This window comes from Gouania willdenowi, chromosome 5, assembly GCF_900634775.1.
Source record: "Gouania willdenowi chromosome 5, fGouWil2.1, whole genome shotgun sequence".
Classification (NCBI taxonomy): Eukaryota; Metazoa; Chordata; class Actinopteri; order Blenniiformes; family Gobiesocidae; genus Gouania; species Gouania willdenowi.
This window is the reverse complement of record NC_041048.1, coordinates 6937991-7204437: the sequence shown is the minus strand read 5'-3', so window position 1 is coordinate 7204437 and position 266447 is coordinate 6937991. Positions and strand designations below refer to the sequence as shown.

General features: G+C 36.6%; 8 protein-coding genes and 3 long non-coding RNA genes across 17 annotated transcripts in view; 7 read left to right on the top strand and 4 right to left on the bottom strand.

Annotated features, from left to right (window-relative positions):
- Positions 1–11206, top strand: part of LOC114463810 (complement receptor type 2) — a 13757-nt gene extending 2551 nt beyond the window's left edge. The window contains exons 4-13 of one of the 5 annotated variants that reach the window (XM_028447616.1): positions 716–786; positions 2016–2198; positions 5579–5626; positions 5757–5855; positions 5985–6065; positions 8362–8400; positions 8485–8526; positions 8631–8682; positions 9752–9827; positions 10832–11206. In XM_028447616.1, coding sequence (XP_028303417.1) covers positions 716–786; positions 2016–2198; positions 5579–5626; positions 5757–5855; positions 5985–6065; positions 8362–8400; positions 8485–8526; positions 8631–8682; positions 9752–9809 — 673 coding nt within the window. In that variant the 3' untranslated portion in view covers positions 9810–9827; positions 10832–11206. The remainder of the gene's footprint in view (positions 1–715; positions 787–2015; positions 2199–5578; positions 5627–5756; positions 5856–5984; positions 6066–8361; positions 8401–8484; positions 8527–8630; positions 8683–9751; positions 9828–10831) is intronic. The other 4 variants (XM_028447613.1, XM_028447615.1, XM_028447618.1 and 1 more) reach the window with 4 other exon arrangements.
- Positions 11207–32907: 21701 nt separating this feature from the next.
- Positions 32908–39135, bottom strand: LOC114462921 (C-type mannose receptor 2-like). The gene is made up of 3 exons (XM_028446027.1): positions 38041–39135; positions 34835–35618; positions 32908–33074 (listed from the first exon to the last, which is right to left on the bottom strand). Exons 1-2 carry the CDS (start codon positions 38780–38782, stop codon positions 34861–34863), a joined length of 1500 nt encoding a protein of 499 aa, XP_028301828.1. The 5' UTR covers positions 38783–39135; the 3' UTR covers positions 32908–33074; positions 34835–34860.
- A 3206-nt stretch (positions 39136–42341) lies between these two features.
- Positions 42342–65081, bottom strand: si:ch211-286o17.1 (hematopoietic progenitor cell antigen CD34). 2 transcript variants are annotated; one of them, XM_028447370.1, is made up of 8 exons: positions 64856–65081; positions 52273–52386; positions 50698–50945; positions 47573–47668; positions 45538–45658; positions 45283–45335; positions 43923–44072; positions 42342–42972 (listed from the first exon to the last, which is right to left on the bottom strand). In XM_028447370.1, exons 1-8 carry the CDS (start codon positions 64938–64940, stop codon positions 42784–42786), a joined length of 1056 nt encoding a protein of 351 aa, XP_028303171.1. In that variant the 5' UTR covers positions 64941–65081; the 3' UTR covers positions 42342–42783. The 2 variants fall into 2 exon arrangements, with proteins under 2 accessions (XP_028303171.1, XP_028303173.1); XM_028447372.1 differs by having other exon boundaries at positions 50698–50897.
- A 10320-nt stretch (positions 65082–75401) lies between these two features.
- Positions 75402–199397, bottom strand: LOC114463452 (plexin-A2-like). 2 transcript variants are annotated; one of them, XM_028447005.1, is made up of 32 exons: positions 199137–199397; positions 175386–176715; positions 169891–170073; positions 147942–148076; positions 135024–135124; positions 129817–129940; positions 127240–127393; positions 125411–125507; positions 122873–122987; positions 121317–121517; positions 118979–119075; positions 116792–116991; positions 113577–113728; positions 112542–112659; positions 111842–111978; positions 110136–110303; positions 107549–107642; positions 103925–104164; positions 102575–102718; positions 100728–100962; positions 99235–99377; positions 98279–98547; positions 94080–94146; positions 93600–93746; positions 90195–90354; positions 89557–89660; positions 84028–84124; positions 82511–82710; positions 82256–82425; positions 80234–80446; positions 78906–79056; positions 75402–76419 (listed from the first exon to the last, which is right to left on the bottom strand). In XM_028447005.1, the coding sequence occupies exons 2-32, from the start codon at positions 176652–176654 to the stop codon at positions 76324–76326; spliced, it is 5781 nt and encodes a 1926-aa protein (XP_028302806.1). In that variant the 5' UTR covers positions 176655–176715; positions 199137–199397; the 3' UTR covers positions 75402–76323. The 2 variants fall into 2 exon arrangements, with proteins under 2 accessions (XP_028302806.1, XP_028302807.1); XM_028447006.1 differs by lacking the exon at positions 75402–76419 and having other exon boundaries at positions 78915–79056; positions 80242–80446.
- Positions 199398–207345: 7948 nt separating this feature from the next.
- On the bottom strand, positions 207346–222985 carry LOC114462760 (uncharacterized). The gene is made up of 3 exons (XR_003674025.1): positions 222855–222985; positions 222400–222405; positions 207346–207357 (listed from the first exon to the last, which is right to left on the bottom strand). It is a non-coding gene; the product is annotated as an uncharacterized LOC114462760 (long non-coding RNA).
- A 20895-nt stretch (positions 222986–243880) lies between these two features.
- LOC114463212 (olfactory receptor class A-like protein 1) lies at positions 243881–244823 on the top strand. Its single transcript, XM_028446587.1, is given in 2 exon segments — positions 243881–244606; positions 244608–244823. Coding segments are annotated over 2 exon segments (942 nt in total).
- Positions 244824–246558: 1735 nt separating this feature from the next.
- Positions 246559–247282, top strand: LOC114463921 (uncharacterized). Its single transcript, XR_003674137.1, has 3 exons — positions 246559–246860; positions 246997–247088; positions 247223–247282. It is a non-coding gene; the product is annotated as an uncharacterized LOC114463921 (long non-coding RNA).
- Positions 247283–252701: 5419 nt separating this feature from the next.
- Positions 252702–253643, top strand: LOC114463224 (olfactory receptor class A-like protein 1). Its single transcript, XM_028446616.1, has one exon. It carries the CDS (start codon positions 252702–252704, stop codon positions 253641–253643), a length of 942 nt encoding a protein of 313 aa, XP_028302417.1.
- A 1720-nt stretch (positions 253644–255363) lies between these two features.
- LOC114463918 (uncharacterized) lies at positions 255364–256120 on the top strand. Its single transcript, XR_003674136.1, has 3 exons — positions 255364–255668; positions 255805–255896; positions 256079–256120. It is a non-coding gene; the product is annotated as an uncharacterized LOC114463918 (long non-coding RNA).
- A 5182-nt stretch (positions 256121–261302) lies between these two features.
- LOC114463219 (olfactory receptor class A-like protein 1) lies at positions 261303–262244 on the top strand. The gene has a single exon (XM_028446603.1). The coding sequence runs from the start codon at positions 261303–261305 to the stop codon at positions 262242–262244; it is 942 nt and encodes a 313-aa protein (XP_028302404.1).
- A 1624-nt stretch (positions 262245–263868) lies between these two features.
- Positions 263869–266447, top strand: part of phtf1 (putative homeodomain transcription factor 1) — a 12763-nt gene continuing 10184 nt past the window's right edge. Inside the window, 6 exon segments of the mRNA XM_028446020.1 lie at positions 263869–264177; positions 264314–264405; positions 264571–264627; positions 264732–264801; positions 265666–265824; positions 266081–266270. Of these exon segments, the coding sequence (XP_028301821.1) occupies positions 264370–264405; positions 264571–264627; positions 264732–264801; positions 265666–265824; positions 266081–266270 (512 nt within the window). The 5' untranslated portion in view covers positions 263869–264177; positions 264314–264369.

Genomic DNA, 266447 nt, shown 5'->3' with positions numbered 1-266447 from the left:
TCCCTGGTAAAGATAGAAGATCTAACAACCGTTACTCTGATAAACTTGGTGATATTACAGCCTGTGCAGCAGTACGGGGACGCTTTTACTCCGCTTTAGTATCACCCATCCGGTGAAGCCGTTCAGTTTGCTGATCTCCATGTGTGTTTAATAAGTCCATGTGTTAATTTCCGCACATTTATGCCTCCGTCCATCCACTTTTTCATTATATCCATGTCTTTTAAGGCTCTTATTATTGTTATTATTATTATTATGTCGAATCTAGTCCGGGCCGCCATGTTGGATTATGTCGTCACCAAACGCGTCATCGCCGCAAGTCGCACATGCGTAAAACAACTGGAATTAACTTAAAGCGGCTTTAAATTTTAAGTGTTTACAAGAAAGAGGAATTATTTAATTTGGAATTGAAAACAGAATAAACCAGCCATCTAATTCAGATTTAAGTTTAATTCGGAAATAAATTAGCATTAGGAATGAAGTGTTTACAAGGCCAGTTTAAAGAGGAATTAAAGCTCCCATGTAAACATGGCCACGAACTGGCATTTGGCTCGTATGCTTTTTCACTGGCTCATCAATGATTCAAAGCTGTCTCTATGTACTTTTTGAATTAAACTTTGAGTTAAAGCTACCTTTCCTTTCCTATATGATTCACTACCGTGACATTGGATACTTGGTGTGCATTGACTTTCTTCTCTGTTCTTTTGTATTCTGCCAGTTACCAGATCAGTGGATCAAGTTACAAGCAGTGCTATAGCACAGGGTGGAGTGGAAGAAGCAAATGTGAAAGTGAGTGACTTGCAGTTCTTACTTCTATGTCTCTAATGCAGGTAGAAAGCTCTATAATGACACTGTATTATACTGTACAAGTAATGTTGTTTATTCCTGATGAAAGTAAAAAGTCTATTTTCTTTCAATATGAAAAAATAGAAGAGCTTTTGATAAACCATGTACAGTATGTAATGGGGTGTGAACTCAGTAATAAGTGTGTGTGTGTGTGTGTGTGTGTGTGTGTGTGTGTGTGTGTGTGTGTGTAGCTGTTTGAGTGTCAAATCTAGTGTTAAATGTGTTTATTTCAGCACAGAGTATTCATTAGAAAACATTAAGGCAGAAGTGGGCAACTTTTATTATAGGTGGGGCCACAAAACAGTGATTTTTCTGATCTGAGGGCCAGATTATCAACATTCATGTCAGTGTTGAGAATAATGACCAATCTGAGCATTAATACAGGGAAGAACAACACATTTGTGTTGTCATTTCATGTGTTTTTGGTTTATTGTATTGTTTTTATGTAATTTGTTTTCTTATTTTGTGCTTTTCCTCTCATTTTGTTTGTTTTTAGTTGTTTTGTGTGTTTGAAGCCAATTTGGATATTTTTGTTGTCATTTTGTGATTTTGGAGACATTTTTTGTGTATTCATTTCGTGTGTGTTTTTTTGTTGTTATTGTTGCTGTTGTGTGTTTTTGGAGTCATTTGTGTATTTATGTTGGCTAGTGTATATTTTTCTGTTTTGTTGTGTGTGTTTTTAACTAATTTTGTGGATTTACTTCAGGGGCCACTCAAAATTAGAGCGAGGGCCGCATATGGACGTGACACGGGCGGTTTTACTGTCCTGATGTGATCAGACTTCTGCCCTGGAGGCTGGTACCGCTCGATAAACATGTCTGCACTACGGGAGTTTCCATATCCCGTAGTGAGACATCTCACAAAATATTTTAAAATAGAACCTTAGGTTATGTATATAACCCCGGTTCTATGAGTAATATAAGTGAGATGTCTCACCAGACTACCCTTCTTGCTTGAACGAGGAGAAGATGTGCTTATTTTGAAGGGTACACGTCTGTCCGTGTCCTCCCTTTATAGGAGGTGGGTGACCCCCTAGTGGACGGACATGCTTCACCGGCCAATCAGGATTGGCATATTGAAATAAATGCTTCAGTGGAATGTAGACAGAGGTTGCATTCCTTAGTGAGACATCTCACTCATACATAACCTAAAGTTTTTATCTGTTCTCTTAGTCATAACGTGTGAAAAACCACCTGAAGTAACCAATGGCAGAAGATCATGGGATGCTCACGATGACCCAAAGTATGGAGAAGAAATCCTGTATTCCTGTGATGTAGGACACACCCTGGTGGGGCCCGACCGCATTATGTGCAACGAAGATGGGGAATACAATTCTCCTCCTCCCCTATGCTCAGGTGAGGTCACTGCATTTGAGCCCCCAAAATAAATCCCCAAAAATTATATTTAAAGAAGCTAGAAGGAATATAAAGCTCGACAAAGTACACAGAATAACTCCCAAAAGTACACCAAAAGATTTATACAACACAAAATGACAACAAAGACAGACGCAATCACAACTGTCAACAAAATTGCACAAAATGACAGGAAAATATATATTAAAAAAAAAAAATAGAAAGTGACCCCAAAAATGCACAAATCGGCAATAAAAATGCAGAAAATATCAGATAATTACACATAATTGGAATAAGAACACAAAAAATTACATTAAAAAACCCCACAAAAAGGTTAAAAATTGACTAAGACAAATCCCTTTTTTCTTGCGTATTATCACTCACATTGGTCATTATTATAAATGCTGACATGAATGTTGATAATGTGGCCCTCACATCAGATAAAATCACATTTATGTGGCCCCTGCTGTGATAGAGTTTAAAGTGTGTTGCATTGGACCACACTGGTAGTTTTATCAATATTGTTACAAAAATATTGTTCTTTTCAAAACAAAGAGGTAATATTAATGTTCTGTTTGTCACTGGTGATGTAGTTTTATTTATACATGTTCTTATTGTTTGAAGAGCCACACCTGCTGAGGGCCAAGGCTTTTTAAAAATGTTGATTATTGCACAAACCTCACTTATAAGTGAAGGCTGCATTGCCTAAAAACAAAGAATGTTTATGAAAGTGGGCCAGGATAAACACCAACGGCTGTAAAATAAGAAATGAAGTCTAAACAGCGGGTGTTTGGAAAGAATTCAGCTTAAAAACCTTCATAGTTTATCATGTTGTCTTTAGTTAATCACACACACGATGGACCAGAACATATGTGTGGTCTAATGGTGTCGGATGTTCATGTTTGCTTTTCATTCATTGCTTTGCTTTGGACACATCCTGTAGATCAGGAATGGGCAACTGGAGGCCTGCGGGCCACATGCGGCCCTCGTTTTAGTTTTGTGTGGCGCCAACACAAATATACAAAACAAACCTGATGACAGAAAAATACACAAAATGACTCTAGACATACAAAACGATAAGAAAAATATTTAAAATTTACAAGAAAAACACAGAAAACCTTAGAAATCTGCAAAATGATTACAAAAACACACAAAACAACAACACGAATAGACAAAATGTACCGTTCAAAACACACAAGGTGACTACAAAAATACACAAAATAACAGAAAAATACATACCTGTAAGACATTCAAAATAACAACAAAAATGCTCAAAATGTTAGCAAAATACACAAAACAACAAAAGTCTACTAAATGATTACAATAACGTACAACAATATAAAACAACAACAGGAACACAGATAATGACCCTAAAAACACAAAAATGTACTACAAAATGACATAATATCTCAACAAAATTATACAAAATGACAAAAGTCTGCCATAATGATTGTAAACACATATACCAAACAACTAAAAAAAATACACAAAACAGCATCAACACAGAAAATAACTGCAAAACAAACAAATTAACTACAAAAATACACAAAACAACATAAAAATGTATAAAATGCCTCCAGACATACAAATTAACAAGAAAAATACACAAAATGTCAGCAAAAATATATGTAATCTGCAAAAATGATTACAAAAATACACCAAACGTCTAAATACACAAAACAAAAACAGAAAAAGAAAATGACCCCAAAAACACATAAATGTACTACAAAATGACAAAATAATACACAAATGACTCCAGACAATCAAAATGATAAGAAAAACACACAAAATGATTCCAGATACAAAACGACAAAATACACAAAATGTCAGCATACCTAACAAGTGCAAAAATATACAAAACAACAACAGAAACACAGAAAATAACCCTAAAAACACACACATTTACTACAAAATAACACAAAATGAAAAATCCAGAAATGACTAGAGATAGAAAATGACCAAAAAAATACACAAAAACCCAAAAATCTGCACAAAAGATTCACAAAACAGCAATAACACAGAAAATGACCCCAAAACTTACAAATTCACTTTGTGGATTTGTGGCCCTGCTGTGATAAAAGTTTCTCATCTCTGCTGTAGAAGCTGCGATGGAGGTACTGTCATGTTTATGCTTGTTTTTTTTTCTTTTTTTATTTGTCTGGGCACTCATGGCTTTGTTGTGTATACCATATACTGTATATTGTTTATACGCTACAGTTTCTACATGCCTACCTATGCTTGTGCACCCTCTGAATGGTTTGATGCTGACTCAGTGTTTCAGTGGATGTTCATTGTTCGGCAGAATTTCTGTGAACCAGATGCTTTGTCATGCTATTGTGAGCCATGGCACACCTTTTTCATTTGAAACGCATACAATTGTAAGCCAATGAAAACGAGTTACACAACATTAGAGCCTTATTGTCACTGATTAAATATTTTGCTAAGTAAAATAACTGCAGTAGTTATGGTAATGACACGCCTTTGAAGCAACTAAGTAAGACATCTGTTATTCAAGGCGTACTAGCTTGCAACAGAACATTGTGTGTGTATAACTAAAAAATGTTTAGAAATCAGATAAATATTTTTTTATGATTCAATTTAAGTTAAGTTAATCTGACTTACTCCAGATGCACAAAATACTTAAATAAAAAACAAACAAACAAAAAACACCCACCCCTTCCATTATCCTACCCTGACTCCCTCTCCCTTGTTCCCTTTCCCCTCACCTAGGTACAACACTACCATCTCTTTTTATATTTTCCCTTTATTGAAGTGTTTATTACTCTTCCTTAGGGCTGGTGATGGTCACAACTATGCAATAAAATAAATGTCTTTATTTCATTGTAATAATAAAACATGCATTTGCAGAATGTGCAGACGAGGTGGAAAAAAACAAAATAAATCAGGCTTGTTTTATGCTGTCTTTATTTAATATAATTGAAAATAAAACATGTTAACAAAAATTAATACATTGATTCATGACTAATTTCAACCAGATTGATTGTATTTTTTTGACTCTCACATGGATATTTATCCATTTAGTTGTTAACAAATCAAAAATGGTGGGTTACGAACTGTCGAGATTTAAATCTTACTTCACCAGGTCATGGCTTATAGCAAGTTAGCCAGATTAACTTTATATTAAGCTGGTGGTTGTAATATGACAAAGAAGTTAATTACATCTATCTGGTAAATACACACAGACATTTTCTTTGTAGACATGATCAAAAAAAAAAGAGAAAGCATGTGAATGCTCCGTTCTTTGTATTCCTGCCACTGTTCGATCTGCATGCAGAATGAAAAGATGAGCACGCTGTCACTGCACCGCCACTGAGGGTGTTTATTTTCAGCCCAGATAAACTTAGCAATGTTCTTATTCATAGGTGTGACAACAGAAGACCGAATAACTGCTCCTACATCTCCAGTGAAAGGTAGAGAAGTGAAAAAAGCTGGAGAATATTTCAATCAGCACTGTACTGTATATAAACCTAAAAAGAAACACCTGTCATTTCCCCTGAGGATAAAGTATTTTGACAGCATTGGTTATATTTCGCATCACAGAAGCATCCAATTCTGCAGAACTGTCTGCCACAGCCACAGCTTACAGAGATAAATATGTCACAGCCACCACAGCACCAGCTTTCCCACCTTCAGGACGAGGTAGAGAATGATCTTTGCACGCCGTTGCATGTCTGTGAGCATGTTGCATGCTACACAGATAAATGTGTGCACCTCTTTTTAGCTGATATCACAGAATATACAGTATAGCATGTTCTCTCTTTTGTTCAGAAGTTGGCAAAGACATTTTGAGACCCCAGAGTAACTCTACTTCACCGAGTCTTGAACCAACTGCACCACCTTCATTTCAAGGTAGAGACAAATGTCCTGAAATTTCACACTTATCACACGGAATATTTAGCTTTAAGTTGTACTTGACTGTTATTTAAAACTGTCCTTGAGCCAAAAATAATGCATTCAAATCAATTCTGCAATAAAAAAAATTCACGGTTTAGGCTGTAATATCCTCATCAAAAATATTTCACTTCAGCCCTCATTTTGGGAAATACTGCATATTTAGTGTTTTTACTGCTGAAAAGATTAGGGGTTCTCATGATAAAGTCCATACAAACATATAAAGGGTTTGAAAATTATAATATTTTTTATATCTATGGATAAGTCTGAAGTAGTTGAAAAGATCTGATGCAGTGAAAGTAAAAAAATATATTACATTAATACATTTTTATTGCACTTTTATGTGATGGGCTGTTTGTGTACACCAAGAGTACAAGTGTTATTTTTTTTCTTTAAAACTGTCCTTGTGCCAAAAATAATAATGCATTAAAATCAATTATGTTATCAATTATTGTCATGGTCAAGGCTATAATATCCTCATCAAAAATATTTCACTTTGCACCTTTTTTTTTGAGATATTGCATATTTGGTGTTTTTGTTGTTTAAAAAAATCCAGGGTTCTCATCACAAAAAGTCCATACAAACATAAAAACAGTTTGAAAATTATAAATAATTGTATGTCTGTATATGGATAGATCTGAAGTAGTTGAAAAGATCTGATGCAGTGGAAGTAACAAAAATGTTCATGGAGTACATTTTTATTGCACTTTTATGAGATGGAATGTTTGTGTACACGAGGTGTACAACTTAAGTGTATGTAAACTTGAAGTGCACAATGTGTGCAGAAGCAAATTTAACTTCTAACGTTAAATGCTCTTTCTCATTATTGTTCTTGTTTTTTATTTTCACTTGACTTGCACATTACATTAAAGCTGCTGGAGAGCATATAGTTTTTAATTACATAAATCTATAGTGTAGGATCATAGCTCAATAAACCCAAGATCATTAGGTTGAAAAAGTGAAGATGTAAAAGGTTAAAATTGCAGCTGAAAAGTTTTATCCCTACTGTAAACATTCTCTTACTGACATTGTCAGAAAAGTTTCATGCATTGCATTGTGGGATGTGGAGATGCAGTGAAGTGTTTTCACTTCTTTCTTAATTTGATTTCTTGTGTTTCTTCACCAGACAAGAAGGACAGTGATTTACTTGACTACATTTTTGTTGGTTGTTCCAGGTATTCCCACGTGAATATTTCTCTGTAAACTTCAAAATAAACATCTGTCATTGTTTTGCCACAACTTTGTGTCTGTGAAAACACCAGAAATGTGTTGGGAAGTCACTTTGGCACAGTTTTGGGGTGCAAACACAAGAAATACACAATACGAATGAAGTAAAAACACACCTATGCATCCGTTTACAGGAATCCATGTCCCACAATGCAATGCTCAAAACTTCTCCAACAATGTCAATAAACTAAATGTTTAGAGTAGAGATGAAAACACATTTCAACCTTTTCCATCTTTTGTCAAGCAGACGATCTTTGATATATTTATTTATGAAGCCTACACCATGGATGTACTACTCATACGAAGTTTGATGTCTTAATATGTATGTAGTGCGTTCACATTAGATGGTGTATGCAAAGATTAAGTACGCGAGAAATACCTGGATTTATACAATATTTGGTCATTTTTAAGTATGCACGATGGGCACACTGGTCGTGTTCAACCACCCCATGATGCATTGCAAGCAGAATGTAAAATCATCCTGGGACCGGCTTCAAGCCAAAAGTCAAGCATCCCATTTTCAAAATAAAAGCATCTCTTTTTGTCTTCCATCAATTTTAAACACTTTTATAAATAGGGCTTTTGTTTTGAAATGTTTTCATGTTTTCAGAACTTTCAAAGGTGGCAAATCAACAGATATTAAGCTTTAGCGTGCTTTAGGTTCAGTGGGAGCGGTCATCATCCTAACCATACTTAAAGTAGACAGTACATACTCATTGAGTGTGTAGTGCATTAGTGTGCCATTTCAAATGCAGCCTCGTCTTTATCTGATAAAAAAAAAAAAAAAATGATAGTCTCCAGCAGCTGATGAAGTAGAACGTATGATATCTGATTAAACTACAGCATGAAAACATAGATCAGATATTTACTTTCTATCCTAGTTCTTCACTGCTTATATGACGTCCAAACCCTTGTGCATGGTTACAAATATAATAATTGAACAACTGGTTTGCTCATGAGCTTTTTGATCTTTTTATTTCATGTGGTGTTTGGTTTGCTTACTGATATTTGTGCTTCATTCCTACAGAAAAGCCAACTGTAGATGTAAAAAACAACACAAATACAGGTGAGTACTTTGGTATGTTAGGAAAATGAATGAATACAAGTGTTATGGTAAATTTCACCTTTTTAAATTTGTTCTTTAATACAGATTATACAGCTGTAATACTGAGTGTAATCGGTGTTGCATTAGGTAACCAAACTTTTCCTCTTTAACTTATAGTTTACAATATTTTACGGTATTTGCTCAACAAGCTGCAATGTGTGTGTATATGTGTGTGCGTGCGTGTGTTCCAGTGGCTTGTATAGTTGTGCTTTTTATACACAAGTACCATCTGAGGAGAAAAGGGTGAGAACCATGTTTAACTCATTATTCCCATTGCATGTGCTTTGAATCCTTCGTGCACGCTCTCTGCTATTTGGCCTTTTTTAAGTTTCACACATTTAAAATTTCACGCATTTTCACGGCATTGAACGCATTCTCTTCAACAATGTGGCACACAGGCTGTAACTCTGAAACTTTAGTTTTTTTTTTTTTCCTTTTTTCTTCTTCTTCCTGCATTCCTTTACTGCTTTTAATCTGTTGATGTAAATTTGGAATTTTGAGCTTCCTGGCTGGTGAGGTACGAGGGAAGTCAACAGGAAATTCTTGAATAAAACCAGCTGTAACAAAGACATGGGCATTAAGTAGAGAAATACCTAGGGTGGAATTAGCATAATATACTGTAGTTCAATGCAAAACTACACACAGACATGCTTTGGGCTTTGGGTTTCAGGCTTTTGGTCCGCAAAGCTACATTTGCATAATTTCACATGCATAAATAAAACATTTTTTGGCCATATTTTAAGGTTTTTACTATATAACTTCCTAACAATTCTATTAACTTCAATGTTTTTTTTAAAAGTAAAACAAAATAATAATAAATTGTCTTCTTTTTGAATAATATATTAAGGTTTCATTTATTCAGACAGCTTTTTTCAGAAAGTGTACTTTGATCTCCTGACAAAGATCAAAGGCATATGCTATTTATCAAAGTACATTTCCTGAAAAAAGTTGTCTGAATAAATAAAACATTAATATATTATTTTAAAAAAAAATTCTGCGACTTAATATCTTTGCTTTGTAAGTTTCTGTAAACCTCAGATTGTCATTTTTTGACTTGAGTTATAAAAAATGCAGTGGTTATATTAACTATTGTTCCTTTGATTTGATGACCACTAGGGTGGGTGTCACCATTTGGCCCACTTTTAAGAGGGTTTACAGAAACCTTACTCTGAAGCCCATGCAGTGTATTTCATGCTACATTGACTAACATCTTAACCTTTGGAATATTAAACATAAAGGCAATAACACAGCATTTGGTGAACTGATGACATGTTTACTGAAAAGTAACACAACTCCTATGATGGCACCGTAGTTCATATGACACCAAAGAAGACCGGAAGCCGGAGTTATTACAGTTCCAAAATCTGTAGATTGCCTTCTTCACTCAGGTATTCATCAATTCTTCTGCATTTCACTTTCCGTAAAACCCTAAAGAGTAACTAAACCCCAAAACCAAAAATGTATCTAAATATGTAGTAGTGTTTTTGATTGATTATTATTCAAATCTTGACAATTAAGTCAAAGTATTTAAATTTGGCGTATTTTGTTGTAAGAATGACTGCCCTCTATGGGTTGAAACCAAGTTATTACAATCAATTTTTGCTATTGGCTGAGATATACCACTTTCATCACAAACCACCACTGTTGGCCACGCCCCTTCTAGAAAATCTAGCTCCTGTGGACTCAATCTGTGGCGAGTAGTTTAGATTGCGAGAATTAGTGAATAGAGAGGAATATTGAGTATTAAGTAGCTAGTTAGCATAGAATAGATAGTTTTTCAACCTTGTGGGTTCACCTGGAATTCAAATTGGGTCGCCTATAATGTCTAGAAATAGAAGACTTACTGATATAAAATACATTTTAAATGAATTCTTTTTCTTTTCCAATATAAAACACCACTCATAATCTTATCTAATCACTTTCTGAAATATAAATCTAGTTCAAATTAAAATGCAGTATAAAACTATCTGAGCTGACACATCTTGTCACTCTATGCACTAATCTTGGATACTTTAGTTTTTCTAATACAGTATAACAAACATCTTCAAAAAACTATTAATGCAAAAAAAAAAAAATGTCTCTGGGGTTGCCAGGAATTTGTGATATCAAAATGGAGTCACAACTGGCATAGATTGTTCTTTGGAGATTTTATAGTCTACAGTGGGCGTGTCTTAACTGCTCCAGGAGCCACGCCCATAATTAAGGCATTTTTTTTAAAATTCAAGCCTTGACAAACATCAACCAAAACCTTGGGGTTTAGTTACTCTAAAGTTCACAAAACTCACTTTTTTATTTTATTTTTGCTGAAACCTTAATAATTGTTGAATTGTTGCATTCAAGAGGGAATCAATGATAAACACAACTTAAAGTGTTTGTATCATTTCTTTTTTAGAACCGTCCCTATGAACGGAGCTGCACCGATCTCAAGAAGGGAATCTGGGAATCATGAAGGATAAACTGTCAAACCTACTGAGCGGCGTCATAACCTCATTGAATGTACCATATTCCATCAAACACAAGCACTTTTTATTTGTATTGGTTTATATTTGTCACAGTATTTAACACAAAATGTAAATATTCTATACTGCTTTTTTTTTTAATTATAATTTATGTTCTAAAATGGATTAAAAGCATAACACTCATGAATACTACAGTGTTGTGTTTATATGTTAATAATGCTCCAGTTTATCAGAGCAGAACCCTAACAATGTCTTTAATTCAGTTTGCAGACTGAAAAGAGACGGATAAAGATCTAATCTGCTACATTCTTTGCCTCCTTACTTTTCATGATTGTCTATTGTTCTGAATTAGCAAGACTTTCCCATCATCACGGGAAGCTTTCATGAGAACCAGGCATCTTTTTGCCTTTGATCGTGCATATGACAGCACAATGGATCATGTTTACTATCCAAAAAATGATCAACATGATAAATGCGTAGCAAAGAATATTAAAGAGGAATTTATAAAACTTTAAATCTTCATCCATATGGACAATGTCAAAAGTCTGAAGAATAATGTAATTTAAAGCACATGCATAGGCATATTTTATATTCTGACAAGGTTGAAAGTTGGGTTTTTTTCTCAGGAGAAATGTGATGAATGCGTTCAGTGTCTGGGCTGCAGAAAAAGACTGAGGCATTATCCTGGCAGGGGTGGGGAACAGCGCAAAAAAAAAAGTACCATAAAATGTGGTGACACTGTTTCTTTGTTGGCTGGAACGCTGCCATGTCAGAAGTTTCTGTGCCTTTAGGGGATAAACTGAGGGTCTCCCTATTCTTCAGTATTCAGGTTTCACTTTCTGTCTCTTAATGTCTTTGATCGTGATCGAACTCCAGCTGATTATTCAATTTGATTTATATCGAGATAGACACTATCACGTGCACACAATGTAATGGTTATTATAAGGAGGAGATTTCTGATTCTTGAAAACAGAGGTTGTATTGTAGAAGAATCCATCCTCCATCCACCTCATCTCACAGCCCACAACGGAGTTGTAATCAGTTGGTTGTGTGCCTATTTAGTTCAAATGTATGGGGTGTGTTATTTATTAGGAATCCTACAATGAAGAACCCTAATACAAACAACATATAAGTCTCAATAATTGTATTTCTTCCAATGATTTTATTATAGGGCTGGGTGATTTTGCCTAAAAAAAAAACATCTCACATTTTTCTAGTTTAGATTTTTATTATTTTTTTCCCAGTGCACTTGTAAATGACTGCAGACATCAGATATATTGTCAAAAGTGCAACTTTACTGCTGTGATTGTCCTCAAGAGTAAAAATGCATAGAACAATCTCAAAATAAAAAGTAAATGAGGCTCTGTCATTCAACAATTTCAAGCTTTAACCCAGGTTTAAGCAAAAGTGCAACAGTAACTTCACAGTAGCTTAAATTTTCTGATTAAGAAATCAGATAACTACATATTTTATAACATAACATTACAATTAAAAAAACAAACTCTTCCCTTAGCATCTCAGCATAATGAAACATGCCTGTGGCACACATGTAGCCTCCTCAAAGGCCTCACATCGCGCTACGGGAACCCACAAGGACGGAACACGAAAAATTCTGAAAAAACTAAATAAAATTTCAACTTTTTTTCTTTTTTTTTAAACTCAAATTTGCTAAATAAAAATAGTTTTTATCTACAAATTTCATAAATTGATTAAATACATTTTTTGCCCAGCCCTATGTCATTCAATCAAAAAAAGAAATAGGAAACAATTCAATATTAGCATTGTGCTGAGTCATACAAGTGCTTTTTTTGGGACATTTTGGGTTGAAGCATCACTGAATTAATACAGCTTGTGATTTTTTACTAGTTTAACAACAGTTCTAAGTTGCTTTAGTTCAGGGGTCAAATATGTACCAGTTTGAGCTTAAGTGGGCCACATATTTTTGGTAGTAAAAACAAACAAGCATTAATTCAGCATAAATGTGCCCTAGTTTGTAATATAAAGCACCTACAGTGTGCAAGCAATAAGTGACAGATATCAGTCCGTGTGGGATTTTCACATCCATTATTCTTAGTTTTGAGAGCATTTTCTATTAAATTTGGGGAATTTTTGTGGAATCATTTCAAGAAAAACTTCACAATTTTGGAAATATTGAGAAAATTTGCAGGTAAAAAGAACAGCCATCATGTCATAAAAGCAATGGGGGGAAAATGAGGGGTCCTGCATATATTGTGTATTTTGAGGGCCTAAGATGTCTACAACTGAATTAGTTTGTAATTTACACGATGATTCATGGTTTTTATGTCATTTTTACTTTCCCCAGTGGTGCATATTTGATGCTCTAAGGCAGTGTTTTTCAAATGGGGGTACGCGATGGCACTACGGGGGGTACTTGAGTGAGAGAGGAAAATTAACACCCCAGGTGTAAGATTACTAGAAATAATAAAAACCATAGAAATAAATCTATTCAGGAGCCACTAAATCTGGGGTTTTCAACCTTGGGCTCAGGACCCCATGTGGGGTCACTTGGAGTTTAAATGGGGTCACCTGAAATTTCTGAAAAAATTAAATAGATTTCTGAAATGTTTTAATTATTATTTATTAAACAACTACACCTATGCATTCACATTGTGAAATATATATCTAGTTTAGCTAAAATGCAGTAAAAAATAAAAATATTCGAGCTCAAACATGATCAAAAACTAAGTCTATAAAAAATGTATTTGGGGTCGCCAGAAATTCTTGATATCATAATGGGGTCACGATCTAAAAAAGATTTGGAACCACTGCACTAAATACTGTTTCTTTCCACTTATTTACAAAATGAGATTTTTTTAAATGTGTGTTATCACTCGTTCATTCCATTTATAGCTCTATAGCTGTTTTTAAATAGTTTCCTAAGCAAGATGTTGTAGTCGGACAAAAAGGGGTACTTCAGGATTCAGAAATTAGAGAAAGGAGGTACTGGAGCCCAAAAAGATTGACAACCACTGCTCTAAAGGGCCAGATTTGGCCCCTGGACCTTGAGTTTGACACATTTGCTTGAGATCTTCTGGCTCAGGAGAGAGTGCACACCACCAAATAATCAAACTGTAGAATACAGTACATAATGCCCAAGGCCATGACTTGTCCTTTAGTAGAGTGAAAGAACACATGTCCTCCCACCAACTGTCTGACAGTTTGCCACATGTTACATTTATGAATCTACAAGGACATGCAAAGTATGATCCACCCATGTTTTAGATAAGTAATTGTTATGGTTGTGCTTTGACCTTTTTTTTTTCTTTTTGCTTAGCCTTGTACTTAGATACACACGAGTCAGCATATTATCGTATGGGCCTTTCTCACACCCATATTATTGTGTTGTTTGGCCCGAGGATGCCATCTCAAAACTGTCCTTCAGCTATAAGGGAAGCCTGCTTACAAATGAGTGCAAAACACATTGACACAGTTTAACGCAAGGGCATCAAACTCAGTTTAGTTCAGGGCCCAAACACAGAGCAGCCTGATTTCAAGTGGGCCACAGATTTTCTGTGGGAAAATGTGTAATCTCAACATTATTGTGCCCTAGTTTGTACCGACAATATCCAAGCAATAAATGATAGATATCAGTCCCAACAGGATCTTCACTTTAAATTTCCTTGATTTTTGTGACCAATTTCTATTTAATTATTGGAAATATTACCTAATAATTTGAGAAAATATTGAGGATTTTGCAAGAATCTTGAACTTTTTCAACAGTTTCACATAAAAAATGATTGCAATCGTGCAATATAAACACCGGGACAAGTTTGAGCCCCTGTAAATATTGTTGAGTTTCATTTACGCAATGATTCATGTTTTCACTGTTATTTTTACTGTCTTCTGTGGGCCGAATTGGATGCTCCAATGGGCTGGGATTGGTCCCTGGGCCATGAGTTTGACACACGTGGTTTAACCGCGCACAGGATTGGGGATGCGAACCGAGGATTGGTTGGCGTCATCGCTAAATTGACCAAACGCGCTTGAAGTCCAACCCATTGGCCGCCCATGAAGAAAATGCTGTAAACAATGATCGGCACATGGTTGTTTTTCCTTCTGAGAGGCAACTGTGTCCAGCTCTGCCATTGGTCTGTGCACGAGTACACTTTACTAGAAAAGCAAAATGTGTCGCTTTTAAGCATTACATGCTAATAAGGGGGCGGGTAAAAGCAAAGTCAGACATGCCATTGGCTTTTGAAAAATTACAACCAATGAGGGGGCTGGATTTGGTTATAATCTTCCTACTTAATTTGCATTAGGCTTTACCAGTAGATCTAAACACACTACGAGCACTACTAGTGACATTTTGTGTGCACTAGTAGTACTTGTAAAAAAAAATAAAATGTTTTGCTCGTTTAGGTTTTTTGGTACACCCGTGCATGAGTAAACTTTACTAATATAGCAGGGAGGTTTAGTGACTTTTGACTTCAAATCATGCTGCAAAGGTCCCCTTTGGCTTGGAAGTACCTTAGGCCAATAGAAATAAGTGTATCCTAAGACACAAGTGAGATCACACTTTGTACCTAAAATAAACGTTTTTTAAAAATGGCCACCAACCACACATGAGAGGCCCATATATCTGTTGGTGTACATTTTTTGAATCAACGAATCGAATAGGTTTCAAGTTTAAAAAACCAACAATACTCCCCTTTTTCGTGACAATTGGAGGTTAAATATGCAATTTTTAATAGAAAAAATGCATGCCAGAACACGGTCCATTCACAACTTAATAATTCATATATAATAAGTGTTTATGGATGTAGAGCAATGGTTTCCAAACTGGGAGGGCGTTGCGTCATTACAGAGGGGGTGTGAGGGGATGATGGCGCTAGAATGACCTTGTTGAACCTTGAGCATGAAAAATAGAACATTTACTCTTCATTCATAAAGAGCTTTATCACTGTTCTAAGATTTGTGATTGCAAATGTTACATTATTTGAAGAACAATAGTCCAGATTTTAATTTTGTTTTTACATCTTTTGAAACAACTGTTGCTTACGAAATCCACTTTGATCTCCTGATTGCTTTGATGTTTCCTTTGAAGTTTCCTTGACTTCCACGTAGTAATTCCAGCATGGTTATTTTTGTCGTCTTTTTTAAATTGTATTTTAAGTTTTCATTTATTCAACTGTTCCTTAGGAAATCCACTTTGATTAGTTGTCAGAATTCAGATTGTGCTTCACTAGTGAGGTGTATTCTTGCACTAGTTCACCAAAAGATCTTTACTCCAACATTTGAGTGCTAGTAGAGCTTAATTATGGTTGATATCACTGATTTCACACCCCTTTCCATATTGTAATTATTTGAGGAAAATTGGAAACTCTGAGAATCCAGCCTGTAGGAAAGGTGACCCGCACAACTTGACTTGTTACGCAACACAGGGAATTGTTCAGGATTAGATGAGGCAGATTTAACTTAACGTTTTAATGTAAATGAAAAATTGTCAACATAGTTTTAAAAGCCTAAAGTTTGTTTTTGACGAATTAAAAATTAACATTTTTGTCACAGGAGAAATGTGAGGATTCAGTCTGTTTTTGCTCTAGTTGGACTCTTTAAAACACTTGAGTAGTGCTGCACTGGGCGGTGGGAGCAAAGAGTTTTATTTAGTCGTAGTCGCACACAGAGGAAATGATTCAACTGTCCATCATCAGAAGAGGATACACCAATGGAAGTGAAGATACAGAAAGATAAGTGTCAACAGGAAACCTGAAGGCCGTTTCAGCAACATTCTCACTCATGATAAACAGCGGTCAGGATCCTTCTGTTCCTCCCTAACGTTGGGTTTTTTCCATCGCAAAAAGTCAAAGTACGTCACCACACCCATCCTGGCTCATTCTGTATCAGCACTGCCAGAAACTGAAACAAACCAAGGCTTTTCAGAGTTTCACATGCCAGCAGTCGTATGTTACTCAGCACCTGTCACTTTTACAGGATGGAAGCTCCAGGATAAGGATACAGCCCGTTTGTGGAAAGCAGTGTTCACATCTCACCTCTCATCTTTAGACCCAACAGCATGAGACATGTTTGACTAATGCACCACTCCAAAAATGTTAAAAACACAAAGTTTATATTACAAGACAGTTGTGGGATGGAAATGTTCTTGACTCGTGTTTTTTACATTTAGAAACACATTTGGCAGGACAAGATCTTTATGAAGCAAGAGATAAACTCAAGGTTTGCGAGGGCAGCAAGTCTTGACTCTTGATAAATACATTTTCATTTAACCTCCAGAGTTGTTCGTCATTTAAAAATACAAGTTAAACTATCCAAGTTTTTAACCAAACCGGAAAAAAAACTCTCTTTTTCATCTTCTTACTAATGCAACACAAATATGTATATGATAAAAACGTTTTTTAACCTGTACAGTATTTTACTTGGCTTTTTATTTCATGGCTTGTCATAAATATGATATATTTTGGTTGTGTTTGTGATCAATATACTGTATTTGATTTTAAATGTGGCTTAAAGGCAAATATTAAGTGGAAAACTGATTGAGAAAAGAATTTATTAGCAATTGAAAATCTTCACTTTGTCCCATTTAATGTTGGAAAGAGAAATTAATGTCAATCCTGAACCTTATTAAAGGAAAGAACAAAGATTTTCTCTTATGTTTTAATGGCATTTTGTGTGTTTTTGAAGTCATTTTCATGTGTTTTGATGTCAATTTGACTGTGGTTTTCATGTCATTTTTATGTGTTGTGTGTTCTTGTTTTCACTTTGTGTATTTTCTTGTCATTTGGTGGTTTGTTTTTTTTTTTTGTCATTTTGTGTGTTATGATGTAATTTTGTATGTTTTCAAAGTCATTTTGTCTGTGGTTTTCTAGTCATTTTTTGTGTTTTTCTTGTCGTTTTTATTTAATTTTCTGTTATTCCGTCATGTGTCAAAACAACTTGACAATAATGAATAATGAATAAAGTTTACATTAATAGAAAGTCAGTCAGTCATGGTCTAAACTTTGCTAGGTTGTGACCTGTCTTTAAAAGTGACGGCACAAAGAGCAGGAAGTGCATGAGAACCCTTCATTAACCCTGTTGGGCAGCCAGACTTCAAACAGAGGAAGTGATGCAGTTTTACACGCGAGGTAAACAAGAATAAAATGACAGTCCACACTGTCATTCTGACTGCTGTGGCATTGTTGACCAAACCTAGCACCTCAAACTGACTTCTCCCTTGTTATTTCCCCAAAGTATATAATCTAAAGAGTGTGGCAAAAAAAGGGGGAAACCCCTGCTGCTAATCAACTTAAATCTCCTCTTTAATGTTGTTCTCATAAGTAGAGCGGATGAGATCTTTAAGCTCAAGACAAACAAGACATAAACGGTTCCCACTGGGAATTCTACATGAGACAAAGAGCAGATGTTTAGTGTGTATGCTGTGCCATCTGCTTTTCATAGAGCAGCTTTTAGCATACGCACCGTCACCACCACTCGTATTAATAATTAATTTAACTGAAGTGGCTCATTTTCACTTTATTCAAGCAAATCCTTTCACTCAATCATAAACTCCCAATGTAACACATTTCCATGTGAAAATATACATTGCAATGGGGTTTATTATGGTATGTTTGGCCTGTAGTGATAGAAGAAATAAACAGACAGATAGAACTTTCTCCCTCCCTCTCTCACTGGCAACGGCCTTGGACAGCTACCTGTATTTTTAATGTAAAAAGGATTTAACCTGGAACTCAGCAGTTTCTGTTACTATAGCTACAGTATCTGATCAGACTTGAGTGTTTTTTTCCTTGTAGAAACCACACAAATTATCTTGAAGGATAAGTCTTGTTTGATCTGCACAAACCTCCGCCAAGCGCCAATTCTCTTTGGCAGATATTGGTAGTTATCTGGATCAGTGATCCTGATCATGGTACCATGACCATTCACACTTTAAAGCCTCAGAATAAGTTTCTATCCCCATTATTAACAATGCAGTAGATCCAAATATATGAACACACCAATTTTTATTTTTTTCAAAAGTGTAGATCAAATGTACATTCTGGATCTGATCCAACTTGGTGAGATAGTTGAGAAACCAGCCCGACATAACTGAGTCAAAGTTGATGAATATTGATCACTTAGAAACCGTGATAGGAATTTTGGAAATTTTGCCAACGATGGTGAAGGATATGGATTTTTCCAGAAATAGTATATTGTTCCAGTTCCCCTCCAGATTAAAATGGAAACCTTCCATGGAATTAAAAGTCTGTGTTTTGTTAAAGCTGCTATCCGGAGTTTCTGAGACACGTCGCAATGTCAGAAGCCACGCCTCTACTTTTCTGCACGTGAATTGTGGAACATAACAAGGTCGCATTGATAGAGGTCTATGGGTCAGGTAATAGCCAAAATCATATTTACCTGTTTGCTGTTGTGACGCACGGCCTTGTTTCCGTGCACAGTTCCACATTCACTTTGATTGACAGACTCAAAAACAGGAAGTCGAAGCCTATTGGCTGGGCACAGTCGGCAATCATTTGTATAAGGGTCTATAGGATGAAGGAGGGACTTGTATACATTAATGTATATGAATGACCACCGGCAGTAGATCATAGTAAAAGACTAGTTAGGTATTTTTTTTGCATTTCAAAAGAATAAACAGATTTCTCAGAAACTCCGGATATCAGCTTTAAGGACTTTAAGTACTTTTGATGTAATCCTGCTAACAGACAAACAATGAAATCATTGCTGGTGATGGTATTACTTCCTTGGCTGAGGTCATGAAGAGGATTTAGTTAACTAACACGACTCATGATTAGCTTGTTATGCCTCACTTTTTCACTGAAATGTACCCTCATTTTTAGAGATGACTTCTTTTTTTAGTACATCTAAAAACCTATTTGTTTCAGCAACAATTCTAATCCAACCTGACCTAGCGTTGTGTTTGTTATACTTTTACTCTATTTACTTCATTACATGCTCTTATACTTACCTATTTTATTTATTTTACTACTTTGAAGCGCTATACAAATACATTTTACTTAGAACTTCCTATTGGAAGTTTGCATATTCTCTCTGTTTTGGTTTTTTCAGTTCATTTTCTCCTTTAGTTAAAAATATGAATATAGGTTAGGTTAACTGGAGGCTATGGATGTAATAGCTGCCATATGAGCTGGGATAGACGCTCACAGAAGGTCCCCTGTAGTATTTAGCTGGTTTCAATCTTTTAGAACAAGGAAGGGAACTAATGATGGCCACACTGTAAGGTGGCAATGCTAGACCATGGCACAATCTACGACTCCTAAAACTGTGCTGACTTCTAATTATAGTATAAGCCATCACAAATAGTTACGTAACGTCAACACAACAGCTCTTCTCTACCTCTATGGATGCATTTATAAATACTTTCTCAGGAAGCAAAACAAGAACAAACAGAAACAAAAACTTTAGCATTATTTTCCAGAGGTGAAAGAAACTGGTAAGTACTCATGTCACTGTAATTGAGTTGATTTTATGGGTACTTGTACTTTTTTGAGTGTATTTCTAAATCAGTCATTTTACTTGTACTTAAGTATGTTTTAAAAGAAGTAAAGTAATTTGCTACATTTCTACAGCCAATTGTCACTGAGTAAATTGTTTTTTTTTTTTTGTTTTAAAATTATTAACGTTCATTGTGAAACTACAACAAAATGTAATTACCTTGACAACAATCAAATGCATCACATCATAGACCAACCAGATTAAACAGCAGTGAATGCTTGTTTTTTTTCCCTCAGTTTTTTATTTTGAATTGAAATGTTTTGGTCTTATTTTATTTAAAAAATAGTTGTACATTTTGACAAACCATGAAATAAAATAAAGTTCCAATTGTGCAATTTTATACATGATATATTTACTGTATGTAAGAGAACCGTGGCAAGATTTATTACCAAAATAAAACGTTTGGGGTGAAAGTAACTAGCAACTTTTATTTTTAGTACTATTTAGTTGAGCTACTTTTTACTTGTACTTGAGTATTTTATGTATGACTTATTTGTACTTGAGTGCAGTTTCAGTCAAATTGCAGTACTTCTACGTGAGTAGGATTCTTTTCTGATGTCATGATATTTATGATATGACGTTTGTTGTTTGTACGTCAGAAACTAAAAGGTTGCTCCCAAGCTCATTAAGCCTCTGCTGAGATATTCAAATGTTAAAGCTACTAAACTGGTTCAGCTAGGTTAGCTAATGAAATTCCAGTGCCATCTATTAGATAAATGTTACTCAAACTGCATAGAAGCATCTCAGAACATAGAAAAGCCATCTTTGAATGACGTGATGGTTTTGTTGTTTTTTAGTCGGTGGTGTCTACAGGTTTGGTGCCAGGAATAGGCTCTACTTAGGGGCCAACAATCATTGGATTTCCACAGCAACAACAAACATTAGGAAAGTAACCATCCACCGTCAGCAGTGAGTCACAGGGTGTGTTAAATATGAGGTCGACAACACGATCCATTCCTAATTCAACCAAACCATGCTTTGACTAACTCTGATGTGTTCAGTCCAGCTGTGGTAGGCCTAGCTTGTGAAAACGTGTACACACTTTATGCATGAGTCACTGTCCGAGGACTTACTATTAAAGACACAGACTAAACAAAGACGTGTTTACTTGGATTACAGTAAGCAAGCCAAGGAAATGATCTACAAATAAGAGCTTGAAACCCTTTCTTCTTGTTTGTATAGTAAACTTTCATATTGATGAGTTTTTAACAGAATTAAAGTGTTTTAAATTAATTCGACATTGTTTTGAAGCTTAACACTGCATTACTCACTTGTACTCATTTGTGATATTTCATTCACCATCTTGTGTCCAGGTGGAACACATGGGACACGTTACGTCTACACTTAGAGGCACACCGCGGACTTTGTGACCTAAAGAGTTATTTAAAATGATTCCTCAGGCCAGTACACAGCACTTGACATTATCAATGCTCCATGCAGGACTTCCATCTTGAAATACTGACTCTGTAAGTTTGGAGAGACGAACCGTCTTTGGCCAGGTCATGTGACCTGGAGAATGTTTCACTTTACGGCAGTCACGTGACCACAGGCTCAGATATACATAGTTCCCACATGACGTAACAACACACGGGCATTTACCGACCAGGCGCCATTGCTGTGGGCAGCTGAAACGAGTTAGCCTCTGTTTACAGCCAAAAGAGCACAATATGGTAGTTTTGTGTTGGGTTAATGGTGCACTAATCGCCGCAATAGTTCAGTTAAACGTGGATTCTTTAGTAAGGGAAGCCAGCAAATCAGATCCATAACTTATAAGGATAAGGATTGGCTCTCAGGGCTTGGTCGGTCGGGCTAGAGTGCGAAGCGGGGCGGTGTCCATGTCTCGGGCCGGGGCCTTCTCGTGGATCTTCCCAGCTGCGGTGCCCGCTGGAGTCCTCCCATCTGCTGCGCCAACCCCTGGCAAGGGGGGCCACCGAGCGCCGGGCCTCCGGCAGCAGGGAGAGGAGTTCGGCGGCTGCTCCTCCAGCCGTGGTGCGAGCCCAGTCCTGCTTCGCACCCCATAATAATCAAAAGCAATTATTATTCTGCAATAAATTATCTTAATAAAGACCCTATTGCAGGCCTCTTTGTATTATGTTTGTTTTTTGTCTATGTCTGAAGTTTGTAACAAACCACGTGTATGAATTTATGTTAACAATTGATCGATTTATGATCACTTTAAATTGGTTTCCTCTCGAGACGTTAAGATGGCCACCACATAGAACACCACATTTATATATCTACTGTCTATGACAGTGACTATTATCACAGCAATATCTACAACAAAGTGATTTTCTCAGCATGAACATTTTTTGTTGTTGGTTTTGTGTTTTTATAGTCATTTTGTGCATTTTTGTTGTCATATTGTATAGTTGTTCTCTAATTTTGAGTTTTTGGGAGTCATTCAGTGTATTTTTGGAGTCATTTTGTATGGGTGTGTTTTTTAAGTTTTTGATTGTAAATCTGTTATTTTTTTAGTATCGTGTAACCATCCTGTGTTCTCATATTTGTCTTGCATATTTTTTAATGTCCTTTTGTTTGTTTAATTTTTTGAGAGTCAATTTTTTGTATTTACTTTGCGGGCTGCACAAAATTAGATGGGGGCTGTATGTGGCCCCCGGACCACCAGTTTCTTATTCCTGGTCTATGGTGGGGCCGGGCCAATGTGAGGAAGCAAACACAAGCAGAGACAGTGAGGCAATGTTTTTATTCTTAACATAGAAAAAAAAACAACAATATATTCATTATACAACAAAAACACACAAACAGTACATTTCAGGATGCTTGTAAATGTTTCTTTTTTGTTGTTATTTCAACTTATTTGTAACACTTGTGTACGTTACAACCACAAGGCATCGTATTGTTTAACATTGACTTTTATTGCTTTGTTTTTACTACTTCAGAGTCATGGTGATTTATCTGTGGCTCCGAGACTAAATATGTTGTCTATCATGTGTTCCATCTTCCCTTTTGTTCTCAGAATTTAATAGTGGTTTTTTTTTCTGTTCTAATAACATTCTATTCTACTTGTAGCACGCGCTTGGAAGATAAAACTGTGCAACACTGCCACCTTCTGGCCAATATGTTGCTTCACCACAGCACTGGAACAGTGAGATAGTGATGATGATGATGATGAAGATATTTCCTCCACAATGTAACCGATTTCAAATGGTGCTAGACATGATGGAAACTCTAAACACCAGAAGAAAACGGTCAGCTTTGCTGAGTCACATTATTAGCGAACACGACTTAGATTCTTCTGACTATTGGACAGGTTTTAATCACAGTAAAGCCTTTATTTATTTATTATACATATTCAAATGTGTTTTAAAATAGTTTAGAACTGTAGTGGCATGTAGTACAGCCAGGGTTGGGGTCAATTACTATTTTCAGTTGCAATTATGTTTTCAATTACCCATGTTCAATTTCAATTACAGTCACCTGCGTTTTTTCCAATTACAATTATTTTTTGTCCTCAGAAAGTCAATAACAATTACATTCTCACTTACTAAAGTTCAATTACAATTAATCTTAATTTATGAGCCTGAAATAAATAACCTAATAAAAGTTAATCTTCCTCTTGTGTTAGCTTTCTGTTAGCATCTCTTATGCTAACGGGTCCTAAATCAGCTGTAAAATACACTATAAACAATTTTCTTTGTATTGGGTACCTTGTTAGTCTTCCTAATCAATGAAAATATAGGGTATACCCCTCAATTTTTTAATGGTAAACTGTGGGATATGAAACACATTTTAATAACTGTTAACTGAGTACGTATGTATAGAACTGTAAATAGAACTGTAACATGGTTCCCCAGTTTTGCGTTAAATCATAATTTACAATTTTTTATCAAATTTTCATGGCAATTACATTTACAAAGTCAATTATCTTAACTCAATTACAACAGCAACAGATTTTTAAGATTACATTACAAATATAATTGATGCCAACCCTTATTACAGATATAACTACATGATAGTTTTATGAGGTTTGTAAAAGCTGATGCCAGTTTGGTTTTCTTCCTGATGTTTGTCCCGCTCAAGAACACCGATTTCAAATGGTGCTAGATCAGACATATTTTTACTCTAAGACACCATCTGAAACCAGTTCCCTGGGGAGGATTCCTCTGGTAGAGACTGGAAGTTTCTCACACATCTGTAATTAAAAGAAGAAGAAGAAGAAGAATGAAATGCAGTCATTACCACTTGGTTCTTAATGATTGGTGTTGATTAGATGGTTCATTAAAGCCGTGGTTCTCAAACTTTTTTGGCTCTAGTACCCCCTTTATCCTATTTCTGAATCCAAGTACCCCCTTTGTGGTTTCCAACCTTTACTGGATCGTGACCCCATTTTGATATCAAGATTTTTTGGCATTTTTTTGACATTTGAAAACGCACACTTCATGTGTTTTTTAATTTATTTTGTAGATTTTCTTGTCAATATGGCAATTTTTTGTGTCTTTGAAGTCCTTTTGTATATGTTGTGTCTTTGTTGTCATTTTGTGTGTTTTATGAGACATTTGTGCATTTTTTTTTTTTTTTATCTTTTTGTGATTTTGTTGTTACTTTTCATACTTTTCTTGACATTTTGCACATTTTGCTATCGCTTTCTGTCTTTCTGGAGTTTTGTGTATTATGTTGTACGTCGCATAACTTCCAACTTCATGAAATACAATTTTGTTTTGGGGGCCGCAAAAAATTAGACTGAGGGCCACATGTGGCGAAACGTAACCATGCAACAATTTCATCATTAGTGGCATTTTAGTCAAAAGACTATGACTAAAACTAGATCAAATGTCATAATTAGCACTGCTAAACTGGAAACTGGAATATAAATATATCTAATATTATGTTCTACCTGAAATAGTTCTGATGACTAAAGTTTGACCGAAATTAATTGCATTGCATTTTAGTCAAAAAAAACTGTAACTAAAACTAAATAAAATGTTGCTGTTTTAATAAGCATTGCTAAACTGAAGATACAGTATAAAATATGATTAATAATCCAAAGAGCAGGCAAGAAGTTAGCAGGAAATGCACTGTAATGTTAATGTTTGTTTTGACATAATAAACCAATTCTAAAAGTTAATTATAAATAATGTGATTTTTTTTTGATTCTTCTATGAATTTCCTCTGACTGCACAGTTCTTTTTAAAGGGGACATATCATGGTTTTAAATCCTTCCTTTTTACATTTAAATCATACAGTTGTGGTCTATATAAAGTGGAACTGCAATGCTTGGGTCTGACTTCCTCATTATTATAGCTCAACCCCTTTTCTGATGTGCTTCTGAGAGCAACTCGTTTTGGTGCGGTCTCTTTAAATGGAAATGAGACACTCCATACTCGGCCCCCTCTTCAGGTGACACTCGGTTCAACTCCGCCCTGCTCGGCCATTTTTGTAGTTTGATAGAAGAGATACGGCTATGTAGCGGCGCAAAAACTTTTTATTCAGAGGTTCTTTACAAAATGTCAACAACAGAAGACTTGTCCATCCAGCCTTACATGTTCCAGCCAGAGTCTGACCCAGCGGAGCGAGATGAAGATGAAGATGAACCTGCAGAACCCTAACAAGTGAGCTAACACAAGCACCGAGCTAACGCTAGCGCCAAGCTAACGTCACGAAATGCATTTTAATACAGTCTTTTCAAAGACAAAAACGGCAAAATGAAATGACTAATGAAAACTTTAGACTTAAATCAAATCACGTAGGCCATATCATCAAGGATCTAAAACGAGCACACAGCGCTAACATATGAAGACGGTGAAACTGCTAATGCTAACAAAACAATGACAGGGACGCCTTATCATCACTTTTTAGCGTTATTTACAGCTGACCGAAGTGCTCTGTTCGTCGTCTCCAAAGATAGAAGGAATTGAACCCTCAATCAGACAAAGTCTTTCTGTAAATCCTTCTTTATACTGGTGGAGGTTGCTGAAGTAGTCATCCTTGAAGTGCTTCACGCACACAAAAATGACCTTACCCACAGATGTGGCTACATTTCTGTGAAAAATAAAACTCAACCAGGCACTTTGAAAAGGTTCTGATGCTGGGAGACGGTGTAATGAAGCGTGTGGGTTACTACATCCAACAACTGAACATTTTGACTTATCCTCTCGTAACTTCGGCATCCTTGAGCTTGGACTACAAAATAAAAGCGAGAAATAAAAATGGCGGATTGCTCGAAGTGTTGGACCTGGAGTTGATGTCCTAATTTGGCAGTTCCGCTGCAAATACTGTGATGTAATAGTTAAAAAAACGTAATAGAGAATAGAAAAATCGAAACAGATTGAAAAATATGAGCAAAACAGAATATAAAGATATCTACAGAGCACCTGAAGAGACTAATTAGATTTTTTCTGTACTTCTACGCACTCTAAATATACAACAAAATGCATTTAAGGGCTAAAAAAGTGGATTTAGCATGATATGTCCCCTTTAAAGTAGTTTAAAAACTCGTTACTTGGATGACTTTGCTTCCATCACTCCTGATGAATTAGGACCTGTAATCTTTAAGAGGATTAACCACCTACTCAGGTCACACACACACACACACACACACACACACACACACACACACACACACACACACACACACACACACACACACACACACACACACACACACACACACACACACACACACACACACACACACACACACACACAGGTTATTTTTAGGCCATTGACTTCCCAGGGAGTGATCAAATAGAACAACTAACACCTATTTTCTATTTTTAGACCGCTGTGACTTACCAGTAACTCCTCAGGGTGAGTTAATACTAGGGATGTTTATTGCCTGGCATCTGGCGATACGATTCGTATCCCGATACGATACGATATATCCCGATATTAAAGTATGAGGCGATTATTGAGATTTTTTTTTTTTAAATATATGACTTAAGAAACATCTAATGTGTAAATGTGTACACCTTCATGACAACATTATTTATGAAATATATTTTATTGGCATATTTTACACTCAAAAAATTGGTTTTAATGTGCCATGTGCCAACAACTTAAAATAAAAAAATCTGCCTGTGGCTTTTAAACCAACTTGACTTTAGTGCAACTTAAGGCCTTAATTGTCATTAAAATGTCTTAAAAAGTCTGAAATTTTAAAACATAATAAGTGTGATTTTATGATTGTAATTTGTCTCACATTTCAAAATAAATGGTAATATTTGTTTTTTTTTGGTTTTTCCTGTCCAACAAAGATTTTTCTTTAATGGTTTTTATTTTTTGTATTTTAGATTTTTGGCTATTTTTGTCATCATCTTGTATTTTTCAAGTGATTTTGATAATTTTTTTGTGTATTTTACTGTCATATTGTGTATTTTTGTGTGTTTACAATTGCACTAAAAAAAAATACCCTAACCCAGACACTGTAAGCAACCGGCGGCCTGGGGGCCACATGCGGCCCTCGGTCTAATTTTAGGTAAATACACTTAATAATTTGAAAAATACACAAAATGAACAAAATATACACAAAATTTAGACCAACATCACAAAACACGACTATAAAAAATACCAAAAATAAGTATACAAAACAAAATTTACCATTATATTTACAACATAATTGTAATTAATTATCAATTACTTATCTTACGTATCTACTACTACCATACATTAGCATTAGTATTAGCTTCTATGAACAACACTTTAAACTGAAAACCAGGAACAGGAAGTAAAAAATGAATGAAAAGCTAACTTCCCTGTACTCTGCTGTATATGATAAATAAATACCTGCAGCTATCCACGATTTAACGCTGTCACACTCGTCTATTAATACATCACCATCATCAACCAAGGCCAGTGGTGCCCTGGGTTTAATTTTAGCATCGTCATCGCTCAACTCCGCACCACCTCCTGTTCTGTAATCTGTTAGTGGGAGGGGTTTGTTTTAATGGGGTTGTGTTGTTTTTTTTTTTAAAGACTCAGGTGATTTTGTTAAACTAAACTTTGTTATTTTTGCCATAGATAAAAGCAGTGAACTTTCATAACTTAGCATTGGTTTTGTTTTCCTCCAGGACTCATAATTCCAATCTAGGTTTTTTATTATTACTTTTTAATGATTTATTTGATGTGTCTTTGTATCTCGGGGCATTTTAACACAGCAAATCAACAAAGCAATGATTATATTTGCACAAGTACGTTGTGTTTGGTTGGTCACGTCTTCATGATGAGAAAAGCAGTACATGAACGCAAAATAACAATACATTAACCACTAATAGTGTTTTTTTTAGTAGATGAAAGTGGGTTAGTTGGTCTAATACAGGGGTCCCCAACCTGTTTTTTTTTTTAATCGTGACCCCATTTTGAACTTTTTCTTCAAAAATGCATTTTTGATCGTGTTTGTTCCAAATACAGAACGACAGGATTAGTGACAAGTAATTTATAATGCATTTTCTCCAAAATGTATTAAAGTGAAAGTATAGAATACAGTTAAGATTGTGTGTTATTTTGAATTTAAAGAATATATTTTTAATCAGTATATATATAATTTTTAAATCAATTAGACATTTCAGACGACCCCATGGTTGAAAAACACTGCAATAATAGACAATAAAAGTAAAATACATTAGCATGATTCTCAGTCAGGAATTAATATTTACATTATCCTTTTTCTTTTCTTTTTTTAGCCATAGTATCCTATCACTTTTAACTTCAAATGTATATTTATTATTATTATTCCAACAATGCCTCCAATTATGTACATTTTTGTTATTCGGTTCCCATTAGTTTTAGCTGTAGGTTTTAAACTAGCACCAGTATGACATCACTAATAGTCTTTGTTTCATTTCTAGTTATTTCCACATTAATCCTTAACATATTATTCAAATAGAAGCAAAAAAAAAAAAAAAAAAAACTCTTGCTGGAATTATTACACGAAAGTCAACGAAACATCAAAGTGATCAGCAGACGCCTCTGAAGAAGACAGTCGAAACATGTCAAGATGAAAGTCAATTTCCTGAAAAACAGTTGTCTGAATAAATTAAACCTTAACATATTATTTTAAAAAAGAACTTACTGGGATTATTTTCATATGCTAACATTTTTTTTCCCAACTTGCTGATGTTAGATTGAAAACTGCTGAGTAATATTTAGGCCCATTACATACAGTATATGACTATTGTTGTCTTTATATGTTATATTATAATTTATTACCATTGCTGATATTTTGCGTTGTACTCTTGTATATCATAAGTTACTGATTATTAGTTAGTCAGATTCCCCCCCATTACTGTTTAATTCAATTCAATTCAACTTTATTTATATAGCGCAAATTAAAACAAAGTCATCTCAATACGCTTTACAAACTATATATAGTAAGAAAGAAAGAGTAGTAGTAATTATTGTGTATTCAATAATAAGTCTTTATTCTTCCCACTCCCTTTTGAGTAAACATATTAATGCAATTATAAGTGTACGTGGATCTTATATATTATTTTTGAACATATCTGATTGTTTTCCATGTAAACAAAGAGTTTTTTGTTCCTTTTATTTTTTGTTTTCTTGTCCCCTGCTCAAAAAATAAAAACAAATAAGTGAAAAATGCAAATATTCAACACTAGTTTGTTTCTGCTCTGACAATAAAATGCAGACAGACCTGCCCTGTGTTTGTGTCCATTTGGCATTTCAACCAGCAGGAGGTGCTGTTTCATCTATTATATGATATCTATGAAAAAGGTAAACATATCCACATCTATGAGCAGGAGAGTCATCATAATTATCATCACATTAATGGTGTCATCTTCCTTTTATGCTACAGTAATGGGGCATTACATGCTCTTAAAGGGATGGACTCTGTTACATTGACTTTTCCTTTAAGGGAACAGGATGACTCAATGCTTTATGTAAACGCTGAATGTTGTGTAATCACATTATCTTTGACCTTTTCATCAAAAATAAAGACGAAAACTGTATTTAAAGAGTGGCATTACATGTGTGTCAAAGTCCCAACCCACGTTTTACCCAACAGCGCCCCCTGGGATTAGGAAATTGTTGTTTTGATCATACATAATGCGAAATAAATATATATATTTATTATATATAAAAGCTGGTTGAGAGTAAGGACGTCCTGGGTTCGCAGTGACGCAGCAAATGTTGCGTTGTTAAAAAAAAAAAAATATTCACAAATCAAGCTGCGTCATCATTGTGTTACTCAACTGAAACTTGAGTTTTAAAGGAGGAAAACAAACCGCGGCGCGTCATGTCAGTGACGTATGCTTGTTAGAATAACTTGTTTATTGAGTAAACATCGTAATAAAAGAAGCAGATGAGCCATGGCAGCTTTAAAAAGAGCCAAACCAGTCCAGAATATGAACTGCGTAACATCGTCTGCTCCCACAACAGGATTACGCACTGTCCATCTCATGCGCAGCATCCTATTCCGAGCTCTTCCCCCTTCACACGCCATCCATACACATTTCATACTTTGTTTACACTGTCGATCTAAAGCATAATGATCCAAACTACAGTCGAGTTGTAAATGGAGCACAACCACAACAGTAGCAGCGCCTTCAGCCATCAGATCAGAGCGGAAATTCCCACTGGATTCACGAGGCTCGTCGGACTTTGCGCTGACGCAGTTTCATTTACCTGTTGTTGGATCAGTGATGAAACATTACCGATTACGCAAAGTGTTCAAAAAGCTATTCCACCGACGATATTCTGAGTTCTGGGTGTTTGTGAAGAAGACTTAAGTTGTTTTATTTTATTCATTCTGTTACACTTTCCTGGGCTTTTTTTTTTTATTATTTATTTTTTTTATTTTCTACCTTTTTTCCATCCAGTGGCCGAATGGTTATGAATTACATGGAGCTATTCTCAACGCGACATACGCAACAATATGTGGTTAAAGCCCTACAGTTACAGTAACACATAAACGACTTACGGGTTTAATGTCAGGCATGAGGAGGGAGGAGGGACAGGCAGTGCATGGCCGGCTCCACTCAGGCCCAGTCCTCCTGGTCCTCCCGGTCCTCCTGGTCCTCACTGGTCGTTAATGGTCGCCACTGGTCCGCCACGTTCCCGTCCCGGTCTTTAATGTTCCTGTTATCAATCTGGAAGCGCACGTTTGTCACGCTGGATTCCCCCCTAACGATTTTCCATAGCGCAACACACAAGCCCCGCCCCCTGACACTCCCCCGCCCGCCCATTGGTCGACGCGTTCAGCAGCGTTTCCTCGTCCCAGGAATCACATGTGGCTGACGCATGTTTACAAACATAGGTGAAGTCACATGGTATGACCGCTGTTTTTACCGTAAAGCGACTGTGTCTGACGTAACTATCGAGTAGAATGCCAGCGGCTGCGTTTTTTTTTTGTTTATTGAAAACATTAGGCTGCATTACGTTATCAACAAACATTTATGTTAGAACTTAGAATAATGACCGATATGAGCATTAATATATAGGAAAGAACAGTTTTTGTTTTTGTTATCGTTTTGTGTAATTGTGTTGTCAATTCATTATTTCTCTCCCATTTTGTGCATTTGTGTTGTCGTTTTATACGTTATTATAGTCTTTTTGTCTATTTTTTTGTTGTCAATTTGTATATTTCTCTCATTTTGTGCATTCCTTTTGTCGCTTTATACGTTTTTCTAGTGTTTTTGTGTTTTTGTTATCGTTTTGTGTAATTTTTCATGTCAATTGTGATATTTCTCATTTTTTGCAATTCTGTTGTTTTTTTATTATACGTTTTTATTGCCTAGGGACCTGAAAAATCATGTATTTATTTTATTTTAATTTTTTTGTCAGTCCTAATATAAATATATATTTGTTGGTGTAATCAAAATGTGTCTTGAGCTACCTTTTTATGTAATGTTTCTGTATCTGTTTAACTGTCTTTATTTATTTACTTTCTGTTGTTTATGTCTGATCAGGAGGCCACATTATTAACATTTATGCTAGCATTTAGAATATAGACCGATATATGCATTAATATACAAGAAAGAACAAAGAAGAGTTTGTGATTTGTTATTGTTTTGTGTAATTTTTTTGAGTCAATTTGTATAGTTCTCTCTCCTATTTTCCATATTTCTATTGTCATTTTATATGTTGTTGTTTTATGTACTTTTCTTTCATTCTATGTGTACATCTGAGCCGAGGGCCACATTATCAACATTTGTTAGCATTTACAATTGTGGTCAAATTGAGCATTACAGGAAATAACAAATAATCTACATCATTTTGTGTATTTCTGTTGTCATTTTAAATGTTTTTGTAGTCTTTTTGTGTTTTGTTTTTTTTGTTGTTTTGTATGCTCTTCTGTCATTCTGTGTATTTCAGTGTCATTTTGTGTGTTTTTGCACAAAGCTCAATATATTGACCATTTATTGTAATGTACAACAACATGCAGCACACAAATATGTATATATATATATATATATATGACCAAACTTTCATCACACAGTTTAAGAATGATGTACATTAGAAAGCTTGGTGTTTTGATTACCTAGTTACAACATGAAGAGTACATTTTAAAGGAAATCAAAAGTTGTTATTTTTACTAGGGATGTTTGATACTAGCTTTCATGCCCAACCTTACTAACAGTTATAAATAATATCTCATATGTTCATTGAAACACAAACTTAGACTATTTGCAATGATTAAAACTGTAGAAAAGTGTCCATCCACAGGTTGTCTTCATGAAAGCGTTGTAGTTGGAGCTTCGTTCCTACAACCTGAAAAAAAAACAGAATAAACATATAGTGAGGTCAACTGAAAATATCTAAGATAAAATAAATACTTTTCAAGAAATACCACAAAATTAGATAAGGCCAGCATAAAGAAAATCCTTAGGTAATTATAATAGAAAGATAACTTAAATTAAAAAAAAAAAAAAAACAGTTGAACAAGTCGCCTAAATTCTTTTTTTTTCCACACTTGTTTTAAAACTGAAAAAGTTTCTCTTTTATGCGTTTGCTTGTTTAAACCCTTGTTTATCATCATTAAATTCGGTAAATTATTTTACTGGTGATTTTAAATAGTTCTTTTTTTGCCTACATTATTGTTCTTAATGTTCTTGTGTATGAAATGCACTATACAAGTACATTTGCCTTGCCTTACCTTTTTATTAAATCTTTCCTGCAGTATTATTATTGTTACAGTAGATGGCAGGATAACATTGCCAGGCTTATACTTCCTCGAGCGTCGATGACTTTATCACATACAAAGTCAACTTTTGCACAGGTTTTGTATAGTTTTGAAAATTCTAGAATGTTTTGTAGAAGCAAGATTAGGACCATGTGTGTGTCATGAGATTAGCATTGATGGGACAAAGAGAGGAGAGTGAAATAAGCAAATGTAAGGTCAGGATCAGCCAGAAAAAAAGAGGAAGACATTACTGGTAAATAACAACAGATTTATCCTGTGTGATAAACTGTACAGGCCTGTAAAAAAAATCAAATAAAGAAAATTAAAGCAAAAAATGTAACCTGACAGAAAAAAGTTTCAACCCTGGGCATACAAATCCAAAATTCTACACAACCTCTCATTAACGAAAACAATGTCTTATTCTTTACAATATGATTTCCGACCATTTTTTTAATTGTACTAATGTTGATAGATTTAGTTTTAAATAAATAATAGGCGAGCTAACTATGGTGTGCCGTTTGTAAAAGTTGCGCATGCTAAAAAAAAAACAAAACAGCAACTTTTTGCAACATTTAAATGCTAAATATTAAATTTAGATGTTAAATTAAATATAAATGTTAAATATAAATTTTAAATTCAAATTTTAAATATAAATAAATAATGAGAATATAAAAAATAGGCTTGCTAACTCTGGCATTTACTGTAATGTTGATGAAACTACATTGTGCCTGTCAAATAAACAATTAATAATACAAAAAAAAAAAAGGTTTTCATAGAAAATTTAGATGAAATGAATTTTAAATTCTCCTGGCATTTGTTTTACCCCATCAGTTGCTACAAGAGCATTCAGAGAGCGCAAGTGCCAGATATGGACATTTTTTCCCCATTAATAACAATACAATCGGTCCAAAAAAATTTTGGCACGCCCATTTTCTTTCCGAAAAATTGCAAAAAATGCACAATCGGGATGAAACTTGGTGGAGAAATTGAGGAAACAATCCAACATAACTGAGTCAAGATTCCCAAACTTTGGTCAATTACGAACCAAAATACGATTTTTTTTTTTTTTTCACCAATGTTTAGAGAGAGCATAAGGAGTATCTATAGTTAAAAGTTTGTCAACATTTGTTGCTTTTTTACAGAAAAATAAATGAATAAATAAATAAACACCGGTGAAAATATGACCTTGGCAGCAGGACATGCACATAGTGAGAAAATGCTTATTTTATTTGATAAAGACTTTTGAACTATTGAACGTCAATATTTAGCTGAAACTTGTTTGTATATACAGTATATATATATTTTTTTTTTTTTGGGGGGGGTCGGGGGGGGGGGCGCGGATCTTTACCTTTTTTTGCACAAACCAGAAGTGATTTAATTACAGAGAAAGTTCAGTTTCTTTGCACAATCCCAGGACTTGAAGTCATGTTCCTCAAGGGAGAGGACTCCACAGTGGTCATTCCAGGCAGGGCACTGCGGCATCGTCTTTCCCCTCCCAGCCGCAAAGATTTTCCTTTCTAAATGTCCTCGCTGCATCACCCAGAGCCAGTTGTTGGATAAGTAACGCAGGTTGATCCACAAATGGTTCGTCTGTGCTTCTCTGGAAGACTGAAGAGTTTTAACCACGGAACCTTCTGTTTGCAGGTTGACCAGTGTCTTGCCTAGTTGATGACAGTGCTCCATCGCTTTTTCCCAAGTCTTGTTTTCCTTCACCAAAACTACTTTGGTCTGAAAGCAGTTGAAAGTTGCTTTTATGCTACAATTCTTTAGATGCCAGCCTTGTGTACTTTTGGTCCCACATTTCACTGCCTTCATTTTCTCATCATTAGTTAACTGGGTATATGACATGATTTTCCCCCCTGACCACCTCAAACTGTCAGAGTCATCCAGGTGAAGACCGATCCAAGATTCGGGTAAAGATTTGTTCGTCCATGAGAGGCTAAGATTTCCATCCTCATATTTACTGTTAATGGAGAGCAAATCAGTGTGATGCTCTCTGCAGTACTTTTGGGCGTCCAACCAGGTTTTTCTTACATTAACATAAACATGTTCTTTCTCAGTGTATAAAGCCTCCCCGAGAAGATCTGATAAAACCAGGAGCAAGAAAAGGCTCGTCCACATCTTCAGGCGATTTCAATGTATTTTCGATCGACAGAACATCCAAAGCTGCTGATATCAGAGGACTCAGGCATAGACAGGTGTACTAATATGGAACCGCATTCAAATGAGCACGCAAATGAGCATACAAATGAGGTAGAAATGGAAGACGTATAATGTATTTCGTCCCTTAAGTAAGACGTATTTGGCTAAGACCAGAAGCTCAAGGACATATTCACGGTCAACTAAGACAAGGCAAGGAAAGTGAAATTTATTTGTATATTGATAATTTCATACCCAAGACAATTCAATGTGCTTTACATGATTAAAAAGTGCAACAGAAAACATTAGTTTTAACACAACAGTAAAATGATAAATGAAGTGATTAAAAAAGAAAGGTGACACATTACGAGTGCTTATTCTACATATTTGATCTTCTTTCAAATGAACCAATAAAAACTGTTAGGTGACCTGATCAGTTCAGCTCAAATCAAATAAAAGTGATAATAAATAAACATGCTGTTTTACATGTGTCACTTTGGATACAAATATATGATTTGTTTTTTCATGGCAGACATTCAAACTACAACTTCTGAACAGGCTCTCACAAATTTAAAATGATTTTAGATTAGTAATATTCTGTAACACCAGTGAATAACAAATAACACTTTCACGAACAAATTGTCGTCATTCACTGCCGTTAAAAAACTGAAGGAAATAAAAAGAGAGGGCAGTGTTACGCCTAGGTGAGTGGGAAGGGAACAGGGAAGGGAAAGTCAGGGTAGGAAATGAAAGGGGTGGGGAAGAAGTGACTGCTTTAAAGTGAGAGTGAGATGTGATGTTATAGTTGTGCATATTGTGCCTATTGTGTTGTGAAATCCATTCAGCCAGTCTGGTGACAAATGTGAAGCTTAGGTATAATGGTGGTGGCTGTGGACAGAGGGAAGGAGTGAGTGGTTATACCTAAAACTGGTATTTGGGATCATCATGTCTAAGATTAAGCCCAGTATGAATTTATCCCACAGCCCAAGACATGCCAGTGCGTCCACGACCAAAGTTTGTGCAAGATCTGCTTCTGCGAAACCAGGCGCCGCCCCGGGCCCAAAGAGGCTGCCAGGCTAGCAGAGAGAGCGGGGGCCAAGGAACCACATGCCGCCCCCCGACCGAGCAGGCCCCCAGACGCCCCAGAGACCACAGGCCGAGAGGCAGCCACCGCCCCCCACACACACACCCGAAAAAGCCCCAAGGGGCCGACGGCCCAGTGTGGCCCGCCACCAACCCCAACCACAGCAGAGTACTTTAACATATCAGCTGAACATCTTCTGAGCATTTTTAACAATCACATCACCAACTATAAGTGTGTGAGGTCCTGGATTTGGCTTAGCTTTTGATTTCCTGGCTCTAAGTTTCTCATGTACGCATGTTTGTTTGTTTGTTTGTTTGTTTGAAACCCCTGTTACCTTTTATTAATTCTTCCCTACAGTACTGTTATTGTTACAGTAGATGGCAGGATAACATTGCCAGGCTTATACTTCCTCTAGCTTCAATGACTTTACCACATACAAAGCTAACTTTTCGACAGGGTTTGTAAAGTTTAGAAAATTCTAGAGTGTTTTGAAGGTGTATATCAAGATTAGGACCATGTGTGTCGTAAGAATAGCTTTGATGGGACAAAGAGAGGAGAGTGAAATAAGGAAACATTGTAAACATTGTTTGGTGGGCGAGGCTTAGTCTGGAGGTAAAACCACAATTGTCTTGGGTTTTTTTTCTGAGCCAGAGTGTCCGCTGGAATCCTATAAAACTTGAATTTACGTCCGCTAACATTATTCCTCCTATTCTGGCACTCGAACACACAACAAAGCTGTAATATTACTAGCCTCCACAGTCTTTAGCCAGCGGCATTTCCTGTTTTTGCCTCCAGCCACGTCACTCGTCATGACGTGGGCCAATAAGGGGTCTATAGTGAACAAGGACAAATTGGTAATGAGTTTCACCTGTGTGGAGATTTAAAAGAATGAACAATTAAAGAAATGTAATAAGAATGAAACCTAACAGAAAAAAAGTTGACCCGGAACCGAACTTAAGACCTTGGACATGTAAATCCAAAATTCTACACAGTCATCCTCTTATTGACAGAGGATTTATTCTATTCATAGGCAATTCACGTTGAATTCATTTTAAATTCTCCTGGCATTTACTTTACCCTGTCAGCTAGCACAAGAGCACTCAGAGAGCGCAAGCCTCCGCCAAGCGCCAGATGTTGAGATTTCTGGATCCAATCTGGATGAAACTTGAAAACTGAGCAACCAACCTGACATAAACTACTTTCATTTTCATAATGTTTGGTCATTTACGAACCAAGATGTTCATTTTTGAAATTGCTTGGATGTATATTTGGGAAAAAAAAAAGAAAAAAAAAATAGCTTTTTTTGCACAAACCTGAGGTGATTTATTTACAGAGGAAGTTTAGTTTCTTTGCACAATCCCAGGACATGAAGTCATGTTCCTCAAGGGAGAGGACTCCACAGTGGTCATTCCAGGCAGGGCACTGCGGCATCGTCTTTCCCCTCCCAGCCGCAAAGATTTTACTTTGTAAATGTCCTTGCTCCATCACCCAGAGCCAGTTGTTGGATAAGTAACGCAGGTTGATCCACAAATGGTTCGTCTGTGCTTCTCTGGAAGACTGAAGAGCTTTAACCACTGAATCTTCTGTGAGCAGGTTGACCAGTGTCTTGCCTAGTTGATGACAGTGCTCCATCGCTTTTTCCCAAGTCTTGTTTTCCTTCACCAAAACTACTGTGTTCTGAAAGCAGTTGAAAGTTCGCTTCAGTTTACAGTCCTTTAGATGCCAGCCATGTTTACTTTTGGTCCCACAATTCGCTTTCTTCATTTTCTCATCATTAGTTAACAGGGTATATGATACGATTTCCCCCCCTGACCACCTCAAACTGTCAGAGTCATCCTGGTAAAGACCGATCCAAGAGTCGGGTAAAGCTTTGTTCGCCCATGAGAGGCTAAGATTTCCATCCTCATATTTACTGTTAATGGAGAGCAAATCAGTGTGATGCTCTCTGCAGTACTTTTGGGCGTCCAACCAGGTTTTCCTTTCATCAACATAAACATGTTCTTCCTCAGTGTAGCAGAAAGTTTCCCCGAGAAGATCTGATAAAACCAGGAAATTGAAAAGTCTCGTCCACATCTTCAAAGTTCTTTCGATCTTGAGAACATCCAAAGCTGCTGATTCTGATTCTGATTCTGATCACAGTGCACTCAGGCATTGAAGGTGCACTCATATGGAACCATATTCAAATGAGCACACAAATGAAGTAGAAAGGGAAGACGTGTGACGTTTTGGTTAGCATTATTATGTTCTTTCAGTCAGAATTATTTGGCTGAGACCAAAAACCCAACAAGATATTTAAATTATGGTCAACTAATGATTTTATTGCAAATTTCAGTGGGAATTTAGTCCATTATTATTTTTGCATCTCTAAATTATACTACTGAAGTTAGGTTTTGAATACCTGATTTGTTTTTTTTTTTATGGTAAAAACATTCAAATTACTTCTTCTGAACAGGCTCTCACGAATTTAGTATTAGTTTTATTGGGAGTACAATGATTTGTAACCACGTCGAAAATAATAATAATTTTGATTTTTACTATAGAAACAAGGTGATCTGATATTAACTTAAGTTTTACAGATTAATATTATTCTGTAATTTTAGTGAATAACAAATGGACACTTTCACTAACAAATCATCATCATTCAGTGCCTTAAAATAATTTTCTTAATGAGATTTCAGGGTTTATCCAAGTTGCTCGGTTTAATGAAGAAGTGTATTGCCACACGTTGCTCTGTCATCCATATGATGGTATTTAGAGTTTTGATTATGTATATATATATATTTAAAAACAGATATAAATATTTTATAATAATTTTGCATTCTACACATGTATTTGTAAATCCTTAAGCTAGTCCATAGATAGGCAGCTTTTATCATCTGAGAGCCACATTATCAACATTCATGTCAGCATTTAGAATAATGACCTGAATGATCTGAACATTAATACAGGAAAAAACAAAGGGTTTGTGCATTTTTGGAGTCATTTTGTGTGTTTTCCTAATTATGTATTTTTTTGTTATTTTAGTTTTTTTTTTTTTTTTTTTTTAGGTTATTTTGTACATTCTGGGGCAGATTCACTAAGATTTGAAATAAAGGGTGGTAAAAACTGTTGCTTTCCTAAATCCTTTAGTGTCGTAGTTTCCTCACCTGCTATTCGGAATTCACTTGCAGCAATCATTAGTGCACTTGCAGAATTGGTGCAGACCGCCCTTATTTAAATGAGCATTTCGTACATGATGTGTAGAGGTTGAACATGAGTGCGCGGAAGCCAAAATAAAAAATTTGAAGCAGCAAAGTTGGAGGTGTTAGTAGAGGAAACTAATAAAAAAAAATGGATGAATTACAGCAGATAGATAGATAGATAGATAGATAGATAGATAGATAGATAGATAGATAGATAGATAGATATTCTTTATTCATCCCGCAGTTAAAAAATGTACAAGGATGTGACTGTGAGTGACGGATGGTCGCGGCTGATCGTGTGCATGTGTGAGACAGTGATCGGCGGAGGAGAGATGGACGCAGGTCGAGCTTTTTCTCTCTCTCTCTCTCTCACACACACACACACACACACACACAACTGGAGCCTTTTTTCCATCTGCCCTGTGTTTTGTGCCCACATTTACTGCAGCAATGATCACTGCGTGTGTGTTTGCACCTGCTTGTCAGTCGTACTATTTTCTGGTACTATTCATGCTCCCCCTGGGAGATCCACCTACTATGCATATTCATTAAGGGGAAACTCACTAAATGGATTGAGAACTCATTGGAATGCGCAGCGGCGGCGCACTTCTGATTCCCTGGGCTTTGTACTCCTTTTAGCGCGTGGAGTGACTTTTGCTCACGTTTCAATACCGCTAAACCTTTAGTGATTCCGCCCCTCTGGTTAGTGTTGTCACTTTTGCTTTTGTCCTTTTGTGTCCTCTTTTTTTTTTAAAGTTTTTGGAGTCATTTTATGCATTTACAATCAAGGAATTTTGAAAGGACAAATAAGAAACCGAATGAGTTGTGGTCAATCCATTGAAGAAAAACCAAACAAAACAGTTGTTTGTATGTTTTATTGACTTTTTGAGGAAAGCAGTTTTTATGCTTATTTTATTCAAGAGTATTATAGTAAAATTGTGTCGTTTTGGGCTTGGGGAACATAATAAAAAGTTCCTGCTGACAGCTCATAAAATACATTGTCAACAATCGCAGTTCATGACTTTTCTATTTACACATGTTGTACATTAAGTAAATAGCTAGATGTGGCAAAGAAAAGCAAAACACGTTAACTGTGGTCCTGGAAATGCTGCGTTTGCAGAATACTGTTGGCTTTAAAAGAAGAAATTACAGTTAATCTTCTCACAAAAGCGTAAAAGTCCAAATGTCTTTTGTTTTTTTGCATTTCAACACATTAATCCCTAAAAAACACAAAAAAGAAAAAAGAAACACTTGAAAAAAAAGAACAATTATAGAAATAAAAAGCACAACCTTTGTAAGCAAAGATGTTTTTAGCTAAATTGGAAGCTTTGATGTGAGGTCTTGTTTGTTTCAATGTGGTCAAACTGGCGTCGTGTCCATGGTGCACCCTTCCTTACGCCCAATGTGAGCTGGAGACGGGCACCAGCAGAACCCTGGACACTGAGTGCAGGAAGAAGTCGGAATAATGAATGGATAGATGATCTGAGGTCTTTGCTGTTCTTGAAGCACACCAACAATTCAGTAAATAATATAGTTCTGCCACATTAGTTAGAATTTGGTGGCATTACATTAATTATTTGTGAAACTGTAAATCTAGTTATTTACTTGGTGTCTGCTTATTGATATATTTGATTTCAGTTTTTTAAAGCTGTAACCAGGGTTGGGGTCAATAATTGTAATCGCGTAAATGATAATTATATACAATTATGGCATAATTATAGTTGCTGTCAGTCGTAATTAAATTGTAATTGATTTTAGTTAATTGACGTTGTAATTGTAATTGCCATGAGAATTCTAGAAAAATTGTCAATTTTCTTTAAATGCAAAACTGCAGAACCATGTTACAGTTCTAGGTATAGTTCTCCACATATGTAATTAACAATTATTAAAATGTGTTTCATATCAAGCTTTCTCACATTTGAAAATTCAAAAAAAATTTAAATTGTGGTGTATACTGACACAAAAAAGGCTCAGATGCCCACACCAAAAATATTAAAACCAATATTTTCATTGATTAGGAAGCCTAACAAGTTAACCAATAGATAGTAAAGAAATTAGATGATAGATATTTATTTATAGTGTATTTTACAGCTGATTTAGGGCCTGTTATCATAAGAGATGCTAACAGGAAGCTAACACAAGAGGAAGGTTAACTTTTATTAGGTTATTTTTTTCAGGCTCAGTAATTGTGATTATTTGTGATTTAATTTAAGTAATTGAGAATGTAATTGTAATTGAGTTTCTGAGGATAGAAAAATAATTGTAATTGGAAAAACTGCTGGTTACTGTAATCGTAATTGATTTGTAATTGAACATGGGTAATTGAAAACATAATTGTAACTAAAAAATGTAATGACCCCAACCCTGGCTGTAACTGTCAATAATAATAATAATAATAATAATAATAATAATAATAATAATAATACTAATAATAATAATAATAATAATAATAATAAACAATCCTATCTGCTACTTGGCGTTTTTGGTTTCAATGCACCATAATTGTGGAAGTAAGTACAGCATTCTTTGTATCCTCATCAAGGATTTAAGAACAAACAAAAAAATAGTTTGGGCATTTCTATGCAACTCAAAAAATATTGTTTCAACTACACTGGGAACACTTTGCATGTCAGTCAATAATAATTGGCACCTTTTGACAAGGTTTTTGTGTTCCCCGACTTTTCACATTACAGGCACTGTCATTGGTGTCATCCAAATCTTCATTTTTGTTATTGTGTTCATCGACCACAGAGGTGTGCTCTATGAAAGGGAAGGAGGAACGAGTGGAGGAGGTAATGCATGTAGCATTAGTGTTTGGCCGGTGTGGAAGTGGTGGTGGTGGGGGTTGGTGGGGGGGTGACTACTAGAAACAGAGGTGGAGGGTTTCACGTTTCACATCTCTGTGTCAGCTACTGGGGTCTGGCTGGCCGAGTGTCCATTAGTGGCTGAGCTGGTGTTGGTCCCATTTTCAGGTGGAGACTCTCCGTTAATGATAGGCTTATCCATGGGCTCCTGGGGCAGGGGGGCCACGGACACCAAGGTGTTGGCCTGATTTTCCTCATCCACTTGATAGGTCTCAGCCTAAAGGCAGAACCACATCAAGATGATATTAGAAATGTAAAAGAGCTACACATGTGTTTTAAAATCCCAACATAAACTTAAACATTTAAAGGCTCCTCCACTGTTTTTACAAAGATGGCCTAAAATCTTTGAAATGTCCTCATTAGAAGATCTATATCTATATTCCACCATCTTGAAAGGATAGAAACAGTTTTAAATAATGACCGCAGGGGGTGACAGTTCACACTCTTTGGTTTGGTAGAAGACAATGAAGCAGAGAAGAACAGCTCTCCTAAGGGACCTTTACTCTCCCTTAAACAGTGTGCGGACTGTTGAAGACGCACAAACCCTGAAGATAGAAGGACTCCTTTTGGGTGGGAGTAATTCAACAGTCCGTGATTTACTCGCCAACTTGAGCAACTAGAACATGTCAGCGCACTGTTTAAGGGAGAGTAAAGGCCCCTTGGGAGAGATTTTCTTCTTTTGGTAAACAAAAAAGGGTTACATCAATATCTTTCACTTTTCCTGAGAATTTAGAGCAACCAAAAGCAGCACAAGTTGTCATTTTGACTGAAAAAGCTTCTAAATGATCTAAAAAGCATGTTGAATGCTTAACTCTAATAGAAACCAATGGGGTGTTTACAGGCAAATGGGGTTGTGTGACATCATCAATCACATGATTTCAAGATGGCAGAATACAGGTTTTAAAACGGTAAGGTAGTCCCGTTTTTAAAGGTTAATAAAACAAATATGGTGCAAAACAGACAGACATTTAAAAGGTTTTAGGATTCATTGATAAAAACAGTACAGGATCCCTTTAAATTGTTTTAAAATAAGTAATGTACTGTTTAATGACTGTTTAAAGAGATGCAGATTTTTAATTCATTGTTTAATAAAATATAGCAATAGTGAAACAGCACTGACATTAAAGTAGTCATTACTCAAGTAACTGAGAGAAAACAATTACTCACCAGTCGGACCCCCTTAGAGTTCTTGCGGTGCGTCTTGAAGTAAAAACCTGCAACCAGCAGTGCAGCCAGCAACAGTCCAGCTAACAGCAGAGAAACCAGCACCAGCTTTGAGTTCTTTCCCCAGTGGGGAACAGCCTCTTGCACATCAGTCTGTATGAAAAAGAAGCACCATCGGTCAACTTGTACCAAACACCTTGCAAAGTGTTGAAGAAAACCCAATGAGGGCTTAAATCTAAGTTCTTGAAATGTATCTCATACAGAACAAGAGCATTTGGAGCGCAAACCTCTGCCAAGAGTCACATCTCTTCTTTTCCAGATATTGGCAGTTATCTTGATTAGTGATGCTGATCATGGTTCCATGATCATTCACACTTTAAAGAATTGGAAGAAAAGTACATCAACACTAATAACCATATAGTAGGTCCAAATGTATTGACAATTACTTTGGAAAAATCAAAATGAAATGTGCAATCCAGATCCGATCTGGATAAAACTTGGTCGGGTAATGGAAACAACCTCACTAACTAACTAACTTCAAATTTCATTAGGGTGGGTCATTCACAAACCGATATCAAGGCAAGGCAAATGTATTTGTATAGCGCATTTCATACACAAGGCAATTCAATGTGCTTTACATGATCACAAATGTAACATATAAAAATTTTTCTAATTTCGTCAATGATGAGAAATAGCAATTTTTCGATTTTTGAAACTGATCCAGAATCTGTATATTAATCCGGATACCCTCCGACATTTAATGGAATCTTAAATGGTGTAAGTTACATTTTTAGTTACATTTTCTCAAAATCCATAACGCACTTTGGACGTAATCCTGCTAACAGAGAAACAAATAAATAAATAAACAGTGGTGATAATATTACCTTCGTGGAGGAGGTCATAACTATTATTATTATTATTATTATTATTATTATTATTATTATTATTATTATTATTATTGTTGTTGTTGTTGTTGTTGTTATTATTATTGTGGCCCTGCTTGCAGTTACTGAGTGTTAAATGACGAGGAAAAACACACCCAATACTTTGTTTATGGAAACCAATCCTACAGCATCCTTTATTTGTCTTTAATGTTGGCACAAAAAGAGACCTTTTTACATGCATACTGTATGTTGCATGACAATAAATCATGACTGCATTTAGAAACTATAGATACCGTAGATAGATGACACATGCAAACCCCTCATTATATGTTTTTGTTATTGATGGGATGGACTAGGATAGGATCAGGGTGAGATTGTAAAGGAAGCACTGATATGATGTGTGAATGTTTTGTTTTGTTTTTGTTCATTTGAAGCATTGGAAAGACTAGATCTGCATGAAAATAAAAATGAAACTTTACCTTGTCCTTTATGTTGTCATTGTTGAACTTGTTGGCCATGCCCGGGACATCCGCTGCACAAAAAAAAATTATATTTCAACAGTTATTTTTCTCTCAAAAGACAAAAGTCTGCATAATAATTAAGAATACTGACTAATGTGATGATATCTTGTTAGAATGTGTTATATTTTCTACACTTTTGCTGTACGGCAAGCATGAAAACAGTGTTTTTAACAAACATTCAGCATCAACAAGTCAATGTACACAGAATCTGACCTTCAACATATTTGCCAGACACGAGGATTTCATCTGAGCCGTCTTCCTGGTAAATCTCCAGTTTACAGTCTTCGCCACACAACTCCTGCAGAACGCTTTCGATTTTCACTTTAGTTTCTTCCTGTAAAAGAACACAAAGGAAACATAGTTACATGACATAATCTACAAAAAACCAAGTATTTCTCCCAACACCCTATCAACATATAATCAAAGCATTTTGAATAATCTCTTTGTTTTGCATTTTTTATTTATTTTTTTCTTTTATAACAGATAGGTTCTGTTTTTTGTCTGTTTATATTGGTTATATTTAGTTATATTTGTATAAAATTGATTATCCACTCTTGTTGCAAGCTCAATTCCCATCTCGTTGAAATCCTCACATAAAAGTTGTGATTCCTTTAGATCTCAAAGCTGTTATTGAGAGACTTCTAAACACTAACACACACGCTCATACTAAGCATTACACACATACACCCTGTATGAGCGGTGAGTGAGCCCACCCATTGTGCCCCCACAGAGCGAGGCATACCCAGGGTTACAAGCAAAACACATGAAGTGTTTTCTTTATGCTTTAGGGTTCAGTGTTCAAAAATGACCTTCTTTTCATCTTTATTTATGAATTTACTGCAGTTATATACTGTACTCTCCTAAATAAGCAAAAAAAAATGTCTTGTTGAGCTCGTGTTTAGAAAGCTGCTTTGCATAGAGATTACCAACCGGGTAATGAAAGCATTACAAACATGTGATTTATGTTTATTTTTAGTTAGAAATTATAATAATAATAATATTGATGATGAAATGATCTTGATTAAAACACGAACTGAAAATTCAAAGGTCAGTGTTGGTCCTACACCAGGCGAGAGATGATGGGAAATTATAAAAGCTATAGAAATACATCTATTCAGGAGGCACTAAATACTGTTTCATTCCACTTATTTACAAAATGACATCCTTTAAAATGTCATTCATTCCATCATTATGCTCTATAGTGGCGTTTTTACAGTTTTTTGAGCAAAATGTAGTCAGAAAAAGAGGGTGCTTAAATTCAGAAATAAGAGAAAAGGGGTACTTGGCCCAAAAACGTTTGAGAATCACTGCTTTACATGATCAAAAAGTGCAACAGAAAATATTTAACAGTTTAAAAATCAATAAGAACATTAAAATCAGCAGTAAAACATTTAAAATCAGCAGTAAAAACAATAAATCAACAGTCGATGATATGATTTAAAATCTCCCTCTCAGTCATACGCAGTAGAGAAAAAAAAGTTCCTTCAACTTTGATTTAAATATGTTCACATGTGATGCTGACTTCAGCTCTGCTGGCAGTTTGTTCCACTTCTTTGCAGCATAACAACTAAAAGCAGCATCACCATGTTTACTGTGAACTCTGGGCTCCACTATCTGACCTGTGTCCATAGATCTGAGAGACCTGCTGGGTTCATACCTGACTAACATGTCACTGATGTATTCTGGACCAAACCCATTCACACATTTATACACCAGCAGCAGAACTTTAAAGTCTATTCTGAGGCTGACTGGGAGCCAGTGTAAAGATTTTAAAACTGGACTAATGTGCTCAGACACTATATGACACTTGGCTCTCTCTAAAGATATCACTAATACTATATGGTTTTCCTCTTAACTTTCTGGCTCTACATCAAGGGTTCTCAACTGGTCTTAACTAGACCCACATTTTGCCATGGTCATTAAATCGCGACTTGCTTTTTTTTTTTTTTAGAATTTAACCAACTAAATTTAGTTTTTCAAAAAAAGCTGTTGAAAACACACATATATAATATTTTTAAAAACATAAATCTATATATTTTCCTGTGCAACATGCCTGTCAAAAGAAAATGAAGTAAAAAAAAAAAAGACATTAAGTATTTATTTACATTTTACCAACTGTCCGTGACCCACTTTTAGGTAGCGACCCACCAGTTGAGAACTGCTGCTCTACATTACAGGCATGGTATTGGTTATACAGCAAACAGCAAAGAAAAAATAGAAACAATCGGGTTGTGTCGGTGTGACTTACACAGTTTGAAGATTCCTTGAGTTTCAGGTTAACAGCGTTTTTGTCCTGGACAGCTTCTTTGGTCACACAGACGACGTCATCACGTGGCACTGACGGCTGAATGTAACCAGAGAGTTTTATTTGACCAACATTTTTAGATTCCATTCATACAGTAATGCTCTTCATCATTTTTGGCTCTTTTACACACATAACAGAAGTATTACGCATCCTAACACAGTATTGGTTTCAAAATAAGAGAATAATTGATGTCCTATAATTGTTTATTTAATGAGAACTTATTGCTGCAAGGTCTGAATTTGTTTTAGGGCGCACATAGTCTGTGATGGTTCATAGCATGGAAATGCAGCTCTCATTTACAATGCAAAGTACTACCATTACTCCTCTTTCTACTTCAAGGTCAATCCCATGCAAATCATGTCATTTCAAGGGTGTAACAGTTCCTTGTGCAAAAATGGTCTTTAAAGTCTGTGTAAAGCAGAAATAAAAGTTTGTCACACCACAGACACATGTGTCAAATTTGAAAGATGAAAAAAATTACTAAGTATATAAAATTAGGTCTCAAAATCATGGTAAAACAAGCACTAACAGCCAATAACTAAATTCAATCGTAATAGCATGGTTTCAACCCATAGAGGGCAGCCACTCTTACATTTTTACCACAAAATATTTGAAAAACTTTTACTAAAATCTCAAGAGCTGGACTAGAATCAATCAACACCACTACTTCTACCCAAACACATTTGTTTTCATCAGAAATAAGTGTGTTTTTGGGTTTATTTATTGTCGTTAGAATCATTTAAAGTCTGTGTAAAGCCAATTTAATGCAAACACATCAAATAGGTCATAAATGTATTTCTTAAAACATGTAAAAAGCCATTCAAACATTTATGATTTAATTGTAGAGCCGGGTCATTTAGTGGGCGGGTCAGAAATCATAGCCGCGATACGTAACAGAGCCATAATTAGCATAAACCTGACCAAACTTGTGCTGCCTCCATCGGGCGCAATTTAACCCCTCGCCTAACAAGCATCCGCTGGTGGAACGTTTTCAATAAAATGTACACTTTTTTTGCACCGCGATTTTGTTTTTCGCCTCTAGCGCCCCTAGTTCTATCTATATCTATCTATATTCAGGCTTGGGTGGAGCAGACCTTTCCGCTGACACCTCGTTTGGCCCGATCCGAGCATTTGGACATTTCCTAAGTTTTTTGGTCTTTCCCACTGCTCTCTCCCATAGGGTTAGGGTTAATACCAGTGGGCGTGCACTGTAGCTGTTCCCACTCAACGCTCTTGAAGCCAAAATACAGCGCTTAGGGGCGCTTCCATCTTGCAAATTTTACGTCATTTGGTGCCAGAGTCTGCGCAGTAGGGTCCAGCGGGAGGAGCCCGAGTAACACGCCCCGCCCATTTAGCGTACTGCCCTAATGACTTACGCAGCCCAGCTACGCTAAGAATATAAATATCTTTCCTGCTGCAAATTCTACCAACGGCTTGTTCAGATCATAGAGGTTAGTACAACACCACAACATATTTTAACTCAAATATCTACTTAAATGGTGTCTTGGCTTTCCTTCACGACGTAACTGCTATTCACAAAGAGAGCTACACAAGATCCACAGCCTTATTTAAAACAAACTTCATAGAAAAATGAGCACATGAACACAATGTAGGGTGATAATAACTAATGATCACAGTAGAGTTTAGGTTTGGAAAAAAATAATGTGACGAGTATTTTAACTTCACAGTTTGACCCACATCCCATCTGTTATCCTTGAGGAGGCGGGGTTTATGACCTACTGTATACTGCAGCCAGCCAGCAGGGGGAGCTCTAAAAATAAAAGGTTCAGATTGTCCCGTCCATTCTTTTTACAGTCTATGGTTAATACACGGAGGCAGCGCCCTACCCGTGCATGGGCGTGGTTCAAGCGTCTCTAACTGACACGCCCCCAGCATTTCAGAGCAGAGAGAAGTGCTTGTTTTTCCATGAATTTGAGACCTAACTTTATATACTTAGCGATTTTTTTCATCTTTCAAATTTGGCTCAGTGGTCAATGACACATGTTTCTGTGGCGTGACAAACTCATAACACCAATTTATTTACAGTATGCTTTACACAGACTTTAAAGACTATTTATGCACAAAGAACTGTTACACCCTTGAAATGACATGATTTGCATGGGATTGACCTTGAGGTAGAAAGAGGAGTAATGGTAGTACTTTGCATTGTAAATAAGAGCTGCATTTTCATGCTACAAACCAAAACAGGCCCTAAAACAAATTCTATCTATCTAACAATCTATGCAATGTTAACTAGTCCACATGTGATAGTTTTTATAAAAGGAGCGGGGCCAAAATAAAAAATCAATCGAATCAAATCAAATATTGTTTTTGTCTCCACCATAAATGGGTTGTTAAAACGTCATTTGACTTGAACTTTGGATAAGTTTCACGCATTGCACTGTGGGATTTGGAGTCCTGTGGAAGAACGCAAAGATGGCGATGAAGCAGAGAAGTTTCTGTCTTTTTACTTCATTTTTACCGAGATTCCTTGTGTTTCTTCGCCAGCGAAGACTGTGATTTACTTCATTTACGTCATTTTTGTTCCACGTGATATGACATCACACCGATTTTGTCCGTATTTTAGTGTTTTCATGGAAAGCGACAATATTAACATTGGCCATTTTTTTCTCAACAACTTTCAATTTGTGAAAACAGCAGAAATTTCACTTTGGCTGAGTTTTTGGGGTCACACTGGCATCAGTAGGGGATTAGAACAACTTTTGGATGAAATAAAGGTACAAAATAAAAAGTAATTTAGTAGTTAAGCAGCTTTAATTATAATTCAAAATCCTGCTTTTGTGTGATCATTGTTCTTTCTTATTTTAAACATCTCATGTAGAATGTTTTTTTTAGAGATGCTACTGCCAATGTGAATTCAGACTTTTATTGTGAAAGTGAATAAATAAAAAAATGTTAAGCAACATGTTTTACGTAACAAAGCCAATTTATTTGTACTTTATCAGTTAATTACAAATCAATTTGTATTAAAAATTGGAATGTTGGCTAGTTTTTGCCTGGTTACCAACCTGTCACTAATGTGTGTGTTTGTGATAAATGTTAAATACCATTGGTTTGTTGTTGGGACCGTCGCCTCTGTGACGAATGGGGGCCTGAGTTGTTTCTTCTTCAAAGTCGGGGATGATTGTGTAAACCTTAAAGGTGAAAACATCTCCATGATCAGTGGCTCCCTCTAGGGCAGCTGCAGTTCTCTCATCGCTGTCTATGGCCTCCATTGTAGATGAAGCCGTCGTCTGCTCCATCGGTTCTAAATGTTCCACAGTGGGGAGAACCATGATTTGACCCTGAGGATCTTCTGTGTATGAGAAAAGCAGGTTTTACTAAAAAATAATTAGATTTTTCATTATACTTATAATTGGAGGATGTTGAAATGTGTTGAACATATTATGATTAAAAAAAAAACAAAAAAAAAAAACAAGCATTTTTCATCTGGCTTTCTGTATATGTAGAATTCACAATAGAATATAGAATTATTTCCTAACTTAATGTATTCACAAGTGCTTGTTTTAAGATATTAGTCATTTATTATGTATAATTAATGTGAGAAGAAAAAGGATTTGATTGCAACAATATTTAATCATATCAAGCCATACGCGAATATTACGTATCCTCGTGGTCAAAAGTTTTCATTACAGTTTTCCCAAATTAATTTGAAAAAATACCTTTCTTAATATAATGTACATCATATACAAATATTTTAAGTGCCATAAAACACAGTGACTGTACAAAATATATGTTGTATTTGTTGTTCTTTAAAAAGAAGAAAAACATTTTTTTTTTTAGCCTTTAGGTTGGTTCTTCTTCTGTTGTGTAATTCTTCTTCACATTGTAAATGATGAAGTGACACTGCACCCCGCAGTTCAGGTGTGGTACTGCAGCTAAAATGAAGGAGAAAGCGGCCGTCGGCATAATTTTATCATTAATTTACAACAATAATCTAAATTTTTAATGACACAGTCAGCCTCACAGAGCTAAAAAAAAAAAAAAAAAAAATCAGGGCGGAGCTGCTTTCTTCCTGTTAAATTCTTCCTTTTCTTTTTTCTTTTTTTTACAGCAGTTTTACTGTGGTTTGGACTAAACATTAGGATTCATTGGATTTTTAATCTTAGGAAAATTTCGAGACCACTTTTGATGGAATATATGGAATAAAAGTGAGGAGTACTGACTTGTTTATGTCACCATTTTTTTTCTCCAAATTTGACAAAATAATAAGCAGTGTTTGCTGTGATGGTTGAGTCTTAGATTGATTCATATGGTTAAAAAAAACGGAACATTCTAAGCTTTCGGGATATGATTCTTGTGATAATGCGGCTGTATTTGACCCGTATTCGGGATGGTGGACGTTACGACACGTCAGCGCATGTTTTTGTAGTCATGATTATCAATTATGTTACTAATCATTTTTGCATTATTGTATATGTTACACACATTGTGGTTCAAATCTCGAGACTATATATTTATATCTATTCTATTGCCCCCCGAGGCTAAAATCTCAAACTCCGCCTATGTCTTGAGCAAATATGCAACTGACAGGAAAGTCTTACAACCAGCATTTCATTCCTAGATGAATTGGAAAACTCACGACCATATCGTTGGTAAGACCGAGAGCCAATGTTTCTTACCAGCAGCCTCGGTTTCCTCCACAATCATATCTCCCCTAATGTAGGTTTCTGCAGCCACCACTGGAGCCGCCGTCCCAGTGACAACTTCTGTGTCATCCTGTGCCTGGACTCGTGCTGCAAAATCACAATAAAATCACCATCAGAACAAATGCATTGAACGAGTGATATAGAATGTCATTGATTTCTTCAATGTATAATGATTTTTATGAAAACTTTCTATTTTAATTGGGTGCTATACTTTTTGTCATTCCTTGTCTTAATGTCTTAATTCCAACCTTTTTGTTGTCATGACCCCATTTTTGTATCACTAATTTCTGGTGACCCCACAGACGTTTCTTTTTTCTTCTTCCTAGAATTAGTTTTTTGATCACGTTCGTGGAACTGTGTCCAGTATCTACATTTTATTGGAACTAGATTTATATTTGAGAAAGTGAAAGTACATAGAATACAGTTGTTTGAGAATTGAAACACTAAATATTTATCTCTGTATATCTATTTATGTGATGTTATATAGGTTTTTTCTTTTTTTATTGTGCAACGTAGATAAATAAAAATGTATTAATTAATTAAAATTGTGAAATTTAGTTAAATTTAAAAAAAATAAATTAAAATGTGCTTTATTTTTTTTAATTTATAAATTTTAAAATATAATTCTTGAAACAACAATTAACATTTTAAAATTATAATTTTAATCAATTTTATTACATTTTATCCTAGGCGACCCAGTCATGACCCCAAGGTTGAAAACCCCTGTCTTAATGCATTAATTGATGCATGAAAGCGTATTTTGCCAATGAATTCTAATCTTCTTTTTGAAGCTAAAACTGTCTTAACTTCTTCAATTTTAAGGTTGGTGTGTTGGATTTAGTGTTGAACCCAACAAAAGTCTTCTGCATTGGTTCTGTTTTATTGTTAAAATGTGGATAATTGTTAAACAATAAGATTCTTTTAATGGGCTCAGAGTTCTTTATTGTTCTGGACATTTTTTTGAGGCTGAAATTCTGAAATTAAACCAGAGTGCCAGTATTTCTGAGCTTCTCCTTTTACAAAGATTTCTCTCTCTTTCTGCCTCACTCTCCATTTAACAATGGCATTACCTCATGCTTAAAAAATCCCCCATGATGCTTCACTTCTAAGGGTCTCATTACACTTTGTCTGCCATCTCTGAGAGGTAATTGAACAAAAGTATTGAAGACATAGTGAATGACTGCATTAAGGATTTCAATGACCTTAGATGTTTGAAGTATAAATCCTTATTTTACAGTGTTTCAATCAGAGGGAAGTTAGATTTGGAACCAAACGCTTCAATGGACTTGTTCTCTATCTGTAAATGATCAAAAAGAAACAATGATTCATCCACATTTTATGTGTTCTGTGTTTATAGCATTTTTTTTTTTCTGAGGCCAAAAAAAGAACAATAAATAGAGAAATATTTGTTTTATGTAGCTGCATATAGTTGGTGTCAATCTGTTTAAAAATACTGTTTGTGTCACCTGTGATATTTTGGATCTTCACTTTAAATTTCCTTGAGCATCAAACAGCTACAGCTGGTTCAGAACGCTGCAGCTGGGGTCTTAACCAGAACAAAGAGGTCAGAGCACATTACTCCAGTTTTAAAGTCTTTACACTGGCTCCCAGTCAGCCTCAGAATAGACTTTAAAGTTCTGCTGCTGGTGTATAAATGAGTGAATGGGTTTGGTCCAGAATACATCAGTGACATGTTAGTCAGGTATGAACCCAGCAGATCTCTCAGGTCTATGGACACAGGTCAGATAGTGGAGCCCAGAGCTCACAGCAAACATGGTGATGCTGCTTTTTAGTTGTTATGCTGCAAAGAAGTGGAACAAACTGCAGCAGAGCTGAAGTCAGCATCACATGTGAACATTTTTAAATCAAAGTTAAAGGCACTTTTTTTTCTCTACTGCATATGATTGAGAGGGAGATTTTTTGTCATGTTGTTGATGTAATGATGATTTTAATTGATTTTACTGATGATTTTAATTGATTTTTACTGATGATTTTAATTGATTTTACTGATGATTTTAAATGTTCTTATTGATTTTAAACAATTGAATGTTTTATCATGTAAAGCACATTGAGTTGCCTTGAGTATGAATTGCGCTATACAAATAAATTTGCCTTGCCTTGATTTTGTGACCAATTTTTATTTAATTTTGGAACATTTTGTGAAAATTTTGCAGAAAATTGCAGGATTTAAAAAAAAAAAATTGGAGTTCCTTCAACAGTTTGCAATTAGAAATAACTGCAATCAGGTGACTATGGCTCAGTGGTAGAGTGGGTCGTCCAGTACCCGAAGGGTTTGGGTTTTGAATCCCGCTTTGTCTGAGTCATTGTCGTTGTGTCCTTGGGCAAAGCACTTTACCCACATTGGCTTGTATGAATGGGTATGAATTGTGCATGAATGTTGGTGGTTGTCAGAGGGGCCGTAGGCACGAAATGGCAGCCACGCCTCTGTCAGTCTGCCCTAGGGCAGCTGTGGCTACATTGTAGTTTACCACCACCGGTGTGACTGGTGTGAATGAATAATGGTTTCTGTAAAGCGCTTTGAGTCTCCTTGAAAAAAGCGCTATATAAATCCAAGCCATTATTATTATTATTATTATTATTATTATTATTATTATTATTATTATTAAAAGGATTGAAAAACTGATTTCACTGAATTTGGATGGACTGAGATTTCTACGACTGAATTATTTGCTCATTTACACAATGATTCATGTTTTCTCTGTCATTTTTAGTTGCACCTGCGGAACAAATTGGATGCTTTGCCGAACAATGAATTATTATATAATTGATTATTTTATGACAAAGAAAACAAGAAATTATTTTTAGTCAAGTGCAGTCTGGCATGTTTTTAATGTTAAACTGAAAAGGACTTTAAATGAGCAGATCTGAAATGTTCCCGAGGACCAGAATTTCTAAATTACACCCACAATGCTGGACTGAATTCTTTAAAATCATATTTTTTCGAGTGGCTCTTTTCTGTCGAGATAATATTATACAGATAATGATACGATTAACATAGAATGTACTGACATTATTACATTTGGAGAATTCTTCCTCTGACCATTATTTATTTATTTGTTAGTTTGCACATTCAAAATAATCTAAAAAAAAAATCATCAAACATGTTTAACATACAGTAACTGTGCTGGTAGAGGTTAAGAAGACCACAGGGTCTCATAAAGACAACACTACAAATAAACAATTTACATACAGTATACAAAGCAACAGATGAATACACAAAAAAATTACTTTTTCAAAAATTAACACCTGCAAATGTTTTTTTTAAAGGTGTTCAAAGTGGATATAGATTTCAGAGTCTAAAACTGATATTGGCCTCTATATTTCAAAGTCCGTTAATTAATTAAAGTTCCCTGAAATGCCTTGTTGGATGACTGTGAAAATTGAACGAATATTTAAAGAAATTACAGAATAAATTTGGTATTTCAGTGGACAAGTGCACATATCTATACATGAATAAACAATTTCTGTAAATGTTAACATTGATAATGGACATAATTCTGAATCCAACATTCATTTAAATAAGTTAAAGTGCTTTCTTTAAATTTGGCAGAAGGGTTAAAGGTTTTGCTATTAAAACATGTGCAGCATATTTAAATCATTGATTCTTTTCTTCTTTTGCAACAATTGGCCTCTCTCTCTTTTCTCTTTCCTGTCATTGCATCATCTGTGTGCTGTCAGGCTTCCACATATGGGTCACACACACATTCACACGTCAGTGGCACCGTGACAAATGGCTGCTTATTTCCTTCAATAAATCCTCCTGACAGACAGGTGGCGGAGGTACTGAGTAAATACTGTGTTTGCATTGCTTAGCAGGTGGAGCGCTGTAGTCTCCAAGGAGGTCTGCTAACGACTGCCCGTCACAGCTGTGTGTGACTGGGATCCGTTGGGCAATTATTTTATTTATCGCCTTGATTAAAAAAAATGCAGCACATTCCTTGATTTTGTGGATTTGGCACAGTTTGTACTCGTAACCTTTTTAACGACAAAGACGATGTTGTTATTGTGGCCAAGTTTTACAGTGTGACAGGAATGCAGCTAATTTCAGTCGTCATCTCATTTACACGTGGTGTCTGTCGTTTGCTATCATGTGAGTGCTGTTAAGTCGGCCCTTTTAGACCATTTTCTCCTGCCGTCTACAGCTGGCATCCATCCGCTGTCTCTGGGTGGTTGCTGTGTTTATTTTACAGGGAAGGACGAGGCATAAAGTGCCTCAGATGGTCAAACATAAATTAGGTTTTCTCATACAAATGTGACGTAGGGGAGTGAATTCCAAGGCTGAAACTGAGCATTTCACCTCAGTGATCTGGTCTTTTTGTTTTTATATATGAGCTGGAAAACCAGATTTATTCAGTTGCGTTAAAATGTTTTATTTCTATAACCATCCCCCATGCAAACTTTGTGGCATTTGTCTCACTTCAGGCTCGGAGGCTTATTTTACGTAACTAGAAATTGGATAAACCCCCATCATTCATATTGTGGATAAAGGAAATGTTGTCTCTAATTCCACTGGAAAAGCTTAAATACAATAGATTCAAATAAAGACCACCATTGCCATCAGTATTTCTTTTCCTCCAGCTGTATGAACATCACTTCCCCCTTTTACAGCTTCGATTGTATATCGAGATCCATGGGTACTTATATATGAACCTATGCACAATCCATAATCAATGTATGTGTTCTCTGCTCAATTTGTATTCCTGATGCTGTGCATCTGGGCCTCTGCTACATTTTAGTTTGTCAATTGATCAATGAGTGTTTGTTCCAGGTGTCGGGATGAAGGGTATGATGGGGTTTACTCTGCTTTATACTGTATGTACGTGTTTCTACACACTGTCGTGTGTTTTATTTCACGTGATGTTTTCTAGTTAGGTGTTGAATTCCCTCCCCTGCTATTCTTTAAATTACGCCTTTAAAGTCCTTACGTAACATTATGAGACCAACAGACCAACACGAATTGTTTTGCAACCCTACACTAAGTAATGTAACTGCCCAGCTCTATTAACAGCCATTATTGTTTAGGAAAAAACCCCACTCTAAACAGACCATAAACCATAAGGACTATCAGACAACTTTAAACAAAAGGGTCAAAAAGCTTTACTCTCATGGTTTGAATGTAAACCAACAATGTTCAACCCTCGTTCCCTTTAAAGTGGTGATTCTCAAATATTTAGTTAAGTTTTGACAGTTAAATTAAAACCTGACACAGTTTAATGTAAAATACTCGTCACAATATCACAGTTCATCACACTGTCAACGTCATCATCCATCAACTGTGGAATCAAAATGTGTACGTTTTGCTGGGAAGACATACATTTTACAAACAGAAACAAACAAAAATCAGTCAATGGGTGTAATTCAAGGTGATTACTGAAAACTCCTCATGCTCACTGAGAGAGTGCAAACCTTTGTTAGATATTGTATTCTATCAGTGATCTTGATCAAAGTACCATGAATATTCACACTTTAAAGGCTTGGAAGACATTTATATTGCCATTAAAAACAATACACTAGGTTCAGTATCGATTCTCAACTCAAATGCCAGTATAAATATTACTTCTTTGGTGGAGGTAACAATTAAAGACTCACCACCCTGATAGCACACATACATCTCTCCGACGTTGTCACGATGAATGAAGTTGCATCGGCGAGACGTATTATGGAGAGCGTTTACTCATTGAGCAGACGTCGCGGAGACATCGCCGTTTGGCCGATGTTTGGACGATGGATTAAAGATGCTCAGCGCGGCCTCTCTACAGCTTATATTAACCTTTATTTAACTCACATCATTCAATTAGTAAATATCTCCATATCGTAGTTGAGTATTTACTTCAATCTGATAGGAATATGGTAATATCACAACAACAACAATATACTTCCACTAAATAGCTGATTACGTGTGGACAAAATAAAGAGAGACACAGTTCATGATCATAAATGTATTTTCAGCAGCATAGCCAAAAGAGCTCCAGCATAAAAACAGCTTCATGGAAATGACATTTTACAGTTCTACGATTTTATAAGTGGTATCACCGGTTTTGGGGGGAAAAAACACACAAAATGTCGCATTAGGAGTAGAATGCCGACGCCATCTGATAATCGCCTCTCCTTCAGTAAAGATTACATACATTGTCTTTCAGTTAATCTGTCTTCGTCATTTTGTTTTTTTTTTTTTTATCCCTTTAAGGCAACAGAAACTCAAATGTTCTGCTATGTCCCACTAGTCAGTGTTTAATAGGGTATAGGGCAGTGGTTCTCAAACTTTTTTGCTCAAATACCCCCTTTCCATTATTTCTGAATCTAAGTACCCCCTATGTCCTACTACAATATTTTGCTTAGAAAGCTATTTAAAAACAACTATAGATGGAATGAACGACATTTTAAACAATCACATTTTGTACATAAGTGGAAAGAAACAGTATTTAGTGCAGTGGTTCCCATCCTTTTTCGGATTTTGACCCTATTTTGATATCAAAAGTTTCTGGAAACCCTCAAGTCTTTTTTTTTTTCTTTTTAGAAATAGTTTTTGATCATGTTTGAGCTGAGATATTTTGTATTTTTCCTGCATTTTAGTTTAACTAGATTCACAAAGTGAAAGTATAGAAATACAGTTGTGACACCATTTAAACTCCAAGCAACCCCACATAGGGTCCCGACCCCAAGGTTGAAAAACGCTGATTTTAGTGGCTCCTGAATAGATTTATTTCTATAGTTTTGATCATTTCTGGCTGTATCACTCCTAGGGTGGGACCAAGACTGACACAATTTTCCACTCTCTCTCGCTCAGGTACCCCCTGTAGTGCCATTGCGTACCCCCATTTGAGAAATTCTGGTATAGAGTATATCAGGTAGAAAAAGGATGTTATGTATGCCACTTCTAATCACTACTGTTATTGTCTATCCCTCTTATTTCCTCTTCCTCAGCAACATAAAGGGACCAGCTTCAGTACATTCCCTATCCAGACTTTTTATTATGGTCCCAATATGACCAACGTAGTTACGTAGCTCCCGCCCTGTGAGTCAGTCTAAACTCCATGTGTTATTCAGTGCAGGGAGTGACTTCATTTGCCCCTTGAAATGTTTCCCACCACATTGCTCGGCCTGATGGTTGTGGTCTGGATCTGCTCCACCCCACGCCCCCATCTCTGGGGACTCAGCATGGAGGAATGTAGCAGACTGTAGAAGAAGACAAACCTCCACCCTGCTGCACTTTCCCAGCCCTCACTCTTTGTCACGCTTAGTTAATCCCTGGCATATATATCCAAGTCAGACCTTAGCACCTCTCGCATCTCACCGTTTAGTGAGACAACATTCCAAGAGTTGTTTGTTATGGTTTAAACCTTCACACAAGCTTTAAGAGTCTCTGAAATGTGTTCAGCAGTGGAGGATCTCCACAGTGTCTTTGTGTTTCACAATCACCTCAAACCTGATAATTGAAGCAGTGCCGTCCTTTGCTAGAAACACGTGTTTTGGCTTCTCTGAGGATGTGAGGAGCTCTCGTGAGTAAAAGCAGAAAGAAATGTCTTGTACCGCCTGCAGTGTGTGTGTAAATGTGAAGTATGAAGCAGCTGTTGGCCTTCACTCATACTTTGGCTTCCAGACAGTCCAACACTGACGGTGGAACCTCGGAGAATGTGGCATCACAAAGAATGTTTCCGGGCACATTGCAAGGGGTCCTCGGAAGGATTTAACAATTTGTTTAAAAATGAGTAGGGAATAATTCCTAGTTACTTTTTAGTCACAAACTAACAGTACTATTGTGCAATAAAATGCTACGCTTTCTTGTAATTTATTAAAACATGATTGTATCCCATCAAAGTTGAAGTTTAGCTAAATTCCACTTTAAATTCCACTCATTGTTTTGAATTCGTAGATCAAGCATTAGGGAACCAATGTTTGAGACACATTTAGGGGTTTAAGAGAGTCCACTACGTCCACTAAGAGAGTCCACTACGTCCACTAAGAGAGTCCACTACGTCCACTGAGAGAGTCCACTACGTCCACTAAGAGAGTCCACTACGTCCACTAAGAGAGTCCACTACGTCCACTGAGAGAGTCCACTACGTCCACTGAGAGAGTCCACTACGTCCACTAAGAGAGTCCACTACGTCCTCTAAGAGAGTCCACTACGTCCACTAAGAGAGTCCACTACGTCCTCTAAGAGAGTCCACTACGTCCACTAAGAGAGTCCACTACGTCCACTGAGAGAGTCCACTACGTCCACTGAGAGAGTCCACTACGTCCACTAAGAGAGTCCACTACGTCCTCTAAGAGAGTCCACTACGTCCACTAAGAGAGTCCACTACGTCCTCTAAGAGAGTCCACTACGTCCACTGTTCTACAAATGAAAAAGAATATGAAACTAGTTTATTTGCATTTCCTGAAGAAAATGCAAATGCGTCGCACTGCATTAGCTTAGCATTAACATTAACGTTAGCTGGCATGAGCATTAACATTTGCATTACACTAGCATAGTATTAGCCAAGTTTTCACATTAGCCTAGCATTAATATTAGCCTTGCATTAGCCTCGCGTTAGCATTAGCCTAGCGTTAGCACTAACCTAGCATTAGCATTCGCCTAGCAATAGCATTTGCTAGCAATAGCATTAACCTAGCATTAGCTAAGTGTTAGCAATAAGGTTGAAACTGGTTGAAATGATTTGAAGGTAGGGGCTGAACATGGTAAAATACTGAAGAATGGCTGGGGATGAAGGGCTCCCTGTTTTCACACAGAATTCCTGAACAATAAATAAATAACTTTTCCAGCATTTACTTATAAACATTTTTTTATGATTTATTAACATCTAATACTTAAATAAATTTAGGAATGTGACTTTGAAGGAGGTTAAACATGCGCTGCAACTCTATCCTCCATGAAACAACAGACTGCTGACCCCTGAATCTTGACCCCCTATCACCCCCCCCCCATTCTGCGCTCCCTCTCTTGTCATTTCTGTCACAGCGATTAATGGCAGAGTCCTGCCCATTCTTCTCCCATAGCTAAAGAGCAACAGGTTCTTATGGTTTCAATCATGCATGAAGTTTTGCCCGATGCTGTCCAGCTGCTGCTGCAATGCCCACTGGCCTCCCGGGGCCCAGGGCCACTGCAGCTCCTTATCCAAGACCCACTGGATTATTCTGGAGACTGCAATCAGGAAACATGACATCTGCTTTCAATTGTAAGCCTTTTACACCCCACCCAAAGCCCCCCCCCCCCCCCCAGCCCAAACACACACATGCAGGCTTTAGTTTCACTGCTTTGTGCATTACCTTGAATTAGATTGTCTGCTTTGAGTGCACGCAGGTAGGCTGTCTAGGATCATGTTGCAGAAGACAAGAAGTCATTAAAAAAGATTCATATCGTCTGCTGTGATTTGTTGCACAAACTCTTGTCTTAATTCCTTCCTTTTCTTTCAGATTTGGGTCCATTGTGTAGCTTTACAGTTGCAGTTAGTATGCAGATGTTACATGCGGTGCTGAGAGAAGGATTTTTTCCTCATGAGACGATGGAAAATAAGATATTTGCATGTGGATGTGCATCCAGAGATCTGCGTTTTCATCCTGGCTCAGTTGAATGTGGGATTTGGACTTTGCACGGTTCACTTCTATTCCTGAGCGGAATGAACACACCCTGCTGTTGATATTGTGTCTGTGATTCTTTGGGCACATCTGTTACTTGAATAGGTGCCATGCAAACATTCATTTACATAATTACATGCTCTGGCTTTGCTGTGAGATTGGACATGCTTGGTTTGCCACTTGAGAGCTCCCCCCCCCCCCCCACAACAACCACTTGAACTTATATCACACGATGACAACTTTTACAACCATATTTAAGTAGATTTTGGGGATATAAAACAAACTTTACGCCTCTCTTTGTTCCATGTGTTTCTTTATCAGCTCAGTCTGTTCTATGACGTTTCTTACGCTTCCCCCCCACCCCCACCCCCCACATTATTGCCTGTAACTTGTACACTAACTGACATCTGCTTCTTCTTAGTGTAGTAGCACTGTGAGCTCATCTTACTTCTACTTGCATAACTACACGGATTGAATCGGAGGAACACAATACTCCATCCTGCAGTGAAACATAGTTCAGTGTAATTTGTTTTTCCCCCCATTGTAGTATTTTGATATCACCTTGCTTATTCATTTTGCTTTAACACGCACACATTGTGAGTATCACATATTAAGAGTCTGGCTGTGTTCAAAATGTCATACTAACGTACTACTAACACTAAGCCTGACGTCAAAATTAGTATGTATGGAAAGATTGAGTACGTGAGAAATATATAATATATCGGGACATTTTTTAAGTGTGCACGGTGGGCACACTAGTCATACTCAACCGCCCCGTGATGCATTGCGAGCGGAATGTAAAATCGTCCTCGGACCGAACTTAAGCTAAAAGTCAAACATCCCCTTTTCAAAACAAAAGCATCTCTTCTTGTCTTCCATTAGTTTTTTAACGCTATTGTAAATAGGGCTCTTGTTTTGAATTGAACAGAAAGTTTGGTGAGTCGCACAATGGATGGTCTACAAAAATCTCTGAAATGTCAGCATGAAATGTGTTTTCTGCGAGTTTTATGGATGAAATAACCACATGTTGATATTCTACTTGGTCACTTTCTCGCTTAAAATGCAATTCAGAACTTTTAAAGGTGGAGAATCAACAGAGATATTTAGGATTAGTGTGCTTCAGGTTTTTGATGTTATAGCTTTGAAATGCATCTTCGGAAACTTGAAGTATACTGTAGTGCAGGGGTGCACAAATTATTTTCAATGAAGGGCCAAAAATTAATCATGGTGGAGGGCCTTGGGCCAAAACTAAACGCTTGTGTTGCAGTGCATGAAATTAAATATGCCAATGACTTAACTGTGCAAAATAAACAGTTAAAGTAGTTTGTAATTGAAGAACACTTTTCTTTATTGTGTTTCATGACACTAAACTATGAAACGTTTAATTGTCTTCAAAGACGTTGCCTTGATCAATCTTTTAAAACTTGAAAAACATGTAATTGGACATCAGCTTATTTTTTTCTTTTCTTATTATTCACTGTTCTGTATTACATTAATTTTGACATTTTAAAAATATCAAAAAATGAAAATAACAATTTCAAAAATGGGCAGAGAACCAAAACTAACCGGGCTCCAACTTGTATGGCCCTGCTTTAGTGAGAACGTTTATCATCATAACCATACTTATAGTATATAGTATACAGTATATATACTAATTGAGTGTGTAGTGCCATATCAAACACAGCCTTTGTCAGGTTTTGCATTGGCCCCTCAGGAAACCCCTCCCCTACTTTGGACTCTGCATGATGGAGTGAAATCAATGCGGTTGTTCAAAGCAGATGCAGCTGCATAACTGTTGATGATTTCATTCTCCATTAGCTCCAGGCCACAAACAAGGTTTGAATTAAGTCATCCAGTGAGATCTGATTTCAGGCACAGTGGAAAGAACTGGAATCTTTGAGGCTAAACTTTGTATACTGTGAATATGTGATTTGATCCACCAAAAAATGTGTTTGTCTACACTTTTTTCCTCTGGAAGGCAGTGCTGCCTCTCAGCTACAGATTCCTCTCTTTTTTTCAGTTTACATAATCATGCATGGGATTTCCCTGAGGTAACAGTGACTATAGTTGCCTCTTACAACACAAAAATATGCATGTTTATTGATTATTAGTCTGTTATTGCTCCACTACCCTAAATAAAAGGACCAGAAAGTACAAACTATTGTTTCTGTAAAGTCTTGCCATGTTTTAGGTCGTTTAACCATCTTAGATACTAGACTTTGAATCAAATAGTGCCTAAATCTAGCTGAGAAAAAAAAAGCTAAGAAAAAAGTTTTTTTAAATTTGAGTTGGTTGGTTAAAAACTATACTGGTTTTCGTCCTGGCCAGGCTTAGCACATGAGCCACATATCAACTTACACATTTAAACCTCATTAAATATCACAGATGCCTCACTAAATCTCCCACTGCTCAGCCATTTTTGAAATGCATTTTGAAAAGTCCACACCCCTTTGTGCACTCTACTCTCTGGCCTCACATTACAAGCAGCTAATAATAAATACACACATTTCTCAAAGTCCTTCTGATCAATGGAAGCAAGTCAGAAGGAAAACCATCAAAACACAAAGTTCACCGCAAGTTGAAAGGAAATATATAAGAAGTACTTGTGACTTGAAAAGTTTTTTTAAAAAAAGACTCACTCCATCCTCTGATTGTTACTTGAGCTTTGACGTAATTCAAAACTTTACTCAACATTTCCAGAATAATCAAGAAAACATCTTTTTCCACCCATTTCATTGATAATAAATCTTGTAAGCTGGTTTATTTTAGCATCAACAATGTTTGAGTTTGCAGGTTTTGTATGGGTTGTAGGGTTAAAGACTGGATTCAGCTTAGACCATTCAAACCAATACAGCTCCACCCTAACTCCAACCCCACCCCCCCAGTTCCCCCTTTCCCAATAGAGTCATACGATCTGTGAAAACCAAACCTTTTCCACTTAGTTAGTTATACTTACTGTTTAGAAGTGAGATGACGAGAAGCAAAGCGATGGCGACCATTTGGCCAGGCTTTTCTTTTCTCAGTGCAGATGATGCTGCCATTCTTTCTTTTTCCTGAGTGTGTGCACGTCCAAACCGTGTGAGTAAAAAAAGAGAGGGAAGCTGGTCAAGCCACAGCCGTTTAAGGTTTCCTCTTACTCAGAGCGGGACAGGGTGGATAAAGCATCACTTGTGTTCTTCTCAGTTTTTTGTAGCCACCTCCCCCCCCTTTCCTCCCTCACTAAAAAGGCCCAGCCCTACACCCCGTCTTCGACTGCTTACTTTAAGCCTTCCCCTGTGCCCCCACCATCCTTTAAGAAGCAAGGCAGATGGAAAAGAGGAGGATAATGGGGGGACATGAGATGTGTGTGTTTCTTAAAAAGTGCTTACATTCTTGAAATTTCTCAAAATACTTTAGATTTATACGCACAGATCATGATTCTACATTTTTGCTATTTATCGTCGATTATTTATTGTTATTATGTTTCTTTGGGAGTGGTGTACGCATAGGCGAAGTAATCGTGTGTTCAAAAAGGCTGTGACTTAATAGGTTTACGGAGTAGCATATCCTTCCCAAAACAAAGTTATGCTAATAGAATTATTCCCTTTCAGAGACCATTACCATTCCAGCTCCCAACTAACTAGCACTCAGCAAAGCCATCAATCAACATTGGTCATCCCAGTATTGAGACACAACAGGCCCCCGCTTAAGCCTTTCACACCTCCACACCCCTAAAAGCCCCCCGTCTAGCTGCCCCGTCTACTGCTTGTTTTTCAGGCTATGTTGCTAGCACTTCTCACGCTTTCTGTTAATTGCACATCTGGAACTACTGGCAAATGTGTTTCATAAGTCTTCGACCAAACAGACACAATCATTGACCAAGAACAGAAACAGTTTTGTAATTTGACACCAGTCCCAGTGCCTATATTCCTGTTGTCGCTATCCTTCCCCCGCCATCATCCCCATCCCGTTCCCCTTCCTTTCTACCCTCCCATCCTCCATCCTCCTCTTCCTCCTCCACAGACCTCCATCAAACATTCAGCTCTAACAGCGGGGTGTGGGGGATTGCAATTGACTCCTTGCTGTGACTCAAGATGAGCTTTGCTGAAAACCTAAAGTGAAGTGGTCAGCTTTACAGCGGTGAGAAGTGCAGATGACTGTTGTATCGAGTATTTCTAATAGGCCCCACTTTGCATTCTTCTTGTAAATCACGAAACCGCTTTTTTTTTTAATTTAGTATTAGGTTTAAGTGTAACTCTACATGTTTTCCCTCTTTTCTCTTTGATAAAGCAGAGGTATACAATTGTTCGAAGGCCAGAAAATATGCATAGTGATTAGATATTAATGCTTTTTAAAGCTAGAGACATTTATAAATAATTGTAATTGTTTATATGATATTATTGGTAATTGAGTAGAAGAGATATGTGTTTAAAGCTGAGATTGCATTTAGAGACATAGTCAGAGGTTTTGCATTGCTGAATCAATCAATCAATTTATTAACAGATGAACAGAAGTGAATCAACAAGTAGTCATGTCAAGTCAAATAGGAAAACATGCACTCATCATAATTCACAGCTATGGCTCAGGGTCAGCTGACTCCCGGTCCCCCGAACTTAGTTTTCCTCAGTATTTTAATTCAGTGTTGTTTTCTCGTCTCGCCTTCCTTTGGCCTGGCACATGGCTTTTCGTGTGTCTTCTGTTGTTATAATATGTAAGACATTTGTGATTGCCTGTTTTGCGCCGTTACCGGCTTTACTGACCACCCACAATGCCATGTGCTCTACGTCATCGCCGATACTTTCCGTGTTTAATCCGCTCCGAGAGCGGTTGTGTACACGGCGCTCCTAATCGCTCTAGGCGTCCAATGGAAAATGCACTTAGACAAAGTGTAAATAAGAATGGTAACAGTCGGTGTCGGTAGACTGCTGCAAATGCTTTGTATTTCATAATTCTGATTTTTACTAACTCATAATTATGACTTCCCCTTGTGATTTTTATTTAAAAAATGGCTTCCATACAGATAAAAGGAAATTAAATCATTGTGTCAAAAAAACAAAAACAAACAATTTTAGAAATGGTGCAGAAACACACTCAATTTCACTGCTAAATTTATTGTGCTTTTAAAAAATGGAAGCAAAGCCCTCGGAGGTCTCTGATTGGCTGCTCAGGAGGGCGTTAGTGTTGAAGTGATTTCATTGGTAGAGGGAGACTGAAAGGACCAGTGTAGCAACAATGGTAAGTCCGTCATTATGTCCACCTATAGTTGCATATCAGTGATTGTTTTGGTGTGTACTCGGTTCAGAAAGGTAAACAAAATAGTTCTCATGTTTATACTTGTTTAATATATAAACAAATCCAGTTATACAGACAAGTTTAATGAAAACAGTCGAACACAGATGCACGACACCTGTGCAATCACCATGGTAACCTAATTAGCCTGCCTGCCCCGCCCAGGTCATGCTCAGGTAAAAACCAAACACAAAACAGCCCCCCCTAGTGTTTAGGAGGCATAATGGCAGAAATAAATCATTTTAAATAATCAATAATGGCTTTTACGGAGGGCAAACCAATGGACAGGGAATAAAAGTGGTAGATAACTTCATTTCAAATGGATGGTTATGTTTAACATTACTTTGTGTATTCAGAATTGAAGTCTGTGTTCTCAGAAAAGGAAGAAGTTGAACATATATCAGTGATGTATCCTCATTTTGTTGGTTTTAGTCTGCCAGGATCATTACCTGCATACAAGTGATGACTTTATTCCACTAGCTTGTTTTATTTAATACACAGATCGGGCATTAATACATTGTTTCTCAGTTCTTTTTTTTTTTTTTTTTTTTGGTCCCATTTAACGAACATGTAATGATGTCATTAGCCAGTAGATGGCAACAATAGACTGGTGTCAAGACCACACTAAGCAGTGTGATCAGTAGTGCATCCTTGTTACAGAGCAAACAGATCGACCATAACACTGGGAATACAGCTCTAAAGTTCCTTTGTTCTGCCTTGTACACATTATACTGTGATTTAGTATCTTCAACAACATTTGGAAATCCATCCAACTGGTATGAAGAAGATCCAAATGTGTAATAAAGAGACACTCAACATGAATGACAAACAGCTATAGTGAAAAATAACTATGTGAGCTTTCCTAATAGGATTGAGAGGCGATTTAGAAGCTGTAGATGTGGTAAAAGATCTGGTTTATCAAATCAGATCAAATCATATCTAGCTTTATTGTCATGTTGCCAGCCATACATAGCAGTGCAGACACAATGAGAAAATGTACAGTTAAAAATGTAAAAGTTAAATAGAATATAGCGGCTAGAGTGCATGAATAAAACAGCAGTTAACGTGATCTTGTGAATAATAATTTAAAATGTTGAGACTAAAACCAATATAAATACTGAAACTAAAAACGAAGGACTAAAATTAGATGACGTGCGGTGTGCACACATTTTGATCAGCTGTTCAGCATTGTGACAGCTTGTGGAACGAAGCTGTTGATCAGTCTTGTGGTTTGGCCTTTGATACTACTGAAACGTTTGGCTGATGGCAGCAGTTCAAAGAGTTTATGGAGAGGGTGTGAGGAGTCCCTGACTATGGCCAGTACCCTGCTCCTGCAGCCACTCTGGTAGAGTTTGTGGACACTAAATGGTAAATGGACTTGATTTATATAGCACTTTTATGCCTACCCTGTGGTAGTCCCAAAGTGCTTTACAATAACAACTCATTCACCCATTCACACACCAATGGGACAGAGCTGCCAAGCTAGGTGCTGGTCAACCACTGGGAGCAACTTAGTGTTAAGTGTCTTGCCCAAGGAGACTTCGACACATAGACCGGTATAGACTGGGATGGAACCACCAACCTCTACCAACCACCTACTGTAGTCGCCCTACTGTGAATGTATTTATACCCTGCTTTGTTATACAGGGGCTCTATGAAAGAGAATGTGTGGTACGGTGAAGCCTAACCTTGCCAGCAAGATGGATTCTCCTGGTGTTCACAAAGACCAGAATCCACCTTGTGCTGTTCCCTCCTTTGCCTTTCGAAACTGAACCGATTAGAACCAATCATGAGGCAGTTTTGTGGTTTAGGGCTCGGTATCCAGCTGTGACGAAGCCAACTGCGGGGAGAGGAACTAGCTGGGCTACCGCTATTAGCATAGCTCCGAATCAAAATAGAAAGATGTGGAAGCAGGAGAATGAATGTGTGGAAGCTGCTATGAACTCAGTTTTAGGAAAATCCAGAGCAACAGCGAGAGGCGCTTTGTGCATTTTGGACATTAAAGACGGCAAGTAGCAGCGTCTCTGCGGCGCATGCCGATGACGACATCATCATTTGTTACCGTGTGATTGGCTAAAACAAATCATGGTGGACAGGCACTTCGCCCAATCAGCTTCGAGCATTCTGTTCATGTTCCTCCCTGGTTCCGAAAGGATTCGCCTGACACGGACCCAGATCGATGTGGAGAACTCGAGTTAGAGGGAGGGGCTACACATCAATCTGGCTCTTACCAGGTTAGGTGAAGCTCACTAACGTAGAGATACCTCGGATATACTTATACAGCTTCGTAGTACAGGAGAGAGAAAAACTAAAACAGGTTATTTACATAACCCCGGTTCTATGATTGAGATGTCTCAGTATGAGATACAGGCCTCCACGTCATATCCCAGAAGCCCTTTCTCATTATGCCAATTCTGATTGGCTGGGGAATGCTTTCATCCACCTGGAGCGTATTACCCCTGACTGCAGTCCGCAGTTTGGGGCGGAGCTCAATGCTGCTCAATGTCGACATGCTATTGGCTTTCAGTTTGTAGTTTGGGGCGGAGCTCAATGCAGCATGCTATTGTGCTGTGTGATTCTTATACAGTTAAAAATAAATCATGCCATATAAATCATTTTATATGTTACATAATTCTATAGGCATACAAAATAGATATGGGTTAGGGTTAGGGTAAGTCTGAACGCGATTGGTTTTTTGAAAGTTGAGCGCCACCCCGAACTGCAGGCTGCAGTCAGGGGCTTCGCTTCTCCCTGGAGCTGAGAAGTAGAGGCAGACTGAGGAGATGGTCTGTATCTGGGGACTTGACAATGGTGTGACGCCACTTTGCTTTCTTCAACCCAGGCTGCACAAGTTATTGACTATTGTAGACAATCACTACCTGAGCTTTAGTTTGAAATCTGTTTATATATATATATATATATATATAGAGAGAGAGAGAGATGAAGAACATATTTACATTTGAGTAATTTAGTGAAATGTGACAAGAGCGAATGCAATCTGTCTGAATGTAAATGGGATTCTGTCAGCTTCACAAATCTTCCTGAAGCCACTGCACTACAGTCAATCAACAAGATATTCTTTTGCCTTTTTTTTTTTAGCTGTCAGAAAAAGAAGTCTGAGTGTCTTTTTTGTGTGTGGTGTTGATGGTGGTGGGGTGGGGGGGTTGCTGGCTACCAAATATAGGCAGTCTGACTGTAGTTAAGAGCAGGGCCTGAGCAGCTTGGCAGGTAAACTGAAGGTTTTCAGAAACCACGATGACACCTCACCTAGATCTGACAGGTCTGAGTGCAGTGCCCTCAACCCTTCCTCGTCCTCATCCTCCTCCTCCTCCTCTTTCTCCTCCCACTCCATCCTCAGCGCTGCATGCAGGGCCTCCAGTGTTTCACATGTATAATGAATTGTGGAGCTCCTGCTCATGTCATACCACATGCTGTCACAGTACGACAGGAGTCTAAACAATTTTCCATTCTGATACGCAGCTTTTGCTCATGATTTGGTAAATGTTTCTTTATATAGTTTGAAATGATTCCCCAATTTACTTCTGGCTGTTTTTTATTTTGTCTTTAAAATGCTCCAAAAATGTGTCAAACAGAGAAAATTGTGAAAATACCTCAAGTGACCTGATTTAACAGTAAAAATACATTGAAAGTAAAGAAAAATTGTGCACAAAATGCTAAAAGAGGTTTTATTCATAAATATAAAATATGATACATGTGGCTATACATTGTATTTACAATTTGACATTATTCATATTCTCAAAATATAGTGACACATTCATTTTCCTCTTCCTGTTCTGTTCTATATATCTCAACAGCTCAAAATCAGTGTCTTTGCAATTAATGTTAGTTACATATTCTTGTTTAAATTTCTTATTCACATAAGTCTCACAAAATAAAGCAACAGAACAGTGGAAATGTGATGTGTAGAAGACTGCTATGGGTTGCTTCCAATGCAAAGCTCTAACAAAGCTTTTCTTTAGTCCCTGTTTAAATTATCATTTCATTATTAGGCAGCTTTGCTCATGATTTGGTAAATATTTTTACTTCTTTAATTTTAATTTACTTCTGGCTGTTTTTGTTTTTTTTTTTTGTCTTTAAAATGCTCCAATAATGTGTCAAACCAAGAGAAAATGGTAAAAACACCTCAAGCGAGCTGATTTAACAGTAAAAATACATTGAAAGCAATGAGAAATTGTGCTCAAAATGCTAAAAGATGTTTTATTTGTAAATATAAAATATGATGCACGTGGCTCTACTATGGGGTGCCGATTGTAAAGTTGCACATGTTAACATAAACATTTATAAACAAACCATGTTTACAAAACATATGCGAATTTTTAAAAATGTTACTTATGACCAGATTTACATACTGTATAATATAAATATTTGTGAAATTTGTGATGTTTTTTTTTCCGTAAAAAATAATGTCAATGTTAAATTTAAATGTTAAATCTAAATCTAAATGTTAAATCTAAATCTAAATGTTAAATCTAAATCTAAATGCTAAATATAAATCTAAATGTTAAATCTGAATGTTAAATGTTAAACCTAAATGTTAAATATATAAAATAACCCAGATAAATAATCAACCCAGAGATTAGAAGCCTCATCGTCCGTGGAGAGGTGTGATTAAGTGGCTCTATTTTGTGTGAATGGAGCAGACTGCAGGAGTTCTTGTAAATCAATGGAGGTACGAGACACTCGACAATGTCAAAGTAGATGCTTAGATCTTTAAAAATTCTGTTTTCACTACTATAATAGAAAATGTAAGTAGGGAAGTAGGTATTAACTGTTTCAAATTGAATAGGCTGCGAGTATTTTATTTTGTTTTTTTAAAAAAAAGAAGCAAAAAACAATTGTCATGAATAAATATGTTTTACAGAGCGTAAATTTAAGTAGTTTTCTTAATTTGCACAAGTAATCATTTTTATCCAGTATTATTTTTGACTGCAAATTTACATTTAGTTTTAGTCAGTCTTTTTACTAAAGTGGTAAATGCTTAGTTTTAGTAAAAAAATTTAAAAAAATAATGTCCTCAGGACTGTTTCCTTATATAAATGACATTAAGATTTTAGTCACAGATATAGCTGACTAAAATATACAGGATAAAAGTTTATACATTTTCTAAACCTGATATGGGATAGTATTAATGTTTGTAAATATACACACACACACACACGATATATATATATATATATACTGTATATATATATCATGATATTGCAATAATATTGCAAATGGAACTAATTGCTCAGCCCTAGTGCGTATTCCTAATCTTAAAATCTAAATACATTTACTGATGGTTTCCATGAAAGTCAAAATAGAGGCAAAACTCCTTTTTTTTCTCAGCTGGGCATTTAATGTATAACAACAGTACAAAGTGAAATTTTGCTTGCAAAATAGGAGAGTTTTTATGTACAGTATTTATACAGTAATACATGGTTTAAAAAAAACAAAAAAAACATTACATTTAGACATCTCAGTGTATTGCACGACACAGTTTTAAGTTATTTGTAGCCAAACCACACAAGACGGATGACCATGTCATTCAACATTTAACAGAAACTGCAGTTAATATTTATCATATTGTATTTCGTTCTATCGATGAACATAAATTAAGGTCCTGTTAGAGTTCAATAACTCTATTGATACTGAAATTCAGTAGTAAAAAACAAAACAAAACAGAAAAACAACAAAACAACTGCATTTCAGACAAAAATCTGAAAAACGCTTGCAGGAATTTTTTTGGTGGATTGATCAAATAGCTACAATCATAGAAAGGCCATTATCAGTCATCATAAACAATTCAAAGTAGTTTCATGATTGGCATTATTTTCTCAAAGTGATAATTATGATAACATTTATAACTACAGCGGCAAGGAGACAACAGACAATCTGGGGAAATACACAGGATTGCAAAATTAAAATAAGTGATTTAGGCATTTAAAACACTCAAATAGTAAAGAAATAAAGCATCAATAGCATTACCAAGCAACAAATAGGCTTTACAAGAATCCAGTTCTGATCATGAATGGTTCATCCACTCTGTGTACAAGGTGTAGAAACACCTGCTTTGTGTTCACTGTGACGTACATGGAGAGATAAAGGCTAAAATGTGTCCCTTCCGGAACAACTGACAGGTTATTTTTTACAGCTCGTACACTGAGTGGATTTCAAGTATTACGCCTAATGTAAACAATGACTGATGAGATGCTGAGTGGGACAATGGGGACCAATGTGAGTACGGTAATCTCATCCTACAATCAAGCTCATTCCGTTATTAATCATGCATTCTGCTACACTTCAATCTGGTCTCTTCTTATCTTTGAATGCTAGAATTAGTATCCAATTCATCATCACTAGGCCAAAAAAAAAAAATCTCTATCTTAAATTTGATCTTTTCTCAATAATGACTTGTTTAAAAATGTTTTAGTGGAAGGTTGAACATGAAGAATACATTAGTTACAGTTAATTTGGCACAAAAAGCCAGGATTTTTGTCTATTTCGGTTTTTATCACAAATGACATCTTGTGTGATTTTTAAGTAGCGAGTTAGCTTTGTTACCTCCGCCAACTGGCATTTATTTGTTTGTTTTTGTTTGTCAGTTGGCAGATTATGTTAGAGTATTTTGACAATATTTTAACCAAAGATAGACCTTGTACTATGGAAGATTACATTAAATGTTGAAAGATAATCAGGTCAATATACAGATTTAGAATTTAAAAATCCCTATTTTATCATTTTTGGGAAAATTAAAAAAAATTCACGTCAGTTCATAAGTAACCAATCTTTATGAAATTTAACTCAGTTATGCGAGGTTGGTTCCTTAATGATCCTACCAAGTTTCATTCAGATCAGATCCAGATTGCGCATTTTACAACGATTTTACAACAAAATGGGGGTGTCCATACATTGGACCCTACTGTATGGTTATTAATGGGGATAAACATTTTTTCCAATCCTTTAAAGCGTAAACTATCATGGTACCGTGACCAGGATTAAATATTGATTTTGATTAAAAATAGCAGACTTCCTGTGGGTTTTAGAATATGGCTTCACAAGACTTTTTTGTGCGTCTTAATTGATTCTATAAGCCTGTAAATGTTGGGATGTCCACTGGAAACAAGAGTGAGGAGCTGTTTATTCAAAAACTCCTAGGGGGCGCTACAGTGCCAATTTTGAAAATGCAATTACAAAAAAGTTGTAAAATTTGAGGTTTTGGTGCCCTGACATACATGGCAGGTTCCTACGGAGACGTAGAGGTTTTTGGTGAATGGCGCTCTGCCACAGGAAGTGCGTTTCTTAAAAACTCATCATCATCAGCCACTGGTCCAGAGCAGTTCTGAACACATTTGGGAAGGATGTGTTGAAAACTGTCAGGATCTGATCCAGATATTTGGTGCTTGGCTGAGTGTTCTTGTTTCATTTATAATGTTCTGTGTTTTAACCCTTTGTCCTTCTCTATACTGGCTTCATCAACACTCTACTGGTTCTACTGGTGCCTCTCTAGGTCACATTGGGTGTAAGGCTGGGCTCACTCTCGAGCAGTGGTTCTCAAACTTTTTTGGCTCAAGTACCCTCTTCCTCTTATTTCTAAATCCTAAAAAAACAACTATAGAGCGTAATGATGGATGAATGACTGATAACACACATTTTGATGAATCTCATTTTGTAAATAAGTGGAATTAGTGGAAGTATTTAGTGGCTCCTGTATAGATTTATTTATATAGTTTTTTTTTTATCATTTCCTGTCACTCCCTCCTGATGTGAGAATAAGACTGATCCTTGTATTTTCAGTTTATGTTCTCATCAAGATCATTTCTATCATCGTTTTGTGTATTTTATTGTTGTTTGTCTGTTCTTTTTTATTAGTCAGTATCATTTTATTATCTTGTGTGTTTTTGCTGTTGTTTTTGGTGTAATTTAGTGTATTTTGTTGTTGTTTGATCTTTTATCATTCAGTATATTTTTCTTATTTTGTGTGTTTTTGTTGTCATTTTTGTGTGTTATTGGTATTATTTAAAATATTCTCTCTCAGTGTGTGTGTGTGTGTATGTTTCCTATGTCGTTTTGTATGTTTATCTGTTAATTTTGTGTATTTTGTAGTGATCTTGTGTATTTTTCTCTGATTTAGTGTGTCATTTTGTGCATTTTGTCTGTTTTTTTTATTATTCAGTATATTTGTTACTTATTTTTTGTTTTTTTGTTGTCGTTTTGTGAGTTTCTGGTAATATTTAATATGAATATAATTTCTAACTAAAAAAAAAATTAAATCAAATGATAAAACGCCATATTTTTAATGCTTTCAATTGTTACACGTACCCCCGTTTGAGAAACACTGCTCTAGAGAGTCTAGAAGGATGCCAGTGAATTGCAGGACTACATACTGTGTGCACAAACAACCTTTTACACACAATGTTGAGACTCTAATTAACCCTAACACATGTTTTTTGATTGTGAGAGGAATTAGCCAGACTTCCCGCACCATATCTGAGCTGCTAAAATATTCCATTTTCACATCCGTACACCTTCAGGAGAAGGAAAAAGAAAAGGCCTCAGACAAAGTTAATAATGACAAATGTTAAAGTCACTATAGGTCTGTGATATGCAGCGTGAATAAGCGTCCTTCATCTTTGACGTACACAAAGGACTTTGAGGTTCCTCTCACCATGTGACGCTCTATTAAATCGGTTCCTGTGTTTGTCGAGCTCCTCCGGGAATTTTTAAGTTGAATCATCCTTTATTATTCTTTCTGCCTTTCTCTTCAAAGCTCTTGTAATGCCACACACACAAACACACACGCACACACACAAACACACACTTCATACAAGCCCAGTGGAAATGGCAGTAAATCCTGCAGCCATGACGCCATGAATCCTGAGTCTGTCGCTCTTTTTTAGGATTTGTTTTATGTGTTAAAAGTCTGTTGGAGGTTTTCTGAAAAAAGTCTCACTTTGGGATGTTCTTTTGTTCGATGCGTTACTCAGTGTGTGTGTGTGTGTGGTACATATGTTTATACATGTTTAGGTCCATTAAATCTGCAGTCTTATGTATACATCAGTGTTTTTATAGTGTGTACTTTGTGTTGATGTCACCTGTGTTTAGTGTTTTTGTGTGTGTGTGTGTGTGTGTGTGTGTGTACTGTAGGTGTGTGTCTCAGCTCTCTGCAGACATAGCCGAGGTAATCTGGGTCACTTTATAAGACAGTTTCTGCTTCCTAGCCTGTTCATCCTGCTCCAGGGCCTCAATGATCTGAAACACAAGCAGAAAAGCACACAAATGGGCATCAACTGTTAAATAAGATAAAATGTACATTATAATCCAGTGTAGTTCTACTTCAAGGGTTGAAATGACCACACATTCACCAAATATTATAGTTTTCTGTAATATGATAAAATAGAAGGATAAACGAGAGGAATGTCCCAATATTTTAATGTGACTGTGGTTGTTCATTTTGATTCGGTACGTTCCTCAGTTTTGATGTTTTGGTTTGTTGTGTCAATTTGTGTCAACTTTTCTTTTCAGTAATACAGAAATAAAGCTTTAGATGAAAAGTCCTTTGTGATGTAGGCTACATGAATGTCAACCAGGCATTTCTAATGCTAGTTAATGCTAATGCTAGCTAACGTAACTGCCAATGCTAGTTCATGCTAATGCTAGGCTAAATCTAGCTAATGCTAGTTTATGCTAATGCTAGGCTAAATCTAGCTAATGCTAATGCTAGTTGATATCAATCCTAGTTAATGTTCATGCTATTTGATGTTAATGCTAGTTAATGTTAATGCTATTTGATGCTAATGCTAGTTAATGCTAATGTTAGACTAATGGTAACTAATGTTAATGCTAGGCTAAATCTAGCTAATGCTAATGCTAGTTGATATCAATGCTAGTTAATGTTCATGCTATTTGATGTTAATGCTAGTTAATGTTTATGCTATTTGATGCTAATGCTAGTTAATGCTAATGTTAGACTAATGGTAACTAATGTTAATGCTAATGCTATTAAACGCTGGTTAATGCTAATGCTAGGCTAAATCTAGTTAATGTTAATGCTAGTTTATGCCAATGCTAGTTTATGCTAATGCTAGGTTAAATCTAATTAATGCTAATGCTAGCTAATGATAATGTTAATGTTAGACTAATGCTAGCTAATATTAATGCTAGTTAAATCTAATGAATGCTGGTTAATGCTAATGCTAGGCTAAATCTAGCTAATGTTAATGCTAGCCAATGCTAATAGTAATTATGCTAATGCTAGACTAAATCTAGTTAATGCTAATGCTAGCTAATGTTAATGTTAGACTAATGCTAGCTAATGTTAATGCTAGTTAATGCTAATGCTAATGAATACTGGTTAATTCTAATGCTAGGTTAAATCAGAATCAGAATCAACTTTATTGGCCAGGGGTGTATGAATACACACGAGGAATTTCTTTTGGTGACCTGTGCTCTCTCAGGTAGTATAACATTAAATAATAACAATCAACTAGAATAAAGAAAAAGAAATAATATAGCTAATGTCAATGCTAATCAATGCTAATGCTAGTTTATGCTAATGTTAGGCTAAATCTAGGTAATGCTAATGCTAGTTAATGTTAATGATAGCTAATGCTTTTGTTAATGTTAGGTTAATGCTAGCTAATGCAAATGCAGGTCAATGCTAATGTTAACTTATGTTAATGCATATGTTATGCTAATTATGTTATTTTTTTTAGCTAATGCTAATGTTATTACTAGGCTAAATCTAGTTAATGTTAATGCTAGTTAATTCTAATGCTAGTTAGTGCTAATGCTAGCTAATGCTAATGTTTTTTTACATGTATTTTTTTTTATTTTAGCTAATGTTAATACGAGGCTAATGCCAGTTAATATTAATGCTAGTTAATGTTAATGCTAGTTAATGTTAATAGGCTAATACACTCCTATTTCCACTCATGCTGTTGTCAGAAACATAAACATCCAACCAATCACAGCAGAACAATATCAGCACGCTGCCTGATGTTAATAAATCTGAATTGCCTTTAATTTCAACCAACTATAAACCAAATGTAGACCTAATTCATGTTGGTCATAATGCAGGACAGGCAGAGGCTAGCTGCTACGCTAACAGTGCTGTATCTGAGTCTGTGTGATAATAAAAAAACGATACGTATCGTTTTTGAAACAGTGTAACAGTTCAGTACTACTACTATTACACTCCTAAGAGACAGTTTTGTATTTTTGTTTTGTATAGGATCCTAAACTAATAAGTATAGATTTTAGTTTCTTTTGTTTTATATTTGATAATCAGAGCAACAAACAGTGTGAACAAGTTTAAAATTATTCATTAGAGAATACAGTAAAGCTTCTGCTGGAGGTAAAACTAATATTCCAGGAAAATGTGATCTTCACAGAATAACTGAATTATTGAGGATTAAAAGTCATTAAAAAAATGTTAAATTGAGGTTTCGTTTATTCAGACAAGCTTTTTCAGGAAATTTTTATTGCTAAAATAAATATTTTGTGGAAGCATTTAACTTCGCTACATTTTAATTTGCACCCAGTTAAATATGCACACGCTGCATTTCACGCTGCGCATATTTGCAGCCACTTTTTAGACCTTTTACTTAATTTCCTACCAAGTAGTGCCACTTTTACTTCAGTACAATATTGCAGTACTCTTTCCACCTCTGCTTGAAACTACCACTTATTGCTAGAAGTGAATGTTTGCATATTAAAGTGTGTTGCCTGTGCCTCACCTCGTGGCTGTACTTGTTGACGTACGTGTAGATCTCATGGAGCGCACTGAGCACGTTGAACTCACTGGAGTGAAGGCGAGCCTGCTCAGCCAGATAGGCGTTCATATCCTGATCACTGATGGCAGGCAGGCGGTTGATGTCAGCATAGTACCTGGTAACACACACACACACACACACACACACATTGGTAAGCATTGATAGATTCATAAAGCTTCACATAATCTTCATTTCAGATCCATCGGTAACAGGTTTTAATAGATTTTCATCTGAACGTGTCAAACTCAAAGCTCGGGCGCCAGATTTGGCCCTTTACAGTAGAAGTTCTCAAGCTTGGGGTCAGGACGTCATTTGGGGTCGCGAGACACTGGAATGGTGTCGCCAGATACCTTTAAGAAACTAAGAATATTTTTTGAACAATTTGAGCCCATTTTTGCATATTTTTACCCTTTTTTTTACAACTACACCAAACTTGCCATTTTTAACTATTTTAAGCACCTATTCTTGCAATATTTTTGCTCATTTTAATGCATTTTTGCCACTTCATCAAATTTCTATTCCTTTTCTGCAATTTATTTCCCTTTTACTTTCAAGACATTTTCAGCACTTATAAACCCTTTCCACTACTTTTCACATGTAATGTTGCATATGTTGACCCATTATTGTCACTTTTAACCTTTTTCCATCATATCACATGCTTATTTTTGCCAATTTAACCACATTCATGATTTGTCATGCCCATTACACTTTGAACCCATTTTACCACTTTATCTGTCCATTTTTGGCCACTCTTATTTGCAACTTTTAACTGATTTCTGTTGTTTACCACAATTTTTGGTCACTTTTAACCCATTTTATTTCTAAGTAAAACTTTTCACAATATCTGCAGGCACTCAATTTTTACACGCTTAAGTCACATGATGGAGGTCAATTTTAATCTTAAATTGTTGAAATAACTAAATTTTTCTAAAATCATGCAATTTTCCTTCAATTATTTCACAAATTGCCCCAAATTAAGTAAAATTGGTCACAAAATGAAGGATTTTTAAGTAAAGATTCTTCAAGGACTGATATCTGTCACTTATTGTTGATTCCTTAGATAATTTATATATTATTGATGCCTGGAAGTGCAAACAAGGGCAGAATCATGTTGAAATTATTGTTCAACTGGTCTGTGTCTCTGAACTAAAATGAATTGGACACTCCTATGGTAAATCAAGAATTTAGGCACCTTTTCTGACCTGATTTTTCTCTTATTCCCTTTACTTAATCCTTCAAACCAATTCTTAAGGCCACATTAATCCCACTCACACAGAGGGTCCCATTCTCACCTTTCTACCCAGCTTTTGTAGTGCGGTATATCCTTGGCGTAGAGCAGCTTGGTGGACGGTGAGTCTTTGCCCAGGCGATGCTCAGATGTTGAACAAGAGTCCATAAAGGTCTGAGCGACTACGGACAAACATGCGTCTGTGATGCTGCTTTTATGGATGTCGAACACAAACTGGGGATTTTTGATGACATTCACCCAGAAACGCAGGGGAAGGCTGGGAAAAGCAGTAGAAAATGATGGAAAAATAGAAGCAAGATTTTAGGAAATGCTGAACTTTTCATGTTAAACCAATACAGAATGTTGGTTATATGAAAACAAGAGGAAGTCTATTTAAAATGTACAGTTTGTTAAAATAATTTATATTGAGTTTAGTTGTGGTAAGTGTGCTGAATGCGTGCACCACTTCTGTCAGATTGTCACAGGACAGCCATGGCTACAGATGTAGCTCATGACCACTAGTATGGCTGTAGTTTGAAAGAATACCAGAAAAAGCAAGATGAAGTAACTTTAGCAAATGTAAAACGTAACTAATTAAACATGAGACTAAAATAAATGAATAATGGGAATTTAACATGCTTCTTAATGACTGCATCCTTGTTTTTTTTGGTCTTTTTTTACACAAACAAAATGCTAAGATTCTAGACTTTATCTATTTCTCAAAAGTTAAAGACACAATCAAACATACATTCCATCATTTTAGGCAGTGTTTGGATGTGTGGTTTTTTCCTTTTTTCCTCATGTCCCCTAGTGATGAGCTATTGAATTTTCAATGATATATAACAATCTTTCTATCATGATAAATATAATATTAATATGAACTATTTAATTTACTACCATATGTATAACATTATTTATAGTGATAAACATAATACATTTATGGGAACTATTTGATGAGTTATTTAATCTACAATATACTATCTTTTTATAATGATAAATATAATACATTAATATGAACAACTTGATGAGCTTCTATGTCTACAATGATGTGTATTATCTTTATACAAATATAAAATATTAGTATTATGAAATAGATACCTATCTTTAAATTAGCTCTTGACAATATCTTAGTTGTTTAATGCTTGCCCAACTACTGTATGTATGTTTTTGATGCCTTTTGGTCACATGATTGTCACATGATCGGCACATAAACACCTGTTTTTACTTGTTTTAATCATGTCCTGATGAAAGATGTCATGGTGACATCCCTATGTTAGATAAATAATTTGAAACCTCAGGAGTGCCTCACATTCTCAGTTTTGGCTGCTGCTGTTACTTTGTATAGTTTTTTAACATATTGGAGAGTAGGAGTGTGACGATATCTCGAGACGACAATATATCGCAATACCTTTTTCACACGATCGATTATCAATATGCTCGCGCTAAGTATCATTTTTTTTTTTTTAAACCTTTTCTGCTTTTTCACTAAAATGTGCAGGAACCAATATTTTGTTTACTGGAATATTGCACTATAATGGTTTAACTGGTAAGAAAGACCCTATTTTTTGTTTACAGAAAGCACTATTGGAGATACTTGTTATTCGTTTACATTGGAATGTTGACACTTATTTACAGGAATGTTGCACTACAATAGTGTCACTGTTCATAGGACACTTTTTCAATTTATTGTCTTTCAGAGATATGAAATAAAAATTGCATTTTTTCACTTAATCTTTGTTTTTCTTGTTATGTCATAGATTATCGTAGATTGATTTCTGACCAATATATTGATAATCGCAGTATCGTCATATCGTGAGCGTTGTATCACGTATCGTATCGTATCGTGAGGTACCCAGAGGTTCCCACCCCTACTGGAGAGGCAGACCACCAATTCCCTTCTTCAAACAACTGTTTTTGTCCACTTTCTACAGAGCACCTTACACTAACGTGTTGAACACGGGTCTCCACACAGTGCTCACCCACCCCTGCTATACATTACATTGCATTATGTGAATAAAAATACAATAACAACAATCGTAAAGTCTTTTTTGAGAAGGTTTACTGGACTGTCCTCTCATTGTCTCACCAGTTGCTCTTCCACGTATGACGGACGTCCATGTCGTGGATACCATGTCTGTCCGCCTGCTCATCCAGGAAATCAAACATGTATTTAATTGCCAGAGGCAGGGCCGTGCCCCGACACACAGTGCTGAATAAAGTCTCAAATAGGTCATCCACAAACTTCTGCAGCGTACCCTGTTGAGCAACAAAAACACAATGAACATCTCCTGTAGTGACATAAGAGAGACATGATGACATGTAGAGGTTTCTCTGTTGTCACCTTAGTTGCCAGCAGCCTGGTCAGGTAGATCTCAGACACCATCTTGCTGCCACGCTCGCCCTCTTTCTGGTCAGTTTGGTCATGATTTTTGACTAAGTGCCAAACTTTGACCCCGCTCTCAAGGTCGGGGGTCAGCATTGGGACGCGGGAGTGTGGGCTGTCGGGGCTGGTGGGCGTGGAGCGGAAAGGCACATCTACACCTGGGAATTTAAATACGCATATCATTAATAAATATCAGAAATCCTCCATTACATACCAAGCTTTTGGTCAGCAAAATGTATTTGTTTTTTTCATATTGTTTTTGTTGCAAATCATAAGTGAGTTTGTGGGACGAGTAATTTATTAAGATTTATTTTAGTTATAGTCTTTTCACTAAAATATCACTTAGTTTTAGTTCAAATGTATTCATCAGAAAGACTATTTAATTTTAGTCACTTAAATGATGTTATGATTTTAGTCGACTGAATCCGTTACAGATATAGTAGTCGACTAATATACAGTATAAAGCATGAGAGTTCATACATTTTTTAAAGATTAAAATAACATTTATCAACCTGATATTGGATGGTATTAATGTTTGTAAATAGACATAGACATAGATTTAATAATAATAATAATAATAATAATAATAATAATAATAATAATAATAATAATAATAATAATAATACAATCAACTAAGTTCTGATTGGATTTTGTCCCATTTGAACATTATAGTTTTTGTTTTTTTAGTTCATAATATTAATATATTTTACTAATAGTTATAGTCTGGTTAATGTTACTTAAATAAAATGTAGTCGACGAAAAAATGATGAGAAATTTTTGTTATATAATTTCATTCATTCAATCATATTACATTTTTTTTAGAGGGACAATTAATTACATTAATCAACATTATAATAAAATGCAAATGAGTTAGCGGAAAAGCTCATTTTAATCGGCCGTCCACTGGCCAGGTGTTGAGAGCCTAATACTATTATTGTTGTATATTTGTATTATTTTGTATATATTCCATTTATGTTCCTGGTGTTTTTCTCTTTTATTTTTGTTTCTCTATTTTTATTCTATTTTATTTATTTTACTCTATTCTTTTTAAGGGCTTAATTGGAAACTTGCCGACATTATTTTGTTATGTACATGTTTTGCACATAATGACAATTTAAAAATCCTTGAATATGACATTTCATACAAATAAAAACATCATACATAAAATCCAAGATAAACATAATGAAACATTGTTAATTAAATGGCAATAGGATAATTAATAAAAGCAATAATTAAGTTAATACATAGTCAAATGAAAAATGAAGCATGCTGCGTGTAAAATGTAGTTTTTCAGATCTTTAAACAGGTTTGTAGAGTTAGGGATTGCAAAAGCTAACAAACATCAGTTTAATAATTAATGAACAGTAGCGATGTTTGCTGGAAATTGTGTGTGTATTGTGCATTGATGATTGACAATAACAGACGGTACATTCTTAGTATTCTAATACTGACAGTATTCTAATAGCCGTACTGACCGTATCTGCTGATACTGCGGGGGAAGCTGGCAGAGGAGGGGATGTAGAAGGACGACATCTGTTTAGGCACCAAGGCCACCACACAGCGCTCCGACACCTGGAGGACAAAACATAAAGACGTGTGGGTTTTTATCTCAGCTGCTGGTCAGAAGTCATCACGGCAAGGACATTAACCAGCAGTTGTATTTCAAAACAGAGAATCAGAGAAAAAAATGTAATGCAGTGGTTTTGAATAGAATCTGTTGGCTATGGAAAATCATACAGTTCAAGAACACCACAACACCATTATGAGCCGGCTTAGCAATGACATTCTGAAATATGATTTAAAATGCATTTAGCTAGAGCAGTGGTCCCCGAACATTTCAGTCATGTACCCCTTCAGACATTTAACCTGAAGCCATGTACCCCCTACTCCTGCCCACTTAAATAACATAATAATATAATGCCATATACAATGTAGCCCTAAAGTTAATTTTACCTATCCTGTTGAGGAATAATATATAATAATAATAAGAAGTAGAAGAAGAAGAAGAAGAAGAAGAAGAAGAAGAAAATGCAAGTGAGGATGCAGGTGCTGGCCTGCGTCGCACTGCATTAGCTTAGCATTTGCATTAGCATTATCTAACATTAGCCTGGCAATAGCAATAACCTGGCATCAACATTAAGATTAGCATAGCAATAGCATTAGCCTAGCATCAACATTAGCCTAACATTAATATTAACCTAGTATTAGCTTTAACATAGAATTATCATTAGCTTAGCAATAGCATTAATCTAGCAATAACCTAGCGATAGCAATAACATTAACCTAGCATTAACACAGCAATAGAATTAGCCGAGCATTAGCATTAACCTACCATAAACATTGACCAAGCATAAGCTTTAACCTAGCATTAGCATTAACCTAGCAATAACAATAACTTAGCATTAGCCTAGAATTAGCATTCACCTAGTAATAGCATTAGCCTATCATTAGCATTAACACTAACTTAGCATTAGCCTAGCATTAGCATTCACCTAGTAATAGCATTAGCCTATCATTAGCATTAACATTAACCGCTCCATTTATATTTTAGTTTCCAATGTTGTCATTGTTTTTTTGTTTCATTCACGTACCCCTTATGACAATTTGCGTACCCCTGGGGGTACCTGTACCCCACTTTGGGAAGCTAGGAGCTAGAGTCATTGAAGGACGGTTAATGGGGTTGTTTTGTAGTGAAGAAGATCAGGGTTTGTTTTCAGTGTGGCAAACTCTTGTTTTTCAAAGCAATGTTTTATAATTACTGTTATAATATATATTTGTTTGTGGTGCATTTGTGTATCAACAAATGTCAAATTTTTTTTCCAAAAAGCCCGATTCCGCATGAAGAGGACAAATTCTGGAATTAGTTCTTAGATAATACTGCATTACAAAACAGTGACCATTAAAAAAGTTACACATGTCCTCTTGCAGTCTAAAATGTCATGTTATGTGGACAACACCTATGAAACCACCTTACAATCATTCAGCACACTACAAAAAGAGAGTCGTTCATATGGTAACGAATGTAAGATATTATGAGCACACCAATATATTGTTTTTAAAGTCACACACCTTCAAATTTGGGGATCTGGTAGAATTTAAGACTGCACAGATAATGTATAAAGCAAAAAAATAAACTACAACCTGTAAACGTACAAACACTGTTCAATAACAGACGGGAGGGGTATGGTTTTAACAGCATTTAAAAAGTATGTGTATTTCCCTTTGTGGGCTAGTTTTGTGGAACCATCTTGACAAAACAATATAATGCATAATAAATATAATGCAGTTTAAAAAAAACAGACATTAATGGCGCCTGTTCATTTTGGGTTTTTTTTGTATGTTATTTTTTGTATGTTATTTCTTAATAGATCGTATTTATTTGTATTGTCCATTTAGTTTTTTTTATTTATTTATTTAATTTTGCATTTGTTAATGGTGAACAGGGGTTAGGACTTGACAAGCCCAGGCTTCTTCCTGTCCCTTGTTGAACGAGTCAAATGTGTATTTTATTGAAATTGTTGTTTTTATTTTTAGTGATTTCTGTTATTTTTTTCAATTTGTTTATTAATTTTCATCTATTTTAATCGTTCAAATAAATAAATGTGTAACTTTCTCATTGTCTGTATATGTCGAAGTGTGTGTGTCAATTCTTCTCTGTGTGTTAAGGTGTGTAAATAAGTGAACAACTGGAGTGCACTGGAAAAGGGTGCAATCCCTAGGAACACTGTGATGACTAATAGTTAAGAGGTTTGTATTGTAAAACTCACTTAAATACAAATTTACTTTTCCACTGTTGAATATAATTCAATGTTTAAGGAACAGAGCAAATTACCACTTAATCACGTATATGTCACAAACAGTTTCTTGCATAAAAACCGTCCAGCCAAGAGAAACTCTTCCTAAAGGTGCGTTCACACAGAAAGCGACTTTAGTGACTCTGCCGACTAGATTTCATTTAAAATCAATGTAAAATATAGCCACAAGCAGCGATAAACGGCCCTCGCCTTTGTTACACTGCCTTCGGCAATCTGCGCCGCCTTTGCCGTGCCGCCTTCGATGTGCTGCCTCAAGTTCATACAAAGACATAATATAACAGTGAATTTTATACTATCAATGCATTATTATTGCTTTGTTTATACAGAAATGTACTATTGAGATATAAACTTGGACATATTTATGATTTTTGTTGTTGTACTAACACATACAAAAACATTGCTGGAGTAGTAGTAGTAGTAGTAGTAGTAGTAGTAGTAGTAGTAGTAGTAGTAATAGTAATAGTCGTAGTAGTAGTAAGAAAAGATTTGGCCAATATATATGGCCAAAATAACATGATAAAAAATAAAGCATGCGTCTCAATGACTTTTTTGATAGTTATGTTACAGTTATTAGCTCCGCCCCTTGTGTTACGTTACAATTAATATCTCCCCCCCCTGTGTTACGTTACAATTCATATCTCCGCCCCCTGTGTTACGTTACAATTGATAGCTCTGCCCCCTGTGTTACGTTACAGTTTTAAGCTTCGCCCCTTGTGTTATGTTACAAATAATAGCTCCGCCCCCTGTCTAATGTTACAGTTTAGTCAATCAACGCATGTAACGCACTGCATTTAACGTTCAGTAACGTTAACGGCGTTGTAATGGCGTAAAAAGTAATTAGTTAGATTAGCCCGTTACTGAAAAAAAAAACCTGCGGTTACCTAACGCCGTTATTCCACACACTGGTTGTTACATACGGTCACTGAACACATGGTGTTCAGTCAATTCAGACAATTTGTAACTGTGTATTATATTTGTCCTTGTTGTTCTCACTGTTTATTTATCATCTTAGTGGCTCCTCTTGTAAATACACTTATCTATCTTTTATTCTCTGTATCTTGCACCACAAGAGTTGTCTCTTAAATGTACCTTTTGTATGATGACAATAATATTCTATCCTATTTTGTACACAAGGCAATTCTAAGCAGTGGTCCTTGATTCGGTCTCTGTTTATTATTCCAAGCATGAACAAACCAGGATCATCATCCACACAAACAGGAATAATACAACAATTCAGGAGTAAGCCATGAATGTATTTAACAACACAGGAAGCCCTTTCTCACCTGGAACAGAAATTAAGAATGAAAAAAGTGAATCAATAATCTGCAGCTCAGACAGGCACTCTAGTGTACTTCCTTTCTATCACAGAAATTCTTGAACGAGGAAACACTGCCTCCTCTTTCTTTGTGCATGCTGAAGTGAAGTGTTGAGTTTCTCATTCTAAAGCTTTTGTCCACAAACTTTCAGCTCTGAAACACAGAATGACTCATTCAAGGTCGCATGGGTTTCATTTCTGACGTGGGAATGAAAAAGGTGTTGAGAAACGTTGAAGAAATGTTACTATTTTTCTCTATAATTGACTCATCTCCAAAAATGAGTGTTGCCACCCTGCTGTGCATTGTTTTGTTGTTGTTATTTTAGCTTGTGCACGTTTTTTTTTAATGTAGAGAAATGTTCCAACTTTAAAACAGATTTTTATTTTGTCGACTAAAAATTTTAATCTTAGTTTTCGTCAACTACGTTTTGTGACAATAACTAGATTATGACTCATTTAAAAAATATACATGTTACCAAAACCTACATCATACATCACAATCAGATATACTTTATTTATCCCAGGAGATCATTGCTTTTTTTTACAGATGTTCCAAAATATTGAATGAAAAGAACAAATGCTAAAACATAGAAAAGCAATAAAATTAAATAAAATGTACATAATTAAATAAAAGATATTTATACAACATTCATACAAACATTTATAAAATAATACAAATATAATACAGATAAATACAAGTATAGTACAGTGAGCTATATTTATCTATATCTGTATTCATATTTTTGTCAACTCATAAAAATGAAACTATAATTTCGTCACATGGGATGAAATCCAATCAGAATTCATGTGGTGTTATGCATTGATCACATCAAATATTTACAAACTTTATTAACATTTTTTTTTTCATTGTATTTAAAAAAAAAACAACAAAAAAGACATCAATGTTTTTCTGTACATTTTAGTTTTAAATGAATCCTTAAAAAACGCATAAACTCTTATCCTGTATATTTTAGTCGACTGTATCTGCAGTGCCGGTGTATTGTAGAATAAACCTACCGTGAAGGTTTCCTGCAGTAGACAGTGGGCATGCGCACCTAGCGAACTGCGCATGTGCGTTCGTCATGTTGAAAAAAGGTAAGAATCATTCCTTTAATTTTTAGGGTTAAGGTTAAATTTAGTGTTTATCGTAGTTGGGTAGCAAAATATATACGTGTAAATATTTACTAGTGCGCATGCGCCTGTAGGAGGCTTTCATTTTTGACACTGGCCTTAACCTCTTTGGCACCCTAGGCAAGATTTCCTTTTGGCGCCCCCTTATATGGCGTTTTTTCACATTTATTTATACACCTAGTAATTGATTAATTTACATTATTGTAATAATAATAATTTATAACACTTCATCAGGAGTAAACATGAACAGGTTCAAAATACAAATTATTAACATTACGAGAAAAAGGCATTGCACAAAAAACAAGATAAATATAAAAGGCTTAGTCCAAATAAAAGCAAACAAACAAACCAAACAATAATTGAAAAACATTTTTTTTTTAATTGTCTTTAAAAGTGATTATTAATAATACTATCAAGTTTAGTATGCTAATAATAACAGCACTTTTGTTGTTTTATGTATTTCTTTTCCTTTCTTCAACCAGCCAATTTGGCGCTCCCTGGCTGTATGGCGCCCTTAGCGTTTGCCTATATTGCCTATAAAACGGGCCGGCCCTGTATATCTGTAACAGTAGACTAATATCTTAATGTCATTTCGTTGAGTCAAAATAAAATATAACTGAATATACTGTACATGTAATGACAACATTTTTGACTAAAACGACATTGTATTTTGGTCAAAGGACTATGACTAAATCTAAATTTAAAATAATGTTTTAAAGTGGCGATTCAGCAGAAAAACCCACCTGGTAGTGCATGAGCGTGTTGAGCCTCTTCCAGTCACTCTCTATCTTTGTGGTGATGTCCTCGTCCTGGAGGACAACACGAGCTGTTCTGCCCTGTCTCCATTCTGCCAGAAAATCAGCCAAAAAGCAAATGTCACACATTAAATTTAGGCTAACGTTCGTTTCCCGAGTGTTGGACAGTTTCACAATCGCTCGTCTTGTTGTGCTCCTCCAGTTGAGGTCATGATTTATTTATTTTTTCTTTTTGCTACTTATTCTCTGAATCTCCACATGTCGTCAAGGCCTGCAGTCGAAATGTCAACAAGACAAAAGCCTGCTTGTCTTTCCGTCTAGCAGTCCAACAATTGTGAGTTGAGGGCAAAATGCTAAACACATTGATTCCAGAGTGACTGTGGCTGCCCATACGCACAAAGAAAAGAAAACCATCCCCAGCCATGAATAAAACTATGATCCCAAAGCAAAATCAACCACGATGTACAAGACAAGGTTGGGGTCAATTATAATTGTAATTGTGTCATTGATAATTAATTGCAATTATGGTGTAATCATTATTGTTATTGGGAGAAAAGAAATCTGTTGTAATTGTAAAAAAAAAAAAAAAAAAAAAAAAAAAATGTAATTGATACTTGCTGACTCACCTAGATCCATGTCTGCAGCTCGTGGTCTCTGTGAGTATGGCATGTTCTTATACACCGCATCTAAGATCTTCTCCTTCACCTGCGTTATGGTGTCACAGTTCAGCACCTTGACGGGAATCTCTGGACTGTTGTCATTGTCTGGGTTTACACAGCTCAGTGTCTGGAGAGGGCAGCGGACGGGGAGGAGAAAGACAAAAAAAAAATACTTAAAAAGAGTCACTGAATGAAAACATTTGCTGTTGTTATGTAGAAAACCCACTTGAATATTTTTTTATTATTATTATCATATAGTTGTAAGGGTAAATGGTAAATGGACTTGATTTATATAGCACTTTATCACCACACTGAAGCAGTCCCAAAGCGCTTTACATTATCAGCTCATTCACCCATTCACTCTCACATTCACACACCAGTGAGACAGGACTGCCATGCAAGGCGCTAGTCGACCACTGGGAGCAACTTAGGGTTCAGTGTCTTGCCCAAGGACACTTCGACACATAGTCAGGTACTGGGATCGAACCCCCAACCTCTCGATCAGAAGACGACCCACTACCACCTGAGCCACGGTCGAATTACAGGGTCATTTACCATACATTTCATGTATAATGGATTAATGCAGTAATTAGTATCAAAATCACATCTCATTTTGGATTTGTAAACACATTTTAGTTAAGCAGAAATTTTTTTATTCATTATCTTACAGTTTAAAGCTGAACAATAACAATAAAAAGAGGAAAAATAAAAACCATAAAGCACAATATATATTATATATTAAAAGCTTTAAAGTGCAGCATAACTATGAGCAAAAATGTAAAAGTAGCAGTAAACAGAAATGTCTCATTAGCATTGTTTATATTGTTCTGCAGCACTGGAGGAGTCTGACTCAGAGGATGGAAACTAAAAGTACGTTTGCTTTAAACTTCTGAGCCACTTCCTAAAATCCTAAAAAAGAAGGCTTTGGCTTTGGGTTTCCTCAGAGGAGCAGTAAATACCTGCAGTTACATTCCTGCAGTGTAGGGGGCAACAAAAAACTACAAAAGAGAAGGAAAATACTTTCATCCTGCATATTTTTAATCACACTCACAATGGCAGACAAGCTGTGAATCCTTAGCAAGCGGTGTTAATTTATGAAATGCTCAAAAATGAGAATTAGTTAAAAAAAAAACTTCTTTTTTTTTTTTAAAACTATGCACTCATCATCACATATTGTGTTTAAAGTGTTTTGTTTTCTTAGCAGCTGAAGTTTAACAACACAGTAAAACATAACCTTCATATTCTGCTATCTAATGTAATTGTGTTCTGATTGAATATTTAGATTTTAGTTTCTGCGGAAAAAAAAGGAAGTCCTATTCAAATCCTAGCCTTTTTATTATACTTTTATTAACGTATGTGATTTTTTTTTAATCCTTATGTCACACGATATGAAAAGGAAAGATACATATTGTAAATTATTTTAACTGAAAGGAAAATCTGAATCTCTAAGGGCTAGAAACAGTCAGAAAAAACAAAATTAACTTCCTGAAATGGTAATATTAACCATCAAATTGCAATATGATGGGGAACATGCCCTCACGTGCATGTTTTGGGAAAATATCACGTAGTAATGCACAGTATTTCATGGTAAACAAATAGGCAGAGAGTTGGAAATGTCAATTCTTTCCCAAAATAAGACGTAACGTGGCGTGATTTGATGGAATTCACCTGCTGAAATGCAGGGGTGGAAAGCAACGAATTACATTTACTCTCGTTACTGTAATTGAGTAGCTTTTTTGTGTACTTCTACATTTTTGAGTACTTTCTAAAAGCTGTAATTTTACTTTTACTTAAGTAAATTTTGTTTCAAGCAACAGTGCTTCATTACATTGGAAATAGATTCCGTTGCAGAGTAAATTAAATCCCGCACGCTCATCCCACACCTGTTCCCGTTACACAAATAACAATATTTAATTTCAAGTAAAACCATATTTTTGATTATTTCACACAAATGTATCGATTTCACAGAGCTGTCATTCATTTCATCCTTCTCTTGTTGAGGTAGGAGTTTCCTGTTCCTCATGATTTTGTGCGTACGGCAGGATGAGAGCTGCTGTGGAGGTGCGCACATTATCTCGCCAGGTTTTTTTTTTTTTAATAAGTCCCAAACGTTGCTTATGAGCGGCGTACGCTTTCTTTCCACTAACACAAGCACTATTACCGCTCATAATCTCATTAATCACTTTTTTAAAATGTTTTCTTTGATGTTTGTGCACAATTCATGCATAATCAATGTAATCTGTTTGTTTTAAATGCATAGATGCATACAATGTTTTTGACATTCCACCTAGAAAGTTTTACAGACTTTATATAACATACATAACATCCTTGACATTTATTTTACTTTATTTATCCAGGTTAGCCACACCACGTCTTGTTCTAATGCACGTTATTTTGAAATGGTGTTCTTTATTAATAATAATAATAATAATAATAATAAAATAACCTAGTTTGAATAGAATAGAATAGAATCAACTTTATTGGCCATGTAATGTATGTTATACACACGAGGAATTTGACTTGGTGAACTGTGCTCTCTCTAACAATGTAAACATTAAATAATAAAAATTAACTAGAAAAAATATAAACAGTAGTTAGACTAATATGTGCAAAACTAAATAAAATAATATAACAAGATAACAATAACAAGATGAGATAATAATAATAATAATAATAATAATAATAATAATAATAATAATAATAATAATAATAATAATAATAATAAAATAATAGTGCAGCACTGCAGTTATGAGTAGTGTAGGTGAACATTTAAATTAAAAAGTATGTACATGAACATTCTCTGTGACAGATTGATCTTCATACACGTCTTTGTACTATCTTTGTACTTTTTTATTGAATGGGAGAGATGCCCCCCATAAAAAAGTAATTTTTACCGGAGTAGATTTTTACACCAGTAGTTTTTTACACGAGTAGTTTTACTTATACTTAAGTAAAATTTCATCAAAGTAACAGTACTTTTTTCCTGTACTCTTTCCACCCCTGCTCAAATGAAATAGCTAACTTAATGAAACGGGCTGAACCCTCACTGATGGACTTCAAATCGTGCGCATAATCTTGCGTGATTTTATCGCATGCATTTGCTGCAAATACAGCAAAGAAATATGAAAATAATGACATTAGTTAATTAAACATGTTTGGCACAAATTGAACCAAAACAGAAAAGAGTGAATTGGGAAATAATAGAAATGGAAGTAAAAAAAAAAAAAAGAAGAAGAAGAAGAAGGAAAATAAAGTCAATAATAAAATACATAAATGGAAAATAAACTAAATAAATTCTAAAACAGAATTGGGGAAATGGGTAAAAACAGAAAACCACAGTCTCTACATGTATAATAATGACTTCTTACTCACCAGTGTCTTGTATTCAATCTGCTGGCGGATAAGTTTATCCTCACTGAGGGAATAACGAGCCTCTCCAGTGATTGAGTCTATGGGTCCTTTCTCCATTTGTTGTTTAATTGCACAGAACAGCATAAAGAGAGGCTCACCAGCACTCTCCTGTTTAATAAAGGAGGCACAGGAATGAAAAGAATAAAAAAAAAGACATTAGAGAGAAGTTTGGGAAATTAGATGATCTTCATTCATCACTGATAAGAGCAGAGAAACATCATAAATAAAGTAGCTAGAGATGTTTGACCTCATGGGTAACCATTATTCCAAACCGTTTGTATGTAACCCATCAATAAAAGGCATTTAAAATCACAGCACTAACAAAGTGCGATACACAGCAGTCTATTGGAAAAAAATCAATGGCAATAACTTTAAGAGGCAACACTGTAGTGCATCACGCTGACACCTGCACCAAATCAGGTGAAATATATTCCATTTTACCTTGAGAAATTTGTGGAGCAAGAAGGCGAACCAATTTGTCAGCATCTTCTCCGCCACCGACTCTGTTCTGCGAGACAAAAAAAAAGACAGTACATTTGTTAGGAAAGTCATTATTCTTTGTATAATGTAAAACAGAGGAGAGTGTGGCTTGTTTTTTAAAAAGTCAGAAATCAGCCCATTCAAGGTGAGGGATTACAATGTTTCTGAAATTCAAGCTATATTCAAATCAATTTGTCAGGAATGTGCAGTGAGTTTCACAGCTGCATGGTGCAGACTTTTTAAACAACCAGATTTAAATATATGAACACAAGAGAGAAGCTTGTTCTAGTTTCTTCTCCATCCCTGTGGAAAAACGTGTCCATGAAGAAGAATAAAAATGGAATACTGCACTTATCTAACCATAGGCTAACATCATAGCATTGAGGCTGTGCAGTAGAAAAATCACTTCCATCCGACTAAAGTACTGCTTGCTAAATTTGAGTTTAAAAAATATATATATACAGTATATTTGTTTTTTTCTTTCTATTTTACCCACAATTTTTTCTGACTTTTTCACGTTCCGTCCTTGTGGGTTACCGTAGCGCGATGTGATATGAGCCCGCCCCCTCTTTGTTTACATGTATGTATGTATGTATGTTTGAGTAGGCTATATGTGTGCCACATGTGTGTGAATTAATTTTTTATTCACACTATGCTGAGATGCTAAGGGAAGAGTTTAATATTTTTTTAATTGTAATGTTATATGTTATAAAATATGTAGTTATCTGATTTCTTAATCAGAAAATTGAATCTACTGTGAAGTTGCTGTTGCATTTTTGCTTAAACCTGGTTAAAGCTTGAAATAGTTGAATGACAAAACCTCATTTAATTCTTATTTTGGGATTGTTTCTATGCATTTTAACTCTTGAGGACAATCACAGCAGTAAAGTTTCACTTTTGACAATATATCTGATGTCTGCAGTCATTTTTAGGTGCATTGAAAAAAAAAAAAATCAAAAATCAAATCGAAACTCAAATTTTTCTTTAAAAAATCTGATTTTTTTTTTTTAGACAAAATTGCTTAACCCTACTGCCTGACTCATATTGTGTATTTTACAGCGTTTTTATGATCAATCAGTGACACTAAACTATACTTTTTCAAACTAAAACAATACACAATCCTAAACAACTGTATTCTATACTTAAATCTAGTTATTAATAATAATAATAATGATAATGATAATAATAAAATGCAGTCACTAATACTGGCTACACTTGATTTTTTAATACATTATAACAAACAACAGAAATTGTTGTCATCACAATGGGGTCACGATCCAATAAAACTTGGGACTCACTGCAGTAGGCCTTTAGATTATTAGATCAACAGCACCGCTATTACTAGTGCTCGTAACACGTACTTGTTTACCAGCTTTAATATGAAATGAGTGTGCCTCACAATGAGAGAGATGTCTTTATTAAAAAAAAAAGAAAAGGAATCCTCATGAAACATTCAGTAGGCTGATGTCAGCCTTGGAAAACAAAGGGCAGATAACCAGAGGTGGAGGAAAGAGTGAGAGAATATAGAAAAGTGAGGAGGAGGGGTTTAAACGTGAGCTACAGCTGAATGTTTCATGAGGGGCACGAGGAAGATAAGTGGTCCTGACAACTCTGCTTCAGCCACAGCACTCAGTCAGTCTCCTTTATTAGAGTCTCTTCCTCTGCCAGGCCTTCCCACTCACTGTTACTGCTGTCTCTCACCTGTCTGCTCACACCGTCTTTACCCATAGTCAGAATGAATGTCTCACACCGTTGCACAAAACCAACCTGAACAGGGTTAGACTTTTTTCTTTACTGGCCCAGGAACCCAACCACTGGATGAACTGGGCTGGAAAGGACAGATAGTGGAGGAATGATCCATGCTAGCTGACAAATAGTGTTGATAAGGAACGATCAGGACTGAAACTGAATATAAATCCTCCATGCACAGGGAGAATAGGTTTTATTAAAGGTTTTGATGCTCAGCATTGGTTAGGTTTCGTTTATGCTTCGTCCAACAATTTTACTCTATTACAGCGGTTTGCAACCTTTTACTCTCAAAGGAACCATTTTGCCTTCTCAATGAAGACAATATAGTGTCTACAATTCTATACAGTTGAAATTATATTGAATAATGTTACGTAAAGATTTTTTTTAGTTAATGTACCATATTTCAGGGGTGTCAAACTCATTTTAGTTCAGGGGCCAAATACGGACCAGTTTGAGTTTAAGTGGGCCATAGATTTTCATTAAAAATTCAACATTGTGCTCTGGTTTGCACTTCCACAAATACATGATAAATAAATGAAGTATTTGAGTATCATCAGTCCCTGCAGGATCTTCACATAAAGTTCCATGATTTTACAAATTTTAGTTAAATTACGTGGAGTAATTTGAGGAAAATTTGCCAGATTTTGGGAGAATTGAGAGTTCTTTCAACAATTTGAAATTAAATAGAATAGAATAGAATCATTTTTATTGTCATTGTACGAAGTACAACAAAATTGCACATGCACCCGCCACAACATTCAAGTACACTTAAAGATTCAAACCAGGACAGACACAGTTATCATAAAAAAACAACATAAGGTACGGTAAAAATCTGTCAGAATTAAAGGTTCATCAGAATAAAAGTTAATCAGAATAAAAGTTAATCAGAATAAAAGTGCATAAGGTATAAAAAGTTCATCAGTATAGAAGTGCATGGTATAAAATATTGAAGAATACACAAATTCAAAAAGAGACAGTATTTAATTATCCATTATACAGTATAAGTGGTGATGCTGGTGTCTATGGTGTGTGTTTATTGTTTAATGACTGGTGGCTTTTGGGAAGAAAGTGTTTATGAGTCTGATGGTACGTAATCTGATTGTCCTGTATCGCCTTTCTGAGGGTGAACATGTGATGACCGCGGTGAGAAGTGTCTGTGATGATGTTTTTTTGCTCTTTTGTAACATCAGTTGTAGTTTATAGTAGGAAACTAATGTTGAGGTGTCACTAAAGCAAGAAAAAAAAAATGCTTCAAAGTCACTAATAGGTTTTTTTTTTTCAGAAAAAGCCATTTTTCGCAGCTTTTTGTCACAAACTGGCGATTTGTGTGAAACTCTTTTCAACTGCTGATTACGGATTACTGGTTTCAGATTGTCATAGGACAAAATATTCTGTGAGTCTTAAAAAATCAGTAAAAATCGTCTAAAACGCCTGGCAACATGGGGTTGGCTGCTCTGAAAAGGGCTGACAGTGAATGAGTGAATCTGTCCCCCACACAATTAAAAAAACTTAAGGTTAACCACAAGTGCAAGGAAAGTTGATGGTCTGTAGATGTTGCAGGAGGTGAAGTAGGAAGGTGGCAGAGTTATTGAACAATGTCATTCATTTTCAGGTTTGATTGTATTTGGTGCCAATGTTATTAATCATTAATACCCTTAGGTTGCAGACAGTGGTGGACTGGCCATTTGGCCACATCCCAGTGGGCTGTCGATCCAAAGTTCGCCGGTCCGGTCTGGTGTTTTTTTTTTGACAAGCGAGTGGAGGCAGATATGGTAACAGGTGGCCAAGAATGGGCCAAAAGAAATTGGCAAATAAAGAGGAACCAGGTGGTATGTAATGGGAAAGGATAGCTTAAATGGACAAAATGTGGCAAACAATAGTGTTCAAAATGACAAAATGTGGAACAAAAAAAATGTAGTATTTATTGAGCAAAAGTTAGCTTATTTGGATGAAACAGTGGCCAAAAAAATTAAGGAAAGGACAAAAAATTGTTAAAATCAACTTGCAAAAATGGAAAAAGGGACATTTATTGGCAAAAGGTAGCTAGAGTCTCAAAAAAGTGTCAAAATAGGGGCAAAAATGAAACAAAGGAAGTTGCAAAATGGTCAAAGAAAATTGGTAAAAATGGGTTAAAAAGTTTCCCCCTTTTAAGGTTTTCTACAGGAATAATATATGAAATTAAGACATAAAAAGCCACATGTTGAGCATCACTGACTTAATAATGCTGATAATGTAGTGGGCTGGTCAGGACAGAAAATGCCAGGGTGGAATTTTTATCCCAGTCCACCCCTGACAGCAGACCTCCTGCTCTATTTAATCTCTAAAAACAGCATGAGATGCACTTCAATTTAGAACGTTTTTATTGGTTAGATTTTGTTTTACCCTGTAATTATTCATTTATTTTTGATTACCTGCGTAAAAGTAGTTTGGGATGGTTCTTGCTCTCCAGGTTCCGCTCTATGAGATCCGACAGTAGGTGTTTAAGAATGTCCGTGGCGTACTCCAGCCTTCCCTGCAAGGCGGTCATGATGAGCGACGCCATGTAGCCGCGGTCACGCATGGAGAAGGAGCGCTGCAGCTCCAGTGTTCGGATGAAGGTCAGCAGGAAAAGCTTGTTATTCACAAGCTGAGCAAACTGCTTCAAGGCTTTCTCCACCCGGGCCTGGCCATTCCCTGGCAGCTACACAACACACACATTAGATACTATTGGATGAGTCATGACATTGATTAAAACTGCCAGAAATCCATAAATTAAAATCTGAGTCACAGGTTTTAGGGTGTATATCTTTCTTTGTTTTCCATGACAATAATTGCTTGAGGTTCCATGATTGACCAATCAATAGTGTTGTGACCTTGCATCCATGCACTAATCATATTTTATTATAATTACTAATATGACCAATGGAAGGGTAAAAACCTTTGGTCAAATGATTAATAGAAATATTTGGAAAAACAGTGAAACTACAGTAAGTAAAAAAAAAGCGCAAAAAAATGCTTGTTTTTTTTTTTTCATTTCTACTTTTAGAGTTCTTGAGATGAGGCCTACACTATGTCTTTGTGTTTTTATGTTTTAATGTTCCTTTTAAGGATCCCCATTAGCTGGTATCTTAGTAACAAGCTAGTCTTCCTGGGGTCCACAGAGACAACAACAAAATACATATACAGAACAGACAAAAATATCAACTGTAATTAACAAAATATCGGATGTAAAAATAAGAAACATTAAGACACACAGCTTTAAATGATGGATCCAAATAGACAAAATCTAATGAGCTTGGAGCCCAGCGCCTCCACAAAGGTTGTGATGTTACCAAAAATGTCTAAAATGACATTGAAGTGGTTCAAAGCCCCATGTACACCCCCTCACCTCTAAGTCTCTGAGCACAGGGTGATCGTCGATGCCTGGAAACAAGACCCTCATGGAATAGGTTCGATAGTCCAAGTAGGGAATGCCCGCTCTGTCCAGGTCACTGGTTAACTCATTAATGTCTGTCTGCAGTTCTGCAAAAGCTGCATAAGACAAAGGAAAGCAGTGTTTTAGTCGCAATAATTGAATTAAAAGAAAACACACACAAGTCCAAGTAATCCTTTCAGTTCTGTAAGATCACGCAACTTCTACACAGAAACAAAATGCAGGAGTCAAAAAGTTGCCAGTGAATTACAGCTGGATGACACAAATTAACATTAGCTGATGGTGGAGAACATGTAAACCAGAACTAAATACTCTGCTCGCCTAAATTATTATTAAATAATTGTGATTAATTAATTTTAAAAAAAAAACGCACATTGCATGAGTTCCCGGTATACCCGTAATACTGATGCACAGGCCTATTTTTTTCATGGCTCGGATATTCCAACTGTTTTTCCACTTCTCGAGAATAAATAGGTTGAACACTGATTCAGGAAAAGTAAATGTTCTCATTCTATTGGATATAAGTGCTGCATTTGACACTGTGGACCAGACAATTTTGTTGCACAGGTTGCAAACATGGGTTGTACTAAATGGAAAAGTGCTACTTGGAGGAGCAAAGTTATTTTTGTAAGCAATAGAATCTTCGAATGTGACCGATTACCCATGTCCTGTGGGGTTCCTCAGGGCTCTGTTCTTGGACCCCTTCTGTTTAGCCATTATATGCTTTCTTTAGGACAACATTTACAGAACTGTAAGGTTGATTATCAGAGCTACACAGATGACACACAACTATATCTACAACTGACTATGGTCCCATAGAGGTGTTGTGTGGCTTCTCTACTGCGTATGATTGAGAGGGAGAATTTTGGTCATGTTGTTGTTGATGTAATGTGTTTGTTGAGGATTTTAAATGTTTTTTGCTGCCAATTTTATTGTTCCTATTGATTTTAAGCTGTTGAATGTTTTCCGTTGCAGTTTTTGATCACGTAAAGCACATTGAGTTGCCTTGTGTATGAAATACACAAATAAAAATACATTTGCCTTGCCTTGTCTTGCCTTTGAATGTTCTCTTCTAAGTGCTGTTTTTTTAAAAATGTTATTTTAGAAAGTATACAAAAAATCAGGAAAAACGTGAATATACAGTAGCTTACTTAAATTAAAGTTTGTGCTTTGTGAACAATCGTAATATTCTTTATTAATATTTATATATTATGTTAGCACTCATTGATAGAAATAATAAACAACATTTTGTTATTCAAGCTTATTTATTGTTTTCATTGATTCAGTCATATACCAAATTCCGTTTAAACTGAAAAATGTTGCTTCTTGTGTCAAATATTGAGATGAATTAACTACAAAGTCTCTTATTAATTCGATTATTGTTTTTCATCGAGTTCCACCACTAAAATAAAGCAATCAACACAGTTATATAAAACTTCAAAACTCACCCTCCTTACACTCCAGAGCCACTCTGGACTCTAGATTGTCCATCTGCATCTGCAAGCGTTTTAGTGTCAGGTCGTTTTCATGGGATTTCCTTCTGTAGGCCAGCAGGACTATGACCACTATGATCAGTAGTAGACCTCCACCAGCTGTGATGCTGAGGATAGCAGGGAGGGTCAGCAGGCTGTCAGACCTGATGTGGACTTCCCCAGGAGAGATGTGGAGCCCTCCAACTTGCACCTTAATCAAAGTGATGCCAGTACAGGGTTAAATGTGCTTTAATCACATACAAATATTGTAATTAGAATATTTGCATTTCCTGAAGAAAATGCCAGTGAATATGCAGGTGCTGGCCCGCATTGCACTGTATTAGCTTAGCATTAGCTAACATTAGTATTGATTAGCATAAGCATTAGTTTAGCATTAGCATTATTCTAGCAATAGCATTAGCCTAACATTAGTATTGATTAGCATAAGCATTAGTTTAGCATTAGCATTATCCTAGCAATAGCATTAGCCTAACAGCATTAGCCTCGCACTAGCATTCACCAATCAATAGCATTAGCATATCATTAGCATCAATCTAGCAATAGCATTAACCTAGCATTAGCTAAGCATTCACCTAGCATTAGCTAAGCATTCACCTAGCAATAGCTGATTATTAGCAATAAGGTTGAAAAAAGGTGAAATGGGTTATAAAAAAAAAGTTGAAATTCTTTGAAAAATTTTGAAAAAAGTTGAAATTCTTTGAAAAAATTGGAATGAGTTGAAAAAAGGTTGAAATGAGTTGAAGAAAGGCTGGAGATGAAGGGCTTGAAAGTTGAAAAAGCTGAAATTTCCAATAGAAATGGATAGGAAATAAAAAATGTAATAAGTCAAAAATTTTAAAAGTTACAAATGATAAAAGTACTAGCATAAAATTCTCGGGAACATTCTGAATTTTTTGATAGCTTAGTTAAATGGTGTAGGAGGAGTTAACGCAGACGGAAGAAAAAACGGATAACAATAGTGAGGATCACTATTGTTATCCATTTTTTCAAAATCATTTAGTTGTAAAATTAGCAGCTGCATTTGAATAAAATGGCCCAGAACACAAACCTTGCTGAACAATAGGAAAATATGTATTTTTATGTCATCGAATAACTTTATTATTATGTAACCTTTAGGACAGAGGTGTCCAACTCATTTTAGTTCAAGTGCCAAATACAGACCAATTCGATCACAAGCGGGCCACAGGTTTTAGATGGAAAAACGAACAATTTCAACATTAATGTGCCCAAGTTTTCACTTCCAGTTATGAATCAGACATAAAATATGGAAGGCATCATCAATAGCTACTCAATAAGTGACAGATTAAATGTCTTTTGATTTGTTTATTTTTTGACCAATTTTTATTTAATTTAGGGTGATTTTGTGGAATAATTTGAGAGAAAAAATTGCATGGCTTTTGGAGAAATTTAGAGTTCTTTCAATAACAATTTACAACTGAATTATTTGGTAATTTACACAATGATTCATGTTTTCTCTGTCATTTTCGCGTTCTCCTGTGGGCTGAATCGAATGCCCTGAAGGGCCGGATTTAGGATTTCATATTTTGCTATGTTGTTAAAAAATTCTGTCTTTTTATTCTTCACAAGCACAGCAAATTATTCCAGAGCCCAATGTGCTAAAAAAAAAAAAAATCAATAACCTACGAGACCATGAAAAACAATGACAGAAATCCAGACACTGACTGAAATCCTGCTTTTGACTCACAATGAAGCAGTGACAACCCAATTTACCCTGAAAGACGAGCAAGAACACGGATAGATAGACCAACAAGCTGATAGAAAGTTGGAATAGTGTGACTGACCAGAACTTTGTGCTGTCCAGTGAGGTTTGGGGGCTCACAGAGTAACTGTGTGTCAGACACAGTGAGGGAACAGGGTGCGTCTCCAATCAGCACCGTGTAGTTCAGCCTGGCTCCACTGGACGCAGATGGCACCAGATTACGGCCCTGCAATAGACGTCCAGCATCAAATAGTCACCGTACAATAATAACTAAATTATAGTACATAATTTTTGCATGCGCACATACTGTACTTAGAAAAAAATAAATAAAATTTTAAGAAAAACAGTGGTTCCATGACAGATATATGATTTATGCTGACTGAGAACACCTTTCAAGAACGTTTTTTGTTTTATTTTTTTTTTTAGAAGATTTGTATTATATTTGATTATATCACATTTTGAAAAACCCACACTTGCCACATATGTTTTTGCATTTACTAGTTCACATCAGTGTTCATTTTGTTCACTAAAAAGTTTCACCATAGTTTTCGTTGACTACATTTTTTTAAGTGATCAAAACTATGACTGTAACTAATTAAAAAAGAAAACACATGCATATCAAAATATATTGATATTTACTTCGACTAATAAAAACAAAACTATAATTTCATCACATTTGACAAAATCTAATCAGAACTCATGTGATCATGTGGTCTTACACATTGATTTGCGGTACATCAAAACTGTATATATATATATATATATATATATATATATATATAAATATATATATAGATCTATATATATAGATATACTATAGCTGAAATACTTTTGATGAATACATTTTGACTAAAACTAAGTTGCACTTTAGTCGAAAGACTATGAATAAAACTAAATCCTGTTTAATATTACATATTAATAAGTACATAATTTATTTTCCACCATACTCATTTGCATATCTCGTACCTCATTCATAGGTTTATTATGTATTGTTAAAATATTTGAGTTTATATATATATATATATATATATATATAGTATTTTGTATATTTTCAAATTGGTTTTGTGTACTCCTTTCCTTTCGCTGCTGTAACAAGGGAATTTCCTTGTTGTGGCATTAATAAAGTACAATCTAAGTGACTCAGCAATGGCTGCCCTTCATTTCATGTTATTGTCTAAAGTGTAAATGAAAAGGCAGTGGCTATCCATACGTAGCCGTATCAATATACAGTACCAACATTCTATCCGTACGCAGCGCCCCTCATTGGCCAGTTTAGGTCACGTGACTAAGACTAAACCTAACCCTAATTCTAACCCTAACGCTAACCTTACCCTTAACCCTAACCGTAACCCGTAATACCAATAACACTGGGGGTTGTCCGTACGAATAGACACTTTCAAATTAAAATAACAGATGGGGTGAGTCGTCTTACTTTAAGTATGATGGGAGCTCCAGGTTTCTGCTCCAGAACACCAGACAGGCTGAGCGGCTCTAAGTAAGGATTGGGATAGTAAACAAAGCTGGTGTTGCTGTAGGTGAGCAGGGCCTGGACGTTGTTGAAGACAAAACCAAACTCGTCCACGTGTTTTATCGTCTCATGGTCTGTAGCGTACTCTGCTTTCAGCGACGGAGCGAAGCAGCTGATGGTCGTCATGTTCACCACTTTACACACCTACAGGTGAGAGAGGACACTGTTCACTACGTATCACTGCTCCCCTTAACCCTTATATCATCCTTGGGGTCACTTTGACCCCATTCAATGTTTATCATTCAAAAAACAATAAATGACTAGATAAGTAAATAAAAATGTTTATGAGGGGAAAGAGGGGGTCACCAACTATAATCAATGTCATTTAGTGAGAGTCATGAATGTGCACCACAAATTAAAAAAACATTTGGATGAAAGATTTTCAAGATTCACTAACTCTAAAACTGAAAGTTTGACCTGATGGTGGCGCTGTAGGAAAAATCACATCATCGTCACAACCAATAGACCCCTTAATGGCCCACGTCACTCAGAGGCAAAAACAGGAAACGCCACTGGCTAAAGCATAGATATGTATATATTAACACTAGATGACGCAAGCGGGATTCACCAGCGTAGCTCAACGGCGGCCATCTTGCCTCAGACAACTGATGTTCTGACATTCTGACGCACTCTACGGTAGCTGTTGGAAGTTGATTGATCCGCTTAAACAAAAATACCCTTAACTCAATGAAATATTGATGGATTTTTTGCCCTATTACAAACCTTATTATACATAGGTATGAGACAGGATGCTTGTACATGTTGAAATTGCCGCTTGCCGTTTGAGAATTGGTTGAAAAATGAGCAAGTTAAGGTTATTTAAATAGTACATGCACCATTGACATTGATGTAATGAGTCTGAGGTAAGATGGCCGTCATGTTGCTACGTCGCTCCCCATTGTCTAACAGCTCGGGTAAGTCATCTAGTGATTATATCGATCTATGGGGGTTTGCCTCCAGGCTAAGCTCCGCCCAACAAAATACATCACAATGTTTACAATCAAAGGTTCATCTTCTTGTGGTCATTAATAATGTCAGTAAATTTGAGAAGATTTGGATGAAAACTATTCAAGATCAATTTATTCTAATGTAAAAGTTTTAGTCTGATGGTGGCGCTAGAGAACAGGTCAACGTTTCATTATCAAGGGTTTATTTATGTATTCAACAAATAAACAAAGTGTCTGACACAAAAACTTTATCAATAATTTTCTGAAAATCATTTTACTGGCGGCAAATATCTCGAGGGTCAGATTGACCCCATGAATAAAATGTGTTAAAAGACCTGACCACCAATGGAAAGGTTTAATTACTTCTCCTAATAAATTCCTAAACTTGTAATACTAAACTTTTCTATAAATTACAAGAGTTAAATAAACCAGATTCTCAAAGGTGTTTGATTTATGCTAATACTGTTAAGTCACTAATGTTATACTGCTTATTGAAAAAATAAATACTCTAAACAACCCCGAGCAGGAGGTTGAATTGTCTTTTGTACTTTTTGAAGAAACATTTAAAAAAATGTCCAAACAGTTTAGTTCATTTTTTTAAAATCTGTATCAGAAAAGACAGACCTTGTTCATTCCAGCAGGATTACAGAGAATTTAAAGTTTAACTCTGAGATCTGCTGAGATCTAAGTGCTGCCAGTGTCACCATGGAGCAGCAGTTTTAATTAAATTGGCTCAGATTCTAGGTTTGCATCAAACAAAGCTCCACTCAAATTAAAATTCTGCCAGTTGGGGCTTAAATAGATAGATAGATAGATAGATAGATAGATAGATAGATAGATAGATAGATAGATAGATAGATAGATAGATAGATAGATAGATAGATGGATATTGATCCCTTGGGAAGGCTCCATCAAGGAAATTAGAATTCCAGGAGCAAACAGGTTCAAGATAAAACATAAATACAAAATATAGAGAATACAAAATAAACAAATAAGGTGCCTGGTATATTGCAGGTTGGTGGCTACTGACTACAATTACTGCTCATTTATCAAATAATGTTGATATAGAAATAAAAACGATCGACACTATTTTCTTTTTTTTTTCTTTTCCTTTCTTATTTTTCCTTTTTGTTTTTATTGTTTCAAAAAGAAAATGTCACAATATTGTTTTATAAAGTTATCAAAAGCAGTAGAAATATGTTTGTAAGGGTCATGAAGTGTAATTTGTTACATGCTTCTATTTTTTACTTTTTGGTTTTGTATTATCTGAAAAAGGTAACTTGTATATGATTTATTTTGATATATAAGCATTTTACTTCTGCTTGTTTCAGTCTTGTTATATTATATTTTTAAATTGTGCTTCATGATGAAGATTTCTGTTAGACTGAAACAAATAAATTGAAATAAATAAAAAAAATGCGACAGGTCAAAACTGGATCTTTTCCGGAGCACTTTAGACAAATCCAGACCATCAATCACGTTAAAACGTATTTATTAGTCTGTTTTCTGCCAAACTGCCACCCTCCATCCATCCCTCCATCCTGCTTAGCAGTGGGAGGGGCCAGGTGGAAGTCTCCTCCCACTGAGTGTGCACACCTGGTTCTTTTAATGACACTAACCTTGTGAACTGGGACAATGGGAGTCCTTGCTTTAGCAGCTACAGTGGAAATAGGCTTTTCTCCTTAACTGGGACTGAACACATGGAACAGCTGGTAAGCGCTTCACATTATAACCACGGGTTTTATAGAAAACTGCTGTTGCTCGAATCGTGCATTCAAAAGCACTCTGGAAACTTTAACATTATTGAGCATAAGTACTTAAGTTTAATGAATTTGTTGCGCATTTAAGCAAATTATTTGTAAAGCTTGACATTTTATTCATTGGTAAATAGGCAAATGAGAAGTACAAGGAATGTTTATAGAGTTGAGTTAAAACAAAGTTGATTATTTGAAATATAGACTAGAATGACTTACATTGCTTAAAAATGCCTTGGTTCAAAACAGTTTCAAATGGGTTTAAGTTAGAATCTGATTTAGTTAAAAACATGTAGGTACAAAGAATAATAATAATAATATAAATAGATATTGGATTTATTCCTTTGTTAAAACTTGACAAATAAATGCTATATACACACATGTTAAATACTATGGTTGTTAAAATGCAAGAAAACACCAATAATCTAAATAATTAATTAATTAAGAATGGAAGTAAAATACTACTGATTAAAACCGTAAAATATGATGTAATACTTGAAAAAAGTGAAAAGCTTGATATTGTAAGCAATAATATGATTTCAGTGGCTGAATATGGTCTAATTTTCCTTGTATTGTGTATTTTTCTTTGTTTTTAGTTTTTTTTTTTTTTTCACCTAGGCTGATGTACTAGTAATTAAAAGTCTGGTTTTTTGAGTGAAGTTCAGTGAACATATCCAGGAAAGAGAAGTTATTTTCAAATTAAAAATGGCACAAAATGATGATCGACATAATGGTCCGGGGCAACCTCTCCAGCCTTCAACACATCTATGTTGAAAGTATGTCTTTGAACAACATAATTAATGTATATTTGACATGTTTACACTCACGTTGACTGATTCACGTCCAGCATATTTGACTCTGACTCTCGGTTCTTGAACCACATCGAGGTTGGTTCCCGTCACCGTGAGGGTAGTGTGTCCACTGTTTGACAAGAGAATAAGAAAAAAGGGGTTATTTAATGACTTTCATAAAGCTGTGGACACATCATTTAGAAGTCAGAACAGCTGCAGTTGCGATGGTAAGGCTGACGGGGCAGTTCCATCTTCGTTATTGAGCAAACAGATCAAACGTAGAGAACCAGCTGGCTACTGTTTTATATTCGTCCATGACTGTGAGATTGGCAGAGCATGAATACACAGGTGCTGCTTATTTACATAGTTGTGCTGAATGTGATCAAAATAAACACCCTGTAATCTTTGTATAACCTGTGCTGCAGTGTTTGCCACAAAAAAGTGATCAAATGTGAAAACAGAGAGAAGGAAAAGAGGACGTAGAGAGGGGGGATAAACAGGAGCCAAATGAGGAAAAGAAAAATTCATCTGAAAATACAAGGCCAGTGTAATAAGCCTGACAGAGTGCCAATCCTTCTCTTCTTCCACTTCAAAAGCTAGCGGAGCTTGTAGGGCTTTGTGGGGTTGCACATTCATGATGAAGACGCTTGATTGCAGCTTCACACAAAGCTCATCCTGTGACTAGGCTGAGGTCCAGAGTGCTTCTCCTAAATTAAGTCTGCTGGGATGCAGTGCTTGGTATTCCCATTTGAACCTGGATTAGAAACCAATATTGATTTTCTTGACTTCTCTACAAAACTATAATATAAAACCTGAGGTAATTCACTGAAACAAAGGTAAAAAGTAAGCTTCCATTCATTCTTTGGTAATATCATCAACGAGTGTAACGAAGTAGTCAACTCATGATACAATACGATATGAAATATGATAAAAGGCTCACGATACGATATAAAAAATTTGTTGATACAGATCTTTGTTGCTAAAAACAATTTGACTTCAAAACTTGGAGACAGTCACTGTGTTTCCATTACAGATTTTCGTAAAATACAAGTGATATTTCTTAATGTCGACAAAGTATAATTGCGCTTTGAACGTTGTTTAGGGCAGGCGTCTCGTAACAGGAAGATGGATGCTCCAAACCTCCTTATAATGTTAAGGAGGTGTTTTCTCGGAAAGAAGTGGTCATGTGACCAGGTACGTCACGTTCTCAGACATGTATTTGGGGAAAATGTTTTACCATGGCGCTTTTGCGACACGTTTCAATATTTTTTTTTTTCCAAATTCAAGTGTTTACATTACCAGTTTTTATTGTGCTATTTAGATTTTGCACATTTCCAAGGGTAATGGAAACACAGCTAGTGACTGGGAGTGTTATGCTTCACAAATAAAGAACAAAAAGAAATGTACCAATCTAACTGTTTTTTTAAATTATTTTTCATTTCTCAAACAAACGTTTTGAAAGCTTTTGTCTTAGGGCCTTCATATTATGAACATTTCATTCATTAGCTCCTCTTTCAGTACTACACCAGTGTTTTGGCCAGTGTGTGGTTCAAATATGGCTCATGTTTGGACCACATATCTTGTTTTTTTTCACCATTGTTTCAATAGTGTGGGTCGTGTTATGTAGCTTTGAGTAGCACGTGAGGTCCAGCCATCTGTAGTTATCGCTACTTTCTCAGTCTTCTCCACTTGGTCTTGCTTTTACTTTAGAGAACCAAGTACAGTCTTAATGAAGTGCAGAGGATCTCGTAGTAAAATGTGCTGCTGACAGACTCTAAAGCCCAGTTCATGCTAGGGATCTGTGTGTCAACACAGCGTGAGCTTTTCATTATTTTCACTATTTTCACCCTGATCCTTCTCAATCTCTGCTTAGAAGAAGCTTCAATGCTCAGATGTGTTGAATTACGGCCGCTCTACAGACACTTTGGCCTGTTTCCAGGCAATCGCTCGCCCAACCACGGTGTTTGATGGCTTGCTGTGTCAGCTGGGTTGTTTTTTACGGCGCATCACTACACACAACCGACTTGTGAGTCAACGGAGAATCCCCTACTCCTACGCTGTTCTCTTGTAAACACTGTGGCATATAAGCTACTACGTGAGGGTCAAAAGTCATTGCATCCCTTCACGTTCTTGAAACTCGCATTTTGTTTTACTTCCAGAAATTTTGTGCCATAAAATTTCATTACATCCCGATTATCAAACAATTCAACTTTTAAAACATCACATTTATGCGTAACACCCACTTGGATTTTAAACTTTGAGTATTAATTTATCAACTTGTAAGGAAAATATATTTTTTTGGATTATGTAGTGTAGGCCATAGCGTACACTACAGATCTATAAAATATATAACAATATTACAATTTGTATTTATCTACTATCTAAGCCAAGTCTAAAAGTCTAAACTATGATGATATTGTTCAAAACATCACATCTGAAGTCTAGCTAAAGATTTCCTTTTTCTCTTCTGATCTCAGATTAGTTGCACATGGTAGCATTTTTTGTGCTGATTAAATATGTCTTATTCTGTTGATCTTTATCAACATGTATGATTAAATACTTTTGCATTGCTACTCGTGATGGAGTGGCGATGTTTTCCTAGCATTCTACTGCTTGCAGTTACCTGGTGATGCTCCAAAGTGGCTCAATACGTTGGACTGTTGGGTCTTCAATGTAATCAAACATGAGGCTTCCCGGGACGTTAGCGCGGTCCACGCTCAGACGGACCTGCACGTGTCCTGCTCCAGTCAGTGATGGAGCAGAGTAGCACACTATCTCTGACATGGTCCTCCTGGAATCAACACAGAACAGTTCATTAGACATACTTTACTTTGTAACCGTCTACTCACTGCACATCCCTGACTTCTTGTAGTTTGTGATTATCACCAGGAGGAAACTGGCTTTATTACTCTATTCAATCTCCTACTCATTACTGACACATCAGGGATTGATGGCAATAACTAGAAAGGGCTTGAGCTGATAACTTTTTCCTCTTTTCCACCTGACAGCATCTACGAGAGGCATTAGAACTTTAAATAGATATCTATAAATACCAAGAGAACACCCGCTTCCTTTAATGTGAACATTTTTAAATCCAAGTTAAAGGCACTTTTTGCCTCTACTGCATATGATTGAGAGAGAGATTTTTGGTCATGTTGTTGATGTCATGATGATTTTACTGATGATTTTAATTGATTTTACTGATGATTTGAAATGTTCTTATTGATTTTAAACAATTGAATGTTTTATCATGTAAAGCACATTGAGTTGCCTTGAGTATGAAATGCGCTATACAAATACATTTGCCTTGCCTTGCCTAGTTTGACACCTTTCACTAGGAAATGACTAATACAAATGAGGATAATTGTCATTAAAAAAAGTGATCTTATACTGTAAAATTAAAGATGATTGTTAAGTTATTAAAGATCATTAGTTGTTATCATGTGAGTTCTACTGAAGTTGTGTAGCAACCAGACAATGTGTTCCACCATCTTGAAATCACGTGATTGATGATGTCACACGGCCCCACTGCATGTAAACATCGCATTGTTTTCTATTAGAGTGAAGCATTCAACCTGCTTTTTAAATCATTTAGCAGCTTTTACAGTCAAAATGACAACTTGTGCTGCTTTTGGTTGCTCTAAATAGTCAGGAAAATTTAAAGATACCAATGGTACCCTATTTTCTTTACCAAAAGATGGTAAAAACAAATCTGTGACCACAGGGGAGGACAGTTCCAACTCTGCAGTTTTGTAGTAGACAATGAAGCAGAGAAGAAGAGCTCTCCTAATGGACTTTTACTCTCCCTTAAAAAATGCATGGCTGACTGAGGATAGAAGGACTCCCGCCCAAAAGGAGTGGGAGTCTGTAGTCTAATTTTTAAGAGGCAATTCAATGAATACGTTGCGTTTTGTTAGGCATAGATCTTCTAATAAGTACATTTCAAAGAGTTTAGGCCAGATTTGTAAAAACAGTGGAGGATCCCTTTTAGAGCTGATAAACAAAAACATTCTTTAAGCGGAACAGTCATTGACAGGTAATAAGTTTATCTGAGACATTAAAGCACCAGTAATCTGTAATCAAGGAATAATTCAACTGTATGACAAATGGCCACAAGTCATTTGTCCATGACAACATTTGAAAAAGGGAACAATAGCTCACTGCTAAAATCGACTAAAATATTTACTCACCATAACCTGGAAAATCAAGTTTGTACAATATGTAGGTGGTGGCAAATGTCCTTTTTTACTTTTTGGGTGAGCAACTGTCTGGAGGGCAAATGTCCTAGCAATCTGAAATATACAAACCTGCATAAACGCAATCACTCACCTGTACAGTTCACAGGTTTGATTCCCAAAGTAAACATTTACTGTGCTGCCTGCACCCAGATTATCCCCGACAATAGTGACCTTGGTGCCCCCAGATTCAGGCCCTCTGTCTGGTGTCAGTGCCAGCATTATAGGGGTCTGTGAAGAGCACATTTAATGAAAATTCAAAGGAAATACTAATTTTTGCACAAGTTCCATTAAACCTACAAGTAAGAAATCATAGCACATGTGCATAATACTGCATTTGCTCAAGGGCAAATAAATATTTATTGTAACTTAAAGGATATAAAAGAATTACAGAATTGAAACGAAGATATATTTTTTAAGAAAATATATCCTCACAGTAGAATCTAAAACAACCTAAAGTTTTATATATAATTGCTGTCATTGTCTGTTATTAGGAATATTAAGGTGTCATTCGCTAAATTATGACATCTTTGGAGCTATGTTGGCATTTTTAGGGTTAGATAGAGGGATCTAAGGGATCTAGTGGGGTTAGGGTAACTTAGGGTTAGGGTGACAAATGACACTTAATGACAGCCTTCATGAAACCTTATTCATGCTAATGACAGGTATCAACGTAACGTAATGTCAGCTTTATGTATAAAACTTTAAGTAGATTTAAGTACATTTTTTAATGGTTTGACAGCCATAGTTTTAAAAAACCAAAAAAAAGAAAATAGTTTGAGCATCAGAATTACCACAAAGGAGTAGAGCTGTGAGGACTGAGCGCGCAGCTCCGGTCGACACTGACCAACACACAGCATAACCGGGCCTGGTTCACTGCCTTCAGGAGCCGCTGCCATCTCACACACAATCCTACAGAGATACAAAAGAAAAAAGAAATATATGTATTTATTGGTGTAACACGAACACCAGCATATGCTCGCAGTCACTCCACTGTATCATCATTTGTTTAGGGGAAGTCGGCCTCTGTTGGTCAGCGTGATTGAGCGCAGCTTTCATGGAAGTCGTGGGTCAATACAGATGGCCATCTTTCTTTCTAATGGGAAACCTATTCCGGCAATATAAGTCAAATGATAAAGTGCAGCCTTCTCCACTTTGACACAGTTGCCACCCACCATTACCTCTGGTTACCATGACAACTTATGGGCTTCTTCAATAGATCAGTATTTGCCTGTCAGGTCGATAAGATAAAGGACATCATGAATAAGTCATTAAAGCTACTGACCTCATGCTGAAATGAGTGCTCGTAACAGTTGTAGTGCCATGTTTTAAAGCAGTGCGTGTGCTGCATGAGTGCACAGCACATCTTCAATACAATAAGGACCCCTCCTTTCATACATCACAAGACTTTTCCAATTTTCTGCTGGCATGTTTCTTTCTTTCTCCCCCCCCACCCTGCCTCAAGGATATAAATAAAGTCCCTGCAGCCGGAGCCCAATCACATTACATGGGAGTGGGAGAAACACATGGCTAACAGATTGTCCCTTCACTCAGCGACATGCAGTGCATTTCAATTACAGCTGTGCGAGCCGCCTCATAACGACACTCGTTTCCTTTTGCTTCGACTGCAGCAGCAAAGAAATGCAAAGCCCCACACACACAATCCGACTACCTGATGTGACACCAGGGAATATCCGGCTTGCTCACAACAAGCAGGAGACAGAGACAGTGTGAGTGAGAGGGGGAGATATTATGTTTTATTATTGACAGAGTGTGTGTGTGTGTGTGAGGAATATAGTGTACACACAAAGGGGAGGGGCAGGTCTTACTGTTCAGCGGTGAGATATCCCTCCTCTTTTGGTTTGCACTGGATTCCTGCCACCTCCACGTTATCCTCCAGCTCAGAGAAAGACAAACCCAGGTTCAGGCCCTGGATGGTGACCAGTGTCCCCCCCTCTAGAGGTCCTGCTACTGGGGTCACCTATACAAGGAGAAAAGGAAATATACTACTTTTACCATGTAATACAATATATTGTGCATTGGATGATTTTAAAACTTCAAATCTAGTTTCTGTAGCTACTATTTTTTATTATAATTGCGCACAATTCTACCATTTGTTGCATCAAATAAAGAATTTATAAAGGCTTTAATTTTATTATTTTAGAGGCGTTTTAAGGCTTTAAAGGGGCGGTATTATGAAAAAATCTCTTTCTAATGGTTTTGCTACAGTGATATACTGTACATCCCTTTAGCCTCATTCAGAGGGCCAAAGTTGAAAAAGTTCTGTTTCCTCCCTCCATTGTTAGTCCACATTTTGTTAAAAGTCAGCTCCAAACGGGCGAGTTGGATTTTTCTCACTACTTGATGTCACCTAGCGGAAACTCCTCCTCCTGACAATCCTGGCTCCTCCTACCCTATATAAGAACGTGAGCTCCTCCCTCGCAAACTACCTCACAGGTAAAACAAACACTGTGGTTTAATATATAATATATACATTATACTTTATTGTCATATATGTAAAACTACACATACAAAATGTGTTCTATGCCCGGAGCAGTTCCATTTTTAGTACCCGTTTAATCGCCTCGTATCTCCTTTGACATAATCCGACGTGTGTGTGACCCAATGTGATGCTGCGGTTGGACAAAACAGTTTACTATCATCTTAAATTGACTATTTCTGTAATAAGTAGTGGAGAGGAGGAGAACAAAGCGGCATAGCAGCTGTTTGAAGCAGCTGACTCAGCGACTCCGCTGCTGCTGCTGCACGCACACCCTGAAACAGCGTTTGTCTGACTCACAATCACAATAGCCACTTAAATAGGCATGTGTTTTGCTGTAATGTGCAGTTTTATGGCCGAAAATAATAAGTGTGCGGATAGGAAAAGAAAATCGCTAGTGATCAGCTGCTGTGTTGAGTCAGCGTCTACAGACACGCCTACTCATGAATAGCCATAGGTAGGCCCCAAAAAAGCCAGTTTTTAGAACTGCTCAGAAAGTCACTTTTCAGAGGGCTAAAACTCTGGAAAACAGGAGAGTTTGGGAAAATAAACCTAAACAAATAATATGTTTGGGTTTTTAGAACAAACGGAGATGGGTGAAAAATAGCATCATACTGTACCTTTAACTCATCAAACTAGCATCAGTTCCAATTTTACACAAATAAAATATATATGGCGCTAACTTTCTATATGTATTTTCATAATTTTATTTATTTTTTGTTCTTGTCCAGTTACACAAACTATTTGCACCATACACATTAGAATATTTGTGTTTTGAATGACAAATATAACTGTATTCTATAAATGTTAGGGACAAGTTGTTAGATTTCGATAATCAAATTTGACATAAATAGGTTTATAAAAAAAAAAGGAAAGAAGGATTCTGAAATCAAATACGATCTATTCGAGGTGTAAAAACAGATAAAGATAAAGATAAAATTAATTTAAAAAAAACAAACTGGATTATCCTGGTCCTAAATGAGGGTATAATTTTTAAAGTGGATTTAAAAAAAAAATGCTGTAAAACTACCAAAAAGGGTAATTTAAAAAATAAAAAATAAAGTCACTATTTTGATCTTGACTTGTTGAACCTTGAATAATAGGTATTACTGGTATTTAGAAATAGAATTCGTACAATCTGGGGTATTTGATGTTTTTTTTTAAAATTCAGTTTGAATGTACGCCCCTTCCTCATTTGAATTTTTATTTGCTTTTGTTTGTCTTGTTTTAGTCATTTATTTATATTTTTGTCAGCTGGAATGTTTTTATTTTTTCCCTGTCTCTTTCTCTGTTGGTCATATTGTTTTCTTGTTTACAACAACCCTGAGTGCAGAGAGAACAGCAGGATTTGATATTCATTCATCACCCTCCCTGTCTTAACCACAATAATATAAACCCAAGGGGAATGAATAGGTCAGTAAAGCAAATCATATATATTTTCTGGTGTCAATGTTACCATCCCAGTAGAAAAACCTTTGACTATAAAGAGCAAAACAAGAGCAAAGCCTATTCTCTGTGACTCGGAGCAGCAGATGCTGGTCAATTCCTTTTACTGAGGCTCCTTCAGAAACACTAATAATGTGACAGGGACATGAGACGCTTGCAGCTCTTTGAAGTGGAAAACAATATTGTATCTCTGTGGCTGAAACATTGAGCTTTATTCAGGCGACCGAAGACAGAAAAAGACAATTTCCATACAGACAAATTGTATTTATCTGTCGAGTACCAGGAGAGTTTAGCTGGCATGGAGCAAAAAAGTGGAATCATATCAGGTGAAGGAACACCTGGAAAAGGTCAAATAAAATACAAATAATAATGAATTTATTGTTATCAATATTAGGGAGTTTCTTCCGGTCAATCTTTAAATGCCAAAAGCTTTCTTGTTAGTCTGCAATTACTTTCTATGGCTTTCATATTACCTTTAGAGCAATACATTTCTTTCTTTCTTACAGTTTGACGTGATTATTTTAACTGCATTTTATCAGTGATGAATGACGAAATGTATGCTATTGGATTTTGTTTTTTTTTTTTTTATTTAATTCTTGTCTGCACATGCTGTCGAAGGTCAACACTATATGTAGTGCAATCTTTTCATAACAGCAATGCATGTTTTTTTTTATCATATTTGTGACCTTCACCAGCCCTCCTTAAGGAAGGGTTAGAATAACTTTATTAAAGGGAGAATATAAAAGGAGAGGGCAGTGTTACACCTAGGTGAGGAGGAAGGGAATAGGAAAGGGGGAGTCGGGGTAGGATTGGATTTTGTTTTTGATATTGATGAAAATAAGCAGATTCTGTTGCTTTCAGTGGTGGCTGGCTAAATATTTGAGGATTTGCATGAAAGAATGTCCTTTCATACTGATAAAATACCTTTTTTTTTCAAGAAATAAAGCCATACTGGTAGATAAACCATGTCAGAAATGTGATTTACATTGGAATAGATCTTTATTGGCTAAGGTAGTAATATTTGTTGCATTCTTCACACAATTTCTGACTATTTAATCACATTTTTACAGTTGTGTTCCACTTTGTCATGACACAAACCTCTGTAATGCGTGGGTTGGTACACTTGACGTCCCGGGCAGACAGGTCCAGCCAGCGGCTGACGTAGGGTGAGATGGGGGCGCAGTGCTGCCTCATGGTGCATCGCCCCTCGCTGCTACACCAGCCGCACTGAAACTTCCTCTCGGCCCGCAGACACGTGCCACAGCTGTCCCTCTGGGCGCTGCACTTGTAAAGGTGAACTGCACCGAAACAGAGAATATCAGATGTTAATCAGGACTTAATCTGCAACATTTGTAATGCTTTAATTTATGGAAATATTTTGTAAACAAGGCATTCCTATTAGAAAGTTTGCAAAAGAGTGGATTTGTCAACTCACATCGATCTGACTTTCCATTTATTATCTCCTGTATGTCGCATCTCCACCATTATTGTAAAGTACGTAAAGGGATCCTCTACTGTTTTTACAAGTATTTAAAATCTACTTACTAGAAGATCTATGCCTAACAAAACACATTATTACACCATTAAACACCATATTAATTGTTAAAATTGGGACTTCTTTACAGTTTAAGAGGTTGTGTTCCGCCATCTCAAAAATAACATGATTGATGATATCACACAGGCCCACTGCCTGTAAACATCACATTGTTTTCTATTGGAGTGAAGCATTCAGCCTAATTTTTAATTCATTTCGGAGATTTTTCAGTCAAAATGCCAATCTGTGCTGTTTTTGGTAGCTCTAAATAATCAGGATAAGTTAAAGATCTTTTGTTTACCAAAATAGGATTAAAAACTGTTGGAAAAAAAAAGGGGCCAACAGTTCCAAACCTGCAGTTTTGTAGTGGACAATGGCCACGTTTACATGAGAGCTTTAATTTCCCTTTAATTCAGAATGAAAACTAAATCCTTTTTAAAGGTAAACGCCTTAATTCCAAAATGAAAATGGCCATTCCAAATTAAACTTAAATCAGAATTAGGCGGCTGGTTTATTCTGATTTTAATATTGAATGGAGTAATACCTCAATTTTGTAAATGTTTAATTCCAATTAAATTAATTCTGGTCATTCTACGCATGCTTGTTCTGTCACGTGACGACATAATCCATTGAGTTGAGAAGGCTGTGTTTTACGGTCAGATGTATTTTGGTGTGACTCACTGTGATGTTAGAGGGCTATAGAGAAGTGTGATTGAATGGAGAATAAAGTTTGGAGTTCCTTGCTGAACACGCCGTTCATCGACTCTACATTATTGAGTGAGTGGCTCTCGGCGCCATTTCTGGATTCACCAGAGCTGCGCTCAGACGAGAGTCGCTGTCGGCGCTACTTCCGTCTCTCCCGTGCCCAGTTTGACGACCTGCTGACCTGCATCTGTGCTCACATCCCCTACCAGACAAGAACAGGCGCTCTATTCCAGCAGAAGAGCACCTCTCCATCTGTCTCTGCCTCCGGATAGTGTTTTTTTTTCTTCTTCTCAATATTCTGAATATGCCACGGTTGAGGAACGCTCCTGATTGGTTGACGCGCCGTGATATGCCCCAAAAGTTCAACAATCCCAACTCCAGCATCGGCCGCTTTGGAGGCGCCGGCACCATATATTGTGAATGTACACCTGCCGTTTTTGACGCTTTGGACGCGTTTGGTGTGAATGAGCCATTACTCTCCCAGTGCGTGGCTGACGTTGGTGAGTAAATTATGGACTGAGCGCAGAAACAATGGAATGTTTACAGGCAATGGGGCCATGTGACGTCATATGTGATTTTAAGATGGTGGAACATAGGCTCTACAATTGTAAAATAGTCCCATTTTTAAAAGGCAATAAAATGAATATGGTGCATAATAATGCGTTTTGTACATTTGAACAATTTTATGCCAAACTTGTAATAACAGTGGAGGATCCCTTTAATACCCAATACTTTATGATCCATAGCTTCCTCTATCCGTCTCCTTGACGACAAGGATTTATTCAAACTTGAACATGACAGCAGGCAAACAACCTTCCTTAATTCCAGATTAAAAGGAAAGACCTGCAGCAACAGCCAGGCTGTGCAAACATGCCGGTTATTCCTTCACCCTGTTCAGCCTTGGCTGCTTTTTGATAACATCTCATGCTGTTGAAAACTTTATCCCAAGGCTTTTTTTTTTTTACGAGCTTTGAGGTGCTTTTGTTTAGACCTGCTGGTCCCCTGTGCACTGAGTGGTCTACAAAGGTTTGCTGTAGCATTGGTACCTTTAATCTTCTCTGGGTTGTCGATGATGAAATTGGCATTCCATACGATTGAAAGGTCCACTGGCAGGTCACTTATTCTGACACCTTCATACATGTACTGGAAAGTGGAAACAAACTGTGAGAGAGGGTTCAGGTGATTCAGGAGGAGAGGAAGTGCTGCAGGGCTTTTAACATCCATCTTTTCTAGAATATTCTCCAGTGTCTTTAAACTAAAGCCCTGGGAAATAAAAAAAAAAATACCTAGAAAATGGGCAGGGCTCCTGGAACAGTTTAGACACACCCAGTCTATACTAAAGAATCTCCAAAGAACAATCTACGCTATGCTAACTAACTACTGAATACTCACTATACCTCTCTATTCAAAATTCTCTCAATCCAACCTACTGCCACAAATTCTGACTGTGTTATAAATGTCATACTAATGTACTACTCATACTAAGTCTGACGTCACAAGGAGTTTGTAGTACGTTCACATTAGATAGTATGGAAAGATTAAGTACACAAGAACTACCTGGATGTATACTATATTGGGACATATTGTAAGTATGCACTTTGGGGACACTAGTCATACTCAACCGCCCCATGATGCATTGCGAGTGGAACGTAAAATCGTCATGGGGTCGGCCTCAAGCTAAAAATTAAACATCCCCTTTTCAAAATAAAGTCTTGTCATCAATTAGTTTTTGTAAATAGGGCTCTTGTTTTGAAGTTAACCAGGAAGTTTAGTCAGTAGCACGATAGAGGGTCTCTAAAAATCTCTGAATTGTTGGCATGGAAACTGTGTATTCCTTTATAATTGTCTTCTGCTCCATTCTCCCATTATCACAGTTCTCACTGTTACAGATAAAGCTGCTTTCTTCAGGTTCGACAGCAGCTGCAGCAGGAAAGCACGAACGCTGCGTGCAAATGACACTATGTGACCGAACTCGACCACCAGTTCTAAATATCTGTCCCAACCCGACTCGTACGGTGCCATCGGGTCCTGTCATTGTTTGGTCGGGTATCCGCCCTCTATCCACAGTATCAGCTGTGCTCCAGTGATAAACAGTTGATGCACACAATCCGTGTATCATTCGTTTTTCATTATGTAACAAAAACATGAAAAACGAAAAAAAAAACACTCATTATTTGATATTTGTTTGCAAAAACAAAATAAAAAAAAATGGAAAATGCCTTGTTTTTCAAATTCAAGCTCTTTTGCTTCAGTACGGAAAACGAATACCTTTATTCGTTTTCTCCATTACCGATTTGCCAAAGTACGTGACCCGGAAGTGAAGCGTTACACATTCCGAGATATCTTTAGCTTTGCAACACTTAGGAGTCTCTAAATCCTCCAAAATGTCCGTGAGGAGGTTCTGTGCCCAACACCAGCTAAAGCGAAAAGGACACGTTTCGGAGGACAGTTGGAAGCAGCGATCTTGTCATGCCGAACTGCCGTTAGCATAGCCGTTAGCGTCGGATGAGAGTACACTTCCGGGTCACGTACTTTGGCAAATTGGTAATGGAGAAAACGATTAAAGGTGTTCGTTTTTCGTTTTCTGTACCGAAGCAAAAGAGCTTGAATTTGAAAAACAAGGCGTTTTCCAGTTTTTCATTTTGTTTTTTTGAAACAAATATCAAATAATGAGTGTTTTCTTCGTTTTTCAAGTTTTTGTTACATAATGAAAAAATACGAATGAACAAATGACACACGGGTTGCGCGCCCCCGCGGCAGCATTGCTGATGGCTGCAGTTACACTAACCACAGTGGTGTCACTATGGAGTCTGATTTCTACGTCCTGCCCTATGCTCCTTTAAATGTACCTGATTTTGTGAATTTGGGGAAATTTCGTGGAATGATTTGAGTGTTCTTTCAACAATCTTAAATGGAAAAATGACTGCTGTAATGTGATATAAGAACTAAAAAACTGAGATTGTGGATTTTAATAAAAATGTGTGTATTTGGAGGGGCTGAGATATGTACAACTCAATTAGTTTGTGATTAACAAAATGTTTCATGTTTCTTCTATTGTTTTTCCCACTTTCCCCAGCAGCGAAATTTGATGCTCTAAAGGGCCGGATTTGGCCCCAGGACCTTGAGTTTGAGGCAGATTTTAAGGTTTATGAAGTCAACCATTACAATGTGTTAACAAAAATTGAGCATTAGTGCCAAATAGTTCTAATATTGTGTGTTTGTATTCTGACGTTCCCTTTACTCCTACAGTATTGTTACACATAGTTCTCACTACTTCATTTTTCTCACTACACTCTACACCTGAGGCGATGCCACTGATGCTGATGCATCCTGCATCTTTTCTCTCGTCTATACGCGAGCAGTACTGATTATTCGAGGTCATACCGAGCTGTTCTGGCACTGCACGCTGGTGCTGTTAAAGCGCAGCGCCGTGACCCGGTGGCTGACGCCCTGAACGTTCACCACGCACTCGTAGCCTCGCTGGCCCGACTGCGGCTGGGGAAGGTTACGAGCCCTGAGGGTGATGGGTCGGACTTCACCAGCAGGAATCAGAATCTCTCCAGAGTTAAGAAGCTGTGGGCAGTCCTGTGAAAAACACAAATGATAGTTTTATTTTTTCCAGAAAGAAAACATGCTTTATATTTCTATAACCAGTGCTATGAGCCTTTTGCACAATTTTATATCAGTTTTTTCATGTTGCATAAGTTATTAGACTGTCAATTTTAATCTGCTGTAATGTGTTATCCAAACATGTCAGTACTGTATCAGAAAAAGGGTTAATGGGTTCAATAAAACACTAATCCAGCTATTGCATTGGATTAGATTTTTCTTTAGTGAAAGCTTTTTAAAGCTTGCGGGTATTTTTTTTTATAGAATTTACTCATTTATCTCACACCATCCATCCCACTATGTGTACAACCATGCACAGGCATTTCCAAGACATCCATACATGAATATAAATATTCAAAAGACCAGAATGTTAAAAATAAAAAATAAACTCCATGAAACCAAAGCATTGAGCTCACAAAGAGAAATTAAAAAAAAAAAAAATAGAATAATAATGTTATTTAAGAGGGATTCCAGATTTAAGTTGTGCAAAAAAGCAAGTTAAATGCATTTAAATTAATGCTATTATTTGAACAATTAACTAAAGTATTTTAAATTTGTAAAATATTTTTTTTCTTTCATGAAACAACAAAATGTTTAAACTTGGAAAAATAAATAAAAAAATGTATTCTGACATTTTTTTTTCTAATTTGAAGCATTATCTTCTGTTATATCATTAAAGCAAAAAATATTTTACAAATGTTAAGTTAATGTTTAATTATATAAAATTGTTTAATAATATTATTAGAACCATCCATCCATCCATCAGACCCACTTATTCCTGTTTCATCAGTGTCGCTGGGGTCTGCCGGTGCCAATCTCTGGCTCTCATTGGGCGCTGGGCGGGGGTACACCCTGGACAGGGCGCCAGTCCATTGTACACAAATTTGTGAAGCGTTCCTTAATTTAATTCAATTCAACTTTATTTATACAGCACTAATTACAATAATAGCCATCTCATAGCGCTCATCAAAATGAAATAAATAATTAATGTTAAATTCTAAACATCCTTCCATCCATCGCCAAAATCTCAACTTACCTGTGTTCAGTGAATTAATTAAAATGAGGTCACTCAAGGATATCAAGAGCTTACCTTGTCAAAACTAAATAAATCATATTTGACCAAGTTTTACATTCTTGAATTATTTAGAAGATTTTAATGAGGATATTATTACCATTGAGGCAATCACACGATTGAATGTGGAGTGTGAGGAAATAGTGAGTGTGTAGTTATGAATAATGGAACGATGGCTTCCAGCTAAAAGAGCCACACGTCATTTTTCTTTCAAAAAAGCTGGACTTGAGTTTCGTGCCTGGTGACTGCGGTGATGTACCTCCGAGGCGTTGACTCTTCCTTCCTGAAAGGAACAGCTGCTCGGGTCGTGAGTGCACAGGTTGCGATATTTACACCAGTGGCAGCGGAAAGTGCTGTTTACACAGGACAGACACCTAGGAGAGGAGGAAATGAACAAATGACGGCAAGCTGTGATGGGCTACGTTTCCACGTCTGCACATGGGAGTAGAAAGGAAAAACACTTGATTGATATATCGTCACGGCTGCCTGTAAACTGAAGCATAAAGGGCAGGGTTGGGGTCAATTGTAATCCCTTAATTGATTATTAATTCCAATTATGGCGTAGTTATAGCTGTAATTGTAATTTAAAATCTGTTGCTATTGTAATTGAGTTTAGATAACTGACTTTGTAATTGTAATTGCCATGAAAATTCTTTAAAAAATGTCAATTGTAACTTTCAAAACTGGGAAACCATGTTACAGTTCTACACATATGTAGTGAACAATTATTAAAATGTGTTTCATATCAAGCTTTCCCACATTTTATCATTTAAAATAAACGAATTGAGGGCTGACCAAAACTATTGAAAAAAATAAAACCTTTTTTTTTTTTTATTAATTAGGCAGAATAACAAGGTAACCAATATATAGAATACATATTTGTTTTTAGTGTATTTTACAGCTGGTTAAAGACCCCGTTATCATTAGAGATGCTAACAGGAAGCTAACACAAGAGGAAGGTTAACTTTTATTAGGTTTTTTATTTCAGGCTCAGTAATTATGATTTATTGTAATTTAACTTTAGTAATTGAGAATGTCATTGTAATGGACTTTGAGGATAAAAAAAATATTGTAATTTAATTGTAATTCGAAAAAAAGTTTGTCACTGTAATTGTAACTGAAAAATGTAATTGACCCCCACCCTGGTGGGTGGCATTCCTGTTTGGTTAGGAATTCTACATCAATCAAATACTCTTTTGAAAAAAACACAGCTGTTTATTGCCAAGGCCAGAGTTTAAACAATTTACAAATGAGGTGGAGGACCATGAAATGTGCATGTGAAGGAAATCACCGCAAAGAAACCAAATAAAATCACTTTCACTAATAAAAACATGGAGGTTTTTATGTGAACGTCAGATGGTCAGAGTTGATGTGCAAACTGAATAGGTATAATTTGATTAAAACAACAAATAGGGCTGAGTGGCATTCATCTTTATATGATCCACCTTTCTATCGGTGTTTAAAATTATCATTCCAAACTCCTACTGCCATATTAATGCTGTTGGAAGAAATCAGGTTGACATTTGCATAAGAGCTCAAAGTCAAAGCAGCTTTAATGCACAGTTAAGGAGAGCTAAATAGATGACATTTGAATCACATGCTTTTCAATTTACTTTGCTTGATCTACCCATGACACCCTGCAGTCAGACTTCAAAGTACATATCTCTTTATTTCATTAATTCCAATTTATAGGCTGGTAAAAAAAAAAATATATATATACTGTATGTGTGTAGGCTGCAGTTGCTCATTTTATACCTTATTTCCAACACATGAATAGATCACTGTAATGCATAATGCAGATATTAATACATTTTCAATTATTAATATCAATATTAATTAGTAGTAACCCTTGTCTACTGTGGGTGTAAGAAAAAATCAATCCAGCGATTTATCGCGATATTTCATTGCGAGATTATCGTGTCGATGCAAAAATGTTCAAATTGATTTTTTAAAATGATTTTTAACAACAAAAAAAAACATTTATTGCACTAACATATGCAAAGTACGCAAACACCTTGTCACTAGGTGTCAGTGAATGCATTTTAGCTTGTAACTTGAGAACTTATCAGAATCTGATGTAGAAGCAAAAGTTAAACTTTTTTTTTTTTTTTTTAAATGTGTTTATCAGTTTGATGAACATACCACTTGTTTTTGATATTGGTATTTGAATTACAGTTAGTTACCATTTACTTGTTCTCACTCAAATAAACACAATTAAATAAATTGAATTTCATACCATTTTTGTAAGCTTGTAAAGGTGAAATTTGTAATTATTGTTATTGCAATATATCACGTTGTTTATCGCATTGTTTATTATGGGGATAATACTCTCTTACTGCTTTGAACAACACAACTTTAAGGCAGAAGTATTCACTTGTTGTCTGATGTATTCCAAACACAAACAGGTGTTATGATGTGTTCCGTTTGCAATCATTTTTCTTTCCTGAAATAATAAAAATCTTGATTTAAATGTGAATGATTTAATGTGTAGGAGAGTTTGTATTTGGCTGTGTATGAAGATGTAAGCGTTGAGCCGCTAATAAACTGCCATTTGAAGCTAAGTGGGAACAAACAAAGCAAGGGAAACACTTTATGTTGATTCAAATGAAACCAGACAGATAAATTGAACGCTGAGGTAATGTAATGGCCCCATCTTAAATGGGGCTGTGAGCACCAGTACATCATTGGCCTAAACTAAGCCACCCACGAGTCACTAATGAGGTCGTGGTTGGTTGGGTGGGTGGGGGGTTGGGGACGTTTGAGGGGGAGGGGCCGTGGCTGGCGACGTACTACTCACATGTGGTGCGTGCTGCAGTTGTAGAACTTCACCTCGGTGCTGGCCACCATTTGACCAGTCTCCTTAGAGGTCAGTCGAAGCTCTACACCAGCCCAGTCTGACAGACACAAGGAGGAAGAATTTATCATCCATGTAAGTTAGGGTGACCATATTTTGATTTCCAAAATAAAGGCAAGGCAAGGCAAATTTTTTTGTATAGCGCATTTCATACACAAGGCAACTCATTTTAAGCTGTTGAATATTTTATCATGTAAAGCACATTAAGGACATTCAAAATCATCAGTAAAATCATCAACAAACACATATCAACAACATGACCAAAAATCTGTCTCTCAATCATACGCAGTAGAGAAAAAAAGTGCCTTTAACTTTGATTTAAAAATGTTCACATTGTCCATGAAAGGACACTTGGGCCTCGACATACTCAAAAAGTACTTTAGGTTTTTTTTAATCTACATTATAACGGCTAAATACAATATAATAAATAAATGGGTTGTTATTGTCACGGTTTAAAAATTAATTTCTCTTAAAACAAAATCGTAAATCAGTTTTGACTCATGTCAATCACCTTTATTATACATTATAATCTCATATAAACCTTAACACAGGGGTGTCAAACTCATTTCATCTCCGGGGCCGTATACGGAGCAGTTTAATCTCAAGTGGGCCACAGATTTTAGGTGGAAAAAATAGTATTTTAATCATTATTGTACTCTAGTTTCCACTTCTACATATGCATAAAACACAAAATATGTAAGAAACCAACAATATCTAAGCAATAAGTGACAGATATCAGTCTCAACAGGATCTTCACTTTAAATTCCCAAGATTTTGTGACCAATTTTTATTTAATTAAGGGCAATATTATGTCATAATTTCAGGAAAATGTTACTGATTTTGTAAGAATTTTAATTTCTTTCAACAATTTAATGTTAAAAATGTCTGAAATCATGTGATCAAATCACAGGGAAAACTCTGAGCACCTGCAAGCACTGTTGAGTTTCATTTATACAATTATTCATGTTTTCTTTGTCATTTTCGCTTTCTCCTGCGGGACGAATCGGATGCTCCAAAGGGCTGGATTTGGCCCCCGGGCCTCGAGTTTGCCTTAAAATCTCTTAATCATTAAAACAATGAGAAACATTGCCTCCTAGAAATTAAAACTAACCTTTTCAATTAAATCCACCACTATTTGGTCTCTCATAATCTCTCTTTCTTTCTCTTGGATTTTGATCCTTTCTCTCTTTTCCTCGTGTGTGACGATTTTGTCAAACAAATCGGCTTCTTTAATGATTATATAATCTGTGAGTAATTGACATGACATTTGTTTTAAAGATGAAATCCTTAGCTTTCAGAAACTGGTGGAAATTCTCAGATAGAGCAAATATTAGCGGAGTTACAGTAGTTTAAATTAACATGTTCCCTGAGATGCGTTCAGGGTCCCTAATGTAAGTAGTAGGGAGGACAGAGAAGGAGAAAGGTAAAGGATGGTTAAACAAACCAAAACAATACACAAAAAAGGAAGGAAGGAGGTCAAAAAGAAAATTTTCATTATTTTGTCACAATTGTGTGACGAGCCCCCTGGTGTATGCGTTCCTGGAAAGTCTTTTAACTGTTTTCATCAGAAATGCTTTTATCGAAGGATTATAGATGTTTGTGCTTTTTTTTTACAGCCTTATGCAACTCCGCAAACTGTCCCAGTTTATACGTTTCAGCCGTGACTTTCTACTGAAAGGTAATATACATTCATTTATTGTTTATATCTGCTTTACTTGGACATGATGGCACTTCCACACAATTTCAGACACAGGTTTGTTTCTGGAGCTCACCTTGTCCCTCTGGTATCTGAGGAACTTCATTTCCAGCTGGAGAAAGACACATAACCCTGTTTCCATTGATGTGGCCCTCCACTTGTGCTTGTTGGCCAAACGAGCAGGTTATTCCGATGGAAAGATCGGGAACATTATTTACCTCAAGCAGAAGCTGGAAACGGGGAAATACACCATATTTAAAGCTCTGATACCAGATTACAGATAAAAGATGCAACATTTCACCATGTATGAAAGTAATAGCAACAAATGGAAACATAGTGAGGCTCTATGTCCATTTCTATCACAGCAGGGGGCCAAGAAACAATGCCACATTCTCAACATTAACATTAGCTTTTAAAATAATGACCAATATGACACAGAAAAAGCAAAGGGTTTCTGTAGGCTTTTGTTGTCATTGTCATTTTGTACTTTTTCTCATTTAGTGTGTGTTATTGTTTTGTGTGGGGTTTTTTTTGTCACTTAGTATATTTTAGTTTTCATTTTGTATATATTTGTGTAATTTTGTACTTTTTTATCTAATTTTGTGTGTTTGTTGTTGGTTTGTGTTTTTTTTGTTTTAGTCATTTATATGTATTTTAATTCTCATTTTGTAGCTTATTTGTGTCATTTTGTACATTGTTCTTACATTTAGTGTGTTTGTTGTTGTGTTGTGTGAGATTTTGAGTCACTTACTGTATTTTTATTCTCTTTTTGTAGATTTCTCTCATGTGTTGTTTTGTGTTTTTTTAGTCATTTACTATATTTTAGTTGTCATTTTGTATATATTTGTCATTTTGTATATTTTTCTCACATTTAGTGTGTGTTTGTTGTTGTTTTGTGTGTGTGTTTTTTTTTGTTATTTACAGATATTGTTGTCATTTTGTATCTACTTGTGTCATTTTGTAAATTTTCCTCTCATTCAGTGTGTTTGTTGATTTGTGTTTTTTTGGAGGTATTTAGTGTGTTTTTGATGTTGTTTCGAGAGTTTTGGAAATCATATCGGGCCCGTGCTACTTAAGCTAGATTAGCTCTTATCGCGCTAACTTCCGGGATTCAATCAGTGTGTGCTGTCCTACGAAGCTGGCGAACTAAATCACCATGGTAACTTAGGCTGAACGACTAACCTGGTCGGGGCTAGGTTTTGTTCTGGCTAGGATCTGAGTGAGTACTAAAGTCCCGCCTCCTGACCAATCAGTTCTCTAAGAAAACGACCTGACCAATCAAAGGAGAATCATTGTGAACATGTCGCTGTGTGGCTCTGATGTGACGCTGACAGGAGAGAGAATATTTAGACATCCATGCAATCTTTTCATTTGCCAATGGCATCCTATAGGAAACATATAGATTTATATCTGATGGACTCATGAAGTAAAATTAGTCAGCTGATAAAGCCTGCGTGCATCGGGCGCTTTTAGACCGATAAATTAATTCATTCATTCATGTATTCTGGGTTGATGCAAAGAGCCTCAGTCCTGTAAGATATATACTGTAAAATATAAATATATTCCACGGACAAGTTAAAAAAGAAGGTGAAACTGATCAGAGTGTCTGTTTATTCTCAGTTGATAATCTCGCTAATTTAAGCATTAACACTCATTAATTCCTGCATTAATTCCTTGCTGCTTTTACTGCTGCAACAGTGTTGTTTTTGGGCTAAAATATGGATTTTAATTCTTCATATTTTTAAAGAATTTTTTCTCAATTGTGACGTAATTTGCTCTCCACAGTTTATCCGTGTGTGTGATTGGTCTGACGCTGTAATCTCCTCCTCTGTCTCTAGAGTTCGCCCGTAGCCAGGCTGAAATAAACTCTCTTAACTTAGCGAGTTGATATCTAGATTTGTAGGACGGCTTCTGTCTGACCGACAATGTTTGGTTAGGTGAAGCCCGCTAACAGAGAAAAATCCAGCTTTGTAGTATAGGCCCTTTGTGTATTCTTGTTGTCATCTTGTGTGTTTTGTGAGTAATTTTGTACATTCTTCATTTTATTATTTTTGGAGTGTATGTTTTTTCCAGTCGTATGGTCGTACTTTCCTCTCATTTAGTGTGCGTTTGTTGTTGTCTTGTGTGTTTTGCAAGTAATCTTATAAATTTCCGTTGTCATATTGTTATATGTAAGTAATTTAGTGTATTTATGGAGTAATTTAATGTATTTTTGGTATGTTTTTCGAGTTGTTTTGTGTATTTTTCTGTCATTTGCCTTGGGGGGCTGCCCAAAAATAGGGGTTGACAATCAATACATAGCATTATTATATGAGCAAAGCCTTTGGTCTGACTAAAGCTATAACTAACCAGCTGCTGGTTCCAGCCTATCAATGATCAATATTGTTGATCCGTTTTGAGTGAGATCATGTTGTGCAGAACAGCAAACTAAACTAAAAAAAAAATTGAAGCTAGTTGTGCTACGCTACATTTGTCTTGAACCTCACAATTTGTGTTTTAAATTCAAAATAAAAAGACATAATACAGGGTGGACTATCCTGTTGTAAACCAATAACCTCTGTGTGCCACGTGGCTACTCTCTGTGATTGCTCATAAACTCTGACATTGTGAGTGACATGGAGTGATGATTGGTGGAGGGATAAAGTAAACTCACAGGGACACTGTGTGCTGGGACAGCGATGCTGTCTGGGTGAGCAATCACATGCACACAATGGTTAATGTCAGATGCGAAACGGAAAGTCTCTTCTGCTCTGGGACAGCGATCCCTCCTGGAGCACCTGCGGAGAAACATCAAGTCGTGGTTAGAGAATAATAATGAAATTCAATCAGAGGTGATTTCTAGCAGCTGATGAGACTAAAACGTCTCATTAAAGGTAATGGCAATCCAACGCGTAGTTAGCCTCCATTCATTCACCACAAATGGTCTTGATTTACCCCAAAGTTTAACGCCTACGAAAACAGCAAAGTGGTAATAATGTTTCGACTTTAGCACAAACTTGAACGACTTGAAGTTATTGCTGTCTTCCTCAAACCATTCGTGAGTTATTTTTTTTATTATTTTGTACATAAACAGAATATATGCCATAAAAAGGCTTGAATTGATCATCTAAGCAAGCAGTGGTGATAAAACTGGTTTGTCTAATTCAAGCTGGAAAATAAAATATCATCAGTTTCTTGAGAAAAGTTTTGAGAAAAATTACAACTGCCATTATATTACGTCATATGGTTTTGTTAACTTTTCATAACATACTTTTGTCTTTAGGTTGGGGTAGGGCTCGGCAAAAAATCAATTTAACTGATTTTTATTTTGCAAATTTGAGTTTTTGTAAAAAAAAATGATTTTTTTTTTTTTTATTCCACCAGTTTTTTCTGACTTTTTCACATTCCGTCCTTGTGGGTTACTGTAGCGCCATGTGAGCCCGCCCCCTCTTTGTTTACATTTGTTTACCTATTGAGTAGGCTGTATGTGTGCTACAGGCATGTTTCATTTATTATTCACACTATGCTGCGATGCTAAGGGAAGAGTTTATTAATTGTTTAATTGTAATGTTATATGTTATAAAATATGTAGTTTTCTGATTTCTTTATCAGAAAATTGAAGCTACTGTAAAGTTGCTGTTGCACTTTTGCTTAAACCTGGGTTAAAGCTTGAAATTGTTGAATGACAGAGCCTCATTTACTTTTTATTTTTAGATTGTTTTATGCATTTGAACTCTTGAGGACAATCACGGCAATAAAGTTGCACTTTTGACAATATATCTGATGTTTGCAGTCATTTTTAGGTGAAAAAAAACCCCAAAAAACTATTTGAAACTTAAATTTTTCTTTAAAAAATCTGAGATTATTTTTTAGGTAAAATTGCCCATCCCTAGGTTGAGGAGTTGCCAACTTATTAATTATCCTCCATTCAACAGTGAACAATAATGTTTAGTTATTTTTGTGTTAGTCAGCTTTATTCATGGACAGGCATTTCTACGGTACTTTTAACCACTGCATAGCAAATTTTCTTATGTGTCAATAAATTTGCAACGACGCGATATACTGTATGCAGCAATCCTTTTTAGACTTTTTTTAAGACCTTATCTGAAAAATCTTAAAACCTTATCACTGCTTGGAGCAACACATTTTGACATCAGATCTGAATGTTCGTACAGCTATGAAAAGCTTCTGCATCATCATCGTCATCTGTGGAGTTTAACTGTGGAACAGACTGAGTACTGAATTTAAAATAATTCCGAGCATAACTCTGTTTAAAAAGAAGCATTAAAAAAAGTATTCTTTTGAGGTATGTTGATAAATAATTATCACAAGGTGCTCGCTTGTTATTTGGAGTAAAAAGTTGCGGGATGTGGTACATTAAGTGTTAGTAAAGTGAGACTTTGTTAACGTTTAAGTTAGGAAATCTAGAAAAAATTAAAGGGGTTGATTAGCTAAGTTTGTACTTCTTCCTACTCCTTTTCGTTCATGTAAACTAATGCATAAGATGCCTATGAATTTGAAGATGCGAGACACTGTTTAGTTATTTCTTGATCAAAATAAATATATAAAATAAGTCATTTAACATACCAAACAGTTGTAAGTTTACAATCTAAACCTATGCAGCACAAACATTCAACAGAACCCAGATAAGATGAGAAGGAATACATTTAACCAAAGGCAAGTTTATTCAAATATACGTTAGGTCAGAAGTGCCAAACATTTTTCATAGATGCCAAATACGGAAATGTATGTATATAAATATTCAAGAAGATGTAAAACTTCCTAAAATGGCAGATAAGGCTTTTTAATACTTTTTGAGGGCCTTCATTTTCCTGACATTTGATTAATCAACTTCTAATACGTTTTAGGCCGTGGCTATCTGTACGGTTGCCGTATCAATATACCGACATTCTATCCGTACACATTGGCCAGTTTAGGTCGTGTGACGAAGACTAAACCTAACCCCCTAAAAATTGTTGCGATATAGGGTTATAACCTAACCCAAACCCAAACCCTAAGATGCTACGTAAGCGTACTTCGGTAAACGTACCAATAGCACCCGGGGGTTGTCTGTACGGCAACCGTACAAATAGACCCCAACCCTTCCTCCGTTCCAGCGGTTGGTAGTAGGAGGCGCGCCGTAAGGGCAGCGCCACACTGTGGCTGCCCTGTAAACTACCTATCCTAAAGATCCATTCCCTGTGCTAACGTGCTGTTGTATTGAATTGAATTGAATGTTGTGTTTGTTGGTTTTTTTGTCACAATGTTGCTGAAGAGTTTTTTCATGATCCCAAACTCTGCCCTTCTCTACAAGGGCCTAGTTTGATTTTTGCCTTTTATTTTTATCTCTTCTTCTTACCCATTGTTGTTATCCCATTCATCATCTAAATAAGGGGCGCCGCCCTTGTGGCGAACCGCACTTATAAATGTTGTGTGATTGTCTTTTCATGTTTTCTTGGACGGGATGAAACTGAAATGTAATTTAGTTGCTCTGTTGCTTTGTAACGTGCAATGACAAACTCATCATCTGCTGTGCATAACAGGAAAGGAAGCTTAAAAGTCTCTCAGATGATGCTGGTGTTACAGAACTTTCTCGGCGAGCTCAAAGAGTATGTAATCACTGCAATTATGAAGGTGTTCTGAATAGATATCTCTGGCTCGTATCCCAAAGGTAGAAGTACCGTAGTCACCTTCTACCTGCTCATCAGCTGAAGTGCCACGAATAAAAAGAAAGATGCCTTTCATCTCTCTGTCCTTTAGTGCCTTTCAATGTTGTCCCTTTTATTCAGTGTTTTGTGTGATGGAGCCATTTGTTCTCTTTTCCTTTGGGCTTTTTTCTTTCCATGCTCTCGGTTAGATGGGTGCTTTGCTGCACCGTGCCGAGAGGTTGGAGAGTGAGAAAGATGTCTGCACGTAGCACACAATCTAAATTTAATAGACAGGAAAACAAAGTAGCCTCATTCTGCGGAATGGGGCATTAAAACTCATTTCAGGTTACTTAGGGGAGGAGCAGACATCTACTTTAAAGACTGTGGGACACTAATTAAAATAAACATTGTAGTAATTGGCTCGCAGACACAGTTGGCACAAGGAAGAAAAAAAGCATTACTGTAGCTTAAATAAATGAGGTAATTTAGATCTGTAGTGAGTTTATTCTCACTTCACTGTCGGTTTTATAAAAAAAATGGGAGAGCAATTTAAAAATTGCAGATCATCATCAAGATATCGCAGCTAAAAATGCAGACGTCATATAATGAGGTGGTTGTAAATCCCTGACTGAAGTCGGCTTCAAATACAGCAGCAAAACATGGTTTTAATTTTCTGAATCCCGTTTGCTGCATATTGTGGTGTTATCCAAGCTAACCTGAGGTCAGATAATTAAGATGGAGGGGATAAGCTTTGCTAAGTCAGGTCCTAAATGTTCTCGGGGTACATAGTGGTGCAGCTGGTACACCTGCTGTGATTGCCAGGCTTAATCCCTCCGTCCTCCATTAACACCAGTCGCCCTTGTGCACCAAGGACAATGGGAGCTGGTGTGCATGTAGGTTCTGCTGTATTGAACGCTATTATTTAGGAGGGATCATGCTGTCAAGTAAGCCTGTGTTAGCAGGTGTTGGCCTATGTTAGCCTGTGTTAGCAGGTGTTAGCCTGTGTTAGCTGTGCGTTTGTGCTGCCAGCTGTTGATAATAGTCCAGGCACCAAGTCTGTTTTATTTAACTGCACTGATGCTTTCATTCATTCATTCATTCATTGCCCCATGAAAGCTGTTTGGTAAACAGCTGCTTTTACCCCTCCTATTGTCCTTGGGGTCAATTTGACCCCATTCAATGTTTATCATTAAAAATAATAATAGTTGACTTTTTTTGCTTCATATTTACAATTAATTAACCCTCCTGTTATCCTTAAATATTACTCAAACATTTGGCCCTCTGGGTCAATTTGACTCCAGCAATATTTGCCTCCAGAAATTGATTGGGGTTCATATCATCACCACAACCAATAGGCTTCATCCTCTTGTGCTCATTAATGTTGTCAGTAAATTTCAGAAGATTTAGATCACACATGTCAAACTCAAGGCCCAGGGGCCAAATCCGAACCTTTAGAGCATTCGATTCGGCACGCGGCAGCAAGCAAAAAAAGCATGAATCATCGTTTAAATTACAAACTAATTCAGTTGTTCCAACTAAGAAATATCTCCAAATTAATACACAAATTCAATGAAACTTCAGAATTTTTGCAGGGCTCACATACTGTACTGTATATATCTGATATCACACTATAGAAGTCATTTTTACATTTAAATTGTTAAGAAAACTCTAACAAAATTTGTGAAAGTGAAGATCCTGCAGGGACTGATATCTGTCACTTATTGCTTTGATATTATCAATTCCATACATATTTTATCATTTATTTATACGTGGAAGTGAAAACTAGAGCATAATAATGATTAAAATACTATTTTCTCCACCTAAATTCAGTGGCCCCTTTAAGATAAACTGCTCCATATTTGGCCCCTGGACTAAAATGAGTTTGACGCCATTGATTTAGATCAAAATCATTCAAGATTAATTCATTCTAATTTAAAGGTTTGTCCTAATGATGGTGCTAGAGAACAGGTCAAGGTTTCATCATCAAGGGGTTAATTATGTGTTCAACAAATAAAAACAATGTGCCCGAAACAAAAAATGGTCTATAATTTTCTGAAAATAATTTTCTGGAGGCAAATATAGCGGCGGTCAAGTTGACCCCAAGGGTAAAATGAGTTAGTAATGTTTGAGGATACAGGAGGGTTGAATCGTAATTTTAATCCCCCTGGCTTTGATTTGTGCATGTGTGTGCGTGTGCGCGTGTGCGTGTGTGTGTGTTCGGTGAGAGACTCACATGTTGTGCAGGACACACCATCCACAGTGGGGGTCACCGGAGCTCAGACACTCGGAACATGTGCTGTGCTGATCACAGGCCTCCACTGGGACCTGAGCCACCTACAGCATACCATGACACGACAAAAACAGAAAAAAAAAAACATCTCAGCCTGGAGAGAGAGAAATAAAATTACATGCAACAATAAATCCTGGCTAGAACTAAACAAGGGATTACACCAACACAAGCGTTTAAATAATAATGCAAATATGTGCTTTTTACATAAATCCTATAGAAATCTAAATATGCTTTTACTTTCCTGATTTTAGTGAGTTTACACTTGATTAGGCATTTTTAAGTCTGGAGAATAGCTACAACACTGCTGTTGAAATATGTTTTTTGTAAAGTTTTTGCACATTTTACATCTTTTGATCTAAAAAAAAAAATAGTCAAATCTCTCATACATTTTCCTAAATCTTACATTCCTGTTATTCAGACCTCAGAGTACATTTTGAATCCAGCAGTCTCAGTGAATCTCCCAATGACAAAAATGTAAAATTCAACCAGATTGAAATGTATTCTATACTTCTGGACCTCTTCTCATCGGTTTTATTCTTAAAGTTTGAGAGAGCCACACATTTTTACACAAAATCACGATAATATTGCTCAATAAAATACTGCCCTTTCTTGTAATTTACTGAAACAGGATTAATTTACACTGTGAGGGCCATTCAATCACACTTCTGACATTAGGAAACAATAATTATTTAGCTATATTGGACAAAGAAAATATTTACTAATAACATAATCAAGTTGCACTGTTTTTTGTGCTTAGCATTTTGATTTTGTGGATTAAGGAAGGAATTCAGAAGAGCTTGTTGATACACAAATGAATGAAACGCCATGTGAAACTGAGGAGGGGGTACTTTAAATATGAAGAGGGGGTACACCTGATTTTACAAATGTGCAAAGGGGGTACACGGGAGGAAAAATGTTGGGAACTACTGTTGTAAGGCGTTGTGAACATCTCTACTAAATATCTCCACTAAACATAAATTACCAAATGTAACCTCGCAAATGTTTACTTTAAAAATATGAGTTGCTAGTTAGCCTGTTGTCAATCACGTGGAACAGTTCTGCAACTAAAAGTCATATAATAGGCCAAAAGTTAATGAGGGTAAACTGATGAAATTTCATTTTGAGATTTATTCTAGTTGTTGAGTCTAGTTTCATTTGACAACATTCAAAATGATTCAGTCAACCAAATCTGATCCAGGTTTATTCACAACTATCATTTAAATGGTTTCAGTAAGTTGTATATTCACAAACTTCTGTTCCAACTCAAAATAAAGTCTTTGAGGATATTTATTATGTGTTTTAATGAAATTGTCATTGTTTTATATACCCAGCCTTTGTTTGCTTTTAGTCATGGTTTAGTTTAGGCCAGTGGTTCCTCGCTTTTTTTCTGCTGCACCCCCTTTTGAATGAAAAAAAAGGGATAACAAAAGTGTAACCTTTTTTTTGGAAAACAATAAAAATTGGACCATTCTTCTTCAAATCTCATTAAAATAACGTTGTGGAGGCTAAATTAAAGGGAAGTGAATGACTTTCAAGATGTTGTAATTTAAAAAAAAAACATTTAGCCTTAACATTAGCAGCCAAGTACAGAAAAGTATACAATGCGTCAAGGCTGGAAAGTAAAAAAAAAAAAAAAAAGCCTTGATTATGGGCGGGGCTCCTGGAGCATTTAAGACACGCCCAGTCCAGTCTATTCTATAAAATCTCCAAAGAACAATCTATACTATGCTAACTAGCTACTCAATACTCACTATAGCTCTCTATTCACTATTTAATCCAACGTACTCGAGTTTACAGATGCTAGTTTTATAGGAGGGGCGGGGCTAACGTTGGTGGTTCGTGATGTAAGAAGCCACAAAACCTAACAAACCATCATTATCAGCCAATAGCAAAATTCAGTTGTAATAGTAGGGTTTTAACCCATAAAGGGTAAGGCTGAATGATAAATTGCATTTGCGATATTGCGATGTCATGAAATGCGTGAAAGGCTGCATTTTTTTTTTTTTTTCTTGTCCTGTCTTGTACTGTCCTGTTAAGTTCAGAGAGTGTTTAAGAAGTCCACACGTTTACATGTTTCATGAAACGTGAAGTTAGATAGATGTGTTGACGAGGTAAAACCACAAATTTGTTTGCTTTATTGTTGTAATCTGTGCTTTAAAATCTACATTTTATATTTATTTAAAGTTTAAATAAATCTGAATATGTTTATTATGAAACACATTGATTTATTGCTTGAGTTCATTGAAAAATACATGACAAGAGGCCCTTGAATAAAATCGTTCAGCCCTCATAGAGGGCAGTTACTCTTACATTTTCATAACAAAATATTTTTAATTGAAATACTTGCTGCTACTGTTCTTTGAATATATAGGTTCGTATTTTCCACACATTATAGAACAAACACACACTTTATTACTGCCAGTATATCGTTGAACACATAAGCGTATACGTTTTCCATGAGCCGCTGTAGGAGGTAACGCCAATGTTTGGACGCCTGGCATTTAACAAAAAAAGGTAGAGCTACACACTGAGCCCAGGGGTTTTATTCTGTATTTTATCCATTATTGTGGGTCTGGTCATATGATGCAAGCCATTTCCTGATGTAAGCAATCACAAATGAGGGAATGGATCATGGATTAGAGTGTCTCCGCTGCTCCTGATAACATAAGTGGGTGCTCTCTCAGGTCTGTGTTGGAAAAATGGATTAACGACTGCTTCTTACAAAATAACTTTCTGCTTTTTTTTTTTTCCGTCAGTTCAAAACCTATTCGCTGTGTTCCATTAGCAAAATGATTTTATGGCAAAGGGAGGAGTGGAGAGCCCTAAATCCATAAGTGAGGTGGGAGGGATGATGCAGCTCAGATAAACTCTGGTGGTCTGTGGCCAGCTAAGCAGGGTGACATTTACAAAAGTCAAAGTGTGGATCTGCAGCTTTCTGCTGAATCCTGCAGAATCAGAAGTGAAACTGAGCTGGTGAATCCCAATAAGATCTGGGGATTGGATGTTGTGATTATAGGAGCAGCTTAAATGAATGAAGACGAGGCCTGATTCACACTCGCTTGTATATTCATGAAAACAGACGTGGCTTTGATCTCTATGCAAAACAGTATTTTTAGTAACTATAATTTGCACATTTTTAATAAACTATGGAAAAGAGTTTTTTTTTTTTTTTTTACAAACACTGTTTATGCCGCAGAACAGTGCGATAGAGCTGAATTTATCTTTGCTGATGTGAGTTCTTCCTCCAAATTGAATCAAGAACATGGTGGCAAAGATAAACAAGTATGTACTGTACATACAGTACATTAAAAATCAAGCTCTGTTGAAAGTCAGTTATAGTCAACATCACTGAAAACTTTTGGTATCTATCCCGTAACTTACAGTGGTTATTTATTACATATATTACATCATAATTATTACAATATTTATATTTACATAATGTTTATTTTTATCCATCTACATTAGTGCTTCAATGTGCCTAATTCTTACTTTAATCTGCTCTAGATTTCTCATTAATCATTAAAGGTCCAGTATTATGCAATTTTTCACCCATCTCCATTTGTTTAAGAACTCCAACAACATAGTATTTGAGGTTTATTTTCCCAAACTCGCCTGTTTTCTGGAGTTTTAGCCTCTGAAAAGTCACTTTCAGACACTTTACAACCACAACTCACTTCTCCAATCTACCGCTACAGAAACACAAACTACTTTTCTCATGTGAATCTGCGCTGCTTGAGTTTTGCAACACATTTTGCGAGACGTCTGTAGCAAAACTGATTCATGCTCGTAGCTCCCCACTCCAGCATGTGTGGGATTGACCAATCAGAAACAAAGATTTCGAGACAGTGCGCTGTGTCTTTTTAGCGCAGCAGCCGGTGATATGACCGAAACAGTCATTTTTCTTCACTGTAAAGGCAGAATACTGAAATTTGCCGCCTCAGATTGTTTGGAAAAAGTTGTTAGAGTAATTTATGAACAAAAATACTCATGGAGAGTGATTCTCCTTGTTTAAATTTAGGCTAACGCTATGTGGAGATGAGGATCGAGAGCTGACAGCTGATGCAGTGACTAAGATCTTCAAAATCTTCATTTTATGAGACAGTTCACATACATGTTCATTGTTTTACTGCTTCGTCACATTATACAGATTGTAATTTTATGTGTAAATATCAGTCTATACATTTTTTCTCATCATTTGTGACATTAAATTTATTTCACGTGTGTGTGGATTTTTTATACACAAGCTCACATCACATTTTACAAGCTCTCACATTTTGCAACATATCTATCTTCATAGTTTTGGGGCATTCATGCATATGCATCAGTAGACTTCAGCGTGTGTGTTTATCACAGCAGCAGTAAATCATAAACAGTTACTTTCTCTTCCTTCTCACCTTGTCTGACCACAGAAATAGTCCAGTTAAGGTAATAATACATCGTTTTGTCCAACCGCTGCATCGTATTGGGTCACAAACACGTCACATCATCCCATAAAGGCGAGCGAGAATTGTCAGGAGGAGGAGTTTTCGCTTTATGAGTCATAAGGCGAGAAAAATCCAACTCGCATGTTTGGAGCTGACTTTTTACAAAACGTGGAATAACAAGGGAGGGAGGAAACAGAAATTTTTCAACTTCTCTCTGAATGAGGCTAAAGAGATGTATATCAATGGAGCAAAACCATTATAAAGTGATTTTTTTTCATAATACTGCTTCAATAAAGAAGTTTGCCTATATTTTTATCAAAGATTCTTTGTTGCAAGAAATATCATTCAGGTCTATAAATCTTTGTTTGACAGCCTCTGAATGACCTTTTTTTCTCTCTATTGTCGCTGAATAATGACCATTTTCCACTTTTCTCTCTGGGAGAATTAGAAAACCTTCAACTTTTTGACATGTGGAACAGCACAAACCCTAATGTGCAACCTTACAATTATAGCAGTTGTTTACCACTCAGACACTTTCATTTGGATTCACTAAAGCTTTATGATTGATGTCACCAGAGTTTCAGTTTTCATGCTCTCTGCACTGCTGCCATAATACATACTTATTATTTATACTTAGCCTTTTCAATATCCAACCTTTACTTTTTCTTTTTTCTCTCCGTCTCTTGTTCTTATTTGATTTTAGTTTTTAATAACCATTAATGTTGGGTTTTTCAAAATTATTTTTTATTAATGAATTAAATATTTTAGTTCTGCTTAAGAACTTATTACATCAAATTCATACATTTATATTTATCTAGTTCAATTTTTAATTATTTATATATATATATATATATATATACAGTATATAATTTTTTCCAAATAGCTATTTCATTACAAGCCTAATAATTGTCACAAGAATTGCAGTCTTCAATCCTTACAAACATATATAATCCAATTTCTACAAACATGACCATTTACTGAGCTGTTTACTCTAAAATGCTTTTTTTTTTTTTTTTTTTTTTTTTTTTAAAAATGATATATTTTTTTTTAATTTGGCATCTGGCAAAACATACTTTCATGGACCTCTTCCTGTAGATGCTGTAAAAAGCCAATAAAGTGTTCCATGTTGCTCTGTTCTGCTCTACGTGTTCATGTCTAAAGACCCAAGGTCATCAACCCGAGGCTCGTCAGCTACTGACAAAAGATGGCGATGCTTTAGAAAAGATACAGAATAGAAAATGAAATCTGTCACAACAATAAGGCATTTTTCAATACACACACATACCTATACAGTAGGTTTTGTTCAATATTCAATATTTATTTACAGGATTCACTCTTTTCCCTTTTGAAATCATTGATAATGTTTTAATGTGAAACCAGAAACCCTGGGAATCAAAGTAACTTTTGTGAAGAACCGAGATTAAATAATACAAAAATACAATCCTTACTTTATCAACTTGATAAGAGATAGATACCGGTTCATTAGGGGTGTAACGATTCTTTTTAAAGTCGTAATTATGATTGGTTGTTGCCGATTCGATTTAAGGACGATATTAATTAATTCAGATTGATTCGATCCAAAACAATTCAGTGGCTTGAAATCAATTCAGTAACTTTTTATTCAAAATAAAAAAATACTAGTGTGATTGTAAAATAAATAGCTGTAAACTGTATAGTGCAGGTGAGGTGTCATAGATTCCTGTTGTTTCTTGTAAGGGAATCATTTATAAATGTATTTTATGGACATAAACAAACAAGTAAACAATATTTAATGACAAATGTATTCACATTTTATTTGAATAAAGTCCAACCAGCGCTTCAGTTTAAATGAACAGGATGTTAACATTTTCGGACCTCATTTTCAATACTCATTCAATAAAAATATTAGGTTCACCGTAACGTCTTTAATATTAAAAGTAAGGAAAGTCTGCCATGCTTTCCTTGTATCAATAAAATCCATTGATTATCTTCTTAAATTATTTTAGATCCATTGTCATTCGAAAGGCCAACTTGCCTAGCACAGAGCAATGTAGTTGGAACGCAGGAATATTAATCGATTCGATGATCTAATATATGAATCATTACACCCTTATAGTATATTATTACTTATTATCATTCAATTCTAAACGTTGCAGTCACACTACAGTGCACTGCCCTACAAACAAAGGAGTGAAAGGGGTGGATGGAGAGACAGGGAGACACAAAGAGGAGGATTTTAAGGAATGCTTCTACATTTGATAGAGTGCTACTCTGAGTGATTGCACAGGAAAAAACCCCTGCAGCATTTTAACCCTCTTCTCTCAGGTTTAAAGCTTCATTTATCACTTCACCCACTGGAGAATGACATTCGGTGAGGTTGCTTTGTGCTGGCGTTTACTGCTCTTCTCTTCTCAGTGATGATCAAACTAAAAGCTTACTGTGAGAGCGGGGGGAAGTAGATTTGATCCTTTTCTATTAATAATGGTTCTCAGAATGTGTGTTTCTTTGAGAGGAGACGCACACGTTTGCATGGACTGTGTTGTTTTTTGCCGTCACTCTTCATCATCATGCTAACCCTGCGTGTTCCACTGTGCGTGAGACATGGGAGCTCATTGTTATTCCACGGGAGTCGGCTGATCTCAGCCAAATCAGTCTGCACTCTGCTTCTCATTCCCCATCATTCCTGTAATGTACGGCTCCCTTGAATGTGGAAATCCCTCATCTCCTGGATCTACTGGAAGTGTGGGATAACTGTGAGTGAAGCCTTCTCCGTGGGGGATTCCTCATCTGAGCTGTGGGGAAGTCTGAAGGGGAATGCTGAGCAAACGTAGGGGAATGAGACGGTGAAGCAGAAGCTTTGCTGCTTTTTCATGCTCCTCCAGGCTACAAAGTTAAAGCTGTTCTAACATTAGCAGAAAATGCCCAGCCGAGCCACGATGTGTTTGTTTGTTACAACACGTCACTGACGGCAAGAATTAGAGGCAGTAGCAGCCAGGCTATCGCCTTGAATCAAGTACGTATCTCTCCTTGAACGACCAGAGCTCATCAATAAGTGAAGCCCTGTCTCTACCAGTCGATCACACAGTCAGAAGTGCTGCCTTAAAGCTGCAGTATGTAAGGTTTTTATGGTCAAAACTCCATAATCACATTAGAGAATATTGTAATTCAAAGTGTTCTGAGAGGACAGTGGACTCTGTATTTGAGCTTTAGTAATCCAGGAGCATGATGCAACTTTTCAGCCAATCAGAGATCTTTTTAGAGTGGTCCATGAGCATTTTTGTCGTGATACTATTGGCTGCCCGACAAGAGTTGATGCACGTTCACTTCCTCTGTAGTAAAGGTACAATGGCGGACTTTCCAGCAGGAGAGGTCCCCATCACGGATACACAGCAAAGCAAGTGGAAAAAGGAAGAACAACATGGAGAATCAACAGAATAAAGGCCCAAACATACTCAGGTGGAACAAACTCCACGGAGGTCCGCTTTGAGTCCGCGCAGACTTCCATGACTGTGCAGGGTCCACCCCACTAAAGGCTCAAACATACTTGAGCAGACACCAGCGAAGCGGAGTCCGCGGGGCCAGTTAAATGCAAGGCTCAGATTTTATTCCCACGCGGACTTCTACGCATCACACAAAGCACTGCTCGGCATTGTATCGACCCGCATTAAATCTAACACCGACCTGTATTTCACCTGGCTGGTGAAACGGAGCAGGAGAGATGAACACGAGCTTAGAGGAGAGACTGGAAGACAAGCTACGACAATAGCAACACCACAAAACACGTCCCAGGAGAAGAAGGACTACAGTGAAGCGCTAAGAATCATGGGACATGTAGGATTTTAATGGAACTACTATGTAGCGGTGCTCCCAACTATGTAAGCTCTGAGGAGAGCGGACAGTCCGTGCTGTGAGGGGTGGATTCACTAATATCTGAAAATAAGGGTGGTGAACCAGTTGCTTCCCTAAATCCTTTAGTGATAGTTTCCTCACCTCACCGCAATTCACTAAGATTGCAGCAATGATTAGTGATTAGTGCTGGTTTTTACCGAATACTGGTATATTGTTTTGTTATGATATGAATCTTTAATATACCGTCGTAACGGTGTATTTGATTACACAACTTTCGGAACCTTCAACCTTTTTAATGTTGCACTTCTAAATAGGAAGGTAAACTGCTACAGGAGAACAACACTCACGGACACGGAGGCACGATTAGCTTAGCATGACAACAGTTTGGCAGTAATACACAAAAAAAGAGAGCAAAGGATTGCAATTTTTAATTCCTATAATGTGGAAATAAGTCCTGGTGGAGCTGCAAATAAAACACTACCTTATTCACCATAAGAAACCACCACACCACTGAGTATGCAGCATTTAAATCAAGCTAAAGCTAAGCTAGCCATTGGGCTGCTGTTGCAAACTTGTATTACTACTAGTGTTAAATTAATCTACAGTACTGACTCATCATGACAGTAAAACAGACCATCCTAAGTCAATCCACTGCAGCATTCATCTCTTAGCCAGTAGAAAATGCTGTGAACATCTGATTATGCAAAAAAAAAAGAAAAAAAGTTAAACCGAGATATACAATTTTGGTCATACTGCTTAGCCCTTTATATAAGTGTCATATTTCTACATACTGCAGCTTTAATTTGTTTTAAAAGAATGCAATTATCCTCAATGCTTTCAAATCAATGTCTTCAAATATTTCTAGACAAATTTGCAAACCTTAACAAAAATAATTCCATCTCAAAGTGATTGTGATTCTGCTTCTCTAGTCATACATTCCAGCAGACAGATGACGACTGAGAGCGTGACAGGGTTTGTTGGGGTGGTTGTTTTTTTTTTTTTTTTTTTTGGCCACTCTGAAACCTAATCCCATTTCACAGTGGCATGCTGCCGAGCCAAAATAATCACTTGATTGGAGTTGAAAGTGATTACAACTGTTGACTCTTTTCTCAGATGAGTGCAGTGAATATCGCACAACAACAACTGCTTGGCTCTGTGATCTCGGGCCAAGTGAGGTTTGAACCAAAGACGGCACAGAGGATATACTGGAGTGTGTGTGTGTGTGTGTGTGTGTGTGTGTGTGTGTGTGTGTGTGTGTGTGTGTGTGTGTGTGTGTGTGTGTGTGTGTGTGTGTGTGTGTGTGTGTGTGTGTGTGTGTGTGTGTGTGTGTGTGTGTGTGTGTGTGTGTGTGTGTGTGTGTGTGTGTGTGTGTGTGTGTGTGTGTGTGGCGTGCGTGCGTGCGTGCGTGTGTGGCACAAAAGATGTTAGCCCTGTAAGTTGATTCGCATGGATAAGTAATTAGAACAGCCGCCCATCCCTTGTCTTATAACGTACATATTTAACAATCCCCTCTGGAGATGTTTATTCTGTGTTTGTGAGCAAATGGTAACATTAGATTATGTTAAGAGAATATATTCTACTGTACTTATTTAGTGCAATTCCAAAGAGACAGCTTAGATATTTACAGTATGATTTATTTATTTTTTAGATTTTTAACATGGCACTTTGAAACTATCAGCACTATAAGACACTATTGGTTTGGGCTTTTTTTTTCCCTTTAAATAATACTCAGCAAGGACGCTTGAAATAACATGTATAAACACACATAGTATGCAGAGCTATACAAGTAAAGTCCATTTACTAAAGCATGGATTTGTAAGGGTAGAAATAACTCTTCTAATTTTGAATTTAAACATGTCAGTAAAGAGAGATATGTTTAAGTATCATTAAAATTAGTCAAAAAGTTATTACAGGAAGCCCAGTAACAGCTGAGTGTCAGTCACCACTAAGTGTTGCCAAAAGCTTCAATTACTGTAATAACGTCAGTAAGCGCGCCCTGGAGTAGACGTGAGGTAAAGTTCATTTTCACACTTATTATAATCATGTTACATCTGAACTTTGGTGTGGAAAAGTGTGTACACAAGGTTTCTGTGCACGCACACCATGAGTACATGAGGCCTGAGGTGATTCAATCCACTGACGGAGCTTTCAGAGGCTAAAAGCACATGGATTTGAACCTGACTACTGTGCAACACAAACCCCCAGTGTTGTGCCTGAACACGTTCATATTTTGGGGTGAACGTGAACTGAACATTCAGTATTTCTGCCTGATGAACGACAATCTGAGCGCTTTCATTCTGACGTTTGTGTCCCAGATTTCTGTAGAACCTTGCAGGCAAAAACCCGTATAAAACACGCAGTAAATGGGCGTTAATTATATAGGTGAAGAACACCAAATCTGGCATCTCCGTCAGGATCCAGGTGCGAGAAATGTTGCATTTTTGTGTAAACTTTGCCCGTGGGTTTAAAGACGCAACTGCGCTGGGTGTTTTAGTTTAATGTGGTGAAATGCCAGGATTCTGAGGGTAATAGCGCAAATCCATTAGCTTCCATCGTTGTTGCTAATCTTCCTAGGATCCATGAAAAATCTAGATTGTAATACATGTAAGAACAGAAGAAAAAAAAAGAATGAAGACAGTTCAAAAATTTACAGAAACCACATTAAAAGGTAAATCATTGCACCAAGAAATAAATTAAAAAGTACATGAAAAAAAAAAAAGTACATGATATATACATTGGTTAACAATATGTCTTTCAGGTACTGAGACAATTTGTTCCATAAGTGAAAGGCTCTAAAAAATTATTTGGTATTAGGGTGAACGGTAGTAAGTTGGAGTTTGAAGCAAGTTGAGTATGAGTACTGTACAAGTGGACTTCAACTCCCAATTTAGTATATTAAATTAATTCACTAAAACCATAATAACGCTGTTATTAAGTCAGTGATACTCAACACATAGCTCTTTATGTCTTAATTTGAATTATTATTCCAACAAAAAAACCTCAAAAGAGGAAACTTTTTCTTTTTCTTTGGACATTTTGCAACTTCCTTTGTCCTATTTTTGCCCCTTTTCTAAAAAAATGACGTTCTTTTTTTTCTTTTCTAGATTTTAGCTTCCTTTTGCCAATAAATATCCCTTTTTCCCACCTTTATCCTATTTTTGTCTTTTCTTTAATCATATTTTGCCACTTTCCATCCAAATAAGCTACCTTTTGCCCAATAAATCAGAATTGTTTTCTTTTTCCCTACATTTTGCTTTTTTTGTTCCACATTTTTGCCTTTTTCCACTACTAGTTTTGCTCATTTAGGGTACCTTTTGCCAATACATGCCACCTGTTTAATTTTTTTGCCACCTGTGACTGCTTTTGGCCCATTTCTTTTTTTGTCACTTTTTCTTGCCACTTTTGGGCTTGACCATTTTTTGCCAACTGTTACTCATTTTTGGTCATGCGCTTTACTCATCGCCATAGACGGAAATGGGGGCCCTTGCCGTCCAGTTTTATATTTTTATATATATATATATATATATATATGTATATATATGTATATGTATTAGAATTGTTGTGGTTTTGAAAATGCAGTATGATAATAAAACTCATATGAATGTTAAATTATAATATTCGATCATTTGTTTGTGATTACTCGATGACGTACCTGAAAAAACGCCCTCTGCTCCTCCCCTCCCGCCCTTGTAACAACAGAGTTGTGGTTGTAAACAATAATTTGCATGAGTAATAAAAAAAAAACATGCAAGTCTCCCCTTTGTGACTATTTTTTCTCTGACTTCACATTCAAATCACGCATGTGTGGATATTTTCTTTGGGTTTAAATCTTAAATGTACAAGTTCACATTTTTTCCCATCATTTGTGACATGAAATTTATTTCACATAGGTGTGGATTTTTTATACACAAGCTCACATTACATTCTCCAAGCGCTCTCATTTTGCATCTACCTTCATACTAAAGCTGAAATCATGATGCTTCCGAATCTGATATGTAATTAAGAGGCGCGCCGCGGGCTATGCACATTGCAATTCTACACACACGGATTGAAACACACGCACACGGATCAAGGTACAGACACACAGATTGTATAAGCGCACACAAATATTGTTTTGTTACAAAAATGGTCCCAAAGCAGGGGCCCGTGGCAGGTTTGTGCCCAGGGCCTAGGGTCATGATGATCCGTCTATGCTCATCGCTGTGAACTCTTTGTTTACTTTCACGGAATGACGGCGGCGTCAAATGGCTGGCTGTGATTGGCTTGATCACCGTTCAATCAATCTACTGTAACTGGACCATTATGTTTTCAACAATGAATCCCTCTGTGAAACGTGAGGGGGGTGAATTTAGTTTCTATGAAGGTGTGGGTGTTGCATCCCCTGCGGGTGAGACGCGCCTGCAAGTGGATGCAATGAGAGTATTTGATATTTTCTTGAAATAATCTTGGTTGACCAGTTAAAAAAAATCTTCTTTATAAATATTTGTGAATTATATACAGGAACTATTAAGTTCATTAGTTTATAATTTGTTATAATTCATGTAGAAAAATATACTTTCCCAACGCTACAAACCATGCAGTGTTTGTTGCCCCCACAGTGTTTCCTCACCTGACTGTCAGACATAACGTAGAGAGAGTTCCTGTCCAGGGAGAAAACCATGTCCCGTAGGATGGAGCCGCTATCCTTCATCACACTCACTGTCTCGTAGAGAACCCCTCCATCCCGAGAGCTGTCCAACCTGATCTGCAAAGATGAAAAAAACAACACACAGATCAGGAGACAAAGAACTACAAGAATTCAGCCAGGGATAATGTTTGCTGTATCTGTCTTCTACTATAAAGCTTGATTTTTTTTTTCTGTATTCTTTGTGTTTGTGTATGTTTCTTTTTATCTAACAGCAAACAGATTCTAATGACAGATATAAAACCAAGCAGGAAATCACATTACAATTCACTAAAGACTAATATACACACTTTAAACTGTTTGTTTATAGTTCTTGACTGAGAAATATTCAATATTTCTTGGATTAACTAAGGAATGACTGATAATCTAATACCTGTTTCACAAGCAATAAAACAAAAGGCAAATTGTGTTATTCAAATAAAAAAGAAAGAAAATTTCAATACAATTACCAGTTGAAAAGGAGCAGGAAGACGTAAAAACAACTTTTTCACTTCCAATATGATACCGATATTGCAGCCTTGAGTATTGACCGATACTGATCCAATATGATATCAGCACGAATCATTCATACATACTTTTATTACTTATTTTGTAGTGTGGAATGTTAGAAAAGGCTTGATTATTAAAAAAAATAATAATACATTTATTATAAACCAATGGATTACATATTAACATTTTAGAATAATAATATTCTATGATTGAATAAAATGAATAAAAAAATTACAAAAATAAGTTACTGAAAAAATACATACAAAAAAAAAAATATATTATATCTGATAAAATCCGATATTCGTTTTCTGGCTGATATCAGACTGATATTTGATATCAATATTGGATTGGGACACCCCTATATATACCAGAGATGGGGACCTTTAATAATAATGGGGTGCACAAATAAAGTGACCAATCTGAACATTAATACAGGAAATATCAAAGGGTTTCTGTGATTTTCATATTGTTTGTTTTTTTTGTTTTTCTCTTGTGTAGTTTTGTTGTCTTCATGTGTGTGTTTTGGAGTCATTTTGTGTTTATTAGGAGGTCATTATTGTTAATGTTCCAAATCTTTTATTTTTGAGAATTTCTGAAGTCTTCTTGTTTCTTGTTTTTCTTTTGCGTATTTCTGCAGTTGTTGTGCGTGCATTTTTCTCATTCCTTTTGTGTATTATTCTGTATTTGTAAATGTTTGCTGGGAATAATTCTTGCGTGTTTACTTTCGGGCCACCAGCTGCCCATGTCTGGTATATATACACCCTGATGTCATCATATGTTTCCCAGGGATAGTATTAAATAAATAAAATTCCTATAATCTAAATAATTAATAGTACACAGCTTCTATAGTAGTATAGTTTCCCTGCCTTCATATCTAATTTTATTACACAGTTATTCATGTATAAAGTGAGGGATCTTGCCAAATGTGCAGTTTAGTTCTAACTTTTACATGTCAATTTAAAATAATATATTCCAAATATTCCATTGGCATTTTTCCACAAGTGCCGACTCAGCTTGGTTTAGTTTAGCTCTAATCAGGTTGTGTAGACACGAGCACAGACTCATCACATACCCATAAACCTGTCATTGCAGAAACATGAATTATAAAGTCAGAGATTCCAGCTCAGGTTGTTCCTAATACCTCAGAATGTGCTTTTTTTTTTTTTTTTTTACTTTTGACACCTTTGATGATGAGTCCAAGACAAGATCTTGACTGAAGTTGAATTCTCTACACTTCATTTGTAGATCTCCAAATTAAACCATATTTGATAGGATACATGAACAGGGTACATTTATTGATCTAGGCCAGAGGTTTTCAAAGTGTGGGAGTATGATTCCCCTCTGAGACCATATATACAGCAGCGCTGTAAAGATTTAAAAATGTAAATGTGTGCATTTTTAGTTAATGTTACCATGATTTCTTCTGGTTTATTTTCTCTTGAATGCCTCACACTTTGAAAAGCCCTGATCTAGGCTAATGGTAGCGTTCACCCTTTAGTTGTGTTGTATTCTAGACCACACAATCTAAGATCAGAACGCACCAATAGAAAACCAAGACTTTCGGAAGTCGAGACAAGACCAAGACCATTAAAACCATTTTCAAAAACCATGACAGGGCTGTTTACAACAGTTAATGAGCATTGTCTCTTTAATTTTAGTTTTATTTTACACACAGTTGACAGACAAAAAACAAGGTGTCAAATCTCAAAACTTGACTATTTTGTTCAACTAAATGCATACCAAAAAAAAGAAACATGATTATGTGAAAGTAAGATGTTTATTTGTCAGGTGAATGAAGCCTAAAGTAAGTGTCCAGAGTTATTTCTGACTAGAAATAAGATGTTTGAGTTTTTGCAGGTTTCTGACACATAAAACACTGAAAAATATTTCCAAGGATGCAGAACAGTCATTGAGCTAACGCTACTTGTTTGAAGTAAAATTACAACTTTCATGAATCAGGAAAAGTTCCAAGTGCTTCTTATTGTTCACATTTATGAAATTGAAGAATAGCAGATCAGTGCTGGTCTTGACGGAAACAAGACCGAGACAAGACCGAGTAAAAATACTCTAGATTTTGAGACAAGACCAAGACCTTCAAAAGACTGTCTTGAGTGCTACAGCATACCCTTGGAAATCAGTTACAAAATGGATTCCTTAAAGTAGGATTTTGTAGAGATAAAACCATTTTTGATCTTCACATCTTTTTTTTCTCCTTTCTGGCTTTGTTACGATTTCATTTTCACTCGTATGTTTTGTCACAAAGCTTGCATAATGAAGTTAGCAGAAGCCATATAGACACTTGTATGATTGGAGGCTTTATTTTTAATCACCAAGAATAGAGAGTCATGTTGAAATGGAGATAACAAGGGGGAGGACAGATCAGCTTTTGTACTGATGGTTCAGTCAATAGTTCATGGTGGGTTACTGACCCACATAGATGCAGTGTTTTCAATGTGTTGATCAATTTTAACTAAAATTTGACTTTCAAGTGACTTTGAGTAGGAAACCTTTTGGGGCTCATTAAAATACAAACATGAAGTGCAGATGCCCACAGGCGGACAGCTTTTGATTCCCTTCTGTACAATCTGCCTACAAGCAATATATTGGGTCATTTTGTGCTGCTGTGCACTCATCTCTGCACGTTATATCTGCCGCAATGTTAGTGAATTCCCCGCAGCAGGTGAAGAAACAGCGCCACACACGGATTTAGGGACGCACCTGGTTTATCACCCTTTATTTCAGATCTTAGTGAATCCGCCCCTGAATGTCAAACTAATGACTGAGATGTTGAAAATCTCCCTTAAGAAAACTTGTCAAGAGTGATCTTGAGGGGGAAAAAAAACACATTACCATTGTTTTGTGTAGATATGACGTGAGTTGTATGAAATAGTTGTGTGTAAAATGTAAGTCTAGAATGTGAAACGAAATAAAGGCTGAAAAAAATTGTAGGCATGAAGAAACAAGCTTATTTCATAATGGGGACAATAGACGAAGCTATGACATCATCCTTCTCATGCAATACCACCAAAGTAAGGAGCACTATATTGACATGGGACGGTCTTTTGATCTGGAATCATTAAAGAGCGCTGTGTGTCTCTAGTCTGTCAAGCTGTCGTTATATCGACATTGAACCCTTTGAGCTTCTGAATTGTTGTTTCAAAGGTAGACTTTTCTCAGAAGTGCTGCTTTTCCCCTTCCATCCCTTGCCCTGTCGTCTCTCCCTCCTCCCTCTCTCACTTCCTCAACCAAATACAATTCTCATGCGCCACAACCACACACTGTAACTTTTCCCACAGTCAAGCAATCATAAAAAGCATAAAGTCGAAACGGAGAATGTACTTCGCAGAATCTCAAGTTCTCAAAGCAGTGGTTAAGGGAATAGATTTATAGCTGGGTGGGATTAGAGTCGGATATAATGAGCGCAAGAATGGGGGAACAGACCAATTATTTGGGGCGACCAAGGCTTTGGTGGTAAAGGGGTCGTCTCCTGATCAAGAGATTGGGGATTCGATCCCAGGGCTATGCCTGAGTAAATTTCCTTGGCAAGACACTGAACACTAAGTCACTCCCAATGGTAGACTACTGCCTTGATTCTGTCCCAATTGTGTGTGAATGAGTGAATGAGCGCTCTGGGATGACTTCAGTGTTAATAAAAACACTCTATAAATCTAGTTCATTTGCCATTATTTCTGATCTATGATGTACAATGGCAGCACATTTCAAATATTTCACTGTTACAAGGCTGATTAGTTGCATCACTGCGGGAGCACAGCAATTTCTCAATCCTACCTTATATTTAATAATTTCATGCAAAGCGAATCACACAAACAAGAACAGTCTGACAGCGCAAACCTCCGCCAAGCGCTAAATCTTCTCTTTGCCAGATATTGGATCAGTGATCCTGATCGTGGTACCAGGATCATTCACGCTTTAAAGGCTTGTAAGAATCACCCTTAATAACAACACCCTAACAACATTTTTTTTCCCCAAAAAATTATAATAAAATCTGGATTAATTACAGATGAAACTTGGTTGGGTATTTAACGCATTGAGTTTTTCAGCTGGGGTTGCTAGGAGACAGTGTGACGAAGCTCTCCTGTGAATATCTAACTTGTACCATGATGTAGTGACCAACTGGTGCCATGTAGGTGGCAGCAGCCCACCTTTGGATGAGAGATTACCCGTGATGGGCAGAGCTCAGAGGGAGAGGAAAGGAGTTTACGACACAGAGTTGATGCTGAAGCTCACACCAGCTCATACTTGACCAGAGCATGTGTGGAACTAAGTGGACTATTGAGAGTGTCGCAATGGTGAGATAAAACGATAAAAAAAACGGGGCAAGCGCTGACACTGCATGTCCGAGATTAGGAGGAAGTTGCATGTGTGGGAACTAACAGGGGGAGAGACTTGGAGGAACGTCAAAATACAGTAAGAAGTCCATTCAACTCTAACAAAGATAGCAAAATACTATTAATTAATTCATCATTTTGCCATCAAAAGTCCGGTCTCAGTTTTTTTTTTGTAGTTTTATTGAAGGAAACCAATGTTGAGGTGTCCCTAATGCAAAAATAAATTTCTCCAAAGTCACTTGTAGATTTTTTCAGAAAAAGACATTTTTCTCAGCTTTTTGTCACAAACTGGTGATTTGTGTGAAACTTGCCTCTATTCAACTGTGGATTATAGAAGAACGAAACAAGCTAGAAACAAAATCCTTTTTTCTGATGAAATTAGAGACTTTAATCTTTAATCAGAATTCAGATTGTCACACAAAATATTCTGTGGGTGTTTAAAAATTATTCAAAATGCTCTAAAACGGCTGGCACTGAGGGAGGTAGAAATTTTGAAAATGGCTGGCATTGAATGAGTTAAGGAACCAACCCAACATAACAGTCACACCTTATTCTATACGCGAAATAAATGCTGGTAAAGTGCATTTATTCCATTAATCTTTATATTTACTATGCTCCAAGCCCATGACAAAAAACTATAGTATATGTACACTAATATATTGAACTTATTCATAGCAGGACCAAAGCCTACAAAGGGCCAAAAGTGTGTAATAGTGTAAATGTGGATTTCTAATAAGATATAGAGTTCTTTACAAGGTTGAAGATTTCCAATATATTCACAAATCTGTCTTTTTCATTTCTTGTGTTCAGGGTGTAAACCATCATTTTTTTTAACATTTCTTTATTGTTCATATAATACTGTGTTTGTAGTTTGTTTTAAATTTACCGGTACTTGGCTTCTTGTTCAAACCACATCCCTCACTCACCTCCAGGCCTAAGCCCTATACATGTATGTCTTATGGCTCATGTTGTCTAAATGCAAATGAAGACTAAAAAAAAAAAGACTAGAATTAATCATTCTTGGTTTATTTGTAAAATTGTTGTTACAAATTTGCTTGATCCATCCTGGATTCATCAAGTGCATAGACAAAGAAGAGCATATTTCCCCCCATAACACAATAAACCCCCTTTGGCAGACCTTCCTGTGTGGTCCATGCCATGTAACAGAGGAAATTATTCCTCCTTTTTTTTGTTAATGTTCAGATGACTTCACCATGTACCATATTTTATTCCTTTTCCCAGCATTTTACAACTCGGGACACAATTAACCCCAAAGCTAATAACAGAAATATCCTTCCTGCTGTTGAAAAACTCCCAGGCTACAGCTTTTTTCTTTTTTCTTCCTTTTTTTTAATCTTAAATGACCCAGCTTACTTTGGCTTACACAAACAGAAATGCAACCCGATCTTTTAAAAACACAGCAGTCGGATGGGGTTGTAACATGAATGTCAGGCTCTACTTATTCTGCCAAAGTAAAAGCAAAAAAAAAAAAATATAGCCTCCACTGTAAATCTGCCAAGGCCTGTCTCTAAAGTTTATATTTACATGTGTGGCTGATTTCGGGAGGTTTTTTTCTTTTTCTTTTTTATGTCAAGATCAAATGATTATGTACTAAGTGGAAGTAGACGTAGCTATCTGAATTTGGAAAAGAAAGTATAAATCAAAGGCAAGCTGGTCTGTGCCTAGTTAACCTAAACATATGGGTGATGACCCAGGAGGCAAGGAGCAGTCTGTTCAACCAATCACTCTCAATCTGCTTCATTAACAAGGTTTCATCTGTCTCTGAGGACTGCCCATCTTTTTCTATACTGCGAGCCAGACATCGGTAGCCTGATGTGTTTGGTCAACAACAGACTTGTAGTTTTATTTTTGGGAATATGTGACAAAAAAATCTCTTGAATTGTTGATTTTCTTAGAAAAAGTAACGGGGGGAAAAAAAAACAATTGCTTCCTGGATAAATGTAGTACTTTTAGATGGAACATGTAGTGACATAAGGAATGACCAACTGTCCACCTGTAAGGTTGAGTGGTTCTCTAAGGCAATGTTTCTCAAATGGTGGTACGTGTACCCCTAGGGATACGAGATGGCACTGCAGGGGGTACTTGAGACAGAGAGAGAGGACAATTAGTAAATGAAATCATTAAAAAAAATATGGGGTTCTATAATGTTTATTTCTAGTTATAAATGATAATTACACTGAATATTACCAGCAACTCACAAAACGACGACAAAAACACACACAATAAGAGAAAAATATACTGAATAATAAGAACAGACAAAACAACAACAAAATACAGAAAATGACACCAAAAGCACACACACTAGGAGAGAAAACACAAAACAACACACAAAACAACAGCAAAGAAACAGTAAATGAGAGAAAAATACCCAAGATCACTATAAAAATACAGAAAATGAACAGAAAAACATACAAAACGACATAAGAAACAACCGAACGACACCAAAAACACACACACTGAGAGAGAATACTAAAATATACTGAATAATAAAAAGAACAGACAAACACAAAATACACAAAATGACACAAAAACCACACAAAATGATGATAGAAATGATCTTGATTAGAACATGAACTAAAAATACAAGAGTTAGTCTTGGTTCCACACCAGGAGGGCGATAACCACAAATAATAAAAACTATAGAAATAAATAGATTCAGGAGGCATTAAATGCCATTTCATTTCACTCATTTACAATAGGATTCTTTCAAATGTGTGTTATCACTCATTCATTTCGTCCTTATGCTCTATAATAGTTTTTTGTTTTTTTTTTAAATAGAATTCTGAGTAAAATATTAAAGTTGGACAAAGAGGGTACTTGGATTCAGAAATAAGAGAAAGGGGTACTTGGGCCTAAAAAGTTTGAGAAGCACTGGATTAGCCCATAAATCTGTTGTGTCTGTATGAAAGCTGAAGATCCAACGCTTGGGACAAAAACTGAGCTGAAAACAAAGAGCATCACTGAGCTGCAGATGTGTTTTACAGGTCACGGTTGATCACTCAACCATTATGTTAACTGCATTCACAAAGAGAGACATATTGATCGCATTCAGCAGATATGCGTACGTTTGCTAGTGAATGCGTAAACGCATTTACCAACTGGGTCGGAAGAGAGGTCATGACACGTAAGCGTGTGTTCATGTAAGTGTGTGTGTTTTTTTTTAAGCTTTAGCCTTCCCATGGCAGCATCCAATTGTTTTTAGTTAGCTTTGACCTTCAGCTGTTGGGCAAATTTCCAGATCTTTATAGTTATTTATGCAACGTAACCACAGTCTCCTCACAGTCTCCACTCTGTTCTCCTCTCTTTCAGAATATGGTTTCCTGCTCTTCATTTCCTGTGGATGGAACCGCCATCCACCCAATCTTTCTCATTGTCATGTTCCCATGGAAAAATCCACAGTACCATTGGGATGGGAACAGCGGAACAATGCATGGCACCCATGTGCAGGGGCTTCATTTTTCTGACCACAGCACAGCCACAGTTTACGTGTTTGTGTGTTTCCATGTGTGTGACTAAGCAGTGAAAAAGAACAAAAACTAAGAGGGAACAAAAGATAAAGTCAAAACGAGATAGTTATCGCTCTCTTCACTCACAAGTCGCTCAAGGAAAATTGGAACGACAGACACCTTTATGTGCTATCTGGAAATTGGCTCCTATAATACTATTTAATATTCCAAATGCACTGAGTTATCAAACGTCATTCTTTGGTGGAGATTTATGCCTCTGGCTCTGGCCCTCTTGGCAATACTTCATTTTTCTCTTAACAATGATTCTCCTTGATGCTTTTAACGATGGAAACTACTTTTTTTATTCTCTTACAAACGCATGTATCCATCTGGTGCAAATTATTCTTAATTTCTCTTAATAAATGAAATAATTGAGCTGGTCCTAATTATACACTTTTCTAAATAAGTTTGATTTAAGTTTAGCTTTAAAGATGGAGTGAGTACCGGTCCAGCGTACTAGACTGGGAGCTGGTTCCATAAGCGAGGAGCAATAGCTGAATGCTCTATCTTCCGTTTGACTTAAATTACTCTTTCAACTCTCAACAAATCATAATAAGTCTGATATTTGCACATTAAGCATCTGGATGTGAGAAGCTTCAAACACCAACGGAAGAAACCAGTGTTCATTTTGTTGACTACTAACTTCTTTTTTAGAGGTATCTAATCAAAGCTACGATGGTTGCGTGGAAAGGGGAACAAGCAACACGTATAGTGATCCAAAAGGATGTAAGCAGCTTGTGTTTGCGGACATAAAACGGCATCGATCACCACAAATGTGTCTGTGCGTATTTACAAACATTAATACCATGTAGGGCTAGGTGACAGGACCAAAAATGTATATCACGGTATTTTTCAAAATTTGAACGGTTTCATGTTATATTTTTTATTTTTTTTCATGCATAATCAGGTGTTCACAGTATTTTCTACTGGTTGAGAGATGAATTACTGCAGTATATTGACTTAGGATGGTCTATTTTACTGTCATGATGAGTGAATATTGTACAATAATTTCAAATTAGTAGTAATACATGTTTGCAACAGCAGCCCAATAGCTCTAGTTTAGTTTAGTTTAGCTTTAGCATTAGCTTGATTTCTAGCTCTCTTTTTTTGTATATTACTGCCGAACTGCCACCATGCTAAGCTAACCGTGCCTGGCACATGCTCACATGCAGCTTCAGAGACTACCGCTAATAGCTTTAACAGATTTAGCCGAGTAAGATCTTAGTGTCGTTTAGTCGACTAAAACTAGACTATAACTGAAATAGTAGTGATGACTAAAACTAAATTCCATTTAAGACCAAAGACTATGAATAAAACTAAATCAAAATTTGCAATGGAAATTATCTGCTCTTCAGAAGAACATCAAGAATTTTTGTTTTGGCCTTAAAAATAGAAGATATTGTTCATTTACATGAGCGCTGTGGAAAAAAAGACATTAACAGATGACTGCTATTTAGATAATGGAGGATAACACATGTTGCTTTGGCTTAAAACGTGATAAACCCAATAATCCAAAGACATCTATTCTTTCCTTTCACATCATTTTTAATCAGGTATCTGTCACTAGAACCACCAACAGTTATCACCACTTAATACCATTAAATTCCAGCGTTCTCCTGGTCCACCACATTCAGAAAAGGTAGAAGATATAATAATCATTTTAGGATGTCAACCTGTTGATTTGATGACTATGAATTCACTCTAATAACAGTATGCTTCCACAGATAACATGGCAATCATTAACCCTTGGGACACCTTTGGAGACCTTCTGCTTATTCAGTTTTTGAATTCTCAATATCTCATTCAGTCTAAAGACTAATTGTATGAACCTTGGCCAGGAGTTTTCTTTTAATATCATGTCCATAATTCCTTGATCACTTTAATTTCTGGATCTATAGAACAAAAGATATAAAGTGTATCACCACTCTGTGTTCATACAGATTTGGTCCCATTGACTCCCATTATAACCACATATTTTATATATTTAACTGTTATTATGACTTATGACAGTGGTTTTTCCATAAATACCTAATAATCTAAGCTTCTACCTTCAAAATAAATACAAAATGCACCTTATTTTTTTGTTATTTGTGTTTCTTTCATTGAAAAAGTTTGTGTTTTTATGAAAAGATCTGATGTGCGAAAAGTGTGGAAAAATATTTATACATGTATATGACATTTTGAAGACACCTTTATGACGGGTAATATTTTGGTACCTAAGAGCAGAGTGTAGGTTTTGTTTTTCATTAAATGCTCATAACTCTAAAAGTAATAATGCTTCAAAATCAATGTTGCTATCAATTATTTACCAAGTCAAGGCTGTAATACCAAATATTCCATTTTACACCCTATTTTTTGGGGGAAAAAAATCCTTTTTTGTGTATTTTTTATTGAAAAAAATTGTTCTTGTGACAGAAAGGGCATATAAACATTTTTAAAAAATGCCAAAATATGATGAAAATGATGGAGATGGGGGGATTATATACTGTACAACATTTTTACAACAGTTTTATGAAGGGTACCGTTTTGGTGCTCCGAGGGTTAATGAAACAAGCCACACACGTCAGACCATTTACATAACACTGTCCACATTGATTGGTTGATCCATAAATGTTACTCTGACTTCACTATGGCAGGAGGGAACTATCACATTCCCACCTTAAACAGACAAAATATGACAAGAAAGTCTTGTTATGAAGATGTCAGACAGTTCCACACTTGCATTCTGTAGCAGTCCAAACGAGTATTAAATCAGTTCTATGAAACATCTGCTGCATGCTTGTCTGATATGGCCAAGTAATCAAAAGTCTTTCGTCGAGGCTTGTTTAAAAGTCAGAAAAACTGAGCAGTTTTTCACACTTACATATTAAAAGGAAAAACTGTATTTTGAATCACAGAATTGTGTGAGAGTTTATAAGTCTGTCTGTTTGCAGAAAGACTAGTGCTCACATGCCCAGTTCTTTCCAAATTGATTTCCTCTCATCATTTATTACATTGTTGTTTCTTGTTCACTTCATTTAATCTGGATGCAAATTTGATCATTATCATTATTATAACTGGAAAAGGTGGCTTCATTATGGGTGAGACTTAATACATTTAGTTGGTGGTTGGTTGTGATGGAAAAACTGTGCTTCAAATGCACAGGCTTGTGAATTCACGATCATTCGGATGTCTATCTCACAGGTCGCTGATGTTCTCCAGGTGTTACATCACTAAACTCGGTTCAACGTGCATCAGTGAATCATGGAAGCTTTGATGTGACGGCACTAATGTCTGAAATGCTAATCTGCCTTTTGTGTCGCTACTAGCCTTTCGCTAACAAGTAGAAAGTGTGCCACTGAAAGTTGCAGATGCAGTATCTTCACCTCCTGCCTTGAGACCAGAATACATTTAAATAAGAATCAGTGAGATAATGACTTTCACACAGATTCGCCTCATTACTGCGTTCCCTCCCTGCCAAGTATGAAACCCCCCCCTTTATATCCAGCATACAAGGTCACATTACACAGCTGAAATCAAGCAGCTACGGAATGGAAAATGGTAAATGGACTTGATTTATATAGAGCTTTATTACCACCAAGGTAGCGAGGTAGTGCTTCACAACACACCAATGGGACAGGGCTGCAGTACAAGGAGCAAGTCGACCATTGGCAATAACTTATTATTCCAAATTAAATTACTCTGAATTAAAGTGTTCTGTTTCGTATTTACATGGAAATAGTTATTCCAAATTGAGGTTTACATAGAAAACAGGTTTATTCAGATTTATTTAATTCAGCTGTAGGTCTGGGGTTTGGGAAGGGTTCTGATTGGACATTATTCACGTCTATCGGGAAAAACACACAACAAACCGCTTCGTTTTGGCTACAACACAGAAAAACACATAATAAGTGCTGTTTTCACTTTTATTTTGATTATAGTTTTGAAGCAGCAGCTCGACAGTAACTAACTACTGATTCACTTTGGTCAGCTGAGGAGGAGAAAGGAGGCGGACGACTGTATTTTGGTCAATCAAAGCCAGCGGTTAATGCAACGGCTGCTCTACCTCCACTCTACAGGACACTGAGTGAAAGGAGAATGACCCGCTCATCATTATTGAAACGCTGGTCTGGTGCAGGGCTTCATTTCCCCGATAAAGCCTGTTTCGTTTGCCGATTATGTGTATTAAGTCTGTGTGTCCGTGTGAATGTCTGCATGTTCATGCTTTCGTCCATCCACTCCTTTCATCATATCCATATCTCCTAAGCCTCTTAGTAAATAAATAGTCTCGACCCGAGTACGGGCAGCCATCTTGGATTATGTCATCACCAGTGCTTCATTACATCACCATTACATCACCAATTTGAGCTCCTCCCATGAGGATCCCATCTCAGACTTCCAACAATATACAAACACTCCTTTATCCATTAACTCGAGTGTGATGAGTTAATAGATCTGTTTCTTTGCTGGATTTATATTTATATTTTCTCATTGTTTTTACGTTACCTTGTGTTTTTATTGGATCAAAAGTTTTTTGGTTTTTTTTATTGTGGTTTGTATGTTTTTTATGCTCCCCCATATCTTTGCACTCTGAATTTCGCCTATTGGTGACAAATAAAGTTGATTGATTGATCACCGCAACAGAACGACCATGCGCAAAACAACCGGAATTAACTTAAAGCAGAATGAACCTTTACAAGTTCAAGGAATTATTTAATTCAGAATTAAAATAGGAATAAACCAGCCACCTAATTCGGATTTGAATATAATTTGGAATTCCCATTTTCATTCGGAATTAAGTGTTTACAAGGTCAGTTTAAAGAGGATTTAATTTTTATTCTGAATTAAAGGGGAATAAAGCTCACATGAAAACGTGGCCACTGTCTTGACAAAAGAGACTTCGACAAATAGGCCACGTTTTACTGGGCTTTATTTATGGCGATTAGTTCTTATCTACCTTCCAAAAAGAAGCTTTTATTTTCCAGCTGCTGTATTAAAAATTGAATTTTTTGTTGTGTGGTTTTTTCCCTTTCGACGTGATACGTCACGTTCTTCCCCAGTCCAATCAGAACCCTTCCCAACCCCCAGAGCTAAAGCGGAATTGAATCAACATGTTTCCATGCAAATCTTAATTCGAAATTACCATTTCCATGTAAACACAAAACAGAATACTTTAATTTGTAATAATTATTCAGTCATAAAAAACATCATGTACAGCTATTGCCCTGGGATTGAACCCCCAGAAGGTCAGAAGACGACCCCTCAAAGTGGTGACAGTGAATAATAGAAATGTATTCATCTATGTGGCCTGAGGTTTGCCACATTGAAGGACGTTAATTGGTGAATCCATATGCTGCACGGAGCCCGGATGGGGGGTGCAGTTGATTAACCATGTGACCTTTCACCCAGGTTTCTGTGGCTGAGTTGACCTTTGCGGTGGCCCTGTTGGCTTCCTGATCTGGTGATGGCATTTCTTGTCATGCCGTATATTTTGGCTAAGGCTGTCCATCTTAGGGTGATGGAATAGGTTTGGAGAGGTCACCGTGTCTCACTAGCTCAGCCGGTGTAATTGCCAAGTCTGCCCATTACAACAGTAATGATTCATTCTTCACTCTGACCATCTGTATTTGACTATTTCCGCACAGCGTCGTCCCCTCTTAAATCTACTCTGCCCACACAATATCTTCCTCTTTCCTACTCCATATTTGTTCTAGCTATTTTTCCCCTGCCAAGTTTCCTTTTTGTCAAACATTGCTTATCTCTTTTCTCCTTTTCTTTCTCTCTCAGAGTCAGCCTACTTTTTTGTTCCTTTTTTCTTGATAGCTCATCAAATAGTGCTGCAGTGTTATGCTATTTGTGCCCTGCCTGGCTCTTTGTGAGTGTGTCAGACAGATTACCTCTCATAAGGCCCGTGAGCACACGTCACATCGGCCCTCTCACATATTTCCCCAGTCAGCTTCGCACTGTACATTGGCTCAGTAAGCAGAGCCTCCAGTCCTACCCCAGTCCATTTATTCAGATCCAAAACTGAGCCTTATAGCGACGTGATTGTTATAAATCTTTACAGCGAGCACTTAGAAATGAAACATCATGGACACTGAGCCCAATTAAGTTCATGAATCAAAAAAAGAGGCCATTCTACTTGTATGAGATTATACAGTGGTGTAATGGATTACAATGGAGCAAATCTGATAAGGTTTATGTGCATGTAGGAGGCTGTTGGTTTTGCTCCCAGCTTAGCTTCAATGATATAGCATATATGAAACCAATGAAAAAAATATTCTAAACTCAACTTCAAGGTCCAGGGGCCAAATCTGGCCCTTTGGAGCATCCAATTCGGCCCGCGGGAGAAAGTAAAAATGACAGAGAGAGAAAACATGAATCATTGTGTAATTGAAACTTTTTCGTTTTCCCAGCGCTTATATTATTCATTTTTAATTATTATAAAATCTTAAAAATTTTCTCAAATTATTACATAAAATATTCCTTCAAAAGCCCGGACATGGGAGGAGTTTGGTGAGGCCATGGAGAACGACTTCCGGACGGCTTCGAAGAGATTCTGGACCACCATCCGGCGTCTCAGGAGGGGGAAGAGGTGCACCGTCAACACTATGTATGGTGCGGATGGTGCGCTGCTGACCTCGAGTCGAGACGTTGTGGATCGTTGGGGGGAGTACTTCGAAGAGCTCCTCAATCCCACCGACACGCCTTCCAATCAGGAAGCAGGGCCCAGGGACTCGAGAGTGGGCTCTCCTATCTCTGGGGCTGAGGTTGCCGAGGTGGTTAAAAAGCTCCTCGGTGGCAGGGCTCCGGGGGTGGATGAGATCCGCCCGGAGTTCCTCAAGGCCCTGGATGTTGTGGGGCTGTCATGGCTGACACGACTCTGCAACATCGCGTGGACATTGGGGGCAGTGCCTCTGGATTGGCAGAACGGGGTGGTGGTCCCCCTTTTTAAGAAGGGGGACCGGAGGGTGTGTTCCAATTATAGAGGGATCACACTCCTCAGCCTCCCCGGTAAGGTCTATTCAGGGGTACTGGAGAGGAGGGTCCGCCGGATAGTTGAACCTCGGATTCAGGAGGAGCAATGTGGTTTTCGTCCTGGCCGTGGAACTGTGGACCAGCTCTACACCCTCAGCAGGGTCCTTGAGGGGTCATGGGAATTTGCCCAACCAGTCCACATGTGTTTTGTGGACCAGGAAAAGGCATTTGACCGTGTCCCTCGGGGATTTCTGTGAGGGGTCCTCCGGGAGTGTGGGGTATCGAGCCTCCTGATAGGAGCTGTTTGTTCCCTGTATGACCGGAGTCAGAGGCCAGAGCTGCCCTTTGTCACCGATTCTGTTCATAACTTTTATGGACAGAATTTCTAGGCGCAGTCAGGGCGTTGAGGGGGTCCGGTTCGGGATCCTCAGTATTGCATCACTGCTTTTTGCAGATGATGTGGTCCTGTTGGCTCCATCATACTGTGACCTTCAACTCTCACTGGATCGATTCGCAGCCGAGTGTGAAGCGGCCGGAATGAGAATCAGCACCTCCAAATCCGAGTCCATGGAAAAAGGTGGAGTGCCTTCTCCGGGTTGGAGATGAGGTTCTGCCCCAGGTGGAGGAGTTCAAGTACCTCGGGGTCTTGTTCACGAGTGAGGGAAGGATGGAGCGAGAGATCGACAGGCGGATTGGTGCGGCGTCTGCAGTGATGCAGAGTCTGCCCCAGTCCATCATTGTAAAAAGGGAGCTGAGCCAAAAAGCGAAGCTCTCGATTTACAGGTCGGTCTACGTTCCAACCCTCACCTATGGTCATGAACTTTGGGTCATGACCGAAAGAACAAGATCACGGGTACAAGCGGCCGAAATGAGTTTCCTCCGTAGGGTGGCTGGGCTCTCCCTAAGAGATAGGGTGAGAAGCTCAGTCATTCGGGAGGGGCTCAAAGTAGAGTCGCTGCTCCTCCGCATCGAGAAGAGCCAGATGAGGTGGCTCGGGCACCTAATTAGGATGCCCCCTGAACGCCTCCCTAGTGAGGCGTTCAGGGCACGTCCCTCCGGAAGGAGGCCCCGGGGAAGACCCAGGACACGCTGGAGAGACTATGTCTCTCGGCTGGCCTGGGAACGTCTCGGGGTCCCCCCGGAAGAGCTGGAGGAAGTGGCCGGGGAGAGGGAAGTCTGGGCCTCCCTACTGAGGATGCTGCCCCCGCGACCCGGAAACGGCTAAGCGGGAGAAGATGGATGGATGGATGGAATATTTCTTCATTGAATATAAATTGGTCACAAAGCTAGGAATTTTAAAGTGAAGACCCTTTTGTGACTGATATCTGTCACGTATTGCTTATGATTGTCGGTTTCTTACATATTTTGTATTTTATGTATATGTAAAAGTGTTAACTAGGTCACAATAATGTTGAAATTACTTGTTTTTAGAGCATAAAATATGTGGCCCTCTTGAGATCAAACTGCCCTGTAACTAAAATGAGTTTGACACCCCTGCTTTAGAGCATTCAATTTGCATAAATAACAGAAAAAAAACATAAATCAACGTGTAAATTAAGATTCATTCAGTTGTAGATATTACAGCCCATCCAAACACACAAAATCAATTAAACACAAACATATTTCCAGGGGCTCGCACATGATGACAATCTCTAAGTGCATACAGTTTTTTTTTAAAAAGTCCTGCCATTTTTGTTGTTGTTCAAAGTATTCCACAAAACTTTCCTAAATTGAATAAGAAATGAAGAAGAAGAAAATGTAAAGTGAAGATCCTGCAGGGACTGAAGTCTGTCACTTATTGCTTGGAGACTGTACGTGCCTTACATACTTTACATAATATTCATACATGGAAGTACAAACTAGGGCACTATAATGTTAATAATGCTTGATTTCATCACCTAAAATCTGTGGCCCACTTGAGACCAAACTGGTTCATATTTGGCTCCTGAACTAAATTTACTTTGACACCTGAGTATAAACCCTTAAGTTAGATACGAAACAAAGATCCATTCAAATTTGCTAAATTTAATCAACCACGTGTTGAATTTAAACATCTGCCATATTTACTCTGTGCATAATGGAGTAGTAAATGATTCATTTAGACCAGTTGGTCATTTACCTACATAAGCATGGAATAATAACAATACTATCCTTGAGCAAATACAAGCACAGTCAAACAAATTGCATAATGGTGTGAGGACAGGCTTTTCAAGGTAAGCAAAATAAATCATTCTGAGTCCATTCTGAGCTGTCTATTCAGCTCTCCTGTTCCATCTGCTTTTACAACACATTATCGGTCTTAGAATGGTCCAATTAAGTCAAAACTCACACTCCGATCAAGGACTTTTCTGTGCAAAAGCCATTCAAACGAAAATGCTCCGGCGTGCTTCTGGACAAGAGCCACTACAGCTGCTTGATGCCCTGTCACTCAAAGTTAGGACAAAAGAAATGAATCCAATTGAATTGCGTGAAGTAGTCACAGATGGAGATTTACATCAATTTGTCCTTCACCTCTCTGAAAACTGAAGCTGCTCCACCTTTGTCCAGCTGCATAATGTTCCACCATAATCACTATGTTGCACTTCACATACACCCAGCTATGGTAATTGAAACAATAATGAAGTAGATTAAAGGGTTAATTTGTAATAATGGATTTGAAATTATTGTAACGTCAAAAATATGCTCCTAATGATGTATTTCTGTAGATCACTTAATCAAACAAAGCTCAGTAGTTTTTACTTTTTAAAACATAGAACGTTTAAATACATTTATGGTTAATTCCACTAATTCTACTCGCAGATATTAGTTTATTTGTCATGCGGCATGACTGTCCCTGTCAAAGCAGTTGGTTAAATTGGAACTGAAATGAGATATTTGAGCTCAGATTACTCACTTAGACGTGACACAGCCATGCTGTGGGAGAAATAAAGCTCCTGTCACAGAGAAGTCATCTTGACTTGAGTCTGAGGCTTGAAGCTTCTTTTTTTAATATAAAACTGAGAGCAATTTTTAAAAGCACAACTATTTACAATAATGCAGACATTTAAGGAAAATACATTATCAAGCTGCACAATGGGAAGTGTTTATGAACTGTTTTAGGCAGGTTTTTTTTCCCTCGTCCTTCAGCCCAAATACCCAAAACAAATGTAGCACTCCACCACCAGAGAACCTTTGATTATACCAAATACACTGTAAGGTTTCTCTCTACCTTCTGCCAGGGTCTTTTATTGAACAGCTTTTAAGGACATATAACAATAGCAGTGCTATTTCAATGTGGTTTATTTTAGTTATAGTCACAAGTACAGATTTAGCAGGTCTGCTGTTCCTGCAAACACACCTACCACAACACAGGTACAGTAAGTATGAGAAGCAAGAGTGTCTGTGGCTGTGCTTGAAATCACATTTCAACATATTACATAGTACTAAGTTTGACGTCAAAATCAGTATGCAGTGCATACATTAGATAGTATGGAAAAGTTGAGTATGCGAGAAACACTCAGATGTATACTATATCAGGACATTGTTTAAGTATGCATGTTGCTATGAAGACCTTCGAGCATACACTGTATGTCTGATGAAATAAAGTCAAAATAAACCAAAAGATCTTTTGTGGATTTTATTCCAGAGCTCTGGCATGAACAAAAAGGGTGCAGATAAAGAGGTCACCAGATGAAAACTATCTTTTGGCTAAATCTGACTCATTTACAGCATGTCTGTTCATTAATGTGCATTGTCCTTTTTAAATAATCAATAAATTCAAATTCTTGTGCACACTAGTCACACTCAAACGCCCCATGATGCAATGCGAATGAAATGTAAAATGGTCCTGGGACCAGCTTCAAGCTAAAGATCAAACATCCTCTTTTCAAAACAAAAGCATCTCTTCTTGTCTTCCATTGGTTTTTAACCCCTTTGTAAACAGGGCTCTTATTTTGAAGTTAACCAAAAGTTTTGTCAGTAGCACAATGTCAGGTCTACAAAATGTCAGCACGAAATGTGTTTCTGTGAGTTTTATGGATCAAATGACCACATGTTGATATTCTACTTGATCATTTTTTCACTTAATATGCTTTCAGTACTTTCAGACGTGGTGAATCAAAGGAGATATTTAGCATCGGTGTGCTTCAGGTTTTTGTCATTGTAGGTTCGAATAATAATAACTGCATTTTTATGCCTCCGTCCATCCACTCTTCTCATTATATCCATGTCTTTTAAGGCTCTTATTAAATAGTCTAGGCTGGAGTCAGGGCTGCCGCCATCTTGGATTATGTCGTCACCAGCGCGTCATCGCCGCAAGTCGCACATGCGCAAAACGATACGAATGAACTTAAAGCCGCTTTAACCAAGTGAAGTGTTCACGAGAAAGAGGAATTATCGAATTCTTTTATTCCACTTTAAATAGGAATTAAAGCTCCCATGTAAACACAGCCTATGAAGAACAGTTATCTTCATGGCTGGGCCCTCCTTCACACAAAAAAGAGTCTGGTACAAACGTGATTTAGCCGTATATCACAGGACAGACCAACTCTGCTCCGTAACCTTGAGGTCATGTGAAAACAGTGCACAATGTGTGTGAATGTAACTACATGTAGCAAACAACAGAGTGTCAGGGCCTACCACAGACAGACATGAAAAATACAGAAATAAAACAAATATCTTTCAATTCAATAGCTTTCTCCTTTTTTTTTTTTGACCAGGATAATTCGTGTCACCCCATTTCAGGTCGTGACTGTGAGATGGAGGTTTTGAAAACATGTTTGATAACAATCTAAATATAAAGCAAACATGCAAACAATATGAATGAAATGATGAAAGACACGAAGGACATAATATTAGACAATAGTGGGAAACAATAGAGGGGGAGGATGCAGAGATGCCAACAGAGTTTTTTTTTTTTTTTTTTTACAAGTGATTCCAGTGGCACGCAGAGTGAACATACCTACTTAATCATTAAGTGCAAGGAAAGCAATCAGGACAATGAGCTTCCCCTGAGTGCTAACAGGAGGGGGAGGGGCCAAACACACCCCAATGACAGGACTGGGGCTGTTTGAAATCATATACTAACGTACTATACACTACTCACTCAATGAGTATATACTGTCTACTATATACTATAAGTATGGTTAGGACAATGACCAATGATGACTGTTCCCGCTGAAGTAAACTTCCTAGTTTCCCATGATGCATTTGGAATCAATGACAAAAACCATAATATACCCAAGTGACCAAGTGATCAAGTAAAATATCAACACAATTCATGCCGACATTTCTGAGATTTTCAGAGTGCGCTATACTGATAAAACTTCTGGTTAACTTCAGAACAACAACAGCCCTATTTACAAAAGTGTTAAAGTAGTAGAGTAGCCTAACTTTATTAATCCCACAGTGGGGAACTTTACTGTCATGACAGCTCAGATAAAGTGAAGAAAAACACAGAATACCCAAAAGACACCTGAAAAATAGTACAATGAAGGAAATAAAATGTGACAATACAATAACAGAGGCAATATATAAAAGTATACATAATAATAATAAAAGCTGGTCCCAGGATAATTTTACGTTCTGCAATTCGCAATGCATCATTGGACGGTTGAGTATGACTAGTGTGCCCACCGTGCATACTTAAAAAATGTCCCGATATTGTATATATTTGGGTATTTCTCGCATGTTCAATCTTTTATACCAGCTGTAATCAAACGTTTTTGGCTCAAGTACCCTTTACTTTTAAATTAAAGTACCCCCTTTGTCCGACAACTTGCTCAGATTACTGTAAAACAACACCTATAGAACATAATGATGGAATGAATGAGTGATAACACACATTTTAAAGAATCTCATTTTGTAAATAAGTGGAATTAAATAGTATTCAGGCCTGAATAGATTTATTTCTAAAGTTTATTTCATTTACAGTCATCTCCCTCCTGATGTGGGACCAAGACTGACCTTGTATTTTCAGTTCATGTTGTAATCAAAATAATTTCGATTATCATTTTGTATATTTTTGGTGTGATTTTGTGTATTTTGTTCTGTATGTTCTTTTTTATTTTTCAGTATATTTTTTTAGCGTATTTTGTGTGTTTCTGTTGTTGTCTTCGTGTGTTGTTGATATTATTGGAAGGATTCTCTCAGTGTGTGTGTTTTTGGTGTCGTTTGGTTGGTTTTGTCATTGTTATTTTTGTGTATTTTCTAGTGATGATGTATGTTTTTCTCTCCTTTACTGTGTCTTTGTCGTCGTTTTGTGAGTTGCTGATAATAACTAGTATTATTATCATTCTTAACTAAAAATAAACAATATAAAACCCCATATTCTCAATGCTTTCATTTAATTTTCCCTTCTCTGTCTCTCTCAAGTACCCCCTGTAGTGCCATCGCGTTCCCCTAGGGGTACACGTACCACCATCTGGGAAACCCTGTTTCATACTATCTAATGTGAACGCACTACATACAAATTTTGACGTCAGACTAAGTACGAGTAGTACATTAGTATGACATTTTGAACTCAGCCTGGTCCACATTTCTACATTAAAGTCATGCTTGATGGTTTGTTCTTACCTTTTTGAGTCTTCCGCTCCTGGTGCCAAGGAACACCACACTGTGCCCGTTGTAAATGTAGGATGTGATGGAGGTCAACCTGTCCCTGCCCTCAGTGAACACAGTTTGACCTGACACCAGCTGAGAGCCCCCCAAGGGTTGGTTTATGTCCAGGCCACAGAAGTGATCGTCTATGGGAACAGGCTGCAGAGAGAGACATATAAGTCAATAATGAGCAAAGGAGCAGAAATGACTCCAGATGTGCGTGCTCGTATAAAAGCAGCAACACTCAGATGGATTTCTACTGAGCCAGATATGCATTAAAGGCATAATTTTCAGGCTAAACTGTTACTTCAAAAGAATCCTCCCTCCTGTGCTCACAACACGCCACAGAGAAGAGTCAATATTGGCAGGGCTAGCTAATTACTGATGAAGCACATGAGGAAAAACAGATTTCCAGTCTTCTTGATCATAAACTATGAGTGCAAAGCACAAGAGACGACAGGTTTTGATTAATCTTGAAAACAAGCTACATGTTTTGCGGTCCAAATCATTTTGCAGAGTGCACCTCAAACCTTGGTAATTGCTTGTCAGATTAGAAAACCACTTTTTTTTAAGGGCTTATTTAATTAACATTCAGCAGCTCGAGGTGAACTTTCCACTTAGCTCGAGTCCTTATGGAATGACAATAAAATGTAGTGCCTGATAAATGGATCATAAGCAGGGGCTGTTCAGCAGGAGTGATTTAAAATTAATATACATCATATGCAGGACTAATAATCAAGTGACAGTTTTTATCAGTTTTTGACATTAAAGGTTTTTGTCATCACAGCAGTCATCATAACAAACCTAAATGGACCACATCATCATATGGATGATGTGTAGAGCCAAAGATTTATCAAAATGTCTTCAATACCTTTACAGAGTTCACCCATTTCATCTCAGTTTATATTTATATATTTCCGTTTTTGATTAATTTTCGTCATCTTTTCCTAATCACATTTCATTACAGGCTATTAAGCCGTTACCAAATCGTGCCAAACATGCTTAATGCCGTTAATAGTGTTAACTATTGTCATAATTTCAGATTTATACACAGCAAAAAAGAGTCTAAACAAGGATGCACTGAAATCAGACAAGCTTTTACACGAGTTAGCTACATTTGCTAAAATGGAATTCATGGCAAAATATATCATAGAAATGCGTGATGTTGTCCTAAAGCATGTTGGTAAGGGTTTAGTCCATGTCACATAGCTATTTCCATCTCAAAAGCTGAAGTCCGTCATATCATTTCATATTACATGAGATTTTGCACAAGAATTGACATTCCCGCCCATCTGATCAATGATTTACAAAGACATGTTGCATATAAATCTGTGATATTTTCCCCAATACATGTATCTGAGTTTATATTCAGGGTCACATTGCAATTTACGCATGATTTTGTTTGAAAAACAAAAAGTATTTAAATTTCCGTTTCAGGAAAATAATTCAGCTTTTTGTTGAATTTGTATTGTTTTATTCATTCATTGTCTGATTTTGATTGCCCTTTATGTGCCACACATTGACCTCCTTTTAATAAACACTGAGCTTTATTTAACATGGATAACCTGGATTGACTAACAGAATAAAATAAATTTAAAAAAAAAAAGGTCAAACCAATTGAAAAACAGAAAAAGATGCATTTGTTACTTTCCTAACACTGGCATTAATTATCTTCAATGACATAAAACTCATTTTTCCCTAATATATTTTTACTCTATAAAAAAACAAACAAACAAGAGCAACTAGTAAATCATTGATGCGGATTTACTCAATGATTAATGATAATTGCTGGGAAAATAGATTAAACCACTGATAAGTTCTTATGTGTTAGTTTACAATTCAATTCTGAGTTCATAGTATTTTTTTATCTAATAGTTTATTTTTACTAATTTAGAAACCCTTTTATTGCAGGCGTTGTGCAGGACTACTGTGATAAAGGGTCTGGTTCTTTAGGTATACCTGCCAATTTGCAGGTCCTACAGGAAGGGATTATGGGTAAAGACCAAATAGATGAAACTCTGAATACAGGCAGATAATAAAAGGTTCCTATTGCAGCAGGAAATGTCTGACACTTAATTTTAGGATTAGGTGTTTATCCATCGCAGGGTTCCAACAGCTTCAGTCAAATTAAATTCAAGACTTTTTAATGACATTTGAAATGAAATTTAGGACCAACTTCACAGTAAACAAAATTGAGAGGAAAAAAAATGACACATCAATTACATAAGGTTATGATAATTTGGTCCCCAAATTAAACACACAAAAATACACAATATGGCAAAAAAAAACAGACTAAAATAATCAAAAATCACTTAAAACACACAAGGTGGCTACAAAAATAACCAGAAATCTATGAAACAACAAAAATCCAACTAAAAAAAAAAAAAAAAACATTAAAAAAATTCTTCATTGAACACACAGGCAATTTTTGTTAAATTTGCATTTCGCCATGTTTATTGAAAGTTGCTACAAGCATGACGTGCATCTGCACAGAGTCCCGTTGCAACCACGTCACTGTTTTGTAGTTGGTTCTGCTGTCGTGGTGTACAATGTTACATTCAATTATATACTGTATATTTAAAAAAAAAACAAATGTTTCCATTTATTTTAAAATGTGACTAATTAAAATCATAAAATCCTACTTATGTGTTAAAATTTAAGACTTTTGAAACATTGATTTAAGACATTTTAATGACAATTAAGGCCCTATTTTTAGATTAATGAATTTAATGCCTTTTAAGATTTTTTAATGATTTGCGGGAACCCTGCATCAGGAGGCAGAGAACAAAAAATGGACTTAATAAATCTCCAAATACACAATAAGGTGAGGGTAGTCTTTTTGGACCAATCCAAATGTTTATCCTATCATCAAATTAAGCAAAGATCGTGACTTCAAAAGTGGCAATAACTATAATGAAACACACTGTACAAGTAAATAAGCTTTATCAACTGTTCAGGCATCTTTTAAACATCGCTCAGGGCAGGAGTTTTCAGGATTATTGTACTTATTAAACAAAACCTCACTTAGTCAGTACAGCACGTCCTTGGTTTTTGTTTGACTAGAGGAGGGAACATCAAACAATCATTTAAATTCCTCCACTGATCATGTTTCACGTCGGATAAGAAGCTGAACCGTATTTCTTTTCTCTTCCAGTTGCCTTTAGGAATAGCAATGTAAGTCATTTGTTAGATGTCGTGATCTAGTCACACATGTGGAACTATCGGAGCAATTTATGAAATTAATATCATTGTTTTCAGGGTTGCTTTCAACTTGTTTCCGTGAAATTGACTCATTAAAACTCACAAAAAAGCCCAGACTTGGGCATTTACAGGAAAGCCGTTTTTTTCTCCTTATGACCAATATCTCCAAGGGTACCAATACAGCAATAAATAAACGTTAGAAAAAGAACAAAGGGAGGAAGGAGGAGGTGAAGCAGAAGCCTGTGGGCGAACAACAAAATGAAACAGATTTGTACCAAAGTGAATTTTCAGCATAACTCTGGTTTTGTTAGATGTTTTCTTGTCGTTGTGTACAAATGAAGCCTTTGGCGGATTGACACCAGGGATGCTCATTATCTCCAGTCAACTTCCAACGTTGGCATCTCTGTCCTCTGGAGAAAATGTGGACTGTGGAGCACTTTAATCTGCTTCAGTCAAGCTGGTTTAACACTACAAATACAAAGTTACACTTACTTTTGTAAATCTTCTTAAAACTATACTGCATGTCAAAAAAGGGTACACAACTTAAAACACAAATAACTAGATTAATATTGCACTAATATTGCCTTAAACTGATGGTACACCATTATTGGAATGTAGAAGGAAGAATAAGAAATAATCCACTCCACATGGTTTTTTTTAAGTATTTTTTGCTCACACAATGATTTTCTTCTTATTATTATTATTATGTATTTATTTTATTTGTCTGCACATGACTTCGAAGGTCAACATTAATTGTAGCGCAATCTTTTCGCGACAGCAATTCATGTTTTGTTATTGCAATTAAATAAATGAATTTATTATTTTATTGCACAATTGTGACCATCACCAAGAACGGGTAAGAAACACTTTATTAAAGGGAGGGTATAAAAAGAGAGAGCAGTGTCACATCTAGGTGAGGGGGAAGGGAACAGGGAAAAGGGAGTCAGGGTAGGAACATGTAAGAGGTGGGGAAGAGTCGTCTGTTTTAAGGTGGAAGTGAAATGTTGTGTTATACTTGTGCTTATTGTGTTGTGTAATCAATTAAGCCAGTCTGGTGACAAAGTCTTTCTTTTTATTAAAAAAAAAAAACCTCGCTCTTGTAAACACACATTTGGACGTTGAAAAGCAATATTTCAAAACCAAATGACCACGACCACATCTCCAGCATAATGGATTTGAACCAATTAGAATATGTAAAAACAACCGTTTTCAAATTCCTTTTAAAACAATGTAGTAATTGTTCAGAACTGTCTGGGTATATTGTTTTGAGTAAAAGCGTGTAGCTGTGTTGGGGTCAATTCTAATTGTAATTGCATAATTGATAATTAATTACAATTATGACGTAATTATAATTGTAATTATAATAATAAAAAAAAAAACCTGTTGCCGTCGTAATCATAATTAAGTTGTCAATGAGTTCAGATAATTGACTTTGTAATTGTAATTGCCTTGAAAATTCGAAAAAGAATTGTCAATTATAACTTTACGCAAAAATGGGGAACCATGTTACAGTGTTATGGACAGTTCTACACATATGTAATAATAATAATAATAATAATAATAATAATAATAATAATAATAACTAGTCATTTTATTTATAAGTGCTTTAAAAAAAAACTCAAAGACACTTTTCAGTCAAAACAATTACACACAAGTACAAAAGAAACCAACAACAACCGAGGCAAGTACATAAAATAAGTAACAATCATAAGTTAAAATCTACTTTAAAAAGCTAAGTATTGGTGAGTGATTTGAAGGTTGGAGGGTCAGTACAGTGTTGAATGTGTGAAATATGTTTCATATCAAGCTTTCCCACATTTTACCATTTTAAAAACATTAAAATCAAGGGGTATAGTGACAAAAAACAGGCTCAGACGCCTACACCAAAAATATTAACACCTGTATTTCCATTGATTAGGAAGCCTAACGAGGAAACCAAGAGATCATATGATAAATATTTGTTTTTAGTGTATGTTACAGCTGATTTAGGACCCATTATCATAAGAGGCGCTTAACTTTTATTAGGTTATTTATTTCAGGCTTAGCAATTCTGATTAATTGTAATTGAACTTTAGTAATCGGGAATGTAATTGTAATTGACTTTCTGAGGATAAAAAATGATTATAATTTCATTGTAATTGAAAAACATGCTGGTCACTACTCATAATTGAATTGTAATGAATTGTTTCATGGGTAATTGAAAATGTAATTGTAACTGAAAAATGTAATTGACCCCAACCCTGGTGTGCAGTGTAGGCGTCTCCACTTACTGCTTTAGTGCACTGCACATCCTTTCCCAGCAGCCAGTGCAGCTCCAAGTTTCCTTCTCCATGGTAGCACGACTGCAGCCGCTCCTTAATTTTTGTGTTGATGTCTTGGATGGTAAAAATGCACAGAGCAGAGTGATCTGGAGGGTCATGGTACTGCTTCTGTCCCTTGGAGAACACAGCAAAGAGGACGTCCTCCTGAGCGCTGACGTTCAGCGACCTTGCCAGAACCCTGCCAGCCTTGGACAGGTACGCTGCCTGCAGCAGACGGTACTCCTCCCCTCTGTGAACGCACCCCACGGGCAGCGACACGTACGAGTGGAACTTCTTGTCTCCTTTGCAGAGCCGGATAATGCGAGAAGTGTAAAACAGGTCACCAGGAGAGCTTCCCGCAGGCATTCCGTTCTCTGGGATCTCTGGTTGGACGGTCATGAAGTAGACGAAGCTACCACTTGCAAAGCCATAGATGTAGTAAATGTCAAAGTGTGGAACAAGAGCCAGTGTGTCGGAAGGGATTTTGATTAAAGACGACACAAAGTCAGTGTGGAGCTCATAATCAAGCATGGAGGACGACTCTGGGTCCTGAGGCAGCTTCCGGCTAGAGATGGTGGGAAAGTAGTCCTGTTTACTGCCGACAGCCGTGCCGATGTAAAGAGTGGCATCCTTACCCTGGGAGGGCACGATAACTCCAAACATAGTCCCTGTCTGGTTGTCGCTGGAGAGGTAGTGCTCTTTCTTATGTGTGGGCTCCACAAGAATGAACAAGTCATCCAGCCTCATCAGCTTACAGACGCCCTGATAGAGACTTCCACAGGCCAGCAGTCGGTTGTGCGAGTAGTCGATGAGCAGCAGTTTGTTCACGTTATCTGTAGACGCCAACGGCTCCGAACACGGCTGCACAATCAGAGGAGGATAACAGGCCTTGTTGTCATACTCTGGCCCGGTATCGTGAGATACTAGGATAGTGAGATTAGCCGACAGCTTGTAGATGCGGTTGACGGCTCCGATGTAAAGATCCCCGGTAGATTGGTGCACAGTTATGTGGTTCAGTGACCACTCGCGTCTCTCTGACTGGAAAGTGTTCAGAGTCTGTCCGAGAGTTATCCTTAGATTTACAGTGACTAAAGTCAATAGCCACAAAGCCAGGGGCGACAACATGACCTTCTGAGGACCACGATAAGTCCATCTTTTATTCCAGCACGTTCCCATTCCCACGAGGCCTAAACACTCCCTGCACTCTAAACTTTTTCTTTTTTCTGAGTTTGTTATCATTTAATGGTAAGTGCTTGAAGAAAGATGAACTCAAGCATTTCCTTGTGATCTTCACATTATTCTGTAAAAGAAAAAAGACAAAGACATGATTAGAACCCTTCATACATCAAAAGGACAATTTGAAATAATCTTGTCCAAAATATCTGTGCTGGTTTTCTCCTACTTGGCTTCGTCAGATTCAGGAGACGTTAAATAAAGATGCAAACGCGTGTTCAAACTGTCTTCTCTTATTCACAAGAGATGATGAACTATCAACAGTGGATTTGTTATGAGTAAAAATATTAAAATAACCTATGTTTTTTTCAACAGAGCGGTTTTGCATTGTGACTCGGTTTTTTCCTCTCTTTGAAAGACTATTTATTAAGAACTATATGTACTATTTAAACAGTCACATTTCTGGCTCTGTGTATCCCATTTTCTGCTTCGTGTTGTTTGTTTGAATGGTTGAATCTAAGAGGAATTAATTACTCTCCACTGCAGCCGAAATTCAAAATTCAATCAAGGTTTTTTTTTTCTCCATTGCTAGCAGGGGATCATTCGATATTCAGAGCTCAGTCGCATAAAGTCCAGCTCTCCGTTGATTAGTATCATCAGCATATTTTAAAAGGATGTTTCCAGAGGGCAAACATTGACCGTCAAGCATCAGATAGACTTGGGTCTTTCTTTCCTACCATGGCCACCATGCATTATTCAATAGACCTCTTTAACCAATGATCAATGTAATGTAACCAATGTGTTTATTTAAATATTTTTGTAAAGGATTTTGTACTTGGATTTCCAAGCACAACCTTTTAAACAGCATGGTCTAGGCAACTGGTGGCCCGGGGGCCACATGCAGCTCATGGTCAAATTTTGTGCGGCCCACTAGACAAAATTGCAATTCATACAGTTGGAAGTTACATGAAGCCCAACATAGCATACAAAACTTCAGAAACACAGAAAACGACTGCAAAATACACAAAATGTCAACAAATGTACACAAAATGACTTCAAAGACACAAAGAGATTGCATAAAAATGACAGAAAAATACACAAAATGACAACAATAACACAAAAATATAACAAAAACACACTTGATAAACACAACAAAAATGTGCCTTACTGACAAGAAAATAGACAAAATGAATTCAAAAACACACAAAATGTCTAAAAACTCAAAAACACCAAGAAAACCCACACAAAAAAAGACTACAAAGACAAAACTTTTTGTTCTTTCCCGTGTTAATGCTCAAATTGGTCTTTATTCTAAATGCTAACATGAATGTTGATGTTGATAATGTGGCCCTCGGATCAGACAATGACATTTTTGTGGCCCCGTTTTTCAATCAAAAATGTCCACCAGATACCAGAGGTTGGAGGACACAATTAACAATCTTACAAAAACTAGTCTTTACAAACAAGATTTGTAGAAAACCACCTTTGAGTGCAACACATTGAATTTTGAACATAATGGGGTACAGCAGCAGTAGCTAATACTAAGTAGGACAAAGAGGGGCTGTTTTTAACAAATGTTCGCTGAAGTTAGACAATAAATGACTGGATAACCGTTTCTGTAATGGCATGGAAAACTTTTACTGCCAGCTTTAATTCACTCAAGAGTCTTAAAAACACAATGGTCTAACTTAGTTCATCACGATTAGCAGGGGTGCACCCAACCGTTTTGTTTTGTTCCTCAGTGGAGCACCTAAGGAAATGTTCTGGACACCTGTTGAGACTTGATGACGGTGATTGATGCAAAAGCACCGTCATTGTTCCAATAATACCAAATGAAAAATAAAACTAAACCTTTAATCCCAATCTCAAAAGTGCCTCAAAACCTCTCCTTTAGAAACACTTGACGGCTTTAGTTCAAAGGCAAAAAGTATTTTTGGCCCGTATTGATTAAAAGCAGAATGTTTTCCCAGTCAGACTTCATGGTATAAGTAAAGGTTAAATGAAGACACTCATGTCAGATCCTAAAGCGTGCGGTGGCTGCTCTCAATTGGCCGACCAACAGAAGGTTGGCTGAGTTGAGCTAAAGCCAGAGATCAGGCGGATGGACTGATACTGAGCAGTATGGGCTCAATCCAGCTCCACTCCAGCATCTCCTGTCCATCTGTCCTCACCACGCTCACAGGGGGTGGGGGGGGCAGTCACTCAAGTGCTGCGACCTACCCTTCTCAATTTGGCAGTCTCAGTATGAGCAACTCCACCAGTAATTGGCCACCAAAAAACCGTTTCTACCACAAACTACACTGCTACTCAGATGTTTTAGGTTTAATATTTGCTTTCAGATTCCATTTACGATGGTTTGAAAAAGTCAAGCTGCAGTATTTGATATTCATTGTCTTTGTGTTAAATGTTTAAATGTGTTTCTCTTTTATTCTTTCCATTTTTAAGAAAATCCTAATCGTTAGAAGAATGTGTGGTAGTTTGCACTGGCTCCAATATTCATATTTATCACACTCTAAATATCAGTTTGTTTGTAAAGTGCTAAACAATGGCCAAAATCGGCTGTATTGGCAGCAATTTTGATTTTCAATTGCAGAGGTAAAGGTTGATATTCTGAATCTGCATACTGTACTTAAATTGAACAAATAAGCTTGGTACCCCACTTTTGCCACCAAATGTTCCTTACAGTCACCTTTTTCAGAATGGGGTCTAGTCTCATAGTAAACTGTTGTCCTCAGACTCCTTTTGCTTTGCAATTTTATTTCTGTTCTTTACTGTTAAACCTAATTAAACCACAAAAATTGTTGATATCCTAAGGGGAAAATCCTCAAACTGAATCTTATGAAAGTTCACGAGCCCAGTCCCGCTTCGCACTCTAGCCCGACCGACCCAGCCCTGAGAACCAATCCTTATCCCGAAGTTACGGATCTGACTTGCCAACTACTAAATTTAAAGAATCCATGCTTAACTGAACTATTGCAGCAATTAGTGCACCATTAACCCAACACAAAACTACCATATTGTGCTCTTTTGGCTGTAAACAGAGGCTAAACTCGTTTCAGCTGCCCACAACAATGCTCGTATGTTGCTACGTCATGTGGGAACTATATATATCCGAGCCTGTGGTCACGTGACTGCCCTAAAGTGAAACGTTCTCCAGGCATTCTCCAGGTCACATGACCTGGCCAAAGACGGTCCGTCTCTCCAAACTTACATGGTCGGTATTTCAAGAGGGAAGTCCCGCTCGGAGCATTGATACTGTCAAGCACTGTATATTGGTCTGAGGAATCATTTAAATAACTCATATGGGTCAACTCTTTAGGTCACAAAGTCTGCGGTGTGAAAAGTAATTAAAGAGAAGACAAAACAAGAAGAATAAAGATATAAGGAAGTTGCAATGGCAACTGAGACTTCATGGCATTAAGGCAAGCAGCCTTGTTGTTTAATCCAATTCTATTCTCTTAACTTTGGGCACGTCCATGGCATGCGCTCATGCTGCTCCGTGTTTACCCTGGATTATGGAGACAGCTTTTGTCCCGGTTCAGTCCTCCCTGCTGGATTCTCTGCCTCTCCACTCAGACAAGCTTCAGGCCAGACGTGACTCATTCACACTTGTGTAGAGAAACACGCTTTGCCGTTGCCTCTGGGAATGCAAGCACTCAGTGGACACCAATCACAAGGCAGAAGGAAAAGCCGACCTCCTGCGCTTCATAAACATGACCCTTTGACCTGAGTCTGGATCAGTGAAACCAAGTCTGTCCTTTTGGTTCTAGTTTTATTGAGAGTAAATGCTTTCATGTAGCTTCTGTTGGATCCTGATAGGCATGACTCATGGGGCAAACACGATGGGTGGGAAAGGAATGATGACTTTACCTGTTCTCTCAACTATTTGTCATTCTCATATATTCTTTTTTTGATTTTTTGAGAAGTGTTCTTCCTCTAAACCAGTGGTTCTCAAACTTGTTTGGCTCAAGTACCCCCGTTCTCTTATGTCAGAATCCTTGTACCCCCTTTGTCCAGCTACAACGTTTTGCTAAGAAGATTATAAATAAAACAATTATGGAGCATAATGAAGTAATGAATGAGGGTTAACACACATTTTAAAGGATCTAACTTTGTAAATAAGTGGAAAGAAACTGTATTTAGTGCCTCATGAATAGATTTTCATAATTTCCTGTCATCTTCCGCCAAATGTGGGACCAAGACACACCCTTGTATTTCCAGTTCATGGTCTAATCAAGATCATTTTCATTATCATTATTATTTTAAACCAAGAATAGACATTTTAAAATCTCCATATTTTTCATGCTTTTATTTGTTAATTTTCCACCCTCTCTCTTCCTCTCTCTCAAGTACCCCCCTGTAGTGTACATGTACAACCATTTGAGAAACACTGCTCTTTATCAGAGGGTATCTGGTTATAAAAATATTTTTTATTGATAAATCATGCTATAATTACCTCTGCGAAGGGGGTTTATTTTTTTTTGTTTCTCTTTCAGCAGGATTATGTTAAATTTTTAACCAAAGATAGACCTTATTCAATGGAAGATTCCATTGAATTTCTAAGGGCACGCGGATCAATATACTGTTTTTGATTCATTTTGATAAAAATTGAAAAATTCTCTATCTCTCAGCAAAATTTCAAAAATTAATGTTGTAATTCATAATTCGTAATAGACAGATCTTTATCAAATTGGTGGGTTCCTCTATTACCACAAAGACTTTCATTCAGATGGGATCCATATTGTTCATTCCATCGTAAAAAAAAAAAAAAAAAAAGGGTGCCCAACTGCCCTACTGTTTCTGGACCTACTGTATTTTTATTAATGGGGATTGAAATATGCAAATAATGAAAATATTTTCTTCTAAGCCTTTAAAGTTTGAATGACTATTGTTCTATGATCAGGATCACTGATCCAGCTAACTGCCAATATCTGGCATAAAGGAGATTAGGGTTTGCGCTCTCTGGGTGCTGTTTTTTTCAAAAGCATTCTTTGTAGGGATGTAACGATGCACACAACTCCCAATACGATTCGATTCACAATACTGGGATCACAATACGATTCTCTCACGATTTATTTTACAAAATGGGACTGTAGACATATGATGACTGAAAAATATTCCTTTATTTTTTTTGGGTTCAAAACTATAAAAAACTGTACTGTTTTACTTTTATTTTTCATTGTCAAAATAATCCCTTGATAAACTATTCAAAACAATGCAATTTAACTAAAAATAAATCTTGAATGAAATAAATAAAGGAATAATACAAATGAAGAAGAAGCCTATGAATTTAAATTCGGGTTCTATAGTAAACAATGCAAAACTGCATAATAGTTATTTTTCTTTTTAAAAGTACAACTGAAAATGTATGTTGTGCCTTAACAATTGGACTCAAAACGTAATATTACAGATATTATTTCGGTGCTAAAGGGGTAAGCAATCATTTATGAATATGTTTAAGAGTAGAAGGCAGCCAGAAAGAAAGTAGTTGCAGATTCCGCCCGCCGCCAATACTTCTGGATAGCGCCCTCTGCTGTTTAAAAAAAGTACTGCGATTCAATTTTTACAGTATCGATGTGAACAGTGATACCTATGAATCGATTTTTAACTGCCTTACGATTAATCGTTACATCCCTAATTCTTTGTGTTAGTTTCCAGATTCTCAATTTTTCAATTTTAGTGAGTTAGTGAGGTTGGTTCCTCAATTACCGCACCAAGTTTCACTTTAATAATCAAGGAACAATTGGTAGGATTCAGAATTTTTGGAGACCAAAGTGTGTGGGATGTCCTGAAAATTTGTTGAGATGACATGGAATGTCCCTCATAATAAATCATGTGATTGTTGATCTTTATGTTTAAATTTCAGATTTTAGATGTGAGTGAGACTATAGGCCAGACATAAGCAACTGGCGGCCCGGGGACCACATGTGGCCCTAGATCTAATTTTATGCGGCCCCCAAAGTAAACATACAAATTACAGAAAAATACTCAAAACAAAAGCAAAAATACATCAAAAAATACAAAAAATTACAACCTTGCAGGAAAATGCAAGAGAAAAACAGAAAATATTTTTTTAAAAAAACACACACATAATGAGAACAATAATACACAAAATTACAGAAAACAACAACAAAAGTACACAGAAAGACAAAAAAACACTAACAATAACTCACAGTACTCACAAACAAGCAAAACGACAACAGAAATACATACAAATTTTGCACAAATACACAATATGACTCCAAAACACATGTATTTTACAGGAAAAATGCACTAAATGCCTCACAATGAGCAAGACAACAACAAACATACACAGAGTGACAGAAAAACACATAAAATTACTATTTTAAAAAAACTCTTTGTTCTTTCCTGTTTTAATGCTCAGATCGGGTATGATCATGTATGTTGATCATGTGGCCCCAAGATCAAACAAACACATTTTTGTGGCCCCACTGTGATAAAAGCTGACTACCACTGCTATAGGCCCAGCTGCCAACAGGCTGAGCTTTAAAGGTAAAATAAAAAAGATGGCATCCTTGTTTTTTCCACAAATGTGGTCATCATTACTCACATCAGAGGTGATAAAAAAAACATTGGTTGTTGTTCTGTCATGATTAAAATCTTGTGCAGTAAGAGATTGCAGAGTTTCCTGTGACTGTGGGTTTAGGAAGTTGTCAGCAGCTTATGTTTACACTGTCTCTGTTTTTTTATTGGGAGTAGAAATAACTTCTGCACTTGTGAGCAAAGGCTGCACTCAGAATGGAAGCTCACGTGAGACACTTTTTGTCTTCTGGGTTTTTAGGCGGTCCACATCAGCGGAGTCAATGGGGGGGAGGGGGCGGGCGTTCGCGTTACACATGAATGGGCTGGGAGGACGCCAGTCTGAACAGAACTTGACTACCAAATGAATAAATGAAGGCAATTAGTAGCTGTGTTTACAATGTTCTAGAGACAGAAGTAGGTCAAACATGTCAAAGACAGGAGGGTGGAAGGAGCCAGCAAACTGGAGCCAAGAACTGTCACTGGTACCTATAGTGATGAGTCAGGGAATTAGGATGCCTTTATTCAAAATGACTTTTAAATAAACGTCATATTTGATCACAGGGAATAAGTGTGGGCTTTTAGTCAAAGCAGCGGTTTATGATTCTGCTGCATACGTCTTATCCATGGCTGCATTAAGGAAGAGGAAGCCTGGGGAAAAGGGTTTGGAAGTCCTCATCACAACTTAAAATAATTACAAACACGTTATCTTTTGAAAATATATGACAAGAATGTGGTCTGATGCTTTACTCTGAAATCAAAACAGAAAACAGCCAGAACTTAAAAAAAAAAATCTTTATCTGTTGCTCTTAATTCTAAATACCTGGAATACGATGTTTGGAGAGAATATGTAAACTTGACTGAAGACTTGTTAGAGCCCAATATGTTGCTAGACACAAATTGTTATTACATTTTTTTAATAAAACCTGAAATGTAATAACTCGTCCAAAATGTAACAAGATCACCCAAAATGCAAAAACTTTCACATATATGTTTTTTTTGTTGTTTTTTTTCCCCTAATGACAAATATTTTTCTTGCCCCCAGAAGTGAAAGTAATGGATTACAAGTACTCACGTTACTGTAATTATAGTTGATTTTATGGGTACTTGTACTTTCTCAAGTATATTTCTAAATCAGTCATTTTACTTGTACTTAAGTATGTTTTAAAAGAAGTAAAGTCATTCATTACATTTCTACACCCAACCATTACTGAGTAAAAAAATGTAATGTAATTTTTAAATATTCAACGTACATTGTGAAACTACAAAGAATAAAATGACCAGACAACAGTTTTATATTTTGATAAGCGCATTGATATGACTTTGTTGTAATTTGCGCTATACAAATAAAATTGAAATGAATTGAACTAAATGCACCACTTCATAGCCGACCAATCAGATTAAACATAATGCACCGCACCAAAACAGCATTAAATTGAGGTTATTTTCTCAGTTTTAGAGTTCATAAATGTAGCTATATTTAGAGCCTGATAATTTGTTTTATTTTGAAGTGAATTCTTTGGTGTTATTTAATTTTTAAAAGAAAAGTACATTTTGAGCAACATTTTTTTTTCTACAGATGCCTTTGTGGAAAAATAATGAATTCAAATTGTACAAGATTTGATCTTTTCATTTTTAAGTTTATACATGAGATGTTTACTGTATGCAAGGGAACAGTGGCAAGATGTATTACTAAAAATAAACGTGGGGGGTGAAAGTAACTAATAACTTGTACTTTGAGTAATATTTAATTAAGCTATTTTTTATTGTACTTGAGTATTTTATGTATGACTTACTTGTACTTGAGTATAATTTTAATTATGTAACAGTACTTCTACTTGAGTGGGAAATATCAGTACTCTATACCTCTATATTATTGGCCAGTTGTAACATTTTGAATTTAATCAAAACATTTTAGTTTAATTTCAGACTCAGCATTATTTGTTACATTATTGACCAGTTATTACATGTCAGGTTCTCTGTCATTTTCTTTTTTAATAACAATTAAGTTCTTGTTATATTTCGGATCGTTGGGGCTAAGATTTACTGTTTCATAATTTCCCAAATTCTCTTCCAGGATTTATCCATTTCTGCGTCATGTTAAACCTTTCCATTTCTTTTTGGCTTCATCTTCTTTCCCTGTTTAGATGATTTTATGGGCTTTTAAACTAAACCAACAGCTAAAGCTGTATTTGTACTAGTGCCTTTTCAAATTTGAATGTCGTCAAAATAATGTGAACCGCTTGTCCATCACAACACTTCAGATGAAGCTCTGCATTCATTTACTGGATAACATGATCACTGGTCCAACTGTAACACATAGCGAGAGATTTTGAACAGGATTATCGTCAGACTTCGACATTATTATTATTATTATTATTATTGTAACACTTTATAGACTTTTGGTCACTCATTTTCTGGTAAAAAAAATTAAATAAATAAAATAAAAACAGTGTAGTGGCGCACGGTGGCTTAGTGGTTAGCACGTCCGCCTCACAGCAAGAAGGTCCTGGGTTCAAGCCCTGGGGTGGACTTTGGTCCTTTCTGTGTGGAGTTTGCATGTTCTCCCTGTGCTGCGTGGGTTTCCTCCGGCTTCCTCCCACAATCCAAAAACATGACTGTAAGGTTGATTGGAGTCTCTAAATTGCCCATAGGAGTGAATGAGAGTGAATGGTTGTCTGTGTCTGTGTTGCCCTGTGATGGACTGGCGCCCTGTCCAGGGTGTACCCCCGCCCAGCGCCCTATGAGAGCCCTATATTGGCACCGGCAGACCCCCGCGACCCTGTTAAACGGGAATAAGCGGGTATGAAAATGGATGGATGGATGGATGGATAAAAATAGTGTGTAAATTAGGGCTGATCGATTTTGGAAAATTATCTAATTGCGACTCTGAATGCGTTCGGCATCAATGTCTGATCGCTAGCAGTGTGACCCTGAAGTGCTGTACGTTTGAAAACAAGTTTATGTTTTAACAAGAGATAAATGTTCATTCCTGTCTGAGAAAAGTGAATAAAGTGTGTGGTGAGTGGTTTTACATCCTTAAAACATGTATAATAATAGTAAAAAATAAAGCAGACTACTACATGGATTTCCCTTATTGCGGATTAATTTTAGAACGTAACCCCCGTGATAAACGAGGGACTACTGTACTTCATGCTCATATTTGGGGGTTTTAGGGTTTAGTTACTCTTTACGATTATGAGCCATGCACAAGATTTATAGCTTTTTATTTCTTTTTACCTGCGACTTACTGAAAATGATTGCGTGACCCAATTTTGGTCCCCGACTCACACGTTGAGAACAATTTTTGTATTTACACAATACAATAGGTAAATGAGTAGCTATCCCCTATGGGTTTGATTTTTCTGTGTAAGAAAAATTTAAGTTTTGTGCAATCACGTAAAATCAAAGGCACTGCATTTATAACTAATATGTAAATATTATTGTGTGTGTTTCCAAAGGATTGTTTATCATATCCCACAATAACCTTTGATGCATGGTAAAATAACAACATTAATCAAATTGAAAAATTGAGGTAATGTGCTTTTAGCTTCTGTGTAAATTAGCCTTAATGATGTCTTCATAAAATCTGAATAAATATTGTAAGTTCATTATTTTTTTTTTCCAGTTGAAGTACCCTAAGTGATGAGAGCACTCACTGTCCACTCTTTATTATTCACTTTCTTCATCCTTTCATTATCCAGATTCAATGTCAGGGAAGGACTTTGTGGTCATTAAAGTCAAACCATGTTTTTTTTTGCTATGGCTCAGTGATGTGCTTCTTTCTTTTTCTATCTCTCATACAGTGGCTCATTAATCGCTGCTGAAGTCGGAGATAACACTTAACTTCTTGCTCCACAGTGAAAATGACAAAGACGGATGTTCTAAATTACTTCACCTACAATGCTCCGTTGTAGCCTTCAGGGTCAAAAGACTCCAAAATAATACCATCTCACCTTGATTCTGAAATACTACAAACAAGGTCACGATTGAAGAAGTGACAAATCCATTAAGAAGAAGCTTATAATCAGATAATCAGATACATTATAGGGTGATCTAAGTACTTCAGTTTAGCTGACAGCTTTTATATCTCCACTAATGGACATTAGAGTTACGACTTATGGACTATTTCATTGTATGTATTGCCTTTCTATGTTCAACCAAGCATTTATTTACGATTAACTCAAAACTATACTTTTTTATTCAGGATATGGAGTGATTTTTTTATTGGACTGGCTTTTGTCTAAACTGAATTCTAAATTAAATGCTTATATAAACAGTAACAGTAACTAAACCTCTGGTCTTGGCTGACCTGCCACAAGGTGGAAATTAAAAAAATGTCTTAATTACGGGCGTGGTTCCTGGAGTAGTTAAGACACACCCAGTCTATACTTTAAAATCTCCAAAGAACAATTTATGCTAAGCTAACTAGCTTAGCATACCAAGAGCGTAAGAAAAAATTGACTGGGCAATGTATCGCAATATTTCACTGCGTGATTATCTATCCAAAAAATGTCAAAATCTACTTTTTAATCATCTTTTTTAACAAAAAAAAAAACATTTAATTGTGCAAAAGTATGCATAGCATGTTAACACCCAGTCGCTAGGTGTCAGTGAACATACCACTTGTTTTTGATATTGGTACTTGAATAGCTGGGTTCCAGTCACGTGACGCGCGAAGGAGGCGCGATTTCAGACAGAGGGCGGGAAGTAAAAATGGAGGAAACGGTTGTAGAGAGTCTGTATTTTACTGATTTAGATCCAGTTTCAAGACAAAGATACAAACAATTAATGAACAAATATGTTGGGGCGTGAGCCGTATCTCATGAAGATGAGTGAGTTTTCGAGAGAACCTAAATATTTGCTGATTATCGATGCTGTTGATATTGTAAACAATCTGGTTCTTCAGACATTCTACTACACCAAACAGCAGATAAAGCCTTTAAAAGTATGGAGGAATATAGTTTTTTTGTGAGTGGGTGGGTCCACAACCTTGGTACCAAACGGCTCCACTATGATTACCGTTTGGTCTTCGCCAGGCTGAGTGTTTGTTCTTATATTATTTTATGTGTTAAGATGCTAACAGCTAGCAGTAACGGCTATAATGTAAACAAACATGCAAAACATCTTAACCACGACGTTAGCCTGACAGCTAAGGATACAAGAGGTTTGTTTGTCACATACATATATACTACTACTACTACTACTACTACTACTACTACTGCTGAATAGTACTTTATGACATGTAGTGAAATAGCATTTGGGTGTTCAGCTTTTACTGTGCACAATGTGCAGGAGTGAAAGAAAGAAGGAGCAGGGGGCAGGGCAGCCTAAAAAGTCTAAATGAAGTCCATATTAGATTACCGGTAACTTAATAATCATTACTTAGTAAGTAAGCATTTAACGACAACCTAATGCTATATAAATACAGCCACAAAAACAAAGTTAGCTCGCTAACATACCTCTGACGAAGTGGTCGCTACAGACATGGACATCAGCAGACTCTGCTCTACCCAACCGTAGATGTAGGTTTAAAATCCACTATTTACAGCATTGTTCTGTGAGCTTTCCACATTCCTCACCTTTGTGAACGACAATCTTCGGTACTCTATAAAATCTCTTTTCCTTTTCTCGGTTGGAACGATTAGAGCAGCTGTAAACTCCACAAAACATGGGCATTTTGATCATTCAAATTGTTTGGTATCAAGATATATTGTATCGTGACACGTGCAAATCGTGAATCATATCGTCAAATTCATGGTAATGCACACCCCTATTACATATTCATAATTCTCTCTGTCCATCGTACTCCCACACATTGCAAAGACCACATGTGATGGTTCTTATAGGAGGGGCGGGGCTAACCGTCCTTGTGACGCAAGATGGTCCAATGACGTAATGACGACCATGATCAATCAATAGCACTACTTCATACCAAATACATTTGTTTTCAGCAGAAAAAGAGTTTTGGGGTTTAGTTCCTCTTTAACTGAATTAAATAATGTAAATTGTTAATAAATTGTTGACTTTCATCCAGTGACACTACAGTAAGTCATGACCGCACCTGTTTTAGCAATATTCTTAAAAAAATAGGAAAAAAGTGTGCAAGAAAAATCCAACCAGTAGTTAGATTAGTATTAAAAAAAAAGAAGATTAGTACTAGGGATGCACCGAAATGAAAATTCTTGGCTGAAACCGAAAACCGCAAATGGTAAAACCAACTGAAAACCAAAACATGGAAATAAATTATTATGCAAATTATTTGTGCATTTATGATATTAATGCTTCAAAGAATAAATCAATTAAATATAAGAAAATATCTTTAGCACTGACATTCCAACAATGCACAAAACAAAATAAATAGTTTAATTTGATCCCACTCATACAGTGAACAATGTTGTACAGGCCTGTAACTGACTGAGCTTCTGAAAGAAAGTCAAATTAAATATGTTCTCTCATTAAAACACAAAGTGCATTGAAGTTCTTCATAAAAATCAGCTTCTTAGCTTGATTTATTATCCAAACATGTTCTTGGAGACACAGAGCGTTTTGGTGCATCACTAATTAGTAGTTGTTACACTCTTTACAAACCCTTTCAAACTTTCTTGGTTGTGTTGCAATTTCTCACTTGACACGTAATTTGTTTTCTGCATTAATTAATATATCAATCATAATAAACCACAATTGACTTTTCCTTTCTCCCTCACTTCTTTTTTACTTCATATGGTCAGCAAAGACATTGTGGGCTTTAGGGCTCTCAAGTCGGCCACTAATCTTGATGGTAGAGTAGCAGAGCGTGTCTGTGGGGAGCCATAAAACTGCACTATACGTCATTGCAACACCCTAGCCTTCTAATAACTGCAGGATGCTGCTACGAACCCAAGCACAAGCCAATGTGACATAGGGGACCTATTCCAACATGTCACCACAACACAGTCAGCCCTTTCTCTGCTATGCAAGCCATTATCTCAGATTGTATGCATTATACATGCACATACACAACTCGTTCTGGAATAGCTGTCGATGTGTCGAAGCCTGCCATGGTTCCTTTTACCCATGGCAGGTCTTTCCCCTTCCCCTGTCTTCTTGCTAGCTCTGTCTCTTGGTCCATAAATCTTGCTATGGGGTCTTTCTCTGGGTAATGGTGACCTCAAGATGGCTTCATCCCAAATGCTGACGCCCTGTTGTTGCATATATGATGAACGTGGAAGGGTAGAGTCAGAGTGACCTCCAGCACTGTGATGAAAACCAATGCAGTTGAAGTGCAATAGAGGGTCTTCTATAATTCAGCAATCATTGCAATACACAGAGTGAGCTGTAGCCTTTGTGGCTGTTTGTGAGAGGGGAAGGTCTTGTCCATTAACAGAACTGCTAAAGAAAAAAGGAAATGGATGTTGGAACTATAGACTTCTTTTTCCCAGCCTTGACACTACAGCTTTTAAGAGAAATGTCTTTTATTTTGTCCAATAACTACCAGACCTGGTGCTTCAAATACAACAGCTCTCAGAGGTCATTCATTTCTCACATTTTGAGTTTCCCTTTCCCTTTATTTCTCTGAATTGACTCTACTTGTTTCTGTAAAACAAAGCAATTCTCCAGCTTTGGCAATGGATTATCTTACAGATGTGGGGACACTGACGCTCTATTGCAGGGGCTTAAAACTCATCTTAGTTCAGGGACCAAATACGGACCAGAATGAGCTTAAGTGGGCAACAGATTTTAGGTGAGAAAAAGACGAATATTAACATTAATATGCTCTGGTTTTCACTTCCACGTATAAATGATATATAAAGTATGTGATTAAATCAGTCCCTTCAGGATCTTCACTTATATGATAGCTTTTGCCGTGAAATGGACCACACATGAGAGGTCTGAGTGATGTAGTGCAAACACATGTAGCTGTGAATCCCAATGCCCTCCCCTCCACACACACACACACACACACACACACACACACACACACACACACACAGAAATCAAAGAACCCGGTACATGCTTCCTTGACTTCCATCCTCTTTGCCCAGATGGCTTCATTGGTTGGAGGTAACCTGGCGTAGATGATTATGATCAAAGGAGAGACAATGCAGAAGGGACAGCTGCTACATTTACTGCTGACAAATCACTGTGAGCCAGAGATGAGGATGGGTGAGAGACGCACTGGTTTTATATCCAACTTATTCACTTTGTAGTATCTGCTGCTTTGAAGCCTGCAGTATACTGTATATCATTTAGCCCACACACCGGGAAGTGGCGACCCTTGGTCTAGCATTGGGCAGCCCCCAAAAACAGTAGGCAGTTTCAAAACAGTAAATTAAATTTGAAGTTGTTACTTTCAAATTCAATACCAACCATTCAAATTCAGTTTCTCGTGGCACAAATCTCAACCCATATTTCAGGAAGTAAAAAAAAAAAAAAAAAAAAGACAAAAAACACACAATCACACACATGAGCACCGTTATTGCACTGTTTGTATCAACAACAGCCTGACAATCTGGAGGCAATGCACCATATTGCTGGAGCGCCATCGGTGCATGCTGAGTGCTGCCAAAGCTTCCATCTGCCAGGTGAGCGCACTCTGCACTTCTTCTTCTTCTTCTTCCTCCTCCTCGTCACTTCTCACTTCCACTTTTTATTACCAACGTAATTCTCTCTGTATCCCTGACTGTGGGTCTCTGCCTACGGGACATTTCCTCATTTATTACAACATCCTTCTGCTCTCTTCTGTAAGTTTTCTCTCCTCCACCTGTAGGTCCACCTCCCTGAGGTCCTCCATTACATCCTGACACGAGTGAAGGCGTGAAGATTGAAATGGGAATAAAAAGGACAAAGGAATAGCTGCATTACATCAGCTCTTCTTCATGCTCTGCAGTGTCTCTGTTTTTGTGCTTACTATCGTCTTTGTCCTTCCAGTTTATACTATATATCATAGTTGGGGTCAATTATAATTGTAATCATGTAATTGTTAATTAATTACATTTATGATGTAATTATATATGCAATAAAAAAAAATCTGCTGCTAATCGTAATTAAAGTATAATTGAGTTCAGATAATTTACTTTGTAATTGTAATCGTCATGGAAATTATATAAAAACTGTCTATTACCATTGAAATAAATGCAAACCTGTGGAACCACGTTACAGTTCTATGGCTTGCACATGTACGGTAGTTAATAATTAATAAAAAATGTTTCATATCAACTTTTCCCACAACCTGTCAGTTCGATTGACTCTTGAGGATCATTTTACCATTTAAAACAAGTTCTGCTGAACTACGGCTCGCGCCGAATAGCACATACCATGTTCTCGAGAATTCAGTGAAATTACTCGATTCCACTAAGTAAATTGTTCGACGTGAAATCGTAATTTATGTTGAATTGCCTTTGAAACAATATATCACACGACTATGTGCCGATAAATTTCAAAATTATGGGGAAAGTAGGTGGGCTGGTACCCCCCCTTTCAAAAAGGTCCCCCTAGAGGCTGTTGACATCTACTCATATAATATTGGTATGTGTCAATGATTCGGTACCATCAACTGTCGCAATATTTGACTCACAAATAAATGAGAAAACAACTTTATTGAAAATTACCAAATTAAATTACCTAATTGAATTGTGCAAGGCATTATCATAATCTACGTTGAATTACCTTTAAAATGATAAGTCACATGACTATGTTCCCATTAATTTAGAAATTACCGGAAATGGGGGGTGTGGCCCCGGGCCCATTTAAAAAAGAAAAAGGGATACTGCATTCTGATCTAATAAGAACTAACGGAGGAGCAGTCAGCTGAAAAATGGGACACACGAGGCCCCCGTGACACGTACAGGGTAACGGGCCCCATTTAAATATTGGTATGTGCCAATGATTCGGTAGCACCAACCGTCGTAATATTTGAGTTGCAAATATATGAGAAATCGACTTTTGGCCCCCTTGGGCCCCAAATCAAACATCAGGCTTTGAGCATCGATGCGTAGCCATCCATAGATTATATCTACCAAATTTCAGCCCAATCTGTTCTTGAATAACAGAGGAATAGCGATTTTAACTAGTGTACACAACAACAAGAGCAAGATGAACAAAGTGAGCGCCATTTTGAGTCCGGTAGCCCAGTGTCACGGTCTGAGTTTACCTCGTACTGAGATCGATTGAGCATGCGCACTACCGAAAAATGAATCTTTGCTAGTTCCGCTGTGCTGAGTTAGTGACAATCTCAGTCAACAACTTCAGCAAAGTAATAGTGTCTCATGCAACATTCTCAATACAAATAGCAATAGTTTATTCTCCAAAAAAACATGATGATAATAAAATTCAATAAATAACAGTTAACCTAACAGAGCTGAAGTCAGCATCCAATGTGAACATTTATAAATCAAAGTTAAATGCACTTTTTTTCTCTACTGCGTATGATTGAGAGAGAAATTTTTGGTCATGTTGTTGATGTAATGTGTTTGTTGATGATTTTAATTGATTTTACTGATGATTTTAAATGTTCTTATTGATTTTAAACAATTGAATGTTTTATCATGTAAAGCACATTGAGTTGCCTTGTGTATGAAATGCGCTATACAAATAAATTTGCCTTGCCTTGCCTTGCCTAATGTAACTGTACAATAATAAGCTGTTGTATTCATATAAATCTGATCATGACAATCATATAATCAGTACGTAGCAATCACGTACTGAGATTGTAAGAGAATCTCAGTACGGAATCAAGGTTTTGTACTGACAAAAAAGGCTCAGACACCCACACCAAATATATGAATACTAATATTTTCATTGATAAGGAACCCCAACAAGGAAACAAATTAGATGATGGATAATATTTTGTATGTATATTACAGCTGATTTAAGACATGGGTCAAAACTGACCTGCTATCATTAGAGATGCTAACAGAAAGCTAACACAAGAGAACGATTACGTTTTATGGGATTATTCACTGTATTTCAGGCTCAGTAATTATTCAATTATGATTAATTGAATTTGAACTTTGGTATTTTTTTCCAATTGCAAATAAAATTACAATTCAATTCTCAATTACTAGTCACTGTAATTGTAATTGAAAACTTAATTGAAAAATGAGACCCCAACCCTGCAACATATACATGCAGAGACACCTCTGCGCACACACATGCATGCACAATAAACACACAATGCTACTTCTTTTTTTTTTTAACCCCAGGCTGTGGCGTCTGACCAGTCGTGTTTAATCAGCGTCTCCCTGGGTAACGGATGTGTGTGGTGATGGGGGGGTGAGGAGGTAGAGAGGGTTGCAGCTTGGAGGTTGGAGCGGAGGGGGGGGGTTGCTCGTTCTTCAGTTTCAAGTATTAGCAGTAGACGGTTGTGCACCCACACACCGTGTAATTGTGTTACATACACTAATTCACTCGCTGTACTACTGTAGTGTGTGTGTGTGTGTGTGTGTGTGTGTGTGTGTGTGTGTGTGTGTGTGTGTGTGTGTGTGTGTGTGTGTGTGTGTGTGTGTGTGTGTGTGTGTGTGTGTGTGTGTGTGTGTGTGTGTGTGTGTGTGTGTGTGGCCTCTGCCCCTGACCCACATCGTGCATTGTCTTATTCAGAGGAAACCAAGAAAACAGTGTCAGTCATTGTTTTTGCTATAATGCTGCTTCTATTTGCATTTAAATATATATTCTAACTTAAAGTGTCTCATTCATAACACTTAACTCCTTGTTCTTGGAGGAAAATAACAGATGTTCTAAATTAATTCTCCTACATTAGCTCTGGCTTTGCCTTTCGGGTCAAACAACTCCAAAATGATGAAACAGCACTTCAATTCTCAAAATAGCAACTACAAATAATGTCAAAAGTATAGAAGTAACAAGGGTTTATCCTTCAGAAACATCCAATGATCAAGAAGAAATCAGTCCAATTTTTTACACTGATTTATTGAACCAGAAAATTTTATTACTTTATCGTTTTATATATTGTAAAGGCTGAATTCTCTTGCCCATTTAGAAAAATGTATTTATAAGTGCAAATAAATTTAATTTTGCTTTACTCTTAAAACTGTTTTTAACACATAGAAGGGTTTTTACTTCATTCTTACAGTGATTTTTTTGTGTGTTTCTTTGCCATCTATGGGACTACACTTCCCACAATGCAAAGCGTGAAACATTGCAGAGTTTATGGTGGAGATCGAGCAGCAATTTCAACCTTTTTAATCTTTTTTTAAGCAAATGATCTTTGATTTATTGACCTTTGAGGCCTGCACTACATCTCTATCTGATAAAATATTATCGTCTACAGCAGCTTTAAATTTAAAGTCAAGTCTTTCTTGCTTCTCAGACGGTTTCAATTCTTTTAATGTTTTTTTGTTTGTCGCTTTCTTCAAACTGCATGCTTTCTGAGTTAATAAAACTGTTTGAGAACCATAGAAATGGGCTCTCAGGACACATTTCACTGGATTCATTATACTCACCATTCATTCACACTTTCAATCAGCCTAACTTACTTCTTTGTACTATAGATCACCAGTTTACCAGAAGTAAAGACCAGTTAAAACTACACACAGAGAGTCCAATACTTTCAAATCTTAAGCATCTAATCACCATGGTGTGGGGTAGCCATGGTAACCTTTGCACTACCCATAATAAACCTTTGTCAATGAAATTGCAGCCTTGATACCAAATCCTGTATTCTTAGGACTTTGTTTTATATGTGACTAAAGGTTCAGCCTTATTGTGCAAAGTGCATTATGATCCCCAGTCTATATGCAAGAAAATATATATAATACTGTAAATAAATCTGACAGCTTAAATCTAGATATTGTCAGTGTAATTACAGTAAATGTCTGTTCATAAAGCTGCTAAAAGAGCAACGTCCAAATGCTTCTTAATGCTAAAATCAAAGACAGTGTTTGGTTTAGAGCACACGTGTCAAACTCGAGGCCCGGGGGCCAAATCTGGCACTTTAGAGCATTTAATTCAGCCTGCAGGAAAAAGAATAAATGAGAATGAAAACATGAATCATTGTTTTAATTACCAACGAATTAATTTGTAGACATCTCAGCCCCAACAAACACACAAATTAAATAAAAATCTACAATATGTGCAGGGCTCACAGTTTTCTTATGCTTATGTCACACACATTTTTCATCTCAAATTATTAAAAGAACCTATGATTTTTTCCAAAACAATACAATTTCCCTCAAATTATTCCACAAAATCTCCCCAAGTTGGTCAATAATTCAATTAAATTGAAAGTGTGGATCCTACAGGGAATGAAATGTATCACTTATTGCTTAGATATTGTCTTAGTTTCTAACTGAGGTCAAACTGGTCTGTGTTTGGCTTTGACGATAGGTCCACATTTATCACATTTGCTGGATTAAAACCACCTGGAGAAAACTAGTGTTACTTCTGTTTTAACAATCAAATCTGCATCACTTTGGAAAAAATGTAAACAAAATCAAACTATAAAGAAATTCTTCAATCACGTCTCCAGTTCGAGCATTAAATTAATTTGTGTAAGTATGTATAACACAGATGCGGGGGCCACAAAAATGTGATTGTCTGATCCAAGGGCCACATAATCAACATTCATGCCAGTTTTAAGAATAACGACGAATCTGAGCCTTAACACAGAAAAGAACAAAGGGTGTTTTATTGTCATTGTTAGTTGTCTTTTTGTATAGTTTTTAGTCATTTTTGTGTATTTATTTGTCATTTTGGGAATGTCTGCTTGCATTTGTGTATTTTATAAGTCATTATATGTGTTTTTGTTATTTCTATTTCTTATTATTGTTGTTTTGTAAGTTTAGGTAGTTGTTTTGTGTCTGATGTAATTTGTGTGTATTATGAGTCTTTTTTGTACATTTTTGGAATCTTTTTTTGTATTTTTGTTGACATTCTGTGCATTTTGCTGTTGTTTTGTGTGTTTTTGGAGTTATTTTGTGTATTATGTTGGTGATTCATATTACTTCCAATTTGTTGATTTACAAGTTTTTGGTGGATTTGTCTTGGGGGGCACACAGAATTAGACAGTGTGGGCCGCTGGGCCGCCAGTTGCCTATGTCTGCTGTAGAAGTTGTAGTATGTCTGATCGTGTTTTTAGTTAAACAGTAAATCCTCACGAGTCAAACCTCAATTGAATTTATTCTTGCTAATGCAGCAAAAGGAAAAAGGAAAGAAATAGTACGATGAGTGATTTTAAATTCAGAAATTAACTGACAACGACTGATAAAAATACCAAAGTGCATGAGTAGCACGAGCCAGCAGCCAAAAGACACGGATGTGGCCAATCTCACTCCCTCCATGAGAAGCTTTACCAACTCTGAAGGGACCAGAAGAATTAAAACAGCCCAACTGGCCAGCCAGATAAGCCAGAGCAGAAAGACCATTCAGAGAGAAGTAGGGGGGGGGGGTGTGAGACCCAAGCTATTTCACCAGTACTCATACACATGGAGATTCAAACAACGGTGCACTTGGTGCTAAGGGGCAACACTCAGCAATGTGCATGCTTTAGTTCTCTGGACTCAACCTATAAGCTTCAGCCTCCAGCCTTATCAGCATCCCATAATACTTCAGCTTCACCTCTCCGCCAAAGGCAAAGGCACATCCAGCTCTGCATGGCTACACGTGTGAGCATCCAGGCATGAGGGACTGTCTATCTCCAGGCTAAAACACTTCACTGGTGGTATTCTCCTGATGACCAGTGATCAGATGCACTGACCAGAATAAATAACCCACATGAGGAGAAGAGAGAGTTGGAGGGAAAATCTGCAAATGTTTTGCATCAAGTTAAGTGAAATTCAGCAAATTCTGCAGCCTTTACATTTTGGATTTGGTGCTGATGCTGAGGCTCGAGATCAAGGGTCACAAACACGGGGCCCGCGGGCACCAGGCAGCCCGCATGGACCATGTGAGGTGCCCTCAGCAGCTTATAGTCACCAATGAGCTCCACCTAAAAATCTGATTTACTTTCAAGGATTCAAACTCCTGGACAGATGTAATTAGTACGACTGGGCGATACGGACCAAAAGTCATTTCTCAATATTTTTTTTTCAAAGTGCGGATATATATATATATATATATATATATATATATATATATATATTTGCTGATGCAAAATACCACACAGGGACATTTATTATTTATTACCAAACAAAAAATGGACAATTTGGGCCACTTTTGGCTTTTTCCCCTCTAAAGGACAGCATGTATGAGTGAGTTATCTAGTGTGGCTTGTTTAGTGGAAGGTCTGGGTTAGGACGCACTCAGAAATCCATCTAATTGTGCTTTTTAATGCTGTTCTGAGAAGTAGAGAAAGCAGCGAAATTTTACATCGGCGATATTGTAATTTTCTATATTGTCAAAATAGAATACTCGATATACCTTGAATCTTGATATATCAGTGGTATGTTATATATATATATATATATATATATATATATATATATATATATATATATATAAAAGCAAGGTGGATTTACGTGAAATATGACACAATTGATAAATTTCATATTTTTCACGATTAGTTAAAGGTTGTTTGTTAGTGACTAGTAAAATAGGAAGATCTATGAAATGTAATGAAAATAAAACAGTTGCATACATGAAGTGAATAAAGTGTTTCATGTTGAAACCTTAACATTTCATACCTTTCTAGCTTTTCTTATTATCTTGTCTAATTATAGAGAAACTGTGAAAATATAGTATTTAAGAACTGAGGTGCTTTTCTAACTCTAGCTCTTCGGACTATAGAATGAAGTCGCTCACAGTTTCAGAAATGTTGATTACCCCTTGTTCAGAGTATTAAAAGCAACATTCTGCATTCCTGATTTACTGCTTGTTACAGGTGAGCAAAAGGGTTTTACTTTATTATGATTAAAACGTGAAAAATACCAGGCTTTATTTTCATAATAATTCATGCAGAAACGCATTGTAACACCGTGCGTTCCTGAGTCAAGTCTGCACAACTTTATCATCTGCGTTTATTCACTGATTTGGATCAAAGGATCAAAGGACCAAAGGACTAAAGGACAGGATACTCACCTTTAGCAGAGAAGGAGACCCATTGATGAAAAGGCAGAGATCCGGAGAGTGAGCGGGTTGGACGCAGTGGATGGATGGATGGATGGATGGATGTCCAAAAATAGCAGCCGCGTGCTGTATTTTACGCGCAGAGGTCACCACGCACGGATGGAGGAGCAGAGAAAAGCATCTTCTCAGGTGTGGATGGATGCTCCCTGCGTCCAGGACTGGATGGATGCTCTCCTGCTACAGGCTGTCTCTCTCTCTCTCTCTCTTTCCTCCTCCTCCTCTGAGTGAGTGAACACTCCTCCTCTCATCCTCTCCTCCTCTCCATGAAGTCACTCATCAGTTCACTTGCACCTCACGTCCAAACCACCACCACCTCCTCCTCCTCCTCCTCCGCGTCATCCTGTGGCACAACTTCAGCTCATGTTCAGGACTCATCATCACTGCAGGATATTTTATTTTATTAAATATCATTACCATTTAGTAGCAATAGTTCATGTATTGTACTCACATAGAAATATGCATAATAAGCTGTTAGGTTTTTACAGCAAATATTAACAGTGTCAGGCTTTCAAATGCCTGACCTTTGAAGTCATAACATTGTCTTTTTATCTATTTTTTGTGTTTTAAAGCGATAGATTTATTTCCAAATGCGATTTGAAGGCAGATGAACACATGCAGCCTACACGACTTCCCTTTGGAACACTGCCATCTACAGGCAGTTTGGTGTAACTGTTGCCCTCATAACTTATGCTTGTGGGAAGTAAATTTATGCTCAAACAGCTTCCCATAAATGCAAGTTTCAATTTCAGTTCATCAAATTATTCAAAGCATGTTAATGACTTGTTTTAGGCTTATTACGGTTTATTAGTTGGTAAGGATGTATTTGTACTGTACAATTCATCACTGTATCCTGACAGCTTTGATTGTTGTATATATCTGTATCATATTTGCACATTTGTATATTATTATTATTATTATTATTATTATTATTATTATTATTATTTTTCTGCTGCAATGCGTCCACTTGTATGTATCCCTATCTAATTAACAGTATCTCTTTCTTTGTTTCTTTAGTGTTTATTCTTTTTATTTGTCATTTTTCTTGAGCCTCTGTAACACAAGTAATTTCCTCCTGTGATAAATAAAGTATTTCTGATTCTGATTACCTTGCTGAAGTCATTCCTACCAATTAATACACCGTGTCTGCCTAAAATAAAACTTTAAGTCATTGTTATAAAAAGAAGCAGAGGTGTAAGGAATACTGATATATCCGACTCAAGTAGAAGTACTGTTACTTCATTGAAGTACAAGTACAAGTAAGTCATACATAAAAAAACTCGCTGCATTACGTGTAATCTGATCTATTATAATGTGATGTATTTGATTGTTGTTTGGTCATTTATTTATTTATTTTTTGTAGCTTCACGTTAATCATTTTAAAACAGAAATATTGTAATTTATTCAGTAAAGGTTGGGTGTAGAAATGTATTGAATTACTTTACTTATTTAAAAACATACTTAAGTAAAATTACTGAGCACCATAAAAGCAACTCAATTACAGTAACGTGAGTACTTGAAATCCAGTACTTTCACTTCTGCTTTCCATATATATACAGTATATACATCCATATAAAGTCTCAATTTCAGTTAATCAAAAAAGCATCCAAATGATTTAAAGTAAAGCAACATTAATTGTACATTTTGTATACAAGGCAAATCCATGTGTTTTCTAGAATGCAATAGATTTAGTGACCTTCATCTGAGATCTTAAAGTAAATCAGCCTCTAAAGCCGATCATTAGTTGAAGTTAACAGCGTCGGTGAGTCAGAAAGAGCTCCTCAACACGTAAAATACACTCTGGGTAAGTAATACAGTATATAGAAAATATAATACACAATATCTATGTTTGAAGACAATGGGCATCCTGGGGACGTGAATAAGGTAAGTCCAATTATTTGAGGATAGATAAATCTGTCACTCTACAGCTTTACTGAATCTGTCAATAAATCCATTGTTTTTCAAGCTTGGGGTCATGACCCCATGTGGGGCCGCCTGGAATTAATATGGTGTCGCCTGACATTTCTATTAATTGAAAGAAAAATTAATGATTAAAATTATATATTTTTTTAAATCATCATTCAATTATTATCATTATTATTATTGAAAAGTTATACTTTACTACACACAACCTCAAACAAAAGTATTCTATACTTTTACTTTCTCAAATATAACTAAACATGTACTAATCCTGGTTACTCTGTATTTGTAACGCAGTATAACAAACATGATCAAAATCTAATTCCAGAGGAAATAATGTCTCTGGGGTCGCCAGAAATTTGTGATATGGAAATGGGGTCACGACTCAAAAAAGGTTCGGAACCCTAAATTAATCAATCAAAATCACCTTTGTTTATAGTGCATTTTTCATACGCTGGCAAAGTGCTTCAAAGGTCGAAAAAAATAAAAATATGTCCACAAAAATACAGAAAATAAGAAACCATGATCTATTGTTTTTCCTATTGAACACACACACACACACACACTTATATTTGCATATTAGTGAGCACAAGGTGACATATTAAAATGATAAAATACATATTAAAATAATTCAGCTGTTGGGTGTCCAAAGGAATAATACTATACTCCAATGCTTCTGTCTGTTATTACAGACATTAAGGACCTGAGACTGGAGCACTGCAGCTTGATAGAATTGACCTAATGAAAAATTACCATAACAACACAAAGCACAGGAGGTGCATGCAAATGACACAGCATTGAATGACGACTGTGGGCCCAATCAAGCTGTCACAACAGACGGAATAATAACAACTAAAAGCCATTAAAACCCATTCCTGCCAAATCGATCCATTTCACTGGGAGAAAAATGAGATTTCCACATTTTGCTAAAAGAATCATATTTGCACACTTGTCTCTTATCTCGCTCACATCCATCATCAACATTTCATAATGAGACATTCATCAAAAGGAGGAGGACCATGCTGAAAAATAATTATAGACTTTCTTGACACTTGGTCTGTGTTAGTTTTTTTGTTGTGTTTTGTCAGCTTTTTCCAAATTGCACATTTTTGACTTATTTTTTTAATGCACAAAAGCAATGAAAACACTGGAGGAAATGAATGCATTATTAAATGATTTCTGTTCAGTAAAGCTGTTTCACTGAATAACACATATATAAGCTATTTAGTTTTAAACATAAAGAAAGAAAGATACCATCAAAATGTATTTTTATTTAAACAGATTGTTGGCAAACTGTATATACTGTATGGGTGAAATCTTCATGAGGAGCACATTTGGGAAAAAATATATTCGGGCTCGACAATTTTTAACATATTGTTTTCATGATAAATATTACTCACTGAAATATCAAGTGTGTGTTGCTTTATAAGGCAGTAAAATCCTAGTTTTCTAGTTCTGCAATTTTTTTTTGTAATGCAGGTGCAATTGACCATTTTCAGCCATTTTTCCTTTTCCTTTCTAATGCGTTACCATCAACTGTATCCATGGAAACTCTAGGACAACTTTTTGATGTTGATTTTGAAAAAGCCAATTAAAGTTGATTTCGGAAGGCTGAAAAAAGAGAGAGAAAATTCAAAATCGAACGTCTTGATGTCCCGCCCTACACAGCTCGGCACAATTATATATTTCTATAGGGGTCTATAGGACAAAGGTGGGACTTATATTCATTGACATATATGAATGACCACTGGCAGTAGACCATAGTAAAAGATTAGTTAGGTGTTATTGGTATCAAATCTTGCCACAGTTCCCTTGCATCCAGTAAACATCTCATGTATAAACTTAAAAAGGAAGATACAAGATCTTGCACAATTAGAACTTAATTTATTTACCACAAAGGCATTTGTATAAAATAGGAGGTTTGTCAAAATGTACAATTCTCAGGCTCTAAGTACAGCTAAATGTATAAACTCTAAAACAGTGCCATGCCAAATGTGCCATGTGGGTAACAACATAATAGGTAGAAACCCCAACCTGAACTGAAGAAAGTGGCTGGGCGTTGATCAGAAATGGCACAGCTAAGAACACATGGAATATGTTTAAATTGCCTCGACCATAAAACAGAAATAAGAAAAATAATCACAAAAAAAAAAAACAATTTACTCAGTAATGATTGGGTGTAGAAATGTAACAAATTACTTCTTTTAAAATGAACTTAGGTACAAGTCAAATTATTGATTTAGAAACTCCAAAAAGTAGAAGCACCCATAAAAAGCAACTTAATTACAGTGACCTGAGTACATGTAATACATTACTTTCACCTCTGCTGAACCATGAATAAAGGTTCCACACTGTTCCTTTTGAAAATTGTCAGAAGTACCTGGATATTGTTGTCTGTTCCCTGGTTGGTAAAAGCCTCCATCATTCTAATTTATAAACTGTGCTTTTCAATGGACCAAAATGTATTAGGAGAGTAGCAATCACTTTTTGAATCAGGGCTGTATATAGAGCAGTTTCTCTCAAATGGGGGTACGGACATTAAGTATATATCCTTGAGTTTACACACTCCAGTACAGTCAGTGGGAATATGCACCTATTCAAGTTGGTTGCAACACGCCAATAACCATGAGAGACAGAAAGATGAAATGGGGGTACGTGATGGCACTACTTGAGAGAGAGAGAGATGAAAATTAACAAATGAAAGCATTCAAAATATGGGGTTTTATGATGTTATTTTTAGTTGAACATGATAATCATAATAATGATAATGGAAATGATCTTGATTAGAACATGAACTATAAATACAGTACAAGAGTCAGACTTTGTTCCACACCGTGCAGGAGATGACTGGAAATGATAAAAATTACAGAAATAAGTTCATTAAGGAGGCTCTAAATACTGTTTAATTCCACTTGTTTACAGAATCAGATTCTTTAAAATGCAAATTATTACTCATTCATTCCATCATTATGCTCTATAGTGTTTTTTCATAGAATTGTGAGCAAAATGTTGTAGTCAGACAAAGTGGGAACTTGGATTCAGAAATAAGAGAAAGGGGTACATGAGCCCAAAAAGTCCAAGAAGCCAAAGTTGCAGGATCACCAACCTCTATAAGTAATATACACTGAAATCTAGATGCGTACCTGGTCACAACAAGATGCAACAATCTATAAGTGTTAACATATTAGCATTTATATTGTTTTCTATTTCATGCCATTTATTATACTTGAGACTTTATTGTTTAATTATACCGGAGTATGTCATTCAACATATTGCTCCCCGCAGGCCCCAAGCCTTACTTGGTAATTGCCTTCAAATCCCGTTCACCCCAGACACACTCCATCAGGAAGATTTCCTCCACGTTCTCAGTCATTTGTCTGGAGGGCTGTGGTTTGTGACTAAATAGTAAAAAGCTGTTATCCAGCCGCAATGACTCAAGCGAGCTCTAAAAAAACAAGCAAATCAATAACGAGATAAAGAAGACGCACTGTTTGCAAATGATGAACAGTGTTTTCACTGTTTTTTCAAAGGAAACACGGTGAAACAGTCTAGTATTATAAACATTTGGAAGACAGATTTGTTTACACTTGATAACACACGTCAAAAGCACCTTGAATTTGCTCTAACGTCATGAAACAATATGTGTGGGATACACAATTACGTATACTGTATATACACAGTGTTATATCTCCACCCCTTCACTAACTTCCTGTGTGGGACTGGCTGAGTGGTTAATGGCCTACGCCTGGGGCCTGAACTAATTGGAGCTATCCACCTGCACTCCCCACACACTATTTAATGCTGTATTCAATTGCACTCGGAACCTGGAAAAATCGCCAATTTCGACCTTCAAGGTAAATACGTTTCATTCAGTAAGTAAAACATGACTGGCCACAATAAGCTGATGTTTGTTTTTATCATTTTTCGAGGAGCAAAAAATTCCTTTCCCGGGAAATATATTAGCTCCTCGAGGCTAAGACAGAGAGCGAGAGAAACGTCATATACCGTAAGTATTCCGGAAGTCAGGGATCCGGGTAAGTTGTGAGATTTCTGCCAACACCTGTCGCCATATTTTTGGGGGGTAACGCATTGACTCCTGTTGTAACAGAAAAGGTTTCACCATGCTGAAGAGCTGTTGTGTGTTTGGCTGTTTGTCCAACGTAAAAAATAATACAGATATTATTTTCTACATCATCGCAAAAGAAAAAAACAAAGAAACAAAGAAAACACTGGCTTTCCTTCATAGAATGGATGGGTAAAAACTGGTCCCCAAAAACATCCTGTTCCCATGTGTGCTCTCATAACTGGTTAGTGAACATTGAGGATTCTAAATACTGTATGTGTATTCATATATCCATTGTACCTTCGTTATAAAGTACACTGTGATTAATGGCGTGTGAGGATTTTACGGGTTGCTCACGGGGTCAATTGATTAGGTCATTGTAAAGATTTGGGAAGGTGAAATTGGGCCAATGTTTTTCATTATTCATCCAAGTGTTGGCTGGGACTTTGTATGGACACTAATATCCATAGCACTGATAACTTAGCCTTATATCGTCTCCTAGCCTCTTCTGGTAGCGATTCTTGATAGTTGTATGCCATACCGGGATATAAATCACTCCTGTACGGAAATAAATGTGTTTTTGTCATTGGACAAACAGGAGGCGGACGGGTTATTTTCCCACATTTTAAGATGGTGCCAGTTAATTTACTACCGCAAACTTCATCTGTGATGTAAGCCCGACTTCCTGAATGACTTGAACTCACCAGCATGGGGAATCCAGCATGCGTCATTGCACCATAGACTGTAGAAAGAATGAATTAAACTATACGGGTATCACTACTTATGCAGAGCAGCGTTCAAATGAATAGAGGGAATGGAAATGCAAAGTTACTTTAGACTTTAAATAAACGGTTAATTTGACAACACTGAAAAGTAAAAGTTGAGGAGATAGTGACATCTCAAGTGTGCGCCACCATTTTGCTAAAATGTCATCTGATCTACTCAGGTTGCTTGGATTCTACCCGAATTCCTGAGTTGGGGTCCCAAACTCAAGGGTCATTTTATTGCACTTTTCTGATTCGTTCTGTCAGATTATCGGATATCTGAGTTCCAAGTGCAACCGAATGCAGCATAAGAGCGGTCACATCACTGGGAAGGAAGGCTCAGTTCTGCTTCTGACACTTGTGTTCTTTTTGTTTCTGCGTTTGCTTGTTTTTGGACTCGTCTGTTAATGATGTGAGTTTGGAGTTTAGTTTAGCTAAATGCTGCTCCTGTTTTCCCCATTCAGACGATAAGCGAGTTCTGTTTTATGTTGACCATCTGTTTAAGTTCCTGTACTTTGTGAGTTGTTCTTTCTCCATCTGTCTTCTTAGTTTATTTGAGAAAATATATTGTTTTGTTTGGAATGCATCTTGGTTTATTTTTGCTTTTTCAGTGCAAGTGTCCATCATTGGCCTTCAAGCGACTTTGTGTTTGGTGTCAAATTAAAATGCCGTCTAATGACACGACCTCAGGCTTCAAAATAAAAGTCGTCAGACTCAATGGCACGACATGACATACAGTATTTTGAAGAAACCGGAAATATACATCATCAATATGTGCTGCTTTGGATACGATAGTAAGGTGAAAGCTATTGTTTTCTATTTTATTTTTTAAAGATTAAGTCATATTAACGTTTCATTTAACTGTGTATTTGTTGATCAATCTTAACTTTTAAAAAATAAATGAAAAGAACGCTCTTTTCAACTTCTTCATGTGTACTTCCGGTTCCTTCAAAATAAAACGCCATATCATGTTTTACGGACTGATGCCTTTGAGTCTGACGACATTTATTATGAAGCCTGAGGCCATTTTATTTGACGGAGGTTTTGCTGAGACATGAGTCCGTTTGGTCTGATAAAATGACAGAGGTTTACCTGATACCTCACTCTGAGACCTGAGGAGGTCCTAAAATGTACACTGTATTGGTGACATTAGTATGTCTACGACGTTGAGCAGCAATCTGGGATTAGTTTCACTATTAGTCGTAACAACAGTTCGCTCTAAGTTTGAATCATTTCTGTGCTGTTAAATATTTATTTTATGGGTTTGCTCTGAAAGACCTCTACAGGCTACAATTGTATAAAAAGTTATGGTGCAGCTAATAAAAGCTGGGCGGTTATGTGATTAAAGCAACTTGGGAAAATCCAAAAGAACAGTTTAATGCCTTCAAAAACACATTTTACAAAACATAAATAAGTGACACATTAAAAACTAAGCTTAGAGATGCTGAAACAGCATCTTTAGTTATCATGACACACTTTGTTCCAATTCCAGTTTGATTTCCTTCAGGGTTGGGGTCAATTATATTTTTCAGTTACAGTTGAGTTTTCAATTACGGTGACCATGCTTTTTTCCAATTATAATTGAATAATTTTTTTTTATCCTCAGTCATTTACAATTAGGTTTTCAATTACTAAAGTTAAATTACAATTACTGAGCCTGAGATAAATAACCTAATAAAAGTTAACCTTCCTCTTGTGTTAGCTTTCTGTTAGCATTTGTTTTTATAACGGGCCCTAAATCAGCTGTAAAATACACTGTTGGTTACCTTGTTTGGCTTCCTAATCAATGAAAATATAGGTTTTAATATTTTTGGTGCGGGAGTCTGAGCCTTTTTTTTTTTTCAGCACACCCCTCCATTTAATTTTTTTTTTAAATGGTAAAATGTGGGTAAGCTTGATATGAAACATATTTGAATAATTGTTAACTACATATGTGTAGAACATGATTCCTTAGTTTTGCATTAAATTATAATTGACATTTTTTATAGATATTTCATGGCTAAGTGAGTAGTCTAAACTCAATTACAATTTAATTATGACGGCAACAGATTTTTAAAATTATCATTATGCCATAATTGCAATTAATTATCAATTACGTTATGCAATTATATTTGACCCCAACCCTGATTTCCTTCATTTCTTTTATTGGTTTTGCACATGGTGTTCTGTGTAGACCAAAAGTGCACACTTCTTCTGTGTTTGTAATTCTCAGCACCATGGATAGCGACAGTCACTCATCCTCTGTTCCACAGCATTTGAGTGTGTGTTCATGACTGCAGGTTTCTGCTGTGCCACATTTTACCCATAGATCCTCCTGTGAAACATGAAAACACACAACAATTTTTCTCCCCAGTGGAAAAATAATTACACCTCTGACAGGCCCGTCCATGTCTCATATCACACCATCATCCCTGTATTTCCCCAGCAGCTTTAAAGTCTATATTGAGTAGCCTCGTGTGCACCATTTCAAAGGTAAAGCTGGCATGTGTGTGCTGTCAAACTGAGTGACAGCAGGAAGAGATGATGACCCCGTACCTGCTTCTGCTTCATGCCTTAATAAGTGCAGCCTTTATAGTACTCAACCTGAGAAAGAGCTGCTTTATCAAGCATCTGATGAGAAAGTGCTGCTGGGGTTGTATCCTGGCTCCTGTGTGTGTGGAGTGAATTATTTCACCTCTCATCTCGTCTCTTAAAACGCATTTCAGCGTCCAAACGCTGCTACTGCAAAACAAATCTGATGTTAACATTCCCAGTGCTACAATATAACTGTAGTTTAGTGAAAATTTGTTTTTAGATTATTTGTAGAAGAATCACATATTGCCCTGTCCCTAATGGCTTTTCCCCTTTGTTTTATTCTATTTCGGATGCACCTCGATCCTTGTTTGTTTGTAAAGGCAGTTTCTGTGAGCTTGTTCTTAGTCAATACTCAAGCATGTAACAATTTGACAAAAACAGCACATTTTTCACCCATTCATGCACCTTCTAAAAAAGATTCTCATTGAGTATCAGTCAGATTTCAGGCATTGATTGAAGGCATTCATTTAAGTGCAAATTCTCTTGAAAAAGTATAAATTTTCACCTGAGTTTTGTAATAATAATATCGTAAGCAAAGCAAAGTGACAGCGATTGTGATGGTGTACCCCCACCTAAAGTCCAATGAGAGCTGGAGATTGGTACCAGCAGACCCCCGTGACCCTAAAAAAAGGATCAAGTGGGTCAGGAAATGGTTGGATTCTACATAGAAAGAGTTCACGATACAATAGAAGATAATGGCTTCCGATAACAATACGATACAATACTTTGGAAACAAAAAAAAGACAAAAAATTTGCAGTTGGAAAAGTAACCATGCTCTCATTTTTACTTTCATTTTGAGACTTCTTAAATTAATGTATTTTCTGACCCGCTCGCTCCTTGTTTCAGGGTCATGAGGATCAGTAGGAATATAGAAGAAAAAACAACATAAATGAGACGATTTTTTTTCCTTATATAAAATGCAAAAGTAACACTGCGGATAGAGACTGATAATTCATCCCAGTCTCAAACCAAATCATGTCATCATCATGACATTTAAAGAAAATTATTCTATTTCTGAATGAACTTTGTAAAATAAGTTTTTTAAAACAAACTATAAAAGTTTACTCACTTGTAACGTTTAATATCACGATATATTATAGTATGTTAAATAGTCCCACCTTTACAACAGTTATTAGTCATTCCTGAAGCCTGTATGCAACATGGTCACTCTCATTTAGAATAGAATAGAATAGAATACACCTTTATTCATCACCAGAGGTGAAATTATCATTTGCTGCAACATGAGAGCAGAGAGTAAGAACAAAAATAAAATATAAATACCAGCATAGGATGATAGTGCAAAAAGTAGGACATACATTTAGTTACTACTCTTCAGTCTTAAGGTTGTTTTTTTACTTTTTTGTTTATTTTGCAGTTGCCTACATTTGTATCTGAAGTGATAAAGCACAGATCTCAAAATGATGGTTGTATCTCCAGCAACTGATTTCAAAACTAAGTAAAAAGGAACAGAAGGAACAGGCGCTCTGATAGGATAAAAACCCACTTTAATGTGACATTCAAAGTTGCTCTTTGATTTCAATGCGTTTCTCTGCACACTGTAATCAAATAATAATGAATAGCTTTCTCTGTCTGCTTTCCTCAGTCAATGTTTTTATAATATTCAAACCATTCCGACAATGTAGACTTGTTGCTAGAAAAGGCTTTTCTTTTCATATAATTTGTGCCCTGCTGCATTGCATATTAACTTCTGTAAAGTTGTCAAACAGTTCAAAATTTCAGCACACCACAATGTCTGTGCGGTTTGTTGGAGTCAGTGGGTGTTTGGGTATAATGGGCTATTTTATGCCATTACGTCATTCATTTTGAGCTCTTTATTACAGTAGAAAGCAAATGTAATGGACCTTTTTTGCCTCACAGTTGGGGAATTTTAGTATGTTAGCTAAATCTACGGCGCCATTCACCAACTTAAAAGATGGAAAAACCTCTGAATAAGCTTTCTTTGCTCAACATTGTGCGTGAAAAATAGAAAAATATTTATTTCTTTGCACTCAAAGAACTTTAACACTGTTCAAGAATATTTGATTGCACATTTTACGTACTTTTTATGTGTTTTGAAAAAAAATAGTCAAACCTTTTCCTATAGCGGTTACAATTTGTACCCAATTTGTTGAAATTTTGTTGGAGGACCAACTTTAAAGGGGGGGCAACAGAAAACATTTGGGAACCATGGATTTAGAAAGTGGATGTTCTCCCTTTCAAAGGGTAGAACATGTTTTTCTTTTGTCTGACTTTATTCCCTGAGATGTGTAAAGTCATTTTAGAATCCTCAACGCTGTGCATTTGTTGCAAGTTTATCATTCTTCTGCAGGTTTCACAACCAAAACAACCTTTTCTTCCTCTAAATTATTTTTTTCCAAATGTTTGTGAACAACTATTCCTAATAAAAGGAGTCCTCTCGTACAACAAAACTAAAAGCACCAGATCGCGACCCTTAATTTTAGTCCGACTGACACGGAGGAATCATTTTACTCTATGGCTGTGTTCAAAATTGCATACTAACGCACTACACACTCAATGAGTATATACTGTCTACTATTAACTATAAGAATGGTTAGTCTGGTGACCATTCCCACTGAAGTTAGTATACTTCCAATAATTTTAAGGGAGAAAGTGATCAAGTAGAATATCAACATGAAACACATTTCATACCAACATTTTGTAGATGTTCGTAGACACACCATTGTACGACTGACAAAACTTCCAGTTAACTTCAAAACAAGAGTCATATTTACAAAAGGGTGCTTAAAGAAGAAGAGATCCTTTTGTTTTGAAAAGGTGACATTTGATTTTTAGCTTGAAGCCGGTGTCACGGCGGAACTGGCAAAAATTCATTTTCCGGTAGTGGGCATGCTCATAATCGATCTCAGTACGAGGTAAACTCAGACCGTGACACCGGTTCCAGGACGATTTTGCATTCAGCTTGCAATGCATCATGGGGTGGTTGAGTATGACTAGTGTGCCCACCGTGCATGTATATTTCAAAAAGGTCTGAATATAGTATACATCTGGGTATTTCTAACGTACTCAATCTTTTCATACTATCTAATGTGAACGCACTACATACTCATTTTGATGGCAGACTTAGTATGAGCAGTACGTTTGTATGACATTTCAAACACAGCCTATGTACTGTATGCCAAAGATACTAACAAATCTATTGACAAAATAATTGCAGTAATATATAAGATTGTACATTAGTTTCAATCAGGTAAATATGAGCAGATACATTGTCTTTCTTGTCCTCTTCGTCACATGGTTTTCCTTCCAACAGGGAACAGAAGGGTGATGTATTGATGATGCTCATCAAATATGAGGTTAGAAGGCAACGTTCTCACATATTTTAAGTGCAGGTCGCTTCATAAAAGACAATTAGACCTGATGGAGAACACGTTGTTAAACAGCTTTATGATCTGTGTTGATTGACTGTGGGAGGTCATATTGTTCTAATCTGTATAATATGGAGCGGCACATAAAGTCAGAGTAAAGTCAAGTTAATAAACATAATACCATGGTCAGGCTTGGGGTCAATTACATATTTCAGTTACAATTACATCTTCAATTATCCATGTTCAATTACAACTCAATTATGATTACAGTAACCAGCATTTTTTCCAATTACGATAAAATTACAATTATCTTTTATCCTCGGAAATGCAATTCTGATTATGTTTTCAATTACTAAAGTTTAATTACAATTAATCACAGTTACTAAGCCTTTAATAAATAAGCCCATAAAACATGATCTTTTGTGTTAGCTTCCTGTTAGCATTTCTTATGATAACGGGTCCTAATCCGCTGAAAAACGCTCTAAAAACAAATCTATAAACTAATTGATTACTTATCTAGTAGTTACCTTGTTATTCTTCCTAATCAATGAAAATATATATCAAATTCTATAAAATGGTAAAATGTGGGAAAGCGTGAAACATACTTTAATAACTACAAATGTGTAGAACTGTATATAGAACTGGAACCTGGTTCCCCAGTTTTCCGTTAAATTACAATTGATTTTTTGAGAATTTTCATGGCAATTAAAATTACAAAGTTAATTATCTAAACCTAATTCCAATTACGACATCAACAGATTTTTAAAATTAGAATTACAATTATAATTACTTTATAATTGTAATTATCAACTACACAATTACATTTATAATTGACCCTGACCATGGTATATATAGGGTTTGGTAAGGGTACGTGTTAGAAAATGCGCTCGTATTTCTGAGTATGAACTTTGTATTTCTCTTAGTAACTGAGGAATAAGAGACTTGAAGATCTATGATGGTGTTTCCATTACTGTGCTGAAGCTATAGTCATAAATTGGCTTGTCTGACTGGATAGCATAACCAAGAAGGAAGAAAAATGCCATGGAGAACATTAAACCATGAATGATGGGAATTATATTAACATTTAAATGAGACAGTCATGGTCCAGCGGGATTGCAAGTTTGGAGCATTTATGGTGTGTGGATGATATATAGTGAGAACATTAGATTTTATTAATTTTTTTCCCTGTTTTGTTACACGCTTGTTTCATTCTGTAGACTACGACGGTTTATTTCTCAACATCATCTTAATGAAACTGATATGGTCATTAAGTACTGTCGGTAATTTATTAGCAACTTGAATTAAGAGGAAAAGAATGAGAAGCAGCAACTACGGGGTATAAAACTGCTTATTTGTGTTAGTTTCACCTTATGTGTCTGATATTTGTTGTCACAGGAATCCATTCCCTTGATTCCCTCCGCTGCAGCTCCAGCAGGCTATAAGCAATCACAGCAAAACATGCCCATAGGGGCTCAGGGGAGAGGGAATGAATGAAAGCAGCGCGTAGAGCCAATGACCTTTGCAGACTCATAGCATGATAAATGTCAAAGGTTTTCTGTTTTTAATTTGTCAGAGTTTCCAGAGAAGCCTGACCTATGCCTACTTTCAGCCACGCCGTTCCCATCACAGCAGTCGCTGAAGCGGCACCTTAAAACCCATTACTACCCGACTTTGCAGGGGGGGGGGTTTGCTGTCAAAACTGTAAATTAGCTCATTTGCAACCATTCATAATGCACTGTAGCACAAAGCAGAATGTTTTCCTCCAGCAAAGGTATGATATTGCGTATTGCAGTTTGGCAAATGTGACATATTGCAGACAGAAGAAGTTACATGAATCCAGATGTTTGGCTACGTGTTATCTGGAGCATAATGTCGTGGTGATAGGCCCCTATGAAGGCCCCCTAAGTCTTGTCCGGACCAATCCGTGGATTTTAAAATCTTATGAAAATGTCCGGGTATCCCACAGACCCTGAATTAGGGAGACCAGATTTTTTAAAACTCAAAACCGGAACAGTAATTTAATTAAAGAAGATGTCAGGTTTTCAAAGGAAACAATTTGCATATGTTTTTATTTGTAATGAATTTATTTTTGGCATCATGAAGGAGAGACCGTAAGAGGAAGCAAACGAGCAATATTGTCAATGCCATCGACCAATCAGCATCGAGTTGCAAACACGTGGCAGACTTTTGAGTTTTTTAGTTGGTTTATATTGCAAGCGCTACTATGGCAACCGCTGTGACTGACAGCTCACAGTCCACAGAGATCACGTTTCTAAGCGAATGCGCTGCTGTTTTCAGGGTCTTTACTGTCAGCGGCAACAGACGTCCATTTCTTAATAAACAGGACAAACAGGACTGAACTTGTGATAAACCGGGACAAATCAATGCATGCATCTCGGGAACATGTTTTCAAAGACCGTAACTCTCTGAATATTTGCTCTTTCTGAGAAATTCCAGCAGTTTCTGAAAGCTAATGAGTTGTTCTTTACAGTATCATGTCACTACGGTAATTTTACTCACATGTGATGAAATCCATAAAGATGCCGTTTTGTTTTGACAAAATCATCACACACGAGGCAGAGAGAAGAGACTGAAGGCCAAGATGGATTGACAGAGACTAAATACAGGTGGATTTAATAAAAACATTTTAGCAGAAAGACCCTCCTGGATGATAAAACCTCCATGGAGGTTCAGAGAGGGAATTGAAAACAATGGAGAAACTAGGAGATACTTAGAATGTAGGAAGTTAAATTTACGTTACATTTTTGGATGAATAAATGTTGTCCAGCTTTTCTGTAGCTGGTCTTTACATGTGGATATTAACAACTTTTTTGTTTACTATATTATGGTCACCCTACCCCGGTGCAAATATGTTTTGTGCCCCCACCCCTGCCCTAAACCTATCAATACACAACTAAACACAAACAATATAGGCCCAGTTTAGTCTGTGCGAATAATAAGCCTACAGGAACCAGATTAGTCTTGGCTGATAGCTTGACTCGCTAGCTGGTTCGCTAGCTTTTGCTTAAGTTGCAGAGTAAAAAATGTGTCTTATTTGGTAATTGTAACTTTAGACTTGTCCTGCTCCTTTCGTTTCTTACTCTTTTGTGTACTGCTTTTTTGTTTGGGCTTGCTACCTTTTCTATTCAACTAGCATCCACTTGCTTTTTTTGTCTTGCTGCTTGATGGTCACACCGTCGTTATTACGTCACAGCGCATTATTCTCTCTTTGCCGAACTGGACCTCTTGTATTTTGGTGCGTTGCAGGTACAATCAGAGAAACCAGGCTTCTCCAATGTAGTGAATTATTGAATATTGGCAGAATAAGAAGCTTTTTCCTGATGAAGGTATTCATCACTATAACAGATATTGGCACAGACGACAGCTGCAATGGCCCTAACTGCTCTTTTTTTAATACACTGTTAAAACATATCATTTTCATATCATATCAACTATCATTTTCAAATGCCATTTTCAAATACATCTCTTAAATAGCGTTCTTGTATTGAAATAAAATTGAAATCATAAAGGTCTGAAAAAGTCTGAAGAATAGATAGTGGACGATAGTTTCCTTAAGTAGAAGGACGACAAAGGATTTCTCACAACTCTAACCATTCTTTGTTTGTAGGCTGAAGAGCGAGATCAATGGAAGGCTAGCTCTAGTCATTAAAAGACCCACTGGTCGATTCCACATTACAGCCTCTCTTCAGCATTATTAGGGTTTCGATATTTCTGCTTCCACATGATTTTTTTTTCCTAGAAAGATGCTTCGTTTCCAAACAACATTTCCTTTGAACAACACATGTTTAGGATGTGAAGGTTTCCCAGATATCTGCTTTATGGTAGATAAAGAGGGAACACACAATAGACAGTAACAGACTGAGTCATTATATATCACTAGCGTTCAAAAATGTGCTGAACCTCGCAACAGAGAGTGAGCCTAAGGACTAATTCTTTTCCATTATTACCCACAGTGCAGCTCTCTACAGCATGCAGTGTCCCTATAGGATGACATTCATGTATACGCTCACATGAAGTGTTTTCGGCTTGGACATCTTTTAATGGTCTCCACTATGAATAGAAATATGTCCTAAAGAAATACTGGGCTCTTCGCTAGCATCTCATTTTATCTACAAAGAATACAACAGGTATTTTATTTGAATGGAAATAAAGTAATTCACCCAATGAACATATGTTGCATGTTGAAATACTGAGTTTTCATTGGTTACGTTTTGTTTTGGACTGGAGGGCCAATAGGAAGCCTCAGTCCATGCTCCTCCCATCTTATCATTGTTTTCGGTTTCTGTAACTAGCTAACCAGTGTGTATTCTTCCTTACACTAATAAGCTAGTATACACTTTTACCATCACTATTTCACTAATGCTTCTGCCAATATTGATATAATTTAAGACTGTGATTCGTACCTGCGATGTTTTCAGCACCATAACATAGCTGAGTGAGTAAATTCATCTGGGAAGAACTTCCGTTGTATAGAAGAAGTAGATGTTAGCAATATGAGTCAACTACCGTGATCGCAGTCCTTTCTAAGATAATGAGCTAGCACATTACGCTCAGTAATTAAAACTTATCTGTAAATTCAATTACAAAAGTACAGACGATATTTAGTGCTGTTGATGTCGATACTTCCTGTCTCACAAAGTTCGTGAAATGGAGATTGATTGATTTTTTCATACTTGGCAACACAATTTGCTCATATTTTTTGTGCTGCAGAGAAGAATATTTATTCCTTTTGAGCAGCTACGCAACACGTTTTCTGTTCATATCACATAATGTTAACCATAACCATAATAAGATGCAATTACACAAAAAATGCAGGAACGGTGGTGTCACACACGCAGTAGACTGGGCCTTCTTCTTTACTAAATCATGCTTATTTCTTTATTTTGTAACGACAAATATTGTAATTGGAACCCAAACCTACAGAATCTCTCAGGATAGTTAGTGTGTGTGTGTCATTGCAACAAAACACAAAGTCACAAAGGTTTCTTTTGTTCACATTTAGATGGCAAGTGAAAACGGTGTCACAGTAGCTTCACATTGGTTATAAAAACATTTAAATGCATGGATTTTAAATGACTAAATGATGACACAATAATTAAAATCTCCTCGGGCAGGCTGAGCTCTGTTTGCAGAGGCTTTTTAAACAAATCTGGGACAATCGACAAGAAGTGGAAAGAACATTAAGAATTAATTTATTATTTATTTATATTCAACATCTTTGAGGTTTATTAGTAAGTCATGGGATTTTAAACTAGGTGGTATAAGGTAATATAGGAACAAAGGAAAAATGAAAATAATTTTATGAATCAGGTAACTCTATTAACAGCGATCGTGCAGTTAGGCTAAAATTGTACTACCACCTGCCTGTCCATCAAGACCTTTGCATGAAACTTCTTTCATTTTGAAAAACCTGGCAGCTCCATTAGGGCTAATCTAGCACCGCCGCTGTGCTATCGATGGTTTGCATCACTGTATTCTTCCCCCAGACAAATGAGTCAATATGATATTCAGTGCATTGAGGCTCCCGTTTTTTTTTTTCTTAAAGAAAGAAAACTGTGAGAGAATGCTGACAGCCTGACCTGCTCACTTACTGAAAATTGCTTTCTGACCTGAATGACACCTAGAGATGGAACAAAGGCACCGTTCTTGTTTGTAGCATCTAATACTTCAGCCAAACCTTGTAGGATACAAAAGTTAACAATGCACAAATAATTGACTGCTTCCTTTATACAGTACATGCATGAATAGGTGGACAATACTTTATATACCAGGTTCATTCAAGTTCAGCTTCAACCAACCTGATTTGACCTTGACTGAACAAAACAGTCTGCACATGCTGTCAAAGGTCAACATTACAAGAAGTGCTGTCTTTTAAAGATGTTATTGCGATTAAATAAATGTATTTATTTTATTGCATAATTCACACTTTTATACAAATATGTATTATTTCATTTCAACAAATACGTTTATTAAAGCTTTTTACTCATTTACAGAGATGGTAATTTATTAGAAGATATGTTTTTGTATTTATTAAAACTGATGGTACTTGGTGGCAGGGTTGAGGTAAGTTATAATTGTAATTGCGTAATTGATCATTATTTACAATTATGGCATAATTGTAAATTTAAAAATCTGTTGCTGTCGTAATCGTTATTAAATCGTAATTGAGTTCAGATAATTGACTTTGCAATTGTAATTGCCATGAAAATTCTCTAAGAATTGCCATTTATAATTTAACGGAAAACTGGGGAACCATGTTACAGTTCTATGTACAGTTCTACACACAGTAGTTGACAATTATTAAAATATGTTTCATATCAAGATTTCCCACATCTTATCATTTAAAAAAAATGTAAACTCTTTCCTGTGTCTCGTCAAACATCAATCAGGAATGTAGACCTTTTTATTCATTTATTTCTGATGTTTTGCTTGTTTTAGAATTTCACCGTTTGGTGTATTTTAAAGAGTTTTGCCACAAATTATTATTGATGAATGAGAAAAAAGTCTGTATATCCATGTAAAAAAAAAAAAATTTATGACGTTAAAAAATAAACTGACCTCCTGAGAGGAGTTCGAGTACCCCTAGGAGTGCACGTACCCCAGTTTGGGAACCACTGATATAGATGTCCTGGGTGACCTCAAACCAGTGCTCTTTCTTTGGGGGTTCGACATTGTACCAGTTATGTTAATTATGTCATTTATGGTTGTGTTCACCATCTTCCAGAAAGATTTCAGTTTAGCACAGCTCCAAAAATCCTGTGCGACCAAGACTGACTCTTTATTTAATCATTTTCCACTCTCTCTTTCTCTAGTACCCCCTGTAGTGCCATTTCTTACCCACATTTGAGAAACACTGCCTTAAAGTATTGAAACACCCTGTTCCAGTTCATTTGTAATACCCTAAATCAATCTAGAGGTGGCGCTCTAGCCCCCTTACCTGCAGTGCAAATGTACTCTATTTTTTTAATTGCAGCATGCTTCCCAAAAGCCCAGAGTGTTGTCCCCCACCCACATATCTAAAATCTTGTCTTCCTTCATCGGAACCCGTTACAAACACTACAACAAATCCAATGCATTTGACTTTGATGTGTGAGGTATTTAACCTTTGAAGACTTTGAAGAGAGCAGATTTCTTTCAGCCTTTCAGCGAGACTGATTTGGCCCTGTTTGATGTAATTACTCTATGTTGCACAGCTCTATGTCACACAGCAGAGCATCAGATCTGTAATTTAGCTCTAAGTGGGGTAGCATAACACTGAAAAAAGCACAAGTGGGCTCAGTGTTTCAGAGCACGTTAAAGTCATGATGCTTCTAACATGCCAGCAGCTCCACCTGGACCAATGCCATCCCATAATATATACATGTATCTCATTCATAATGTAGCAGCACTTGGAGGTCATAGATGTATAGAGTCTGTCAAAAATACACTACCGGAGAACATACTGTAACATAGATGCATTTAACTTTCTGTTTGATATGTAAGGGCAGCAGGTTCGTGTCAGTTTCTTCCCACATTATTCCGCACTTCCTTCACCTTTTTGTCGAGGGTGGAGCGAGATATGAGTTCATACATGCCTCGTGTTGTATAACTTTACAAGGTCTGTTGCTTCCAGGCACAGATAGAAATCTATGACCGTCTAATAGGGCCAGTAAATGTCTTCCCCAGCCTTGGATTTAAGAGTTGTGTGAAAACATCCTGCTGCTTTCAGGGCTTTTGTCAAAGACATTGAACAGATGGATGCAGGAAGAATGTGGACCAACAAATCATTGAAATTCAAATTGTCCTTAGGGGAAATGCCATTTAAAAGATTTTGAACTAACTAATTTCCATTAAAGATAGTTTTTGTGTGGGTTACTCTGTGAATTGGACCTTGGCAACTCTGCCCCACAGCAAAAAAAAAAAAAAGAGGGATGTTTGTGTGCGTGGGTTTTTCACTCAGTCTTCAGTTTTATTGGAGTCTCAAAACAATCCTAAGAGTGTATACTGGTTTTACATTATTGTAATTTGGATGACATTTCTTTTTAGCTTTACAACCAAAACCGTTCTTATGTGTTTTAGGATTGTGGAAGGAAATCAAAGTGAAACAACAGAACATAGAACTTTAACCCATAACATACACAGCCACACCCTGGGATGGGCTTGAAATCAGTGCAGGGTGTCCACGCCCTTACACCCAAGGACTGTATGAGTTTATACAGCTTCATCGAGCCCTGATTATGAGGCAGGGGGCCTTTCAAGGCTTTTAACCAGGCTAAATTTAAAATGCTTTTTTGTGGGAACTCTTTTATCTCCAAGTGGTGGCTAATCTTAGTATTAAGGACCTCTCCTACAGTTGATACATTTAAAACTTGTTTAAAAACCTTTTTATATGCTGTGGCTTTCAAACCGGACTGAGAACTGGCATTTTTGGTTCTGTATTTTCATTTACTTGATCTCTTTTTCTTTTACTTGTTGTTTTGAATGTGCTCTATAAATAAAATTGACCATAAACATGCAGCCTTTTAACTCTTTATTATTTAACCTTTTTAACATTTAACTTTTTATTTATTGTTTTGGTTTATTTTATTTATGATTATGTGGATATTATCTGTGGTAAAGCAACAGTCAGTTGAGTTTTAAAACAAATACAGACCACAGCACATTACAGTAATCAATGCAACATAGATCAACGATTTCCGTTTCCTGAAAAGCATTTACTTGAACAAGAAAAAGGTGATTTTATATTGAAATACTCTCCCTTTTTGCTTACTTAAATAACATATGTTATTAGGATATGTGTTTAGATGCAAAAATTGCACTGCAACCACCTATTTAGGATATTTTTATGAAAGTGGTTGTGAAAAAAACAACAAAGGTGGGCCTGAAAAATTATTGTTGACCATTCTTACCTGGAAAAAAAGCTCAAAAAAAACAAGTACTGTATACATTTTAATGTGCAAACATCAAACAGATGTTACAAAGCCAAAATAAAAAAAATGTTTTAAGAAACTGCTGCTTAGGGACTGCTGTGCCCCAATGCATAATGCCTTATTTGCATATAGCAAGAAACGGTTTGATGATTGGGCGTATGAAATAAAAAACTTGTTTCTGCTGTTAGTTAAGTTTGATTGACAACATAATTTAAGGCTTTGTAGGAGGAAAATACGTTTTAAGGTTGAAATACTGAATTTCGAAAATATTTTGTCTCTTCATTTTGGATGTTTTGATGCATTTAACTGATAATGCACTGTACATTTATGTTGGAGACAATCAGATGGTAACTACCAGTTCTGCAGGACTCTCCTTTTTTACTGATAATAGAACAAATCCCCTAAAGGGAGAATCAAGTAGTTAGGCATGATGTGCACAAGCCGAGCACCTCAACACAGTGTTACAGCTGCACTTTGCAGACTTGCTCCATCTTGTCTGCATTCCTGAGCGAACTCAAGGAAGTAGCTGGTGGAAAATTCCACCTTTGTGGCATTTATAGGATGAGGACGATAAAGGGCAGGCTTCTTGTTACTGCTTCGGAGCAGATTTAAAACTAAAAGGTTAAGGTTTTTATTTTTTTATTTTTCATTAAAGACCTATGTACAGTTTACTGAATCATTTACAGCCATTTTTAAATGAATAGTCATTAATATTTTTAGGATTTGTTATATAAAGTAATAATTCCTCCTTTTTGTCTTTTTAGACAACTCTTTTTCAGGAAATTTACTTTTTTCAGGAAATGTACATTTCCTTAAAAATTAGTTGTCTGAATAAATGAAACCTCAACAAAAAAAAAAAAACAAACTTAATGGAATTATTACGCTGAAGTCAAGGAAACATCAACGAGATCAGCAGACGCCTCTGAGGAAGACTGGCTGTTGACCGTTGAAACATGTCAGGAAATCAAAATACATTTCCTGAAAAATGTGTTATCTGAATAAATGAAACTTTAACATAAAATAATCTCTGTCCAAAAAAGCTGCAACTCGAGACACATTTCACAAAGCCATTTACCACTTAAACCCCTCCTTAAAAATCTCAACACAAGGTTATCTGTATAATGTGGATGATTGGAACAATGAAAAGCAAATTATGCACACTACTTTGTGACATTTACATTTGTTTGGCTCCTGTTTAGAGTTTATGGCTCGAGATAAACTTTAAAAGGAAACGAAAGAGAGAGGATAACAAAGGAGCTTATTCACTAATATGTCAAACCATTTTACTGATCACATGCTTTTATTTTGATAGGGTTTCAACTGTGTTTTTCCTAAGAGCTCAAATTTGATCAAATATATTTTTTGGTGTACAGCACAATAATGCATTTATAATTGCTTTGTGAATAGTTTTTCCAATAATCCACACCAGGGGTGGAGCAGCGATTTTAAAAGTGAAAGTGTTCAAAGGTTCGGGCAACCGTCAACTCCCAATTTAGTTTATTAAATTAATTTATTAAAGCTGTTGTGAAGTCAGTGATACCCAACATATGGCTCTTTGTCTTGATTTTAATTATTATTCCCCCAGAAAACCTTTTTACCTTTTTCTTTGGCCATTTTACAACATACTTTTTACATACCTTTTCCAAAACATTAGACACTTTTTTGTTTTTCAGATTGTATCATCCTTTTGCCAATAAATATCCCCTTTTCCTCATTTTTGTCCATTTTTGCAAGTTCTTTTTGACACTTTTATCCAATGTTTGTCAATTCTTTAACAATGTTTTTGCCACTTTTCATCCCAGCGACCTTTTGCCCAATAAATTCCATGCACTTATTTCCTTTTTTCCCTACATTTTGCCTCTTTTTGTTCCATATTTTTGTCCTTTTTTCACTATTGTTTGTCACATTTTGCTAAAGCTACCTTTTTCCATCACATACCACCTGTTTCTTCTTTTTTGTCAATTTAGTTTGCCACTCCTGACTGCTTTTGACCCGTTTCATCACTTTTCAAGAGTTTTTTATGCCACGTTTGGACCATTTTTTGCCACCTAGTACCAATGTTTTGTCACTTTACTTACACTTTAGTCATGGCTGTTAACCCTTTGTTTTCCTTCTTGGAACGGCAGCTTTGTCAAATGGCTGGCTGTGATTGGCTTGATCACCATTCGATCAATCTAACTGACAATACTTTTTCAACAATGAATCCCTCTGTGAGAAGTGAGGGGGATGAATTTTAGTTTTTATGAAAGTGTGGGTGTCACATCCCCCACGGGAGAGATACGCCTGATCCACACTGAACTTACAGTATCAAGTCTATTTAACAATTCATCAGATCCCATGTTCTTCCTTTGCATTTTTCAAATCACTCATCAAAACTCACCTTTTTAAACAAGCTTTTAACTTATGATTGTGGTGTATTTTCTGTATTTTTGTAAAGTGTCTGAGTTTTTGAAATGTATTATTCTTATTATTATTACGATGCTACACAGTACTGCTGGTGCTTTTTATGATACACAGAGCCTGGACCTCTTTATTGGTGATGTTAACAGCAAACTGTGGGAAATCAAATCTACTGATTCCCTTTCTATCAGAACCAGAGTTGCCTTCTAAAGCTACGCTAACGCCTAAGTTAGATCTGAACAGACAGAACCTTTGATTCCAACGTGCAACAGTGAGTCTTTGCTATAGCCTTAAATGTGCTCATCCCTTCCTTAGTCGACTTGTGATAGATTCAGATCTCAAAAAACTAAGAACATCCAAGACGAGCTGCAGCTTGGAACTGTTCTTAAGGCTTTTAAAGTGTCAAAAGTTCAAGTTTCAAGGCTATGTTTTTACAGCTGTTGCTATTGTTACAACACTGAGTATTATAAAGGATGCATAACAAGGATAAAAGTTACCTGGATTAAGTTTATTTGGACAAAATTAAAGATATCCAAACTAAGCTCATTTAACATCATGGTTTTCCCCATCTCACAATAACATTCCTCTTGGTAGCTGATGAAAATGTCATGTAATCATGCAATATAGTCATTCTGCATTTGTTGACTATGAATATTAGTTTTAATCCAGTGAAAAAACGTACATATGTAATAATACAGGCATAAACTATGTGATCATTGTATGGAAATGTTACTTTACTTTTGTATAATTGCGCAGTTCAGTGGTTTGTGGTTTGCAGTTTTGTTGTAGTGAAGACCCTGAATTCCATTCCAAAGAGTCCTTGACATGTGTTGTTTATACGTCTTCTTTCAGAGCTTTTCTGTAGCTACTCCAGTTTCCAATCAAATCATGCATTCAAGGAAAATTGGTCTTGGTTGGCCAAATATGTCGGTGTGCTGGTTAGCAGCAACTTGGAAGCAAAACGTTCACTCTGACCTGTAATTCTGTCGTCTTGATGAATAACAATGAAATAACATTGTGAATAAAAATCTCATTTTTATTGGACAACCACTAAATTGAATAATGTAATATGCATTCTCTTTTTTTCTTTATCCAGATTGAGACCTGCATGGGGATAAAAAGAGAAAGTAATTCACTGCAGAGTTATTTATAATTAACTTTACGCATTGAGAATACTGATGTTGCATGCATAAATATATATAATTTCAATTCTTGTCAAATCAGATTTCAGCTTTCAATGTTTACTCCAATCCTAGCTATAAGTCTGAGCGTATTAAAGATAAATATAACATTTGCAGAAGTTGATTTGAATCGACTTACTCCTGTTTATCCACCCACTCCAAACTTTCTTTTTTTTTTTTTGTTTAACGTTATCCACTGCTAAAGAGACAGCAGAGCATCATGAACGTCTTTCAAGTCTCAGCACAGCAGTGCATAGTTTACCAGGCAAGTAGAGTTGGATCAAGCTGCTGCCGCAGGGTCCTGTGAGTACGACTCCACCCCCACCCACTCCTCCCCATCGTCTGTGTCCTGATCAGTGCACTGGCATGATCCTCTGCTCATGCAATTGGATCACACAAATACCACAGTTAGGCACAACGTTGGATACTATGGAAACGGTATAAAATCTGTGTGAAATCATTATTATTAATAATAATAATAATGATGATAAGAATTACAATATAATAACTAGATGAACTATGTTTCCAAAAGAAAATGCAAGGATTTTAATTTTATTTTTTATTTGTTTATTGTAACGGGACAGTGCATATTAAAGCTGATATCCAGAGTTTCTGAGGAATCTATGTTTATGTATCATTTTTTTGAAATGCAAAAAATACCTAACTAGTCTTTTACTATGGTCTACTGCCGGTGGTCATTCATATACATCAGGGGTCTGCAAGCTGCGGCTCTGGAGCCTCATGTGGCTCTTTGACTCTTTTGCAATGGCTCCCTATTGCTCTCAAAAATATTGAAATAATCATTCTTTTCTTAATGAGGGTATTAATGATTAATGATTTTGACACCAAATAAAATCACAATTTAACGTTTTGTCAACCTAAAAATAAATCACATTGTGCAATAACCTTCAGACTTCACCTCCTACATCATCTACAGACCATCAACTTTCCTACACCTGTGGCTAACCTGAAGTTTTAAATCCCTGGTAAGATGACTAAATCAACTAAAAGACAATTGTGGAAGAAAATATACATTTTACTTGTGTGGGAACGGATTCATTTAACTGTCAACATGCCAGCTAAATATGCATGCTTGATGTGTGGGAAGAAATTTGCAATTAACATGTGTTGACTGACATTATGTGTTATCAAATTCAAGTATTTTTTTTGTAGTCTATCTAAAAAAAATTCTTTGCATAACATTATCCGATATAATTTTAACCGTATAGAAATTTTATACACTATGTAGACTCCATTAAAAAGGTACTTTATTTGGTTCCAGTGGGACTTTAATCAAGGTGAGATGAGGAGAAATGGATCTTTTGAGAGTAAAGGTTGCAGACCCCTGATATACATCAACGTATACAGTATAAGCCACTCCTTCGTCCTATTGACCCCTATACAAACAGAAACAATCGCCCAGCCAATAGGCTTCGACTTCCTGTCATGGAGTCTGTCAATCAAAGTGAATGCGGAATTGTGTACGGAAACAAGGCCGTATACAATGTATGCATGTAAATACTCCGGCAATGATTCATCAGTTGTCCCCAACAGGAAGTATTAAGACGATTAAAAGTACAAAACATAATAAAACACAGTATGTATCTGCGTGTATAGGCATAGGATTAAAAGCACAAAACACAAAACATCAAAACTATATGCATGTGCAATCATGCATACATGTCACTCACATAAAAACACTACACACATGAAAATCCAAGACATGACATGATTACATGTGCTCATAGGTTTGAATATCTAAAATCCAGTCATTTAGTTGAGCCCTAAAATTCACAAGTAACGTACACTGTCTTATATTGATGAACAACTTGTTCCTTTCCAGACGTCCCTGGATGCCACATTTTGGGCTAAACTTCTGAGTCTAAATAAACAAATAACAATGCATATACTGAACCCTTCGAATTCAGAATAGCATTCAGTATTACCCCTCGGAATAAGTATAACTCTCAGTATAACCCCTCTGTGTCAGAATTACCCCTCTGAATCAGTATAACCTGTTAACTCATGTAACTAACTAACTAACTAACATGTTGACTCATGTATCGAATGCATCTGTGTGAATTATCTTTTTCTTTTTTGCTTGTATGATTGTATGGCAGAAAAGCCTCAGAACCTGTAGAAATATGACAATTTAAAGTTAATTAAAATAATTAAATTATCGGTAATGACTCTTAATCGTGTTACAATACAGTAAATCATGTAGAATATTTATTCTTTTATCAACTAAAAAAAAAAAACCATAATTTCTTAAATGACCATTTTTTTAAAAGGTGCGCATATGTTGTAGGTGTCAACTTGACATGCACAGTCCCCCCCCCACAATACCCTTTCCCAATTAGTGTCAAGGAAGATAGCTTTTGAAAGTGTTTGTGTAACTTTTTTCCTCCCCATTTCAAAGACAGACTTTCTTGTTTAGGTGCTGCTCAGCATTCCAGACAAGCTGAAACTCGACCGTGTGTCTTTTCTTTTCTGTCTCAGAGAATCGGTTAAAAATGGGTGGATGCAAGAAAGCAGGTTGCAGAACTGCAAATCTGTTACTTAAAATTGGAAAAACACGAAGTTGGAAATTAATTAGTTTTTTCTTTTTTTTTTTTTTTTTTACAATTTAATCCAATGTTCTGTTTGTGTCTTTTTGTGTATTGAAAAAAAAAAGTGTTTGTTCAGATAAAAATACATTTGTTGTTTGCCATCCTGCATCAACAGCTTTATGCTGGCTGGGGAATAAATCCTGAAAACAAACCGCTCAGAAAACACTCCTTTGAAGAGAAAAGCCACTATCTGCAAACTTAGGAACGACTTATTACTTTCTGTCATTTCCATAAAGTTTAGGCTTTTAATTCCACCTCTGGATGTGTTTAATACTGATACATTTTTCAGTGCAGTAATAAGCTTAGAACTTTACAGTTTACTCAGTCAACCTTTTGAAGTGTATAAAAAATCCAATGAAAAGTTTTTTTGTCCACAATGTTAGAGCAAAGTTAGGAGATTTTCTAGTTGGTGGATTTTTCTAAAGGGTTTTTCCATTGATGATGATTATTTGGTTGTTGTTGGTGTTTCTTGCTGTGTCATGCTTGTTTTCTGTACGTTGTAAGACGTGGTATGTTCTTAAATGTTGTTTTTGTATTGTTTTTTTTTTTTTTTTTTTTTTTTTTTTTGAATGACACAAGCACTTTATTAGGGTGTGGAATGGCTGGGAGGCAGAAAAAAGGGGGCGGTTTGCACCCCCCTTCCTGCTTTTCCATTGGTGGAGAGAGGGACAAAAATGCAGGTACCTGGTGCAGGTAAACAGACTGGCAACAGGCAAGGCGCGATGGATCACTTCACCTGGTTTTTCAACACTGGATCGAGGTTTTTATTGATTGTGGTATATCAACTACTCTGGACACTTGTTTTTGAAGGTTTTTAAAGGTTTGTCATGGTTTGTTTGACCAAAACTAGAAAAACCAAGTTGTGTAGATACTTGTTTCCTCAAGCTGGTGAGTAGAGACTTAATTTGGAAGAAGTGACAATAATTCAAGTTTGGTTTTGTTATTTTAATGCAACATGAACTTTGAGATATGATGTTGCTGTAACTGTTAAGTTTTATTCAATGGGTTTTGGTCTGTGCACCTTCATTGTATTCTTTTGTTATCAGATGCTTAAAGAAGGTTGAAAAGCAGTGAATACATGTCCTGTCTTGCGTAGGGAGAGGCCTGCGTGGCACACCCTCGACACCAATACTCTCCAGAACCTCTACAGAGACACCTCATCACACACTATTGTGGCTCTTTTGTGTAAAAAGGTGTCTTTTAACCAAATGTTTGATTTCTTTTCCAACAGATTGAGAAGGAAAAAGATCAGTGAAAGCTTGGAGGTAAACATCAATCCTCCGCGTGGTCCATCGATTCATCATTGGCTGTCAGGAGATGATTCTCTATTAAATAATCTGTGCTTTCTATCCTTCATTCCACCGGAGTCTGTGTAAACGTGTTAATCAGATTTCAGTGGTTTGAAGAATAGGACGCATGGAATTTGTCACCTGGAAGAAGTTTTTTTAAGATGTAATTAAATTAAATAAAGAAGAAGATTTGAAGTCAAAGAAGATTTTGTCACGTTTTAAAATAATAATTGCAATAAACAAGTGTTCATTGACTACTTTTCTGATTCAAAAACAACAAAAATGCAGCAGTTTTGCACAAACACAAGGATTTCTGTCATTTATCTGATTTTTCACATCCTTTGTTACTAGACGTGAAAGTAACAGATTACAATACTCACGTTACTGTAATTAAGTTGCTTTTATTGTTACTTGTACATTTTTTAGTATATTTCAAAGTCAGTCATTTTACTTGTACTTAAGTACATTTTAAAAGAAGTTAAGCAATTTGTTATATTTCTACACCCAACTGTTACTGAGTAAATTATTATTTGTTGTTTTAAAATGATCAACATACATTGTGAAACTACAAAAAAATGAAATGACCAGAGGCATCAATTGCATCACATGATCATAGACGACCAATCAGATTAAACGTAATGCACGGCACCAAAACAGCATTGAATGCTGGTTATTTTCTTAATTTTAAAGTTAATAAATTTTGCTATTTTTAGAGCCTGATAAATTATTTTTATTTTGAAATCATTGGTGTTACTTTATTGAAAAAAAATAATTGTACATTTTGACAAACCTTTAATTTTATACAGATGCTTTTTGCGGAAGATAATTTATGTTCCGATTATTCAAGATTTCATCTCTTCCTTTTTAAATTTATACATGAGACATATGTATAATGTATTACCAAAAAAAAAACGTGGGGGGTGAAAGTAACTTTTACATTGAGTACTATTTAATTACTTCTACTTGAGTAGGATATATAAGTACTCTTTACACCTCCGTTTGTTATATGTTTCATGTTTAGCCCTTTATCAATTGGTCACCCTACACTTAAAGTCACAGATGCGTCATCTTCGTTGTCCTAAATATAAGCATATTATTATACAAATGTGTGAAAAAAAAATCAATATTTGTTAAACATATATTGATTACTCATCAGTGAAGGAAGTTTTAAAATCTTTTTTTTCACAGAATTTAGTTTTTTCATCACGTTTTTAACTGAGCCTCTGTTGAAAAATGAACCTGCCTCATTAGCACACAGGCTATTCCCGGACTCTAGTCGAAGTCCTAATTATAGCTAAATGAGCAGCTGGAAGTAATTTGACAGCTACATTGAATCCCAAGTATAATTTTCCCATCAAATTATGAAGAAAATGAATAAGCTAGCAAAACAACTTAGTGCCAGATCAGCTGGATTTGTGCAGACTTGTACGGTCGTCACACGATTACTCTTCCTTAATTATAGACAGTCTCAGAGTAAATTTAATAAGTGTCATCACATATTTCATCACAATTTATCAAAAACATCTCACAGTACAAACGAGGAGTTTTGCTATACTCTGGGTATATACTGTACGCAATGAATGAAAGTATGAATATATATAAGGAAGTTAATATATATATATATATCTATATGTATATATATATATAGATATATATACTGTATATATATGAAATGTTTAAATATATATATTAAAGTTTAAATATGTATATGGAAGTTTTAATATACCAAGTGCAAAAGAAAAGTGTGTGTATATATATGAAAGTTTAAATATATACAGTATATAAGAAAAGTCGGAATACATATAAAAACTTTGAATATATATGAAAGTCTGAAAATATATATGGAAGTTTGAATATAAATATAAGAAAAGCTCAAATGCATATAAGATAAGAAAAAAAAAACACAACAGCAGTCATTTATACTACCTTTAATATTTGTCACAACTTTAATTTCTCAACTCTGCGCAAGCTTTTTAACTCACAGGAAAACCAAAGAACACAGCTTTAGGATGTAGTTCCTTATGTCAAAAGAAAAGTCAGGTTCCGATAGGATTTTACGTCCCAACATCACCCAGTTAGAGCTCAAGGCTGTGTAAAAAGAACAGCACTTCATACCTCATAGATTGGAAACTTACAGTAGAAGGTTTTCCTGCCTGAGACTTGCTAGGCACCAATGGTTTGAAAAAAAGATGAACTTCAACCATTCAACACAACTGTGACTAAGAGAGTATTCCACAAACAAAGCAACTATTTGACATTTCTAAAGAGCAAACTAATAAAATAACACTTTTTATGATAAAAGTTATTGATTCCCAAGGTTATCTCTTTATTTAGCTAAATAAAGACTTTGTCCATGTTTTTTTCAGTAAACAGCATTTTCTCATAAAACTTCTCTCTGTAAAGAGGTTAAAATGTAAGGCCTCTCTTCAGCCAGATGGGGAGATGCAGAAGATTTATTGCCAAAAGTTTGGATCCGGTTCCTGCCCTTTCTTAGCTTTTAGCATTTTTGCAGACAAAAATCATGTTGTTTGGTTTTGAGTTATAAAAATTGGCCCTGGTTTTGTGTGTTTGTGTCCCCGCATGTAAATGTCATTTCTGCTTTAAAGGTCTGTTCATCCTGCCATCCCCAATAAACATGGGTGTTTTTTAACAGTGGGACAAGTCATAGAACATCTTCGTAAAAAGTTAAGGCAAGTTTGATTGGATGTCTGTCTCTTAAACTGTTTCTACAATGAGAGGTGAAACTTGTTGAAACTGACTAACTGTGGGCCTACGTGTTGTCCTTGAATCAATGACATGTGCAACACTAAATAATGCAAGGGTATCAACTAGAGCCAGACCAATTCATTGTCACTTTCGGCATGAAATAGATTCATCAGTATCTGTTAAAAAGTAACTGATGTTGCAGTGCAAAGATTTTGTTTGCGTATCTCAGCGCTAGTCGTTGGTTATCGACCCATTAATCGTTATCGGCCGATTTATCGGCTTGACAAGCCCCCCAATATTGATATCGTCCTCAAAAATCCTGCATCGGTCTGTTATCAACCCTTTTATAATTCATCTGGGGAACGTGTCAGACTCAATAGTGTCCAATTCGGCCTGGAAGGAAAAGTAAAAGGGACAGATAAAACATGAATTGTGTAAACTATCAACTAATTCAGCTGTAGATATCTCCATTCATCCATCAATTTTCTGGCACGCTTGTTTCTGTTTTCAGGTTAGCGGGGGACAGCTGGTGCCTGTCTCCCGCTCTCAGTGGGCGTTAGGCCCAGGGTAGATATCTCAGTCCCTCCAAATGCACAAATTAAATGAAACTCCACAATATTTGCCAGGGATCACAGTTTTTCTTTGTCTATATCCAATGATGGCAGTTATTTTTAATCTTAAATTGCTGCAAGAACTCTCTCTCTTTTTTCTTTCTTAATCCCCAAATAATATAACTTTTGGTCAGAAAATCTGTCACTTTTTTCTTGGATACTGTCTGTGATTACCTTTACATATCATTTATACATGAAAGTGCAAACTAGTGCACATTATTAATGAAACCGCTAAATTTCTCCACCTATAATCTGGTAGCCCATTACATAAGTGGTCTGTATTTGGACCATGTGTGTGACACCCCTGATATAAGTGCACATTTGGTCTAGTTTGATTTCAAATGGACTGGTATAGAAAAGACCAATAATATTGATTACACCCTAGTTGGACCATTTCTTCAATGAGCTAAACTACTAAGGAATACTTATTAACTCACTATTAACATTGTAACACTAATGAGGGTTTGTTGTGTATTGCCCTATTAATGTTTTCTGTTTGGGATTGACATTTTTTGTAATTTTATGAAGATGTGCAGATAGTGTATCCAGTTACAGAGGTGGTCAAATCTAGGTTTTTCTCTTACTTAGAGTAACATACAAAGGTGTTTTACTTTTAAAGAGAACGCTCATGGTACTAGAGGCTTTGGAGATTTCCTAATACTGAAGGTTGGAAGCACCAAGAAAAGATTAGTGTCTGTCTGTATATGTGGTGGAACTATGGACCAGCCTGGATTCGCATCAAAAGCAGTGCCAAAGTATTCAGAGTTTTATGTCACTTCACCAACAAATGGTCTGGTCGCTGTACAGTGAGGAATGGGCTTAATAATAGGGCTATTATCGGCATATCTATGGCTCGGTTTGTTGTTATCATACTGGTAACTGTCAGTTTATTATCATTGTTGGTATTTGACTGAACTGCATCATATTCTTGTAAATCTTGCAGGTCATTAGTCAGTTTTCATATTCTGTTTACTTATTGTTTTATATATTACTAGAAGTCCATACAGATTAGGATAACATTTTTCAAATTAAGAATGGTTGTGGGATTCAATAACTTTTTCTTCTTCCCACTCCTTTTCTAGCAAGCATATTATAGCATATTGTTTGTTTTCTCTATTGGGGTTGACTTCTAGACAAAGAGTTTTTGGTCTTTTTATTTTCTTTGTTTTTTGTCCATGCTTGAAACAAACCAACAAATGAAATGACATGAAGGATGGAGGAATAGTTTAGAAGTGAACTTTGAGTGGTCCATTGGCTTCATCTCTCTCAGCACATATACAGATCATTTCTGCGTTTCCACCCTTGCCAACTATTGTCCAAGGCTCTAAAAACTGTGTTTATTTAAAGCCTACAATGGACCAAACTGATGGATTGTGAAAAGGGTTTTACCAGTAAGACAGTGATTATTCATCTAAATGTATACACCAGAACAAGCTTAAAATTAGATTATTTTAACTGCTGAATCGTCATAATATTTCCTTGTCCTACTCTTGATAAAGGCTGGTTATTAATGCATCAGCTCCACAGTGTCCTCCAGTGGAGAAACATGACACAAAGTATCAGCCAGAGGACATTTCCATTCTGCCAGTGTTGTAGATCTCCTTCAGGTTTTATTTTCAGAGCTTGACATAGCCTCTAATTTATTACAGCGAAATGCATCCAAAGAGATAAAAGGGCCACAAAAAAAAAAAAAAAATGTGTTAAACTCAAACTATCAGGACACTGCAAGGACAGGAGCATCGTGATTTAACTGCAACATGTCAAACTGCACAGAATTGGTTTTTAATATAAAGCCAATTTCTCACAGAAAAGACTTTAAATCAGAATTATCTTTCTACTTAATGCTACTGTTTGACCATAAAACATAATTAGTCACACGTTCAATGAGCACATTTATATTCAGACTTGCAATTCTCACATGGACATGAAGCTTTTCAAATTAAACTAATTTCACTGACCGTCACATAACATTGGACGGTGTAAACTCTTCTGGTAAGGATCTTGGATTGTTCACCAGTTGGGGAAGAGGGTGTGTGATATTATGGCAGGCTGACACATGCAGATATACATTATTGCTTCTGTACTACCTCCTATAATATGTCATCTTCACTTACACTAGAAGACCAGCATGTAAAATCATTTATTTAACAAATAGGATTGCAACAGAGGTGGAAAATATCCAGTAAATTTCCACAGGAACATAAGGTCAGGCATATCGAAAATATAAATTTTTCCTGGGAATTCTTTGGTAGAATTAACCAGAAATTGAGACTATTTTTTTTAAATAACTGTCATATCCAAATGAAAATATTATCATCCATATAAAATAATACAATTTCAATTTTAAAAGTCAGAAACCTTTTATGGGAATTAACAGGAATCAGTGGGAAAATGTCCAAATCAAAGGGTGGCCCAAAACAGGGATGTTGAAAATCGTTCGGGAAGATGTATTTTAGCATCATCTAAAATATCAGCATCAGAATAATTCCCATTAAAAAGTTTAGATTTTTGAATATTCCCAATATTCCCGATGTTAAATTTTCGTGGAATTTTTCCACCCCTTTGCAACCCTAATATAACAAGGGAATACAGTATATGCGATCGTGGGTTACCTGGTCATCGTCATTAAGATATGTATCTAACACCAAAACTGCTATAAACCTATGACAATTTTTGTAAATATATAGGAATTAAAAATTCATTCATCAATTTTCTATAAAATGTTATTCCTGCATGTATAGCGTGAGTCCTGTGCAGGGCCAATCATAAAATGGAATTTGTGATTTGGTTATATAAACTATTGATAATATTTGATATGTGCATGTTTTAGCTCAAAAGACAACAGACTGTATAAGTGAGAGGCAGAGATGATACCTGCCACATATGGATGATGTAAGTGAGGAATGTTGATGTAAAACATGGTTCCCTGCAGTGCTTTTACAAACCTCAAACCTTAATGAAGATTTAAATTTGGCTCCTTGACACATCAAGACTCCATTTGCCACAAAATTATACGTGAACCGCCACCTTAACGTGGTGGAGGGGTTTGAGTACCCGAATGATCCTGGGAGCTATGTTGTCGGGGGCTTAATGCCCCTGGTAGGGTCTCCCAAGGCAAACAGGTCCCAGGTGACGGGTCCGACTAAGAGCGGTTCAATAGCCATATATGAAAGATAAAAATCAAAGGCAGTTCACGTCGCCCGGATTGGCGCTACCGGGGCCCCACCTTGGAGCCAGGCCCGGGGTTGGGGCTCGAGTGCGAGCGCCTGGTGGCCGGGGCTTTGCCCACGGGCCCCGGCCGGGCAGAGCCCGAAAGGACGACGTGGGCCCGCCCTCCCGTAGGCCCACCACCCGCAGGAGGGATCATATGAGGCCGGTGCAGTGTGGATCGGGCAGTCGTCCAGGGCGGGGGCCTTGGCGATCTGATCCCCGGCTACAGAAGCTAGCGTTAGGGACGTGGAATGTCACCTCTCTGGCGGGGAAGGAGCCTGAGCTTGTGTGCGAGGTGGAGAAGTTCGGACTAGATATAGTCGGTCTCACCTCGACACATAACAAGGGCTCTGGAACCAGCCTTCTCGACAGGGGTTGGACTCTCTTCTACTCTGGAGTCGCCAATGGTGAGAGGTGCCGGGCCGGGGTGGCTATACTTCTTGCCCCCCGACTTAGTGCCTGTACGTTGGAGTTTACCCCGGTAGACGAGAGGGTAGCCTCCCTCCGCCTTCGGGTGGGGGGACGGATCATGACTGTTGTTTGTGCCTATGGGCCAAACAGCAGCTCGGAGTATCCACCCTTCTTGGATTCCTTAGAGGGAGTACTGGAGAGTGCTCCTTCTGGGGATTCCCTCGTTCTTCTGGGGGACTTCAACGCTCACGTTGGCAGCGACAGTGAGACCTGGAGGGGCGTGATTGGGAGGAACGGCCCCCCTGTCGGAACCCGAGCGGTGTTTTGTTGTTGGACTTCTGTGCTCGCCACAGATTGTCCATAACAAACACCATGTTCAAGCATAATGGTGTCCATATGTGCACTTGGCACCAGGACACCCTAGGCCGCAGTTCGATGATCGACTTCGTAGTCGTGTCATCGGACTTGCGGCCGCATGTCTTGGACACTCGGGTAAAGAGAGGGGCGGAGCTGTCAACTGATCACTACCTGGTGGTGAGTTGGCTCCGATGGCGGGGGAGGATGCCGGTTAGACCTGGCAGACCCAAACGTATAGTGAGGGTTTGCTGGGAACGCCTGGCAGAGTCTCCCGTCAGAAGGAGCTTCAACTCCCACCTCCGGGAAAACTTCAACCATGTCTCGGAGGAGGCGGGGGACATTGAGTCCGAGTGGGCCATGTTCCGTGCCTCTGTTGCTGAGGCGGCTGATCGGTGCTGTGGCAGATGGGGGGTCGGTGCCTGTTGTGGCGGCAATACCCGAACCCGTTGGTGGACACCGGGGGTGAAGGATGCCGTCAAGCTGAAGAAGGAGTCCTATCGGGCTTTTTTTGGCCTGTGGGACTCCGGAGACAGCAGACAGGTACCGACGGGCCAAGCGGAGTGCAGCCACAGCGGTCGCCAAGGCAAAAGCCCGGACATGGGAGGAGTTTGGTGAGGCCATGGAGAACGACTTTCGGACAGCTTCGAAGAGATTCTGGACCACTATCCGGCGTCTCAGGAGGGGGAAGCAGTGCACCGTCAACACTATGTATGGTGCGGATGGTGCGCTGCTGACCTCGACTCGAGACATTGTGGATCGGTGGGGGGAATACTTCGAAGACCTCCTCAATCCCACCGACACGCCTTCCAATCAGGAAGCAGGGCCCAGGGACCCGAGAGTGGGCTCTCCTATCTCTGGGGCTGAGGTTGCCGAGGTGGTTAAAAAGCTCCTCGGTGGCAGGGCTCCGGGGGTGGATGAGATCCGCCCGGAGTTCCTCAAGGCCCTGGATGTTGTGGGGCTGTCATGGCTGACACGACTCTGCAACATCGCGTGGACATCGGGGGCAGTGCCTCTGGATTGGCAGACCGGGATGGTGGTCCCCCTTTTTAAGAAGGGGGACCGGAGGGTGTGTTCCAATTATAGAGGGATCACACTCCTCAGCCTCCCCGGTAAGGTTTATTCAGGGGTACTGGAGAGGAGGGTCCACCGGATAGTTGAACCTCGGATTCAGGAGGAGCAATGTGGTTTTCGTCCTGGCCGTGGAACTGTGGACCAGCTCTACACCCTCAGCAGGGTCCTTGAGGGGTCATGGGAATTTGCCCAACCATTCCACATGTGTTTTGTGGACCTGGAAAAGGCATTTGACCGTGTCCCTCGGGGATTCCTGTGGGGGGTCCTCCGGGAGTATGGGGTATCGAACCTCCTGATAGGAGCTGTTCGTTCCCTGTATGACCGGAGTCAGAGTCTGGTCCGCATTGCCGGCAGTAAGTCGAAATCGTTTCCGGTGAGGGTTGGACTCCGCCAGGGCTGCCCTTTGTCACCGATTCTGTTCATAACTTTTATGGACAGAATTTCTAGGCGCAGTCAGGGCGTTGAGGGGGTCCGGTTCGGGGGCCTCAGTATTGCATCACTGCTTTTTGCAGATGATGTGGTCCTGTTGGCTCCAACATACCGTGACCTTCAACTCTCACTGGATCGGTTTGCAGCCGAGTGTGAAGCGGCCGGAATGAGAATCAGCACCTCCAAATCCGAGTCCATGGTTCTCGACAGGAAAAAGTTGGAGTGCCTTCTCCGGGTTGGAGATGAGGTTCTGCCCCAGGTGGAGGAGTTCAAGTACCTTGGGGTCTTGTTCACGAGTGAGGGAAGGATGGAGCGAGAGATCGACAGGCGGATTGGTGCGGCGTCTGCAGTGATGCAGAGTCTGCACCAGTCCGTCATTGTGAAAAGGGAGCTGAGCCAAAAAGCAAAGCTCTCGATTTACAGGTCGGTCTACGTTCCAACCCTCACCTATGGTCATGAACTTTGGGTCATGACCGAAAGAACAAGATCACGGGTACAAGCGGCCGAAATGAGTTTCCTCCGTAGGGTGGCTGGGCTCTCCCTTAGAGATAGGGTGAGAAGCTCAGTCATTCGGGAGGGGCTCAAAGTAGAGTCGCTGCTCCTCCGCATCAAGAAGAGCCAGATGAGGTGGCTCGGGCACCTAATTAGGATGCCCCCTGAACGCCTCCCTAGTGAGGCGTTCAGGGCACGTCCCTCCGGAAGGAGGCCCCGGGGAAGACCCAGGACACGCTGGAGAGACTATGTCTCTCGGCTGGCCTGGGAACGTCTCGGGGTCCCCCCAGAAGAGCTGGAGGAAGTGGCCGGGGAGAGGGAAGTCTGGGCCTCCCTACTGAGGATGCTGCCCCCGCGACCCGGAAACGGCTAAGCGGGAGAAGATGGATGGATGGATGGATGGATAATAAAAGGAATGTGTAGTACAGGTGTAATGATCAATTATTGATTTTGATTGAATTTATTAACATTTTTGCACATACAGTTTTATGCCAAACTTTCTTGTTTAAATGTTTACCAGTTGTAAATAATTGTGAATGTTTTCGCCACAAGTTAATTCAAAGCTCATCTCCCAACTATTGTAAAAAAAAAAAAAAAAAATCTTTCTTGAAAGTTAGAGGCTGCTTAAGCTAAAAGCTTCTGAAACGTAGACAGATTAACCAGCACAGTGAGAGGTGGGATAAATACTGTTTGCTAAAGCTGTTGCCCTGAACGATGATGTACTTATCAAAAGTTTAAAAGTAACTTCAGTTTATTGAAAATATAAATGTACGTCACATATACATTAAATCATGTTATTAAAGAGGTGGTTTGGTCCTTGAACAGGCCACCAGTCTTTTTGGAGCGAGCTATTCTCTGCATAGTAACCAACATAGAATTACTGTAGACATGGGATAATTTTACGTGGCCCCCAATGTAAATGCAAATGTTTTTTTTTTTAAATCCAAAATGAGTAAATTTCCAAAATAAAAAAAACTAAATATCTCCAAAAATGCATCAAAATAACAGCAAAATATACAAAAAAAATCACTTAAAATACACAAAATAAAATGACAAAGAATGACTCCAAAAACAAAAATGCATACAATTATTCGTAACACAACAACAAACACAAAAGTAACAGAGAAACATACAAAATGACAACAAAAATAAGGAAGCTCTGTCTGTCTGTGTGTGTCGGCGGATCAGCCTTAGATTGATCTGAGACTTTCAACATGGCTACTGCTTGGTTCAAAGGTGTGCAACGTCGGATTTGTTTGAACTGCAATGATACTGTTATTACATTATTTCATAAAATTGGACAGCTCAGTGTTGACAGGCAGTCATGGTAGCTCAGTATAAGTTGAATGCTGTGTAGAATCTAAAGTATTTCATTGAATTGTCCACTGGGAGTGAAGCCAGCACAGTCACGTGCGTGCCAGAGCCAATCACTGGAGAGCTGGGACTGATGTCATCATCGCTGTAACGTTAAAACTGATGACGTTATCACGACTTTCAACATGGCTGTTGCTTGGTTCGCTTGCACGCACTCAGGGGCCGGTCAGAGGCTCTGTGTCCGTGGTGGGCGGCGGGGCGTGTCGCCTCACAGGTAGGCAGAGGAGTAAGCACGAGCCTGCAGGCCGGAGGAACCGTCCCCCCTTTAAATTATCCTCACCATTACTGAAAAATTTCTTATTCTTATAAAATCATCTCAGTGCTACAGCAGCCGTCATTCTCTATCTACCTTACCAATTTCTGTGTTAAAACAAATGATTCAACATACTAAGGGTTTGTGTTTAACACCACTGCAACAGGATAACCATGATGGATGACAAATTCATACTTATTACAATATTCGACCATACATACCATTTAATTGTCCTCAAAACAGAAATTTAACCAGATTTAGCCTTCAAAACACTTTCAAATATCATGCTGTTGCATTACTGTTTTTGCTTTTTCCCAATGGCTAAAAAAGCATTCAAACACAACCTCATTTGTCCATCCATGAAAAAGCTACTTAACCTCCCACTTTTCTATAGCAATACATACTTCCTACGGACACTGCACTAGTTATTCTAAATGCTGGATGATGAATTTCAATAATATGGCCCCCTGGTCTGAAACTTTTGTCGACCCCGTTGCGATAGAAGTGGCTCATCTATAAAATACTGTATAACTTTTAAGTTTTATGTTTTTAAGTTTCACTGTTTGATATAACTGATCCGTAAATGCAGTGGATTTGTGTACAAGTGAGCACAGTGTACATGTAGCAACCCCAAGAGGAGAACAAGCTTAAACTTGCCATTTTAATTAGATCTCTTAATCTGTAAACAGATGATTAAAAACACACGGACACACACGGTGCTTTGTTCTAAAACTCCCATCAGGTTTAATTAATTTTTAATAAATGTTTTACTGTTTTCATTAACACAACTTCTGTTGAAGGACGAGTCTGTATGTTCACATTTGAATGAATATTGGCTGATTCTCCCAGTCCCCCCAATAGTGCAGGCCCCCAATATTATACAGCTAATAAGCGGATTCGGCATCTCGCTGCGCGCAAAGCATGCTGGTCCGGGTCAAAGGTCAGGACTACCCAGCTCCCGCCTAGCTCGTATCATAAAACGTAAACATGGCCGAGTCTGACAAAGATATTGAATATTTTGAGCGTTGTAAAGTGGATGTTTTTAAAGAATATTGTGAGAGACGTGGACTCGTTGTTACTGGGAAGAGGAAGAAAGAACTGGTGGCCCTCGCTTGGGCATTGTCATTTCAAAAAGCGCCCATAGTTTTGACAAAACAGCAGGAACGAGAGGCTGTCAACCTTGATTATAAATCTCTGCTGGAGATCGATGTTGACAGTTGATCCTGGGGGGATCGGGCATATTGTGGCGAGAAAGAAAAGGACGCCAACAAACCCCCGAAACCTGCTGGGTGAGAGACACCTCTCTAACATGTACACCACAATATAATATTTATATACTAGTTTATTAGTTAGCTTTAATGTAGTATATGTCAAACTTACTGATTTAATCCATTCGGCACGACGTTCTGGATCTTTTCTTTCAGTAGGAAATGGGATTTGTATGTATGGTGGGTCGCATATACATCGTGAGGTTCCTTTATTGCACTCGTGAACGGGGCAAAACTCTTTCATCCACGTATTAAGCCCACGTGTACCGTTGGAACAGCCACGCACTGAACAATGGGACCCTGGCATATTGCCTTAAAACGACCTTAAGCAAAGTAAATGCCTAAAAGTTCGTATAAGTAGCCGGTTGTTCCGCTAGACAGGGGCTTTGTTGACACGCTGGGTAGTCGTGAACTCTGACCCGGATATATTGACTCGGGAATGGCGCATGCGTACTGATAATGCTGATTTGGCTTATTGATCTGCTCCCCTGTGTCTTTGAACATGTCCCCAAAACATGAGAGAAGATTAAAGCACACATGGAAGATCCAGCTGTGGATGTCAAGGCTTTTCATGGCTCATTCAAATCACTAGTCTCACGCTGTTTTCACCACAGTTGTTATTAAAGTCTTCTTTTTAACCTTCACTGGTATTTCTAATACTTTTTTTTTAATGTACAATTTTTCGTCTTTTTTTCTTGCTTTTGCCTTACAGTAAACTTTCCATCAAAATGTTGGTTCAAACTAAAATAATAACTGCAGATGTGTTCCTAATCAAATGGTTCCTAATGTCCATCTTGTAACCAAGAGAATGAATGTCCATGGTGTCCCCTGCCACATTGTTCTCCAAGTAATCAATTCACTTATTAATGAATGGAAAAGAAGACCTAAATCAGTGGATCAGGTCACATTCTTCCATCACTCTGCTTAATTTCTGATGCTCCCTTGCTCAATTGACATTTTCAGATGTCAACAATGTTAACATGCACTTTAGATTAGATTAGATTAGATTAGATTAGATTAGATTAGATTAGTTTACACTAGGCTAGACTAGACTAGACTAGACTAGACTAGACTAGGTTAGATTAGATTAGATTAGATTAGATTAGATTAGTCTACACTAGGCTATGCTAGATTAGATTAGATTAGATTAGATTAGATTAGATTAGATTAGATTAGATTAGATTAGATTAGATTAGATTAGATTAGATTAGATTCGATTCGACTGGACTAAACTAAAAAACACTAGATTCAATTAGATTAGATTAAATTAGATTAGATTAGACAATATTAGATTAGAATAGACTAGATTAGTCTACACTAGTCTACACTTGGCTGGGCTGGGCTAGACTAGACTATACTAGATTAGACGAGACGAAACAAGGCTAGGCTAGACTAGACTAGACTAGACTGGACTAGACTAAACTAGACTAGACTAGACATTAGATTAGTCTACACTAGGCTAGACTAGGCTAGGCTAGACTAGACTAGACTAGATTAGATTAGATTAGATTAGATTAGATTAGATTAGATTAGATTAGATTAGATTAGATTAGATTAGATTTAGATTTAGATTTGACTAAACTAGACTGCACTAGAATAGACTATAATAGATTACATTATAATAGATTACATTAGATTAAATTAGACTAATCTACAATAGAATAGGTTAGGATAGATTTGATTAGATTAGATTAGATTAGATTAGATTAAATTAGATTAGATTAGACAATATTAGATTAGAATAGACTAGACTAGAAAACACTAGTCTACACTTGGCTGGGCTGGGCTAGACTAGACTATACTAGATTAGATTAGACGAGACGAGACGAAACAAGGCTAGGCTAGACTAGACTAGACTAGATTAGATTAGATTAGATTAGATTAGATTAGATTAGATTAGATTAGATTTAGATTTGACTAAACTAGACTGCACTAGAATAGACTATAATAGATTACATTATAATATATTACATTAGATTAAATTAGACTAATCTACAATAGACTAGGTTAGGATAGATTAGATTAGATTAGATTAGATTAGATTAGATTAGATTAGATTAGATTAGATTAGATTAGATTAGATTAGATTCAACTAGAATATATTAGATTAGACTGGACTAGACTAGAAAACACTAGATTCAATTAGATTAGATTAAATTAGATTAGATTAGATTAGATTAGACAATATTAGATTAGAATAGACTAGATTAGTCTACACTAGTCTACACTTGGCTGGGCTGGACTAGACTATACTAGATTAGACGAGACGAGACGAAACAAGGCTAGGCTAGACTAGACTAGACTGGACTAGACTAGACTAGACTAGACTAGACTAGACTAGACTAGACTAGATATTAGATTAGTCTACACTAGGCTAGGCTAGACTAGACTAGACTAGACTAGATTAGATTAGATTATATTCGATTAGATTAGATTAGATTAGATTAGATTAGATTAGATTTAGATTTGACTAAACTAGACTGCACTAGATAGACTATATTAGATTACATTATAATAGATTACATTATAATAGAATACATTAGATTAAATTAGACTAATCTATAATAGACTAGGTTAGGATAGATTAGATTAGATTAGATTAGATTAGATTAGATTAGATTAGATTAGATTAGATTAGATTAGATTAGACTAATCTACAATAGACTAGGTTAGGATAGATTAGATTAGATTAGATTAGACTTGGTCCAGTCCAAAGCAAATAGATTGGATCAGTTTATTGCTGTGTATGATGGATACAATGAGATTCATAAGCAAAAGCTTATTTTCATCATATCCAGATCAAACACCTAAAAAATACTTAAATCCTATTTTTTTTATTTATTTAATAAAAACTTATAATTAATGTTTTATTTCTGATAAAACTCACAAACTATGGGACTACGTATTTACAACTTTGGATGTACATTAATACACACTGTCCCACTCAAATAAACAAATAAATACATTTACACAAAAACAAAGACAAAACACTCACATTTTATTTAAGTTTTATTTTGGCTAAACTGTAACTTTAAATACATCTAACAAAAACATGTAATACACTGAGGATTTTGGAACCTAATCCACTAATTAATAGTTGTCAGGAAGAGTAAGGATAACAAATGAAGAAAAACAGGTCCAACATGCATATGGGGTTTAATTGTTTGTCGAAAAGGGTCCTGTTTTCCCTGCAGTGCTGTTCCTCTGAGAATAATTGAATTAAGTTAGTTACATCAATTTGCCAATTTGTGGGCTGAACTATCTTTAAAGAGGTACTACGAAATATAAACGGCTCAGAAGTTTAGCTTGTTCTCCTTGAAAGGCTCAACATTCAGGTGAGTGAGTTAAATGACTCTATGCTGATGACATCTACGTGTGTATAACTTTATGTTATAAAATTGTGGTTTCATGTTTCTTTGCCAAGTGTGACCTGCAGAGCATGGATCTGTGTGTGACCATCAAAGGGGTCTCGTTCCTCTTGCAAACAGGAATGGGTATTTTGGGGAACACGGTGGTTCTTCTGGCATACACACACATCGTTTACTCCGAGTCCAAGCTGCTGCCGGTGGACATGATTCTGTGTCACTTGGCCTTTGTAAACCTGATGCTGCTGCTGACCCGCTGCATCCCCCAGACCATGACCGTGTTCGGTCTTCGTGACCTTTTCAACGACCCCGGCTGTAAAGTGGTCATCTACGCCTACCGCATCGGCCGGGCTTTGTCGGTGTGCGTCACTTGCATGCTCAGTGTGTTCCAGGCAGTCACCATTGCACCTGCGGGGCCTTGTTTGTCCAGACTGAAGCTGGCTATTCCTTCACTGGTCCTCCCCTCTTTTGCAGGGTTGTGGCTCCTCAACATGGCCATATGCATTGCAGCTCCTTTATTCTCTATGGCTCCTCGTAATGGTACGGTCCCAGCCTTTACCCTCAACCTGGGCTTCTGCCATGTTGACTTCAGGGATAGCCTCTCCTATGTCATTAATGGTGTAGCTCTTTCAATCAGAGACTTTGCCTTTGTTGCATTGATGGTGGGCTCCAGCGGTTACATCCTGCTGCTTCTACACCGCCACAGCCGCAATGTCAGAGGTATCCGGCGCTCCCACGGTGGAGGGGCAGAAACCCGGGCAGCCAAAACAGTTCTGACCCTGGTAGTTCTTTATGTAGTCTTTTTTTGGGATTGACAATGTGATCTGGATCTACATGTTGACGGTACCAAAGGTGTCACCGGTGGTGGCCGATATGAGAGTGTTCTTCTCATCCTGCTACGCATCCCTCAGCCCCTTCTTCATAATTTCCTCCAACAAGAAGGTCAAAGCAAAGATTGTTTGTTCAGCTGAGCAAGAGATTCCATCATCAGACACTCAAGAGTCCAGTGAAAAATGACAGTGTCTCTACTCTGACAGCATAGAAATGTATCTACAAGTTATCTGACCTTATCCTTTTTAACACTTAAATCTGCTTTTTGTCTGATTGTCTTTGTCGGAAAAGTTTTGCGAATTGCAATGTGGGATGCAGAGTCCTGTAGATAAAAGTGTTTTTACTTCATTCTTACTGTTATTTCTTGTGTTTCTTCACCAGACAAGAAGGAAAGTGATTTGCTTTGCACCATTTTTCTTATAGTTTGTTCCCAGTATTCCCTGTTATTTTACCTCACTTCACAAGATTTTTCCATTTAAGCCCAAAAATTACCATTTGCTATTGGTTTGCCACAATTTTCAATCCATGAAAACCCCAGAAATGTGTTCGGAAGTCACTTTGGCAGAGTTTTGGGAAGCAAATCACAGCTAGAATGAAGTAAAACCCCTTCTATGCATCTGTGTACGTGACTACACATCTCACAATGCAATGCATGAGCATTTTCCAAAAATAGGTCAATAGGAGAATGTTTTGAGTGATGAAAACAAACTTTCATCAAAATCAACTTTTTACATATTTTTTCCAGCAAATGATCTGAGGCCTACACCATGTTTATCTGATAAAAATATTGGCAGCTTTAATTGAAGGCGTCTGTTATTAATTGCAGTAATAGACCTTTGACAGCAACTGTGGGTTTTAAAACTGTTTTCTTCTTAACACATCTGATTGTAACCACAACTTCATTTATACAAGTATAGAAAATGAAAATAAAAATCCCTAAATGCATGCATTCCCTTTTTATTACCTTTATGTAATTATATAATGATTTAAAATACGTTTTTAAATAAATATCTAACATATAATCCTGGATTTGCTAACCATAATTAGTTAAGTACATTTGCATACTTGCTTTATCCACAAACACAGGCAGGGAAAAAAAACTTAAAGGTAAGTATTGTTTTTATTTTTTCAATCTCATAATAATAATAACTAATATTATTGCATATAATCTCATTGCATCTTGTGCTTCAGGCAAAAATAATGCAAATTTTAAGTGTTAATATTTAGTTATAAGTGATTAATAAAGGAAGCATAATATTGGAAATCTTAGAAGTACAAAGCTTATGGAGTTAGGTTTGTGTTTTTATTATTCAATAAAAATAAATAAAAAAATAAACTTCAAACAAAAGAAAAATTACTTCAATAAAAAAATAAATAAAACCTTTTCAATAAAAAAAGAACAAAAAACATTTTCATTAAAAAGAAAAAAGGTGTTCAAATGCAATTATTTGGGTCTCAAACATTCTTTTAACACTTATTTTTATTTGAATTAAAATATTTATTTTGGATACCAGTAAACTTTTTTGATTGAAAAAATTCTTTTTTTGTGTGTGTGTGTTTTGTTTTTTTAAATTGAAAAGTGTAAATGAATAATAAATACAAATTTACCTCCATACAGGCTATGGTAATTTGGACATAACACAATCCAGGGAAAGATAATTGATGTTGCAGATACACACGCTGCGTTTTGATTGGCTTTCACAAATATTTCTCCCTCATTTTGGCCTCTCAGGAAAATATATTATTCTTTCAATACGATTTCTAAAACTATCAAATTATCATGAATACAGAAGACAGTGACTCACTTCATTTATTGTTTGATATAAACCATGATTTGAATGTGGATTTTCACTGAATGTTACGTGGCTAACTTTGCCTGCAAGACAAAACTCGGGACAAACTAACACCGTCGGACAAACCCGGAAAAGGAAGCGAAAGACTGAGGTGGAAAAAAAGAAGAAGTTCTGAACTGATATATGTAAACATGTAAGTTGCCAAAAAAAATTATTAACAGGAAAAAAATCAAATGTGGATTTTATTTGTGTAATGTTTTATTAAAAACGCTCAAATGGAAGTAGAGTGAGTTCCGCGTGTAGAAAGTCGGACAATCTTCATGACATGTTCCTGAAAGTGATGAAAACAAAGTGTCAAAAGATCAGATTGTGATGAAAACCAAAGGACTCGTCGCCCTTTTATCGAAGTCGGTGAATTGTTTCTTATCAGGTGAGATAATGTTTGCTTATGTGTGACAACTTTACCTTTATTGTTTGCTATTTACCTCACTGGATATCTGTTTTCTTACTTTTTAAGAGTTTGTTTTTTCGCTCAGTTTTAACGTTGAGATCAAATGATTTTCCAGCACTGCTCACTTTACTGTGAAATGACCTGATCCGGGTACACCGGGTTTACCATTTTATGGCTATGGCAAGGATTGCCTGGTACCAGGAAAAGGTGAGACCTATTATGTATTTATTAAATTACGTTTATTTATTTATTTTTATTTTATTTAATGTAATTTATGTATTTTATTTTTATTTAATGTATTTATTTTTACTTAATGTATTTATTTTATACTCCGAGAGCAGAAGAACTTTTCGTTTGGAGAGTTGGAGGAACGTAAACAACGACTGGAAAAGAAAGCTCGAGGAGATACGGAAAAAAAGGACAGTGAGGAGGAGTAACAACAGGAACAATGACTGCAGACGAGAACACATCACATAAAAAAAAAATTTAAAAAAAAACGTTAATGAAAAGATGAAATTATGAAGAAGATGAGAATGTTTGACTCGGGAAGAAACGAGGTTTGATGTAAAATTATCTGTGTTCAAATTAGGGGACGGATCTGGATAAGCATAATGCTTTTTTCCGTCGCCCTTTCCGGCATGCAAAAGGACAAAAAACCAATGATGTGATTTTGCTCTGAATGTCAAAATGAATTTCTGTGATTGCAACCATGTCGGAAATGAACTGAATAAATAAATAAATGAATAAATCATCGAAAATATCAGCATCAGAATAATTCCCATTAAAAAGTTTAGCTTTTTGAATATTCCCAATATTCCCGATGTTACATTTTCGTGGAATTTTTCCACCCCTTTGCAACCCTAATATAACAAGGGAATACAGTATATGCGATCGTGGGTTACCCGGTCATCGTCATTAAGATATGTATCTAACACCAAAACTGCTATAAACCTATGACAATTTTTGTAAATATATACAGGAATTAAAAATTCATCCATCAATTTTCTATAAAATGTTATTCCTGCACGTATAGCGTGAGTCCTGTGCAGGGCCAATCATGAAATGGAATTTGTGATTTGGTTATATAAACTATTGATAATATTTGATATGTGCATGTTTTAGCTCAAAAGACAACAGACTGTATAAGTGAGAGGCAGAGATGATACCTGCCACATATGGATGATGTAAGTGAGGAATGTTGATGTAAAACATGGTTCCCTGCAGTGCTTTTACAAACCTCAAACCTTAATGAAGATTTAAATTTGGCTCCTTGACACATCAAGACTCCATTTGTCACAAAATTATACGTAGATAATAAAAGGAATGTGTAGTACAGGTGTAATGATCAATTATTGATTTTGATTGAATTTATTAACATTTTTGCACATACAGTTTTATGCCAAACTTTCTTGTTTAAATGTTTACCAGTTGTAAATAATTGTGAATGTTTTCGCCACAAGTTAATTCAAAGCTCATCTCCCAACTATTGTAAAAAAAAAAAAAAAAAAATCTTTCTTGAAAGTTAGAGGCTGCGTAAGCTAAAAGCTTCTGAAACGTAGACAGATTAACCAGCACAGTGAGAGGTGGGATAAATACTGTTTGCTAAAGCTGTTGCCCTGAACGATGATGTACTTATCAAAAGTTTAAAAGTAACTTCAGTTTATTGAAAATATAAATGTACGTCACATATACATTAAATCATGTTATTAAAGAGGTGGTTTGGTCCTTGAACAGGCCACCAGTCTTTTTGGAGCGAGCTATTCTCTGCATAGTAACCAACATAGAATTACTGTAGACATGGGATAATTTTACGTGGCCCCCAATGTAAATGCAAATGTTTTTTTTTTTAAATCCCAAATGAGTAAATTTCCAAAATAAAAAAAACTAAATATCTCCAAAAATGCATCAAAATAACAGCAAAATATACAAAAAAAATCACTTAAAATACACAAAATAAAATGACAAAGAATGACTCCAAAAACAAAAATACATACAATTATTCGTAACACAACAACAAACATAAAAGTAACAGAGAAACATACAAAATGACAACAAAAATAAGGAAGCTCTGTCTGTCTGTGTGTGTCGGCGGATCAGCCTTAGATTGATCTGAGACTTTCAACATGGCTACTGCTTGGTTCAAAGGTGTGCAACGTCGGATTTGTTTGGACTGCAATGATACTGTTATTACATTATTTCATAAAATTGTCCATAGGGACAGCTCAGTGTTGACAGGCAGTCATGGTAGCTCAGTATAAGTTGAATGCTGTGTAGAATCTAAAGTATTTCATTGAATTGTCCACTGGGAGTGAAGCCAGCACAGTCACGTGCGTGCCAGAGCCAATCACTGGAGAGCTGGGCCTGATGTCATCCTCGCTGTAACGTTAAAACTGATGACGTTATCACGACTTTCAACATGGCTGTTGCTTGGTTCGCTTGCACGCACTCAGGGGCCGGGCAGAGGCTCTGTGTCCGTGGTGGGCGGCGGGGCGTGTCGCCTCACAGGTAGGCAGAGGCGTAAGCACGAGCCTGCAGGCCGGAGGAACCGTCCCCCCTTTAAATTATCCTCACTAAGACTAATCCTCACCATTACTGAACAATTTCTTATTCTTATAAAATCATCTCAGTGCTACAGCAGCCGTCATTCTCTATCTACCTTACCAATTTCTGTGTTAAAACAAATGATTCAACATACTAAGGGTTTGTGTTTAACACCACTGCAACAGGATAACCATGATGGATGACAAATTCATACTTATTACAATATTCGACCATACATACCATTTAATTGTCCTCAAAACAGAAATTTAACCAGATTTAGCCTTCAAAACACTTTCAAATATCATGCTGTTGCATTACTGTTTTTGCTTTTTCCCAATGGCTAAAAAAGCATTCAAACACAACCTCATTTGTCCATCCATGAAAAAGCTACTTAACCTCCCACTTTTCTATAGCAATACATACTTCCTACGGACACTGCACTAGTTATTCTAAATGCTGGATGATGAATTTCAATAATATGGCCCCCTGGTCTGAAACTTTTGTCGACCCCGTTGCGATAGAAGTGGCTCATCTATAAAATACTGTATAACTTTTAAGTTTTATGTTTTTAAGTTTCACTGTATGATATAACTGATCCGTAAATGCAGTGTACATGTAGCAACCCCAAGAGGAGAACAAGCTTAAACTTGCCATTTTAATTAGATCTCTTAATCTGTAAACAGATGATTAAAAACACACGGACACACACGGTGCTTTGTTCTAAAACTCCCATCAGGTTTAATTAATTTTTAATAAATGTTTTACTGTTTTCATTAACACAACTTCTGTTGAAGGACGAGTCTGTATGTTCACATTTGAATGAATATTGGCTGATTCTCCCAGTCCCCCCAATAGTGCAGGCCCCCAATATTATACAACTTATTGATCTGCTCCCCTGTGTCTTTGAACATGTCCCCAAAACATGAGAGAAGATTAAAGCACACATGGAAGATCCAGCTGTGGATGTCAAGGCTTTTCATGGCTCATTCAAATCACTAGTCTCACACTGTTTTCACCACAGTTGTTATTAAAGTCTTCTTTTTAACCTTCACTGGTATTTCTAATACTTTTTTTTTAATGTACAATTTTTCGTCTTTTTTTCTTGCTTTTGCCTTACAGTAAACTTTCCATCAAAATGTTGGTTCAAACTAAAATAATAACTGCAGATGTGTTCCTAATCAAATGGTTCCTAATGTCCATCTTGTAACCAAGAGAATGAATGTCCATGGTGTCCCCTGCCACATTGTTCTCCAAGTAATCAATTCACTTATTAATGAATGGAAAAGAAGACCTAAATCAGTGGATCAGGTCACATTCTTCCATCACTCTGCTTAATTTCTGATGCTCCCTTGCTCAATTGACATTTTCAGATGTCAACAATGTTAACATGCACTTTAGATTAGATTAGTTTACACTAGGCTAGGCTAGACTAGACTAGACTAGGTTAGATTAGATTAGATTAGATTAGATTAGATTAGTCTACACTCGGCTAGGCTAGATTAGATTATTAGATTAGATTAGATTAGATTAGATTAGATTAGATTAGATTAGATTAGATTAGATTAAACTAGAATATATTAGATTAGACTGGACTAGACTAGAAAACACTAGATTCAATTAGATTAGATTAAATTAGATTAGATTAGACAATATTAGATTAGAATAGACTAGATTAGTCTACACTAGTCTACACTTGGCTGGGCTGGGCTAGACTAGACTATACTAGATTACACGAGGCGAAACAAGGCTAGGCTAGACTAGACTAGATATTAGATTAGTCTACACTAGTAATATCTAATATCTACGACTAGATATTAGATTAGTCTACACTAGACTAGGCTAGGCTAGACTAGACTAGACTAGACTAGATTAGATTAGATTAGATTAGATTAGATTAAATTAGATTAGATTAGATTTAGATTTAGATTTGACTAAACTAGACTGCACTAGAATAGACTATAATAGATTACATTATAATAGATTACATTAGATTCAATTAGACTAATCTACAATAGACTAGGTTAGGATAGATTAGATTAGATTAGATTAGATTAGATTCAACTAGAATATATTAGATTAGACTGGACTAGACTAGAAAACACTAGATTCAATTAGATTAGATTAATTTAGATTAGATTAGACAATATTAGATTAGAATAGACTAGATTAGTCTACACTAGTCTACATTTGGCTGGGCTGGGCTAGACTAGACTATACTAAATTAGACGAGACGAGACGAGACGAAACAAGGCTAGGCTAGACTAGACTAGACTAGACTAGATATTAGATTAGTCTACACTAGGCTAGGCTAGACTAGACTAGACTAGACTAGATTAGATTAGATTAGATTAGATTTGATTAGATTAGATTAGATTAGATTAGATTAGATTTAGATTTGACTAAACTAGACTGCACTAGAATAGACTATAATAGATTGCATTATAATAGATTACATTATAATAGATTACATTAGATTAAATTAGACTAATCTACAATAGACTAGGTTAGGATAGATTAGATTAGATTAGATTAGATTAGACTTGGTCCAGTCCAAAGCAAATAGATTGGATCAGTTTATTGCTGTGTATGATGGATACAATGAGATTCATAAGCAAAAGCTTATTTTCATCATATCCAGATCAAACACCTAAAAAATACTTAAATCCTATTTTATTTATTTATTTAATAAAAACTTATAATTAATGTTTTATTTCTGATAAAACTCACAAACTATGGGACTACGTATTTACAACTTTGGATGTACATTAATACACACTGTCCCACTCAAATAAACAAATAAATACATTTACACAAAAACAAAGACAAAACACTCACATTTTATTTAAGTTTTATTTTGGCTAAACTGTAACTTTAAATACATCTAACAAAAACATGTAATACACTGAGGATTTTGGAACCTAATCCACTAATTAATAGTTGTCAGGAAGAGTAAGGATAACAAATGAAGAAAAACAGGTCCAACATGCATATGGGGTTTAATTGTTTGTCGAAAAGGGTCCTGTTTTCCCTGCAGTGCTGTTCCTCTGAGAATAATTGAATTAAGTTAGTTACATCAATTTGCCAATTTGTGGGCTGAACTATCTTTAAAGAGGTACTACGAAATATAAACGGCTCAGAAGTTTAGCTTGTTCTCCTTGAAAGGCTCAACATTCAGGTGAGTGAGTTAAATGACTCTATGCTGATGACATCTACGTGTGTATAACTTTATGTTATAAAATTGTGGTTTCATGTTTCTTTGCCAAGTGTGACCTGCAGAGCATGGATCTGTGTGTGACCATCAAAGGGGTCTCGTTCCTCTTGCAAACAGCAATGGGTATTTTGGGGAACACGGTGGTTCTTCTGGCATACACACACATCGTTTACTCCGAGTCCAAGCTGCTGCCGGTGGACATGATTCTGTGTCACTTGGCCTTTGTAAACCTGATGCTGCTGCTGGTCCGATGCATCCCCCAGACCATGACCGTGTTCGGTCTTCGTGACCTTTTCAACGACCCCGGCTGTAAAGTGGTCATCTACGCCTACCGCATCAGCCGGGCTTTGTCGGTGTGCGTCACTTGCATGCTCAGTGTGTTCCAGGCAGTCACCATTGCACCTGCGGGGCCTTGTTTGTCCAGACTGAAGCTGGCTACTCCTTCGCTGGTCCTCCCCTCTTTTGCAGGGTTGTGGCTCCTCAACATGGCCATATGCATTGCAGCTCCTTTATTCTCTATGGCTCCTCGTAATGGTACGGTCCCAGCCTTTACCCTCAACCTGAGCTTCTGCCATGTTGACTTCAGAGATAGCCTCTCCTATGTCATTAATGGTGTAGCTCTTTCAATCAGGGACTTTGCCTTTGTTGCATTGATGGTGGGCTCCAGCGGTTACATCCTGCTGCTTCTACACCGCCACAGCCGCAATGTCAGAGGTATCCGGCGCTCCCACGGTGGAGGGGCAGAAACCCGGGCAGCCAAAACAGTTCTGACCCTGGTAGTTCTTTATGTAGTCTTTTTTGGGATTGACAATGTGATCTGGATCTACATGTTGACGGTACCAAAGGTGTCACCGGTGGTGGCCGATATGAAAATCTTCTTCTCATCCTGCTACGCATCCCTCAGCCCCTTCTTCATAATTTCCTCCAACAAGAAGGTCAAAGCAAAGATTGTTTGTTCAGCTGAGCAAGAGATTCCATCATCAGACACTCAAGAGTCCAGTGAAAAATGACATTGTCACTACTCTGACAGCATAGAAATGTATCTAAAAGTTATCTGACCTTATCCTTTTTAAACACTTAAATCTGCTTTTTGTCTGATTGTCTTTGTCGGAAAAGTTTTGCGAATTGCAATGTGGGATGCAGAGTCCTGTAGATAAAAGTGTTTTTACTTCATTCTTACTGTTATTTCTTGTGTTTCTTCACCAGACAAGAAGGAAAGTGATTTGCTTTGCACCATTTTTGTTATAGTTTGTTCCCAGTATTCCCTGTTATTTTACCTCACGTCAAAAGATTTTTCCATTTAAGCCCAAAAATTACCATTTGCGATTGTTTTGCCACAATTTTCAATCCATGAAAACCCCAGAAATGTGTTCGGAAGTCACTTTGGCAGAGTTTTGGGAAGCAAATCACTGCTAGAATGAAGTAAAACCCCTTCTATGCATCTGTGTACGTGACTACTCATCTCACAATGCAATGCATGAGCATTTTCCAAAAATAGGTCAATAGGAGAATGTTTTGAGTGATGAAAACAAACTTTCATCAAAATCAACTTTTTACATATTTTTTCCAGCAAATGATCTGAGGCCTACACCATGTCTATCTGATAAAAATATTAGCAGCTTTAATTGAAGGCGTCTGTTATTAATTGTAGTAATAGACCTTTGACAGCAACTGTGGGTTTTAAAACTGTTTTCTTCTTAACACATCTGATTGTAACAACAACTTCATTTATACAAGTATAGAAAATGAAAATAAAAATCCCTAAATGCATGCATTCCCTTTTTTTTACCTTTATGTAATTATATAATGATTTAAAATATGCTTTTTAAATAAATATCTAACATATAATCCTGGATTTGCTAACCATAATTAGTTAAGTACATTTGCATACTTGCTTTATCCACAAACACAGGCAGGGAAAAAAACTTAAAGGTAAGTATTGTTTTTATTTGTTCAATCGCATAATAATAATAACTACTATTATTGCATATAATCTCATTGCATTTTGTGCTTCAGGCAAAAATAATGCAAATTTTAAGTGTTAATATTTAGTTATAAGTGATTAATAAAGGAAGCATAATAATGGAAATCTTAGAAGTACAAGGCTTATGGGGTTAGGTTTGTGTTTTTATTATTCAATAAAAAAAATAAACTTCAAACGAAAGAAAAATTACTTCAATAAAAAAAATAAATAAAACCTTTTCAATAAAAAAAGAACAAAAAACATTCTCATCAAAAAGAAAAAAGGTGTTCAAATGCGATTATTTGGGTCTCAAACATTCTTTTAACACTTATTTTTATTTGAATTAAAATATTTATTTTGGATTGCAGTAAACTTTTTTGATTGAAAAAGTTTTTTTTGTTTTTTTTTTTGTTTTTTTAAATTGAAAAGTGTAAATGAATAATAAATACAAATTTACCTCCATACAGGCTTTGGTAATTTGGACATAACACAAGCCAGGGAAAGATAATTGATGTTGCAGATGCACACGCTGCGTTTTGATTGGCTTTCACAATTATTTCTCCCTCATTTTGGCCTCTTAGGAAAATATATTATTCTGTCAATACGATTTCTAAAACTATCAAATTATCATGAATACAGAAGACAGTGACTCACTTCATTTATTGTTTGATATAAACCATGATTTGAATGTGGATTTTCACTGAATGTTACGTGGCTAACTTTGCCTGCAAGACAAAACCCGGGACAAATTAACACCGTCGGACAAACCCGGAAAAGGAAGCGAAAGACTGAGGTGGAAAAAAAGAAGAAGTTCTGAACTGATATATGTAAACATGTAAGTTGCCAAAAAAAATTATTAACAGGAAAAAAATCAAATGTGGATTTTATTTGTGTAATGTTTTATTAAAAACGCTCAAATGGAAGTAGAGTGAGTTCCGCGTGTAGAAAGTCGGACAATCTTCATGACATGTTCCTGAAAGTGATGAAAACAAAGTGTCGAAAGATCAGATTGTGATGAAAACCAAAGGATTTGTCGCCCTTTTATCAAAGTCGGTGAATTGTTTCTTATCAGGTGAGATAATGTTTGCTTATGTGTGACAACTTTACCTTTATTGTTTGCTATTTACCTCACTGGATATCTGTTTTCTTACTTTTTAAGAGTTTGTTTTTTCGCTCAGTTTTAACGTTGAGATCAAATGATTTTCCAGCACTGCTCACTTTACTGTGAAATGACCTGATCCGGGTACACCGGGTTTACCATTTTATGGCTATGGCAAGGATTGCCTGGTACCAGGAAAAGGTGAGACCTATTATGTATTTATTAAATTACGTTTATTTATTTATTTTTATTTTATTTAATGTAATTTATGTATTTTATTTTTATTTAATGTAATTTATGTATTTTATTTTTATTTAATGTATTTATTTTTACTTAATGTATTTATTTTTACTTAATGTATTTATTTTATACTCCGAGAGAAGAAGAACTTTTCGTTTGGAGAGTTGGAGGAATGTAAACAACGACTGGAAAAGAAAGCTCAAGGAGATACGGAAAAAAGGACAGTGAGGAGGAGTAACAACAGGAACAATGACTGCAGACGAGAACACATCACATGAAAAAAAAAAACGTTAATGAAAAGATGAAATTATGAAGAAGATGAGAATGTTTGACTCGGGAAATAAACGAGGTTTGATGTAAAATTATCTGTGTTCAAATTAGGGGACGGATCTGGATAAGCATAATGCTTTTTTTTCGCCCTTTACGGCATGCAAAAGGACAAAAAACCAATGATGTGATTTTGCTCTGAATGTCAAAATGAATTTCTGTGATTGCAACCATGTCGGACATGAACTGAATAAATAAAAATAAATAAATAAATAAATCATCTAAAATATCAGCATCAGAATAATTCCCATTAAAAAGTTTAGATTTTTGAATATTCCCAATATTCCCGATGTTACATTTTCGTGGAATTTTTCCACCCCTTTGCAACCCTAATATAACAAGGGAATACAGTATATGCGATCGTGGGTTACCTGGTCATCGTCATTAAGATATGTATCTAACACCAAAACTGCTATAAACCTATGACAATTTTTGTAAATATATACAGGAATTAAAAATTCATCCATCAATTTTCTATAAAATGTTATTCCTGCACGTATAGCGTGAGTCCTGTGCAGGGCCAATCATAAAATGGAATTTGTGATCTGGTTATATAAACTATTGATAATATTTGATATGTGCATGTTTTAGCTCAAAAGACAACAGACTGTATAAGTGAGAGGCAGAGATGATACCTGCCACATATGGATGATGTAAGTGAGGAATGTTGATGTAAAACATGGTTCCCTGCAGTGCTTTTACAAACCTCAAACCTTAATGAAGATTTAAATTTGGCTCCTTGACACATCAAGACTCCATTTGTCACAAAATTATACGTAGATAATAAAAGGAATGTGTAGTACAGGTGTAATGATCAATTATTGATTTTGATTGAATTTATTAACATTTTTGCACATACAGTTTTATGCCAAACTTTCTTGTTTAAATGTTTACCAGTTGTAAATAATTGTGAATGTTTTCGCCACAAGTTAATTCAAAGCTCATCTCCCAACTATTGTAAAAAAAAAAAAAAAAAAAATCTTTCTTGAAAGTTAGAGGCTGCGTAAGCTAAAAGCTTCTGAAACGTAGACAGATTAACCAGCACAGTGAGAGGTGGGATAAATACTGTTTGCTAAAGCTGTTGCCCTGAACGATGATGTACTTATCAAAAGTTTAAAAGTAACTTCAGTTTATTGAAAATATAAATGTACGTCACATATACATTAAATCATGTTATTAAAGAGGTGGTTTGGTCCTTGAACAGGCCACCAGTCTTTTTGGAGCGAGCTATTCTCTGCATAGTAACCAACATTGGGATAATTTTACGTGGCCCCCAATGTAAATGCAAATGATTGTTTTTTTAAATCCAAAATGAGTAAATTTCCAAAATAAAAAAAACTAAATATCTCCAAAAATGCATCAAAATAACAGCAAAATATACAAAAAAAATCACTTAAAATACACAAAATAAAATGACAAAGAATGACTCCAAAAACAAAAATACATACAATTATTCGTAACACAACAACAAACACAAAAGTAACAGAGAAACATACAAAATGACAATAAAAATAAGGAAGCTCTGTCTGTCTGTGTGTGTCGGCGGATCAGCCTTAGATTGATCTGAGACTTTCAACATGGCTACTGCTTGGTTCAAAGGTGTGCAACGTCGGATTTGTTTGGACTGCAATGATACTGTTATTACATTATTTCATAAAATTGTCCATAGGGACAGCTCAGTGTTGACAGGCAGTCATGGTAGCTCAGTATAAGTTGAATGCTGTGTAGAATCTTAAGTATTTTATTGAATTGTCCACTGGGAGTGAAGCCAGCACAGTCACGTGCGTGCCAGAGCCAATCACTGGAGAGCTGGGACTGATGTCATCATCGCTGTAACGTTATAACTGATGACGTTATCACGACTTTCAACATGGCTGTTGCTTGGTTCGCTTGCACGCACTCAGGGGCCGGTCAGAGGCTCTGTGGCCGTGGGGGGCGGCGGGGCGTGTCGCCTCACAGGTAGGCAGAGGAGTAAGCACGAGCCTGCAGGCCGGAGGAACCGTCCCCCCTTTAAATTATCCTCACTAAGACTAATCCTCACCATTACTGAACAATTTCTTATTCTTATAAAATCATCTCAGTGCTACAGCAGCCGTCATTCTCTATCTACCTTACCAATTTCTGTGTTAAAACAAATGATTCAACATACTAAGGGTTTGTGTTTAACACCACTGCAACAGGATAACCATGATGGATGACAAATTCATACTTATTACAATATTCGACCATACATACCATTTAATTGTCCTCAAAACAGAAATTTAACCAGATTTAGCCTTCAAAACACTTTCAAATATCATGCTGTTGCATTACTGTTTTTGCTTTTTCCCAATGGCTAAAAAAGCATTCAAACACAACCTCATTTGTCCATCCATGAAAAAGCTACTTAACCTCCCACTTTTCTATAGCAATACATACTTCCTACGGGTACTGCACTAGTTATTCTAAATGCTGGATGATGAATTTCAATAATATGGCCCCCTGGTCTGAAACTTTTGTCGACCCCGTTGCGATAGAAGTGGCTCATCTATAAAATACTGTATAACTTTTAAGTTTTATGTTTTTAAGTTTCACTGTATGATATAACTGATCCGTAAATGCAGTGGATTTGTGTACAAGTGAACACAGTGTACATGTAGCAACCCCAAGAGGAGAACAAGCTTAAACTTGCCATTTTAATTAGATCTCTTAATCTGTAAACAGATGATTAAAAACACACGGACACACACGGTGCTTTGTTCTAAAACTCCCATCAGGTTTAATTAATTTTTAATAAATGTTTTACTGTTTTCATTAACACAACTTCTGTTGAAGGACGAGTCTGTATGTTCACATTTGAATGAATATTGGCTGATTCTCCCAGTCCCCCCAATAGTGCAGGCCCCCAATATTATACAGTTTATTGATCTGCTCCCCTGTGTCTTTGAACATGTCCCCAAAACATGAGAGAAGATTAAAGCACACATGGAAGATCCAGTTGTGGATGTCAAGGCTTTTCATGGCTCATTCAAATCACTAGTCTCACACTGTTTTCACCACAGTTGTTATTAAAGTCTTCTTTTTAACCTTCACTGGTATTTCTAATACTTTTTTTTTAAATGTACAATTTTACATCTTTTTTTCTTGCTTTTGCCTTACAGTAAACTTTCCATCAAAATGTTGGTTCAAACTAAAATAATAACTGCAGATGTGTTCCTAATCAAATGGTTCCTAATGTCCATCTTGTAACCAAGAGAATGAATGTCCATGGTGTCCCCTGCCACATTGTTCTCCAAGTAATCAATTCACTTATGAATGAATGGAAAAGAAGACCTAAATCAGTGGATCAGGTCACATTCTTCCATCACTCTGCTTAATTTCTGATGCTCCCTTGCTCAATTGACATTTTCAGATGTCAACAATGTTAACATGCACTTTAGATTAGATTAGTTTACACTAGGCTAGGCTAGGCTAGGCTAGACTAGGCTAGACTAGACTAGACTAGACTAGACTAGACTAGACTAGACTAGACTAGACTAGACTAGATTAGATTAGATTAGATTAGATTATATTAGATTCAACTAGAATATATTAGATTAGACTGGACTAGACTAGAAAACACTAGATTCAATTAGATTAGATTAAATTAGATTAGATTAGACAATATTAGATTAGAATAGACTAGATTAGTCGACACTAGTCTACACTTGGCTGGGCTGGGCTAGACTAGACTATACTAGATTAGACGGGACGAAACAAGGCTAGGCTAGACTAGACTAGACTAGACTAGACTAGATATTAGATTAGTCTACACTAGGCTAGGCTAGACTAGACTAGACTAGACTAGACTAGACTAGACTAGACTAGACTAGACTAGACTAGATTAGATTAGATTAGATTAGATTAGATTAGATTTAGATTTGACTAAACTAGACTGCACTAGAATAGACTATAATAGATTACATTATAATAGATTACATTAGATTAAATTAGACTAATCTACAATAGACTAGGTTAGGATAGATTAGATTAGATTAGATTAGATTAGATTAGATTAGATTAGATTAGATTAGATTAGAATAGAATAGACTAGAGTAGTCTACACTTGGCTGGGCTGGGCTCGACTAGACTATACTAGATTAGACGAGAGGAGACGAAACAAGGCTCGACTAGACTAGACTAGACTAGATATTAGATTAGTCTACACTAGGCTAGGCTAGGCTAGACTAGACTAGATTAGATTAGATTAGATTAGATTAGACTAATCTACAATAGACTAGGTTAGGATAGATTAGATTAGATTAGATTAGATTAGATTAGACTTCGTCCAGTCCAAAGCAAATAGATTGGATCAGTTTATTGCTGTGTATGATGGATACAATGAGATTCATAAGCAAAAGCTTATTTTCATCATATCCAGATCAAACACCTAAAAAATACTTAATTCCTATTTTATTTATTTATTTAATAAAAGCTTATAATTAATGTTTTATTTCTGATAAAACTCACAAACTATGGGACTACGTATTTACAACTTTGGATGTACATTAATACACACTGTCCCACTCAAATAAACAAATAAATACATTTACACAAAAACAAAGACGAAACACTCACATTTTATTTAAGTTTTATTTTGTCTAAACTGTAACTTTAAATACATCTAACAAAAACATGTAATACACTGAGGATTTTGGAACCTAATCCACTAATTAATAGTTGTCAGGAAGAGTAAGGATAACAAATGAAGAAAAACAGGTCCAACATGCATATGGGGTTTAATTGTTTGTCGAAAAGGGTCCTGTTTTCCCTGCAGTGCTGTTCCTCTGAGAATAATTGAATTAAGTTAGTTACATCAATTTGCCAATTTGTGGGCTGAACTATCTATAAAGAGGTACTACGAAATACAAACGGCTCAGAAGTTTAGCTTGTTCTCCTTGAAAGGCTCAACATTCAGGTGAGTGAGTTAAATGACTCTATGCTGATGACATCTACGTGTGTATAACTTTATGTTATAAAATTGTGGTTTCATGTTTCTTTGCCAAGTGTGACCTGCAGAGCATGGATCTGTGTGTGACCATCAAAGGGGTCTCGTTCCTCTTGCAAACAGGAATGGGTATTTTGGGGAACACGGTGGTTCTTCTGGCATACACACACATCGTTTACTCCGAGTCCAAGCTGCTGCCGGTGGACATGATTCTGTGTCACTTGGCCTTTGTAAACCTGATGCTGCTGCTGGTCCGATGCATCCCCCAGACCATGACCGTGTTCGGTCTTCGTGACCTTTTCAACGACCCCGGCTGTAAAGTGGTCATCTACGCCTACCGCATCAGCCGGGCTTTGTCGGTGTGCGTCACTTGCATGCTCAGTGTGTTCCAGGCAGTCACCATTGCACCTGCGGGGCCTTGTTTGTCCAGACTGAAGCTGGCTACTCCTTCGCTGGTCCTCCCCTCTTTTGCAGGGTTGTGGCTCCTCAACATGGCCATATGCATTGCAGCTCCTTTATTCTCTATGGCTCCTCGTAATGGTACGGTCCCAGCCTTTACCCTCAACCTGGGCTTCTGCCATGTTGACTTCAGGGATAGCCTCTCCTATGTCATTAATGGTGTATCTCAGTCAATCAGGGACTTTGCCTTTGTTGCATTGATGGTGGGCTCCAGCGGTTACATCCTGCTGCTTCTACACCGCCACAGCCGCAATGTCAGAGGTATCCGGCGCTCCCACGGTGGAGGGGCAGAAACCCGGGCAGCCAAAACAGTTCTGACCCTGGTAGTTCTTTATGTAGTCTTTTTTGGGATTGACAATGTGATCTGGATCTACATGTTGACGGTACCAAAGGTGTCACCGGTGGTGGCCGATATGAAAATCTTCTTCTCATCCTGCTACGCATCCCTCAGCCCCTTCTTCATAATTTCCTCCAACAAGAAGGTCAAAGCAAAGATTGTTTGTTCAGCTGAGCAAGAGATTCCATCATCAGACACTCAAGAGTCCAGTGAAAAATGACAGTGTCTCTACTCTGACAGCATAGAAATGTATCTACAAGTTATCTGACCTTATCCTTTTTAAACACTTAAATCTGCTTTTTGTCTTATTGTCTTTGTCAAAAAAGTTTTGCGAATTGCAATGTGGGATGCAGAGTCCTGTAGATAAAAGTGTTTTTACTTCATTCTTACTGTTATTTCTTGTGTTTCTTCACCAGACAAGAAGGAAAGTGATTTGCTGTGCACCATTTTTGTTATAGTTTGTTCCCAGTATTCCCTGTTGTTTTACCTCACTTCACAAGATTTTTCCATTTAAGCCCAAAAATTACAATTTGCTATTGTTTTGCCACAATTTTCAATCCATGAAAACCCCAGAAATGTGTTCGGAAGTCACTTTGGCAGAGTTTTGGGAAGCAAATCACTGCTAGAATGAAGTAAAACCACTTCTATGCATCTGTGTACGTGACTACACATCTCACAATGCAATGCATGAGCATTTTCCAAAAATAGGTCAATAGGAGAATGTTTTGAGTGATGAAAACAAACTTTCATCAAAATGAACTTTTTACATATTTTTTCCAGCAAATGATCTGAGGCCTACACCATGTCTATCTGATAAAAATATTAGCAGCTTTAATTGAAGGCGTCTGTTATTAATTGTAGTAATAGACCTTTGACAGCAACTGTGGGTTTTAAAACTGTTTTCTTCTTAACACATCTGATTGTAACCACAACTTCATTTATACAAGTATAGAAAATGAAAATAAAAATCCCTAAATGCATGTATTCCCTTTTTATTACCTTTATGTAATTATATAATGATTTAAAATACGTTTTTTAAATAAATATCTAACATATATTTTTTTTAATCTCATAATAATAATAACTAATATTATTGCATATAATCTCATTGCATTTTGTGCTTCAGGCAAAAATAATGCAAATTTTAAGTGTTAATATTTAGTTATAAGTGATTAATAAAGGAAGCATAATAATGGAAATCTTAGAAGTACAAGGCTTATGGAGTTAGGTTTGTGTTTTTATTATTCAATAAAAAAAATTAAAAAAAATAAACTTCAAACAAAAGAAAAATTACTAAAAATTAAAATAAAACCTTTTCAATAAAAAAGAACAAAAAACATTTTCATTAAAAAGAAAAAAGGTGTTCAAATGCAATTATCTGGGTCTCAAACATTCTTTTAACACTTATTTTTATTTGAATCAAAATTATTATTTTGGATTGCTGTAAACTATTTTGATTGAAAAAGTTTTTTTTTTTTTTTTTTTGTGTTTTGTTTTTTTAAATTGAAAAGTGTAAATGAATAATAAATACAAATTTACCTCCATACAGGCTATGGTAATTTGGACATAACACAAGCCAGGAAAAGATAATTGATGTTGCAGATGCACACGCTGCGTTTTGATTGGCTTTCACAAATATTTCTCCCTCATTTCGGCCTCTCAGGAAAATATATTATTCTGTCAATACGATCCCTAAAACTATCAAATTATCATGAATACAGAAGACGTTGACTCACTTCATTTATTGTTTGATATAAACCATGATTTGAATGTGGATTTTCACTGAATGTTACGTGGCTAACTTTGCCTGCAAGACAAAACTCGGGACAAATTAACACCGTCGGACAAACCCGGAAAAGGAAGCGAAAGACTGAGGTGGAAAAAAAGAAGAAGCTCTGAACTGATATATGTAAACATGTAAGTTGCCAAAAAAATTATTAACAGGAAAAAAATCAAATGTGGATTTTATTTGTGTAATGTTTTATTAAAAACGCTCAAATGGAAGTAGAGTGAGTTCCGCGTGTAGAAAGTCGGACAATCTTCATGACATGTTCCTGAAAGTGATGAAAACAAAGTGTCGAAAGATCAGATTGTGATGAAAACCAAAGGACTCGTCGCCCTTTTATCAAAGTCGGTGAATTGTTTCTTATCAGGTGAGATAATGTTTGCTTATGTGTGACAACTTTCCCTTTATTGTTTGCTATTTACCTCACTGGATATCTGTTTTCTTACTTTTTAAGAGTTTGTTTTTTCGCTCAGTTTTAACGTTGAGATCAAATGATTTTCCAGCACTGCTCACTTTACTGTGAAATGACCTGATCCGGGTACACCGGGTTTACCATTTTATGGCTATGGCAAGGATTGCCTGGTACCAGGAAAAGGTGAGACCTATTATGTATTTATTAAATTACGTTTATTTATTTTTTTTATTTTATTTAATGTAATTTATGTATTTTATTTTTACTTAATGTATTTATTTTGTTTTAAATGTATTTATTTATTTTATTTTACATGTATTTATTTTTATTTCTATCTGTCTGTTACAGATCGGTGCCTATGATCAACAAGTCTGGGAGAAATCTCTGGAGAAGGCTGATCTAAATGTAAGGCCACCTTCTTGTTTTTATGTCATGAATGACACATAATAATTTGTCTTTTAACCTTGATTTATTTTATTTATTTAAATTTTTTTTAAACAACGATCTAGGGTTTGGATAGTAAACCTAGGAGGACGGGACACATCAAGTCAGGCCTCATCGATGTTGACTTAGTCAGAGGTAAGTTTAAATTAAAGTTAAGTTCTTAAAGTAGTTTGTTTTGAGCCTGTTTACTATGACAAACTAAATCAAAATAGGCCTTGGTTATGGATACGTTAAACTTATCCGTAGACTTCCACTCTATTCATATGCAGCGCCCCTCATTGGCCAGTTTAGGTCACGTGATAGGTGCACCACGTGACTTAAAGTTCCGTCAGTTGTATTTTAGCTTATATTTATTTTTAGCTACCCCGCTAACCCTTTTATTTTAATTCTAACCCAGGAAATACCCTAAAATGTTTATTTTTATCGGATATGGATTTTTAAAGGTGGAATTTGCCATGTGAAATATGTTAAAATGAAAAAATGAATATGTCAAAAGTGGGATTTGAACCTTTAGAGTTAGAGAATGACATGAAGATTAAATATAAATGCACACATTACAGTAGAAAATAAATAAATGAAAATAGTTGAATATTTTTATGTTTAAGGTTAGAATTTATTTGCATACTAACCACTTCATTAATAATAAATGTGTTAGTTTTTCCTCATTCCTGCTATTGCTGACTATTGTTCTCTGTTTGAGTAATATCACTTCATAAAGGCTTTTCTAACATTCCACACTTTAAAATAAGTAATAAAAGTATATATGTTTCGTGCTGATATTGCATCAGATCAGTATTGATATCGGCCAATAGCTAAGGACGCAATATCGGTATGGTATCGGAAGTGAAAAAGTTGTTTCAGGACCAAATACGTAAATCATATATCATATGACTTTATCGGGTAGTCGTGAACTCTGACCCGGAACATATAAACCGCATGCGTACTGATAACGCTGACTTTGCTTATAAATGTGACCTTACCCCCCCCTTCCCCCCTCAGGCTCCACCTTCAGTAAGGCCAAACCTGAGAGTCCCTGGACCTCTTTGACTAGAAAGGGTCTGGTCAGAGTGCTGCTGTTCCCATTTTTTTTCCACTGGTGGATCCAGGTGACTTCCAAGTTCATCTCCTCATGCATCCTGATGCTCTACTTCATGCAAGGTTTGCTCACAATTTCTACTGTTTTCATGTAAAATATCCTGAAACCTTTCTTTAACAGTATTATCCATTATCTTTATTTCTTCATGTAGAATATTTGCTATTTTCATGGTTAGGGCACAGGGCTCCAGTTTTAATTCATTATCATATTCTTGATCTATTTTGAGTCCTCATTAGTGAGCACAGATTCAGCTGTAATGTCTCCCCTTAGAGACAGCTTTGTTTTGTTTGCGCTTGAGTAATGTTTTACCTCCAACAGTGGCATCAGTGGTGCTGTACTTGGAGGTCCCCGGGGCCAGTGCCAGTGAGGTGTATGGCCCCATGTGTCTGATGCTGCTGTTGGGGACCGTGCATTGCCAGATCGTGTCGACTGAGTCCTGCCGGGGGCCCTTGGGCAACCCAGCCATTGGCTGCAGCACCACCACCACCAGCCCCGCGCGCAGGCGAAGGTAAAGCTACCTGTTACATAGTGTGTTTTAACCTGTGTCAATATCAGCTCATCTAGGTTTCACTTGCTACTATCGCTATGATAAACCTCACCTCAAGGGTGTCAGAAAAAATCGATTCTGCAATATTTCATTATTATCATATCAATCCAAAAAAATGTCAAAATGTATTTTTTTATC

Bases quoted from the DNA above. Each gene is read 5' to 3' on its own strand.
- LOC114462921 (XM_028446027.1), bottom strand. From the start codon at position 38,782: ATGTGGACGAGACTTTTCAATTTCCTGGTTTTATCAGATCTTCTCGGG. The intron at 35,619-38,040 runs GTAAATAAATCA...AAATACATTGAA, and splicing joins AAAGAAACTAAACTTCCTCT to ATCGCCTGAAGATGTGGACG.
- si:ch211-286o17.1 (XM_028447370.1), bottom strand. From the start codon at position 64,940: ATGGCAGCATCATCTGCACTGAGAAAAGAAAAGCCTGGCCAAATGGTC. The intron at 44,073-45,282 runs GTAAAGTTTCAT...TTTTTCATACAG, and splicing joins ATGACAACATAAAGGACAAG to ACTGATGTGCAAGAGGCTGT. The intron at 42,973-43,922 runs GTGAGTAATTGT...TTCTGCCTTTAG, and splicing joins ACTCTAAGGGGGTCCGACTG to GCTGAGACCTATCAAGTGGA.
- LOC114463452 (XM_028447005.1), bottom strand. From the start codon at position 176,654: ATGATAACAAACTCAGAAAAAAGAAAAAGTTTAGAGTGCAGGGAGTGT. The intron at 122,988-125,410 runs GTGAGTAGTACG...CTCCTCTCCTAG, and splicing joins AACTGCAGCACGCACCACAT to GTGTCTGTCCTGTGTAAACA. The intron at 94,147-98,278 runs GTAATCAAAAAT...TTTGTCTCGCAG, and splicing joins CCCAAACTACTTTTACGCAG to AACAGAGTCGGTGGCGGAGA.
- LOC114463224 (XM_028446616.1), top strand. From the start codon at position 252,702: ATGGATCTGTGTGTGACCATCAAAGGGGTCTCGTTCCTCTTGCAAACA.
- LOC114463219 (XM_028446603.1), top strand. From the start codon at position 261,303: ATGGATCTGTGTGTGACCATCAAAGGGGTCTCGTTCCTCTTGCAAACA.